The sequence below is a fragment of the Ceratotherium simum genome, chromosome 14 (genome assembly GCF_057802395.1).
Source record: "Ceratotherium simum simum isolate JZ-2026a chromosome 14, ASM5780239v1, whole genome shotgun sequence".
Classification (NCBI taxonomy): Eukaryota; Metazoa; Chordata; class Mammalia; order Perissodactyla; family Rhinocerotidae; genus Ceratotherium; species Ceratotherium simum.
The window spans coordinates 64,728,277-64,951,247 of record NC_141913.1 but is presented as its reverse complement, the minus strand read 5'-3'; the positions used below and the strand labels follow the sequence as shown (position 1 = coordinate 64,951,247).

General features: G+C 47.9%; 2 protein-coding genes, 1 long non-coding RNA gene and 1 pseudogene across 4 annotated transcripts; 2 read left to right on the top strand and 2 right to left on the bottom strand.

Annotated features, from left to right (window-relative positions):
* Positions 1–20,636: 20,636 nt before the first annotated feature.
* LOC147915340 (uncharacterized) lies at positions 20,637–28,087 on the bottom strand. Its single transcript, XR_015554237.1, has 3 exons — positions 27,945–28,087; positions 21,416–21,582; positions 20,637–21,003 (listed from the first exon to the last, which is right to left on the bottom strand). It is a non-coding gene; the product is annotated as an uncharacterized LOC147915340 (long non-coding RNA).
* A 493-nt stretch (positions 28,088–28,580) lies between these two features.
* PARD6G (par-6 family cell polarity regulator gamma) lies at positions 28,581–128,490 on the top strand. Its single transcript, XM_014781519.2, has 3 exons — positions 28,581–28,791; positions 69,992–70,214; positions 125,635–128,490. Exons 1-3 carry the CDS (start codon positions 28,720–28,722, stop codon positions 126,459–126,461), a joined length of 1,122 nt encoding a protein of 373 aa, XP_014637005.2. The 5' UTR covers positions 28,581–28,719; the 3' UTR covers positions 126,462–128,490.
* Positions 128,491–155,993: 27,503 nt separating this feature from the next.
* On the top strand, positions 155,994–156,794 carry LOC147915339 (phosphatidylinositol N-acetylglucosaminyltransferase subunit C-like; annotated as a pseudogene).
* Positions 156,795–158,322: 1,528 nt separating this feature from the next.
* On the bottom strand, positions 158,323–196,310 carry ADNP2 (ADNP homeobox 2). Of its 2 annotated transcripts, XM_087439394.1 has the most exons (4): positions 195,990–196,310; positions 189,845–189,965; positions 176,563–176,652; positions 158,323–163,084 (listed from the first exon to the last, which is right to left on the bottom strand). In XM_087439394.1, the coding sequence occupies exons 2-4, from the start codon at positions 189,950–189,952 to the stop codon at positions 159,818–159,820; spliced, it is 3,465 nt and encodes a 1,154-aa protein (XP_087295520.1). In that variant the 5' UTR covers positions 189,953–189,965; positions 195,990–196,310; the 3' UTR covers positions 158,323–159,817. The 2 variants fall into 2 exon arrangements, with proteins under 2 accessions (XP_087295520.1, XP_087295519.1); XM_087439393.1 differs by lacking the exons at positions 176,563–176,652; positions 189,845–189,965; positions 195,990–196,310 and adding an exon at positions 173,591–174,117.
* Positions 196,311–222,971: the final 26,661 nt, after the last annotated feature.

Here is a 222,971-nt window from a genome sequence, read left to right as displayed (position 1 = left end):
GCCTAGCCTAGCCTAGCCTAGCCCCTGGCCTAGCCTGGCCTAGCCTGGCCTGGCCTAGCCTGGCCTGGCCTGGCCTGGCCCTGGCCTGGCCTGGCCTGGCCTGCCTGCCTGGCCTGGCCTGGCCTGAGCTGCCTGGCCCTGGCCTGGCCCTGGCCTGGCCTGGCCTGGCCTGGCCTGGCCTGGCCCTGGCCCTGGCCCTGGCCTGGCCTGGCCTGGCCTGGCCTGGCCTGGCCTGGCCTGGCCTGGCCTAAGCTAGGCCTGGCCTGGCCTGGCCTGGCTGGCTGGCCTGGCCTGGCCTGGCCTGGCCTGGCCTGGCTGGCCTGGCCTGGCCTGGCCTGGCCTGGCCTGGCCTGGCCTGGCCTGGCCTGGCCTGGCCTGGCCTGGCCTGGCCTGGCCTGGCCTGGCCTGGCCTGGCCTGGCCTGGCCTGGCCTGAGCCTGGCCTGGCCTGGCCTGGCCCTGGCCTGGCCTGGCCTGGCCTGGCCTGGCCTGGCCTGGCCTGGCCTGGCCTGGCCTGGCCTGGCCTGGCCTGGGCCTGGCCCACAGCACAGTGGCCCTGGCACAGCCTGGCCTGGCCTGGCCTGGCCTGGCCTGGCCTGAGCCTGGCCCTGGCCTGTACAGCCTGGCCTGGCCACAGCTGGCCTGCCTGGCCCTGGCCCTGGCCTGGCCTGGCCTGAGCCTGGCCTGGCCTGGCCTGGCCTGGCCTGGCCTGGCCTGGCTGGCCTGGCCTGGCCTGGCACAGCCTGGCCCTGCCACAGCCTGGCCTGGCCTGGCTGCCTGGCCTGGCCTGGCCTGTGGTACAGCCTGGCCTGGCCTGGCCTAGGCCTGGCCTAGCACAGCCTGGCCTGGCCTGTAAGGCCTCAGCTGGCCTGGCCTGGCCTGGCCTGGCCTGGCCTGGCCTGGCCTGGCCTGGCCTGGCCTGGCCTGGCTGGCCTGGCCTGGCCTGGCCTGGCCTGGCCTGGCCTGGCCTGGCCTGGCCTGGCCTGGCCTGGCCTGGCTAGCTGGCCTGGCCTGGCCCTGGCCTGGCCTGGCCTGGCCTGGCCTGGCCTGGCACTGCAGCCACAGCCTGGCCTGAGCCTGGCCTGGCCTGGCCTGGCCTGGCCTGGCCTGGCCCTGGCCTGGCCTGGCCTGGCCTGGCCTGGCCTGGCCCTGGCCTGGCCTGGCCCCTGGCCTGAGCCTGGCCTGAGCCTGGCCTGGCCTGGCCTGGCCTGGCCTGGCCTGGCCTGGCCTGGCCTGTACAGCCTGGCCCTGGCCTGAGCCTGGCCTGGCCTGAGCCCTGGCCTGGCCTGGCCTGGCCCTGAGCCTGGCCTGGCCCTGGCCTGGCCTGGCCTGGCCACTGCCCCTGGCCTGGCCTGGCCTGGCCCTGGCCTGGCCTGGCCTGGCCTGGCCCTGGCCTGGCCTGGCCTGGCTGGCCTGGCCTGGCCTGGCCTGCTGGCTGGCCTGGCACTGGCCTGGCCTGGCCTGGCCTGGCCTGGCCCTGGCCTGGCCTGGCTGGCCTGGCCTGGCCTGGCCTGGCCTGGCCTGGCCTGGCCTGGCCCTGGCCTGGCCTGGCCTGGCCTGGCTGGCCTGGCCTGGCCTGGCCTGGCCTGGCCTGGCCTGGCCTGGCCTGGCCTGGCCTGTACAGCCTGGCCAGCCACTGGCCTGGCCTGGCCTGGCCTGGCCTGAGCCTGGCCTGTACAGCACAACTGGCACTGGCCTGTACAGCCTGGCCTATTACAGGCCTGGCCCTGAGCCTGGCCTGGCCTGGCCTGGCCTGGCCTGGCCTGGCCTGGCCTGGCCTGGCCTGGCCTGGCCTGGCTACTGAGCCACAGCTGACAGCCTGAGCCTGGCCTATGGCCTAGCCTGGCCTGGCCTGAGCCTGGCCTGGCCTGGCCTGGCCTGGCCTGGCCTGGCCTGGCCTGGCCTGCCTACAGCCTGGCCTGGCCTAGCCTGGCCTGGCCTGGCCTGGCCTGGCCTGGCCCTAGCCACAGCCTGTAGCCTGGCCTGGCCAGCCTGGCCTGGCCTGGCCTGGCCTGGCCTGAGCCTGGCCTGGCCTGGCCTGGCCCTGGCCTAGGCCTGGCCTGGCCTGGCCCCTGGCCTGGCCCTGGCCTGGCCTGGCCTGGCCCTGGCCTGGCCCTGGCCTGGCCTGGCCTGGCCTGGCCTGGCCTGGCCCTGGCCTGGCCTGGCCTGGCCTGGCCTGGCCTGGCCTGGCCTGGCCTGGCCTGGCCTGGCCTGGCCTGGCCTGGCCTGGCGCCTGGCCTGGCCTGGCCTGGCCTGGCCTGGCCTGGCCTGGCCTGGCCTGGCCCTGGCCTGGCCTGGCCTGAGCCTGGCCTGGCCTGGCCTGGCCTGGCCTGGCCTGGCCTGGCCTGGCCTGGCCTGGCCTGGCCTGGCCTGGCCTGGCCCTGGCCTGGCCTGGCCTGGCCTGGCCTGGCCTGGCCTGGCCTGGCCTGGCCTGGCCTGGCACTGGCCTGGCACTGGCCTGGCCAGCCTGGCCTGGCCTGGCCTGGCCTGGCCTGGCCTGAGCCTGGCCTGGCCTGTACTGAGCCTGGCCTGGCCCCTGGCCTGGCCTGGCCTGGCCTAGCCACAGCCTGGCCTGGCCTGGCCTGGCCTGGCCTGGCCTGTAGGCCTGGCCTGGCCTGAGCCTGAGCCTGGCCTGGCCTGGCCTGAGCCTGTACAGCCTGGCCCTGGCCTGGCCTGAGCCTGAGCCTGGCCTGGCCTGGCCTGAGCCTGGCCTGGCCTGGCCTGGCCTGGCCTGGCCTGGCCTGGCCTGAGCCTGGCCTGGCCTGGCCTGGCCTGGCCTGGCCTGGCCTGGCCTGGCCTGGCCTGGCCTGGCCTGGCCTGGCCTGGCCTGGCCTGGCCTGGCCTGGCCTGGCCTGGCCTGGCCTGGCCTGGCCTGGCCTGGCTGGCCTGGCCTGGCCTGGCCTGGCCTGGCCTGGCCTGGCCTGGCCTGGCCTGGCCTGGCCTGGCCTGGCCTGGCCTGGCCTGGCCTGGCCTGGCCTGGCCTGGCCTGGCCTGGCCTGGCCTGGCCTGGCCTGGCCTGGCCTGGCCTGGCCTGGCCTGGCCTGGCCTGGCCTGGCCTGGCCTGGCCTGGCCTGGCCTGGCCTGGCCTGGCCTGGCCTGGCCTGGCCTGGCCTGGCCTGGCCTGGCCTGGCCTGGCCTGGCCTGGCCTGGCCTGGCCTGGCCTGGCCTGGCCTGGCCTGGCCTGGCACAGCCTGGCCTGGCACTGGCCTGGCCTGGCCTGGCCTGGCCTGGCACAGCACAGCCTGGCCTGGCCTGGCACAGCACAGCCTGGCCTGGCCTGGCACAGCCTGGCCTGGCCCTGGCCTGGCCTGGCACAGCACAGCACTGGCCTGGCCTGGCCTGGCACAGCACAGCCTGGCCTGGCACAGCCTGAGCCTGGCCTGGCACAGCACAGCCTGGCCTGGCCTGGCCTGGCAGCACAACTGGCCTGGCCTGAGCCTGGCCTGGCCTGGCCTGGCCCTGGCCTTAGCCTATGGCCTGGCCTGAGCCTAGCCTGGCCTGGCCTGGCCTGGCCTGGCCTGGCCTGGCCTAGCCTGGCCTGGCCTGGCCTGGCCTGGGCCTGGCCTGGCCTGGCCTGGCCTGGCCTGAGCACAGCTGGCCTGGCCTGGCCTGGCTGGCCTGGCCTGGCCTGGCCTAGCCTGGCCTGGCCTGGCCTGGCCTGGCCTGGCCTGGCCTGGCCTGGCCTGGCCTGGCCTGGCCTGGCCTGGCCTGGCCTGGCCTGGCCTGGCCTGGCCTGGCCTGGCGCCTGGCCTGGCCTGGCCTGGCCTGGCCTGGCCTGGCCTGGCCTGGCACAGCCTGGCCTGGCCTGGCCTGGCCTGGCCTGGCCTGGCCTGAGCCTGGCCTGGCCTGGCCTGGCCTGGCCTGGCCTGGGCCTGGCCTGGCCTGGCCTGGCCTGGCCTGGCCTGGCCTGGCCTGGCCTGGCCTGGCCTGGCCTGGCCTGGCCTGGCCTGGCCTGGCCTGGCCTGGCCTGGCCTGGCCTGGCCTGGCCTGGCCTGGCCTGGCCTGGCCTGGCCTGGCCTGGCCTGGCCTGGCCTGGCCTGGCCTGGCCTGGCCTGGCCTGGCCTGGCCTGGCCTGGCCTGGCCTGGCCTGGCCTGGCCTGGCCTGGCCTGGCCTGGCCTGGCCTGGCCTGGCCTGGCCTGGCCTGGCCTGGCCTGGCCTGGCCTGGCCTGGCCTGGCCTGGCCTGGCCTGGCCTGGCCTGGCCTGGCCTGGCCTGGCCTGGCCTGGCCTGGCCTGGCCTGGCCTGGCCTGGCCTGGCCTGGCCTGGCCTGGCCTGGCCTGGCCTGAGCCTGGCCTGGCCTGGCCTGGCCTGGCCTGGCCTGGCCTGGCCTGGCCTGGCCTGGCCTGGCCTGGCCTGGCCTGGCCTGGCCTGGCCTGGCCTGGCCTGGCCTGGCCTGGCCTGGCCTGGCCTGGCCTGGCCTAGCCTGGCCTGGCCTGGCCTGGCCTGGCCTGGCCTGCCTGCCTGGCCTGGCCTGGCCTGGCCTGGCCTGGCCTGGCCTGGCCTGGCCTGGCCTGGCCTGGCCTGGCCTGGCCTGGCCCTGGCCTGGCCTGGCCTGGCCTGGCCTGGCCTGGCCTGGCCTGGCCTGGCCTGGCCTGGCCTGGCCTGGCCTGGCCTGGCCTGGCCTGGCCTGGCCTGGCCTGGCCTGGCCTGGCCTGGCCTGGCCTGGCCTGGCCTGGCCTGGCCTGGCCTGGCCTGGCCTGGCCTGGCCTGGCCTGGCCTGGCCTGGCCTGGCCTGGCCTGGCCTGGCCTGGCCTGGCCTGGCCTGGCCTGGCCTGGCCTGGCCTGGCCTGGCCTGGCCTGGCCTGGCCTGGCCTGGCCTGGCCTGGCCTGGCCTGGCCTGGCCTGGCCTGGCCTGGCCTGGCCTGGCCTGGCCTGGCCTGGCCTGGCCTGGCCTGGCCTGGCCTGGCCTGGCCTGGCCTGGCCTGGCCTGGCCTGGCCTGGCCTGGCCTGGCCTGGCACAGCCTGGCCTGGCCTGGCCTGGCCTGGCCTGGCCTGGCCTGGCCTGGCCTGGCCTGGCCTGGCCTGGCCTGGCCTGGCCTGGCCTGGCCTGGCCTGGCCTGGCCTGGCCTGGCCTGGCCTGGCCTGGCCTGGCCTGGCCTACTGGCCTGGCCTGGCCTGGCCTGGCCTGGCCTGGCCTGGCCTGGCCTGGCCTGGCCTGGCTGGCCTGGCCTGGCCTGGCCTGGCCTGGCCTGGCCTGGCCTGGCCTGGCCTGGCCTGGCCTGGCCTGGCCTGGCCTGGCCTGGCCTGGCCTGGCCTGGCCTGGCCTGGCCTGGCTGCTGGCCTGGCCTGGCCTGGCCTGGCCTGGCCTGGCCTGGCCTGGCCTGGCCTGGCCTGGCCTGGCCTGGCCTGGCCTGGCCTGGCCTGGCCTGGCCTGGCCTGGCCTGGCCTGGCCTGGCCTGGCCTGGCCTGGCCTGGCCTGGCCTGGCCTGGCCTGGCCTGGCCTGGCCTGGCCTGGCCTGGCCTGGCCTGGCCTGGCCTGGCCTGGCCTGGCCTGGCCTGGCCTGGCTGAGCCCTGGCCTGGCCTGGCCTGGCCTGGCCTGGCCTGGCCTGGCCTGGCCTGGCCTGGCCTGGCCTGGCCTGGCCTGGCCTGGCCTGGCCTGGCCTGGCCTGGCACAGCCTGGCCTGGCCTGGCCTGGCCTGGCCAGCACAGCCTGGCCTGGCCTGGCCTGGCCTGGCCTGGCACAGCACAGCACAGCACAGCCTGGCCTGGCCTGGCCTGGCCTGGCCTGGCACAGCCTGGCCTGGCCTGGCCTGGCACAGCCTGGCCTGGCCTGGCCTGGCCTGGCCTGGCCTGGCCTAGCCTGGCCTGGCCTGGCCTGGCTAGCCTGGCCTGGCCTGGCCTGGCCTGGCCTGGCCTGGCCTGGCCTGGCCTGGCCTGGCCTGGCCTGGCCTGGCCTGGCCTGGCCTGGCCTGGCCTGCTGGCCTGGCCTGGCCTGGCCTGGCCTGGCCTGGCCTGGCCTGGCCTGGCCTGGCCTGGCCTGGCCTGGCCTGGCCTGGCCTGGCCTGAGCCTGGCCTGGCCTGGCCTGGCCTGGCCTGGCCTGGCCTGGCCTGGCCTGGCCTGGCCTGGCCTGGCCTGGCCTGGCCTGGCCTGGCCTGGCCTGGCCTGGCCTGGCCTGGCCTGGCCTGGCCTGGCCTGGCCTGGCCTGGCCTGGCCTGGCCTGGCCTGGCCTGGCCTGGCCTGGCCTGGCCTGGCCTGGCCTGGCCTGGCCTGGCCTGGCCTGGCCTGGCCTGGCCTGGCCTGGCCTGGCCTGGCCTGGCCTGGCCTGCAGCTGGCCTGGCCTGGCCTGGCCTGGCCTGGCCTGGCCTGGCCTGGCCTGGCCTGGCCTGGCCTGGCCTGGCCTGGCCTGGCCTGGCCTGGCCTGGCCTGGCCTGGCCTGGCCTGGCCTGGCCTGGCCTGGCCTGGCCTGGCCTGGCCTGGCCTGGCCTGGCCTGGCCTGGCCTGGCCTGGCCTGGCCTGGCCTGGCCTGGCCTGGCCTGGCCTGGCCCTGGCCTGGCCTGAGCCTGGCCTGGCCTGGCCTGGCCTGGCCTGGCCTGGCCTGGCCTGGCCTGGCCTGGCCTGGCCTGGCCTGGCCTGGCCTGGCCTAGCCTGGCCTGGCCTGGCCTGGCCTGGCCTGGCCTGGCCTGGCCTGGCCTGCCGCCTGGCCTGGCCTGGCCTGGCCTGGCCTGGCCTGGCCTGGCCCTGGCCTGGCCTGGCCTGGCCTGGCTGGCCTGGCCTGGCCTGGCCTGGCCTGGCCTGGCCTGGCCTGGCCTGGCCTGGCCTGGCCTGGCCTGGCCTGGCCTGGCCTGGCCTGCCCTGGCCTGGCCTGGCCTGGCCTGGCCTGGCCTGGCCTGGCCTGGCCTGGCCTGGCCTGGCCTGGCCTGGCCTGGCCTGGCCTGGCCTGGCCTGGCCTGGCCTGGCCTGGCCTGGCCTGGCCTGGCCTGGCCTGGCCTGGCCTGGCCTGGCCTGGCCTGGCCTGAGCCTGGCCTGGCCTGGCCTGGCCTGGCCTGGCCTGGCCTGGCCTGGCCTGGCCTGGCCTGGCCTGGCCTGGCCTGGCCTGGCCTGGCCTGGCCTGGCCTGGCCTGGCCTGGCCTGGCCTGGCCTGGCCTGGCCTGGCCTGGCCTGGCCTGGCCTGGCCTGGCCTGGCCTGGCCTGGCCTGGCCTGGCCTGGCCTGGCCTGGCCTGGCCTGGCCTGGCCTGGCCTGGCCTGGCCTGGCCTGGCCTGGCCTGGCCTGGCCTGGCCTGGCCTGGCCTGGCCTGGCCTGGCCTGGCCTGGCCTGGCCTGGCCTGGCCTGGCCTGGCCTGGCCTGGCCTGGCCTGGCCTGGCCCTGGCCTGGCCTGGCCTGGCCTGGCCTGGCCTGGCCTGGCCTGGCCTGGCCTGGCCTGGCCTGGCCTGGCCTGGCCTGGCCTGGCCTGGCCTGGCCTGGCCTGGCCTGGCCTGGCCTGGCCTGGCCTGGCCTGGCCTGGCCTGGCCTGGCCTGGCCTGGCCTGGCCTGGCCTGGCCTGGCCTGGCCTGGCCTGGCCTGGCCTGGCCTGGCCTGGCCTGGCCTGGCCTGGCCTGGCCTGGCCTGGCCTGGCCTGGCCTGGCCTGGCCTGGCCTGGCCTGGCCTGGCCTGGCCTGGCCTGGCCTGGCCTGGCCTGGCCTGGCCTGGCCTGGCCTGGCCTGGCCTGGCCTGGCCTGGCCTGGCCTGGCCTGGCCTGGCCTGGCCTGGCCTGGCCTGGCCTGGCCTGGCCTGGCCTGGCCTGGCCTGGCCTGGCCTGGCACTGGCCTGGCCTGGCACAGCCTGGCCTGGCCTGGCCTGGCCTGGCCTGGCCTGGCCTGGCCTGGCCTGGCCTGGCCTGGCCTGGCCTGGCCTGGCCTGGCCTGGCCTGGCCTGGCCTGGCCTGGCCTGGCCTGGCCTGGCCTGGCCTGGCCTGGCCTGGCCTGGCCTGGCCTGGCCTGGCCTGGCCTGGCCTGGCCTGGCCTGGCCTGGCCTCTGGCCTGGCCTGGCCTGGCCTGGCCTGGCCTGGCCTGGCCTGGCCTGGCCTGGCCTGGCCTGGCCTGGCCTGGCCTGGCCCTGGCCTGGCCTGGCCTGGCCTGGCCTGGCCTGGCCTGCCTGGCCTGGCCTGGCCTGGCCTGGCCCTGGCCTGGCCTGGCCTGGCCTGGCCTGGCCTGGCCTGGCCTGGCCGCCTGGCCTGGCCTGGCCTGGCCTGGCCTGGCCTGGCCTGGCCTGGCCTGGCCTGGCCTGGCCTGGCCTGGCCTGGCCTGGCCTGGCCTGGCCTGGCCTGGCCTGGCCTGGCCTGGCCTGGCCTGGCCTGGCCTGGCCTGGCCTGGCCTGGCCTGGCCTGGCCTGGCCTGGCCTGGCCTGGCCTGGCCTGGCCTGGCCTGGCCTGGCCTGGCCTGGCCTGGCCTGGCCTGGCCTGGCCTGGCCTGGCCTGGCCTGGCCTGGCCTGGCCTGGCCTGGCCTGGCCTGGCCTGGCCTGGCCTGGCCTGGCCTGGCCTGGCCTGGCCTGGCCTGGCCTGGCCTGGCCTGGCCTGGCCTGGCCTGGCCTGGCCTGGCCTGGCCTGGCCTGGCCTGGCCTGGCCTGGCCTGGCCTGGCCTGGCCTGGCCCTGGCCTGGCCTGGCCTGCCGGGCCTGGCCTGGCCCTGGCCTGGCCTGGCCTGGCCTGGCCTGGCCTGGCCCTGGCCTGGCCTGGCCTGGCCTGGCCTGGCCTGGCCTGGCCTGGCCTGGCCGGCCTGGCCTGGCCTGGCCTGGCCTGGCCTGGCCTGGCCTGGCCTGGCCTGGCCTGGCCTGGCCTGGCCTGGCCTGGCCTGGCCTGGCCTGGCCTGGCCTGGCCTGGCCTGGCCTGGCCTGGCCTGGCCTGGCCTGGCCTGGCCTGGCCTGGCCTGGCCTGGCCTGGCCTGGCCTGGCCTGGCCTGGCCTGGCCTGGCCTGGCCTGGCCTGGCCTGGCCTGGCCTGGCCTGGCCTGGCCTGGCCTGGCCTGGCCTGGCCTGGCCTGGCCTGGCCTGGCCTGGCCTGGCCTGGCCTGGCCTGGCCTGGCCTGGCCTGGCCTGGCCTGGCCTGGCCTGGCCTGGCCTGGCCTGGCCTGGCCTGGCCTGGCCTGGCCTGGCCTGGCCTGGCACAGGCCTGGCCTGGCCTGGCCTGGCCTGGCCTGGCCTGGCCTGGCCTGGCCTGGCCTGGCCTGGCCTGGCCTGGCCTGGCCTGGCCTGGCCTGGCCTGGCCTGGCCTGGCCTGGCCTGGCCTGGCCTGGCCTGGCCTGGCCTGGCCTGGCCTGGCCTGGCCTGGCCTGGCCTGGCCTGGCCTGGCCTGGCCTGGCCTGGCCTGGCCTGGCCTGGCCTGGCCTGGCCTGGCCTGGCCTGGCCGCCTGGCCTGGCCTGGCCTGGCCTGGCCTGGCCTGGCCTGGCTGGCCTGGCCTGGCCTGGCACAGGCCTGGCCTGGCCTGGCCTGGCCTGGCCTGGCCTGGCCTGGCCTGGCCTGGCACAGCCTGGCCTGGCCTGGCCTGGCCTGGCCTGGCCTGGCCTGGCCTGGCCTGGCCTGGCCTGGCCTGGCCTGGCCTGGCCTGGCCTGGCCTGGCCTGGCCTGGCCTGGCCTGGCCTGGCCTGGCCTGGCCTGGCCTGGCCTGGCCTGGCCTGGCCTGGCCTGGCCTGGCCTGGCCTGGCCTGGCCTGGCCTGGCCTGGCCTGGCCTGGCCTGGCCTGGCCTGGCCTGGCCTGGCCTGGCCTGGCCTGGCCTGGCCTGGCCTGGCCTGGCCTGGCCTGGCCTGGCCTGGCCTGGCCTGGCCTGGCCTGGCCTGGCCTGGCCTGGCCTGGCCTGGCCTGGCCTGGCCTGGCCTGGCCTGGCCTGGCCTGGCCTGGCCTGGCCTGGCCTGGCCTGGCCTGGCCTGGCCTGGCCTGGCCTGGCCTGGCCTGGCCTGGCCTGGCCTGGCCTGGCCTGGCCTGGCCTGGCCTGGCCTGGCCTGGCCTGGCCTGGCCTGGCCTGGCCTGGCCTGGCCTGGCCTGGCCTGGCCTGGCCTGGCCTGGCCTGGCCTGGCCTGGCCTGGCCTGGCCTGGCCTGGCCTGGCCTGGCCTGGCCTGGCCTGGCCTGGCCCTGGCCTGGCCTGGCCTGGCCTGGCCTGGCCTGGCCTGGCCTGGCCTGGCCTGGCCTGGCCTGGCCTGGCCTGGCCTGGCCTGGCCTGGCCTGGCCTGGCCTGGCCAGCCTGGCCTGGCCTGGCCTGGCCTGGCCTGGCCTGGCCTGGCCTGGCCTGGCCTGGCCTGGCCTGGCCTGGCCTGGCCTGGCCTGGCCTGGCCTGGCCTGGCCTGGCCTGGCCTGGCCTGGCCTGGCCTGGCCTGGCCTGGCCTGGCCTGGCCTGGCCTGGCCTGGCCTGGCCTGGCCTGGCCTGGCCTGGCCTGGCCTGGCCTGGCCTGGCCTGGCCTGGCCTGGCCTGGCCTGGCCTGGCCTGGCCTGGCCTGGCCTGGCCTGGCCTGGCCTGGCCTGGCCTGGCCCTGGCCTGGCCTGGCCTGGCCTGGCCTGGCCTGGCCTGGCCTGGCCTGGCCTGGCCTGGCCTGGCCTGGCCTGGCCTGGCCTGGCCTGGCCTGGCCTGGCCTGGCCTGGCCTGGCCTGGCCTGGCCTGGCCTGGCCTGGCCTGGCCTGGCCTGCCTGGCCTGGCCTGGCCTGGCCTGGCCTGGCCTGAGCCTGGCCTGGCCTGGCCTGGCCTGGCCTGGCCTGGCCTGGCCTGGCCTGGCACAGCCCTGGCCTGGCCTGGCCTGGCCTGGCCTGGCCTGGCCTGGCCTGGCCTGGCTGGCCTGGCCTGAGCTGGCAGCCTGGCCCTGGCCTGGCCTGGCCTGGCCTGGCCTGGCCTGGCCTGGCCTGGCCTGGCCTGGCCGGGCCTGGCCTGGCCTGGCCTGGCCTGGCCTGGCCTGGCCCTGGCCTGGCCTGGCCTGCCTGGCCTGGCCTGGCCTGGCAGCCCTGGCCTGGCCTAGCCTGGCCTGGCCTGGCCTGGCCTGGCCTGGCCTGGCCTGGCCTGGCCTGGCCTGGCCTGGCCTGGCCTGGCCTGGCCTGAGCCTGGCCTGGCCTGGCCTGGCCTGGCCTGGCCTGGCCTGGCCTGGCCTGGCCTGGCCTGGCCTGGCCTGGCCTGGCCTGGCCTAGCCTGGCCTGGCCTGGCCTGGCCTAGCCTGGCCTGGCCTGGCCTGGCCTGGCCTGGCCTGGCCTGGCCTGGCCTGGCCTGGCCTGAGCCTGGCCTGGCCTGGCCTGGCCTGGCCTGGCCTGGCCTGGCCTGGCCTAGCCTGGCCTGGCCCAGCCTGGCCTGGCCTGGCCTGCCTGGCCTAGCCTGGCCTGGCCTGGCCTGGCCTGGCCTGGCCTGGCCTGGCCTGAGCCTGGCCTGGCCTGGCCTGGCCTGGCCTGGCCTGGCCTGGCCTGGCCTGGCCTGAGCCTGGCCTGGCTGGCCTGGCCTGGCCTGGCCTGGCCTGGCCTGGCCTGGCCTGGCCTGGCCTGGCCGGGCCTGGCCTGGCCTGGCCTAGCCTGGCCTGGCCTGGCCTGGCACAGCCTGGCCTGGCCTGGCCTGGCCGGGCCTGGCCCTGGCCTGGCCTGGCCTGGCTGGCCTGGCCTGGCCTGGCCGGGCCCTGGCCTGGCCTGGCCTGGCCTGGCCTGGCCTGGCCTGGCCTGGCCTGGCCTGGCCCTTAGCCTGAACCTGGCCTGGCCTGGCCTGGCCTGGCCGGGCCTACTGGCCTGGCCTGGCCTGGCCCTGGCCTGAGCCTGGCCTGGCCCCTGGCCTGGCCTGGCACACCTGGCCTGGCCTGGCCTGGCTAACCTGGCCCTGGCCTGGCCTGGCCTGGCCTGGCCTGGCCTGGCCTGGCCTGGCCCAACCTGGCCTGGCCCTGGCCGGGCCTGGCCTGGCCGAGCCTGGCCTGGCCTGGCCTGGCCTGGCCTGGCCTGGCCTGGCCAGCCTGGCCTGGCCTGGCCTGGCCTGGCCTGGCCTGGCCTGGCCTGAACCTGGCCTGGCCTGGCCAGGCTGGCCTGGCCCTGGCCTGGCCTGGCCCTGGCCTGGCCTGGCCTGGCCTGGCCTGGCCTGGCCTGGCCTGGCCTGGCCTGGCCTGGCCTGGCCTGGCCTGGCCTGGCCTGGCCTGGCCTGGCCTGGCCTGGCCTGGCCTGGCCAGGCTAGCCCTGGCCTGGCCTGCTTGCCCTGGCCCTGGCCAGGGCCTAGCCTGGCCTGGCCTAACCTGGCCCTGGCCTGGCCTGGCCTGGCCCTGGCCTGGCCTGGCCTGGCCTAACCTGGCCTGGCCTGGCCTGTACAGGCCTGGCCTGCCTGGCCTGGCCTAACCGCCTGGCCTGGCCTGGCCGGGCCTGGCCTGGCCTGGCAGGGCCTGGCCTGGCCTGGCCTAACCTGGCCTGGCCTGGCACAACCCTGGCCACTGGCCTGGCCTGGCCTGGCCTAGCCTGGCCTGGCCTAACCTGGCCTAGGCCTGGCCTGGCCTAACCTGGCCTGCCTGGCCTGGCCGGGCCCCTGGCCTGGCCCTGGCCTGGCCTGGCCTGGCCTGGCCGGGCCTGGCCTGGCCTGGCCTGGCAGCCTGGCCTGGCCTGGCCTGGCCTGGCCTGGCCTAGCCCTGGCCTGGCCTGGCCTGGCCTGGCCTAACCTGGCCTGGCCGAGGCCTAGGCCTGGCCTGGCCTGGCCTGGCCTGGCCTGGCCTGGCCTGGCCTGGCCGGGCCTGGCCTACCGGGCCTGGCCCTGGCCTGGCCTGGCCTGGCCTGGCCTAGCCTAGCCTAGCCTGGCCTAACCTGGCCTGGCCTAGCCTGGCCTGGCCTAGCCTGGCCTGGCCTGGCCTGGCCTGGCCTGGCCTGGCCTGGCCTGGCCTGGCCTGGCCTGGCCTAACCTGGCCTGGCCTGGCCTGGCCTGGCCTGGCCTGGCCTGGCCTGGCCTGGCCTGGCCTGGCCTGGCCTGGCCTGGCCTGGCCTGGCCTGGCCTGGCCTGGCCTGGCCTGGCCTGGCCTGGCCTGGCCTGGCCTGGCCTGGCCTGGCCTGGCCTGGCCTGGCCTGGCCTAGCCTGGCCTGGCCTGGCCTGGCCTGGCCTGGCCTGGCCTGGCCTGGCCTGGCCTGGCCTGGCCTGGCCTGGCCTGAGCCTGGCCTGGCCTGGCCTGGCCTGGCCTGGCCTGGCCTGGCCTGAGCCTGGCCTGGCCTGGCCTGGCCGGGCCTGGCCTGGCCTGGCCGGGCCTGGCCTGGCCTGGCCTGGCCTGGCCTGGCCTGGCCTGGCCTGGCCTGGCCTGGCCTGGCCTGGCCTGGCCTGGCCTGGCCTGGCCTGGCCTGGCCTGGCCTGGCCTGGCCTGGCCTGGCCTGGCCTGGCCTGGCCTGGCCTGGCCTGGCCTGGCCTGGCCTGAGCCTGCCTGGCCTGGCCTGGCCTGGCCTGGCCTGGCCTGGCCTGGCCTGGCCTGGCCTAGCCTGGCCTGGCCTGGCCTGGCCTGGCCTGGCCTGGCCTGGCCTGGCCTGAGCCTGGCCTGGCCTGGCCTGGCCTGGCCTGGCCTGGCCTGGCCTGGCCTGGCCTGGCCTGGCCTGGCCTGGCCTGGCCTGGCCTGGCCTGGCCTGGCCTGGCCTGGCCTGGCCTGGCCTGGCCTGGCCTGGCCTGGCCTGGCCTAGCCTGGCACAGCCTGGCCTGGCCTGGCCTGGCCTGGCCTGGCCTGGCCTGGCCTGGCCTGGCCTGGCCTGGCCTGGCCTGGCCTGGCCTGGCCTGGCCCTAGCCTGGCCGGGCCGGGCCTGGCCTGGCCTGGCCTGGCCTGGCCTGGCCTGGCCTGGCCTGGCCTGGCCTGGCCTGGCCTGGCCTGGCCTGGCCTGGCCTGGCCTGGCCTGGCTGGCCTGGCCTGGCCTGGCCTGGCCTGGCCTGGCCTGGCCTGAGCCTGGCCTGGCCTGGCCTGGCCTGGCCTGGCCTGGCCTGGCCTGGCCTGGCCTGGCCTGGCCTGGCCTGCCTGGCTGGCCTGGCCTGGCCTGGCCGGGCCTGAGCCTGGCCTGGCCTGGCCTGGCCTGGCCTGGCCTGGCCTGGCCTGGCCTGGCCTGGCCTGGCCTGGCCTGGCCTGGCCTGGCCTGGCCTGGCCTGGCCTGGCCTGGCCTGGCCTGGCCTGGCCTGGCCTGGCCTGGCCTGGCCTGGCCTGGCCTGGCCTGGCCTGGCCTGGCCTGGCCTGGCCCTGCCTGGCCGGGCCTAAGCCTGGCCTGGCCTGAGCCCCTGGCCTGGCCTGGCCTGGCCTGGCCTGGCCTGGCCAGGCCTGGCCTGGCCTAGCCTGGCCTAGCCTGGCCTGGCCTGGCCTGGCCTGGCCTAGCCTAGCCTGGCCTGGCACCTGGCCTGGCCCTGGCCTGGCCTAGCCTAGCCTGGCCCTGCCTGGCCTGGCCTGGCCTGGCCTGGCCTGGCCTGGCCTGGCCTGGCCTGGCCTGGCCTGGCCTGGCCTGGCCTGGCCTGGCCTGGCCTGGCCTGGCCTGGCCTGGCCTGGCCTGGCCTGGCCTGGCCTGGCCTGGCCTGGCCTGGCCTGGCCTGGCCTGGCCTGGCCTGGCCTGGCCTGGCCTGGCCTGGCCTGGCCTGGCCTGGCCTGGCCTGGCCTGGCCTGGCCTGGCCTGGCCTGGCCTGGCCTGGCCTGGCCTGGCCTGGCCTGGCCTGGCCTGGCCTGGCCTGGCCTGGCCTGGCCTGGCCTGGCCTGGCCTGGCCTGGCCTGGCCTGGCCTGGCCTGAGCCTGGCCTGGCCTGGCCTGGCCTGGCCCTGGCCTGGCCTGGCCTGGCCTGGCCTGGCCTGGCCTGAGCTGGCCTGGCCTGGCCTGGCCTGGCCTGGCCTGGCCTGGCCTGGCCTGGCCTGGCCTGGCCTGGCCTGGCCTGGCCTGGCCTGGCCTGGCCTGGCCTGGCCTGGCCTGGCCTGGCCTGGCCTGGCCTGGCCTGGCCTGGCCTGGCCTGGCCTGGCCTGGCCTGGCCTGGCCTGGCCTGGCCTGGCCTGGCCTGGCCTGGCCTGGCCTGGCCTGGCCTGGCCTGGCCTGGCCTGGCCTGGCCTGGCCTGGCCTGGCCTGGCCTGGCCTGGCCTGGCCTGGCCTGGCCTGGCCTGGCCTGGCCTGGCCTGGCCTGGCCTGGCCTGGCCTGGCCTGGCCTGGCCCTGGCCTGGCCCTGGCCTGGCCTGGCCTGGCCTGGCCTGGCCTGGCCTGGCCTGGCCTGGCTGGCCTGGCCTGGCCTGGCCTGGCCTGGCCTGGCCTGGCCTGGCCCTGGCCTGGCCTGGCCTGAGCCTGGCCCTGGCCCTGGCCTGGCCTGGCCTGGCCTGGCCTGGCCTGGCCTGGCCTGGCCTGGCCTGGCCTGGCCTGGCCTGGCCTGGCCTGGCCTGCGGGCCTGAGCCTGGCCTGGCCTGGCCTGGCCTGGCCTGGCCTGGCCTGGCCTGGCCTGGCCTGGCCTGGCCTGGCCTGGCCTGGCCTGGCCTGGCCTGGCCTGGCCTGGCCTGGCCTGGCCTGGCCTGGCCTGGCCTGGCCCTGGCCTGGCCTGGCCTGGCCTGGCCTGGCCTGGCCTGGCCTGGCCTGGCCTGGCCTGGCCTGGCCTGGCCCTGGCCTGGCCTGGCCTGGCCTGGCCTGGCCTGGCCTGGCCTGGCCTGGCCTGGCCTGGCCTGGCCTGGCCTGGCCTGGCCTGGCCTGGCCTGGCCTGGCCTGGCCCTGGCCTGGCCTGGCCTGGCCTGGCCTGGCCTGGCCTGGCCTGGCCTGGCCTGGCCTGGCCTGGCCTGGCCTGGCCTGGCCTGGCCTGGCCTGGCCTGGCCTGGCCTGGCCTGGCCTGGCCTGGCCCTGGCCTGGCCTGGCCTGGCCTGGCCTGGCCTGGCCTGGCCTGGCCTGGCCTGGCCTGGCCTGGCCTGGCCTGGCCTGGCCTGGCCTGGCCTGGCCTGGCCTGGCCTGGCCTGGCCGGGCGAGCCTGGCCTGGCCTGGCCTGGCCTGGCCTGGCCTGGCCTGGCCTGGCCTGGCCTGGCCCTGGCCTGGCCTGGCCTGGCCTGGCCTGGCCTGGCCTGGCCTGGCCTGGCCTGGCCTGGCCTGGCCTGGCCTGGCCTGGCCTGGCCTGGCCTGGCCTGGCCTGGCCTGGCCTGGCCTGGCCTGGCCTGGCCTGGCCTGGCCTGGCCTGGCCTGGCCTGGCCTGGCCTGGCCTGGCCTGGCCTGGCCTGGCCTGGCCTGGCCTGGCCTGGCCTGGCCTGGCCTGGCCTGGCCTGGCCTGGCCTGGCCTGGCCTGGCCTGGCCTGGCCTGCCTGGCCTGGCCTGGCCTGGCCCTGGCCGGGCCGCCTGGCCTGGCCTGGCCTGGCCTGGCCGGGCCTGGCCTGGCCTGGCCTGGCCTGGCCTGGCCTGGCCTGGCCTGGCCTGCCTGGCCTGGCCTGGCCTGGCCTGCCCTGGCCTGGCCTGGCCTGGCCTGGCCTGGCCTGCCTGAACCTGGCCTAGCCTGGCCTGGCCTGAGCCTGGCCTGGCCTAGCCTGGCCTGGCCTAGCCCTGGCCTGGCCTGGCCTAGCCTGGCCTAGCCTGGCCGGGCCTGGCCTGGCCTGGCCTAGCCTGGCCTGGCCTAGCCTGGCCTGGCCTGGCCTAGCCTGGCCTGGCCTAGCCTGGCCTGGCCTGGCCTGGCCTGGCCTGGCCTGGCCTGGCCTGGCCTGGCCCTGGCCTGGCCTGGCAGCCTGGCCTGGGCCTGGCCTGGCCTGGCCTGGCCTGGCCTGGCCTGGCCTGGCCTGGCCTGGCCTGGCCTGGCCTGGCCTGGCCTGGCCTGGCCTGGCCCTGGCCTGGCTGGCCTGGCCTGGCCTGGCTGGCCTGGCCTGGCCTGGCCTGGCCGGGCCTGGCCTGGCCTGGCCTGGCCTGGCCCTGGCTGGCCTGGCCTGGCCTGGCCTGGCCTGGCCCTGGCCTGGCCTGGCCTGGCCTGGCCTGGCCTGGCCTGGCCTGGCCTGGCCTGGCCTGGGCCTGGCCTGGCCTGGCCTGGCCTGGCCTGGCCTGGCCTGGCCTGGCCTGGCCTGGCCTGGCCTGGCCTGGCCTGGCCTGGCCTGGCCTGGCCTGGCCTGGCCTGGCCTGGCCTGGCCTGGCCTGGCCTGGCCTGGGCCTGGCCTGGCCTCAGGCCTGGCCTGGCCTGGCCTGGCCTGGCCTGGCCTGGCCCTGGCCTGGCCTGGCCTGGCTGCTTGCCTGGCCCTGGCCTGGCCTGGCCTGGCCTGGCCTGGCCTGGCCTGGCCTGGCCTAGGCCTGGCCTGGCCTGGCCTGGCCTGGCCCTGGCCTGGCCTGGCCTGGCCTGGCCTGGCCTGGCCTGGCCTAACTGGCCTGGCCTGGCCTCCTGGCCTCAGCCTGGCCTGGCCTAGCCTGGCCTGGCCTCTCACCCTCCCTAACCTGGCCTGGCTGGCTCACCTAGCCTAGCCTAACCTAGCCTAGACCCTAGCCTAGCCTAGCCCTGGCCTGGCCTGGCCTAAGCCTAACCTAACCTAGCCTAAGCCTAGCCTAGCCTAACCTAGCCTCACCCTGGCCTAACCTAACCCTAGCCTAGCCTAACCTAGCCTAACCCAGCTGCCTCCAGCTGGCCTGGCCTTCTTAACCCCAAGCCTGGCCCCAGCCCCAGCCCCAGCCTAGCCTAGCCTAACCTAACCTGTCCTAACCCTAACCATAACCAGACCTAACCTAATCCTAACCATAGCCTAACCCCTAACCTAACCTAACCTAACACTGGCTCCGAGCCTAACCTAACCTAAACCCTAGCCCTAACCTAGCCTGGCCTAACCTGGCCTTCTTCTAACCTAAGCCTAACCTAGCCCTAACCTAGCCCTAACCCCTAACTTGGGCCTAACCTAACCTAACCCCAACCCTAGCCTAACCTAAACCGTATCCCTATCCCTAACTCTAACCTAAACGTAACCTAGCCGAACCGAGCCTAGCCTAACCGAGCCTAGTCCTAACCCGAACCATAACCCCAACCCGAACCCGAACCCAACCCGAACCCTAACCCTAACCCTAACCCTCCGCCTCACCGTACCCTGAACCCTACCCCTACCCTGTCCCTGAACCATAACTCGAACCATAACTCTAACCGAACCCTAACCCTAACTCAAACCTAACCTTAAACCGAGCCTTAACCCTAACCTAACCTGAACCCACACCAGAACCAGAACCCACACCCACACCGAACCCGAACTTGGACCCAAATCGAATCCTAACCCTAACCTGAGATCACACCCTGACCCGAACCCTGATCCAAACCTGAACTCTGACCCAAACCCTGACCAGAACCCTAACCCTAACCCTAACCCAACTCTAACTCTATCTCTAACCCTAGCCCTAACCCAAACCTGAACCCTAACCGTAACTCTAATCATAGCCCTAACCCTAGCCCTATCCCTAGCCCTAGCCCTAGCCCTAGCTGTAACCCTAGCCCTAGCCCTGACCTTGACCCTGCCCCTGACCTGAATCCAAACTCAAGCCCCATCCCAACCCGAACTCCACTCAAACTCCAACCTTAATCCCAACCCTGAATCCTTTCAGTGCCCATAGTCCGTGAGGGAGGAAACTATTAGCTTAGCTGACACAGGCCGAGCCTCAGTAACGAGTGTCCAGGTGGACAGCCGGTGCATGACTTGCAATTTCTGAAATATGTGTGAGCAGAAAGGAGGAGGAGAGCACCCGCAGTTCTGCGACTCGCTTACCACTTTGAGGCACGAGGCACATGAGGACTCCACAGTGATTGAAAGTCGGGGCATTTATTCTCCCAGCAAAATTGGGGGATCCAGGAAAACAAGGAAAAGAAGATACCAGAAGGGGCTGCAGATGAGTGCAGATTGGAAAGTGAACCAGGACGCTTGGATCCCCAGAGACTGGATGGAGATAGTCCAGGGAAGCCTGGAGAGCCTCCCAGTTTGTCCTTGGCGTTTTCAGTCAGACACTCTAGAATGGCCAAATTAGGTGCATATTGAGGACAGAAGGGCCTCTGGTCAAAGGACTGGGTATCAAATTGGATATCGCCTGAATCCACCCTTGTCTTCCTTATACTGAGGATGGCCACAGAAAGCTGCTGGATCACTTCCTTCAGCTTCAGGGTGCTGCTGTGGATTTTATGATTGAACACTGTGATGGGGCAGCATCTTCCCCAGCTGCAGCAGTCCTAAGAGTAGGACCTGATGGCCCACCAAGAAAACATGGTGAAAGAGACACAAAGAAAAGCGTTCATAGCGTCTTCTCTTGGGAAATCCCAAGGGGCCTCAAGGTCCACAACTACTTCCAACCTCGGAAGCGCGTGGGAGAGGCGCCAGGAAGCTCAAACATGACAGCTCACGATGCTTTTCTGCCATGAAATCACATTCAGGTACGCTCACCAACATGTCAGTGGAAAGCTTTATGTTTGCAGAAAACAGGTCCTGAGACTTTAATCCATACTTAAAGTGATCCTTACAACAAGGATTGCACTTTATGTTCTAGGGGCTTTTGTTTGTATTTTGAATAAGCCCTTCAGGGTTTTCTGGTAAAACCAGACACCTGGGCAATGTTTGCCCATTTTTCGGCTTCCCACCTGGGGCACACGCACTCCTGGGGACCAGTAAGCTCCACACTGCAACCACTCACACTTTTAAGGGGCTTTCAAGCAGAGCCACATTGTAGGATGCAAACAGGGGCTTTCAAGCAGAGCCACATTGTAGGACGCAAACAGAGGCAAGAAACGATTCCCACATGGTTCTGGAATGCGGGGAATTTACTCAGTTCTGGTAACAGCGTGCTGCAGTTGCTGTCTGTTGACGGGGCTGCCGGTAAGTCAGTTTGGGCATGAGAGGGTTTCCACTCAAGTTCAAGACATCATTTCATTTAAAAGGCAAAAAGATCCTTTTTAAACAGGTTCAAGAGTAAAAGGTGGAAAGAACCTTTAGATGAGATCCTGTGATGACGAAGTGTAAACGCTTTACTATGCCATCTGCTTATTTCAACTGAAATAATTTCATTTCTTCTCTTGCCTCTTCCAGAAAATATACTGGAATGCATTACAAGTGCAACAGCACAATGATTCAAATACTACAGTGATGCTTTCCTATTATCCAAATAAAAACATATCTTAGAGAATGTTTCGTTAGGAAACATATATCAGTAAACAGATGTTCAATCATAAGAGTCCCCCCTTTTTTACTTAACTTCATTTCTACAGACTAAAGTCTTAGTGACCAATTAATGTATTTAATAAATATGTTTATTAGGTCGTTTGCAAAGCTGGTTCTCTTAAACAATTACTTATAGTGGTATCACTCAAAATGAAATAAACCTACAAAAAAAATCACTGTAAGTATTTGGGGAGCTCAAAGAGACTTTTGGGTATGTTCTCTATGTTTTCAACAGCAGCAGGAGAGGACTTTCATAAACGGAGCTCAGTCTCTCCTTGTCCATCCCCGGAGACACTCCCTCTGCCCATCCACACGGGGCTGGAGCTGGGATGGAGAATTCGGCTCCAGGTCTCTCACTGTCAACACTCCTCTGTGAAGAGAGGGTCTGAGCCCATAAAACGGGTAGCTAGTGGGTCTTGTCACAAACCCCAGGCAGCACGTGGTTACATGAGGTGCCACTGTGGAAGGCAGGTGGCTCAGATCTACATGCCACATCAACTCTGTGACTACCGTTTGGATCTGGAACCGCTTTTCTTGGGAGATCCCACTGTGTCTCTTATTTGCACTTTAATTTCACATCATCACCATTAGAACCAGTTTGTAGTTAAAGACAAAAGAATGATTCTTCACTGAGAATTAGCCATTTATTTTGGAAGTCCCTTGGGAATTTAAACATTTGTAGGTGTTCCTATTTGCAAGCAGTGACTATACAAGACTAAACCCTTCTGTCGCACAGTAATGACCACGTTATGTGGTTAGATAATGATATCAGACAGAATCCACTTTCATAGAACAGCCTTCTTCTGGAAGGAGTCCCAGATCCCAGACTCACTTTGTCCCAGGCCCCATACTCCACTGAGGCTGGAGGCACACGGAAGGAGAAAAGTTCTCCCCGCCCGTCAGGGTTTCTCAGGACACCCACTGTTCCAGGACAACAGGTCCAGAATCCATTCATCCACCCGTCAGTCAGCCAGGCAGCCCTGAAGGAAATCTACATCTGGTGGAAAGGACAGACACAGAAAATGACAGCATGGTGTGACAAGTGCTCCAACAGGGGACACTCAGGAGAACAGCTATGCCACCAGGAGGACTAGGGGGTGTGCAGGGTCAGCCAGACCAGGGGTGGGGGCTGGGAATGCTCCAGGAGGATGGATACAGTTGTTTCCTCCAGCGGCTACAGGTGTCGGTGCAGCCAGGTATTCACCAGACAAGATGACCGGAGGGATGCTGAGGGGATGACCAGGCACCAGGAAAAGGCAACTGCTGCCCCAGCTCAAGACATTCAGCCAGCACCTCGGTCTCATCAAGGCCTGCTCCGGACTTCTGTTCCCCCCGTACCATCAGTTGCAATGATAGCTCAGGGCAAAACTGTGTCCTTGCCCACCTCCCCACCCCCCGTCCTTACCCACCTCAGGCCTTGATGGCCCCAGAGCACCAGGGATGCTGGTCCACAATCGGGGCCCCAGGCTGTAAGCTCCTGCCAGCTGGCCAGCCCTCTGGGGTCCTCTCAACACACCCCTGATGGCAGTGATGGAGATGCAGTTGGAATCTGAGTTGTGCAGTCTGCTCATTTTGCCTTGAACAGTAGAAAATAGACTCCAACTGTAAGCATACTTTGCATTTACACTCTCATCCCATTTTTGTTACTTAAAAAACACATTTTCTTAGGAACTTTTACACCAAAGTGTCTTCTGCAAAGCAAAAGTTCAGTAATGAGATTTTTTTCAGTACAATTTCATTTTATGCACATAGATGTGTCACTAAAGAGGGTTGTGTATAAAATGAGGTGCAGAGCACGCCTGATATTTATTATTGCTGTTTTCACACCATGCTCAGTTTTCCCATCTTATCTCCAGATTCAAGGACAGGGAACAAAGGAAACACAGATATGCACACTTCAAAATGTCCACAGAATTCTACAAACTCGGGTTCTTGCAGGAGGTGAATTGTCCACAGAAAACCCAGGTTCTTGCAGAGCTAAAGATTAAAGACCTGGGCAACAGAAAGGCGGGGCGTGGATAGCACATAACCAAGAGAAAGTGTCGTGTGTCTGGGAGCAGCCCACCTTCTCTGTCAGGATTGAGCACCGCCGGGAGCTGGTCTCTCTGTTGAGCTGGCCCTCGGGCCTGGCAGAAGCAGTGCTGAGCCAGGGGTAGGAGCAGCTGGCCACGGACACCACGGACCAAGTATCCGTGGGACCAGCTCCTAGTCCTGAGCTAAGGTTAAACTACAGTTCCATTTATTTGCATATTTCCTGTGATAGGCAATGTGCTCAATGTTTTGGAGGACTATATTCTCTCCTATTTTATTTCATTTTTTTGAACCACCTTATGAAGGTATGACTGACATACAAAAAGCTGTGCATAATTAATGTATGCAACTTGATGAGTTTGGAGATAGGTTTATACCCATGAAACCATCACCACAATCTGTGTCATAAACATATCCATCCAAAAGTTTTCTCCTACCCTATTTATTTATTATTGTTATCATCATCATTGTTTGTGTGTGTGGTAAGAACACAACATAAGAACAACCCTCTTAGCAAATTTTAAGTATACAATACAGTATTGTTAACTCCAGGCACCATGTTGTGCAGTAGATCTCCAGAATTTATTCATCTTGCATAACTGAATCTTTGCACCCTTTCACAGGCACTTCCCCATTTCCTTGGCACTCAGAGGGGGTAAAATGTTGCCTTGGGTCTTCACAGCTGGATGCAGCACAGCCTTGGTGTCTTTCTGCTCTGTCCAGTCCTACATGCTGGTCAGTACCTGCTCCGCCCCTGGCATAGCCCCTTGCTCATGCACCCCCATGTAGACCCCACATCTTGGCCTCTCCATCAGGTCCACCTGTGGGTTACAGAAACCCCTGCCCCGTGGATCTGCCTCTGCCTCCTTCTTCCTAGTCTTCTCTTGTCCCTTCCTCGAACGTCCCTCCTTGCCTTCCCACCGAAGAAGGGGCCAGTGGAGAAGAGGTGAAGCCGGGCTAACATAATAACGGCACACACATAGGTGCTTTCTGGCATGAGAGGCTCTTCGGAGTGCTCACTGCATTCACACATTAAATCCTCATAACAGCCTTGTGAGGGGAAGTATCACGATTACCTCCATCTCACAGATGAGGAACTCGAGGCAGATAGGTGGAGTAACATATCCAACCTCACATGCAATGAGCAATCAGAGCCGGGATGCCACCCAGATGTTCTTCACCTGTGCCTCACCTAAGGTTCTGGGTCCAGCACCCATGAAACGCAGCCGCAGCCTGCCTCAGGTTCTAGGAGAAATTGCTGTATCCTTATCATAAATCCCCTCACAACAAATAAGCTCTTAACTAAGCTATGTGGGCACGTTACTTCAACTTCACCTGAAAAACAGTCCTTGGCAGGTTTCTAACCGCCTACGAGTCCATGAAAAACTGAAGACAGATGGGGGAGCCCAGGTACCAGAAGAGGAGGAGGCAGCTGCCTATTTGGAAACGTGGGAGCGGGCAGAGCTTGGAAAGGAAGGGAGAGTATGTGGACCCTCTCAAAGCCCCTTCCTCCAACTCAAGCACAGACTTTGACCAAGTACAAAGTGACATCAGGACTCTACAGTCAGCAAATGACGAAGGCATGCACTTTGGACCAAGGCCAAGGGCCAACCCAACGTCTACAGAAGGGAAGACGAGGATAAAATAGACAGCTCTGCTTTGAGTCATTGAGATCGAGCTGTGAGGGGCAGAAAACAGCATCTCCTCCGTCCAGAACATGTCCACGCTCAGAAGTAGACTCTCCAAGGGTCATTTGGGTCGTTGGGGTCATTTTGGTCACACACAGAAGGTATCTGCCCTTTTTCTCCACAGATGAGGAACCTGAGAAAAACAGAACTCAAGTCTCCGGACCAGGAGCACGTGTGGTCTACAGGCTGGAATTTGGGAAACATTGGTGTTCCAGGAGGTCACTGCTGCGGACAGAGCCCTCAACTTCATGTGCACTTAGGGACACAGGTTGGTCAACAGCCAGACATGATCCTTTTGCAAAGCTGTGCGCCTCCACTGAACTTCCACTTTCATAGGGTTCTGATTACAGGAATACATACTCACGGCAGACACTTTTAAAATGCAGAAGACAATGGAGAGAATTCCATCCCAAGAGATACCCATCACTAACCTACTAATGGATCTCCTTTCAGCCTCAGGCAGAGCTGCACTGACTTGGAGTTTGCTCTGGAGTGGACCCACACCCCACACAGCTCCTGGGTCCCCGGGTGCACGGCTAGGCAGCATGCTGAGGGTCTAAAGGGGGTGCCTGTGGCAGGGAGAGCCTTCTGAGGAGGCAAACTCTGAAAGCCACGGGCTTGGAGTCGGGGTGTGAAGGCGTGTCCTCATCAGACCTCTGTTACTTATCAGCATACCCTGGAGGCTTGCCATCAAGGGTGGTCCACAGAGCAGCCACCACCTCACTGCTAACCAGTGAGACCAAGACCAAACCTGCTAGCAACAAAGCCAGCAGCCACTCGCCCCGGCTTTTCAGACCCTGCTCTACAACGATGGGAGGGGGAGGGGGTGCTGTGGGGCCACTCTGAGCCCACGGAAGTTAGGGAGCTAACAAGCCCTCCATTTCTGACTTCTGAGGCCAGAGCACCAGGTCACCCACCAATAGTGGACACCAAAAGGTCCTTGAACTTGACCAAGCTAGAGGAGAGGACCACCCTCCTTGGGGCCAGACATGGGCTGGGATCCTGAGCTTCTCCTGGAGGCCAGCGTTACCACATGCCCAGGTTTCTCACCTTCAGCACTGCTGACATTCTGGGCCAAGTATTTTTGTGTTGTGAGCTGCCCTATGCATTGTAGGGTGTTTTACAGCATCCCTGGCCTCTACCTGCCACTAGCACACCCTCCAGACATCACCAAGTGCCCCTGGGGAGGGAGGGTAAGACTGTTCTGTTTAGGAACACCTGCACTTATCCCACTGCACAGACTCGGGCTCTGGTCAGCCCCGGGGCCACCCATGTGTGCAGGACTCACCTCCTATCCAGGAATGGGGGTGGGGGTGGGGCGGGAGGGATTGGCTGGAGTCGCTTCCCCATCACAGACTCTGCTCCATCACCATTGGCATCAACAAGATCTGTTGACTGCTGACTCACAACTCACAGGCTGATGTTTCTCCTCTCTATTATCAGGGTCTTAAAAACAATTTGTCTCTCTGTGGGTTTCATGACCAAACCCCTTTCTTCCCGATGAGAATGTCTTTAGTCCCTGTTCCTAGAAGTTCCAGACTGTGAGTCTACCACTGCTTCCACTTGACTACTGACGACTGTGACTGCAAACCGAGGGCTTTGGGGTCACCTTTTCCTGGGTCTATAACGTGTGTCCTTCCTGATCCTGGGGGGCTTGGGTACCAATTTTGGATGGACGATTTGAAGCCCAAGATTTGAGGAGGATTAGGCCCCATCCCTTCTATTTTCTTTCTCACCTTTCTTCTCAGTCTGAAGCCAGCCACTGGCCCTGCACAAACGGAATGTGTGTACCTCAGGGAAGGGCACCTCTGGCTGGGCATTCATCTCAAGGGCAGTACACCTGCCCCAGGCCGGAGGGGCACTGCGGGGAAGGTACAAGACCCCTCCAACCACGGATATTAGCAGAGCACTTTAAAGATCTCAAAGCGGGGCTGCAGCTGGTATGTCTTTGGTCTCCAGGATATCGCCAGGAAACGTTAAGGGAAGCAGTGCTGTGCCCACCTCACAAATAAAGAAACCTGAGGCTCGATTAAGTGCCTTGTCAAGTTCGCTAGATCCGGGTCCTTTGTGGGATGCCTGCAGAACGCACAACGGAAATACAAGGCCTCCACGGTTCCCAACACCTTCCTGAGAGTCTGCTTACTTGATTTGACCTAAACCTCTGCACACCTTCCTGAGGCAGCTAGCTCAGAGAAAACAGAAGAGCAGTCAGCACTGTGTGCCAGTTGTGACTGGGGCAAACGAGCACCGTTTGGAGCCCACCAGCCAGCCTCCCCAGGCTCCTGTGGCCCCACGGCTGTGCGTCAGGCCAGGACCCGTGCAGAGCTTTTCAATCGCGCTACTGGACTGTGGAGCAGCTTTTCCAGCTGAAGGCTCAGCTCGGCCAGTTGTTTTTGTCTACACCCAACCCACCTGCAGGCCTGAAGCCCTAAAGAAGGCCGTTCAAGTCTCGGCTGGAAGCTCAGGGTCCACATGCAGACAGCCAGTTTCCCAGCCCTTCCTCCTGCTGATCCTGCTGATCAAGAACTGACTGGGCGACAGATGAGTGAGAAAAGGGGGCAGCACGCACACGAGTCCCCAGGGACCTTGTTCCAGGGCAGACTCTGCCTCAGTGTGTCTGGGTGGGGTATCGCTAACAGGCCAGGGGGAGCACGTGTTGCTGGGCAACAGGCACGACAGCAATTATCTCACTTCCACCAGGCCTGGAATTCTGCAGCTTCCCGACTTCCTCCCACTCTGCAAGCCCTGGGTTTGCTGGTTGATGCCCCCACCTGCGTCACCTAGAATGCTGTTCATCCCCCTTCTTCAAACATCTGGGTTGGAGCTCGGCCCAAGCATGCCCTCGGCGCTCCCACCCACACCAGACAACAATGCCCACTGTCAGCAATCAGCAATAACCTGTGACTCTGCTCAGAGCCAAAGACTCCCATTCAGTCTCTTGAAGAGCAAGTCAGCACCTCTGCACAGTTTGCTCTCTCTCAGCTCGCTGAGTGTGTATCTCTTTGACATTTTTAAAAATTCCACCTGGAATTTATTAAATTTTGCATAGATAATAAACTAATACGCCAGGTCCTTTCTAGCTTTCAGACTGGTGGGCATCCTCCGCTTCCGTCTGGGACGGCTTTTTCCTGACTCTGTGGGCATCTCCTGGCATTTTTGTTTGCTGGCTTGCTTCACACGAGCCTTGTTTGGGAACTCTGTGGACATGTCCGGACACCTGACCAGCCTAGCATTTCTCTTAAGGGCAGGGACTGAAACGCCACACCTCTGTGGTCTTTGTCCCTGGCATGTAACAGGATATTTAGTGAAATGAAATAAAAATTAAATTTTGGGTAATGCAATTTGGCAATTTGTATTAAAGCGTTTAGAGATATATGTACTCAATGGCCTGATAATTCCATTTTTAGCAGTTGATTCTAAAGAAATAATCAGAAATAAGTGAATTCAAGAAACACAGTATTATATAAAAGCAAGACATTGGAAACATCTTAAAGATCCAATAATAGAATGATTAAAAATTATGCCTATATTCATATATGCAGCTCTGAAAAACTACATTTTCTAAGAATATTTAATGAAAATTTTCTTTATATAACATGAGGTGAAAAAAGCAGGTTGCAAAACTAGTTCAACAGCATGATCAAAATTTTGTAAAAGATATATACGTGCAGAAAAATAAACAGAGATAAAATATACCAAAAGATTAATAGTAATTGCTGAGTAGTATGATTATGGGTGATTTTAACTTTTTTCTTTCACTTCTTAGTATTCTCCAGATTTCTTTTACAATTAATTTTGAGTAAATTTATAATTATAGGACTTATAAAGTAAAATTATTTATAGTACACTTTATAATAGTTTTTAACACCTATTTGTCCTGTCTTCTTAGCTTCATCACAGATTCCTCAAGGGCAGGATTTTGGTGTGGGCAGCCCCTCCTCCGGAGCCCTCCAGGTAACAAGCACTCAGTGACGTTGCTGGCAACTCCCCCAGCCTTGCAGAAACCTTCCTGCTCACCAGACAGGCCTGGAGGTGCTGCTCACCCTCTCTTTACCCCTTTCTTTTGAGGCGCTAGACCCTATACCTTAGATGCCTCCCTGCAGAGCCTTGGCCCACACATCTGTCACCTGGCAGCTCGTACAGACAGGTGTGGCTAAAGGGTCAGGCCTCTGGTGGTTCCCACAGCATCCAACACAATGGCCCAAATCAGCCCCCTTACCGGGTGGCTCCATGGCGGGGGCGAGCTCGAGAGAGAAAGTGCGGGCGTTAGGTGGGGAAGAGGCGCCCTGGGCGGATGGGCGCTGCTTCTCTTCTGGGCTCGGATTGCGCGGACAAGAGCGTGCATCCATCCGGGAGCAGCGGCTGGCGGGGGCAGGGCGTGGGGGCGGGCCCTTAGGGACAAGAGCGGGTCCTCAGGGCCTGCGGCGGGGCTTCGGGGAAGGTGGGCGGGTCCTTAGGGGCAGGGGCGGGTGCTCGGAGGGCGGGTCCTCGGTTCTGGGGGGCGGGTCCTCGGGGCGCGGGGCGGGGATTGGCGGCGGGTCCTGGGGTGCGGGGCAGGTCCTCGGGCGGACGGGTCCCCGTGGAGCTGTGCGGCCGTGGGTCCCTGGGGCTCAGGGGGCGGGTCTTCGGGGAGCGGAGTGGGTCGTGGGTCCTTGGGGATCGGGGGGCGGGTTCTCGGGGCGGAGCGGGGCGGGACGTGGGTCCTCGGTTCTAGGGGGCGGGTCCTCGGGGCGCGGGGCGGGAACTAGGGCGGGTCCTCGGGGCGGCGCGCGCCGGCGTCCCCCTCTCCTCCCGCGCGCGGCCCCTGGAGTCCCCGAGGCGCGCGGCCAGCCCAGCTCCGGCCGCCGCACTCCGCGCCGCCCGATTGCCGAGCGGGCGCGGGCCGGGGCCGGGGCCGGGGCCGGGGCCGCGGCGGGGGTCGCGGCCCCATCGTCCTTCTGAAACTCCTGGAGCGAGGAGCGAGGACAAGGACGAGGCTGAGCGGGGCCGGAACCATGAACCGGAGTTTCCACAAGTCTCAGACCCTGCGCTTCTACGACTGCAGCGCGGTGGAAGTCAAGAGCAAGGTGAGCCCGGCCGGCGGTCTGCACCCCCCCGCCGCGAATGAATGGGCGCCCCGTGGGGCACTGGGCGGTGCGGGAGGGACCGGCGCCGGCGACAGCTTTGGAGCGCGGCGCCGACCGTGGGACGTGCAGGGGTCCGCCGTGCTTCCCGCCCCTGCGCGGACACAAAGCCCGGCAGCCTGGTGGCGTCCAGCTGGGGCCGCGGCGCTCAGAGGCTCCGGACCCTCCGCTGGGGCGGCTCTTTTGTTCCACGAGCGGGAGGCGACCCGGCGCGCCGCGCCGTGGAGGGGCGGCGTTTCCGGGGCGACCTGGGGGTTGCTCGGATTCGGGGCCGTGGAGGGGCCTCGGGGGCCCGGCCCGGGGGAGGGCCCTGACCGCGCCGCCTCTTGCTCTGCGGAGGAGCCTCGGAGCCAGTGAGGGGGAGACCGGCAGGCAGCCCCCGACCCCGGGCCCGGCCCCCGGTCCCGCGCACCAGCCCCCATGCCCTCAGCAACCCCGGCGCGCCCCAGGCCCAGACTCCCCGGGCGCGCCCGGCCGGCGGCCCCTCCCGCTGCCCGCGCCCGGGCCGGAGCGTGCCCGAACTTGCGGTGGCTGTGCGCGTTTGGATAATTGGCTGATAGAATCTGGCGCTGCTGCCCTTTGCGGAGGCGGCTTCTTCACGGCGGACGCTTTTGTTTGCGAGGGTCTCGGCGGTGGACCCCGCGGGCAGAGGAGGAGCCGCAGTTGTTCACGATCCTGGAGGAGGGGACCCCTCGGGCCTGTCGCTGACCGCTGCCAGGGAGCCGGCCCTCTTGCCCTCTCCCTCTGCGCGCCCCCCACTTTGTAAAGCAAGGCTGAGCGGGCTGAGTGGTGGGAGAGGGGCCGGAGGGTGGGCTCTGACCCCCAACTCGCGCACACTTCGGCCGCGGGGCGGGTGTGTCCTGGCCCGGTCTCTGGGGAGAGTCCAGTGGCCCGCCTGCCCGGGCTGCCCCTACCTGCCATGGGGGGTCCTTTGGTGTAGGATTTTCAGGGCATCCGCCGGGGATGCTGGGGGGGGTCTCCGCAACGAACCCGGCCGCAAGGAGTTGCAGGATTTTATTCTCAACTTGGAGGACAGTCTTTTTATGAACCCTTCATTTCTAAGAAGATCACACTTTCCCCCCGATGCTAATTCTGTGACCCTCGCCCCGCACTCATCCCCTCTTTAGCCCAGGAGTGCCCCCACCCCCCTAAATCCAACAACCTCTGTGAGTGGTGTGGGGAGCAGAACGACAGACGTGAATGGGAGCTCCACGTAAGTGTCGTTTCTGTAGCTCAGTGGGAATGTGGCTTTTTAGAGCTCATTGTCCACTATAAGAGCCACTGAGCACGTGTGGTTTCATTTTTTTAACTTTCTTTTGAGATCATCATAGATTCACAGGCAGTCGTGAGAATGGATACAGCGATTTTCCCAAAGGTAACATCGTCTGGCAGTGTCACATCCAGGACCTCATCAGACGTGCTCATGCCGGTTTAGGTCATGTACTTTTGTCCACCACCAGCACAGTCAAGATACAGAACACTTCCCATCACAAGGGTCCCTCCTGCTGCCCTTTCACAGCCGCTCTTTGATTTTAGGTTTAAATTGACTAGCGTTAACTTTAAACACTGTTCCTGAGTGGCACTAGCCACATTCCCTGTGCTCAGTAGCTACCTGTGGCTTGCGGCAGCCTGATCAGACGCACGGCTCAGAGGATCCATCCAGAGGGATAGATCTGGGGGAAATGCCGTCATCAGGCCTCATTACACAGTTCTGGACTGCTGGTTCGGTGCAGGCCGCTGGGGGCTCAGAAGTAAGAGCCAGCCGTTGCATCTTCTCTGGACGGGAACTGTGGCTGTTCTGGCGGCCCATGGGCTGCCTCAGGCTGCCCACCTCCTGCGGCTCCCCAGTGAAGAGGGTATCTGCCCCATGCCCTGAGCTTGGGTTCAAGTTCAGATGCAGTAAATGCTCCCCCAGAGGTGAGGGGCAGAGCTGGAGTTTTGGTTGAATTTGGGAGCACCCCTGCAAGGGGTAGCACCTGGGTTTGTATTTGGGGAAAATGGTGCCAGGGAGCTGAGTCCAGCCGGTTCTGCCACCTACTACCCTTGTGAGCTTTCAGGTGAGTCATTTGACTTTTCCGAGCCTTGGTGGTTTCATCTGTAAAATGAACATCATATCTGTTCTGCTCACCTCCCGGGACCAAAAGAGGGAATGGGTATGAAAGCACTTTGAAAGCTGCAGACCAGAATTCTGTGTCGTCTCAGGACATCACGTCTGAAAATCGCCTCTGATCCTCAGAACTTTTGACATTAGCCGTCTGCCACAGCTTGGCGCTTCCCAGAGCCTTGGGGACATTGTCTTGATCTGGTGGCTCTCCCCCATCCTATAGCCCCTTACACTTCCCCAGACATTTCTGTTTTAATACCTATGATTCATCTGTTCCTCCACAAACCAGCAGTTTGCATCTCTGAGTCTCCAGTTCTGGTAACAACCATTCTCCCACTTACTTTGACTTGTGCCTCTCCTCCTGTAAGACCTGCAGTGGGGAGCGAGGCCCCTCGTGGGGTCGCTACGGGCAGAGTAATTGGAGATGACTTGTCATCTGAGGAGAAGACAGTGACACAGTGCATTACGACTCTGCAAGTGCCTTGACCCGCATGCCTGTTTTGTCAGTCCTGCCAGCATATGCATAGGCCTGAAAAATCGAAAGGAACAGTTATCCCACCTCAGCTGTGTGCTCTGCCCTGAGCCCCTGCCCTCTGGTTGGAGGCCCTGCTTTAAACGAGGTCCATGTTGTCCGGTTTCCTTCCCACTCAGGTCTCATGCATGTTCTCTTCGGCCTGTGTGTCCCTGGTTCTGTGGCTTTCCCCAACCAGAAATGCTTTCTCTAAGAACTTGCCCTGTCCTGACGACCTTCTCCTACAAAGCCGTCCGATGCCTTCACTGGGCTGAGCTCCCTCCATCCTCTGACCTTTTGTGTTCCTCTCATCTCATGGGCCTTGTCACAGTGTTATTTCTCAGAGCGGGCACCCAGGACCGTGCTGACACTCACAGGGCTTGTCGTGTCCATCGTGTTTAGGGGAGACTGACACTTCTGAAAGTCTTAGTCCAATTTTTGCTACTTTGTTTAAATAATGCAGGAGGTCTTTTTGGGTTCTAAACAAATATGTTGTCGTTGTAGAAGATTTAGAAGTCATATCAGGCATGAAGGGGGTAGTTCTCCCATCTACAGCTGAGCCACTGCTCAGTGCTCACCTGTCCCCCGGCCCTTTCTGTGCACTGCGCACGCACATGTCTTTGCTTTACATAATCAGGGTCATGTTACCGGCATGTTATTCTGTAGCCTGCTTTCTCCTTTCAACTTAGCGATATGTTGCAAGTCTTTTCCCATGTCATTAATATTTTTGGAAAACATATTTTAAAATGACTACGTAGTATTCCATCTTATGTGTAAATCATTAATTTAATAATATCCTATTTGTTTTTTTTGCTTTTTGTTTTTTTTCCCCCCAAAGCCCCAGCAGATAGCTGCATGCCATAGTTGCACATCCTTCTAGTTGCTGCATGTGGGACGCGGCCTCAGCATGGCCGGAGAAGCGGTGTGTCAGTGCGCGCCCAGGATCCGAACCCGGGCCGCAAGCAGCGGAGCGCGCGCACTCAACCGCTAAGCCACAGGGCCAGCCCCTAACAATATCCTATTTGGGTTATTTCCATTTTTTTCCATAATAAACAATGCTGTGAATAACAGCTTCATATTTAAATCTTTATATAAACATTACATATAGAGTATATATGTATCGTGTAAAGTATGTAGAGAATACTGATACTGTTAAGTCAGTGCAGAGCTCATTATTTCTTTAGGACAAGTTCTCAGAAGTGAAATTACTGGGTGATAAGTATGCACATTTTTAAAGCTTTGAGTACATACTGCGACATTTCCTCCAGGAAAGTCTCCTCTCCCAGTGATATGCTCTGTGTCACGTCTTCCCCTCCCTTCTTGTTCTTTCCCAGTTAGATGAGTGAAACACCCTCTCGTTTTGACTTGTGTTCTTGGTTTATTAGTGAATTGCAAGTTTTTATGTTTATTGGCTTTTTGCATGTCTGTTTCTTCCCTGCACCTCTTCTGTTTGTGTTCTTGTTTTTATTGAGTTACGGAGCTGCTCGTCCACAGGAGGTTTTCCCGTCAGTGCAGATGGTGCTGGGGTGACAGTGCTTTAAGTCCACACGTTTCCTCTGGTCCCCAGATCTTATCTCTGGATGAGGTTGTTGGCCGCTGGCGCAGCAAGGACACGCCCATCCATCTGGTGGGCTGGGGCCGGGGCCAGGCCCTCCCTGTGGGGTGGTTGGGCACTTGCCTCCCGTGGGCCAGTTGAGAACTGCCTGACACGGTTTGACTCACCTGTGTGTGTTGGCTACGCCCCGTGAAGACTCCGGTTCTGTTGTACCTGTGCATGTCTGTGTTTAAACAAGTTCGGTGACTTGATTTGGGAAGTTGCACTGGAGGAGACTCTCATCGGGGACCCGGTGAGCAATGTCAGTCTGGCGGGCACACCTCTTGTGGTCTTGTGGCCTGTGAGCAGCAGAAAGCCCTGTGAACCTTCCGGGGGGCACTCCAGCAAGCCAGGCATTCAGGCCCTTTCCTAGAACACATGACACTTCAGATAGAGGGTTCTCCCAATTTAGGGAAGGGAAGGAGCAGCAGAGATTGGAAGATGCAGCCATTCAAGGAGTCATCCTGAGCCTTTCCCATACGGGGCCTCCTGGACTTTTAGAGGCAAGCAAGGAGGGTGCTTGGAATGATGACGGTGGTAGGTAAAGGAGCCTCGGGGTCTAGGTGTTAGATTTGTTCAGCTAGCTGTTTACACGTTTACTGGCTCCCCACATCCATGAATCTACTCTACCGTGAACCTGGGGAGCGACAGGGGTGCTGTGCTCTTTTTAGCCCCAACACACACCCTGCAGCCCTGCTCTGAGGCTGCCCTGGATGCACTGGGGTATAGAGATGGTCCAGGCTAGACACTGTCCTCTGTGTGTAGGTTGTGTTCAGAAGTATTTCTTAAAATTTACTTCACTGCCCGCCCCAATGTATATCTGTATATGTGCCAGACACTGTTCTAAATACTTTGCAAATAATAATTCATTAATCCCCATCACAACCTTGCAAGATGGGTTCTGTTATCACCCCCACCATACAGGACAGAAGACTGAGGTCCCGGGAGTTTCACTAAGTTGCTCAAGGTCAGAGAGCCTGGGCAGTCTGGCTCCAGAGTCCCTGCTCTTTACCACGAACTGTCTGTGGCCACTGGTGGAGGAGGGCTGCTGGCTCCTTTTCCTCAGACAAGCCCTGAAATCCAGGTCCAGATATTGATGCAGACATTCCTGGCTCGCCCTGTGTAGACTGAGACAGACCCCCTGGGGCTGCCTGGATTTAGAGCTTGTAAGTGGTAGGTCTTGTGCTTTGGGGGGAAGAAGTTCTATTTTTCTTCCATCACTGTAGCAGGTTCTTGCCGTGTGGCCTCGAGGGACGTGCTCTATTCAGTAGTTCTTAAAAGTCTGATCCCGCCATCCATTCCTCCATACCTTTGTTCATTTACTGAGCAGCTGCCATGTACCAGGCCTGAGGCTCCTGCTGGGGTACCAGGGTAACCAGGACAGACAGTCTCCCCTGCTTAGAAAGGTTTGGTCCAAGGAAGGTTCCTTCCAGCAAGTGGGCAGATTGGGGTGGGCTGGGTGCGGGGTCCTTCATTCTGATATCCAAAGTGTCACCAAATCCCCAACTTAACATCTCCTTGAGGCCAGAGGTTTCAGGTGCAGGCCTGCGTCCCACCTGTCTGGCAGGACCAGGCTCCGGGCACTGCTGCCTCTGTTCTCCGGCATCTGTCCTCCGACGCCAGCTCAGTTGCTTTCAGATGAGTCAGAGCATCTTCTCCCCTCATTGCTTCCAGAGCAGCTGGGCTCGGGTCTCCCCTTCTCCTCATCTGGGTGCTCTTTAGTCCTCTCTACTGTACTCTACTGGGAGGCCAGCTCAGAGAATTAGCTGCATTTCTCAGTAGTATGCTCCAAGGAAAAATTCAGCATCTAAAATGTGAAGAGCAGTGCTTTGCATACAGTAGGTACCTGATAAATGTTGTTGAGTTGAATTCAGATGAGGAACAACTGGATTTTATTGACAACTCATAGTTCAGAAGTGGTCTGTTAGGATACATTAGAAAAGAACTGTTTTTTGAGGAAGGTAGATTCACCAGTTGGCTTGATGGTGAAGCTTGATTCACCAATTGGCTCATTCCTGGGGCATCTCTGACAGAGGTCAGCGGCCTTGTCCCCTCCCTCCTAGCGCCGTGGGGGAGGGAGGGGAAAGAAGCGGGGAGAAGATGAGCTTAATGAAAAAGAGACTGAAAGTTAAAAGGAAATTGATTGAAAAGTCCATGTTGGGGGCCGGCCCCGTGGCTTAGGGGTTAAGTGCGCGCGCTCCACTACTGGCGGCCCAGGTTCGGATTCCGGGTGCGCACGGGCGCACTGCTTCTCTGGCCATGCTGAGGCCACATCCCACATACAGCAACTAGAAGGATGTGCAACTAGAACATACAACTATCTACTGGGGCTTTGGGGGGAAAAAAAGGAGGAGGATTGGCAATAGATGTTAGCTCTGAGCCAATCTTCCTCAGCAAAAAGAGGAGGATTAGCACTCATGTTAGCTCAGGGCTGATCTTCCTCACAAAAAAAAAAAAAAGTCCATGCTGATATTTCTGCTGTTGTCACTGTCTCCTGATCTCAGTGCTAAATTACAGGCTGAGAGCTTCAGGGGGCCTGGCCACAGCTCCTCATCAGAGCCAGCTCCTCTATGTCTCCAGGAGTGGTGCTTGTACCCCTTCCTGGTAACCCATCGGACGTACGAGCTCCCTCCTCCAGAGCCAGGTGGGCAGCCCTGTGCCACCACAGGATAGGGGAACAGCACCAGGGCACCGCTGAACAGCTGTGACATCAGTTACCTTCACACTCCTTTCTCTGTCCTCTAGATTCAGTCCCTCCCAGGTTCCTGGGGTCCAGGGATGTGTCTCCTGCATGTCCATCCTCGTCTCTCCCAGGGCCGTATTCCTCACTGGGACTCTGTGCAGACACTTGCTGGCAGAGGAGACCAAGAGGGTGGGCTCCACTCCCCATCCCCTACCAGAACGTCTGCTCTCTATTTTGGGGTATGTGTATAGCATTTTACTTGGGGAAAGAAAAAAAGCTTTTGCTGCTCAAAGAAATTGAAAACCACACAGGCCCTCCTATGGGGCCCAGCCCTATTAAATCCTTAGTTTGTCCTGTCCCCCCCGACTCCCCGCCCCCAGTGCACCAGCTGACCTTGGCACCACCCGATCCTTTCCTGCTCTCGCCCACAGAGCTCAGCCGTGCCTCAAGGCTGAAATAGCTGCCTTTTTAGGAAGCTCTTCCAGACCCCTTAACACGGCAGCTCTCTCCTGTGTGAAGGTCATTGTGTGTGACAGTAAAGTACAGTAATCTCAGGCCTCAGCTGGATGAAGTTTTGTGTTTGCACACCTGGGTGACCACTGTGCAGATCAAGGTATGGAACATTCCAGCATCCAGGAAGGTTCCTTCATGCCCTGTGTAGTCAGCACCCATTGCCAGTGTAGCCACCATCAGGGTCTCTGTTACCAGAGATGAGTATGCTGGTTCTGGGACGTGATGCAATGATGCACTCTTTGTCATCGAGTCCATCCACTCGATGTTGTGTCGTCGGCAGATCTTATCTTTCATGGAGGCAGAGTATTCTGTTGTGCATCCGTCCATGTTGATGGAGATCTGGTTGTTCCTGGCCTTTGGTGCTCGCAGCCGCATGCACATCCTCTTCAACGCACCAGCCATTCTCGCTGCTGCCGTGCTCTGGCCTCACGGCACAGAGCTGGCCAGGGGTGGTCCTGGTCAGCCTAACCCACAACTCAGGGTGGCTGTTCACAGCTCAGGGGTGCAGACTCCAGCCCTGGCCTTGACTGGATTTGGGTGCAGTGGCTGCCATAGGAGGTCTGAGCATTTGGGAGTTCCTGAAGGCCTTGAACCCCAGCCTATTAAGTATTTGTGGATTAGTAAATCAGGAGGAGATTCTTTGTCTTCCAGAATTTAAGGTTCCCACCGCTGATGTGTCAAGGGGCTTTCATAGCCCTTTGTTTATTCTGTGTTTGAATTGTTGCTTTTGTGCCTTTCTTGGCTTTTTTTTTTTTGTGAGGAGATCACCCCTGTGCTAACATCTGCCAATCCTCCTCTTTTTTTGCTGAGGAAGACTGGCCCTGGACTAACATCCATGCCCATCTTCTTCCACTTTACGTGGGACGCCGCCACAGCATGGCTTGCCAAGCAGTGCGTCGGGGCGCGCACGGGATCCGAACCGGTTGCGTCACCGGGCCGGCCCTCTTGGCTTTTCTTTAGTCCACACCAGCTTCTGTGGGCCCTTCAGATGGGCTGGGTGTCATGGGAGAAGCTGAGACAGATGAACAAGGACGGGCTGGGTGCTACTCAGCGGGTCACGGCACAGCTCCTGCCACAGGCTCTTCTATGCAGACGGAAAATCTTCCTCTTAGAAAGTGCCTGAGTTTCATGTGTGGAATGAAGACCCCACTGCAGCTGTGAGTGGGGTGGGCTCCCTCTCGCTGGAGGTTTGCCTGTGTGGCCCACAACTCACCGCTTGCACACACATGAGGATGTTGACAAATCTCTGTGCGACGGCCTTTATGAGTTTAGCTGCCCCTCCTATGAGTCCTGCCCCATGAGAGTGGTTGCTGAGTGGATTTATTTATGTTCCGTTTTATCACATCAGTATGCTTGTCGAAAGCTGGTTTATACGTTGGTCAGTCCGCACAGCAGATCTCTGTCTGTGCCGTTGCTTCTGGAACAAGACGTGGACTGCTGATGCGTGGTCCAGAAAGGTCCCCCTCAAGTGGCTGCTCTTGAGGGACGTGTGCTGTTGCCGAAGGACCTGAGGTGCCTGAGTAAGGGCCATGGAAGAGAGAATTGTGAGGGCGTTAAAGCTGTTATTTTTATGCGGTCAGCTGTGCTGGAGGAATTTGGAGACTAAAGTAATGTTAGTGTCCTGTTTTCTGTGATCTGGGGTCCTGAGCCACTGGCTCCCCACCCACAGTCCTGACCTCACTTCCCTTGCTGGTCTGGAATAATAACGGGGTGTTGCTATGGCACAAGACAAACTTCTCTGTCTGTAGGATGGTCCCTCACATAGAGGAGGAGGTGGCACTCGGCCCCTGGCCTGTGGTCAGCTCGAGCCATCAGCAGCTGTACAGGTGCAGGCATAAGAAGGGACACAGACCCAAACTTCACAAGGATGTGCTCCTTTTGCTTGCAAGGTGACGGGGAGGCTCTGTATGTCTGGGCAGACAGTGGCAGCAGGTGTCAAGGAGATGCTCTTGGGAGAAATGGTGTGTTGAGGAAGCCCCACTCTGCTCCTCCAGAGATGGGCTGCCCTGGGGTCCCTGCGCTGAAAGAGGTCCGACCCTCCTCGCCATGAGCTTGGAGTCACCTTCTCCCCGCCCCCCCCCCCCCCAGCTGGAAGCAGTTTCCCAGGGATGTGGCCCCGTTGCTTGTCAATGGTGCCTCTTCTCAGCCCAGGCAGTCATGGACTCTGGTCACAACCTGGCTGAGGATCAGCACCGGGCCCTTGAGAGTGGGTGAGCACGTGCCGTTGGGGTTGCCCTGCAGTTCTTCCTCGAGTGTGTTTCTCGGGGGCACACAGTCTCTGGGCTCCCTCTCTGCCATAGGAGCCCAGTCCAGCCTGGTCAGAGCAGCTGCCACCCGGGTCACATCACCCAGAGGAGAGTCCAGGCGGATGTGACCTTCTCTTGTCAGTTTCTGTGGCGTCTCATGGTTCCTTCCTTTCTTGGCGCGTCAGCTGTGTGCTGGGCTTTCTGCCAGCCCTCCTACAGGGTTCTTGGCATAGGTGTTTTCCTTGATGCTCGTGACACCTTATGCGTGTGCTGTAGAGAGGAGGACCCGGTGGCTTGACCAGGCTATTAACTCGCCCAACCCAGGTCCCAGCTGTCAGTGGACAAAACAGGTCTTAAACCCTCCATTGCTACACCATCCTGCTTCCCATCTAGTTCCCCTCATCTCCTGACTCCACATCTTGGAAAGTAGGCAACACCCACCTGCTCCAGATGTCCTCTGAAGTCACCCCTCCCCAACCTGTCCCAGACGCCGGCTCAGGGCTGGGCTGCTTCCTAGATATCCCTCGTGCATCCTGTGAAACCCCCGAGAGTTCTGGCTGGTGTACAGTCTGTTTGGTGGGAGATGGGGTGGTGTGGGGAGAACCTGGCTGCTCTCCCACTTCCTCCTGTAGTGTTGCATAGGCTCTCTGCAGCTGTGGTCAGAGTATCAGTGACCGCCCAGGTCCCTGGCACACCGGAGACGTCACTTAGCGGGGAGGCCCCTTGAATTGCACGGCTGCGGGTGGGTAGTGCCTGCTGGGCTGAGTCTCCACCCAGAGCTGCAGGGTTTGGGTCACACTCATGAGCACAGCTTTCCTCTCATGAAGTTATAAAAACGTTGTTTCATTTTGAAAAATGGCCTTGCGAAATAACTGCTTGCCAGTGATGGCAGGGACAGGGCCTAAGAAAACGATGACTCCTACTCAGAAATTAGGAAGGTGCCTCAATTGAAGAAGGGGATGCTGCTGTCAATGGCCCATGACATGCTTACTACTCTGCTCTATTATAAATCCACACGTGCAAAGATCTCTCTTTACTGTGTTTGCAAGTTCGGGTCTCTGAGAAGGGCTCAACAGGCAACACTGAATGCATGGGGCCGTCTGCTGTGCAGAACCACTCTGCGCCCCGTCCGGGCATGACCACTGTGCACCCCCTCCAGGCGTGCTTGGCCCAGAAGACAAGAGCTCGTGAACAAGCTGATGGAGGCAGCGGCTGGTGAACAGCTGCCGTCTGCTGGGATCTCAGCACAGCACGCATATTTGTATTTGATTCTCACAACAACCCTCTGAGGAATTTTTTTGTCCCTCTTTTATAAAGGAGGAAATACACTCAGAAGTTTAAATTATCCAGAGTCATGCAGCCAGCAAAGATGAGGAAGGAATGTGGACCTGGTGTATTCATTGGAGCCTTGCTCTCTTAAGGACTCTGCCCTAGAGTCTGTATTGATAAGACACCGCTGCCCTGGGTGTGAGGATGTGGCCTCGCTTGCCTCCGCAGGCCAAGGTTCCAGGCCTCCGCCTGAGTGGATGTCTGTTTCAGGAAAGCCCCAGGAGGCAGGGACCCGTGAACAGCCCAGCGTTCACGCCCTGCACACTCTGGCCCAGGGGGCCCTCCAGCCCGCCAGCTCCACCTCTCCCAGCACCAGGGCTTCCCGCACCTTTACCCCCAGCTCCTAGAGCAGCAGGCTCTGGTTCATGCTGCTTCCCTCACCCACGGCCTTCCTTGTCCATGCTGTCAGCTGAATCGGCCTCCCTTCCAACCTGAGGAGTCACTTCCCACGGAGGGCATCCCTGCCCTGACCTCCCACTTGGAATTCTCGCCCCCACCATTGCAGCTCTTCAGGTCTTGTCTAAAGACCTCCTGTATTAGCCTCAGTTCCTTTGTTTCCATCCTTGTGACTGTGGGCAGGCTATCGAATCCTTCTAGGTCTCAGCCTCCTAGTCTGTACAGTGGGAACAGCGACAGTCTGGGTTGCTGTTAGGATTAAGGAGCACATGCAGCCAGAGGTTGGCACTTGACCACACTTTCTCTGCCATCCTGGAAACCCGTGCCGGGCAGAGCCCACAGCCCATGTTCCTGAGTCTCTCTGCCCTCTACTCTCTGCCCTGCCCACGCCTGCATTTAGCGGTGCTGGGTCGCAGATGCAGATCACACATGTGAACTGGAGCACGCATGCGTGAGCAGAGGACCACACGTGCACACCCATCTGGAGTGCACATGCGTGCTTGATGGTGACCACAAGTGCAGTGAGTTCTTGGTCCCCAGCAGTCGCTGGGGCAGCCTCATGCAGGATGTGGTGCTTGTCTGGGCAGTTCTGCAGGTGCCGACGCTGAGCCATCATCACTCTGGATCGCGGTGGGTGGACGGGACACAGGAAGGGGCCAGGCTCTGCTGTCGGCTCCACCCTGTCTGAATCACAGGTCTGTGGCCCAATTTTAAACTGTCCCAACGTGTCAGCCCAGGAAGTCATCCCATGGCAGGTCCCATGTTCCAACAGATGCCTCGTTAGAATGACAGCCTGTGCTTCCTGATTGTTCCCATAATGGAGGTCTTTCCACAGTTCTCCATATGGCATGTGTGTGCACATGCTCCTTGGCCCTGTCCCGAGATGTCCCGAGTGCTTGTGTTTGCCCTACAAATGCACGCTCCTGAGAGCTTTTCCGATGGGATCCATCCCCCTTCCTGACAGAAGCCCTGACCCTGCTCTAGGTGGGGAGGGGCCCTGATGGTCTCTGGGGAGTAAATTCCTCTGCCAGCGATTGGTTCAGAGATGGGCATGTGACCCCACCCTGGACGATGAGATGTTAGGGTCTTCTTTCTCTGAATGTTGTGTTGATTGTGACCCCAGGACCCTCCTCAATGAACAGGAGGGCATCAGAGATAATCCCTGCAGCATCCTGGCTCCTGGGGCCATCTGGGCTCCTTCTGGCCATGCTGAGGGTGAAGTGCCCTGCCCTCTTTTCTTCTCATACACAGTTTAAATCAGGGCCTGTGTCATATAGTTTCTCCGTTTGCATTTCTGTTTGTAATTACACATTTACATGTGTGATTACCATTCAATATCGGGCTCTCAAGCCATCAGCCCCATGAAGACACTCAGCACTAGCGCAGGGCCCGGCCCATGTCTGGCATTCAGCAAAATTGTGTTGAATGAATGAATACTTACTAAAACACAGCCAATAGCGGGGAGTAGCAAGATGCTTACTGGGATGTTTACGACCCTGCTTTTCAGACTTTAATGTGCCCGTGGGTCACTGATTCCCTAGGCCTGGGGCCTGAGGTCATGCATCTCCAGCAGGCCCCAGGTGATGCTGGTGCTGCTGGCTCAAGGAACACACTTTTGGAGTAGGTGCTAGAATGTTGTAGAACTCCTGGTGCCTGGGCGCAGCCCCAGAGATCTGGCCTTGCTGGCCTGAGGTGGCCAGGTGTGCAGTTTCCCGGGCTTTTCGCTCAGCAGGACTTGCAGCCCCGCTGGGCCGTGCTGTTTTGTTCTGTCTTGCACCCAAGTAGCGTTTGACCTACTGGGGGTCGCACTGTGGATTCTGCTTTGTGTTGTTTTTTCCTTTGCTTTCTATATGATAAAGGCTGCCTTGAGTCTTGAAACTGTCAACCTTAAAAATAAAACAGCCAGTTATTTTTACCAGCAAGATGGGTTTAGCAGAGGAATTGCAATTCGGGACAAGCAATGTGTAGCAAAAGCCCTAGGCAAGTCCAACAAGCAAAGAAGAGGACATTACTTTACTGGGAAGAAGGGGGAAATCCGGAGGGCTTGTTTAAAGGAAAATGGGTTGGAGAAAATCGCGAGTTCGGGGTGGGGATGTTCTCAACTTGGTGTTGCTGGGGCAGTGGATTTCTGTTTGGGATGCAATATGCACTTTTTCCTTTGGGGTCTGTAATTGGTGATTCTTCCTGTTGACGACTCCTTTCTGTTGGGGTCCCGAATTGATGATCTTTCCTGTAATTGACCTCAGTGGTACTGCTGGGAGACCCCTCCTGGCCTCCTGACTCCATTTTAACCGAGGTTTCCCTTTATTAATTTTCACTAAACGCTTTCTAACAGGGCACTGCTGTTGGCGTCATCACATTTCATCCTGGGAACGTGCTTCCTGTTTGATGAGCTTTCACAGTTTCCATTTTTCACCACTGTAAATATTTTGAAGAACATTTTCCATGAGAATCTGTGCTTCTGATCACCTCCTGTGATTGACTGCGCTCACCTGAGAGGCCTGGGGAGGGGCGCAGCCTCAGTGTGGGAATGGGCCTCAGTGGGCAGGCCTCAGGGGGCACAGTTTCCGTGATGGGTTCGGTGGGAGCAGGGCTCACTGGGGCAGTGGGGGCGGGGCCTTGGGGGACGGGGCCTCGGGGCGGGGCGTGGGTCGCAGGGTCCAGAGTGTCGAGTCCTGCAGTGAGGGGCTCAGAAAGCTGAGGTGATACCCAGGGTAACGTGTGTGCATCGTTTTAAGTCTGTTCATAAGACAGACTTTAGTTCCAGTAAAAGGGGTGGTCCGTGTGTGAAAGGACATAGGAGCCTCCTGGATGCCCCTTGGGAATATGTTTTATGCTAGATAAAGAAAACATTTTATGATGGGAAAGTGACCCAGGAAACAGGGGTGCATCGGCCCCAGGACCTTCCCGAGGAGCAGTCAGTGGGTACTGGAGTGAGAAAATTTGGTGTTGAGGACCCTCCTTGGTCCCTCGAGGTTAGGGCAGTTTCAGGATAGCTGGGAGGAGTCTAGCCCGGAGGATTTTTAAGTAAAGTACTGCTCTGGTAGGAGCTGTGATATTATTACCGTGATGAGGAGTGGAAGCAGTTGCGGCGGCAGCTCACCTGCTCTGTGCGGGGTTCACAGGGTAGACCCTCACAGCAGCCCGTCCTACAGATGGGGTAACTGAGGTTCACAGAGGCTGAGGGGCTTGCCCAAGTCCCAGAGTAGGAGCAGTGGAGGCCGACGGATCCAGGACCTGTGGAAGGGACCTGGTTGGCCCTTGTACTGTGATGCTCTGTGCTTCCGCATAGTTCCCTGTGGGATATGAAGTCCACGTGGCCTCTCTCCCTTCCATCTCTTACTGTGCTCTCTTTTTCCCCATGGCATTATCACCTTCTAACATGCTCTGTGATTTAGGTATTTCTGCTGCTTACTGTCTGTCTTGCTCACTAGGATGTAAGTTTCCTGAGGGCAGGCCTTTCTTCTGATTTGTTCACTGACGTTCCCCAGAGTGGAGGCTGGTACCTGGCACTTAGAGCCCCTCCATGAGTGTTCTTGGCTGGGTGAAAGCAGGGCCATCCTGTACACTAGTTATTCAGTAAATGTGCTCTGAGTGCCGACTACCTGCCAAGGTCTGGCGGGGGATAAAATGGAGACCACGTTTTCTTTTACAGCTGTGAGGCCCAGCACAGGAAAATATTTGTTCAGCGAATAATTTCCTACTTGGTATTTTGGAGGAGTGACTTCAGATAAAGAGACACATCACTTAAATGACATTTTTCTCAAAGCGTCCTGGTGGTGTGGTGGTTCTTAGAGTCGCTCTCTTGTGAAAGGGAGCAGTGAAAGCAAATGACGCTTCTCAGACATTCTCTTTCTAGGGTCGTTTCTGCTGAAGGGAGGGGGTGGGTGGGGAGTGGGTGGGAAGTGGCCTCAGAGGCTCTCGGAGAGTCCACCTGCCTGCAGCAAACACATGGCGCCCGCCACACGGCCAGTAGTGGAGGGCACAGCCTGGAGCTGCTGATCCTCTAGCCTCCACCCGTTTATCCAGAGCAGAAGGTAAGTGGTCCGAGTGGCTGATTACACTTCCTTCTTGGAAAGTCGTTTGGAAACAAAGCCTTTTTTCAAGAAAACACCCAAGACCTTCAGGCAGCTGCTGGGTATAGTTGAGACCACATGGGCCTTTGTGTCTTTAAAACTGGCACTAATGTCAAGTGTGCCTTTTGAAATGAAGTGTCAGCCAGTGCCCCAGCTTACCACAGTGTGTTTTACATGCTTAGTGTTGTTTTACAGGTCACCAGTTTAGTCACCAGTTTGCAAATATTCACTGAAATGTTGCCTCCTTGGTTGTGCAGGTGAAAACATCTTCACCTTCATGCTGACACATGCGAGCGGGGACCGCGTTTGGTTTCTGCTTGATGCACTGTGGCAGTATAAGGGGTCAGGGCAAGGCTGGTGCAGGGCTGGGACCTGGGTCTTGACTTCAGGCTCACATCTCCTGTGATCCTGCGTTGTGACTGCCAGTCAGTGTCAACTTAATTAGAATTGTAGAGTTTTATTTTAAAACGCATTAAGGGAGATCTAACTCATTAGTTCAGTGAAGGTTTGAGTGCCTGCCGTATACCAGGGCCTGTGCGAGGCCAGAACAACCAGATCCTGCTCTCACAGGCTTGCAGTCCACGAGTGGGCTGTGACAGTCTCCTCCCATCGCTCATATGGTAACTAAAAATTTCTGGCTGCTTGGAGTTTGGGAGGTGTCTTAGTAGTGACCCAGCTACTAAGCAGATTTTAACTGGTAAAGACTCTTAATGCCTGGCTCCTGTGTCCTTGCCTGGTGAATCTGACGACACACTGTCATGTCCCTATGCATCTTACAAAACAAGAACCAGGTGACTTAACCTTTCTCAAGTTCAGGGTCATCTGTGAGTCTGAGATACCTCCCCCACGGGACCAGGAGCGTTCAGCAAGAGTATTTTCAAAATATAGCAGATGGGTGAAAACAGCACAGAGGAGACCAGTGTGGAAAGGGAATATAGATACAATTATACAAACATGGAATGTATTGCTTCACATGCCTGAGATACCTTTGGAGGAAGGGCACATACAGCTGAGATTGTTGGTTCCTCCCCTCCATTGGAGGGGCAGGGTGGCCGGGAGAATCTTCACTGAATACCTTTGGAATTTTGAGCTGTGTGGTTCTATCCCTATTCAAACCATAAAGAAAAACATACGAAACAGTGTGTGATCCCAATGTTTTAAAAAAGCATGCATATTAGAGAAGCCTGCAAGAACATCCTCTCATACCGCAGAGGTGTCTGTCAGAGGTCCCTGCGTGGGAGCCTCATGAGCCAGTCCAGGTGGGCCTGAGCAGCCCCAGAACAGGTGAGCTCTGGGCTCCAGGTGGCACCTCAAGTGTCATACCAGACACTAGACTGTGATTTTCTCTGTTTTTTTTCCATCTTGTCTAGTGTAAATCTTGCTGGTTCTCCAGAGCGGCACATGTGGTCACCTCTTCTGACTGCTTCAGAGGTGAGGACCACCTTGATTTATACGCGGAAGAGGAAAGAATGCTTTTTAGAAAAACAGCAGAGTATTTTAGAGAAATGATGAAGGAGGATAGAAACTCAGAGTTAGAGACCTTTGCCCTTTGAGTCTGATTCCCCTTTTTCATGAAAACTAACCTGAAAAGGGAGGGGAGCTGGGGGTGGGGGCAGTTGAGTCAGACACTGGCAAAGAGTGACCATGAGCAGGTTATTTCACCTCTCTAGGCTTCAGCTGCCGACCTCTACGAAGGGGATGATACATCTCTCCCAAGTGGCTTGAGATTAAAAACAATGTGTGCGCATCTCCTGCCCCCGAGCAGCTCTTGGAATACAGTCACGTGAGCCTTTAGTTCTGGCCACCTTTCCTCCAGTGGTGGAGACAGCGATGAGTTGGCCCTCCCCTGCCCACTTTGGGTCATCGAGGGACATCCCAGGGGTTCAGGCCCTAAGTGCTCTCCCTAGAGAGACAACAGTGCAAAAGGACCTGGGTGAGAAGGAAGTATTGTTTATAATTTTCCTCCTCTTTCCTGAGACCTGAGCCCAGCAGGGTGGCACTGCCTCACCCAGATTCAGAAATGGTGCTGCAGCTTTGGGGATGCTCTTGAGCCAGATCTGCATCAGAATCATCACAAACGTGCCATTTTAGAGTTTTTAAGTAAATAGTTGAGGGAGTTTAAGATGAAACCTAGGGACCATGTTTTCAGTTGTAAGAAGAATGAACTTTTCGGAGTGGCAGCAGCTTAGCACTGCAGATGGAGCACGGGACCAGAGTCAGGAAATGGGGTCTTATTTCCAGCCTGGAACCAAGTAGCTCTGCAGCCTTGGGCAAATCTCTCACCCTCTCTGAGCCCCTCAGTGTAGGGGCTTGGAAAGGCCCTTCCAGTTGGGAAGCTTACAGTTTAATTCTGGGCGTGAAAACACTAACCAGACTTGGGGTGCACACCAAACAAGGCTTTCATGCTCTGAGTGAAATGTTTCTACACAAATGGATTTGTTTAAACATATGGGTAAGTGTAGAGAGACCTCCTTAGCTATGAAGAAAAAGAAAATTTTACATTTTTAACCTGGAAAATAAGAAATAATCATTGTAATGGTAATTACATATGGTAATTACATACTTGGAGTCATATGACGTTGAAAGATGAAAATGTATGTATATTGCTAGAGCCTTATGCCTGCAGAAGTAAAATTCATATAAAGTGTTAGTTTCTGAATTGGAGAAGAGGGACTGAGGGCCTTTTGCAATTTGGGGTCAGGGTGGAGACGAGTGTGCGAGGGAAGGCAAGTTCTGCCCTGTTCGGAGTGCCTGCCCTCTGTCCTTACCAGTTCAGCACTGTTGGACCAATTCGAACTGGAAAAGCTCGCCCTAGCAGCTTGGATAGGTCTCACATCCTGTTTCTCCTCTGCAAGGCCCAGCAGTAATGGGGGGCCTTGCGCTAGTTCTTACTTTTTCATGGGTGCTCACAGTGGATGCTTGCACCCTTGGTCCCTTGGGGTTTCGTGTCTGCCTGGAGCAGAAGCAGAGCCTCCATTTGTACCTGTCCAGTGCCACCCTCTGGGGTTTCCACGTTTCTGAATATGGCTTTCAATCAACTTTCAATTGGCTGTTTAAAAAAATTATTCTTTGAGGTGAAATTAAAAAAAAAAATAACAGCTCTATAAGCTGTAATTCACATGAAATAAAATTCACACTTTTAAAGTGTAAATTTAGTAGTTTTTAGTATATCCACAGAGCTGTGCAGTTATTACTACTATGTAATTTTAGAACATTGTCTTCACCCCAAAAAGAAACCACATATCCCTTAGCAGCCATTCTCAATTCCTTCCTACCGCCAGTCCCTGGCAACCACTAGTCTACTTTCTCTATGAATTTGTCTATTCTGCACGTTTCACACAAATAGAATCATACAATATATGGTCTTTTGTGTCTGGGTCTTTCACTTAGCATAATGTTTTCAAGATTCATCTTTGTGGTAGCATATATCGGTACTTCATTCCTTTTTTATGGCTGAATAATATTCAGTTATAAGGATGTATGGTGCCACATTTTGTTTATCCATTCATCAGTTGGTGGACATTTGGGTTTTCACTTTTTGGCTATTGTGAATAATGCTGTTATGAAAATTCATAAGTTTTTGCGTGGACACGTGTTTATTTCTCTTGAGGATATACCTAGGAGTGAAATTTCTGGACCATATGGTAACTCTACGTTCAATATTTTTAGGAGTTGCCAAACTGATCACCAAAGTGGCTACACCATTTTACACTCCTGCCACAAATGCATGAGAGTTCAGATCCCTCCACCATTCTTACCAACACATTGTTGTCATCTCTTTGATTGTAGTCATCCTAGTGGGTGAAATGGTGACTCATTATGGTTTTAATTTGCACTTTCCTAATGACTAATGATGTTGAGCATCTTTTCATGTGTTTACTGGCCGTTTGTATTGTCTTTGGAGAAATGTCTATTCAAGTCCTTTGCTCATTTTTAATGGGGTTGTTTGTCCTTTTATTGTTGAGTTTTAAGGGTTCTTCAGAAATTTTTGGTACAAGTCCCTTATGGATATGATTTGCAATATTTTTTCCCATTCTGTAGATTATCTTTTCACTTTCTTTGTGATGTCGTTTGAAGCACAAGAGTTTTCAATTTTGATGAAGACCAGTTTATTTTTTTCTTTTGTTGCTTATGCTTTTAGTATCATATCAAAGAAATCATTGCCTAACCCAAGTAATGGAATTTTTTTTTAAATTTTTTGTTTATTGCAGTAACATTGGTCTATAACATTGTATAAATTTCAGGTGTACATCATTATACTTCTGTTTCTGCATAGATTACATCATGTTCACCACCCAAATACTAATTACAACCCATCACCACACACATGTGCCTAATTATCCCTTTTGCCCTCCTCCCTCCCCCCTTCCCCTCTGGTAACCACCAATCCAATCTCTGTCTCTATGTGTTTGTTGTTGTTGATATTATCTACTACTTAATGTATGAGATCATACTGTATTTGACCTTCTCCCTCTGACTTATTTCACTTTGCATAATACCCTCAATGTCCATCCATGTTGTCACAAATGGCTGGATTTCATTGTTTCTTATGGCTGAGTAGTATTCCATTGTGTATATATACCACATCTTCCTTATCCATTCGTCCCTTGATGGGCACATAGGTTGCTTCCAAGTCTTGGCTATTGTAAATAACGCTGCAGTGAGCACAGGGGTGCATGTATCTTTACACATTGGTGTTTTCAAGTTCTTTGGATAAATACCCAGCAGTGGAATAGCTGGATCATATGGTAGTTCTATCTTTAATTTTTTGAGGAATCTCCATACTGTTTTCCATAGTGGCTGCACCAGTTTGCACTCCCACCAGCAGTGTATGAGAGTTCCCTTCTCTCCACATCCTCTCCAACACTTGTTGTTTCCTGTCTTGTTAATTATAGCCATTCTGACGGGCGTGAGGTGATATCTCATTGTAGTTTTGATTTGCATTTCCCTGATAGTTAATGATGTTGAACTTCTTTTCATGTGCCTGTTGGCCATCTGTATATCTTCTTTGGAGAAATGTCTGTTCAGGTCTTCTGCCCATTTTCAAATTGGGTTGTTAGTTTTTTTGTTGTTGAGATGCATCAGTTCTTTATATATTTTTGAGATTAACTCCTTATCAGATGTATGGTTTGCAAATATCTTCTCCCAATTGTTAGGTTGTCTTTTCGTTTTGTTGATGGTTTCCTTTGCTGTGCAGAAGCTTTTTAGTTTGATGTAGTCCCATTTGTTTATTTTTTCTATTGTTTTTCTTGCCCGGTCAGACATGGTGCTTGAAAATATGTTACTAAGACCAATGTCGAAGAGCGTACTGCCTATGTTTTCTTCTAGAAGTTTCATAGTTTCAGGTCTTACATTCAAGTCTTTAATCCGTTTTGAGTTAATTTTTGTATATGGTGTAAGGTAAGGGTCTACTTGCATTTTTTTGCATGTGGCTGTGCAGTTTTCCGAACACCATTTGTTGAAGAGACTTTCTTTTCTCCATTGTATGTTCTTGGCTCTTTTATTGAAGATTAGCTGTCCATAGATGTGTGGGTTTATTTCTGGGCTTTCGATGTATTCCATTGATCTGTGTGTCTGTTTTTGTGCCAGTACCATGCTGTTTTGGTTACTATAGCTTTGTAGTATATTTTGAAATCAGGGAGTGTGATACCTCCAGCTTTGTTCTTTTTTCTCAGGATTCCTTTAGCTATTCAGGGTCTTTTGTTGTTCCATATAAATTTTAGGATTCTTTGTTCTATTTCTGTGAAAAATGTTGTTGGAACTTTGATAAGGATTGCGTTGAATCTATAGATTGCTTTAGGAAGCATGGACATCTGAACTATGTTAATTCTTCCAATCCAAGAGCACAGAATATCTTTCCATTTCTTTGTGTCTTCTTCAGTTTCTTGCAGCAATGTTTTATAGTTTTCGGTGTACAGATCTTTCACCTCTTTGGTTAAGTTTATTCCTAGGTATTTTATTCTTTTTGTTGCAGTTGTAAATGGGATTGTATCCTAATTTCTCTTTCTGCTACTTCATTGTTGTACAGAAATGAGACTGATTTTTGTATGCTGATTTTGTATCCTGCAACTTTACCGTATTCGTTTATTACTTCTAAAAGTTTTTTGGTGGATTCTTTAGGGTTTTCTATATATAAAATCATGTCATCTGCAAATAGTGAGAGTTTCACTTCTTCCTTTCCAGTTTGGATCCCTTTTGTTTCTTTTTCTTGCCTGATTGCTCTGGCTGGGACTTCCAGTACTATGTTAAACAAGAGTGGTGAGAGTGGGCATCCTTGTCTGGTTCCTGTTCTTAGAGGGATAGCTTTCAGTTTTTCACCATTGAAGATGATATTAGCTGTGTGTTTGTCATATATGGCCTTTATTATGTTGAGAGACTTTCCTTCTATACCCATTTTATTCAGAGTTTTTATCATAAATGGATGCTGTATCTTGTCAAATGCTTTCTCTGCATCTATTGAGATGATCATGTGACTTTTATTCTTCATTTTATTAATGTGGTGTATTACGTTGATTGATTTGTGAATGTTGAATCATCCCTGCATACCTGGAATAAATCCCACTTGATCATGGTGTATAATCTTTTTAATGTATTGTTGTATGCGATTTGCTAGTATTTTGTTGAGGATTTTTGCATCGATTTTCTTCAGTGATATTGGCCTATAATTTTCTTTTTTTGTGTTGTCCTTGTCTAGTTTTGGTATCAGGGTAATGTCAGCTTTGTAGAATGAGTTAGGGAGCTTCCCCCACTCCTCAATTTTTGGAAGAGTTTGAGAAGGATAGGTATTAAGTATTTTTTGAATGTTTGGTAGAATTCACCAGGGAAGCCGTCTGGTCCTGGACTTTTATTTTTGGGGAGGTTTTTGATTACTGTTTCAATCTCCTTACTGGTGATTGGTCTATTCAAATTCTCTATTTCTTCATGATCCAGTTTTGGAAGGTTGTATGATTCTAAGAATTTATCCATTTCTTCCAGATTGTCAAATTTGTTGGCATATAGCTTTTCATAGTATTCTCTTATAATCTTTTGTATTTCTGAGGTGTCTGTTGTAATTTCTCCTCTTTCATTTTTGATTTTACTTATTTGAGCCTTCTCTCTTTTTTTGTTGGTGAGTCTAGCTAAAGGTTTGTCAATTTTGTTTATCTTTTCAAAGAACCAGCTCTTGGTTTTATTAATTTTTTCTATTATTATTTTTCTATATTTTCCAATATTATTCTATTATTTTCTATTATCTCTATTTCATTTATTTCTGCTCTGATTTTTATTATTTCCCTTCTCCTACTGATTTTGGGCTTTGTTTGTTCTTATTTTTCCAGTTCCTGTAGGTGCATTGTTAGATTGTTTGAGATTTTTCTTGTGTGTTGAGATATGCCTCTATTGCTATAAACTTCTGTCTTGGAAGCGCTTTTGCTGTATCCCATAAATTCTGGCATGTGGTATTTTCATTTTCATTTGTCTCCAGGTATTTTTTGATTTCTCCTTTGATTTCTTCATTGACCCAATCGTTGTTCAGTAGCATTTTGTTTAATCTCCACATATTTGGGGCTTTTCTGATTTTCTTCCTATAGTTGATTTCTACTTTCATACCATTGTGGTCAGAAAAGATGCTTGGTATTATTTCAGTCTTCTTAAATTTATGTAGACTTGTTTTGTGGCCTAATATGTGATCAATCCTGGAGAATGTTCCATGTGCATTTGAAAAGAACGTGTATTCTTTGGTTTTTGGATGGAATGCTCTGTATATATTTACTAGGTCCATCTGTTCTAGTGTGTCATTTAAGGCCAATGTTTCCTTATTGATCTTCTGTTTGGATGATCTATCCGCTGATGTAAGTGGAGTGTTAAAGTCCCCTACTATTATTGTGTTACTGTCTATTTCTCTTTTTATGTCTGTTAATAATGGCTTTATATATTTAGGTGCTCCTACGTTGGGTGCATAGATATTTACAAGTGTTATATCCTCTTGTTGGATTGTTCCCTTGATCATTATGTAATGCCCTTCTTTGTCTCTTTTTACAGTTTTTGTTTTAAAGTCTATTTTGTCTGATATGAGTATTACTACCCTAGCTTTCTTTTCATTGCCATTTGCGTGGAGTATCTTTTTCCATCCCTTCACTTTCAGTTTGTGAGTGTCTTTAGGTCTGAAGTGTGTCTCTCGTATGCAGCACATATATGGGTCTTGTTTTTTTGTCCACTCAGCAACCCTGTGCCTCTTAATTGGAGCATTTAGTCCATTGACGTTTAAAGTAGCTATTGATAAGTATGTACTTACTGCCATTTTTTAACTTTCTTTTTTTTTCAGTGTTTTAGTAGTCCTCTATACAGAATTGATGGTCTCTTTAGTTTGACCTCTGTCTGAAAGCTCTACTCTTTAACTCCCTTCCTCCCTCATTTTATGTTTTTGGATATCATATCTAACCTCTTTTTTGTGCGTTTGTATCCATTACCTTCTTATCATGGAAATAGATAATTTTTCCTATTTGTGGTCTTCTCTTTTCCCCTTAAATAAGTCCCTTTAACATTTCTCATAGCACTGGTTTCTTGGTGGCAAAGTCCTTTAATTTTTGCTTGTCTGGGAAACTTTTTATCTCTCCTTCCATTTTGAATGATAACCTTGCCGGGTAGAGTATTCTTGGTTGTAAATTTTTTCCTTTTAGCACTTTAAATATATTGTGCCACTCTCTTCTAGCCTGTAAGGTTTCTGCTAAGAAGTCAGCTGATAGCCTTATGGGGTTTCCTTTGTATGTAACTTGTCTTTCTCTTGCGTCTTTTAGGATTCTCCCTTTATCTTTAATTCTGGACATTTTGATTATGATGTGTCTTAGTGTGGGCCTCTTTGGGTTTATCTTGTTTGGGGCTCTCTGTGCTTCCTGTACCTGGATGTCTGTTTCCTTCCTTAGGTTAAGGACGTTTTCATCTATTATTTCATCAAGTAGATTCTCTGCCCCTTTGTCTCACTCTTCTCCTTCTGGGACACCTATAGCACGGATGTTAGTGAGCTTAATGTTGTCCCAGAGGTCCCTTAGACTGTCCTCACTCTTTTTAATCCTTTTTTCTTTTACCTGTTCAGCTTGGGTAATTTCTTCTAGTCTTTTGTCCAGCTTGCAGATCCGTTCTTCTGTATCCTCTACCTGCTTTTGAGTCCCTCTAGTGAATTTTTCATTTCCAATATTGTATTCTTCATTTTTGATTGGTTCTTTTTTATATCTTCCATTTCTTTGTTGACATTCTCACTGAGTTCATATGTTCTTCTCCCCAGATCAGTGAGCATCCTTAACACTCTTTGTTTGAACTCTCTGTCAGGTAGGTTGCTCATTTCTGTTTCACTTAGTTCCTTTTCTGGAGTTTTGTCCTATTCCCTTACTTGGAATGTATTCTTTTGCCTTCTCATTTTGCTTCTTTCCCTGTGCTTGTGTCTGTGTATTAGGTAGGTCAGCTACGTCTCCTGCACTTGGATAGGTGACCTTATATAAGTGATGCCTTAGGAGGCCTGCAGTGTGCTTTCCTTAGTTCTCAATGTTCCAGGAGTGACCCCTATGTGGGCTACGTGTGTCCTTCTGTTGTGGCGTGTTTGCTCTCCCGGTAGGTGTCCAGGGAGGCTGAGTTACGCTCCTGGCCAGTGGTTGTAATGCTCAGCTGCTTGTAGTTGTTGTGGGCCCTTCAGTCTCTTTATCGGGTGTGGGAAGCCCCAGCACAGTTGGCTGCAAGTTCTAATACCACATTTGTGTTGCAGTATTTCTTTTAAGTGAGTAAGCCTCCAGTGTGACAGGTTGTTAGGCTCAGGGGCTTACAATTGCTATAAGCCTCCAGCCTTTAGGTCTCTTGTCAGCTCTCTGAGGATTGCAGCTGGGTGGGGCTGGTCTCAGGCACGGGAGCACCCAATTGTTTCAGGCTGTGGAAGGTGGGGCAAACACCCTATGTGGGTCTTTGAGAAGTACAAGTCTTCTGCAGCTGACAAGCCCTGCTGCCCACAGGTCCACACACACAGTCAACACAGTCCTGCCCTGTGTGTGCACCCCGACCTCCTGAAGTGGACCCAGTCTCTCCACTGCGGGAGCCCCACACACTCCACCACCGCCCCACGCTCTCCACCCGCTCCTTGTGCATGCCCTGCCCCACTGAAGTGGGCTCAGTACCCAGGCTGCAGAGAATCCAGTCACCAATCTATGCAGGCCCACCAGTTGCCTAAGGCTTGTTTTTGGGTGGGGCCAGTCCCTAGGGTGGGCTGCCTGCCCTGGCTGAGCTGGATTAAATCGGTGCTCTAGTGGGTGGGGCAGACCCTGGGCTAGCAGGCCCCAGGGAGAACTCCAATGGTGTCTGTGTCAGCACACCCACACCAGGCCACAACAGTGGCCGCTGCCAATGTCCCAGTCCCTGGAGAGGTCTCACCTCTCACTGCAATGCACTCAGAGCCTATGAGGTGAGTCTCTTTTCACCAAAGCACTGTGCACCTTTCTTTCTGGTGATTTTAGGTTGCTTTCTGAAACAGGTGAGTTTGCGCGTGGGCCCTTTAAGAGCCAGTTTTAATTTCTTTGTGAACCAGCTTTTCTGGGGGTACTCCCCAATGTTTTAGTAGCAAGCAAAGTCAGATATTATGCCACTCATCTTGATTGTGTTAGGTCCAAAAATGCCCTCAGCAGGGGCGGTCCCTGGCTCAGGGCCCCACTCCTCCAGTGAGGGCTGCGTACCTTTGGGCTGCTCCTGTGTGGACGTGAAGTGCTGCATCTTGTGAAGATAGAATTTTTCCTCTCCAGAAGGGAATGCCTGCATCTTCCACCTCAATTAGTATTGTGGGTTTTTGCAGGAGTTCCTCTTATCCAGTTTTCAGTTCTCTCTCAGGGGTAATTTTTCCACAAGTAGTTGTAAATTGGCTGTGTCAGCAGGAGGAGGTGAGTTCAGAGTCTGCTTATGTTGCCATCTTGACTTCTCTCCCCCCAAGTAATGGAAATTTAATCCTATGTATTCTTCTAAGAGTTTTATAATTTTAGCTCTCACATTTAGGTTTATCATCCAAACTGAGTTAATTTTTGTATATGATGTGAGGTGGGAGTCTAACCTTGCTGTTTTGCGTGTAGGTGTGAGGTTGCCCCAGCACTATTTGTTGAAAACGCTATTCTTTTCCACCGTTGAATTGTCTCGGCATACTTGTCAAAAATCAATTCATCACAAATGTAAGGGTTTTTTTTTTTTTTCCTGGACTCCCAATTCTACTCTATGGATTATATGTCTATTTTTATGCCAGTACTGCACTGTAAATTTTGAAATTGAGAAGTGTGAATCCTCCAACTCTATTCCTTTACCAGAATTTTGGATTTTCTGGGTCCCTTGCATTTCCATATAAATTTTAGGAACAGCTTGCCAATTACTGCAAAAAAGGCAGCAAAGATTTTGTTAGAGGTTGAATTGAATCTGTAATCAAGTTTTGAAGTATTGCCATCTTAACAATATTAAGTCTTCCAATCTGTGAACATTGAATGTGTTTTTTGTTTTTTCCTTTCTTCCTTTAATACTTTAAGTAACTCTGTCTGTTCCTTGAAGATATCTGCTGATAACTTTGAGGAAAATACTTGGCAAAATGGGAACTCATTGGATAACTGTAGTTCATGTATTAGAAATGAAGAGTAAGTCGACCAATCTTCCAAACAGTCTTACTTCATGAATGAAAGGCTGTTTTGTTTTGTTTTGTCCTGTTTAGATGTCCATACATGCACTCACACTATTTAGGTCTTTTAAAATTCTTCAATAATATTCTATATGCTGTATTTTTCAGTGTACAGGTCTTTCACTTCTTTTGTTTCATTTGTTCCTAAATATTTTTATCCTTTATGATGCTATTATAAATGGAATTTTTTAACTTTCATTTTCAGATTGTTCATTGCTAGTGTACAGAAATACAGTTTATTTTTGTGTATTGATACTGTTTCCTGAACCCACGCTAAACTCATCTATTAGTTCTAAGAATTATTTTTTGCAGATTTCTTAGGATTTTCTATATATAAGCACATATCATATGCAAATAGATGCATTTTAAATTCTTCCTTTCCAATCTCGATGCCTTTTATTTTCTTCCCTAACTGTCTTGGGTAGAACCTCTAATACAATGTTAAAAATGTTATATAGAAGATGTGAAAGTGGAAATTCTTGTCTTGTTCCTGATCTCAGGGTGCAATCATTCTGTCTTTAATCATTAAGTATGATGTTAGCTGTGAGTTTTTCATAGATGCCCTCTGTCAGGGTGAGGAAATTCCCTTCTATTCCTAGTTCGTTGAATGTTTTGGGTCAAGAAAAGATGTTGGATTTTGTCGGATGCTCTTTCTGCATCTATTGAGGTGATCATGTGGCTTTTGTCCTTTATTAATATTGTATATTACATTCATTGATTTTCAGATGTTAAACCAACCTTGCATTCCTGTGATAAATCTCACTGGTCATAGTGTATAGTCCTTTTTATATGTTGCTGGATATGGTTTGCTAGTATTTTCTTGAGGATTTTTATGTCTCTTTTCATAATGGTTATTGGTTTGTTGTTTTCTTTTCCTGGCTTTGGTATCAGGGTGATTCTCACTTCATAGGATTAGTTGGAAAATGTTCCTTCCTTTTTTACTTTTTAGAAGATTTGTGAAGGATTGGTATTACTTTTGTAAATGTTTACTAGAATTCACCAGTGAAACCATCTTGGCCAGGGCTTTTCTTTGTGGGAAATTTCAAAATTACTAACTCAATGTGTTTACTTGTTATAAGTTTATTCAGATTTTCTATTTCTTCTTGAGTCAGTTTTCATAGTCTATGTCTTTCTAGGAATTTCTCCATTTCACCTAGATTATCCAATTTGTTGACATACATTTATTAGTAATATTCTCTTATAATCCTTTTTTAAAATAAACTTTTTATTTTAGAACAGTTTTAGATTTACAGAAAAATTGCTAAGGTAGTATAGAGAGTTCCCATATATACCATATCCAGTTTCCTCTATTGTTAACATCTAATATTAATATGGTATATTTGTCATAATTAATCTGCAAATATTGATACATAATTATTAAATGAAGTCCATACTTTATTCAGATTTTCTTACTCTTTGCCTAATGTACTTTTTAACCTTATGTTCCAAAATCTTGTCCAGGATACCGCATTACATTTAGTTGTGATGTCTCCTTAGGCTCCTCTTGGCTGTGACAGTTTCTCAGACTGTATTTGTTTTTGATGACTGCTGTGAATTGAATGTTTGTGTCCCCTCCAAATTCATATGTTGACCCCCTAATCCCCAATGTGATAGTATTTGAAGGTGAGCTCTTTGGGAAGTAATTAGGGTTAGATTAGTTTTTGAGGGTAGAGTCCTCGTGATGGAATTAATGCCCTTATAAAAAGAGGAAGAGACACAAGAGCTCTTCACTGTTCACTGTTCACTGTTCACTGTTCACTGTAAGGATACAGCAAGAAGGTGGTCATCAGCAAACCAGAAGAGAGTTCTCACCAAACATCGAATATGCTGGCACCTTGATCTTGGATCCCAGCCTCCAGAACTGTGAGAAATAAATGGTTGTTGTTTAACCCACCCAGTCTATGGTATTTTGTTATACCAGCCCAAGCAGACTCAGATGATGACCTTAACAGTTTTGAGGAGTGCTGATCGAATATTTTGTAGAATGTCCTTCAACTGGGATTTGTCTGTTGTGTTTCTCATTACTAGCCTGGGATTATGGGTTTTGGGGAAGAAGACCACAGAGGTAAAGTGCCATTTTCATCACATCATGTCAAGAGTACATACTGTCAACATGGCTTATCAACTGTGGATGTTGATCTTGATCACCTGGTGGAGAATGTTTGCCAGATTTCTCCACTTACTCGTTCTGTCACTTTCCACACTGTACTCTCTGGAATGAACTCAGTGTGCGAGCTAACACTTAAGGGTTATGTTCTACCTCCTTGAATGTGGTGTATCTACATAAATTGTTTGGTGTTCTTCTGGATGGGAGATTTGTGTATTCTCCCCCATTTATTTCTTCAGCCATTTATTATATCATCGTGGACTCATGAACATTTATTTTGTATGTTGAGTTATAATCCAATACGTCTTTATTCTGTTGCTCATATTGTTCCAGCTTTGGCAGTTGGGAGCTTTTTCAATTGATTCCTGTTTCCCTTTGATGTACCCCCCTGATTAGGGGTTTTGTTTTTGTTTTGTAGTACTTCCTTACGTTCTGATATTATAAAATGCCCCAGGCTCATCTTGTGTATTTTGTGCACCAGTCCTAGAATCATTCATTTCTTCAAGGAGTTCCTTGGGTGCTAGGTGTGATTGTTACTACTGGGATGCTTATGAGTCTTCTTATTTCCTAAAGCTCAATAGTAATGTCCCCTCTTTCATTCCTGATTTTATTAGTTTGAATCTTCTTTTTTCCATGGGCAATCCACCAAAAGATTTGTCAGTTTTATTGATCTTTGATCTTTTCAAAGAACCATTTTTTTGTTTTGTTATTTGCTGTATTTTTTCTATTCTGTATTTCATTTATTCTGTGCTAATCTTTATAATTTCCTACTTCCTGCTTGTATTGGGTTAACTTTACTCTTCTTTTCTAGTTTCTAATGGTGGAAGTTTAGGTTTTTGTTTTGAGATCTTTCTTCTTTTTACATATAGGTGTTTGTAGCTATAAATTTCTTCTAAGCAGTGCTGTAGCTGAATCCTATAAACTTTGGTATGGTGTGTTTTCATTTCCATTAATCTTTCTGTGTTTTCTCATTTCTCTTCTGATTTCTTTAACCTATTGGTTATTTAGGAGTGTATTGTTTAATTTCCATGTATTTGTGAATTTCCCAAATTTCCTTCTGTTATTGGTTTCTAATTTAATTCCATTGTGGTTGAAAGACATATTTTGTATGAGTTCAGTCCTTTCAAATTTATTGAGACTTGTTTTGGGGCCTAAAATATGCTCTATCCTGGAGAATGTTCCATGTGTACTTGAGAAGAATGTGTATTCCACAGGTGGGTAACATGTATAGATGTCTATTAGGTCTAGTTGATTTATAGTGGTGTTCATCTTATATTTTCTTGTTGATCTTCTGCCTAGTTCTGTTCATTATTGAAAATGGGATACTGAAATTTCCAACATTTATTGTTGAATCGTCTTATTTCTTCTTTCAAGTTTGTCAGTTTTTGCTTCATCTCTTTGGGGGGTCTGTTGTTAGGTGCATATGTGTTTATAATTGTTATTTCTTCCTGATAGAATGACCCTCTTATCCTTGTAAAATATCTCTCTTTGTTTCTAGTAACAATTTTTGTCTTCAAGTCTGTTTCATCTGCTGTTAGTATAACCACTTACTCCTTTGGATCCTGTTTGATGGTATATTTTTTCCATCCTCTTTCTTTCAACATGTTTGTTTCCTTGAATTTAAGGCATGTTTCCTACCGGCACCATATGGTTGGATAATGGTTCTTTTTTTAAATCTATTTTGCCAATCTCTGTCTTTTGATTGGAGTGTTTAATCTATTTACATTTAATGTAATTACTGATAAGATAGGATTTATGCCTGTCATTTTGCTATATATTTTCTATATGTCTTAGATCTTTTTTCCTCCTTTTTTCTTCTATTACTGCTTTCTTTTGCGTTAACTAGATATTTTTTAGTGTACCATTTTAATTTTTTGTTGTTTCTGTTACTCTGTTTTTTCTGATTTCTTACTCTGTTTTAATTTTTTTGTTGTTTCTGTTACTCTCTTTTCTTAGTGATTGCTTGGGGGTTACAATGAATATCTTAATTTGAAACAACCTAGTTCAGATTAATACCAACCGAATTTCAATAATATACAAAAACTTTGCTCCAGTATATCTCTGTTCCCACCCCTCTCCTGTGGTATTATTTTCATACCAACTACATTTTTATATTACTTTATCAAACACTTTTATAATCATTGCTTTCTGCAGTTATCTTTTTTTTTTTTTTTAAAGATTTTATTTATTCATTTTTTTTCCCCCCAAAGCCCCAGCAGACAGCTGCATGTCATAGGTTCACATCCCTCCAGCTGCTGCACGTGGGACTCGGCCTCGCGTTGGACGGAGAAGCGGTGCCCTGGGGCGCGCCGGGGATCCGAACCCGGGCCGCCAGCATCAGAGCGCGCGCACTTAACCGCTAAGCCACGGAGCCGGCCCTCTGCAGTTATCTTTTAATCAAAGAGAGGAAGCAAGTTACAAGCAAACAAAAATATGCTTATACTGTCATTTATATGTATATCTCTATACAATCATCCCTCAGTGGAACCAATCCATGGGGGTTCCAGGACCCCTGGCAGATACCAAAATTCAAGGATGCTCAAGTCCCTTACCTAAAATGGTGTAGTATTTGCATATAACCTAGGCATATCCTCCTATATACTTTAAATCACCTCTAGATTACTTATAATACCTAATAGAATGTAAATGCTATGTAAGTAGTTATACTGTATTGTTTAGGGAATAATAATAAGAGAAAAGTCTCTGCATGTTCAGTACAGAAACAACCATCATAGGCCTTTTGATCCATGGTTGGTTGAATCCATGGATACAGAACCCGTGGCTGCAGAGGGCCAACTGGAGTTACTTTAAATAGTGCTCTTTGTTTCTTCCTGTGGATTCAAGTTAATGTGTAGTGTCCTTTCATTTCAGCCTGAAGGATGGCTTTAGTATTTCTTGTAAGGCAGGTCTGCTAGTGACAGATTCTCCCAGTTTTTTTTCCATTTGGGAATGTCTCATTTCTCCTTCATTTTTGTTAGATAATTTTGCTGGATATAGAATTCTTGGTTGATATTCTCCCCCCACCATGCCCCCCCGCCCCCCAGCTTGGAACACGTCATTCCGCAGCATTTCTTTTTTTCTCTATTTTTTTCTTGTAGTAAAATACACATAACATAAAATTTGCTATCTTAACTTTATTTTTAAGTGTACAGTTCAGTGGTATTAATTATATGTATATAATGTATATTAATTATACATTCACATTGTTGTGCAGCCATCACCACCATCCGTCTCCCCTGCTCTTTTCATCTTGTAAAACTGAAACTCTGTATCTATTAAACAAGAACTTCCTGTTTCCTGTTCCCTCTAGTCCCTGGCAACCACCATTCTACTTTCTGTCTCTGTGATTTTGACCACTCTAAGTACCTCATATAAGTGGAATCATACACTATTTGCCTTTTTGTGACCGGCTCATTTCATGTGGCATAATGTCCTCTAGATTCATCCATGTTGTAGCATATGCCAGAATTTCCTTCCTTTTTAACGTTAAATGACGTCGCATTGTACGGATGGACCACATTTGCTTATTCATTCTTGCATCAATGGACACTTGGATTTCTTCCACATTTTCGCTATTGTGAATAATGCTGCTATGAACATGAGTATACAAATATCTCTTTGAGACGCTGCTTTCAATTCTTTTGGGTAAGTACTCAGAAGTGCTGAGGAATTGCTGAGTCATATGGTAATTTTATGTTTAATTTTTTGAGGAACTTCCATACTATTTTCTGCAGTGGATGTACCATTTTACATTCCCATCAGGAGGGCACAAGGGTTTCAATTTCTTCGTATCCTCGCCAATGCTTATTTTCTGGTTTTTTGTTTGTTTTTTTTTTTTTTTGATAGTAGTCATCCTAACTACTGTGTGAATCCCCAGCATTTCTTTTTTTTTTTTTTTGAGGAAGATCAGCCCTGAGCTAACATCTGTGCTAATTCTCCTCGTTTATTTGTTTTTTTGTTTTTTTTGCCAAGGAAGACCGGCTCTGAGCTAACATCTATTGCCAACCCTCCTCCTTTTTTTTTTCCCCAAAGCACCAGTAGATAGTTGTATGTCATAGTTGCACATCCTTCTAGTTGCTGTATGTGGGACGCGGCCTCAGCATGGCCGTCTCGGAGAAGCGGTGCGTCGGTGCACATCTGGGATCCGAACCCGGGCCGCCAGCAGCGGAGCATGCGCACTCAACTGCTAAGCCATGGGGCCGGCCCCCCAGCATTTCTTTTTATTGTATTTGTCTAGTTCTCATTTGCCCAGCTGGCACCTTGCCTCAGGTACTTGCATAGCAGTTCCCATATCCTAATGCAGTAGTCTTCAAAGGTCACAAACCCCCTAAAAGAATTTTGAGAATTACCTCTCTACAGGGGATAATATATTTTGAAGTTGGCATCTAAGTTTTGTCATAATAAATATAGTTAGAAAGGATATAATTTCCAGAATGTAAAAATTTCATTTAAAAATAAAATTTTTATCATATGCTCTTTAATCATTAAACAATTGCTGCTGATTGTTCTTAACAAATCCTCTGAGGAAAGGGCTTTTCCCGGTGAATGAGCCCTGACTCACGTCAAATAAAGACAAACTCTGTAAATAGGGGTTTTCCAGGGAGCTGTGAGACAGGTTTAATAATGACAGTTCTGTGTGTATGGGGCTTTTGGGTGAGCACCAAACTGGTTCTACTCCCTGTAAGGCTATTAGGCTGCTGGTTTTCAAAGCTGAAAAGAGGGGCATAGGAAGTTAAAACACCGCAAAGCTTGCCATTCTGAGATTCAGCTGTTTTTCTGGAATAAACACTCCTTGGATTGTTGCAAGCCTTTGGTTAATTTCCAGAATTCTCAAAAAGTTGACTTTGACCGTTTTTGCCAATGTTCTTATTGCTTTTATGGAGGAGCGGATTTTTGCAGAGCATTACTCCACTGTTCCCAAAGTGCTTTGAGATTAACTCTTAAAATAGCAAATATGCTACGCTTCCCAAGTCCTTAGCTGTCTTGGGTTTCCACCACTCTTTTTGTCTCCTTGCTTCTTGACCAAGGAGAAGCTTCTTGCTCCTTGACACAGAACTTTATCAGTAACATAGTTTATTCAAGAGCACATTACCTTTGTAGCAACTGAGTTCTAGGTATTACTCATTCAACAAGCACTTGTCAGACCTATTCCTTTTTCCTGAAGGGAAAGAGAGTCAAAACCCTGGCAAAAAATTAGATAGATAGATAGATAGAGTTATATAGATAGATATAGATCTTTGTTTTCTAATTATAGTATAGTGACCATGTTATTATTGCTTGTTTAATATTTTTAAAGGGACTAAAAACAAATTTCGTTTAGAAGCTGAGTCACTTTTGCTCATTGGCCTCTTTATTTTGTATTTGAGATAATTTTTTAAAATTTTAAGAGGTGAACTCTCCCTCCACCCATTTTTACTATCCTGCTGTAGAAATAATAGTTGGGGTCAGTTATATTATCAGTAAATATTATCAATCTAATAATGGAATGACAGTTTATTTATCTGCAAGCTTTGAGAAATAAGGAGTTGTACATCTGTGAATTTCCCCATATCAATTTCCCCATGATCTTACTTTTGAAAAAAATACTTGATTCTTTCCCTTTGTTTACCAGTTTTCAGAATAATGGGTTGGTTCCCTAGCATCCTCCAAAAAGTGAAAAATAAATTTTGTTTATCATTATAAACAAATGTATTCATATATATTAGATGTTTTCCAATCCGTAACAGTTATTATTCTTATTGATGATCAAATGCACAAATGGTCCCGTCTTCAGCTGTTGGGAGATTATTCATTCTAGTTCCTCAGTCCTTTTGTTATGACCCTGGTAGTCATATAGACTACCCTGGTAGTCTATGATAACTCCTTGCTTCCAAGAAGGATGAGATTCATAGGCTCATGTTAATTTCTTGCCCCATATCTAGAATTAACCATTTCAACAAGGAGCCCTGGGTCGTTTTTTTTTTTCAGTTGTTAAAATACACATAACATAAGATTTACCATCTTAGACATTTTTAAGTGTACAGTTCAGTGGTATTAAATACACTCACATTGTTGTGCAGCCATCACCATCCATCCTCATAACTCTTTCTGCCTTGTAAAACTGAAGTTCTATCCCCATTAAACAATAATTACTCAATCTCCCCTCCTCCAGCCCCTGGCACCCACGCCCCTACTCTCTGTCTGTGTGATTTTGGCCACTCTAAGTACCTCATATAAATGGAATCATACACTATTTGTCTTTTTGTGACTGGCTTGTTTCACTCAGAACAATGTCCTCCAAGTTCATCCATGTTGTAGCTTGTGTCAGAATTTCCTTCCTTTTTAAGGCTGAATAACATTCCATTCAGGTATATATATTGTACATATGTGTGTGTGTGTGTGTGTGTATATATATATATATATATATATATACACCATTGCGTGTGTGTGTGTAAATATATATATGTATATAAAACATTCCGTTGAATATATATATATATATATATATATATATACACCTCATTTTGCTTAGAGTTCTCCATATATTCTGAATATTAATCCCTTTTTACAGCCTTTTTACTCTGTGGATAGTGTCTTTTGATGCACAAAATTTAATTTTCATGAAATTTAATGTCTATTTTTTCTTTTGTTACCTGTGTCTTTGGTATCATATCCAAGAAATCATTGCCAAACTCAGTGTCCTGAAGCTTTTCCCCTATTTTTTTGTCTAAGAATATTATAGTTTTAGGTCTTACATTTAAGTCATGGATCCATTTTGAGTTAATTTTTGTAGTGTGATGGCATTAGGTAAGGGTCCAACTTCATCATGATAAAAGCATTTTATTTAAAAAAACATATGGGCTTGAGGTACTAATTTTATATTTTTACTTCCCCATTATGTCAGATTAAGCAAGTTGCCTCTAAATAAATGAAGGCACAATTCATTGTCATATAATTCTTGATATACTTACCAGAAATTGAAAAAGTGAATGGCTCTAATGACTGGGCAAAAAGTCTTGCAAGTGGTTTCCAATTCTTTGCTTTCAACAAAATTGAAAGTTGTCTTCAAACAAAACTGAATTGTTAGCTAGTAGATTATTAACAATAATTTTGGGGGCAGGCCCGGTGGCATAGTGGTTAAGTTCGCACACTCTGCTTGCAGCAGCCCAGTGTTCATGGGTTAAGATCCCGGGCGTGGACCTACACAACGCTTATCAAGCTGTGCTGTGACAGCGTCCCATATAAAGTGGAGGAAGATGGACACAGATGTTAGCCCAAGGCTAATCTTCCTCAGCAAAAAGAGGAGGACTGGCAACAGATGTTAGCTCAGGCTAATCTTCCTCACCAGGAAAATAAATGAATAAATGATTTCGATGATAGACGACTCTGTGATTGTGTATCTTTGGCCTGTGACTTGGTGAGAGTTGTAGAACTGAGCATCCTCCGTCTGCTCCTTTGTGTCAAAGGTCTGTTCATCCACAACCATGAGAAATAGCAGAAGAATCGATGCTGCCCTTGCCTCATTTAGCAATAAACACTTTGCATTAAATGAAAGATTTTTTAAATGTTTACTTTGGATGGCTGATATTATTTATCAAATTTTATAACTATATTTGTCATGATTTAATAATTGTAATGACTTGGTCTAGAAACTTTTTTACATAAAAATCTTTTTATTTATTTCATATTACTTTATTTATAATTGTGGTAAAATACACATACATCAAATTTACTATCTTAGCCATTTTTTGTGTATGATTTCATAGTGTTAATTACATTCCCAGTGTTGTGCATCCACTCCAGAGTTCTTTCCATCTTGCAAAACTACAACTCTTGCCCATTAGACAACAACTTAGGAATATTTTTCACAAATAGAGCCTCATGGCCATGTGAGAAAAAATGTTTAACTTCAATGTATCTATCTATTTTTGATGCAGAGAAGAGTGGTAGGGTAATCTGGTATAAATTACAAGGATAAAATATTAGGATTAAATTCTCTTGGGTAGTATAATGGAAACAAGAGATCAAAGAGAAAAAGGAACCTTGTAGAGTTTCTGATGGTTAGAAAAGAGCTTGTTCACTCTATTTTAAAATGCACGATGGTAGTATGAAATCACTACAGCATTTAGATTTCATTGGCTATATTTAAAAGATCATATGATAAAATGTTTTTAAATGAAATATTTACAACATGCTGGAAATTGTATCCTTTGCAACTATTTTTATTATGAAAAATTCAGATACCAACTTAAAATATATTATCCTTTCCTTAGTGGTAGTTTTTCAAAATTCTTTAGGGGGTATGTGACGTTTGAAGACCACTGTTAGGGTATAGAGATCCCTCTGAAAATGCCTGAACCAGCACTAAAGATCACCTCCTACCAAATATGCTCAGTGACTCCATTGTGGGTGTTTGTTCCCATGGCAGGGCTGACAACAAGGGGCTATGGAGCTTCACTCAGTCACCTACTGTCCCACACTCAGACCAGCTGAATACCTCAAAGGGAGCTGTCCTGTTCTGGGAGGTCATCTCACTCCAAACCAGTTGCCAACTTCAAACGAAACGCAGTACTTACTAAGGAAAGTCAAGAAGAACTTGCATTGCTGTGCCTGGCTTAGGTTAGCAGGCAAGCTGGACAACTGCATCAGAAGTCCCCCTTTCCCTCCCAGCACCCTGATGACAGCTGTAACATTTCCCTTGAAAAGGACCAGATCCACAGAGTAAAAGGCAACTCACATAATGGGAAAAAATGTTTGCAAATCATGTATCTGGTAAGGGATTATATATGTCAGATAAGGGTAATAAGCCCGTCACAAAAAAACAAAACTGTATGATTCCACTTATATGATGTACTTAGAGTCATCAAAATCATAGAGACAGAAAGTGGCTGCTAGGGACTAGGGGAGTGGGATGGGAGTTATTGTTTAATGGGGATAGAGTTTAGGTTTTACAAGATGAAAAAGAGTTACGGCAGATAAGTGATGGTGATGGCTGCACAACAATGTGAATGTACTTAATGCCACTAAACTGTACACTTGAGAATGGTTAAGATGGTAAATTTTATGTTATGTGTATTTTGCCACAATAAAAAATAATTGGCAAAAATGCTTGTATCATATCACATTTCACACTTCTTTTTGCCAAACTTTGCGGTTCATTCAACATATGAAGCGTGTTCACCATGTAGCTGGATTGACAAAGCCAACCTCATTATCAAACACGAATCAGGAAATTTCCTGCTTTCTGTCAGGAAAATGTCTGAATTCATTTTCATTTCAAATTAACGTTAAGACGTATTTTGAGGAAAATCATTAAAAGATCTGAGAAACAAATTGAAATGCATCTTAGATTAATTACCAAATGCAAGTATGAGTAAAACATTGCAGAACTTACTTAATGCATGCTGTTTCTCGTTATTTAAATTGTAGAATGTGGTGTAAGTCTGGTAGGAGTGAGAGGAATGAGAGATGGCTGGTGTCCCTTAGATGACAGTGAGTGTGTTGTGTCCAGTTTGGGGGGATATTCAGCTAGGAATTATATATAAAAGTCAGAAATACTCTTATTAGTTTCATTAGACATGATTAAACTCTTTATATATTTAGTGAAAAGAAGGCATATACAGTCGTCTCCCCTTATCCGCAGTTTTACTTTCCAAGGTTTCAGTTACCTACGGTCGGTCAACCACGGTCCAAAAACATTAAATAGAAAGTTCCAGAAATAAACAATTCATAAGTTTTAAATTGCACACTGTTCTGAGTAGTGTGATGAAATCTTGAGCTGTCCTGCTCCGTCCTGTCTGGGGCGTGAATCATCCCAGGAGATCCACACTCACTACCGCCTGTTAGTCACTTAGTAGCCGCCTGGGTTATCAGATCGACTGTCTGGTATTGCAGTGCTTGTGTACAAGTCACCTTTATTTTACTTAATAATGGCCCCAAAGCACAAGAGTAGTGGTGCTGGCAATTTGGATACACCAGAGAGAAGTTGTTGTTTTTAATCTCTTACTGTGCCTAATCTATAAATTACGCCTTAGCATAGGTATGTGTGTATAGGAAAAAACACAATATGTATAGGGTTGGGTACTATCCTCGGTCTCGGGCATCCACTGAGGGTCTTGGAACATGTCCCCTGAGGATGAGGGTTAGGGTTAGGCTTGCTCTGGAAGTTAGCATGTACTAGGTATATGAGATGGGAAAGAGGATGGTTGCCTATCATTGAAATAAACACTTCAATATATGACTGGATAACCGAATCTGAAAAGAATCACATTAAACTTAGGTTGTAGGCTTGATCTTGTCTTGAAAAGTTTTGTAGCCCCAGGATGTAGCCCCTGTGTGTGAGAGAATCTGATGGTGCATGCTTGGAAGACATATTGAGAAGAGAAATAATGCTTGTCTTTAAATAATGGGGGAGGGATTTTTAGGTTTGCTCTGCTCTGCTTGCACAGGCCCCACCTCCTGGGGAGGCCCCTCTGACAGCAGCAGAGTTGAGAGCTGCTGAGTTCAGAGCCCCCCTTCCCTCCGCCTGTAGGAGTTCTGATTAGTCATCAAAGGTGGCTTTTCCCAAACCAGGGTTTTGGATTGTCCCACTGTTGTGCACCGTGAGGTTTTTTATTCCTGGAGTGATGCAGGATGGGTGAGGGGTTGGTTTTCCTTGTCTTTTTAAAAGGGAAATAGGACACGAGCTCGGTTCTGAGAGATCTGGAAGTTGAAGTCTGAAGACTGATTCCCTTAAAACCAGTGGTTTTATGTGTGCAGTCCCCAGACCAACAGCATCAGCTTCTTCTGGGAACTTGTTAAAAACGCAGATTCTTGGGCCACACTCCAGATCAGCCAATTCCAGAACTCTGGGGGCCCCCAGGTGATTCTGATACCTGCCCACATTTGAGAACCACGAAAACCCGTATAATTTGAGAAGATTTGTCCTTGACCAGTTGACACGATGTCTAGATGATGTAATGACTAGTTTTGTATAAACATTAGACGTTTCATTTTTGTGTGTGTTGGAACCACTGTCATTAGTTTTCAGTTATATTGAAGAGCACAGACTCTGTTGTGCCTGGTGGATGAAGGTCCCTGTTACCACGTGAGGAACAACAGAGTGTCCTAAGCCAGAACCCTCAGGCCAAACAAACAGGCGGTGTCTTTAGATTCATGGCCTGTTCAGCCTGTGGGAGGTGACCTCGGGTCCTCTCCTGGCAGGTGGCCTAGAGCTCTGCAGGCCACTCCGTGGGCATCTGAGCCAGGGCCGAGGCCTGCCGGGAAAGAGGTGGGCCCTGGGCGCTTCCCAAAGCAGGAAGAGTGAATACCGTCTTTTTTGAGGAGAGGCCTGCTTTGTCTTTTTGGCCGTAAGCAGAACCTGTGCTCCCATCTCCCTGAGATTTGCGAAGCATCCTTTTTACCAGGTTCCTTCCTTCGTTCAGTTTTGCTTCCAAGTCTGATCCTTTTGAAGTGCAGCCGTTTGGTCTTTTTAAAATGAAAATCATATCAAGTCACTTCCTTGCTTAAAATTAAAATTGTTACAGGACTTCCCGTTGCCATTAGGAAAAAGTCCAGAAGTTTCAGCTGACCCTTGCTTCCCTCCTGCCTCGGGATTGTGCGCACGCTGTTTCCCGGGCCTGGACAGCCACCCTAGGGCCCTCGAGAAGCGCTGACTTTGGTTTCATTCCGTCCAGCATGCTTATAATTGATTTTGACATTGCTTTTTCCCCTGCAGCCTGAGCTGGCACCTTCCTGTCCTCAGGATGCCAGTCAGTGCTGAGGGGGCTGTTCCCTCAGTGCTGTCTCCATTCCCTCGTACACTCCGTGAGGACAGGGAAGCTGTTCACCGCTGTGTCCCAGGCCTCGTGGAGGCTGAGTAAATGCTTGTTTAAGTGAACAAGCCACGTCTTACTTCTGGTGCCCTTTCCCTGCTGTTCATTTATCCCGTCTCTTGCGTTGTAGTTTGGGGCTGAGTTCCGAAGGTTCTCTTTGGACCGTCAAAAGCCTGGGAAGTTTGAAGACTTCTACAAGCTGGTCGTGCACACCCACCACATCTCCAACACCGAAGTGACCATCGGCTATGCAGATGTGCATGGCGACCTGCTGCCCATCAACAACGATGACAACTTCTGCAAGGCAGTCTCAAGTGCGAACCCTCTGCTCAGGGTCTTCATCCAGAAACGAGGTACCGAGGAGGCTGAGCTGCTGCTCTCACTTAGCACTCACTTCAAAAATAAATACCATTTTCAATTTTGTCTGTCATTACAGAACCATGTGATTCTGTGTTCTAGCCTGTGGTGGGAGATTATAGAAATTAACATTTGTTTGGTCAACGTTAATTTATTAGAAAGGCTGCGTTTTCCACCTTAAATAGGTTGACTTCCAATTTTTAAATACAGAGGAAAAAATAATATTGATACTTTCAGTATTTTAACTGGAAGCAAGTGAATTTAGTAATGAGAAGGCATTAGCCAGGAACCCAAGAATAAAACTTAAGGTTGCTAGTATGTTTCCACTGTCTTTTTAGGATTAGAAAAAGATATTAGCTTTAAATTTGGTTTACTTTTAGCTCTGAAGCCCTAGCTTTGCAGTGAGTAACAGCAATATCGTTTTATATGAAAACAACTTACTAACAACGTAGGTTGATGGTTGACTGGGAGGGCCCCTGTGTGGAGTCACAGTGGGGCCTCGTGCTGCTCACGTCTCAGAGCTGCAGTTCAGATTCGTTTCCTCATCGCTAGACTTGGGAGAACCTTAACACTTCAGAATAATAGACTGAAGGAAAGAAATACCTGCACATGAGGCTTGACATTCGGAAATTGGCATTTTATGATTGACTTGGTCATGACTGTCCCTCCCTCCCTGAGTGGACTTCTGTGCCATAGTGAGTGCTGCCCGCCCTGGAGAAGCAGAGTGGCCGTGGGGCCGCTTGCAAAGCAACAGTGTTTGCTCTTGTGGATCCTCCTCGTCGGAGGAGGGGGAGAGGGGTCTTAGTCTCCCTGGGGCAGGGCAGCTTCACCGAGGGGAGAGCCCGAGCAGAGACTAGAAGTAGCAGCAGCAGTGTGCTGGGCGGAAGGCCCTCTGGACAGGGGGCCTGTACGCCGGAGCCTGTGCAGAGCTCGGTAAGCGGGCGGGAGGCCGAGGCGTGGAGCCCGGCGCTGGGGTCTTCTCTCCTTCGCCTCGGCCCCTCCCTTGCGTGATGGCATTCTGATGGTACTTGCCCATCACGTTATCCTGAGCTACGTGGGTGACTCATGCGGAGTGCTCAGAGCGTGCTGGTGGCGGCCAGTGCTCCGTGAACATTGGCTGTTGCTGTCGTCTTGTTTGTGGTGATGGAACAAGAGAGGGGATGGCAGGGATTCGCTGACCTCACTCCAGATGGTTCTCTGGCGCAAGATCAGAAGCTTTGCATCTATAGTTCTTGCTGAGCCTGGTGTCCTGTTGATGGTACGGAGCAGTCAGCACGGCTGTCACTTCCTCACCGTGGCCGGGGGGAACTGGCTTTCTTCTTGTCACTGGTCCCCCGGAGTTGCTGGGGCACCAGGACACTCCACTGCCTCTGCATGGCCCCTGGCTCTTCCGGTGTCCTCCCTGTTCTTTTCCTCATTCCTTCTGCTGTGGCCATGTGTGCACCCTGCTACCCCCACCTGGGACTCTTTGCCCCTCACATCATTTGGGTATGTGTTCACACGCCCCTCTCAGAAAGGCCAGGTCTCAGACTGCTCCACCTAATTAGCTTGCATTCCCCTCTGCCCATCCTCTGTCCTCTTACTCTGCTTTCTCTGTGTTGTACTTACTCATTGCTCTCAGGGCTGGCTTGTCCGTCTGCACCAGCTGCCACATCCCCCAGCTCTGCCCTAGCCCTCCCAGGTCACGTCGTTTGCTCACAGGGTGCAGGAGGTTGAGCAGTGGTGTGAACTACAGATGTGCCCACGGCCTTCATCATCTGTCGTACAGGAAACAAGTCTGTACTCTGTGTGCGACGCTGGGGTTGGAGGCTCTGCAGAAGGGTCTCTTTGCCCTTTAAAAGGCCGGCCCTAGTGACACTTGGCACCTGCGCTGTTGATTCGATGAGGCTGAGGTGGGACAGGAAGCTCCAGGTTTTTCTGTTTGCAAATGGGAATGCACTCATGTCGCCCGCAGCCCCGATGGCTTTGCCTCTTCTCAGCCTGCTGGCCGAGGCCCTGCATCCTGACTTTATCATTTACTTTCCTCCTTCCTTTGCCCTCAGAGAAATAGCCCAAAGTTTAACTAGCTGGCTTAGGGGTTCTAACACTCTAGTGTTTTCATCATGAGTGTGTCGCCTACAGCCCTGCCTTGCTCTGTTATGTGACAGTAAGGAGCTTGGGGAAACTGAGTTCAGACGCTGCCTCCAGCACCTTCTCACTGGCTCTGTGGACAGCTGAGCCCCAATATTCTCATCCGTAGAAGAGGAGAGCAGCGTCTACCTCAGGCTGTTGTCAGGTTAGATAGGAAAACGTTCCCAGTGTCCATAAAGACCAGCCCCTCCATCCCGTCATTGGAGAAACTGGGGCTCTCTTCTCGCTGCCCTCAGTGGACTCTAAGTGTAAGGAGGACGTCCAAGTGGGAGAGGCGGGGGCAGTTGTGTCTGTGGACGGTAGGAAGCAGGACTCACTCGCTGACTGTGTGAAAGGTGGTGTCCATTCAGGGCGTGGCCGAGCCAAGGCTCCCTGGGGGCAACACTCAAGGCCCGCTTCCTTTTCCTACAGCAGGAGTACGAGATGTCGTTCACAGTAATGCCATCATGATGTTACTAGAACCACACCCACTCTGTCATTTACTTAATAACTTTCTGTACGTTGATGTATATTTTAAGAGGAAACTATATTACTACCACAAATGAAGTCAGCATTCTTCTAATAGATGTCGAAACAAACCCATGGCTTGTTATGTTATAACAAAAAATTAATTTGTTTGCGACTTATTAATCTCTTCCCCCAAAGCACACACAGACATCACAATAAAACTACAGCCCAAGATCTCTCATGAATATGAGAGATCATATTCAACAAAATACTCAACAAAATACTAGGATATGGAAAACAGGTTTCCACACAAAAACTTCTACATGAATGTTCATAACAGCATTATTCATAACAGCCCAAAGGTGGAAACACCCAAATGTCCATCGACAGATGATGGGTAACAAGATGCGGTGTATCCATACACTGGGATGTTATTCAGCCATAAAGGGAAGAAGCACTGCAGGAATGAGGCTGCTGTATGGAAGAACCTTGAACAGAATGTGCATTGAAGGAAGCAGGCACAAAAGGCCACGTACTGTAGCGTTCCTCTTATAGTTGTCCTCATTATGTGCCAATTCCACGTTTGTGCACTCGCTAAGCTGTATTTGTAACCCCAGATGATACTCGGGGCACCTGCACGGTCACTGCAGACATGCGCAATGGTGGCCAATCTGCGCTGCCGGTGCACACACCCAGCTGAGATCCAACAAGGCGCTGCTCTGCCTTCTTGGTTCATCTCACACTACAAACAAGCGTCCTTTTCACAGTCTATCTAGTGCCACGTTTTTCACATTTTTGTGCTTTTTCTTTTTTTTGTTGTTGTGGTAAAATACATATAACATAAAGTTATCAACTTGACCATTTTTAAGTATACAGTTCAGTGGCATCAAATACATTCATTCTTGTGCAACCGTCACCCCCATCCATCCCCAAAACCCTTTTCATCTTGTAAAACTGAATCACTCTAACTTTTAAGCAATAACTCCCCTTTCTCCCCTCCCCCCAGCCCTGACAACCACCATTCTTTCTGTCCCTATGATTTTTTCTTTTTTTTTTTCCTGAGGAAGATTAGCCCTGAGCTAACATCTGTGCCAGTCTTCCTCTATTTTGTATGTGGGTCGCTGCCACAGCACAGCCGCCAATGAGTAGTGTAGGTCCACACCTGGGAACTGAACCTGGGCCGCCAAAGCGCAGCATGCTGAACCCAACCATCAGGCCATGGGGCCGGCCCCTCTGTCCGTATGATTTTGATGACTTTAAGTGCGTCATATAAGTGGAACCATGCAATATTTGTCTTTTGTGACTGGCTCATTTCACTCAGTAATGTCCTCCAGGTTCATCCATGTTGTGCCAGAACTTACTTCCTTTTTAAGGCTGACTAATATTCCATTCTGTGGATAGACCACATTTTGCTTATCCATTCATCTGTCGATGGACACTTGGGTTTCTTCCACATTTTGGCTATTGTGAATAGTGCTGCTATGAACACAAGTGTACAAATATCTCTTTGAGTCTCTGCTCTCGATTCTTTTGGGTATGTACCCAGAAGTGGAATTGCTGGGCCATACAGTAATTTTATTTTTAATTTTTGGAGGAACCGCCATACTGTTTTCCACAGCGGCTATACCATTTTACATTTCTACCAACAGTGTATAAGGGGTCCAATTTCTCCACATCCACACCAGCACTTGTTGTTTTCTGGTTTTTGGATAATAGCAATCCTAATGGGTGTGAGGTGGTATCTCATTGTAGTTTGATTTGCCTTTCCCTAATTAGTGATGTTGAACATCTTTTTGTGTGTTTAATGGCCATTTGTATATCTTCTTTGGAGAAATGTCTATTCAAGTCTTTTGTCCATTTTTGCACCAGGTTGTTTGTTTTTGGTTGTTGAGTTTTAGGAGTTCTCTGTATATTCTGGATATTAATCTGTTATCAGATATATGATTTGCAAATATTTTCTCCCATTATGTGAGTTACCTTTTTACTCTGTGGATTGTGTCTTTTGATTTACAAAATTTTTAATTTTTCATGAAGTCCAATTTGTCTGTTTTTTCTTTTGCTACCTGTGTCTTTGGTGTCATATCCAAGAAATCACTGCCAACTCCACTGTCGTGAGGCATTTGTCCTATGTCTTCTTCCAGGAATTTTATAGTTTTAGGTCTTACATTTAGGTCCTTGATCCATCTTGAGGTAATTTTTGTGTATGATGTTAGATAAGCTTCATTCTTTTGCATGTGGATGTGCAGTTTTCCAGCACCATTTGTTGAAAATACTGTCCTTTCCCATTTAATGGTCTTGGCTTCCTTGTCAAAACTCACTTGACCGTATAGGGGTTTATTACCAGGCTCTCTATTCTATTCCATCGGTCTATATGTCTGTCTTTATGCCAGTGCCACGCTGTTTTGATTACTGTAGCTTTGTAGTTAAGTTTTGGAATCAGGCGGTCTGAATCCTCCAGTTTTTTTCTTCTTTCTCAAGATTGTTTTGACTATCACAGTCCTTTGAGATTCCATATGAATTTTAGGATGGGTTTTTCTATTTCTGCAAAAAACGTCATTGGGATTTTCATAGAGATTGCATTGAATTTGTAGATTGCTTTGGGTAATATCAGCATTTTAACAATATGAGGTGTTCTGGTCCATAAACATGGGATGTGTTTCCATTTATTTATGTCTTTATAATTTCTTTAGTGTTTTTTAATTTTCATTGTACAAGTCTTTCATCTCCTTGGTTAATTCCCAAATATTTTATTAATTTTGATGCTGTGTAACTGTTTTTGTAATGTCCTTTTCAGATCGTTCATTGCTTATGTATAGAAATACAACTGGTTTTTGTCTGTTGACTTTGTATCCTGCTACTTTGCTGAATTCATTTATTTGTCCTAAAGCTTTTTTGTGGAATCTTTAGGATTTTCTACATATAAGATCATATCATCTGCAAACAGAGAGATCATCTTCCTTTCCAAGTTGAATGCCTTTTATTTCTTTTTCTTGCCTAATTGCTGGGGCTAGAACTTCCAGTACTATGTTGAATAGAAGTGGTAAAAGTGGGCATCCTTGTCTTATTCCTGATCTTAGAGGAAAAGCTTTCAGTCTTTCACCATTGAGTATTCTGTTTTCTGGGAGTTTTTCATACGTGGCTTTGATTATGTGGAGGTAGTTTTCTTCTATTCCTATTTTGTTGAGTGTTTTTTCATGGAAGGGTGTTGAATTTTTTCAAATGCTTTTTCAGCATCAATTGAGATGATCATGTGTTTTTTTTCCCTTCCTTATGTTGCTGTGGCATATTACACTGATCAATTTTCATTGTTTAACCATCCTTGCATTCCAAGAAGAAACCCACTAGGTCATAGTGTATAATTCTTTTAATATGCTGCTGAATTCTGTTTGCTAGTATTTTGTTGAGTATGTTTGCATCAGTGTTCATAGGGGATGTCGGCCTGTGATTTTCTCTCTTGTGGTGTCTTTGTTGGGGTTTGGTGTCAGGATTACGCTGGCTTCACAGATTGAGTTAGGAGATGTTCCCTCCTCTTCCATTTTGGGAAAAGTTTGAGAAGGATTGGTATTAGTTCTTGATATGTTTGGTAGAATTCAACAGTGAAGCCATCATCAGATCCAGGGCTTTTCTTTTTGGGGATATTTTTGGTTACTTATTCAATCTCCAGACTAGTTATAGGTCTATTCAGATTGCCTATTTCTTTGTGATTTAGTCTTGGTAGGCTTTGTGTTTCTAGGAATTTGTCCATTTCATCAGGGTTACCCCATTTGTTGGTATACAGTTGTTCATAGTACTCTCTTATAATCCTTTTTATTTCTGTAGAATCAGTGGTAATATCCCCACTTTCATTTCTGATTTTAGTAATTTGAGTCTTCTCTCTTTTTTTCTTAGTCGATCTAGCTAAAGGTTTGTCAATTTTGTTGATCTTTTTGAAGAACCAACTTTTTGTTTAATTGATCTTCTCTACTGTTTTTCTGTTCTCTGTTTTATTTATCTCTGCTCTAGTCTTTATTATTTCCTTCCTTCTGCTAGCTTTGGGTTTAGTTTGATCTTATTTCTCTAGTTCCTTAGGTTAAGTTAGGTTATTGATTTGAGATCTTTCTTTTTTTTTAATGCAAGCACTTTATAGCTATAAATTTCCCCTTAGCACTGCTTTTGCTGCTTCCCATAAGTTTTGGTATGTTGTGTTTTCATTTTCATTTGTCTCTTAGTATTTTCTAATTTCCTTCTGTTTCCTTCTTTGATCCATTGGTTGTTTAAAAGTGTGTTTTTTCGTTTCCACATTTTTGTGAATTTTCCGGTTTTCTTTACGTTATTGATTTCTAACTTCATCCTGTTGTGGTCAGAGAAGATACTTTGCGTGATATCTATCTGTTTAAATCTATTGAGACTTAATTTCTGGCCTAACATGTGGTCTATCCTGGAAAATGTCCCACATGCACTTGAGAAGAATGTGTGTGCTGCTGTTGTTGGGTGGAGTGTTCTGTGTATGTCTGTTAGATCTCGTTGGTTTATTGTGTTAAGTTTTCTTACTTCTCTTCTGTCTGGTCATTATGTCCATTTTTGTGAGTTGAGTATTAACGTCCAAGTACCATTGTAGAACTGTCTCTTTCTCCCTTCAGTTCTGTCCGTTTTTTCTTCATATATTTTGATGGTCTGTCATTAGGTGCATAAATGTTTATCCCTGTTTTATCTTTTTGCTCTGTTGAACCTTTTATGACTATATAATGTCCTTCTTTGTCTTGTGTAACTTTTTTGATTTAAAGTATTTTGTCTGATATTAGTATAGCCACTCCTGTTTTCTTTTGATCACGGTTTGCATGGAATATCTTTTCTTATCCTTTCACTTTCAACTGTTTGTGTCTTTGGATCTCAAGTGAGTCTCTTGTAGACAGCATATAGTTGGATCCTGTGTTTTTATCCATTCTGCCAATCTCTGTTGATTGGAGAGTTTAATACATTCACATTTAAAGGAAGGACTTACTTCTTTCCTTGTGCTATTTGTTTTCCATATGCCTTATAGCTTTTTTTGTCCGTCATTTCTTGCATTACTATCTTTTGATTGATATTTGGTAGTGAAATGTTTAACTTCCTTTCTCATTTCCTTTTGTGTGTGTTCTATAGCTTTTTTCTTTGTGGTTACCTTGGAGATTACATTTAACATCCTAAAATTATAACACCGTAATTTGAATTTATACCAGCTTCACTTCAATGACGTATATAAAGCTCTACTCCTCCACAGCTCCATCCCCACTGCTTTCAGTTGTTGGTGTCACAGAATTACCTCTTTATACATTGTGTGTCCAAAACATAAACTAATAATTCTTTTAAATGTATTAGTTACCTAAATTATAGAAAACAAAATTTGGAATTACAGACCAAAGTTACAGTAATACTAGCTCTTACACTGTTTCCTTTTTCTTTAAATGTATTAGTCTTTTCAATCATGTAGAAAACAAAAAGTCCAGTTTCAAACTATGGTTACAATAATAATAGCTTTTATAATGGCCCACGTGTTTCCATTCATCGAGATCTTTGTTTCTCCAGTTGCTTTGAGTTACTGTCTGCTGTTCTTTCACTTCACCTGCAGGACTCCCTTGAGCCTTTTTTTTATAGGGCAAGTCTAGTGTCACCAACTCCCTCAGATTTTGTTTATCTGTGAATGTCTTGATTTCTTCCTCACTTTTGAAGGACAGTTTTGCTGGATATAGGATTACAGGCATACCTTATTCTATTGCACTTTGCTTTATTCACTTTGCAGATATTCCATTTTTTACAAGACTCTCCATCAGCAAAAAGATTATGACTTGCTGAGGGCTCTGATGATAGTGAGCATTTTTTAGCAATAAAGTATTTTTTAATTAATGTATGTACATTTTTTTAGACATAATGCTGTTGCACACTTAATAGACTATAGTGTAAATATAATTTTTACATGCACTGGGAAACCAGAAGATTCGTGTGACTCACTTTATTGCAGTATTCGCTTTATTGCAGTGGTCTGGAACCAAATCCACAGTATCTCCGAGGTGTGTCTGTATTCGTTGACAGTTTTTTTTCTTTTATCATTTTGAATATATTGGCCCACTGTTTACTGGCCTCCAAAGTTTCTGATGAGAAACCTGCAGATAATCTTGCTGAGGATCCCTGTTTCCCTCTTGCTGCTTTCAGTATTCTCTCTGTCTTTGAAAAGTCTGACTATAATGTATCTCTGTGTGGGTCTCTTTGCATTCATCTTGGAATTTGCTGACCTTCTTGGATTTTATATTCATGTCATTCTTCAAATTTGGAAAGTTTTCAGCCACTATTTCTTCAGATATTCTCTCTGCCCCCTCCTCTCTCTGTTCTCCTTCTGGGACTCCCATAAGAGGTATGTTGGTCCTTTTGATGGTGTCCCACACGTCCTTTAGGCTCTGTTTTTTGTGTTTCTTTAATCTTTTACTTTCTGTTCCTCAGCTTTGGTGATTTCCATTGTTCTATCTTCAAGTTCACTGATTTTTTTCTTCTACCTGCTCAAATCTGTTTTGAATCTTTCTAGTGAATTTTTCATTTCAGTTATTGTACTTTTCAGCTCCAAAATTTCTTTTTGGTTTCTTTTTAGGTTTTCTGTCTCTTTATTGATATTTCCATTTTGTTCATACTTTGTTTTCTTGACTTTCTCCACATTTTCTTTTAGGTTTTTGAGCATCTTTAAGATTGTGTTTTAAAGTCTTTGTCTAACATATCTGCCATTAGTCTTTTTCAGTGACAGATTCTGCTGAATTATTTTCTTCCTTTGAAGGGGCCATACTCTCCTGTTTCTTTGTGTGTTTTGTGAATTTTTTTTGTTGAAAACAGGACATTTGAATCTAGTAACATGGTGACTCTGGAAATCAGATTCTCCCCCTTCCCAAAGTTTGCTTTTATTGTTTTTTTTCCTCTTGTTGTAGGCTGTCTCTGTGCCAAGGCTCAGCCTGAGGTGCAAGCTTAATGTCTTCTTAGATTTTTTTCTGAGCCTTTTCTTGGGCATGCATAGTCACTTTCTGATTTTCTCCATGTATACAGTTGTTTTTGAATGTCTAGTCTTTAATGACTGGCTCCCAAAAGGGGAAAAGAGAAAAATTAAGAGGGGAAAGGACACTCACCATTTAACTCTGCTGGAAGTGACTTGAGCCTGAGGGGGAGGGGCTTGCTACAGTGGGAGAGGTGCAACAGCAGTGGCCACCCGCCTCTGTGTCTGCACCTCTGTGATCAGAAGCCGCAAGCAGCAGTCAGAGCACAGACTCTCAATATTTGGAGGACAGAATCCCTTTTGCCCACCCTGGCTCCCACATGCTGTGTGCAGGCTGCTCCAGGAACAGGTGCACAGCTGCCTGCCAGGGGGCTGGGGATGAGGACAGGTAGCTGTTACTGTGCTAAGAGCAGAAATTGGCCAAAGTTGACCAGAATTTACCATCCAAGTCTTCGCCTGGAAGTGACAAGCCTTCAGCAGGCCCCAGAGCTCCAGTAGTTCCATCAGACAGATTCTGCCCCTGCAGCTGTCGTCCAGGTGGGGAGATTCCTGGTGCTTCCTGCTCCTCTGTCTTCTCAGGATCCTCCTGTGCTTTTCTTTATGATTTCACTGTTAATTTAAAGTGACCCCCAAGCATAGTGCTGAGGACTGTCAAGTTTTCCTAAGCACAAGAGGGATGTGATGTGCTTTACGTAGAAAATGCTCTTGGCCATGAGTTCAACGTTAATGAATCAATGATATATACTAAATAAGGTGTCTAAACAGAAACACATATAACACAAGGTTATGTATTGATCGGTGGATTAAAACGTTGTGACCAGAGGCTCCCAGGAACCTAACGCTGTGTTTCCCCAGGAGCCATGGTTCAGGTTCAGTAATTCACTGTTCGTGGAGACTTTGTAGAACGTGACTACCGTGAATAACAAGAATCAACTGTATTCAGTCTAGAATGGCAAATCCAGAGAGACAGCACGTAGATTCATGGTTGCCAGGGAGAGGGGGAATTGGGAGGTATAGAGTTTCTTTACCAGGTGATGAAAATATTCTGGAACTCAATAGTGGTGCTGGTTGCTCAGCTCTGTAAATACACTAATAACCATTGAATTAGACTCTTTAAGTGGGTGAACTTGATGGTATGTAAATTATATCTCAATAAAGCTGTTAAACAATTAAAAGTACAAGATTCAAACCAGACTCTCCTGGTCTGAATCTTGGCCCTGGGTGAGGTCCTCCAGCTTGTCTCCAGCCTTTATTTCCAAAATTAAGCCATATTTATTATATGTGAATACTTTGACTAATTAATTTGTTCAAAATTTTAAAAAACCATCTCTTCCCCTGGTAATAGGAAACTTCCTGTGCTTCACTCAGTGGCCCCAGCTGTGAGCAGCACCTGTGTCCTGATACTTTGGCATCAAAACCCAAGTGTGTTCAGGACAGCCCAACTGGCTCCTGAGGGGCTTCTGGTATGGGAGGCAAACCTGACATCCATCGTGAGCTCATGAGGAATAGAAATAGCACGGCACTGTAGGATTAGCAGGACCTGTGACTGTGTTACCAATAGAAATCAGAGATATTTTCATTTCATTTGTTAGTTGTAGCCAGATATCTTGAATATCATTTACAGTAACAATTATTTTAAAACAATGGTACACACTGTTATTGAATGCATTAGTAAGAATGCACATACAGTATCATATCACACATTTGCTTTAGTATCTTGTTCATTGTCTTCAAAGTAATTTATTTCCTTTGTAATCCACGTGTTTTACTTTATGCCTTTAAGAACGTTTTTCGAGAAGGAGTTCCCAAGCATCTTCAGATGCTGAGGGCTCTTGGGGCACTCAGGGTTAAGACCGCGGTTGTAGATAGTCTGCATTTGGGAACTGAAACAACAGGCTGGGAATGACTTGGATTTCGTCCTCCTGGGACTCAGTCAGAGGACATTTTCCTTAGGAAGTTAGATGGCATTTCTGCCCGCAGAGGGCAGAGGACCACACCTTTGGCCTTCACATCTGTGGGCTTCTTTCCTTCTGCATTTACTAGACTTCTGCAGTCCTCTTTCCAGTCCTGGGCTACTGTTAAAAGCTGTGGGGTTTTTCCCTTGAGTAAATAACAGACATCGTTATGCCTTTCATTTAATGCTTTGCCCCTTTAAGTCAGAAGAGCAGCAGTTACAGAATGAATTAGTTGTAGTGGGAGAATATGGACTCACGTTTGCACGTGTGGATCGCAAACCCAGACGATGTTAAGGAACCGCTTCCCTCTGTCCTCTGCATATTCCTGTCCTCTCCAAGGATGCAGAAACATTTGGGGAAACTGGCCTAAGCCAGAGAGAAGGCAGGGCAAGACCAGTGAAGAGACTCGGAGTATCTCTTTCTATTTTTAGCAGAATAAACAGGAAGTACAAACACTAACTTTTCACCACTTACCCATCAAATAAATCCTTCAAATACTGGCATACCCTGTACTCCCGTGATGTGAGAGATCCGGGGCCCAGACTGGGACTGGCAGTGGAATCCTGATTGATTTCAGTTCTCTCCCTGGTGTAAGTGGCCTCCCAGGTTGTCAGAGGAGCCCTGACGAAGACTTGATTAAACCGGAAGGTTTCCAGCACAGTTAGAGTAGGCGGGACTGTTGCACGTTTGCACGTGTCTCTTAGCCGCTCTTGCCATTCGGCATTCTTCTGGGGTCGTAGAATGAGGAAGACACATTTGTAAACTTCTTGATTTATCAGAAGTTGTATGATTGGGGGTGGAGGGCATTAGCTTGTGATTTCACTTAAGTGAGTTGCCCCAAAAATGTAATTAAGGGATGTTTTTCAAAGTAAAATGTATGAAATCACTGAGAATTTGGTTATAGACACTGGCAGAATCTTAGAGTATCAGGCATATAAATCCTGCTTACACTTGGTTTTCTTGGATTCTTCATTAAGTAGCAGGAGGTGTGTTGGGTTTTGAAGTTGAGTTCACTGCTTAGTAGGAAGCACACGTGTCTAGCTTTTGAAGCTGCCACAACTGAGTTTCTGTATCCCCTCCTCCTCTCTCTCTTTCCTCAGACCTGCCCAGGGTTTTGAGGCTGTGTGTCCTGAGGGCAGAGGAAGGGATAGTTTTGCTGAATTAGCCTCATCTGTGTCCCCACACTTACAGGAACAGATGTAGAACCTGGCTTAACACTCCTCTGCTACGGGAGCTTTTTCGTGAGGCACATTTGCTTCTTTAATTGCTGCTGATTCCTGGAAGTTTGCGTGTTTGAAGAATTTCCTTTTTTTTTTTTTAATTGAAAAAAGGGCAAAAAGTCTCCCCTTGCTCCACCGTGGGAACATGCAGAAAACAAAATGCCTGAAGCCCTCATTCACCCCTGGAGTGGGAGTGGATGGGAGGAGAGAATGTGCTGATGTAGCTCATTAAAAAGAAAACAAAGCCAGAGCCACCCACCGTCCAGAAGAATCCCAGGGCTCATCCTGGAAAGGCTAGCGTTCTGTGCAGGCACTGTGGGAACAACAGGGCTGTGGGCCTGCTGGATGCAGCCGCTCCACCTGAGTCCCTGGTCGGCCCCTTCCCCTCCAGGGAGCCCGTGGGAAGGCTGGTTTAGTCTCTGAGGGTCCTGGCAGAGCACCTCGTGTACAGACAGTGAGAGCTGACGCTGATGGAGTTGGATTCTACTCTTTTCTTATTTGTTTTCTAGTCAGATATATTTTTACATATTCAAGCCCATAGTATATTGATAATTTGGATTCTTGCTTTTTAAAAACCTAACACATGATAAGCATACCTGTGTTATTAAACTCTGTAAAACTTTTTGTTTTTAAAAAGTCTTTTCTGTTTATAACATATTTGTAAAAGAAAATTCAAATAATGTGGAAATAACTCCACCGCCCGAGTGACCACTGTCAGCATTCAGTGACGCTCACACCCCTTGGTACAGATCCCATTCATTGGACATAGTTTTACATAAAGGGGGCCAAGATATGCATACTGTAGAGGTCATTTTAACCTGGCATTATATTTTTGACTTTCTGTAGGTGTATGGAGATGTACACCATCCTTTTAATGGATGTATCAGTTGTGTGAAAGTAACAAGATGTAACCAATCTCTTATTAATTTATATTTAAGCTGTTCCAGTTTGTTCCATTATTATAAACTGTGTTGTGTGTTTTTATGTATGTGTCAGGTTCTCTCTTTAGGGTAAATCAGTAGAAATGTTGTCGTTGGATTAAAAGGCATGCATAATTTGAACGAAGATATATATTGCCAGTGCAACTTTCTTTAGCAGGGCATTCAAATGACTTTTGAATTAGATCTCTTTAAAACACATCTTTGAAGACTGTCCTTGTGTGGTGTGGAAACTCGTAAGCTTTGAATTTACCTTCTTGAATGCTGCAGTGAAGGCCAGTGAGGGTCTGGCCCACAGTGTGGGGGGTGCTGTCCCCCTGCTAGGACAGCACCCAGCTCGGGCCAGTGTGGACCCCACGAGTCTGGGACCTCAGCTGGGACCTTGTGGGGTTCCAGCCTGCCCCCATGGCAGATTATCCTGCTCCAGACACCTGGTGCTTCACGTCCTGAGTTCAGGAGCCCCTCTCTCCTTTCCTCGTGGCTGGGAGCTGCGGGTCCTGTGGAGCTGTGGTCTCAGAGTGGAGACGCTGCACCTGGCCAGCTGGCACATGCTGACGCAGTTTGCTTCCACTCGGGCCAAAGTGTCGTGTGGCTGAACGTGGTCATCGTATTGTTTCTCTTCTGTCGTGTCAGAGTGGCGCGTTGTGTGATGATTAACACGTTTATTTAAGCCAGTTCTCAGTGGACCAGCTCGAGGGTTTCTAGTTTGATGGGAAATAAGGCCAAGCACAGAGCACAGTTTGGGGCTTTCTTTTCATGTGTAAGCCGATAATCCTGAGCCAAGCGACTGGCTGTCAGGCCGCCTGTGTCAGCAGGATTTCTCTTTGAAACAAATCTTTTTAAACAAAAAGCAGCAGACCCCTCAGATCGTGTGACAGGCTGTGTTTCTGCTTCCAGGGTGCGTTGGGGTCTGTGCCGTCGCCTGTTTTTAGAAGGGAGGGATTCTTTGGCCCTCTGGAATGGCCCTGCCTGGTAAACCCCACGCGCTGCACCCCGAGCCACCTGTGTGTGCCTGACAGCTTGGAGGCTGCTTAGAGCCGGACTCTCAGGCAATTCCCAAGGGTGGCGAAGCGCTGGTGCCCACCTGACCACACACGGGCTTGCGAACTGGTCTTTCCCTGGAAATCTCATGCCCTCCTCAGGTGCTGTGGCAAGCAAATTGGATACTGTTCCTGCTCTCTGAGCGCAGGTTTCTACTGGGGGGTGTGGGGTGTTCGGCGGTGCCCTGGAGATGCGCCCGGTCCCACAGGGGCGTGCCAGTTGTGCTGAGTCTCACAGAGAAGGATGGGAAGGTTTACGCAGTGGCTCCGTGTGACCTGGCAGAGGTGCCGCTGTCGGGTGGGGGCACTGGAATGCCTCTCGGAGAGCCTGCCAAGTCTGCCCTCTCTGACTCCTGCATGTCCTGGACCACGTGCTCCGTGAGGCAGGGCCCTGCCCACTCATCTCTGGAAAGCCAGCAGCCAGGCTGTTGAGTGTCCCCCACAGTAGGTGTGCGGTTTGGAGTTCAAGTCTGGTGTAATGTTGTATTAGATGTCGCTGGAGGCTGGCAGCACGAGAAGTGCCAGCCCCCGTGGCCTTTGGTCAGTGAGGGGTTAAGTCTGAGCTTTTCTGGCCCTTGTTGGAGATGGGCGGCCACAGGTGTCAGCACAGAGATCTTGGAGAGGTGACCTGGCTCTGGCACCTTCTGGAAGTCAGGTCCTTGCCTCATTCCCCTTTGACCTGGATGGTGGTACCCAGGTCAGCCAGCCCTAACTTTGCACCATAAAAGAGCCCTCCACCAAAGATGCAGCTTCTAGGCCATCTTTCGTAATCGTCACAGAATTACCAGCTCTGTGTTCACTTAGTCGTTCGGCTGACACGCTGTATTGACAGGCTCCCTTCAGTTTGTGCTGTTGTGCTTCTGCCCCTCTGGCTGGCTCCCCCGTCACTGAGCAGCCTCAGGTTGACAGTCAGTTACACACTCAGCTGGCTCACGGGCGCTGGCTGTGTGCCCACCACTGCCCAGTCCTGTGGACACAAGGCCAGGTCACGGCTCCTGCCCTCAGGGGACTGAAACCCCATATGCTGCCCAGGAAAACAGCCACCACCCAGGTGGTTGTGCTGTGGGGCCTGGGAGGACAATGTCGCCTTAGAGGGAGGGTCCAGGAGGGCTTCGTGAGGAGGTGGTGCCAGAGCTGAGCGTCGAAGGGCCTTTGGGGCAGACTGAGAAGCGTGTGTGAGGTTGTGGGAGAAGCAGAAGTTCGAGGGCTCTGTCTAGAGCGCCAGGTGAAGGGTGCACTGGGAAGAAGTGGTGGGAGCTGCCCAGGGAGCTGGTGAGCCCCGTGAGAGCCTGGTGATTGTGTTTCCTCACCTGCAAACAGTAGGTGCTCACTAATGAGCTGGTGACTACATTAGGAAGCCCCTTGCAGAGGATGCTGTCGGGTGACAGATCCTCCGCAGGACCTGCGGACGAGAGGGGAGGGCAAACAGGAGAAGCACCACAAAGCGGGTTGGTCAGCTCTGCTGACTAGGTGTGCATCTCAGGGGAAGTCTATATTCAGACCGCCTCCAGGTGAGACACGTCAGCATGTTCACAAAGTGGCTGGTTATAAAACATCCTTTGTGTAGGTGAGAAGTAGTTGATGGGTATTAATCTTAAATTGTGTTCTCTTAAGCATTTTGTATCTGAGGCATCTTTGCTAGAAAAAAGCACCAGGATACTCGCAACAATGAAGTCCTTCCTCATAGCCAAGGGCTAGCCCGTTATTAGCCAAAGGCTAGCCCGTTAATCTACACAATCTAAGTTGTGATTTTAGGGTTACCAAGCTGGGGAGGCTGTTTACATTCCTGTTACTAGTCATTTTGAACCCAACTAAATGCCATTCCATTTGGAGAAAGATCTTTTTAGGAGAGAATGAAGACTGCTGGAAGAGCCCACCAGGGAGGATCCTGGACCCCAGGAAAGCAGATGCGCAGAAACGCGCAGGCAGCCCCACGAGCTCTGGCTTCTCATGGAGACGGCTGGAGACCGCGTGGGCTCCAGGTGGCTCGTCTAAAGGCCCCTTTGGCTGTGCTCTGACCTCGCCTGGATTCACCAGTGAGGAGAGCGGAAGGGGACGGCTGTTTCTGAAACTCAGCCGAGCCCCTGTGATGACCCTGGGCTGGCCTGGGGAGCTTGCTGGCTACACCCGTCCTCTTCACGTTTCTCTCTCCTTTACTCCCCAGACTCTGGCCTGTCTCCACACTGTCGACTTCTCCGCGCTCTGCCTCCTGCCCCTCCTCTGTTTCTGTGGCTCCACTGGACGCCGGTGGGACCCTCGGCCAGGCTGAGCTGTGTCCTCCCCCTGACCCCCTTCCTCTGCCGGATGCCTTGTTCAGTGCAGCCTGGAGCCTGCACGGACCCTGCTGCACAGCTCAGGCCCCCCAGCGGTTTCAAGGACCAGTAATCCCATTTTTCTTTAAAGCCAGCATCTCGCATTTTGGCTTCTGTGTTCGTTGACATCAGTCCCCAGCTCGGTTACAGCCTCCTCATTTCCCTTTAACATCCATCACTTCCTAAAATTCACCACTGCTACCATCTTACTTTAGGAGCCCTTAGAAATAATTCCCATTTGGCCTGGGGGCCTCCTTCCTCAAGGGAGGGGGCTTGTGAGGTGCAGACCCTGGAGCCAGAACCCAGGCGAAGTCAGAGTTGTCCACGCACAGGAGTGTATGAAACGCTGCCTCAGAACACAGGTGCCTTCTCCTCTCCAAACAAGCACCCATTTCACATTTTACTGTTAACCAAGGACTTTCAGATTATCATGTGATTGTCACAACAGACCAAGTTGTGTAATGATTCTCATCTAATGCCTGATGAAACTGAAGCTTCCAGAGAGGCCAAACATTCCAAATACAGTCCTCAACTAAAATTGCTTGAATTGTTTAGAATATCCACTGGTGAGGGCTTACTTGGCACGTTTAGAGATGGGATGTCGCAGTCGTGACATCCAGGCCTTTCCCTGTCGTGAATGTGACGTGTGACTGACGGTGCTCAGAACCGAGTGATCAGCCTTGTGAACTGAATTGCTCAGGATCCCATTGAGACTGTGTTGTTTTCCGTAGCCAGGAGGATGGTAAACTTCAGAGGTGCGTGAGTGTAGAGTGGTTCCTCGTACAAATGGCTTACCTGCTCTCATCTGGAGTCGAGAGAGATAAAAATTTCCACCATGAACTTTTTTCTTTTCCAGAAATGTAAGCAGGATTTGGACTTCCTCTTGCACAGCGGTTGGTCTTCCTGTTTTTGCCCCGTATCTCTGTACTTTCCATCCTCTCCTGTGGGAAAATGATTCAGCACAGAGGCTGCCATCCAGCACATTCCACCTGCACCCCAGGTTCTCATAACCCCGAACCACCTTGTAGCATTTAGCAGATGCAGACAGAGTTAGGACGAGACTAACAGTTGAATCTGGAGCTCTTTACTCCTCAGTTGTTTTTTGTGGGGGCACAAATGCAGGACGTGCCCTTGGCCCTGCCCAGCCACACGCCGTCCCCCCACTGGAGCAGCAGAATGGCGGTGGGTGGGGTTGGGGGTGCTGTACTGTGTTAAACTCTACAATATACATTAACTAATAATAAAGGCTAATTTTTTATTGTGGTAAAACATGCGTAATATAAGATTTACCATTTTAACCATTTTTAAGTATATGGTTCAGTAATATTAAGTGCATTCACATTATTGTGCAACCACCATCCATCTACTGAACTTTTTCATCTTCCCAACGGAAGCTGTCCCCGTTAAAACATTATGTGTTTGGAAAGTTGAAGTCAAACTCCAAAAGGTGGCTCCATACCTGAGTATAAATTCCTGTAAGATCTGTGGGAACATTTATAACTGGTACAAGCCTGGGGTTAGAAATTTCAAATCAAAGGGCGAGGAATTGAACTTTTTCAAAAAGCAAATCACTTAGGAAATAATTGTCACTTGCTGTCAGGGAATCATCGTGTCCCTGCAGAGACCCAGGCCCTCCCTGGGGGCTGTGTCTGTGGCCAACCCTCACCCCTCTGGTTGCTCAGACCTAGTTCCATGCACTGATCACGCCTGGACCGGGGGCTGGCCATGACGGCCGTGCTCCTTGGACTGTGGATGGCAGGTGGTGAGTCTCAAGGTGCATCCCCCAGGAAGGAGCACCGCCCAGCTCCTCGGGACATGGCAGGGCATCAGCAGTGACTCAGAAAGACCAGTCACCCTAACCTGGTCTTCCACTGGCTCGGGACCTCTCTGAACTGCGAAGGTCCAGGTTGGGAAGCATGTTCTCTCTCATGGTGCCAGGCTTTGCTGTGTTTGTGTGTTGGGGGACACTGACCCCTCTGAGACATCCCTTGCCAGCACAGCAGCAAAAATGCTGCAAATCTGCTTCCCTCCAAATGTGTCTCCTTCTGCCTGCCAGACAGGTGAGGGAAATGTGGTGACAGCCCGGCTCCCATTGCTTCCTCCCTGCGGTAATACAGACCCCCTGGGGGGGTCCTCTCCTGACAGTGATAATGGCAGGAAAACAGGGAGATTTGGGGCTGTCGACCCCCCTCGCCCAGGCCGACGTGCTGGTGGCTTCTTCCTCGTCCGCCCTCCCACCTGGCTCATCTCGGGGTTGGTGGACCATGTGCAGAATACACAGCACGGAAACCCTTCGGAGGGGGTCCGACAACCAGCCGCACGGCCCTGAGAGCTGGCTCTCAGCTGCCTTGGATCTGCTCTCCCCCTCAGCCTTGGCTGCTCTGGGCAGCGGGCTTTAGTTGAGGTGGACGTTTGGTTGAGGCTTCTCCATGGGCTCCTACGCAGATCTGCCCCAGATAGCCCCTGCCCGTCCCTGTGCGACCTCAGTTGAGAGGTCAGCTTCAGAGACCACAAGAGGGTGTGTGGGTCAGTGCGGTCTGTGGGTCATTGTCTGCTGGAGTCTCTTTTCTGGACCCTGTAACCTTTGACCTCAGCGGCCCCCAGGACTTCAAAGCGTCCCTCAGTGAGTGGATGGGAGTTCTTTGCTCACGTGGTTAACACTGAAACAACGTGAAATGCACGTTTTCCACATTCAGGATCGCAGCAGGTGGGGTGGGAGGGTTTTGACAATGTTTAGATTCAGGGTTTGAGGGGTGGGTCTGTCGCATGAGGAAGTGAGCCGCTTCCCTGGAGCGAGTGTTCCGTAGCCTCAAGAAGTGGCTCTCCAGCCGCCCTGGCTGTCGGGCGCGGAGGCGCCTTTATTTAATGAACGTGATGGGGTCTCCTGCTGGTCCAATCACTGGAATTTGACATTTCCACAACTTCAGAGGTTGTCTAGTCTAGCCCCCTCACTCACAGGTGAGGAAGCAGACCCTGCGCTGTCTGAAGGCCTGGCCAGTTCCCATGAGGAGGTTTACAGGTTTGTTCAGGCCTGGGTCCTCCTGGAGTCCCTGGGGACTTCCCGCGATTGCCAGATGCTTCTGAAATCAGAGTGCATGCTCCACCTGTCACCTGAAGTCCTGACCGCCTGCTGCTGCATACCCCCAGTTCTGTGCCCGGTGCTGCCGGGTCTCTGCAGACGCTCTGCCAGGCCGCTCCCAGGACCGCGGGTGAGGCAGCTGCAGACATTGTGCATGCTTCACAGGGAGCCAGGCGTCCAGTTTTGAGTCTGTTCTCACCGGGAACTTAATGAGCCCGGCTTCCTGCATGAGGATGATGCTTTTGTTGTGTGGATTGCAGAGGGCTGTGGGCCTCACGCATGAATCAGGGCGCCCCTACCCGCAGACCTCGTGAGCACATCTTCCACCTGGCGCACGCCCTCCTGCCCGCGGCTCCTCAGTCTGTGGTCCTTTCAACCTTACCCCTGCTCTGAGGGGGCGGCCTGTCCCTTTTACAGAGGACGAGCCTGAGTCCCAGAGAGGCTGTGCGTCTTCTCAAAGCCACACAGCCATCCAGGTTGAGACCTGATCTGTGCCAGGTCTGCCTCCCAAGTCCTCGTCCCGTGTGTTTCTCCCACAGCTGGAGCTGGGGATGAAGAAGAAGATAGAGTTGCCGGGCACTTACGCGATCAGCACACAGGTTCGAGTTTCTGCCGGCCTAAGGGGGAAACATCGGGAAGTGTCCTTGGACCGGGAATTCCTTTGGGTGACGAAATCCAGACAGGAGACAGATGCGCACCGCAGTTCTCGGCCCTGCCGCGGTGTGCCCAGCATGGACGACCCGCCAGGCAGGACCCTTTGCTGGCCCAGATTGTTGATAGTGCACTGGACAGCTTCTTAGAAACGGCAGGAAGGTGACTTGTTCGGTTCTTCAACTCCAGGGTCTTCAGGATATGTGAAGTGGTGTGAGATGGGATCCCTCTGTAACCTGGAGGGCGTCTGTGTCCACACTTGCCTGTATTTGCGTAAATAGATCCTGGGATGATAAATAAACTAGCAAAAGTTACAACCTGGGTTGTGGGGTGGGGAGTGACTGTTAATGGGTTTGGGGTTTCTTTTTGGGGTGATGGAAGTGTTCTGGTATTAGGCAGTGGTGATGGTTGCACAACTGTGAATGCACCACAAACTGCTGAATCGTACGCATCAACAGGGGAAGTCTGTGGTGGCTAAATCACACCTGTGACATCTCAGTCCAGCTGCTGAAAACGGTTCCTGAAGCCATGTGTCGTTTGGCTTTGAGCCTCTGTCTGGCCACTTAACCCTGGTCGAGTTCCTCTTGGCACTTTGCTCCTTCTCTCTGGAAGGAGAGGTCCAGTCTAACGGAGGGGAGGGAAGAGCTGGTGACTGAGGGCTCCCTGGAAGCCGTGTCTCTCTCGGGGGCAGGGGGGGAACGGGAAGACAGGGCAGGGCTCTGCGCCCAGCTCTGCAGGGTGAGGGTGACCTGCTGGTCCCGTGTCCGTGCTCTGAGTGTTGGTGCGGGATGGAAGACACCTGGAGTGAGTGGTCTTCTTGGTAGGCTCAGAGAGGCAGAGATGTCTGCCCATGGGCGTGTCTGCCGCAGCCCTCTGCTTAGGCAGGGCCTGCCCCCATGTCTGTATTGGACTCAGTGAGGGGCCTCTCTGAGACCTGGGGGAGGTGCAGAGACCCACGCAGCCCAGCAGAGGGCCGGGCAGTGGCCCTTGGTTGAGTTGGGAGGGGGTGAAGACCTGGCTGACACTCCCCTGGGCTTCTTTGTGGGGCTTCTATGATCTCCTTTGAAAGGAAAGAGGATGTTGGTTTGCTGTGCTGGCCAGGCCTGGATTGCTGAACGCTGGCCATGAGAACTGCTGAAGGAGCTCGGCTCTAAGTATGGGGCTTTTCTGCCAGCAGTTATTTTCAGTTGTTTCGATTATAGTTGTCCTCTTTGGTAACCGCTGTTGTGTCCCGTAAATACAGGCTGAATCACAGCCCCGGGCTGAGAGGGTGGACACGTGGACAGCCACGCTCCTCCTCGAGGTGACAGTGACCCATGAGGCTGTAAGCAGCGTCCCAGAGGAGATAGAGCATGAATGCTGCCCATTTTCTCTGACTTGTGGGTGCTGTTCTTCCCACACCCTCTGGCTCTGTACTCAGGAGTCCCCGTGAGCTGGGGAGGCGTAGCTGCAGAGTTTGCACACGGTCCCGGCCCTCCACGGACCCGCCCCGTCTGACCCCGCACGGCCCCGGCCCTCTGCAGACCCCCAGGTCTGACGCCGCACGGCCCCGGCCCTCCGCGGACCCGCCGGCTCTGACCCCGCAAAGCCCCGGCCCTCCTCGGACCCACCCGGTCTGACCACATGTCAGCCGAGCTGGCTTTTCCGAAATGCCCCTCGCTCCTTCTGCTCCTGTGAGCCCAGGATGGAGCGACTGGTGCGAAGCAGTCGTCCTGCTGAGACAGGCTCCCAGGAGGCCTGCGTTTTCATTAGAAATTGGGGGCTCAAGTTTCCTTTCTTGTTCCCATCTCTTTCTCCTGCCTCATAAGAAAGATGTAAGTGTGAGAGGCTGGGCATGAAGAGAGCTCTTTGGAGGACTTCTGGGAAGCAGGGGCCTGGGAGGGACTGTCCAGTGTGGGGCCTGAGCTGGGTCTCATGGCCAGCGCGGTTGGGTGGGCCCGTGAGACGAGAACGTGGTCTTATCGACAGCTGTCGGGAATGCCCTGTCTGGACCACGGGCTGGCAGAGCAGAGCCCAGGCTGGAATCAAGGTTGAAGGTTGGTGGGAGGAGCCCCTCTGAGGGTCCTCTGCTCGGACCCTCAGAGCTGCCGATGCCTGGGGCCCCTCGGTTCTGGGTTTCGGAAAGTGCTCTTGTTGGGAGAGGCACTGGCTGTTCCCCGGATGCCCACCATGGTCCCCGGTGATGAGATGGCCCACAGGGGGCATGTGGGGCCCGGTCACACCCCGCTTCTCGATAGTTACCGACTCCGGATCGGTGACTTAAGAGAGAATCGTCTGATTACACTGTGGTGCAGACTCAGGACGGGTGGGAAGCCTGGAACACGAGAGGGATCGGCTGGGTCCAGGGCCTCACGCTGCTGGTACTGAGTGTTTTTAGTTAAGCTTATTGTCCCAGAACTTGAATTTTTTCAATCTAGCTCCCTTAGAACCACGAGCGTCCTCTATCACCTGGCTTAGCCGTGGTCCTGGACACAACAGTGGTTGAAGTGAGCCACGTTCCTCAGGCTCACCAGCTGCGTGGCAAGTGACTTCTTCGCTCTTGTGCCTCAGTTTCCTTGTGTGTCAAGCCTCAGTTTGGGGGAGTAAATATTTGTAAATCTCTCAGAAATCTCTCTCTGGCGCATTAGTGCATTGGATTAGTGCATTGGACGAGTGTGAGCCGTCCCCCCTCCTCACCCGTCTCCATGAGCCCTGGCTGTAGGTGTGATGGGGGCTGTGGCTGCAGGAGGGCAGTGGAGATGGTGGGTGTGGTCCCAGGAGTCCCTGTCCCTGAGCACCAAGAGGGAAGGGCTGGTCTGCCCTGTTCCATTCCACCCCACAGCACCCGACCAGCTGCTGCCCAGTGACCCCTGAGCACAGGGCTGCACCCAGCAGCTCTGAGGGCACTGACGTCACTGTCACAGTAGCTGGCCATCAGGCCACAGGTCACAGTTCTCACACCCCATCTCTTGTCTCCTGCGTGTGGGACAAGTTCCTTCCACTCTGGAGCAAAATTTAAGGACAGTTAAGCCCAACGTTCCACACTGAGTTCTCACCAGGAAGGAGCCCCTCCTTCCCAGCACAGAACCCATGCATTGCCGTCCCCTCCTCAGGAGCAGGGCCAGCCTGGAGGCCGGGGTAGGACTGCGTCCTGAGCTGGTCAGCCATGCCACCTGTCACAGGAAGAAGCCTAATTGGGCTTCAAGGCCATGGGAGCAACTCTTACTGGATTGCTCCTGGGTTGCTTAGGATGGCTCTGAAGACCAGAAGAGATGAAAAGACATTGGTCATGAAGCAGATTTTAGGAATTGGGGGTAAACTTTTGTGTGTTACTTTTAAAACAGTGGAAGGAGTGGCAGCTGCAGATGAAATGCTTATTAACGCTTGATGACAAGTGTGACTGAGAGCAGTGGCTGAGGGTTGGCAGGTGTGTGTGTACACGTGTGTGTGTGTGTGTGTGTGTGTGTCCCCTCGTGCCCCAGGGTCTTTGGATTTGTGCCTGCAATAATTTCACCTCAGGTGTGACATTCAGGTAACTTTGGCTCAAGTTCAGCAAGATAGGGAAGATAGTGAAAGTTAATTTACTTTCATTAAAATTAGTTTTAAAATTACTTCTTCCTAATGCATTAAAGGTTAAATCACCTTTTGAGGATAAATTGGCTGTTCAGAATTAATTTATGAGTAAAGACTCTGTGGCTTTGCCCCCGTGTGCTCGAGGGAGTTAGTGACACCTCTCAGCAAAGCGAGTCAGCACGTACTAGACTTGTATTAATCAAGGTGATTACTAGAAAATACCCAGGCCACAACTCAGAGAGTGCAGAACCTTCTAGTTCATCGTAGACTGTATGATTTTCTAATAATGTACCGGAAAGAATAGTTTCCTTGAATCCAGAGCAGAACCTGGAAGGGTAAAATGGTCTGATTTAGACACATGCACATCCTATGTGTGATTCTGGCTCGACCTGTATCCGCACGACTTTGAGTCCGCCGGAAGCCTCCACCCTCCAGCCTCCAGCCTCGGAACTTGAGCACAGATGTGAGAAGTGGCCCGAGAACAAGCCTGGCCACGTCCCTGGGCTTATCTGCTTGGCTGCAGCCTCTGTTTTCGCTGCCTCGCTGTCCAGTTAGGTCTTGGTTGTGCCTTTGTTCTCTGCGCTTGTTCTCACTCAGCTGTCTCCGAGGACTGTCGGCAGGGGCTGCTCGTCATATCTGCCCCATGGGCAGCGAGGCCTCGTGTCCACAGGCTGCAAGGAAGGAGAGTCTCGGCGGCAGCGAGGCTGAGTGGATACTGCTTTCCATGGGCATGAGGGGTGAGCACGGGCTCTTGGCTGCCTGAGGTGACAGAACTTCACTAAAATGGTGAATTCAGCATGGACAAGTGCTAATCTCTTGTTTTCTGATAATCCTTCGGGCTTGTGTCAACTCTTACTATGTCATCTTAATTTCTGCCTTCTACAAAATGATAATTTTACTTGCCAGTTGCTTATCTGATAAAGGTGCCATTAGAGTTAGTGAGATAATATTGGCAGATTACCAAGAGCTTCTGAGAAGCGAGGTCCGTGTTTGTGTGACACATCATTGAAGCCACGGTGATTAGCAGGTTCGCTTTGCCACTTGCTTCTCTTCCCATGAACTGAACATAAAGGCAGACATGCTCCTTCCTCCTGCAAAGCCTTTGGCCCTCACGGTTGTCACCTCAGAGACCTGCCCAGAAGCCAGGACGGAACAGTCTGGAATGACCAAAAGCTCCAAGTTTGTAACAAAAACGGAAGCAATCCAAAACAGGAGAAAAAAGAGCCCTCAACCAAAACGGATGGCCACTCTGTTCAGAAACGCATTACAAACCAGTTCACTGGTGATTTTCGGGCCCTCCCCAATGTCAGCGGTCAGCCAGGTCTCCCAGACAGTGGTCCCGGGGCCTCGGGGTGCCAGCTCCTGTCCCCCTGGTCCTGGGAACTGGTCCAGGTGAGCCTGTCTGGAAATGGAGAATGTGAACTTACCAGTATACAGCAAGGCGTGAACTAGGTGGTGTGGTGGAGGCGAGAACTTTCAGGCTTTAGTTCATTAATGCTGATTGTAGTCTAATTGGGGGCAAGAAAATAGATTAAAAGTAGAGAAAAAGCAAGAATCCCTCATAGATCTCTAGTTCTGAAATGACGTTCTGAGACTGCAGCACCTGCAGAAGCTCCGTGCCACTCAGTCTGGGGACCTGGTGTTTCTTTTTGTTCCCCCAAAGCTCGAAGGAACCATTTTATTTATTTTTTAATAAACTTTGTTGAGATATAATTCATAATCATATAATTCACCCATTGAAAGTGTGCAATTCAGTGGTTTGTAGGATGTTCACAGAATTGTGCAACCATTATCACAATCAACTAGAGAACATTTTCCTCACCCCAAAAAGAAGGCCTGAACCCATTACGTAGTCTCCCCTAGCCCCCAGCAGCCACTAATCTGCTTTCTGTCTCTCTGGATTTGCCTGTTCTGGATACTTCCTATGAATGGAGTCAGACAATGTGTGATCTTTTGTGACTGGCATCTTGCACTGTGCATCATGTTCTCAAGGGTCATCCATGTTGTAGCAGGTGTCAGTACTTCATTCCTTTTTTATGGCTGAATACTATTCCATTGTATGGATAGACCACATTTTGTTTATTCATTCCTCAGTTGATGGACACTTGGGTTGTTTCCACCTTTCGGCTGTTGTGAGTAATGCTCTGTGAACCTTCACCTACAAGTTTCTGTGTAGACATATGTGTTCAATTCAGTTTGGCAGTTCCTCAAAAGGTTAAACATAGAGTTACCATGTGACCCAGTAATTGTGCTCCTAGAGATAGTTTTACTCCTTCCTTTCCCACTTGGATGTGTTTCCTTTCTTTTTCTTGCCTGACTGCCCTGGCTAGAACCTCCAGTGCAATGTCGAGTAGCAGAGCAGACTCCTTGTCCTGTTCATGATCTTGGAGGGAGAGCATCCAGTCTTTCACCGTTGAGTGTGAGGTTTGCTGGGGGGTTTTCGTGAATGCCCTTTATCAGGCTGGAGACCTAGTGTTGCTTTTTTACATCAGGGGCAAATGCATCTGGGGGCGGGTTCTTCATTTCATCATGTTTGGGAAATAAAACGGATCAAAGAAAATAGAGCTGCTTGACCACTAACGTATTTATAAGAAGAAAGTCCATAAGAACGAGAGTTAAAGCAGTCCCGTCAGTGTCGGCATTGGGTGCACGCGTGTCGTTGGAATTAGTGTCGGTTTGTGTCTGTCCATTTGGTTTCATGTGTGCCACGTGCCCCCAGCTCAGAGTAGGGTGTCAGAGTTGATTTTCTGACTTGGGGAATTTAACTTCATACCACAGCTTTATGTAGAAGATTTATTTTCTTGTATTTTCTGTTCTTTTTTATCTAAAAGTTGTATAGAAAGTCGTTAATGCTGGTTTTGATATGGCAAGTTCATTCTGACTGGCTTTGCTGGATTCGTGTCTTCGCGGTCAGGGATGGGGGGAGCTAAAGCCAGAGGAATGTCTGCAGAAACAAATGATGGGTTTCTCCCAGCATGTTATTCATAGCACAGAGATGGAGACAAAAGATGAAACGGATTCCTGACCAGACGGCATGGCCCTGAGGCTCCAGGCTTGTGTGTGAGCTCGCTGGGTTCTCAGTGGGGTCAGCTGCGTTCCTGCTCAGCTCCGGCCTGCGTCCTGACCACGTGGGCCCTCAGGGCCAGTGAGAGTTGCTGACTGTAAGGGAAGAATGGTGCTGGCAGTTTTTGTCTTTTGGTTGTTTTAGTTTTAGTTTTTAGGAGAACCATTGGAGGACTCTGCATGTGGCTTTTCCCCGTGCCCCTTCGTGGCTTGTTCCACGAAATCGCCTCCTCAGCTGTGTCTCGCTGCCTTGCCCACGGCCAGCGCTCATTTCTTCCTCAGTTTCCCTGCAGATGCCTCCCTCAGATGGGGAGCTCGAGAGGGTAGGCTAGGGTGCGCCCTCGAGCGCGCATCCTCCCATCTCCGAAGGCAGACTCCTGTGCATCCCGCCCTGGACCGCACAAACTGCCCACCCCTCGGGCCCCTGTGGGAGGCCCCGCCACTGCACTCCGGCCTGCGCACGAGGCCCGAGGAAGGCCGGCGGAGGCACTCGTGCTGGCTGGCCTGTTGCTTCAGCTTTTTGGCACATGTCATCTTTAGCCGAGCGCCCAACCCTGCACCCAGAATTAAAAAGTAAAACTGTGGCATTGGATTAAAAAGGTCTCCATGGACGTTTGTCATGTCCAAATAGTAGTTGTAATTTTTTAAAGAGTTAATCCAAGTTTTGGTAAACTCTGAATGTGCCTTGTTCAAGGAACTGCTAAGGCTGTTTATCGCTTCCCGGAGGATTTCTAGGTAATTGAACAGTGGTGGGTTAGCGCCTTTTTTCCTGTGAAAGCCGTCTTTATGCAGTGTGTGTTTGTTCTCAGAACACGTTGGCCAAAAATGTTACCTTAAAGTGTGAATTAATTTTTAGTGTGTATGTTTAGATATTGTTGGAAATAAATTCAGACTTGAGGTGTCAAAATATAGAAGATTGATTCCTCAGCAGTTTATTGTCAGTAGAAGCTAAGAGTTTTCTAAGTGCAGTCCTGAGTCCAGAGTCTGACGCAGAACCTCGTCTCCGCCCGTTACACCCTCCTGCCAGGCGTCTGCCTCTCAAAGACCTCGGAGGAGGGCACGGAAACCAGCTGGGAGGGCCCGTTTGTCCAAGGTGGCCCAGGTGTTTTGGGAGAGGGACACAGAAGTTCAAGGTCAAAGGCGGCATGGCGTTGTAGACGCAGGAGGACCCCCACTTCCAGCCTCAGTTTCCCTCCAGACAAAGTGGTGAGGAGGGTGGGGTCAGACACAGGTATGGGAGCGCTCCACATGGACTGCCTGCTGCTGTGTGGCCCCAGGTCTCGTGAATGCAGGTTCCGTCGTGCCGCGCTGGCTCTGCTTCCGTGCGTCCAGCTCACGGGGCAGCTCCCTGGACCAGCCTGCACAGCAGGAGCCGGAGGCGCCTCGCACAGCACCTGCTCCCGTGCTTGTTCTGCGCCGGGGGCGGCCAGGACCGGACCCCGTCAGGAAGGCCGGAGCCGAAGGCGGCTGCCAGCCGCCCGGACCCTGGAGGAGGAGAAAGGCCAGGCCCCAGGCCGTAGGGGGAGGCTCTGGGTGGGCGGGGTCTGGCGCCAGGCGCTGGGGTGAAAGAAGGGTCACTTCTCCAAAGGCTCAGTGGGAGCTCCACGTCCCCAGTCAGACGGCTGGGGGTGCGTCCTCAGGGGGTGGTCCAGGCTCAGAGGTGTTCTGAACGCTGCCCCCATGCCGTCCCATGTGTTCCGGTGGCTCCCCTGGGAGACAGGGGGCACGGGGGTGGGGTTCCCGGAGACCCAGCTGGGACAGAGGAGAGCCACATGCTGATCACCTGGTCACGTTGGCTCGTCACCTGCAGACAGTTTGCCTCCTCTCCCTGCTCTCAGGCCTGCCCCATGGCGGTGTCGCCTGCCGGCCCACATGTCCTTCTCCATCACATTGATATGGTGCCTGTGACGAGGATGAGTCCCACTCGCCAGGAGGAGAGGCGAGCACCGCACTTCAGCCCCACTGCTGGCCCCGGCAGGAGCCTTGGGTCAGCAGGGCTGCCAGGACCTTCCCACCCAGAGCAGAGCGAGCGCGAAGCCCTGACTCTGGCCAGGGCCAGCAGGCCAGGCCTTCATGTCACTTAAACACGGGGTACTTAGCTCTCCTTTCTGCCCTCTCTGTAGAGCACTGGACTTTCGTTCCTGCCGGAGGCACAGTGGACGCTCTGCTCAGGCCACTGCTCCCTCCACGGGGAGAGGACCGGCTGGGCGCTGCTCCACCAGCCAGGCACCCGCCTGTTGCGGTTGCCTTATAAAACCAAAGGCTCTGCAATGGGCCAGGCAACCTGCTGCCTCCACATCAGAGCCTTCGGTGCAGCTTCCTTAGTTCTCAGACCCCGGGAACATCTATGTTAGCGTTGCGTTCCCAACCAAAACATACACAACTATAGGATCATTGTGGAATTTGCATTACCCAAACCTTTGCTCTAACGGGTCAGTATCTGGGCTTGGCAGATTTCCTACTGCGTACCCCACGCGGTGAAGCGACCACCACGTGACCCACGGCGTTGGTGTTTGTCACCGTGCCCCCTTATCCAGAGAGCAAGCACGGCCTGGGGTGAGGCGCTGCCAGCGTGCACAGGCACCCCGTGGGGCTGGGTGGGCTGCTCTTGGCTGCTCGCTGACTCCTCCCCTCTGACCTAGTGTCTGCAGGAGCCGTGGTTGGTGCCGACCTGAGGCCGAGTTAGGGTCGGCGCAGAGGCAGGAGGGGCTCCAGAGCAGCTGGCTTGAGCGAGGCATGGGGGGGCGGGCATTCCTCGGAGACTCCTGCTCCCACCACCCTTTGCAGCGGCGCCAGCTGTGACCTGCTGACTCAGCCCTGCAAGGAGAGGAATGTGTTCCCTGCGACGGCCGTGGGCAGCAGGCATGTTGCTGCAGTTCGGGGCCTGCGAGCTGGCTGGAGAGGGGTGACTTCATCCTGCCCAGCCCAGCTGTGGGAGGCCGCCTCCTGAGACACACCTGAGCCGTCTCAGCTTCAGGATTACCGAGTCGAAACGGTTAAGGGAACGTGCCCGCAGTCATCCTTCAGGCCTCCCTGTCAGGGCACTGGCCACGCCTCGTGGGCCAGGCGTGGGCACGACGCCGGGAGGTTTGGCAAGCAGTCCTCCCACGTGGGCCTGAGGCAGGAAGGGCGAGTTCCCATTGGTACTTTGTAAGCAGCCCCCGTTCGTGGCTTCTGCAAAAATGTAGGAACGTGGTGGTTGGCTCTCTTTCTCTCGACTCGGCAAGTTCTTTATTAACTGTCTGCCCAGGTTGGGTTCTTCCTTCTCCTGTCTCTTCCCAGGAAGAGAAGCAAATGACATGAAACCCTAAGGCTCTTTTGGGGTTGACATGATCCTGCATGTGGGAGGACGGGGTTGGGGCCAAGGAAAGGGAGAAGGGATGTTGCCTTATTGTCAGCGTTTACAGGCTCAGCTCAGGGAAAGGCACGCAGGGAACTCAGGTGGGAGGCAAGATGCCCCCGCAACAGTGGGACGCCTTCCCCTTTGGTCTGAGATCTATGTCCCTGTTGAGCAGCGTAGAACAGCCAGTCCCGCCCCTCCCCCACGCCCCGGCATCGTTCCCCCCTCCAAGGCTTGGTCTCCATCCGCCCCCGTTTGTTGCGTTTTGTTTTCTGTCATGTGTTACGTAGATAGAGGGCTGTGGTGAAGATGGTGCTCCCTCGGACTGTGACCCTCCCGGCCCCCTGGAGAATCCCTGCCCAGGGTAGGGCGGCCCCAAGGAGAGATGACCAAAGAGTCCAGCAGGAGCCGTGTGTGCGTGTCGGTGCGCAGGGGCCGGGCTGACAGCTGGCCGGGGGGGACACGGCAGCAATCCTCCAGGAAGCTCCCTGTGGGCTCTCGGCCTCTGTGCTCCTCTGCACCCCAGAGAACAGGGGGCCCTGGAGAAGTCTTCTTGCTGTGAGCGCAGCCGGCAGGAGGGAGCGGCCACCAGAGGCCCTGATTCTCCTTGGCAGCAGCGGCCACAGCTCAGGGAGGAGTATCTGGCCCAAAGGCACCATTTGCGAAGCCTCAACCAGAGGCGACAGTGTCTGTCCTTGTCTCTGCAGGGGGCGCTTGGGCCCCAGCCTCTGCCGTGGGAGGTTTTGTTGAGCTTTTACTGAGATGATTGCAGCTGTCGGAAATAATGCAGCAATCCCTGTGTGCTTAGCCCATTCCCCCGATGGTGACATTTTACAAAACCGTCGCCCGATGTCGCGCGTTGAGACAGTTGCCCGTCTTGTTGATCCCCTCAGCCACACTCAGCTGTGTGTGCTGGTGTGGTTTTTAAGCACAAATCACAGCGATGTCTGGTAGAAGAACAGGCAAAGAAAAGGCACTGTTTCCGGTCTGTGGCACGATGTGCTGTTTCCTGGCTCTGCGATCCACCCCAGGTGTGTCTCCTGTGGGGCTCGGTGAGGGCTGCTCGCGTGGGGGAAGCTGGCCTGCGCCTGTGTCTGACGCCTTGGGTCCCGGCCTCAGGTCGCTGTCGGCCGGCTCCCTCACAGCCTGCGGGGTCTGCTTCCGAAGGATGTGGGCAGGGGACGGGCTTGTGCTTCCATTCCTCCCAACCCCGCCCTCTCTGGGCCTTGTCAACTTCGGTGCCCCAGGCCAGGCCAGGCCCACAGGAGAGCGGCTGATTTGCTGTCTGGGGCTTTGGGATATTTTTGTTTTCATTTTTGAAGAGAGTAGGAAATACACATTATAAGTACGACAACGGGTTCTCAAAAATACTTTCATATTCTCAATTAAACTTAACATGTGGAGTATATCCATCCATTTTTTTCTTGGTGTATTGCACTTTCCAGGTAAAATGTGAATGCCATCAGTTTTGAGAAGTGTCCCTTAGCCGCTCCTCCCCTTTGACCTCCCCTGACTTTCTCTCTTCGTTATGACTTGTAGCTCTTCTCTCCTCCTCCACCTTCCAGGCTGTTCCTCACCACAGACCCTTGGTGTAAACCAACAGACCTCTTCTCTCCTCTCAAAGCACCTCCTCCAGGAAGCCTCCCGGGATTTACTGTCCTCTGACCAGAATGACATCACAGCAGGTTGCTGGGGCTGGTGGGCAGTGGGATCGTTGGTCGTTGCCTGCAGAGCCTTCACAGAAACAGCCTGAGAGTGTCCCATCACGTGTGTTGACTCAAAGCTCAGCAGCCCCACTTCCAGGAAGAGCTGGAAGCACAATGATGGTCTCCATGGGTGTTCATTGTGGAATGGTTTAGGGGGATCAAATGGGTAAATGGAGGCACATCCCTGCAGTGTGCACTCGACAGCTGTCACAGAGGGAGAGAGCTCCATCCTGACACGGAAAGTGCTCAAGACACAGCATGTGTGAGCAGTGTGCACGTGCTGTGGACTGAATTGTGTCCCAGTCACACGCTGAAGCCCTAGCCCCCCTGTGAGGGTCTTTAGGAAGCAACCAAGGTTAAATGAGGCCAGGGGAGGGGCCTGATTGGATCAAGCTGTGTCCTTATCAGAGAGGAAGAGCGCCGTCTCGCTGTCCTGCAGTTTGAGGACACAGCAGGCAGGGCATCTGCAGACTGGGAGGAGGCCTCACCAGAACCCACCGTGCGGCACCCGACACAGCCTCCAGCCTCCAGAACTGTGAGAAGCAAATGTCTGTGGTGTTTTGTTACAGCAGCTCAAGCTTACTAACCTAGTATGATCCCAATTCTGCAACAAAACGATTATTGAAGTGTCATTTTATGTATTATCTGTATATGATATTGTGATGGTTAATCTTATGTCAACTTGACTGGCGTAGGGAGGCCCAGATAGCTGGTAAAACATAATTTCTGGCTGTGTCTGTGAGGGTGTTTCCAGAAGAGATTAGCATTCGAATCAGTGGACAGTGGACGGAGTGAACATCTGCCCCTCTCCTATGTGGATGGGCGTCATCCGATCTCTGGTGGCATGAATGGAACAAAAGGGGAAGGAAGGGAGAATTCTGTCCTCTTGAGCTCGGACGTCCGTCTTCTCCTGCCCTCAGACATCGGAGCTCCTGGTTCTCGGGCCTTCAGACTTCGACTGAATTTCTCCTGGGTCTCCAGGTTGCAGATGGCAGATGGTGGGGCTTCTCACCTCCATAACCGCCTGAGCCAGTTCCCATAATAAGTCTCCTCTTATGCGTGTGTCTTTGTACATCCGACGGGTTCCGTTTCTCTGCAGCACCCTGACTGATACAGACGTGTTTTAGTTGCACTAAACAGTCTGGGAAATGTGCACTAGACTATTATTAGGAAGGGGCAGGATTATTGAGGCATTTTCTTTCTCTTTGTTTATTTAATCCATGTGATCCAATCTGTTTACTGTTCTGCTCCCAACACGTGGAGTTGAGCACTTTCTCTGCATGTGGTTGAGATGAATGGATGAGGAGCACATGAGCAAGAGATGGTGAGTTTTGACGATGACATCTTTGCTTTAGCGGAGCAGCATACGCCCTCAGCGTTTCCTCCTGTGCTCAGCCCAGGGCAGCAGTCGGAGCACCAGGTCATCCTGCCACCTAGTGCTCACGGCCTCGGGCCTCAGTTTCCCCATCTGTCAAAGGACGGTGTCCTGGGCCTCGAGGGCCAAGAGGACTGAGGAGGAAAGGGCCGGGAAGCTCTTCCCTGGGCCCAGCTTCCAGGGAGGAGTGTTCTCAGCCAACTTGGCCTCTCAGGCCTAGAAAGCCCTCCAGGAGTGGCTGCCCAGCCCACAGCATCTGCCCCTTGTCTATGGACCTGGGGGGATGCCAGGCTTGAAGGGTGGGCACCCGGGGGCTGGAGAGGGTGGTGCAGGCAGTGAACTTGGGGCAGGCGTGGTGTTTGCAGGGGTCTTTGGGTTTCAGGCTCAGGAGCCCTGGGAGATGTCAGGACTGGCTCAGAAACGCGCAGCTCCTCACCCTCTGCCAACAGAGCTGGACCGTGAGCCAGGCTTCTCCCCATGTCTTGAAGCCATAAAGCCGAGAAAAGCAGGCTCGGTCCCCCACACACCACTGAGCTCGGTGGTCTCATCAGCGACCTGGGCCCTGAACCTCAGGAGGGTCTCAGGCGCTGCCCAGGACTGACGACGCAGGAGCCCCAGCGTCCTTCACCGTGGGGTTTGAAAGCAGACCCTGCAGGGAGCAGTGCAAAGCCCCCAAAACTTAGGCTTCCTTTTAGCAGAAAAAGGTAGTTCAGAGTTGACTTTATTTTTACTCTGAGGTGCTTTCAGGAAAGATTTGTTGTTTGAGGAAACTTTCAACAGAAAAAACACTGGCTTGTGTTTCCTCCCTTTCCCAGGGGGTGTCTCCCAGGTTAGGCAGCAGCCTTTCCAGGCGGGTGTGGTTCTCATGGATCTGGTCTGAGTCTTGTCTTCTCCCCACAACTTCTTTAGCCCAAAGCAGCGTTTCCTGGGTGCGTCTCGTGCACAGAAGTCGGGGAAACCAGTAGCTGAGCTCGATGGCGCTTAATTTCTAGATTGAGACTTTCTACATCGCGTCCTCGGTTTGTTCATTTTTACAACACGCTGGTTCCAGTCACTTCTCTTAGCACCTGGTGTTTGGGGCAGACCTCTTCTCCAGGAAAAGCCTCCTGAGACCAGAGCCAGCCCAGGGACCACCGATGCTTCTGTTTTTAAAACCAGGGCCACAACAACTTTACTTAGAAACATACAGGGACATGATCTGGGATTAGGCGATGGTTTCCTAAATATAATAACAAAAGCACCAGCAACAGAAGAAAAAATAGATAAATTGGACTTCATCAAAATTTAAAACTTTTGTATGTCAAAGGACACTATTAAGAAAATGAACAGACAACCCACAGAATAGAATATTTTCAAGTCATAGATTTTATGAGACATATCTAGAATATATAAAGGATACTCACATCAGTAGTAAAAAGACAGCGCAACTGACAATGGCAAAGGATCTGAATAGACGTTTCTCCAATGATTTGTAAATGGCCTGTAAGCACAGGAGAAGATGGAAGATGGATAAGAACAAACACTGAGGGCCGGCCTGATGGCTTAGCGGTTAAGTGCGCGTGCTCCGCTACTGGCGGCCCAGGTTCGGATCCCGGGCACACCCACGCACTGCTTCTCCGGCCATGCTGAGGCCGCGTCCCACATATAGCAACTAGAAGGATGTGCAACTATGACATACAACTATCTACTGGGGCTTTGGGGGCGGGGAAAGGAGGAGGATTGGCAATAGATGTTAGCTTAGAGCCGGTCTTCCTCAGCAAAAAGAGGAGGATTAGCACAGATGTTAGCTCAGGGTTGATATCCCTCACAAAAAAAAAAAAAAAAAAAACGCTGAGGATGTAGAGATCTGGAGCCTCACGTGCTATTGGTGGGGATGTGAGATGGTGCGTCTGCCGTGGAAACAGTCTGGCAGTTCCTCAAGAAGTTAAACATAGAGTTACCACGTGACCCAGCAATTCCATTCCTCAGTATATGCCCAAGACAGTTGAGCACATAGGTCCACACAGAAACTTGTAGAGGAATGTTCACAGCAGCATTTTTCATAATCGCTGAAAAGTAGAAACAACCCAAGTGTCCATCAAGAGTGATAGAAAAACAAAATATGGTCCTTCCACACAATGGAATATTACTCAGCCATAAAAAGAAATGAAGCAGAGATAAATACTACAATGTAGATGAACCTTGAAAATATGCTGAGTGAAAGAAGTCAGACACAAAAGGCCACATATTATATGATTCTGCTTATATAAAATATCCAGAATTGGCAAATCTATAGAAAAAGAAAGTAGATTAGTGTTTGCTCGGGGCTAGAGGGAGGAGGGCGTTGTGAAATACAGGTTTCTTTCTGAGTTGTTGGAAATGTTCTGGAATTAGTGGTGATAGCCCGCCCCACTGTGAATATACTAAAAACCACTAGATTGTACACTTTAAAATGGTTAAAAGAGTGAATTTTATGTTGCATTAATTTTATCTCAGTAATAAAAAACTTTTTGAAGCCAATTGCACAGGGCACAGACGTGGGCTAGTGATGTGGCAGCTGGGCAGCTGCCTGTCTCCCGGACCACTTGGTGGCCCTGCTGGACCCCCAGGCTTGGGGCAGGGATGGGGTCTTAGAGATTTTCTTGGGGAGGGTGGAAATGCCCACCTGGAGTGAGGATGCTCTCTAGCTGTGTCCACACTGGCCTCTCTGGAGGGAGGGGCATGGCCTGGTGTGCTGACCAGCTGGGGGACACACGGCGGGAGGGTGCGGGGGAGTGGCTGGGGTGGTGGCACTGCCTGAGTCCTCTTTCCTGAGAGGATCCTAGGGTGCTGGCAATAGAAACTGGGAGTGCGGTTATAGCTTTTTGGGTTTTCTTAATTATTTTTGCTTCCATTTTTCCTATAGTGAATATGGATGATCTGGGTTAATTTTCTTAATAGAGGGAAACAACAGAGAACCAAAACAGGATGTTTCTGAAATGCTTCCCGTGAAAATGTAAACTCTCTTCTGCTGCTTTCTCCCTGCGTCAGGACCAGGGCTGGGGGGCTCTCCAGAGACAGGACCCTAAAGGGAGTGAAAGATTCCAGGCCCAGGCTTCCTTTCTTTCTGTAGTAGTGGAAATAAAATGTTTAAAAGTTTCGGAAAACACCGCCTGGGTGAACACTAGCACTTCGTGTGTTTTGTGTTTTGTTTTTTGTTAAAAGAAAGCTTGTTGTGAAGTCCTCGCAGCTCCCGGCCTCTCTGAAATCTCACATGAGGAGGGTTTATTGTGAAAGAATGTGTGAAGTTAGAGGGACGGAGGGCTCGAGGACCGGGGTCTTATTAGTGAGTTTCTTCCCGAATGGCTCCTTGACTGCGTGCTCTGGCCTCTTCCTGGTTCCTGCCTCTGAAGCTGTCAGACCTGTGTGCCCTTCCCTCTCCCCTGCGTCCCTGCCTGTCCTCAGGTTCATTGGGCTCAGTGCACCCATCTGGCCCACGGGGGGCCGATTCTCATCTGAGTGCGTCCTTCTAGACCAGTCACCTGCTTGGCAGATGGACAGAGATGGGTTACAGGTTAGTCCCACTAATAATCAAGAACTAACGGTTTGTGACGATACAGTTTACAAAAACGGTGGGCCCACAGTGGCAACTGCCACTCACTTGCTCTCAGCCGCCTTTTCGGGGAGGGGGTGATAGCTGCCCTGAGGCTGCTGGCCTTCCCATGACCCGGGTGGGGGGCACAGGTATTGGGGAGCTGGTCAGAGGTCACTGGCTCTGCCTACCCAGTGCCACCCCGTCTCAGGCTGAGGAGTGGGTTCTGCCACTGGGGAGGCGATTGCCCAGCACCAAGCCCTGCTGACCAGCCTCTGCACTTCTGTCAACCCAGAACCAGTGCCCGGGTGAGATGTGCCAACAGGACCGCCCAAGAGCCTGTCCAGAATGAGCAGCGGGGAGGTGGGTGGGCGACAGGCAGGTCCGAGGGGCCTGGGGAAGGAGCTGGAGAAACAAGAAGAAGTGGCTGTAAACAGAACAGTATGGACAGCCTCTGTGCTGGTGACAGACACATCTCGTGACCAGGAAGCACGAGCCCAGAAGCCGACTCCACTTCCCGGACCACCGTCCAGGGACCCTCCCTGCTCTGGACGTCACAGCCTGCAGCCACCAAGAAGTCCCCCCACTGGGGTCTGCAGGGGCGCGGGGGTAGGGGATCTGCGGGGCCGGCGCTGTTTGTACTGTCCTCAGCGTGGGCCCACCTCCCCTTGTCCCCCAGACGGGCCTTGGTAACCCAGCACTGCCAGGTCTTTCCCTGCTGGATAATGAGCAGAGGATTGGTCTCATGCTGCGTGTCCGTGCGGAACCTCACAGACGCTGCCTGAGGACCTGCAGCCAAGAGTGGCGGGTGCTGCTGGAGAGGCAGCTCGTGTCTGTCCCGTGACGTCTGGCCCTTCCCAGACGGGTTGAGACGCCTCTTCCCTTGGGGAACAACCTTAGTTGCTCTAGAGGGGGTCCTGATTGGCCTTTTTGAGCCACATGACCCCAGCCCCCTCAAGTCCTCGATGCAGGAGCAGGATGACCACAGTAGACGACTGCTGGGAGCCCCCAGGACGGAGGAGGCGGGGGCTGGGGATGGAGCAGCCTCCCGAAGGCAGGAGGAGACAGACTGACCCTGGCGTTTCCAGCTCCCCGAGCCTCTTCCACCGCAGGCCTTCGCGGACTCGCGGCCCTCCCGCTTGTTCTGCACTCACTTTGAGTCATTTCGAAAAAATGCTCATTAAACCTCCTTTGACTCGGGAACCAGCCCTGATGAAAGCAGCCACGAAGGCAGGACAGACGTTGAGCCACTGCTTGAGATGCACAGCCCTGTGCCCTGGCCGCCCCATCCAGATCCCAGCACAAACCTGAGGGCTGTCCTCCTGGGAAGAAACCCTAACCCCGACGGCTTCCTTGGAGGAAAACTGGGCCGGACAGGGCATCTGGAGACAGACCTAAGGCTGGGACCTCAATCACAGGCACGCAGCCGAAGCCAGCACGTCGGACGAGCCGGGACGGAGAGTTCCGGGCTTTCTACACGTGAGTTCATTCTGGGAACCGCATGGGTGGGACTGGGGGGAGATGGAGTCAGCAGACAGGTCTACGGCTTCAAGACAAAGTCTGGGGGAGAAAACGGCCTAGGTTTGGATTCCTGTGTGATATGTGACACCTTCTGTTTTCCAACTTATGTGGCAGACTTTAAAAATGATGACATCTCTGGTGTCTTCAAGAATAAAATCTTGTCCTGACTTGTTTTTGATCCAGTGGTGCAGTTCTTCCGGAATGTTTTCCGTGTGTCTGCACGTTTGTTTAATGATGGGACAGGGAGCTGTTTGGTCTTAACTGCTCTCAGACAAGCTGGGACTGGAAGAGGCATTTCCACAGCTGCACTGCTGCTGGTCACAGTCACCCTGTGTGAGCCTCTGTCTGTGTGGCACGTCCCCCGAGTCACTGAGGGAGGGAAAAAGAAGTTCTCCTGTCCCCTCCCCTCCCCTCCCCTCTCCCTCCCCTCCCCTCCCCTCCCCTCTCATCCTCCCTCCCCTCCCCTCCCCTCCCCTCTCATCCTCCCTCCCTCCCCTCCCATCCCCTCCCCCTCCCCTCCCCCTGCCTCCTTGTCCTCCCCACCCACCCCATGTCTGACCTCTGCTGGCCTGCTCAGACCCAGGTTTCCATCCACACAAGGAGAGGAAGCTCTGGCATTTCACACACCATTGGCTTTGGGGTGGGGGGAGGGGGGGCCGGGGTGCCCAGAGCATGGACGACATGAGTGGAGGCCCATTAGCCTGCTGCTCCCAGGCCATCAGAGCCACGCTCTTGGGGCGGGGGACATGGCTATGTGAACGTCATTCTGGTGCCCAGGAAGAGGCCGTACCTCCTCATGGCCCTGGCCCTGCCTTCGGCCACTGTGTCATCCTGACAGGCCATCGTCCCTCTGGCCTCCCACCTCCACCTTCAGTGGGCAGGAAGCTCCCCTAGGTGCAGGGGAGCCTAGCTGAGGCCCCCAACCAAAATCTCTTCTCTCTGTTCTTCCTTGGCAGAGGTTGTTGATGGGTGGTTGATAAGTTGTTGTTGACAGAGCTTGTTCCTAGAGACCTACAGGATCAGCGAGGCTGGGCAGGACACACCGCTGGGTCGGGTGCAGCAGAAGCGCGAGGCCGGTACCTTCCCTGTTGTCTGGGCAGCTTTCTCCCCCCGCTGCCTGGTCCTGGCGCAGATGAGAGGCCTGATCCGATCTCCACGTGTCCAGTCCTGTGTCTGGCTGGGGACGGGCACAGGGGTCGGGACGGCGAGCAGGGCCAGGGGCCACATCGCCCAGAGCTGGTGGTGAGTTAGAGAGACCCGAAGTCACTGACATGAGAAGAGGCAGGAGGAAGCTCCGCGTTCCCGGAGGGGAACTCAAGTTAGGCTCGGCTGGGCCTCAGGCTTCCCTGAAAATAGCGCCTGCTGTGCTGGGCGCCTCCCCCAGAGGCCCTCCCTGTGCGCAGGATCTGGAGCCCTGGTCACTCTGTCCTGTCCATTCCTTCAGGCACCACCTCATCCTGGGGCCGCGTGTTTGCTTCTTCTTTGTCCTGTCAGCCCCACAGGACCACCAGCGCCTGGGAGCAGGTGCCCCTTACCCACCGGGCCTCATGCAGACCCCAGATAGCTGAGCTGAGGGAGTGGGTGGCCAGGAGTCGAATGGAAATATTTTACAGTTAGAAGCTCTCAACTCTAAATTCCCTTGTTTATGTTAATTCGGCAAGCAGTTACCCTGGTAAAGTTCAAACTTTCTTTGACTTCCTGGTCAGCTCCTGTCTTTGCAAATTGTGAAGTAAATGTTTAAGCGTGCTCAGAGGTTCTTAATGCCGCTGCTGGTGGAGGAGGGTCTGCGGGTTCTGTGGCTGAAGGAGCGTTTATCAAGGGCCGTGTGCGGGTGTGGGAGCGCGGTGGCAGACACAACTGTCCCTGCACCGATGCCCCATCTGGGGGCTCAGGGCCGTGCCTTCCTCAGGCCCTTCCTGTGCGGGTGGGGACCCCACGTGCAGTGGGAGGGACGTGTCACCTGTGAGATGACATGGGACGACGGAGGCAGGGCTGAGGCAGGACCCACGGTGCTGGGCAGTATGAAGTACGAGAGCAGCTGGGAACTTCTCAGGGGCACCATGCACTGACCTCGAGGGCACGGCCAGGGTTGGCAGAGAAGAGAGGCCGCACAGAGAGACCACGTGCACCCAGCACCCGTCAGACAGAGGGAAGGGCAGCGTCTGTGTGCCTTGGGGTTTTGGGGTCGGGCTGTGTTTTAGGGCTTCCTCTGTATTATCACCTCCCTCTTACAGGGGAGAGGTTCAGGGTGCTGAGTGCCCACCCCACACCCGGTAGCAATTGGCTTATCAGAGTCTTCACACTAGGGGTCCTTCCCACTCGTCCAGGAGAACTGTGGACACTTGGCATGGGAAGAGCGTCTCATCTCTTCCTCCAGCCGACGCGCGGTGTCACGTGCTTCCTGCCCCGGTGCCTTCTCCAGGTGGCATGTCGGCTCGCCTCAGAGCTGTAGACAGGCAGGTGGTCCAGATTGGCTCGGAAGGGAGAAGGTTAGGTGGTTAGTTCACTGTGGGATGGGAGCGAAGGAGAACGTGTAGGCGAACTTCTGGATTCCCACAGTTTTTGTCTGCCCCTCGGTGTACGCCCCCAGTCTTGGAGGACTGCCCTGCGTTATTTAAAAGGAAAACAAGCTTTGACTTTGTGCCGGCTTCCTGAAGCACTGCAGTGGTCCTCAGCTTCTTGGCACTGCCCAGGCTGCCAAACTGTTCTGCCCACCTCGCCTCCCACGTGACGTGTGGCCCCTCTGCCTGGAATGCACCCCCATCACACATCACACTGCTCCTGACGTGTGAAAACTCTGCACCCTCTCCCGTTCCTGTTTTCTTCTAGCACGTTCGTTGGAAATTGCTGTTGACTACTTGTTTTTCTGACTCCGACGCTGGACTGTGGGCTCCATGAAGTAGAGGTTTTGTCTGTCCTGGTTGCAGTTGTGGCCGAGAAGCTGTGGGCACAGAGCAGGCAGGTGGTAGTGAGTGAGTGACCGCCCCTTGGCCGCCAGGGCAAACCCAGGTCTCCTCAGCCTGGGGTCCACACAGGCCCTCCAGGCCCTGGCAAGGCTGACAGCCCGACACACCCCGTGCGTCGTCTTGGTCTTGTGTCTGGGGTGCTCGCCAGGCCCGCCGACCAGGGCTGACCCTCCAGATGGGGCTTTGAGAGCAACAGGCAGAAGGTTCAAAGCCACACATTGTGGAAACCTCCAAGCAGTTCTTCTAGCTGGTTTTACAGCTTTTAACCATTAATACCTAGTTTTCTTTTAAAGAAAATGGTTAGTCATACTAAGGGAATAGTTTGTTTTGTGTATGAACCGTATAATGATTTTTAGCCTTTTATCCTTTAAGGTATTTTTTAAAAATTAATAGACTATTTTTTTACAGCGGTTTTAGGTTTACAGAAAAACTGAGCAGAAGGTACAGAGAATTCCCATATATCCCCACACACACACCATTTCTCCTACTAATAATATATTAATGTGGTACATTTGTTACAATTGATGAGCCAATGTTGATACATTATAATTAACTAAAGTCCATAGTTTACATTAGAATTCACTGTTGGTGTTATACTGTTCAGTGGGTTTTGTAATGACATGTATCCCCCATAACAATATCATACAGAGTAGTTTCACTGCCCTAAAATTCCTCTGTGCTCCTCCTATTCATCCTTCCCCACCCCAAACCCCTGGCAACCACTGGTATTTTTATTGTCTCCACAGTTTTGTCTTTTCCATAGTTGGAATCATATAGTATGTTGCCTTTCAGATTGGCTTCTTAGTCATATGCATTTAAGGTTCTTCTATGTCTTTTCATAGCTTGATAGCTTATTTCTTTTTATTGCTGAATAGTACTCCATTGTCTGGATGTACCACAATTTGTTTATTCATTCCTATTGAAGGACATCTTGGTTGCTTCCAAGTTTTGGCAATTATGAATAAAGCTTTCCTAAATACTCATGTGCAGGTTTTTGTGTGGGCATAAGTTTTCAGCTGCTTTGGGTACATGCCAAAGAGTGCAATTGCTGGATCATATGATAAGAGTCTGTTTAGTTTTGTAAGAAACCATCAAACTGTCTTCCAAAGTGGCGGTACCATTTTGCATTCCCACCAGCAATGAATGAGAGTTCCCATTGCTCCACATCCTTGGCAGCATTTCGTGTTGTCAGTGTTCTGGATTTTGGCCATTCTAATAGGTGTAGTGGTATCTCATTATTGTTTTAATTTGCATTTCTCTGATAAAATATGATGTGGAGCATCTTTTCATGTGCTTATTTGCCATCTGTATATCTTCTTTGGTGAGGTATCTGTTAAGGTCTTTGGCCCATTTTTTAATCAGGTTGTTTGTTTTCTTAATGTTGAGTTTTAAGAGTTCTTTGTATATTTTGGATACCAGTGCTTTATCAGATATGTGTTTTGCAAGTATTTTCTCCCAGTCCATGGCTTGTCTTTTTTCCCTTTTTTTCCATTCTCTTAACTGGTCTCTCACAGAGCAGAAGTTTTTAATTTTAACAAAGTCTCACTTATCCATTTTTCCTTTCATGGATCATGCTTTTGGTATGGTATCTAAAAACTTGTCACCAGCCCAGGGTCATGTAGATTTTCTCCCGTGATCTTCTAGGAGTTTTATAGTTTTGTGTTTACATTTAGGTCTATGGCCCATTTTCAATTAATTTTTGTGAAGAAGATAATTTTTATGAACTCTGAGATTGTTTTTTTAAAGCATTTTTACTAGTTTTCTAGATTTTAAAAAAATATTTTAAATGAATTTTGAATGAAAATTAAAAGTTAATATCAAGCTTCTAGTGAATTGCCAAAAAGTAATTTGCTTGAAAGCGAATACTGTCCATCCACAAGTTAATGTATTTGTAACATGGGAAATCACCGTGGGTACCCTACATGATTCTACAGTTTCCAAACTTAAAAGTCTCAACTTTAAAAATTTTAAAGTTACTTCTGTGCAACTTCGTCTGTTTTCCAAGGTGGATTTCCAAGTGCCTGTCGCAAAAAGTGGCGTGAAATAAAATACCTACACAGGCCTGCAGCCTCTGGAACAGAGAGGTCCAGAGCCAGTGGATCAGTGGTGGGCTCAGGGTCCCTCGCAGACTGGCCTGCCCCCGGGCCCCGTACCTACTCCTGCCCCCGGCACCTTCTCCTGGTTCTAGTACCTTCTCTTGGCTCTAGTACCTCCTCCTGACCTCAGAACCTTCTCCTGGCTCCAGTACCTTCTGGCCATGTCAAGCTCTTGCTGTCCCCACTCCCTCTGCCCAGCGCCAGCCCCTTCCCCACCTTTTCCTCCTACTGAAGTCCTTTCTGTCCTCAGGCCCACACAGCCATCGTCTCTGGAGCCGTCCCCGTCCATCTGTCCTCAGTCTCCCTGCTGTAGGTGACTGGAGTCCCTCCGCCCACCCCTGCCCTGAAGTCGTAGTGCTCCCCCTGCAGGCCCCTCCCCCAGCTCCCCTGTGCGTTTCCTGGCATACATCTCCCTCCTCCCGTGAGGGTCGGTCCCTGACCCAGTGCCCAGAGGACTTCAGAACACGTTTTAGTTGAAGGAAAGGACCCCTTCTCTAACGTGCTGAGTTCCAACAGGCACTCCTGACAAGGCCTGACCCTAACCTGGCCCGTGCTCCGGCGGCAGCGAGGTGCTTGAGGGTCTGAGAGGGCAGATCTGCATGTGCCACAGTGAAGGCGCCTCTCCCGGTCAGCTGTGTTTTGTGACAGAATGGTGAGCACACTGCCTTAAACAGTGATTGTTTTTGTCATGATGTTCCTGTAACGGCAACTGCAAAGAGAGAAACAGTCTGCTTGTCTACCAGTTAAGACGAGATGTTTCTAACCTTTCCATCGGGAGTTCTTAGACAGCTCCGTAATTCCTCCCACCTTGATGAATACGTTCAGCTTCCTCGCAGAGGACAGCGTTAGCCAAACTGAACTTATTAAACTGCTGCAGCCTGTGTCCTCGGCGTGGCGTCAGCTCACAGGAAGCTGGATTAGCAGAGGCACCTCCTTCCCTCGCAGGGCCTCACCGGGCCTTGGTGTCTCTTCGGAGCTCCGTCCCTGGTGGAGAGCTCCCACTGTGAGAGGCACCTGTCATTGGCAGCCAGTCAGCTGGTCCTGTGAAGCTGCAGCGTAGGTTTCCAAACTAGAGATGATTCTAGGAAGGCTTTTCTTACAAAGGAGTCCCCATTGTGTCTGTGTGTGAGCGTGTGTGTGTTTGATGCGGGCTGATGCGGGTCTCGACTCTGAGCCGGCTGGGAAGCTGGTAAACCTGCCTCTTTCCAGGTTTTCAGTGCCATCCTCTTGGACAGAACCTGTCCACCTGGACCTCAGCAGAGGGAGACAGGCAGGAAGGAGCCCACCTGTGTGCTGGCTCATAGCTTCTGTTTCTCCTCCTGTTGAAGGTATCAGTAAATAGAAGTAGAGAAGAAAATATAATTTAATTTGAGTGAAAATGTGGAGCAGGATAGGGGAGAGGGTAGGTGGACATTTGCCTAAAACATATGGACCTCCCTTCATTGTTTACTTTGTGGAAAATAGAAGATTTCACCTATCACTTGATAAAGAAGCTGTGACAATTTTGTTCTTGTAAAAAGTCATTTTAGGAACTAAAGTTGAAATCTTAGGAATAGGACGTTCTTTAGAACAATTTTTGTTTCTAAGATAGTTGGGAATTTTTGACTAATGAAGTCCGTGTGCAGTGGTTTCTGTATAAAGGGCGATAGGGAAACAGGTGGTTGGCGTGGCAGACAGGAGGTGGCGGTGCCGGGACCTCCTGCCGGGACGAGGAGGGAGCTGTCGTCGAGACGCCCTGGCCTCGGTTCACCAGGAGTGGGAGAGTGTTTGACCCCATGTATGCTGGCCCTTGGCAGCCCCTCTCTTCACAAGGGCAGAAGGAACCAGAATCACACATTCACTGTCCCTCCTCGCGAGGGCGCCTGACATTCCCGCCTCTGTACCACCTACTCTGACCGATGCCCAGAGACGCGTTCATCTCTCAGCGGGAACAGCTGTTGCCAGTCGTGGAGGTTTGTGTTCCTTAGCCCACTGGCCCTCTTGTCATTCAGAAGCAGTCCGTGAACCAACAGCCTCAGCCGCCCCGAGGGCTCTCCGGCTGCACCCCAGATCTAGGGGCTCAGAACCTGTCATGCACCAGTCCCAGGGTCAGTCCACCTAAAAACCAGGTGCTCGAAAATCCCCTGCACATGTTCATTCTGGGCCATGCTCTCCTCAGCTCTCGCCATAGCCCCAGACCAGCCTCGCCTTAAGAAAGGAGGATGGGAGCCCCTGAGCCTGGTGGACACTTGCGGTGGCTAATTGCCGTCTCGACCGGGCCAGGGACGCCCAGAGAGCTGGCAGAACATCATTTCCAGGTGTGCCCGTGAGGGTGTTTCCCGAAGAGACCAGCGTTCAAATCAGGAGACCAGCGTGGGTGGGCCTCATCCAATACGTTGATGGCCTCATAGAACCAAAAGGCGGAGGAAGGGAGAATCCTCTCTGTGCGTGGGCTGGGACAGCCGTCTTCTGCCCTCGGGCCTCGGTGCTCCTGGTCCTCGGGCTTTTGGGCTCAGTTCACCACTGGCTCTCCTGGGTCTCCAGCGGGTGGCAGATCGTGGGACTTTTCAGCCTCCATAACTGCGTGAGCCAGTGTCTAATAAATGTCTCTGTATTTCTATCTATGAGACACACACACACACCTTGTTGATTCTGTGTCTCTGGGGGACCCTGACCAATGTAAACATGGTTTTGGGATCTAACACCTCTCTTCCAGAGAGGGGGCTTGCCCTGGACGAGGTGAGTGAGGACGGGGCACGCCTGCCCTGTCTCTCCAGCGCCCACCCGTCCTACCCTAAGTCTGTCCGGGAATGCGGCGAAGTCTCAGCTCACTGCCCAGCCAAGCCTTGCGCGTCGTGGAGGCTCCACTCAGGACCCCCGTCCCACCGCCCCCCACAGTGCACTTCTCAGGCCTCTGACTTGTGCTCACTGCCCTCTCCCGCCTCCCCACGTGTCATCCTGCTCACACATGTGTTCACACGTGCGTGCTTCCCAGTAGACGAGGCACTCCCGGGACAGGAACCACAGCAGAGAACACACGACAGGGGTGCCTTCTGCTCCTTGACAGCCCATAAGGTCCACGAGGTCCCAGCTGTAGCTGTTGACTTTCTTTGTTTTGACTGACCAGTGTCTTGTCCTGAAAAGTAATAAGCACCCAGGTGTTGACACCCTGAATCACCTTAGGTTTGCTGAAACTCCCTTGGAGGCACCATTAAATCAACCAGGGCAGCTGGACACGGGGTTGGGGTCAGGGTCAGCATTGGATGTTTGATTTTAGCCACATGATCAAGGTCAAATGTTAGGGCCTGGTGGGCTGGGCCTTCCAGGGTTTGCAATCGTCAGGTCCCTAAAGAAAGGAGGCCGCCTGGGGCAGAGAAGGGACCCCAGTGAGCCCCTCAGCACTCGGCAGTGACAGCACCCCCTCACAGGGAGGCGGAGTGGGTGAATGAGCTGCTGAAGGGAACAAACCCCAGGACCTGTCTGGCCACAGTGTGGTCCAGACCCGCCTGCTGCCGCCTCTGGCCCTGGGCTTTCAGCCCCAGCGCTCAGCTCCTGGTCTGCAGGTGTTCACAGCCCTGCTCCTCCACAGGAGGGTGGAAATGCCGAGTGCTCTGTCGCCATGAGAGGCAGGAATAGGTGAAATGCGCCAGCTCCCCCCTTGTCTGACAAGCTCTACTGAGGACATTGAGCAGAAAAGTGAAAATATTGTTTTATTTTTGAATAATAAGCTGCCACTGAACAGTTGTGTGTTTTCTTATCTGGCGACTAATTAAATCTCATGATGGGAGGGTGGTTCCAGGGTCACACCCTGAACGGGGAGGTTGTAATTAATTGCTTACAATGAATTTGTTAAAGTCTTTAGATTCTAATGGAGGGGAGAGTTATGTGTCGGTATGTGCATTTAGTTTGATAATTAATATCAACATTCAGTTTCAAATATTTATCTGGTACTGCTAGAATATTTTATTACCATTTAAAACATATTAACAATCTTAATGTTGAAAAACTACAGTGTATAATAATAATATGTTCAAGGAAAGTGTCAAAACCAAAATTGCATACAAAAAAGTCAGGATGGGGGCCAGCCCAGTGGTGTAACGGTTAAGTGCATGCGCTCCGCTTCACAGCTCGGGGTTTGCAGGTTCGGATCCCAGGCGAGCACCAACACACTGCTTGTCAAGCCATGCTGTGGCGGCGTCCCGTATAAAGTAGAGGAAGATGGGCACGGATGTTAGCGCAGAGCCAGTCTTCCTCAGCAAAAAGAGGAGGTTTGGCATCGGATGTTATGTCAGGGCTAATCTTCCTCACCAAAAAAAAAAAGAAGAAAAAAGGATGATTAAGGAGCTCAGAAACTGCCACCTCCGTCCTCATGTGCTTTCTGGATGGAATTAATAGTGTTTTGAACAAAAAAAACTGTAGTGTATTATTTGAAAGTCAAGACTGGTTTTTGTTATAGTAACTTTCTGACTTATAGTTAGGTACATATGAGAAATAGTTAGCGTTTCTGTATGTGAATTGCTAGACAGTAGGAATGATGCTGACGAACTGGAAAATCGCCCACTTCCCTGAACTGCTTTTCATCGTTGACTGGGAGCACCACCCACGGCTCCAAGTCCTACAGACACAAGTAATTCACCGTCCTGAGATGACAAAGCTCCCTGGCCTTCCTACTAGCTTTCCACCCTTCTCAAAAAATCTAATTCTAGAACTCTCTGCTACGACAAGGGGTCCTTCTGACGCCCCCCAGGCTGGGGATGCAGGTCAGGCCAGCAGCGGCTTCCACACTCAGATGAGTCCAGTCTGTGCTGCCTCCTGGGCAGGAGGAGGGGGGTTCCAGGACACGGGCTGCTGAAGGACGCCCACGGTCCTGCATCCCAGGACGTCAATGATCGGTGTGGCCTCAATCTCAGTGCCGACTCAACCGTGTGGCCTCAGGGAGCGGGGCCGTGCTGTGTGCGCTCTCTCATTTCAGAAGGGAAGTACAAGCGAAGAGTCACAGTATTTGCTTACAGGTCCAGACAGTGACAAAGTGGCAGCTCTGTCAATTGGGAAATAAGTGGAAATGATAAATGATCACGTTTTCTGGCAACTTCCTAGAGGTTAGCAATTCAACACCATTAAAGAAACATTTAAAATGTGAACTCGGCTGGGATTATATTTTACGTTGTTGTCAGGTGGGTAAAAAGGCTCCCTCAGCCCGTCCTCTCTGTTAGGGTCCGAGAAGGCCCAGGACCCACGGTTCTATGCTCTTAGTCTGCACACAACATTCAGACGTGACGTTAGTGAAGAACAATATGGACCCTACAAAAAACACTAAAATATGAAAAGTTGTAAGCCAAAGCCCCTTAACAAGAAGAAAGCACACCCTGGAGGGAGTGCCCCTTGGAGCTTCAAGGATGGTTCCTGGGAAGGGAGAAGACATGCTGGCAGCAGTGTGGACTTGTCGTGACGGGGTTTTTATGGCGTCATGAGCATGTGCAGTGGAGGCAAGCAGATTAGCAGGCTGGTGCTGGAGGGGCAGAGGTGATAAGTGAGCCCCACTGGGCCTGGGGATAGGGACACGGCCAAGCACCAAGGACCGAGGGCCACGGTCTATAGGGTGGGAGCGCCCCATGAGACTGCAGCAGGAAGACCCCCACTCGTAGTGTCATTGATTTTCTCTGTTGTTTCTATTTCCAGTTTCATTGAGTCACTTCTTTATTATTTCCTTCTTTCTGTCTCTCTTGGGCTTATCTTTCTCTTTTTCTAGGTTTTCGAGGTGTGGGGTCTAGACTGCTGACTTGAGACCTCCTCTTCCCTGATATGCATCTGCTGTGACACAGGACCCTCAGCGCTGTTTCAGCAATGTCCCTCCCACCTGGATGTGTTTTTTCTCCTTGGAGACTTCCTCTTTGACCCACAGATTATTTACAAGTGTGCTGATTATTTTCCAAGTGTTTGGAGATTTTCCTGTGGTCTCTCTGGTTTTGATTTCTAGCGTGATCTCATGAATCAGAAACATGCTGTAGGAGAACACACTCGGTATGATTTCAGTTTTTACGGATTTGTCGAGGTTTGTTGTATGGCCCAGGATGTGGTCTGTCTTGGCATCGTTTCATGGGCACTTGGAAAGAGTATGTGTTCCACTGTCGCTGGCTGTTCTGGAAACCTCCGTGAGGCCCCGTGGGTTGACTGTATCCTGAGTTCCTCTGTATTGCTGATTTTCTGTGAATTTGTTCTTCAGATGTGGAGAGGCGGGTTGAAGTCTCCAACTGTAATCGTGGATTTGTCTGTTCCCCCTTTCAGCTCCTTCAGGGTTTTTTAGTTCTGTTAGTTTTGTTCCACGTATTTTGCAGCTCTGCTGTGGCACACACGTATCAGGGCTGTCTTGTGGGTCAACTATTTTCTCACCGTGTGGTGTCCCTCTCTCTGTCCCTCTGCCTGAAGTCTACTTTATCTGGTGTCAGTATAGCTTCTCACGGTTCCTCTTGATTAATGTTCATGTGATCTATCTTTTTCTGTCCTTTTACTGTTAACCTACCTATATCATTACATTTGATACCCAGAGAGGGGCTCCTCATTACAACTGGTGGGGAGGGGAGTTCCAGCTGACCCTGGGCCTGGGAGATGGTGAACGCCTTGCCTCTGACACCTCCCAGCATGGAGTAGACATTCAGGCTCCCCTCATGGCCTCCACTGACCACATGGGGACTTCTCCAACACCACCTAGGGGCCCTTCCTTCTAGCCTCACAAGGGTAGAGTTCAGGCACCGCACTCAGCCTTTCCTGCATTTTTCTCTGTTGTGTTTGGATGGGGTAGAGCATTATTGTCTAATCACAGACATTATTGTCTAATCCACAAACCCGATGGTACAGCCTACTACACACTGAGGCTCCATGGCACTAACCTTATGGGACCATCATTGTGTATGCGGTCCGTTGTTGACCAAGACATCATGACGTGGCATGTACTCTGTGGAGTATCTTTGCATCAGTGTTCGTAGGGGATGTCGGCCTGTGATTTTCTCTCTTGTGGTGTCTCTGTCTGGCTTTGGTGTCAGGGTTACGCTGGCTTCACAGATTGAGTTGGGAGGTGTTCCCCCCTCTTCAGTTTTGGGAAGAATTTGAGAAGGATTGGTATTAGTTCTTCTTGATATGTTTGGTAGAATTCAACAGTGAAGCCATCATCAGATCCAGGGCTTTTCTTTTTGGGGATATTTTTGGTTACTTATTCAATCTCCCAACTAGTTATAGGCCTATTCAGATTGTCTATTTCTTTGTGATTTAGTCTTGGTAGGCTTTGTGTTTGTAGGAATTTGTCCATTTCATCAGGGTTATCCCATTTGTTGGTATACAGTTGTTCATAGTACTCTCTTATAATCCTTTTTATTTCTGTAGAATCAATAGTAATGTCCCCACTTTCGTTTCTGATTTTGGTAATTTGAGTCTTCTCTCTTTTTTTCTTAGTCGATCTAGCTAAAGGTTTGTCAATTTTGTTGATCTTTTTGAAGAACCAACTTTTTGTTTAATTGATCTTCTCTACTGTTTTTCTATTCTCTATTTATCTCTGTTCTAATCTTTATTATTTCCTTCTTTCTGCTAGCTTTGGGTTTAGTTTGATCTTATTTCTCTAAATCCTTAAGTTGAAGTTAGGTAGTTGATTTGAGATCTTTTTTTTTTTTTTTTTTTAAAGATTTTATTTATTTATTTATTTTTCCCCCAAAGCCTCAGTAGATTGTTGTATGTCACAGCTGCACATCCTTCTAGTTGCTGTATGTGGGACGCGGCCTCAGCATGGCCGGAGAAGCGGTGCATCGGTGCATGCCCGGGATCCGAACCCGGGCCGCCAGCAGCGGAGCACGCGCACTTAACCGCTAAGCCACGGGGCCGGCCCCCTTTCTTGGTTTTTTAATGCAAGCATTTATAGCTATAAATTTCCCCTTAGCACTGCTTTTGCTGCTTCCCATAAGTTTTGGTATGTTGTGTTTTCATTTTCATTTGTCTCTTAGTATTTTCTAATTTCCTTCTGTTTCCTTCTTTGATCCATTGGTTGTTTAAAAGTGTGTTTTTTCGTTTCCACATTTTTGTGAATTTTCTGGTTTTCTCTACGTTATTGATTTCTAACTTCATCCTGTTGTGGTCAGAGAAGATACTTTGCATGATATCTATCTGTTTAAATCTATTGAGACTTAATTTCTGGCCTAACATGTGGTCTATCCTGGAAAATGTCCCACATGCACTTGAGAAGAATGTGTGTGCTGCTGTTGTTGGGTGGAGTGTTCTGTGTATGTCTGTTAGATCTCGTTGGTTTATTGTGTTAAGTTTTCTTACTTCTCTTCTGTCTGGTCATTATGTCCATTTTTGTGAGTTGAGTATTAACGTCCAAGTACCATTGTAGAACTGTCTCTTTCTCCCTTCAGTTCTGTCCGTTTTTTCTTCATATATTTTGATGGTCTGTCATTAGGTGCATAAATGTTTATCCCTGTTTTATCTTTTTGCTCTGTTGAACCTTTTATGACTATATAATGTCCTTCTTTGTCTTGTGTAACTTTTTTGATTTAAAGTATTTTGTCTGATATTAGTATAGCCACTCCTGCTTTCTTTTGGTCACCGTTTGCATGGAATATCTTTTCTTATCCTTTCAACTTTCACTTTCAACTGTTTGTGTCTGGATCTCAAGTGAGTCTCGTGTAGACAGCATATAGTTGGCTCCTGTTTTTTTGTGTGTGTGTGTGTGAGGAAGATCAGCCCTGAGCTAACATCTGCCAATCCTCCTCTTTTTGCTAAGGAAGATTGGCCCTGAGCTAACATCCGTGCCCCCATCTTCCTTCACTTTATATGGGAAGCTGCCATAGCATGGCTTGACAAGCGGTGCGTCGGTGCATGCCTGGGATCCGAACCGGCGAACCTCGGGCCGCCGCAGCAGAGCGCGCGCACTTAACCGCTTGGGCCACGGGGCTGGCCCCTTGGATCTTGTATTTTTATCCATTCTGCCCATCTCTGTTGATTGGAGAGTTTAATCCATTCACATTTAAAGTAATTACTGACACGAGGGACTTACTTTTGTCCTTGTGCTATGTGTTTTCCATATGTCATAAAGCTTTTTGTCCCTCATTTCTTGCATTCCTGTCTTCTTTTGTGTTTACTTGATTTTTTGTAGTGAAATGTTTAACTTCTTTTATCATTTCCTTTTGTGTATATGCTATAGTTGTTTTCTTTGTGGTTACCATGGGGATTACATTTAACATCCTAACATTATGACACTGTAATTTGAATTTCTATCAGCTTAACTTCAATGACGTACAGAAACTCTGCTCTTCTACAGCTCCTCCTACCCTTTTCAGTTGTTGGTGTCACAAAATTACATCTTTATACATTTTGTACCCAAAAACATAAACTAATAATTCTTGTAAGTGCGTTAGTCTTTTAAGTTATATAGAAAACAATATTTGAAGTTATAAACCAAAGTTACAATAATACTAGCTCTTAGACTAATAATTTATTCCTTTAAATTTTCCTTTAAACATAATATGTAGAAATAAAAATTATCTCAAGTTATGTAGAAATAAAAAGTGCAGTTACAAACCATTGTTACAATTATCCTAGCTTTTATAATCGCCCACGTATGTACCTCGATTCAGATCTCTATTTCTCCAGTCACTTCGAGTTACTGTCAAGTGTCTTTTCATTTCACCTGGAGGACGCTGTGGACCATTTCTTGCAGGGCAGGTCTAGGGATAACAAAGTCTCTCAGTTTTTTTTGTTTGTTTGTTTTTGCTGAGGAAGATTTTCCCTGAGCTAACATCTGGCCAATCTTCCTCTATTTTGTATGTGGATTGCCACCACAGCATAGCCGCCGATGAGTGGTAAAGGTCCACACTTGGGATCTGAACCCAGGCCACCGAAGCATAGCGCGCCAAAATTAACCACTAGGCCATGGGGCCGGCCCCTCTGAGCTTTTATTTATTTGGGAATGTCTTAATTTCTCCCTCATTTTTGAAACACAGTTTTGCCATTATAGGATTCTTGGTTGATAGTTTTTTCTTTTAGCACTTTGAATATATCAGCCCACTGCCTCCTGGCCTTCAGAGTTTCTGATGAGAAATGTGCTGACGATCTCATGGAGGGTCCCTCCTGTACAATAACTCACTTCTTTCTTGCTGCTTTCAAGATTGTCTGTCTTTGTATTTGAAAAGTTTGATTATAGTGTCTTGGTATGGGTCTCTTGAGTTCATCGTACTTAGAGTTTATTGAGCTTCTTGGATGTTTATATTCGTGCGTTTCATCAATTTGGGGGAGTTTTCGGGCATTATTTCTTCAAATAGTCCCTCCTCCCCTTTCTCTTCTCCTTCTAGGACTCTGACAATGCACAGTTGGTTTGCTTAATGGTGTCCCCAGGTCCCTTAGGCTCTGTTCATTTTTCTTCAGTCTTTTTTCTTCCTGTTCCTCAGACATGAGAATTTCCATTGTCCTGTCTTCAGGTTCACTGATTGCTTCTTCTGCTTAATCTCCCCCTAGGGAATTTTCCATTTCAGTTACTGTACTCCTCAGCTCCAGAATTCCTATTTGGTTTCCTTTTAGGTTTTTTTATCTCTTTATTGATATTTCCATTTTGTTCATACATCATTTTCTTGACTTTCGCCACATCTTCCTTTAGTTTTTTGAGCATTTTTAAGACAGATCCCTGATATTTGAGGACAGAGTCCTTGTTGCCCACCCTGGCTGCCACACGCTGTGTGCAGGCTGCCCCAGGAACACATGCACAGCTGCCTGCCAGGGGGCTGGGGCAGGGACGAGGAGCTGCTGCTGTGCTGAGAGCTGAAACTGACCACAGTTACTGTCCAGTTCTTCTCTGGAAGTTGCAGACCTTCAACAGGCCCCAGAGTTCCAGTAGTTCCATCAGACGGATTTCGCCCCTGCAGCTCTCGTCCAGGTGGGGAGGTTCCTGGTGCTTCCTGCTCTGCTGTCTTCCCAGAATCCAGTCACCACTGTTGAGCTGTCCAGCCTCTCATTCCTGCCTCTTCATCTGTCAGTCATTCTGGTGGTTGCCTGTGGGTCTGTTTGGAGGTTTCCAGACATAATTTTAGGGAGGTGATTGCGCCTGAACTTAGCCTCGAACATTTGCCTGGTGAATACTGTTGGGCCAGCTCAGCTGATGCCAGGATCGCTGTGGGCTCGGTGAAACAGCTCATAAAGTTACTCCAGTGTTTGCATATCATCCTGGAGACTATTTGAGACTCTCCAAAAAAGTGAACTGTGACAAAAGGAATTGGTAATGCAACTCCTAGGCATGGGTGTGAGACTTATAAGGAATTAATTGAAACACACGATTTGACTGTGGAGCTCGTTGCCTCAGGCTTATGCTGGGGTCATATTGCAAAGCAGAGAAGCAGTTGAGAAGTAAGCGGCAGAAAGCCAGAACTGGCCCAGATGGCCAGCCTCAGGGTCCAGGTTGCGATGATGTTTGCCTTGTGCTTGCCCGTTGCCTGGTGTGTCTGTGCTCTGACTGTCCCCTCTGGGCTGTTTCAGAAGAGGCCGAGCACTGCAGCTTCGGGGCGGGCTCGCTGTCCAGGAGGAGGAAGGCCCTGGCGCTCCGGGAGGATGGGCCGCGCCGGCGTGCGCACCTGCACATCGGCATGCCCCACGACTTCCGCCCCGTGTCCTCCATCATTGACGTGGACATCCTCCCTGAGACGCACCGCCGTGTGAGGCTGTATAGGCACGGCTGCCAGAAGCCACTGGGCTTCTACATCCGTGATGGCATGAGTGTGCGTGTGGCCCCCCAGGGGCTGGAGAAGGTGCCGGGCATCTTCATCTCTCGCATGGTGCCCGGCGGCCTCGCAGAGAGCACGGGGCTGCTGGCCGTGGACGACGAGGTCCTGGAGGTGAATGGGATCGAGGTGGCTGGGAAGACGCTGGACCAGGTCACGGACATGATGATCGCCAACAGCCACAACCTCATCGTGACAGTCAAGCCGGCCAACCAGAGGAACAACGTGGTCCGTGGCAGCCGTGCATCTGGCAGCTCCGGCCGGTCCTCGGACAGCGTGGCCAGTCGCCACAGCCTGCCGACAACCCACATCCTGCAGAACTTGCACCCTGACGAGATGGAGAGTGACGAGGAGGCCGACGTCGTCCTCGAGGGCGTCCTGGAGCCCCGGCTGGTCCCCAGGCCGCCCCCGGGAAGCCTTGCGCGGGTCAACGGTGCCGGCCTGGCACCCAGACTGCACAGCCCTGGGCGGGAAGGCGGCGGCAGTGTCCACAGGCTGCTCAGCTCTCTCAGGTCCGACCCCCGCCACAGCCTGGCCTTGCCCCCAGGAGGGGTGGAAGAGCACGGGCCGGCGGTCACCTTGTAGGGCCAGGCTGGTACTGGGCAGCCTTGTGGACTGGACACAGCTGCGGGAGTTGTGACCACAGCTAGGTGCGCAGGGATTAGACAGGTCAACTTCCTGAGGGGAAATACTTTTTAAAGTTTTATTCCAATTTTAAAATAAGAAAAATAATTGTGTACTTCACCCCTCCTTTTTTATTATTTTTATTTATCCCTCCCTTTTCTCCCACAACCCCACTCTTTATTTCACCTTACCGACAGCAACGAAAAATACTGTCTATTTTTGTAGAATTTCTCCACAGAATACATGTGCACACACACACACACGTGCACACAAACGTGCACAGCCACAGTCTGTCCTAGGCCGGTGGCAGGTCCCAGCACCATTGTAAAGTGGTAGAAAGGATCTGACCAAGTGCAGAAAATACTTCGTTTTTAAATTTTAAAAATACTTCATTTCTTAAATTGAGACTTTAAAATTACCTTATTAAAATAGTCAAATTCATGTTTTTAACCTAACCCACGCAGAAACGCCCTGTGGTGTCAGCACAACGTTTTCACTGTGCTTCCTGCCAACGGTGCTGATTCTACAAATGGGCTGGAATGCGGTGAGGAAGTAAGGTGGCAGGAAGGCAGAGGCCAGTTTTTAAGAACAAATGCACCCAAACCTGTAATAGGTATGACTAGAAGATGAATTTCACATTTTCACATTGTTCATAGTCATATTTCAAATAGCCAGATGGGTGCTGAGCCCCAGCGCTGGGAGGAGAGCACTCGCCTCCCATGGAATGGCCGTCAGGGGCAGAGGGCCTGTCTCCAGCCTCGGAGGGAGAGTGACGTGGGAAGCAGCCGGCCCTGCGGGATTGGCAGGGAACGCTCAGCACTGCTGTTTGTGATCAAAAGCCGGTGCCTCCTCTGAGACAGAGCGAGTCTTTTCCTGCGGACTGAGTGACTCTGAGGGCAGTTTTAGAAATGTTTCCAGCAGACTTGGTGGCTAAGCGTGCCACGTACCTCCAGACGGTCATCTGGATGTATAGGTTCTGTTCTCTTTGTTTTTAAAATAACAAGTCACATGGAACTTAATGATTTTCATCACAGATTAAATTCATTGTTGCTTCCTTTTGATCTTTTAGCAATATTGACATATTTAGTAATTTTAAAGGTTTATTCATGTTTTATCCAATTAAATTTTATATGAATTGTATTTTCTGTTTGAATCCAGTGTCGAGGAGAAAACGTGACACTTGTACTTTGAGAACTAAACTTTGACCCAGTAAAGCTTTCCTGAGAACATGGGCAAGTCTGCCTTCTGGGGGACCGTGAGCTGTGTCTCCTGTGCCCCAGCACCCCCTGCTGGTCTTGGCAGAACTGTCCGGACTTCATGGACGTCAGGCTGATAACATGGAAAACTGTATCTCAACTTATTTTTCCTAAATTCATTAAGTGAAAAGCAAATTATTTTTCTTACGGAAACTATTTATTGGGCAGAAATACCTTATTGCGTAGTTGTGGTTTCCTGCGCCTGTGTTCTCATTGTCTGTTTGTTCCCAAGCACAGGGAGACCAAAGATGCCCCCTGAGGTCTAGGGTGAGTCCAGACGCCCCCCGGTTCATGGGCTCCAGTGAACTGCACGAGCATCTTGCTTGGCGCCCCAGCAGCCAGACGTGCTTTTCACCACGACAAATGTCTGCTGCTTAGTGACCATCAGGAAGGAGCTGCTCTTTCACTGAGTTATTGCTGGGTCGTGAACATCTTGTTGAGAAACTGGGTCTGTTACCAAGAAGGAAAGCTCTGTTTGTTACGATGTTTTAAGTTGTTAAGCAAATGTGAATAATTTTTTTAAAGAAAAAGAGGGCTACCGAGATTTGTGTGCTGTTGTTCATAATTTGAGTTGCTGACCTGCTTAGAAGCTGCTTGAGAGCATTTTTCTACCCAGGTCCACACTTCTGCCATTGTCTTCTTTAAAAAAACAAACAAAAAAACTATATTGTATTACACATTAAAGTTTTCTTGGTTTTATATATCAAAGAATAAAATCTTTTTGTTTGCTTTTAGTGATATTTTTCAGTTGCGTTCCACATGACAGAGATGCTGATGTTGAGCAGAGGTCAGCCCCCTCGGATGGATGCCCCTACCTGGATCACGTGCCTGTCAGGTGCCACGTTTGTTCACTTAACCCTCACAAGTTCTCCATGAGGCAGTAGTATTACCCCCATTTTACAGATGAGAAAATGGGCCCAAACTCAAGCAAATAACCAAATGATAGTTGTATTTGATGAACGGTAGATGTGTCTCAGGTCCATGAATGCTGCTATACAGCTCTTCCTAAATATACCCTGGTTTGCAAAATTGCCATTAACACTTTATCATTCTGACATTACTAAATGTATAACGCATAGCATCGTGATCCACTCATTCAATAAATTACACATTACAGTGATTGCAGTGAGTGCCAGTAATTCCTGGAAGAAACAGGTGCATATAATAGGAGGTTTACCACCTTACTGAATCCTCTCAACAACCCTGAGCCACAGGCAACCCTTTTCCAGTTCAGAGTTGAGGAAGCTGTTCACCTCATCATCTGATGAGATGGCGCTGAGGCAGGTGGTTAGCTGCTGAAGCTGGATGCGTGCTCTCAATTAACTCACGTGATGGAGTCAGAGATGCAGGAACTTGGCTGTGTGCAAGGTAGACGCCCCTGGCTACCAGCAGGCTGGGGGACGCAGGTCTCCCTGACCTAGCAATCCATATGCCAACCCCCAAGCACGCAGTGCTGCTTAGAGGAGCCAGCTCCCTGGCTGATAAAGAGACTCTGTCTGTGAATCAGTGAGGTTATTTAGTATCTTACAGTTTTGCACAAAGTGATCACAGACAGGGAGTGGGGTCTTATGGCACGTTGCAAAGGTATCTGAAAAATGCTGATTGTTAAAAAATCCAATTTAGTGGATTAAAGACTTGAAGGTAAGACGTGAAACCATAAAACTCCTAGAAGAAAATATAGGCAGTACACTCTTTGACATTGGTCTGAGAAGGATTTTTTCAAATTCCATGTCTACTCAGGCAAGGAAAACAAAAAATAAACAAATGGGACTTCATCAGACTAAAGAGCTTCTGCAAGGCAAAGGAAATCATGAACAAAACGAAGAGACAGCCTACCAACTGGGAGAAAATATTTGCAAATCATATACCTGACAAGGGGTTAATCTCCAAAATATATAAAGAACTCAGAACAACTCAACAACAACAAAAAATAACCCAATCAAAAATTGGGGAGAGGATATGAACATTTTTCCAAGGAAGATATACAGGTGGCCAACAGGGACATGAAAAGATGTTCAACATCACTAATCATCAGGGAAACGCAAATCAAAACTACACTAAGATATCACCTTATACCTGTTAGAATGGCTATAATCACCAAGACAAAAACAATAAATGTTGCAGAGGATGTGGAGAAAAGGGAACCCTTATACACTGCTGGTGGGAATGCAAACTGGTGCAGCCTCTATGGAAAACAGTATGGAGATTTCTGAAAAAATTAAAAATTGAAATACCTTATGACCCAGCTATTCCACTACTGGGTATTTACCCAAAGAACATGAAATCAACAATCCAAAGAGACTTATGCACCCCTGTGTGCACTGCAGCATATTCACCATAGCCAAGATGTAGCAGCAACCCACGTGTCCCTGGACTGATGAATGGATAAAGAAGATGTGGTGTATACACACACCACACACACCACACACACACACACACACACACACACACAGTAGACTACTACGCAGCCATAAAAAAGACACAGTTGTCCCATTTGCAACAACATGGATGGAACTTGAGGGTATGATGTTAAGCAAAATAAGCCAGACAGAGGAAGACAAACACTGTATGATTTCACTCATATGTGGAAGATAAACAAACACATGGATAAAGAGAACAGATTAGCGGTTACCAGAGGGGAAGGGGATTGGGGGTGGGCATAAGGGGTAAAGGGGCACTTATATATGGTGACTGACAAATAATAATGTACAACTTAAATTTCACAATGGTATAAACTATTTTATGACCACAATTTAAAAAGTCCAATTTAGGTAAAATCTGAGATAAGTCTTCCAACAGAAGGCCATTAAGTTACTTTTCCTCTCCATCAGATGTTTTTTAAAAAGTCTGAGGGGCCAGCCCCGTGGCTTAGTGGTTAAGTGTGCACGGTCCACTACTGGCGGCCCGGCTTCGGATCCCGGGCACTCACCGACACACTGCTTGTTGGGCCATGCTAAGGTGGCGTCCCACATACAGCAACTAGCAGGATGTGCAACCATGACATACAACTATCTACTGGGGCTTTGGGGAGAAAAAAGGAAGAAAAAAAAGAGGAGGATTGGCAATAGATGTTAGCTCAGGGCCGGTCTTCCTCAGCAAAAAGAGGAGGATTGGCATGGATGTTAGCTCAGGGCTGATCTTCCTCACACACACACAAAAAAAAGGTCTGATGCCAGTATGAGCCAAATAAGGTAGAAGTGTCCCCTTTTAATCCTTACATGAAAAAAAAAATAGCCCCTAGAATGGGTGACAGGTGGTTCTGTGGAGAAAACGCCTCCAGAGCAAGAATTAGGACTCGGAAGTTCTTGTAGCAGCACTAAAATTCATCAGTCACAAGGGTCTGAATAGTTCAGCTTAAAATGACGTAATAAGGCTGAACTAGTAGCCAATTCCTAAATGCATAAAAATATTTAATATGTACTGTTTCTACAGAAAGACTGACCCTACTTAGCTGATTTCCAACTTACCTTATTTCCTGGGAAGATCAGTACTCAGCGTTTCACACAGGCTGGAGGGTGCTCTCTCATCTTGAGCCCAGATCCTCGGTTCTGGGGTCAGAATCAGCCGGAGTGCCTGGCCCACCCCCAGAGGCTGGGATTCAGGAGATCTGGGGGTGGGCTTGAGAATTTTCATTTCTAACAAGTTCGTAGGTGATGTGGAAGCTGCAGGGCCAAGAATCACACTTTGAGAACCTTTGACTAATCCCCCTAAAAACTGTTGCCAAGGAAGTGGGAATCGCCTCTGAGCTTGGACTTAATGACCAAGGGCCTGTCCAACAAGCATCTAGGGTTTTTCCTCTAGTCTGTTATGCACTGTTATTGAGATTGTAATTTAACATCAGGTAACCTGCAAAAGTATTTCCTGATGTGCAGAAATGCTGTTCTGTGAATTACTCCTATTCGCCACCACTCCTTTCTCCTCTCACATCCATTGCCTCAGTATTTCTTATCCCTGAAGACTTCCCAAGTCAGTACACAAATTCTTCTTCCCTTTTTTCTTCCCTCACTTATCTTGTTTTCTTCATCTTCATAAAAGGAGAACTTTGGGAGACTGAGAACTTTTCATTACTGAACCATGTTTCCAGGGAAAGGCAAAACTCTTATTATGTTAATAAAAAGCAAACAAAATGATTCAACACTGGTCTCAGCCCAGGAGACAAGTGCCCTTTTCCACATTCCCTTCCCAAGGAGCTTTGAGAGTAAACACGTTATTTCTTGACGAAGCTCGTGTGCCAGGGAAGAGCTGCTTTCACACGAGTCCTACTTCTGGTAGACCTTCAGATGATCTCTTAAACAAGACTGCAGTGCTTTGCTGATGGTGGCAGTCTGAAGGTCTGTCTTGCTGCTCCACTACAAGTTACATCCTCCCCGTGAAGCCCAGGCGAGAGGGGAGAGGATCAGAACCCACAGCCGCTTCACAGAACCAGCTGCAAGGCACTCCCGGGAAGCACGGCAAACCCTACTGTGTCATCAGATTGCCATTTTGGTTTTGTGTGTTTTGTCTCCTGTACCAGCGTAAGCTCTTTATTCAGAGGTGGTTTTATTCTCTTTATCTGATGTTCAGCTATTAATTATTTAGTGAGTATGAGCATACGAATGTTTCCACGGACCTTGTGCCTTAGAAACAGATAATAACAAATGAGTACAGTACGTAGTGGGGCATCTGCCAACAACTGCTATGAAGGAAACGAAGGCAGGAGGAGGACAGCGTACATGTTTACTGTTAGTCGTGCCCACATGACAACGTTTCGGTTGACGACGGACGCATGTCCCATGACACAGTGGTCCCGTAAGATCAGTACCTGTAGCCTAGGTGTGTCGTAGGCTGTACCGCAGGTTCGTGTGAGTGTACTCGGTGACAGTCACACAGCAACATCGCTTAATGACGCATTTCTCAGCACCTGTCCCTGTCGTTCAGCGACACACGACTGTGTACTTTTCAAACGAGCACGTCAAGGCAGACTGATGTCTCCAGGATCACGTGGCGATTTCAGAGCCATAATTCACACCGTACTTTCTGACACCCACTCCTCTTCCCATCCCATCCATCTGCTTCCAGAAATGCAACGTTCGTGCCACAATTCTGACTAAGGAAAAGCACCACCCTCCACCTGTGAACTGCTCTGGAATGAGCCCTCATCTTCCATTCTGTCTGGCAGTAATGGCACAGGATGTGTCATCCACCATAGGTGACCTCAAAAACATGAACTGAGTGGCTGCTTCTACGTAAAGGAGCCTCAGAAACTGAAAATACCGAAGGACACTTTCTCTGTTCGGGCCCACTGAGCCACAGAAAGAAAACCAGTGATTTCGCTAAGCCTCCTTTCCCTTCCCTTTCTTAGGATCCGGTTTTGTGTTTGCAAGTATCTTAGAGAGATGATGCTACAGTGGGAAGTCTAGGCGTCCTGACCAGTGAGCACCTCACCATCACCCCACCCGTGTCCCTCTTGCTCACATCCAGCCACCTCCTGCCCCACGGTCAGTGGTTTGGCCCCACGAGTGCCTCCCACACGCTCCCGCTGCCGCCTGACTCAGAGCAGTGAGAGTGACGGTCCCCACAGGGAACAGGTGTTGTAATCCGTGGCATCTCTCTGGGACAGAAACTTGTTGTAACTTCTCTACATCATTCCTAATTTGTCTCTTCAGTGGGGAAGACTGTTCTCCGGGTGCTCCTTCTCTTTGCTCCTTCAGGTACTGTGTGGTTTCAGCTCCATCATCTCACCCCTTGCCAATATCCCTCTTAAAATGCAGCGTCCTGGGTGGAACTTGGCTGGCACGTAGCACAGGAAAGGCTACAGTGAGGTCGGGGGGTCTGGTGCTGACGGAACATCGTACCACTTGGCCTGCAGCTCCGGGGCTGGAGCCAGTCGACCTCGCACAGGAACCATGCAAAGCCCAATTTCCCAGCCCTGCACTTGAATAACTTGAAAGATTTTAGCCTATAAATGTAGATTCAGGCACAAGTTAAGATCAAAGAACACAAATGCATAAATGAGAATGCATAGTTTGGGTCCACAGGAAGCTCACCAGCCAGAATTAGCCATGCCTTATTAGACATAAGACCAGCTTTGTCTACAGGTAGACAGTGGAGCCAGTCCCAGGTCACATGACACTCCACATCCAGCACTGGCCAGGGCAGCAGGACTGGACCCTGGACATGGAGTCCATTTTCCCTGTGATGGGAGGACTGGCCACCCAAACAAAATCAAGGCTTTGCCAGCAAAGGCCTGGATCATGCCTGCTGCCTGGCTGCAGGGCCACAGTCAGAGGTCAATTAGAACACTTTAAGTTACCAGTGGTTCACCTTCACTCCTCTGCCGCATGCCCACCTTCTGTGCTGTGCGATGCTGAGGTGGGAGCATGCCAACCTCAGTGCTCTAATCCCAGGATGCTGGCTTTCCTGTGGGTTCTCCACAGGCTGGAGAAAGGGGTCCAGCCTCTTCAGCATCCCCATCCTTGTCCCTGAACATCGGCCTCTACAGAAGGCTCTGGGCATCCTGTCGTGTTCCACCAGCCCTGGGGGGGGGGCATATGTCTCAGTCCCTTCCTTCTTTCAGGATCCCAAACCAGTGTCATTGCTTCCCCGAATTAAATCTCCTCTGTGTGAAACACCTGGCACCGTGCCGCTTTCCTAACTGGGCCCTGACTGGCACAGACGCACTTGGGCAGCCCCGGGGTGCAGGGGGCTGAGGGGAACCTGGAGACACGCACTTGGGCAGCCCCGGGGTGCGGGGTGGGGGGGAACCTGGAGGTGCGTGTCGACTGTCAGGCTGTGGGTGTGTTGGGGTGCATAGACAGAAACAGCACTGCCACAGGGGCTGGTAATCCCTGCATCCCCCAAGGGGTGGCATCCCTGCTTGGAGGGAGGAGGTGGTGCTGACGGCTGTGTGGCCAGGCTGCTGGAGGGAGAAAGTATCCCTGTCCCTGGATGGAGGCCTGTGCTTCAGATGGCAGCTGCATTTCCCTCTCTACAGATACTTCGTTTTTATTCATAATAATGACTCACACCTTCGAGAGCCCCCAGGTGACAACATGACCCCACGCTGACGTCACCACACCTCTGAGGAAGCGGGGAGACATGCCTTGCTGCCAGGCTGAGAAAGCCCAGTCACTCAGCTGCACGTGGCCAACTGACATAAACCAAGGTTTTCTGACTCCAAGTTCTCATTCCTGCCACCACACAGAACTGGCACAGACGTGGTGACGTTGAAAAAGCCTCCCTTGCACCGGATCTCCATGGAGCCTCTGTGGGTGTCCAGGCGGGACCCAGACACCATGCGAAGTCTGAGCCGCATATGCAGAATTTCACCTCGGGCATCTTCATGTGCTGCACCAGTATCTGCCCTCTTGTGTTCAAATGCATCAACCCAAACCACCCACCAAGTGCTCTGGAAAGTGAGTCAAAGAAATAGAGCCCTGAGGGAAGGCGGCCCCGTGGGCACCCAGACGGTGCAACCCTGACACAGAACGTCAAGTGTGGACACACAAGACGCAAAGGCCATGAGCCAAAACGGTGGTCATCTGGGGGATGGGGTGATGGACTTCTAGCTGACTCTTTGAGGCTTCCAGAAAAGTGCAAGCAATCAATTCTGTAATCAGAAAAAATATAGATTTTTCCATTTAAAAAAAAGTAGTAAATGGAGCAGATGAGAGTAACAGGTAAACCTTAGGCCTGCTGTGTGGTTACAGGACCAAGGAGAGTCATGACTCCTCAGGGATCTCTGAAAGGTTCCTGGGAGACAAGGCCGTGTGGTTTTTCTTCTGATTATAAAAGTTATATACACTCATTCTGGAAAATTTGAAAAATATCAAGTGTATAAAGAAGAAAACACCCAGCGTAATCCCAGCAGAGAATCACTGTTACTCTCTAGGTATTTCTTCAGAAGTCATCAGATAGGTAACTTGATAGATACTAGATAAATAATTGAGAAACTACACAGCGTTGTGCATCTTACTGTCTCGTGTAATATATCATAAGAATTTTCCCATGGCAATAAAAATTCTTTCAAAACAGTATTTTTAATAGCTGTAAAATATGGATATACCTAAATTAAGCTTGGTGTTTTCCTAATAGATACTGGGTTATTTACAGTTTTCATATTACAAAAAGTACAGAGGCTTTATACATAAATCTTGGTTTAGATTTCTGATTATTTCCTTAGGATAGATTCCTCGAAATGAAATCACTGAATCAAAGAGAATGAACATTTTGAAGTCCTTTTTTCTTTTGAAAGAACCTCATGGAAAAGTTGCAAGTACAGCAAAAAAGCTGAAGGGTAAGCTGCCAAACCAATGCCCTAGGACCCCCATTACAATATCCTACAAACAGGGACATTCTCTTACGGAGCCCAGCACAGCTGTCCAGATCTGGAAGTGGGAGGAGGCCATCCAAGGTGGCGATGTAGGAGGATCCTGAACTCATCTCCTCCCACGGACACACTGAATCTACAGCTGCATATGGAACAGTTTCCTCTAAGAAAGACCTGAAAACCAGCTGAGCAGCCACTTCACATCAGCAAACAAGAAAAGGGCCACATCATGGCAGGTAGGAGAGGCTGAGACACGGTCTCGCCAAACCCCACCCCAGCACGTGACCCACAGTCAGGAGGGAACTCATACACCTGGAGCTTCCCCCTGAGGAGCAAAGCGTTCATGACCCACATCAGACACCTCAACTTTTAAGACCTGCACCTGACAGAAAGCACCCAAAACATCTGGCTTTGCAAACCAACAGGGCTCACATCCACAGACCCAAAGAGCTGTAGTGAACTGAGAAATGCCTCTTAAAGGGCTTGCGTACAGACTCACCTGCCCTGGGGCCCAGTGCAGGAGCAGCCATTTGAAAAGTTCCCAGACTGTATTTGAAGGAGATTCATTTGCTAACCTTAAAGCATTGGCCTGAGGGGCGGGGCCCATTGGGATTCTCTGGGACAGAGGTGCTGGCGGGCACCACTTGCACACTCTCTCTCTGTCTCACTAAAGCTGGCAGGTGCCATTATTTTTGTTTTTCTCCTTCCTCAGAGGGTGAAGATGTGGATCTGCATGCGCTCCCTCTGCCATGCTCCACAGCACGAGCATGTCTCAGGAGCTTTTACACACATCCAGTGCCCTGGCTTTTAATTCTGGTGCCCTGGGTTTTGTGGCTGCTGCCCAGGGGACGTGCTTTGGCCGCCTGGCTCTTATGGCCAGGGGGCTTGTGTTCCTCGGTCCCATGAGACTTTAACAATCAGAGAGAGCGCTTGGCAAACTACGACCCCCAGGGCACTGCACAGACAGCAGACTGGAACACCCCCAGTCTTTCAGAGAAAGAGGCCCATGTGCTTGCCTAGGATCTTAGGCCTAAGGGGCAGGCTTCTGCTCTGGCACACATCCAGAGACCTACAGAGGGGCTCTAAGGATGTAGGCCAGGGGACGCCCTCTTGGTGCTCTCCCCTGGCCTCACTACAGCTCACCAGTATCTCCCGGGAAAGAGTTTGTACACTTGTCTGAGGCCCCAATTTTTACCTCTGTTGTCCGGGGAACACCTCCAGATTGCCTCGTCTGGAGTCCAGCAGGGCTTATGCTTGCAGTTCCACAGGACTGTATATATTTGCATACTTTAAAAGCTGCTGCCTGAGGGTCTGGCTTCGAATCAGCCTGAATCTAGGTGCTGACTCAGATCCTTCCTTTTGGAATACTGACAGGTCTTGGCAAACCCTCAACAACTGGAACTATTAAAATAGGCTGCCTGGACAATCACAAAGGTTTGAGAGACAACCAAGAGCTAGGGCAAGCTTGAATGTCAAGGTTCATCTCCTACACAAGACCACTCCTTCAAGAGTGGGAGAGGTGGCTGTTTCACCTAATACCTAGAAACAAACAAGAGAGTCAAGTAAAATGAGGAAACAAAGGAATATGTTCCAAACAAAAGAACAAGATAAAACCTCAGGAAAAACCTTAATGAAATGGAGATAAGAATTCAAAGTAATGGTCATAAAGATGTTCCCTGAACTCAGAAGACTGGATGACCATAGTGAGAACTTCAACAAAGAGATAAAACATTTAAGAAAATACCAAATGGAAGTCACAGAGCTGAGGAATACAATAACTGAACTGAAAAAGACAATAGATGGTTTCAACAGTAGACTAGATAAAGCAGAAGAAAGGATCAGTGAACTTGAAGACAGGGTAGTGGAACTCACCCAATCAGAGGAGCAAAAAGAAGAATGAAAAAAAGTGAAGATAGCTTAAGGGACTTATAGAACAACATCAAATGGCCTAACGTTCACATGATAGAGGTCCCAGAAGGAGAAAGGAGAGAAAGAGGCAGAAAACTTATTTGAAGAAATAATGGCTGAAAACTTCCCTAACCTGGGGGAGGAAACAGACATCCAGATCCAGGAATCCCAGAGAGTTCCAAATAAGATGAACCCAAAGAGACCCACACCAAGACGCATTATAATGAAAATGTCAAAAGTTCAAGACAGAGAATCTTAAAAGCAGCAAAAGAAAAACAACTTGTTATGTACAAGGGAACCCACATAAGACCAGCAGCAGATTTCTCAGCAGAAACTCTGCAGGCCAGAAGGAGTAGCACAATATATTCAAAGTGCTTGAAAGAAAAAACCTTCCAACCAAGAATAATCCACCCGGCAAGGTCATCATTCAGAACTGAAGGAGCAATAGAGTTTTCCAGATGAGGAAAATCTAGAGGAGTTCCTCACCACGAGACCAGCCTCACAAGAAGTGTTACAGGGACTTCTACAAGCTGAAAAGAAAAGGCACTAATTCGTAACAAGAAAACATATGGAAGTATAAATCTCACTGATAAAAGTAAATATGTAGTAAAGGTAGTGGATTAATCACTTATAAAGCTAGTATGAAGGTTAAAAGACAAAAGTAGTAAAACAACTATAACTACAATAATTGGTTAAGGAATACACAAGATAAAAAGATGCAAAAGGTCAAATCAAAAATATAAAATGTGGGGAAGAGAGTAAAAATGTAGAACTTTAGAATGCGATCAAACTTAAGTTGTTATCAACTTAAAATAGACTATTATAAATATAGGTTGTTATATGTTAGCCTCATGGTAACCATCAAGCAAAAACCTATAGAAGATACACAAAAGATAATGAGAAAGGAATCTAAGCATACCAGAAAAGAAAACCATCAAACCACAAAGGAAGAGAAGAAAGGAAATAGGGAAACTACAAAACAGCCGGAAAACAAATAACGAAGTGGCAATAAGTACATACCTATCAATAATTACTTTAATTGTAATGGACTAAATTCTTAAAAGACATAGAGTGGAAAATGGATAAAAAACAAGAGCCATCTATATGCTGCCTACAAGAGACTCACCTTCAGATGTAAGGACACATACAGACTGAAAGTGAAGAGATGGAAAAAGATGTTTCATGCAAACGGAAACCAAAAGAAAGCTGGGGTAGCTATACTTATATCACACAAAATAGACTTTAAAACAAAAATTGTAATAAGAGATAAAAAAGGGCTTTACATAATGAGAAAGAAGTCAATCTAGCAAGAAGATAGAAAATTTGTAAATATTTATGCACCCAACATAGGAGCTCCTAAATACATAAAGCAAATATTAACAGACCTAAAGGAGAAATAGTAATACAATAATAGTATGGGAATTTAACATCCCACTTGCATCAATGGATAGATCATCCAGACAGAAAATCAATAAGGAAACATCAGACTGAAATAACATATTAGACCAGGTGGACTTAATACATATATACAGAACATTGCATCTAAAAGCAGCACAAGACACATTCTTCTCAAGTGCACATGCAGCATTCTCCAGGATAGATCATATGGTTAGGCCACAAAACAAGTCTTAATAAATTTAGGAAGATTGAAATCATATCAAGCATTTTTCCAACCACAATGGTATGAAATTAGAAGTCAATTATAAAAAGAAAGCTGTAAAATTCACAAATATGTAGAGATTGAACAACATGCTACTGAACAACCAATGGGTCCATGAAGAAATCAAAGGAGAAATCAAAAAGTACCTTGAGACAAATGAAAATGGAAATACAACATACCAAACCTTATGGGATGCAGCAAAAGCAGTTCTAAGAGGGAAATTCATAGTGATAAATGCCTACTTCAGGAAACAAGAAAAATATCAAATAAACAACCTAACTTTACACCTAAAGGAGCCAGAAAAAGAAGAACAAACAAAGTTCAAAGTTAGTAGAAAGAAGGCAATAACAAAGATCAGAGCAGAAGTAAATGAAATAGGGACTTAAAAGACAATAGAACAGATCAATGAAACTAAGAGCTGGTTCTTTGAAAAGATAAACAAAATTGACAATCTAGACTCACCAAGAAAAAAGAGACAGGGCTCAAATAAAATCAGAAATGAAAGAGGAGACATTACAATTGATACTACAGAAATATAAAAGGTCAAAAGAGACCACTATGAACAATTATACTCCAACAAATTAGACAACCTAGAAGAAATGAATAAATTCCTAGAAACATACAATCTCCCAAGACTGAAACATGAAGAAATAGAAAATCTGAATAGAACAATTACTAGTAAGGAGATTGAATCAGTAGTCAAAAACCTTCCAACAAACAAAAGTCCAGGACCAGACAGATTCACTGGTGAATTCTACCAAAACATTTAAAGAAGAAGCTAATACCACTCCTTCTTAAAGTCTTCCAAAAAAAATAGAAGAGGAGGGAACACTTCCAAACTCATTTCACAAGCCAGCTTATTATCCCAATACCAAAACCAGACAAGGACACCACAGGAAAAGAAAATTATAGGCCAATATCCCTGATGAACATAGATGCAAAAATCCTCAACAAAATATTAACAAATCAAATCAACAACTGGATTATCAAATTCAACAATACATTAAAAGGATCGCCATGATCAAGTGGGATTTATTCCAGGGATGCAAGGATAGTTCAACATCTGCAAATCAAACAATGTTATATACCACATTAAGAAGATGAAGGATAAAAATCATGCCCTCATCTCAGTACATGCAGAAAAAGCATTTAATAAAATTCAACATCCATTTATGATAAAAACTCTCAATAAAGTGGGTATAGAGGGAACATACCTCAACATAATAAAGTCCATATATGACAAGTCCATAGCTAACATCATATTGAATAGTGAAAAGTTGAAAGCTTTTTATCTAAGATCAGGAACAAGACAAGGATGCCCACTCTTGCCACTTTTATTCAACATAGTATTGGAAGTCCTAGCCAGAGTAATTAGGCAAGAAAAAGAAATCAAAGGCATCCAAATTGGAATGAAATACATAGAACTGTCACTATTTGCAGATGATATAATATTATATATAGAAAACCCTAGAGACTTCACCAAAAAACTGATAGAACTAATAAATGATCAGTAAACTTGCAGGATGCAAAATCAATATACAAAAATCTGCTGCATTTCTGTACACAAATAACAACTATCAGAGAAATTAAGAAAACAATCCCATTTACAATTGCATCAAAAAGAATAAAATACCCAGGAATAAATTTAACCAAGGAGGTGAAAGACCTATACACTAAAAACTATAAGATATTGGTGAAAGAAATTGAAGAAGACACAAATGAATGGAAAGATATTCCATGCTAATGGATTGGAAGAATTAATATTGTTAAAATGTCCATACTACTCAAAGCAATCTACAGATTCAGTGCAATCCCTATCAAAATCCCCATGGCATTTTTCATAGAAATAGAACAAACAATCCTAAAATTTGTATGGAACTACAAAAGACACTGAATAGCCAAAGTAATCTTGAGAAGAACAAAGCTTGAGGCATCACACTACCTGGTTTCAAACTATATTACAAAGCTATAGTAATCAAAATAGTATGGCTTTGGCATAGAAATAGACACACAGACCAATGGAACAGAATAGAAAGCCCAGGGGCCAGCCCGGTGGAGTAGCAGTTAAGTTTGCGTGTTCCACTTTGGTGGCCCGGGGTTCACCGGTTCAGATCCTGGGCATAGACCTACTCATCACTCATCAAGCCATGCTGAGGTGGCATCCCACATAGAAGAGCTACAACTCTACAACTATGATATACAACTACATAGTGGGGCTTTGGGGAGGAAAAAGAAAAAAAAAAAGGAAGATTGGCAATAGATGTTAGTGCAGGACCAATCTTCCTCAAAAATAAAAAAATAGAAACCCCAGAAATAAACTCACACATATGTGGTCAATTAATTTATGACAAAGGAGCCAAGAATATACAATGGGGAAAGGTCAGTCTCTTCAATAAATGTTGGAAACACTGGACATGCAAAAGAATGAAACTAGACTACTATCTTACACCATACACAAAAATTAATGAAATAGATTAAAGAATGTAAGACCTGAAACCATAAAACTTCTAGAAGAAGACATAGGTAGTAAGCTCCTTGACATTGGTCTTGGCAATGAGTTTTGGGATCTCACTTCAAAAGCAAAGGCAACAGAAGCAAAAATAAACAAGTGGAACTACATCAAACTAAAAAGCTCCTGCACAGCTAAGGATATCATCAACAAAATGAAAAGGCAACCTACTGAATGGGAGAAAATATTTGCAAATCGTATATGTGATAAGGGGTTAATATCTAAAATATATAAAGAACTCATACAACTCAATTGCAAAAAAAAATCCAATTAAAAATTGGGCAGAGGATCTAAATAGACATTTTTCCAAAGAAGACATACAGACGGCCAACAGGTACATGAGAAGATGCTCACCATCACTAATCATCAGGGAAATGCAAATCAAAACCACAATGAGATATCACTTCACACCTTTTAGAATGTCTATTATCAAAAAGACAAGAGATGACAAATGAGGATGTGGAGAAAAGGGAAGGCTTGTGCACTGCTGGTGGGAATGCAGATTGGTGCAGTCACTATGGAAAACAGTATGGAGGTTCCTCAAAAAATTAAGACTAGAACTAGCATATGATCCACCAATTCTACTTATGAGTATTTATCTGAAGAAAACAAAAACACTAATTAAAAAGGATATATGCACCCCCATGTTGATTGCAGCATTATTTTCTTTTTTTTTAAATAATTTTATTTATTTATTTTTCCCCCAAAGCCCCAGTAGATAGTTGTATGTCATAGCTGCACATCCTTCTAGTGCAGCATAATTTTCAATAGCCAAGATATGGAAACAACCTAAGTATCCATCAGTGGATGAATGGATAAAGAAAATGTGGTGTAGAGATGTAATAGAATACTATTCAGCATAAAAAAGAATGAAATCTTGTCACTTGTGACAAGATGGATAGACCTTGAAGGCATTGTGTTAAGTGAAATAAGTCAAACAGAGAAAGTCAAATACCATATGATCTCAGTTATAAGTGGAATTGAAAACAACAACAAAAAAAACCACGTCTCTGTCGTAGATACAGAGAACAGATTGACAGTTGCCAGAGTGGGGGGTGGGGGTGGAGGAGATGGGTGGAGGTGGTCAAAGGCGCAGGCTTGCAGTTACGAAACAAGTCAGTCCTGGGGCTGTCCTGTGCAGCTGGTGACTACAGTTAATGATACCATGTTGCATATTTGAAGGTCGCTTAGAGAATAGATCTTAAAAGTTCTCGTCACAAGAAAAAAATCTTCTGTGCCTATGTGTGGTGACAGATGTTAACTAGACTTATTGTGGTGATCATTTCACAATATATACAAATATCGAATCATTATGTTGTACACGTGAAACTAATATAATGTTGTATGTCAATTATACCTCAATAAAATAAAATGAAAAATAAGTGAGAATCCAGATATCCTGGCTCCCAGCACTGGATTTTTTCTATTAAATAATAAAATCTCCTATGATGACAAAAACAAAAAAATCTGGAAGTTAAGGTTGGTGTGTACTACCGTCTAATCTTTGACCTCATTCCTGCTTTGCCAGTTGCCTCATTAATGTCCTTTACAATAAAAGGACCAGTTCAGAGTCACTCATCACAATTAGTTGTCTTCAGTCTCCTTCAGTCTGGAACGGTTCCCCAATCCTTCCTTGATCTTCACGTCCTTGACACTTCTGAAGGTTACAGCCCAGCTATTTTGTAATTTAGTTTTGCCTGAAAATACCTCAAGGTGAGTTTCAGGTAATGTCTCTTTGGCAGGAACAATCGCAGAAGCGATGCTGTGTTCTTCACACATTCTAGCAGGTGGCACACCATTTTGATTTGTCTCATTACTGATGATGTCCCTTCACTGAACGCTTCATCAAGGTCATATCTGCCAGGCTTCCCCACCGTAAAGCTGCTAGTCTCTCCTTTGTAATATCAAGCATTTTGTAGGGATATATTTTGAAACTATGGAAATATCACATTCCTTATCAAATTTTCAAGTTATTTATATCAGTATAAACCCATGGATTCCTATTTTATTCAATGAGTTATAATCCATTACCATCATTATTTATTTTGATGTCAGAATGTCCCAGATTGGCTAGTGGGAATCTCTTCAAGCTGGCTTGTCTATCTTTTTTACCTTCCCTCTCATTCCTGAAGCACATTCTTGCTTTCTGGTTCAACAAGATGTTTCATGTTTGTCTTATACTTTTCCTGCCTCAGACCTAAAATCAGCCTTTTCTTCAAGAAGCTCTGGTTCCCGTCTGTGGAGATTGGTATTTAGAAGCCAAGACCTGGGCCCTAGGTGTGCTTACTGCTCCTGGGGTGCCACTGCTCCCAGGCCTCCCAGAGACAGAACTGGGGGGGGGGGGTTACATGTGTGTGTGCAGTAGTAACACACATGTACACATACGTATGCAGGAAAGAGTCGGCTCCCAGGCCTCCCAGAGACAGAACCGGGAGGGTATTACATGCATGTGTGCAGTAATGACACACATGTACACATACATGCACAGGAAAGAGTCGGCTTCCAGGCCTCCCAGGGACAGAACTGGGGGTTACACCCATGTACACTATTAACACATGTGCAAACATACGTGTGCAGGAAAGAGTTGGCTCCCAGGCTTCCCAGGGACAGAACTGGGGGGTTACACCTGTGTGTAGAAATAACACATGTGCACACATACGTGTTCAGGAAAGAGTCGGCTCCCAGGCCTCTTCCCCATGCAGGTACCTTCCTCACCCATCTCCAGCTGCGACACTCCTTGCAAGCCACTGCCACCACCCCCAGAGCCACACATGGCCGCCCTGTGCACACTGAGGCTGCACCTCCCCAGGCCCCCTCTCCCCACGTGGGCTCCTCCATGTGCACACACGCTCGTCACTCCACTTGCTCTTCCTGCCTCCCCCACCGTGGACCCTTTCTCGTCCCATGCCAGGCAGTGCAGCTCACTCCTCCCCACTTGTGTGGAGCCCGGCCGCTCTCCGCCACGATATAGGACTAAGAGGAAGGACGGGTACAGAAAGGCTGTTTGAAGCTCTTGATATGCGCATACATACCTACGGCCATATTGGTGTTATCAGATTTATTTACTTACCAAAATCATAGTAGGAACCTTTCAGCTTATCAGACTCTCATCCACACCCTGAAGTCAAGTTCTTTGCCACTGAATTTTCCAGGGATCCTCAGACGGCTGGGCCTTTCACACAGCCATTCCTTAAAGCCACTGTGTGCTGTTACTCAGCCTGGAGCAGACCACTCTTCCGCTCCTCCACTCTCCCCTTCATACTTGAAGATCCGGTTTTACTGCCATCTCCTCTGTGAAGCCTTATCTACTGTTCCCAATTCAGTCTTCCTTCTTGCTCCTGCAATATAGATACAACAGGGTTATGGCTTCAGGGAGCTCTCGGAGGGCGTGAATTCCATTCCATTCACATTTCATCCCCAGCATTAGATGGGGACTTGCACATAATGGGACCCAGTGGATAAAAGATGGTAACACAATTTCAGGAAAGAGGCAGGAGAATTTATAGCTCGCCATCCCATCTCTGCAGGTAGCTCAGTGGGTATTTTTTTTGCTGTCTTCTGATCCCTTGCCTGTCCCAGTAGGAGTCTCCACTCGGGGTCGCTGGGGGCAGGGGCAGGGCCATGGGGAGCATCTCCACCTGCTGAATGACCTGGAGTTACTGTGTGGAGTCTACACCTGCAGCCTTTTTTGCTTAGTAAATGTGAGCAGTGAAGGAGAAAACTGAGTTTCAAGAACATTTTCATGAGGCTGGTGGGGCAGGAGGACCTGCTTGGGGATGGTACTACTCTTTGTGAGTTCCTTGCACTCAAGTTTCAAAGGTAATAAAGACAATTAATTGTTTACCCTAGAACTTTGCTGTTGGGGGCAATAACAGCCAAGCAGATGACCTGCTTTCTTTGCTTCTTGAACTTCAAGCTTTGAAACGTCTGCACGATCGGGCAGCACTTTATTTCAGCAGTGGCAGCAGCAACTCCATGTACAATGATCTAATGAGTCAACTGGATTTAATCACTTTTCCCAACTGGTAACACCATTAGATGACACACCGCTTATCTTTTCAGAGAACTAAGTAAGTACACATTATTTTAGGAAATTTGTAAAATACAGAAAAACACAAAGAAGAAAATCACTCCTAGTCTCCCCACCCATATGTGGCTAGGGCTTTATTGCACATCATTCATTTATGACACATTTACTTCATAGTTGAGCCATACTGGTACCTCACACATTCAGAGTATTAGTTAAAAGCAAATGAGTACAGGGCCGGCCCCATGGCTTAGCGGTTAAGTGCGTGCGCTCCGCTGCCGGCGGCCCGGGTTCGGATCCCGGGTGCGCACCGAGGCGCCGCTCCTCCGGCCATGCTGAGGCCGCGTCCCACGTGCAGCAACTGGAAGGATGTGCAGCTATGACAGACAACTATGTACTGGGGCTTTGGGGGAAAAATAAATAAATAAAATCTTTAAAAAAAAAAAAAAAGCAAATGAGTACAATATTTGCACACCCATCTTCATAGCAGCATTATTCAAAATAGCTAAAACATGGAAGCAACCCAAGTGTCCGCCGATGGATGAATGGATAAATAAAATATGGTAATATATACAATGGAATATTACTGAGCCTTAAAAAGTAAGGAAATTCTGGCACAACATGGATGAACCTGGAGGGCCTTATGCTGAGTGAAACGAGCCAGTCACAACAGGACAAATACTGTGTGATTCCACTTATATGAGGTACTTAGAGGAGTCAAATGCATCGATAGGAAGTAGATGGTGGGTGCCAGGGGCTGAGGAGTGAGGATGGAGAGTTAAGTGTTTAATGGGGACAGAGTTTCCGTTTGGGAAGGTGAGAAAGTTCTGGAGATGATGTGGTGATGGGCGCTCAACAATGTGAATGTACTTAATACCCTGAACTGTACACTTAATGGTTAAGATGGTGAATTTTGTGTTATGTAGATTCCACCACAATAAAAACCTTGGGTACAAGTGAAGACAAACCTCTGGTTGTGAGACGCGAGGGATGTATTTGGATTCTTTGCTGACTTGTCATTGAGGCCCCTTTCCTCTCTTTTTAGGCTGCCCATGTGCAGTCAGTCTTTTGTACACACCCTGCCCTGTTTGCCTGTGGTCTGATAAAACTTCAGAACCATGAGTATGTGGAGCAGTAAGTCATCTTGGGGTCCGTGTTTGCATGGACCTCAGAGGCCCTGGGACACAGCCTTGACCATACCCAGATTACATTAATTTCTTGGCAGTATAGCGGGCTGGTCTGTGGTTCCAAGGAACAACAATGACCAGCTGGTTTAAGCCTGGTTTGGAGTGTTCCAGTGGGAAAGGTGATGGCAGTGAAGTCTGGGGGATGAGCAATAACTTGAATGTGGTGTTTTCTGACTGAACACAAACTTCACTACTCAAAGGAAAAGCACAGAATGAACACCATCCCCTTTCAGCAAAGACAGGTCCGGTGCACCACTTACATTCTAAGGGTTTCGTTTGGTTTGTTTTTGTGTATGTGAGGAAGATCAGCCCTGAGCTAACATCCCATGCCAATCCTCCTCTTTTTGCTGAGGAAGATTGGCCCTGAGCTAACATCCGTGCCCATCTTCCTCCACTTTATATGGGATGCCGCAACAGCATGGCTTGATGAGCGGTGCGTCGGTGTGCGCCCAGGATCCGAACCTGCGGACCCCTGGCCACCGAAGCAGAGTGCGCGCACTTAACCGCTGCACCACCGGGCCGGCCCCCATGCTAAGGGTTTTAAAGAACAAAAGTTTTCACACTGCTCCTTGGCACAAGCCTGGCTGGCACAGCGATTACGGAAATATCCTCACCTACCTTGGAAGAACAGCCAGAGTCGCAGAAAAAATGCTCCAGCCACCCCGGAGGGTTTGCTCCTCACCACAGGACCCTGTGGGCACGGATGTTCCCTCCTACCCCCACCCTGGGGTTCCAGAGGCCTCTGCCGAAGGGGAAGAGCTAATGTGGTGAGGGGTCGGTGGACCTGGAGACTTGAGTTTCCTCTGAATCTGAAATGAGGGAAAGCCGCGATGTGCAGGTGGAAAGGCTCAAAGCCGTGGACCCTCTCACACATGACTCAGTGCCAACTTTGCAAACTTTTTTTTCTCTAAGCAGCAGAACCTTTCTTCACGTAAGTCTCAGGCTGTCCACAATGCAGAATCCGTACTTTTTGAACACGGGAACGTTTGCCGACGTCAGGATCACAAGCAGGGATTCTGCAGTCACAGCAGCATGCGATTCAGTCGGGCTTCAAGACTGGCTTTGAAAGTATCTCTTTCTCACTCTCTTTCTTTGACTTAAATTCTCTTCTGTGGGATTTTCTACCATTCCCAGGTCGAAAACATTGTTGGAGAATGTGAAAGCCAAACACAGGTTGAGTCACTGCCCAGTTTCCTTCACCTGTTGAAATCCTACCAATTTAAAGCCACAGGCACGTTTTACACCTGCTCCCAGAGAGGCCGTCAGGTGTGGTTTATCCCTTGTCTCGCTGCCCTCCCCTCGGGGAACCAGGAGTTCTCTGCTGTTTCCCCTTTCTCTCTCACAGAGGTCATCTGTTATCACACAGTGAAAACATTATTTTTTTAAAGACTTGCCTTCGTTATGAGGTCGCATATGTTAGAAAATAAGTCACTAACTCCAGTTTAGACCTGGGTCTCCCAACTACTGTACCACACGACCTGAGAAAAGTCATTTGACCTTCTGGGCCAGTTTGCTCATCAGTAAGAAGAGCCTACTCTGCCCCTTCCACAGGGCTGACAAGACTCAGGTGAGCACAGGCTGCAGGTACTAACCAATGTAAAATGTGCACGCTCAGGAAGCATATTCTATTGAAACATCAAAAAAAAAACACCTATTTCTCATTGGAATTCTCGAGACTTGCCTTTGAAGACAGCCTCACTTATCATCAAACAAGGTATGAGGTACGAGCAGTATGAATGCTCCCCCTCGCACCCCACCTCCGTGAAGGCAGCAGAAGGGTAAGCACAGGAAGGCACGTTTCTTACCCAGTCGACAGGGGACAGGTGGGGCCTCAAGCTCACTGTGCAATGAGTCTGACTGGATGCCCCTCTGGTTCCCTCTGCATCATTGCTTAGTTGTCAGGAATGATGAATGAATGACTACAGGGACAGGGATCTGGATGGCCCCACATGCCCGTCGACAACTGCACTAGTTACAGCATCGCGTACGTAGCACGGCGCCAATGCACATGATAAACATGTTTCGAATATGTATACTTTAAAATTAATACACCTCCGGAAGCACTCAGCCCTTGGTCCACTATTGCTGTCAAGTTTCACAAACGGCGTTAATGGAAACAAGAAAAAATAAGTTAATAGAATTGAATTAATGGTTACTTCTACTAAACAACTTCTATCAACTTCAAAACAAGCATTCCATGTCAAAATATTCTATTCATGTTCGCATATCCATGCGAAAATTTGCTGTTCAAATTATCAAGCTAATAACCAATACTATTCTTTAAAGTCATTGAAAACTTTTTTAAAAATTCTATTCATAAAATAAATGCACAAATTTAGTTAATCCTAATGTTTCTTTATTACAGACCAAAGCTTTAGATAGGAGTCTTAAAACCTTCTAACTAGAGTTGATGAGTGTGTGGGTATGTTAGATATGGTGTGTTTGGTTATTTCTCAAAGATTGCTGTGATTTAAACACTAAGATGTAGTCATATATTTAAATTGCCAAGATATTTGGATTTTTAACTGAGCTATCCGATATTCAGACACCACCTGAATTTGCAACAGAAAAAAAATTGATTTTATCTATTTACTGTCTTTTCATTTCAGCTTATTATTTTGTAATTAGCACCTGGCAAAGACTCAAATGTTGGAACTTAAATCTCTAGGGCAGTCCATGCTTTCAGCCTGTGATAGTGTGACACCAGTGCCCATGGGGATCTAGTGGAGATGTGAGAACAGGGCACCTCATGCGCTCAGTCTGTGGCCGTGTGACACCAGTGCACGTGGGGACCTAGTGGAGATGTGAGAACAGATAAGGGGCCTGAAGCAATGCAAGCACAGACCAATTCACACTCGCTGTGTCTAAACCACTGGCTCCTCCAGGGATGAGGGACTGATTCATTTGAGCTCTTTTGGTCCAATGTTAATGACTTTTTAAACAAATTTTAGAAACCTATAATATGTAATATAGGAATGAAGACCACAGTTATCCAGAATTTTGTAGTCAGAGTCACTTATTCTAGCTACCCTTTATATTTAGATTTTAGATTGGTGGGGACTCTGCACATCTGAAATGAAAGCGTACCTCACACTTACCCTAAAGCTATGGAAATGAGGCAAGCTTGAGGTAAGTAATACATTCTGAAAGATTCCAGTGAACTCAAGTTGATACAAATAAATTCACAAGGAACCGGTTCAACAACTGAAGCACTTCATCTTGTCTTATTGGGTCTCAAGCTGCCCTTTGTATTTTCATTAGCATCTTTCTACTACTGAACATGTCATCTCCATGGATATAAGCCTCCATAGGCAGACAAACGTATACAGCATATACCCAGGGAAATTTGGTCCAAAGATACTTTACTGCTTTGGGAAGAAGGTCTGGAGTATTATCCCTATAGTGAAATATTTATAAATTGTTGCTGATAATCTTAGAGTATGCACACAAATAGTGTTTTAATAGTGAAAAAACACTATTGGAAGAATATAACATTACCAAATGCAGGTAGCGGCTTAATTTTTTTAATAAATGAATACTCAATTTTAAATCAAAGAAACTTAATCATTCTGGACTGTCTTCCTGGTGGTCTCTCCTGCACATTGCTTATCCTCGTAGGCGGAGGGACCTGACTATTGAGGATGCATACAGAGGTGTAAGGAAAGAAAATCTCTCAAGACTTTTATGCTGATCTAAGTAGTCTGAGTTATACAACCAAATGGTCCGGATTGAGGTAGACTTCATGTTAGAAAGCAAAAAGACTGTTATGGTTACCCTCGAAAATATACTGTGTTCTAAACTCTTTGATTCTGCCTGTCTAGTCTTTTTTTGCAGCCACCTTGGCAACCCTGTGGGAGAGGAAGGTATAGATGCCAACTGCTCTATTCTTATATGGGTCACTGCAAGCAAGCAGCTTGCTGATCAGCTGTTCAGGAAGTGGCAAAGACCCATTTCTAGTGCATGGAAAATAAAACGTATGATGACATTGAGACCACTTCTTATGAAGCGAAGGAATCACCTCCCCTACCGTTTTGTAAATGGAAAAACAGGTGTAGTGGCAAGAGCTTGGTGTAGGTTCTCAGATGCTGTAGAACAGGTTCACCAGTTCATATTCAGAACTTCTTAAGCATTGAGAAATTAGACTGGGGATATTGTTTAAAATATACCAAGTCCCTCAGATATTATGGATAAATATTTTGATCCAGGAAACAAAATATGTCTCATTTGACGAACAGTGTGCAGTTCTAAACATATTTAAGGATTTATTGCTAAGCGGAACTCAGATAACAACTTATAGACATGGTAATGTCCCTAGACAATCTAAGTTCATTACTGAATAGATCTCATAGTGAACTTACCAAGGCCTTCATTTTAGTTTTTAAAATACTGAATTGATACCATGTTTAACATTTCAGTAGCAATACATCTATTTTTAGTATCTCAACTTTTACTTTTAGTCATCAAATCAATTAACACCGAATGTTATGTAGAAGCCAAAAATTTGACAAAGTCAATAGCTAGAATATGGCTAGAAGATTTTACAGTACTGGGTTGATATGTGTGCCCACATTACAGGAGTGCCCACGTTAGGACTGAACATAGTTAAGAGGCCTTGTTAACGTTCTTGGAGTCCTGTGACTAGAGTTGGGGACAAGTCAGGGCAGGGGCTGAACTTGGGGCTTCCCTAGTGCATTTCAAAAATTCCTGCATCAGTTACCATGCCTTCCTTCTTTTGTGTAAGTTGTCTTACTGATGTACATATTCACTCTATTTAGTTATTTGAAAGCACATATAAAATCTAGACAAAATTGGTTTTTAAAAATAATCAAAAATTACCTTCCCTGCAAAATGCATAATTTCTTTAAAATGATCTCTTAGGGGGACGGCCTGGTGGTGTACTGGTTAAGTTCACGTGCTCTGCTTCGGCAGCCCGGGTTCACAGATTCGGATCCCAGGCACGGATCTATGCGCTGCTTGTCAAGCCATGCTGTGGCAGGCGTCTCACATACAAAGTAGAAGAAGATGGGCATGGATGTTAGCCCAAGGCCAATCTTCCTCAGCAAAAAGAGGAGGATTGGCAGCGGATGTTAGCTCAAGGCTAATCTTCCTCACAAAAAAACAAAAAAAATAAAATGATCTCTTAGGAATTTCCCATTGTTTTCAGAAGCCATCTTCCACAAGACAATAGCAAACCATGGATGAATCTCCTGCCCTCTTTAGAACCAGACACTTTCCTTGTACAAGAAAACCTTAAGTCTAAACCTGCATGAACACTCTTCCCAGCATTCGTGGGATGTGGTCTAAGTTTGGTATCAGGTTAATATATATGTATTTGATGTTGGACTGTGGGCTTTTCAGTTCATTTTCAGCTGTGTTTCTCAGTAGCATTATTTCATAGACAATGTAGGATTTTCTATGTCTTCAGTCTTCCAATTCTGAAAGCTGCTTGATAGGGCGTTGGGGAAGCAAAATGAAACAACTTATCTGTAAACTTTGGCAAAACTGTTGCGTTTGTGGATTTTACAACTCAACTAACAGTATTATCTTTTCAAAATATATATCTAGATAGAAAAATTATCTTAAGAAAAACTACTGAACCATTAAAGCCTTATTATTATTCATTGTTATTATTCAATTTTCTCTAGCTTACTTTTAGGTAAATGGTAAATGTTTTAACATTATATTAAACTTTCCATATCATGAATTGTAAACTGTAAGAAACTAACCTCTATATTCATTCCTGACAACTAATTCTGAATTTGTATCTGAAAGTATGACCACAGTCTTTGTTCACAGTAAACATGTCTATATGGTTGCTGAAGTTTGGTTTATAATTTAAATATTAGTAAAATTTTAAATTTTTATTGGAAAAGCTTCCCTTCTGAAAAGGACTTTACATGTTTTTTTTTAAAAAAACATAAGCAATCATATTGCTCATGATTTTATGAGTGGAATAAAGAAAAGTGGTTTGGGGTTTTAAAGGTTTAAACCTTCTTTAAAAGGCTGTGGAGGGGCCAGGCCCGTGGCTTAGCGGTTGAGTGCACGCACTCTGCCACTGGCGGCCCGGGTTCGGATCCCGGGTGCACACCGACACACCGCTTCTCCGGCCATGCTGAGGCCGTGTCCCACATACAGCAACTAGCAGGATGTGCAACTATGACATACAACTATCTACTGGGGCTTTGAGGAAAAAAAAGGAGGAGGATTGGCAATAGATGTTAGCTCAGAGCTGGTCTTCCTCAGCAAAAAGAGGAGGATTAGCATGGATGTTAGCTCAGGGCTGATCTTCCTCACCAAAAAAAAAAAAAAGGCTGTGGAAAACTAAACTTGGCTACTATTTAGTAGCATTCTATGTATTTTTCCTCTCAAATTGTGTAGCTAGATCATTTGAGTGAACGACTAGTATTAGTATTTGTTTTCAACATGACAATATGGGGGATATAAAGATTCCTGTCAGATACAAGAGACTTTTTTTTAATGAGTTTCATATGAAAGTGAAACACTTTTTTTTTGGGGGAAGATTGGCCCTGAGCTAACATCTGTTGCCAATCTTCCTCCTTTTTTCCTTTTTTCTCCCCAAAGCCCCAGTAGTTGTATGTGATACTTGTACATCCTTCTAGCTGCTCTATGTGGGATGCCACCACAGCATGGCTTGATCAGCGGTACGTAGGTCTGCGCCTGGGATCCGAACCGGTGAACCCCAGACCACGGAAGTGGAGCTCATGAACTTAACCGCTACACCACCGGGCCAGCCCCCAACGGATTTTTATTTTTATTTTAATCTGTCTTATAAGGTGACCCTCCTAGACAGCAGACCCCAAATAAGCACACAGTTCAGGCTGTCTTCATGTGTCATTATCATAGGTCTTTGACGTTGATAGTGCAGGTGAATCTCACTTTGGCTGTATATTATGAAAAATCTGATAATGTAATCTAGACTTTAACTTTCGTGGACATTTACACTTTTTACTCAGATGGTTCATGAATCACAAATTAAGAAACTCCTGAGTGTAGAATCTGAAGGAAAGTAACTCCTGGGTCCTGCAGTAAGGAAGTAGTGTTCTATGGCTCCTTCACTGAATGTGAAGTCTCCCAATATAACATCTTTATTGCTAAAATGATTTTAAACTTATAGTTAATTTTAAAGACTAAGTAGTAATTAGGGCAAATTATCAAAAATGAGAAAAATTCTAAAGCTGAGACTTAATACCTGCATAACAGAAAAAGTAAATTCCAGACGCGTTAATTTAGCAGGTACAACAGAAAGCCCCAAGTACAGCTTTTTTCTAAGGAATGTGCCATGGTTAGACACTCACTCTCACCACCTACGAAAAGGGAATTGGTTTAAGAACAATAAAATTATAATAACCAAAAAGAGAATGAAATTCCCCTTCAGTTTTTAAAGCTAAAAAGTTTTCTGGCGGTATCTCATAGATGGAATTTTTATTCCTTAGTTGATGAAAGTTCAGCAGGGGCTCTAGTAACATGAGGAGACACCATAAAGTATCTAAATAGCAAAAGGGCGTGCATTTCCTTTATTTTTCTTTCAGCTCAACCAGGACTGCCCTCCTTCCACTCCTCGTTAATAACATATGGCATTGCGTTCACTACTCAAAGCGTTTAGAATAGTACCTGGCACATAGTAAGTACCGTTACTGTTGATGATGTAACCATCAGGAAAGGGCTGTCTAGGATCAGGATGCCCCATACATCTTGACACCTAAAGAGCTACGTACAAGTCTAGAGACAGCACACAGTATTAGAGATAGTATTCATCGTCATTAAGTGACATGTCACCTTGGGGAGTAAACTGACCTTTGAGTAGGGTGACCAACTTGCCCCTGCTTGCCTGGATGTTCCCAGTTATGGCACATGAAGTCCAGAGAAATCCCTCAAGTGCTGAGCAAACTGGGACAGCTGGTCACTCTCCCTCTGAACCTGCTTCTTCATCTGTAACATGCAGATAAAATAAGACTTACATCATAGGATTATTGTGGTCTAAGTGGGTATGACATGAACAGAGGCGACATATCAATCAAGAGCATGAAGCCAGGCCTCCCAGTTTCAACCCAGCTCTTTCCACCCTATAGCTCCCTACCTTGGGCAACTTATTTAACCTCTGCCTCAGTTTCCTTATATGTAAAACAGGATACTACCATTTACTTCGTAGGATTGTTGTGAATGTTAAAATGCTATCACCCTCATAACAGTACAGAGAGCACAGTGAGCACTACATATGGCATTATTATTATTATTCAGCCTATTTCCTAGCAACAGTAAACAGCTGATAAATGTTTATTACTTACTAGGAAGGCCCACTTAAAAGCTAATGTAAAAACTAGGTTAGAGTTTTGGGGCTGAGTGTTTTTTTCTTTTCTTTCCTTAATTTGTCAGGGTTATTTTGTTGCTTTGTTCAGTGAACTGTTAAGAAATACAGAACTGCGCAATAATCATCAGATTAAGAGTAACAGGAGGTGGACAGCCGCCCTCCCCGCTGCGCACCCCTGGGACTCATGGGCAGGAACGTGGCTGTGCTGCCTCAGAGAACACACGTCCACTGCAGGCCTAGCCTCGGTTGCTACCTCTGAAAGCAAGGGAAGGTCGGTGGAGAGGCAACCACAGCACAGCGTGGAATTTCCAGGTCTTATTGCAAAACTTTATAAAGAAGGAGAACCCCATGGACCTAATCAAGGGAGATGGAACAAAAGGATGTGTGCCCACACCAAGGAGGCTGGGTGGCAGAAGGCCTTGTAGGAGCAACAGCCCTTTCCTGCTGACTGCGGGCACCGCTGGTTCCTGGAAGAGCTCTGGGAAACTGCCCGCAAATATAGTCTGGTGTGGAGACAGCCGCTGTGCCAAGTCTGTGTTTTTGTGGTTATCGGGTGGTATGTGGGCCAGCGATCGGCTTTTTGGGTCCAATGTCTTCTTCACTGATTGGCTGTTTTGTTTGATCTGGTTGCCGGAGGTGAAGGGTGGAGGAGTGGGTGAACCAGGTGGGCCGACTTGAAGAGCGCCCGTCTCCCAGCACTGACACCACCCATGCATGCCAGCCTTCATGCTCCTGGGCCACCTCATCAACTGGTGCCAATGCTGCCACTGTATCCAGCACACGACTGTCTCTGCTTCTACCTGGCCTCACGCCTGCCTGGGTCTCTGCATGCCTTCATCACGGTCACATTTGCCATCCAGATCTTTGCCCTGTGGCCCATGTTAGGGAAGAAACTGAAGGCATGTCCCCCCGCAGCTATGTGGGAGTCACACTGGTCTGCACTTTCAGGAGCCTGCTGTCCATTAGTGCTGTGGGAGCCACACTTTGCTGGTTTCCATCTCAAGTCTCTGCCCTTTCTACCTCATTCGCCTGCAGCTTTTTAAAGAAAACATTCATGGGCCTTAGGATGAGGCTGAAATCAAAGATGATTTGTCCAGGGTCCTCAACTAAGTTAGAGGCCTCCACTCTGTTATTAAGGCAAGCTGACAGACTGGCTCCCAACTAGTGTAAAGATCTGAAAGCAGAGTTCCACTGTGGAAACAGCATGATGTGGGAGGGAGAAGGGCCATCAGAAGAAAAAGTTAACCAGGGCCGGCCCGGTGGCATAGTGGTTAACTTCGCGCGCTCAGCTTTGGCGGCCCAGGGTTCGCAGGTTCAGATCCTGGGCGCAGACCGACGCCACCACTTACCAAGCCATGCCGTAGCAGCGTCCCACATATAAAGTAGAGGAAGATGGGCATGCATGTTAGCCCAGGGCCAGTCTTCCTCAGCAAAAAGAGGAGGATTGGCAATGGATGTTAGCTCAGGGCTGATCTTCCTCACAAATACACAAAAAGTTAACCAAACTTGGGTATTGAAAGTACTTATCATTTCTGTTATTTTGTGGATGAAAAAGCTTTCTGGGGCCCTCTTGAATTATTGCCTCTCACTTATTATTCACTGCAACAAATGAAATGATGCAGTTTCTATTTACTAAAAAAATACATCCAAAAAAAAAAAAAGGTAACAGAATTCAGAGAAGCTAAAATAGTGTCCTACATTTTAACTGAGTAGACTTCAAATATGTAACATTTTTAAAGTTGATTCTACATTGGTAAAGAAATTTTAAGTATACAACTTTTTATAACCATCGTATAAAAACAGAACTGTCTCCATCCCTTCTCAATTTCTAATCACCTTTTAAATGACAGTTTAAAAAACCACCACTAAACTATTAATCTGGGGTTTAGTTTTTCATTTTCAAATAATAAATTCACTCATTTTTACATTTGCAAGAACTCCCACATGTGCTTTTGAAGCTCGGCTTATATCAAATTTTGATCTGTAAGCCTAAAAAATTGTTCAATAACCAGTAACTAGCATACCATACAAAGACTCAGCATCAAAAGCTGAAATACAGCTAAAATATAATTCAGAATCAGAATTCCTTTATCACAGTGGGTCTCATCGGGGCTGATTCCGCCCCAGGGAACACCCAGCAATGGCATTTCTGGTCGTCACAACTGGGGGAGTGGGGCCAGAGGTGCTACTGACTTGGAGTGGGCAGAGGGCAGGGATGCTGCTCCATTCCTGCAATGCACAGGACAATTACCCCGAACAGAGAATTATCAGGCCCAAAACGCCAACAGAAACCTAATTTATGTGAACTAAAGAAAGGCAGATTAGACCATGCAGACAGCAAACTGTCCCTGATGGCACCTCCAAAGCTGGCCTCCTCCACATCGGCACTAGCGAGTACAGCCTTGATAAAGGCAAATTCCAAGCTCCCCAACATCCTCTTCGGACACATCAAGAATCTCTAGCAACATCTATTTTGTGACCCTGGTAATTAATCAACCCTTTTGGGTTATGCTGACTTATTTTCACAATGACAAGTATGTTTTTTAGAAAATAAATGCAGTATCTACATCCTTGTTTAGATTATTCCTGAATCACAGAGACATTTTAACTGTTAAAAAAATTAAACAGTTCTATTTGCAGTGGTATAACAAATTTTAATTCAAAATAGACACTCTGAAAACAATAGGTAAAAAAAAAATAAACTTCAACAAGCTCTTTTTGAATTTACAAGAGTACACCAACAATCACAGACCAGTTTCACAATTGCCTCAAAAATGCACATTACAGCAATTACATGCGAGTATTATATTTTTTTAAATCCATATAGTAACATTATCCGTTTCCCAGAGACTGTCATATGTTCTGAACACGTTGGACAGGTGCCTCTGCTATGTATCACCAGCAGTATGACTCACGGTCTCAACTGGCTGGTCTCCATTCCTGGCTCTGGTGCTTTAAGTTATTTTATATTGTGTGGAAAAAAAACGAGGTTTAACTGTCCAAAAGAGAGTAATACAACAGTATTCTTTAGCAACACCCTGGCCCATAGCCTGGACAACTGGGCTATGGGAAAGCCCATTTCCCCAAAACAAATACGTTTCCTTCTAGGAAACCGTCAGAGATTTCATACGCCAACCATGGGGACTTAGCTCTGGTCTGTCACTCCACCTTGTCCCCTGAAAATCTAGCTTACATTTCAGTGAGTGTCCACACTCAGGGGTAAAAACTTTATTCCTGAGTAACACGGTCCTTCCCTTTCACTGGTTTATGAACAGTTACGTTAGAAGGAGAGTCTGTGTGTGTGTTTTCAGTGTTTATTCTAAAGGCACTAAGACTTATGGTTTTACCTTTGAATGGAGAAATGACTTATCACCATATCAAAGAGGGGGAAGTCTACACTGAAAAGTATTTCTGCACCTACAGAATTACTTTATTTGTAAAATAACTCTTTTGACTTACGAGCTAAATAGCAGACTTCAGGTTCAGTAATTTTTTAAAAATGAAAACATTTGGTTTTCTATGAGTTATAATCAAAAACAGCTGTTAGGATAAACCTAAAAAAATGTAAATCAAAATTATAATCTAATAAGCAAATATCTTACAAGGAAGAAATCAGCATAAGTTAATGCAGTGCATCCTTAAGGAACCATACACATCACGGGGGTTTGTACTCACTTCTCTACACATTTACTGTATCAATTGCTGCTACATGAGAAACTAACTGAGGGAGATCGATGCTTTAATTCGAAGTTAATCAGGTATTCTCAAACAAGCAGAAATTTCCTTAAATGAAAAAACAAAATGAGACTTCAGTTTTTATCATACGATACTGACACTACTGGGAAAACAAGGCGTGCATGAAATATCAAAAGATTTAATTTACATGACAGAGGAAAAAACTAAAAATAATTGTTACAAAATCAAACTTCAGGAAACGATAAATCCGACAGAACTATTCACTTCTTTATATAGAAGTCTTTCTGAGCACCTGAAATAAATCTAAAGAGCAGCATAAAGACCACTGAAATTGATTAGTCCAACATACAGTGAGAAAATGACGTTTTTTTAAATCTCAATTGAAAAAACTACTAATTATCTAGTACTTTAGATTTCCTAATTTTTTTTAACAAGTTTTATGGTTCATACTCAAAGTTCAACCTGTGTTTAACATTTTTCAGTTCAGACATATCAAAACCTAAAAGTACAGAAGGCTTGTGATTTTTTATTGCTTTCATGCAAATGTATCTTCTTTTTCCAAAAAATGAAGCCACATCAATTTTCCACACCCATAAGAGTGAGGATAACAGTTCTATTTCCTTTTTACTAGGATATGGTCTCTTGTGGAAATAATCTCTAAGAAACTGCTTTTTTTCTTCATAAGAACGGTCTTCATATTTTTTAGGATTTAATGCTAAAATGTGAAGAGCATCATCATTAACAAGTGGTCCCTCAGTCCTGCTTTCATTTCTTTGCCTTTTAAAGGGCACGATGCTCGTTACCTTTTCTGGAGCCGGGGCTGCCTCGGCGTTTATGACGAGAGGTCGCTCCTCCCCATCCCTCTGGTCTCCTGCCCCAAAGTGGCCATCGGGCAGCTTTCTCTTCACAGAGAAACCGGCATCGTGGGTCACCTCGCCGTTGACCAGCAGCAGTTCACTGTTCTCGATGAGGCCTGGCTGGACTTGCAAGTCTGAGCCGCTGTCCTTCGGGGCGCTTCTGCAGCGCAGCAGGTGTACGGCGATGGCTGCCAGGGTCATGTTGCCAGTGTAAACCCCACAGCAATGGATGCACTTGAAGGCTGGAGACTTCAGGATGGTGTGGACTGTGGGCATGATGTGGTGCCTCTCCTTCAAATGCAGCTCATACGTCTCAGTGGTCACAAAGGTGCCAAAGCAGAAGGGGCAGGTCAAGGCTTGTTTGCTGGGGCTTCCGGGCGCACCCTCCGTCTGGGGCCTCACTTTGATGTACACGGGCACGAGCGACTTGGAGTGTATCCCAGCCAGGATGGCCAGGTAGACCTCCCGCTCCCCGAGCTCCTCCTTTGGCAGTATGGTGATGAAGTCAAGATGGGGAAACAGCAGGTTGCCATTAGCATCGATATCCAATTGAAAACCTTTGTTGCTGTAATCCACAGGTAATTTCTTCTTCCCTAGGTGCATAGTCCTACTATGCTCAGAAAGACCTTTAATATCATGGAAAGTGCATGGACAAAACAAACACCCTAGGCCATGCATTAGTAAGTGATGGATAAGCTCTTCCTCCGATACTAAGCATTTACAAGAGAGACATCGAACTGTTTTCTCTCTCATCCACTTTAAAAACGGTGCACATGCTGCCAGTTTTTCAGGCTCCAGCTTTTCAGCAGATTTGGATTCACTGTGCTTGTGAGCCACCTCCATGTGGACCTGGTAGACGTTGGAAGGGAAGAGCTCATTGCAAACTGGGCAGGTTTTCCACTGCTTCGCCTGTCTGAGCGCCTGGCTCGCCTCTGCCCCAGACGAGGAGGCCTGAACGAACATGTTCTGAGTGGCATTTACCACCACTGGAGGGGAGGGCATGCTAGCCACGGGACTGGCCATCTGTGCAGCTGCGCCAGACTGCAGGAGCTGGATGGGCATCTGAGGTGGGGCGACGGTCCCAATGCCTCCAGGTGGCACGGGCAGAGTGACAGACACCGGGGCGAGGGTGTATGTGGGAATCCCATTCACTTGTTTCCCTGTGGGTATTAGCTGTCTGAGAATAGAGCCTGACGTGAGGAAAGTGGTGTTTTGCGAAGCCCCAGGTCTAACTGGCTGACTTGCAGGCAGAATTTTGGTATTCACAGACTGACTGAGTTGCAGGACCCCAGGCCTCACTGGCTGACCCACAGGAAGAACTCCTGACATGACAGGCTGACTGAGCTGAAGAACACCGGAGTTAATGCCCTGGTTCACAGGGAGAACACTTGAGGAGACTGGCTGGCTGGGAGAAAGGAGCCCAGGTGGGACCACCTGGCCTGCAGGGAGAACCCTTAGGGGAACCGTCTGGCCAGGAGGGAGAACCCGTGACGGGACCGTCAGCCCAGGGGGGAGAACCCCCGACGGGGCTGTCTGTCCAATGGGGAGAACCCCCGACTGGACCATCTGGCCAGCAGGGAGAACTCCTGAAGTCGCTGTCTGTGCTGAAGGGATGACCCCTGCAGGGGTCATCTGGCCCGCAGGAAGGACCCCTGAGGGGACTGTCCGGCTCACAGAGATCACTCCTGGCGAGACAGCCTGGAGAACCCCAGGGGTGACAGAGGGACTGACAGGAAGGACACCAGACCCAACAGGTCTGTTTACTGAAAGGACTCCAGGCCCAACTGGTCTGCTGATGGGCCCAACAGGCTGGCGGAGGGGAAAAACCCCTGGGCGGAGGGTCTGGTTTGTGGTGAGGATGCCAGTTCCAGCAGACTTATTTACAGGTCCAACTGGCTGACTCAACGGCAACACAGGAGGATTTGCTGACTGATTAAGTGGGACTCCGTGAGAAAGAAAGACAGGCTGAGGAGCTGAGGGTGGCAGAGCAAGGCTGCTCTGGGCCACTGGCAGGGGACTGGAGACTAGAGTCACATGGGACTGGGCAACAGCCGGCGGAGAATGAGTCAGGCTTCCAGAAGCACCCGAGGCCACAGTCACTGGCTGGACTGTGCCCTGAACTGGCTGGACCACGGTTTGGCTTTGACTGTTCTGCGGCAAGGCAAGATGAAAGCAAGGAGGTGTGGCTGGAACGGCCGGAGCACTGTTGCTTGGTGGTATCGCCAAATGTGCAGTTGGTTTTGGAGCAATATGCATTTGCTTCAAAAGTCCAGGCTTCTTAATATGTTCTGAAATCACGGATCTAAGCTTATTCTCCAAATCCCTGTGTATATCCGATGTCAAAATGTGATACATTAAAGCATCCTGGCTGCTGGCGTTGGCATTGCATTTTTTACAGTAATACTTGTCAGATGGTGGCATCTTCTCGGTGGAAAGGGTATCATCGTTCTTCGGTTGCTCGCCCATGTCCTCAGTTCTCAACCCAAAGTAGGAGTTAATCAAGTAGTGGAAATGGGCTACCAGCACATGCTTCTTCATGCTGTAGTACAGCGTGTTTGAAAAGTTACATTTTAAACACGTGAAACTTATCACATCATTCCTGGATGATTTCGTTTCACCTAAAATATTCACCGTGTAGTTCTGGACTTTCCGAACAGGTGCATGAAACATCCTGAAGTGCCTTCCCACAACTTTGGGTTGAGAGGAAAACACACAGTTTGGGCAAGGGATCACCAGCTCTTGGTCAATCTCATCTTCGTGGTAACGATGTAAATGATTTTTGAATGAAGTAAGCACTTTTGTAGAGTATTTACAGAGGCTACAACAGTATGGCTTTGTTCGATATCTCTGTTAAAAGAAAAGAAAGTCAAGCATAGTTTAATAAAACTATCAGATGCTACGCCTCCTATAGTTCACAAATAAATGACTCTTCCCTTCTCATGTACTGGATAAGTTACCACCATCACTCCTCAGGGAACAATGCTTTTTCTTAAAGGCCAGAGTAAACGTTCTAGGCTCTGAGGGCCCCCCAGTACAGCCTGTGGCAAGCACTCTGCTGCCGCTGGACAGAGAAGCACCCACAGAGGACGTGTACCTCTATGCGCATGGCTTTGTGCCAACAACACTACAGACATTGATTCAAACTTCATAAAATTTTCACATACCACACAACAGTATTCTTTTCACTTTTTTTCTTCTCAAACACTTAAAAATGTAACAACTATTCTTAGCTCATAGCTATACAAACACAGGATTTGGCCCACAACGCAGTTTGCTGACCCCTGTTCCAAGCCATCCACTAAAACCACAAATCTCATCACAGGCATACCTCATTTTATTGTGCTTCGCTTTGTTGTGCCTCAAAGATACTGCGGTTTTACAAACTGAAAGTCTGTGGCAACTCTGCAGCGACCAAGTCTATTGGTGCCATTTTTCCAAACAGCATTTGCTCACTTCGTGTCTGTGTCACACCTGGTGATTCTCACAATATTTCAAATGTTTTCATTACGACTCACTGAAGGCTCAGATGATGGTTAGACATTTTTTTAGACATAATGCTATTGCACACTTAATAGACTACAGTCTAATGTACACATAATTTTTCTATGCACTAGGAGACCAAAAAATTCATGTGACTCGCTTTATTGCAATTGCACTTCATTGCGGTGGTCTGGAACTGAACCCGCCATATCTCTGAGGTATGCCCATACTTAGTCCTATACTTTGAAGTAAAATAAACTCACTTAATTCTCTGCAAGAGAAAGTTATTTTCTCCCCTTCTCATCCTGTTTCTCTTAGATCCAATGTTGTTTTTAATCCAAATTCTAAAACCTCTGGACTTTAACTACAAATAACCTAACTTGCAAATTGTTAAACCCATCATTACTATCTTCTATTTCCTCGATCCCTAGAGAAGGTAAGAACCAAATGGACAGTGCCTGGCACATGCAAGTATCCAATAAACTATGTGACAGACGGTAAAGAAAGAGGGATTGTGCCTAAACTCACCATGAACAATCTTGAGGTAAGTTTCAGGCCACAGAATACTGCACTGACAATATGGAATTTCTCTTTAAGGCAAATACCGGGGAATTCAACAACCTTGGGCATAAGAACAGACATCTGTACAACACCAGCCAACTGGGGAGTGCAGTCTGTCCTGACATGCAGGAAAACACACTGGTTTGTGATAATTCGAGGAGGGAAGCCTTTGGTCTCAGGACAGTCTCCAGGTCCTAGAGCTGATGAGCCACACAACACCCGGCCCCAGTCTCACAAGGAGGAAGGGAAGACCTGGACAGAGGAGGCACTTCCTCCCAGGTCCCATGTCGGCGATGGCCGGGGTCTCCCCACTCTGCAACACTGCTTCTTGTATCACAGTGGCCACAGGTCAGCTCCCGTCCTTCCTAGATCTATGCTCCAGGATCACTCTCTCTCATACACACACACACACACACACACACACACACTCTCCCATTCTGATCACTCTCATAAACACACACACACACAAATGTTCCCATGATCACTCTCTCATACACACACACACACATATTCCCATTCTGATCACTCTCTCTCATACACACACACACACACACACACATATATAATCCCATTCTGTACATTTTGTCATCCTCTCTCTCTCCTATTCATGCAGTGTTCCTCATGGGTCACAAGTCAGAGAAATCACCCAAACATATTCAGCAACATGTTACTGCCTTCTCAGCAATTAACAAAATCCCAGGTTCTGGCATTTCTAGTAGGATCTATAATAAACTGAGGGTAGCAGCCAACCACAGACTTAAAAAAAAACATATTTCACTGATTCTAAGAGACACATTTTTTTTTCATATTTTAGTATCTCTAAAATCTGGGTACACCTTACAACTGATGGCTCAATAGTACAACACAGTTTAAGTGAAATATTCTTTTAGTTTTATTAATGGTTTATTAAAAAAATGGTGTATCTTATACTCAATAAAATATTGCATTGAAAAACCAGATACTCAATGAAAATTACGCTCAATGAAAGAGCCAACAGAATTTACTAACCATTGCATGTTACTATCTGCTACTGTTGAGTAGGTATTTGGATTAGGGAAAGATTTCTTAAATATGACACCATAAACATGATCCATAAAAGAAAAAAGAATGATAAACTGGACTTCATCAAAGTAAGAAAGCTTCTCTTTGAAAGACACTGTTTAAAAAATAAAAAGACAACCCACAGGCTAGGAAACAATATTTGCAAACCACATACCTAATAAAGGAGTTGTACCCAGAATACATGTTGTGAACATGTTCCAAGTGTCAGTGAGAAACCAGACAACCCAACTTTTAGAAAATAGGGAAAAGATTTGAACACTTTACCAAAGGTATCCAGATGCCAAATAAACACTTGAAAAGATGCTCAACATCATTAGTCACTAGGGAAATGCAAATTAAAACCAGAGAAGATACCACCACAAATCTATTAAAAGGGAAAATAAACAGGTAAGTCTGTCAGCACAATAACCCTGACACAACCAAGTCTGGCAAGGATGCAGAGCAACTAGAACTCTCACATGACTGGTGGGAAAGCAAAATGCTACAGCCACTTTGGAAAACAGTTTTGCAGTTTGTTATAAAGATAAATATATACTTATTTACCATATACAACCCAGCAACTTCACGCCTAGGCATTTACCCGAGAGAAATGAAAGCATATGTTCACACAAAAACCTGCATGTGAACGTTCCAGGACAGTGATCAGTCTGAGTGTGAGACCTTGGTTCCCTGGTAACAGAGGAAGAGAAAATAACCAAGGAGAGAGCAGGAAAGAAGCGGAGTCAGGAGTCCTGGGGGCTGGCAGAAACCCTGTCCCCAGGACAGTCCGTCATCTCCCGTCAGTCCATGCCTGCTTCCTCGGAGCCCACAGTAAGTGAGCTCCACCACCTGCTGTCACCTCAGCATGTTTCTGTCCCCCAGACCCCAAAGTCTAACACATCTTTCTTCTCTGAGCCCTCAAGGATCCCACTGTAGCATGAGCCCCACAGTCATCATGATTACACAATATTTCTGCTGTGTTGCCCGAAACTGTCTCTGTTCATAAATCCTATTTCCCCAGAGACAAATTCAAGCAGGAAGGCTACCTTAGGAATGAAGAGGAATAAGAACTAAAACCAGTAGACAACAGTCTCTCCCATGCCAGGCAACAATGATTTTTTTTCTGAATACAGTATTTATTTAACAAATTCAATCTCTACTATTTCATATTGTTATTTAACAATTTATGCCTAGGCCCTATGCACCCCAACAAAAACAAACTCCTTGAGGAAAAGAACCCTAACTTTTACCTCTTTGCATCAGGTACTCAAAAAGTTTTACCTGCTTTGTACCAGGAATTCAAAAAATGTTTCCCGATGAAAAGCACATAATTATATATTATACTGCATGTTACATTATAGGATCTTTTAAAGAATTCAGATGGGAAAAATCAGTGAGGCCTAAAAAAAGATTTATGAAGTCAAGGTCTTCAAAGCAAGGCCTATTTGAACAGCCATATGCTGTTCTGACCAGAAAAACCAACTGAAGTGGTTTCAAGGAATCTTGTGCCTAATGGTAGAGAGGGGAGTGCCAGGTCAAAAAGGTGAGAGACCAAAAGGTGGAACATGGAAAAGAGGCAGCCAAGTGGGCTCTGGAGGACAGGTGAACAACAGAAATGTCTTTAAAGAAAATTTTGACAGAACAATGACTAGTTACAGGAATTTTTTTTAAAGCCAAAATTCCCAAGGCCAGCATGACTTGGACAAACAGAAGGGAGGAAGGCAGTTAAGTCAAATCTGAGACATGCCGAGTTTGACACCAACAAGGGTGCTAATCTAATGGCTGAATGGTAGGAAAGGTTTTCCAGAAGACAACACTTCAATGAGAATTTAGCAGTATGCCACACATTTTAGCTTGAATCGGCTTAGGTCTGAGGTTTCAAATTATTACAAATTGCGTTCCTCGATCCAAAGATCCACATTTTTATTTTATTTTTATTTCTGAAAACAGGATGAACCTTCATTATATATGCAGTCACGCGTCACAACGACAGGGATACATTCTGAGAAATGCGTCATTAGGTGACCTCATTGCATGAACATCATAGACTGTACTTACACAAACCTAGATGGTGTAGCCTACTACATACCTAAGCTATATGGTATACCCTATTGCTCCTAGGCTACAAACCCGTACAGCATGTCGCTCTACTGAAATCTGTAGGCAATTGTAACACAATGGTATTTGTGTACCTAAACTTAGAAAAGGTAGTAAAAACACGGTATAAAAGATAAAAAATGGTACACCTATATAGGATACTGCGACATGGTGATTTAGAAGAAATATACATATTTGATCATTCAGATGACCAAAATATATTTCTCAGATATATCTGGTCTTCAACCACAGTTCCTGGCTCATAACTCAAAAAACCCTTAGAATTTCCTGAGCAATATGAGCTCTTGTCCTCAGTTCCTGAACCCACCCAAGAGTGGAGGCTGGCTGCCAGAACTGGCCATGTGATCAGAGGATTGGAACTTTCAGTCCCTCCCCCTGACCTCCAGGGAAAGGAGGAGGGCTTGAGGTTGAATCAAGGGCCAACAACTCAGTCAGTCCTGACTAGGTAATGAAGCCTCCATAAACACCCGAAAGGACTGCTCATCAGCCCTTTTCAGAGATCTTCCCTGTTGAGCAACCAGAACGCTTCCATGTGCTGCCGAGCTGGGCCCCAAGCTCCACGAGGACTGAAGCTCCTTTGTTCGGGACCTGGCCCTATATATCTCTTCATCTGGCTGTTGATTCATAACCTTTCATATCCTTTGTAATACATCAGTAATCTAGTGAATAAACAGGTTTTCTTGAGTTCTGTGAGCCGTTCTAGCAAACTAATTGAATCCAAGAAAGGATTCATGGCAATGTCTGGTTTATAGCCAGTTGGTCTGAAGTACAGGTAACAAGCTGGACTTGCGACTGGTATCCTGAGTTGGAAGGGGTTGTTGGAATCTCCAGTTTGTAGCCGGTCGGTCAGAAGCACACGCCACAACCTAGGCTTGCAACTGGCATCTTAAGTGGGGGACCGTCTTGTGGGACTGAGCCCTTTACCTGTAGAATCTGATTCTATATCCAGGTAGACAGCATCAGAATTAAGGTGAATTCTCAGACACCCAGCTGGTGTTCAAGAACTGCCCGTTGGTGTGGAGAAGCCTCCACACTCATGTTGGAATTGGATCCAGGAACGCTTTGCAGTGTGGTGTCAAAAGCGGGATTTGCTAGACTGGCTCTAGCTCCCAGAAACGTGGTTTTTGAAGAGAAAGGATAAAAGGGCGGGGAATGGGGAACCCTTGATGCCTGGATGGCTACCTAGTTACCCATGGTATGAAACTGCAGCTGCACTGTGATCAGTTACTAAAGGTAAAAGATATCAATGGAATTTAGAAATAGTAGTAGAGCTGACTCCCAAGGGGTTGGCTCATTGAAAATATAAGGAAATGCAAGATAAGGAGCATGTGAAACATACAATTCCCTGGTTATTGTTATCTGTAATAGCCAAACAAAGGTAAAAGAAAAGTGCTGGGTCAGCCTTGATGCTGAACCAAGCTCTCAGATCTGGGTGGATCTGAGTTTCAGCATTAGCCTCAACGCCACCTAGAAAGGGGAACATTATGCAGGGACAACAGAAAGCACCTCTAAGACCTCTGGTCACCAAGAAAATAGTTAACATAGGGGGAGAGCAAAACCACGAAATGACTGAAACCAGGGGATGTAACGGGAAGGAACTGCCTCATTTTGTGGATCAGTATCATCAGCTTCCTGAGGAACCTTTACTAAAATGGATGTGAGAGTAACCCATTTGGGGGCTCTTTGGTTTTGAAGCTGCCGAGCGGAAGAGCGTGTTTGGGTTGATGCAGGAGCTGCAGCTCACTACAGAACAATCAGATGGCTGTACGTGATCCAGACACACAGGAGGTTATTCCAGAGGGAACAGCCAGCCTGATGGACTGATAAAAGCCACTGTAAAGTATGTTTATCTTGAGAAGAGGTACTGTCCAACTCCCCCTATAAATGCCAAATAGAAAACCCCAGACAAACCAGCTATGCTTCATATACAAGCCATGTGGGACTGGCTTTATGATGACCAGGATATCTACCCACTGAATATGCCCATTACCCAGGTTACGGTAAATGCTGTGATTAAGGGGGCCCTGTTGCATGGGCACCCCATGTAACTTTACCACTACAAAATTGAACAACAGTTCAAGAAGCCTTATCAGATTTTCTATCTCAACTTCCCCATACGGGTCTTACTGATACTGAGAACATTAAACTAATTAAGAAAACAGGGAAAGACAAAGGGGAGAGTCAAAGGACTCGACCCAGCAGAGTGGAAGTCTTCAGATGGTTGTTGAGAAAAGGGATGAATAAAGTGAATATTGATGGAGTTGAAACAGAGGTGTTGATGCAGCACTACCAGAGACTGGGTGGACAAATGGGACCCCCTGTTGGTCCCCCAACATTAAAGGGCTCCAAAAAGTCCACTCTCTTTACTCCAGTTTGGAGGAATTTAAGCCAGAAGGCAAAGATTACAATGAGAAACCTGACTGGGAATCCCCTGAGGTGATGGTTAGGCCAGTCGATCAAGATAAAGACTAACCAAAGGGCCAGGATCCCTTGGCTCCACCCCTCACTGGGGACCCAAAGCCTTTTGCAGGAGAATGGGTAAAATGGTCAGGGGGTGGAAAACAGAAGTTTCCAGGACTCCTTGATACAGGAGCCCCACAAACTGGGGTATCCAAACCCATTGGTGAAGCCCTGACTCAGGCTACAACAGAATGAGAGAACATAAAAATGTAGTGGTTGATAGGATTATAAATGGAATGTCTAAGCAGGTATTACGTAAAGAAGTGCGTCTCCTTTACTTGACCGTTTTATGGGAAGTAGTAATATGTCTGGCCAGGGAACACTTTCCTTACCTAGTATTGTAACACCAAAACCTAGAGATGAAGTCCAAATAGAGGATACAGTTAGAAATCTAAGAGTTGATGGAATTTAGGTAAAAGTTGATAGAATTGGTATGTTTGAACAGGCTTTATGTGAAGGGGCTGCATCTCTTTTACCTGATTGTATTATGACATTGTATCTCACTGGGAACGTTTCCTCCACCTAGTATTGTAAAACAGAAGGTATGTAAGTCCACTCTTCAAGCCATATTAACTGGACATGCTCAATGGGATCCAGTAAGATTGCCTGAGCCACAGTGTGGAATAGAAGCTGGAGTGCTGGTAGGGACAAATTCTCGTGCGATGGCCCTATGTGGAGCACAGATTGGAGCTTACAAGAGCCTGTGAGCGCCGCCCAGCCACAACTAGTGGGACTTCAGATGAGAGAATTTCCACTTGAGGGGCATCTACTACCTTGCTACCTGACATTATTAATTGAAGTTACCTCTAAGACTGAAGACGCAAAATGACCTTAAAACCTGAAATACCCACAATGTCTTGGGTGATGTCAGAGAAACATATAAATATTGCCCAAAAGTATTTCATAAGATGGAAATGGTTTATACAGGATTATGCTGCCTGGGGAATGCAAGGAGGAGATACTCACAAGCAGGGAGCCTCTTTCCCTAGGACTGCCTTTGGAACTACATGAGGTGCTGCCTGATTCTGCTGTCACTTGGACAGTGCCCTATAAAGAACCCTCAACTGACCAACAAAGAGCTGCCTGGCTTGTGCACAAAAGTTCTAAGGTGAATGGACATCCTGTTTGGATGGTCACCACTCTGATCCAAGAAGATAAAACATATCAGCTCAGTCGGAATCGCTTACTATTTTCCTAGCAGTGATAGAAAAACTGAACAATGGTAAAAACCCATTTGCGTTTTTACTGACTCATGAGCAGCGGCCAATGGCCTGGCCATGAAGTCAGGCAGGAGGGCAATGGAAACCTGGGCTATTAAAGGGATGCCCATACGGGGCACAGCCCTGTGGAAATTTGAGAGGTGCACTGAACTAGGACATGTTGATGCCCATCAGAACACTTTTCCAGGTGTGGAAGGTCACTGGCATGAACAAGCAGACAGCCCCGAGTGCACCTGGGTCCATAAAACGAGTGGACATGGGGGCATTGCGGCAATGCAGAATCTAGTCCTCTTGCACCTTCTGACACACAAAATGCCAGTAAGAACCGTTCTGTCTGCCAACAACATAGATGGAGCCTGCAGATGGCTCTGTGGCAGATTCCCTGGTGGGAAGGCCCTGAACATAGCTGGCAAGTGAGACTGAGGCTGGTAGCCCTGGGGGGCATTAAACGGGTCCTGACAGGAACAGACACTGACTCTATACTAGGCTTTGCTTGCCTGGTGGTAGATGCACATGCTCAGAGTGACATAAAAGAACCAAAACAGAAGATACTGCACAGCCAACTGTCATTTCCTCAGACCAAAGAACTCACATTACAGCCCATAATGCCCAACAATGGGCAGAGAGATGTCCTCGTCAGACTAACAGTTTTATAAAGGATTGAAATGGGCGCAATTAAAACAGTTGCTATCTAAAATGGGGGATAAAGGCTGGCTTGCACACCTTCACGAAGGTGTGCTCACACTCAACATGAACATGAAGGGGGATAAGGGATGGTGCCCACTGGATAGATTCCTCCACTGTTCCGAGAGATCTGGGAAAGAGAGGTAGGGGTTAGGGTTAGGGTTGTGGTTATACAATTCTTCCCCACATCACCAAAACTTTCTCTTTTCCTACCTAATGCAGTGGTCCCAGGATTAGGAATGATTCCTAAGCCAGACACTGTAACTATACCTTTAAATCTTTATGTCAGAATTTCTAAGGGCTTGAGGGGGTAGACTGTGCCTTCACCTCATCTGGCAAAGGTGGGGCTGACAGTGAATGCTGCTGTGTGGCCTAGTGGTCAGGACAGCCCACTAGCTCTGTACCCGTGTAATCTTACCCTATGTGAATCAAAGTAGACTGAGAGGGAGGCACTTGCTGAATTGGTGCTGCTGCCAGCAATCTAGACCAGCACAGTGGCCGAACCTAATGGCCCTTCCAAGGGTGGAGAAATAACAGGTGAGGGTAAAGGGATGAATAAGTGGGTTATGCAATGAGGGAAATCCAACATTTCATTAATACCTCAAGAGAGGCTCTGAGCAAGGGAATAATACTGTCTCTCATGATAAGCATACCACATGCCCGGAAGGGTGAAGCTGTGTTTGCCTAGACCACTCCTGCTTTCGGAACCTGACAAGATCCAAGGAAGCCTGCAAACCTGAGAGTTCTCACCCTGGGAGACACTTGCATATGATATCATGATGGACAGAACAGTTATTAAGAATTCAGTGAGATTCTACTAATGTGCCAGGATCACTTGACTTTTATGATTGCCTTGCTGTAAGGGATTCGAAAACCAGGAGGTGGACTGTGTTATTGTGATTTATAAGAAATATATATTTTGCCTTCATCCCCAGTTCCCCTCTCACAACTCGCAACACCCTTAGAATTTCCTGAGCAGGAAGAGCAATATGAGCTCTTGTCCTCAGTTCCTGAACCCCCCAAGAGTGGAGGCTGGCTGCCAGCAGAACCAGCCCTGTGATCAGAGGGCTGGAACTTTCAGTCCCTCCCCCTGACCTCCAGGGAAAGGAAGGGGGCTTGAGGTTAAATCAAGGGCCAGTGACTCAGTCAATCCTGACTAGGTAATGAAGCCTCCATAAACACCTGAAAGGACAGCTCATCGGCCCCTTTCAGAGATCTTCCCTGTTGGGCAACCAGAACGCTTCCATGTGCTGCCAAGCTCGGCCCCAAGCTCCACGAGGACAGAAGCTCCTTTGTTTGGGATCTCGCCCTATATATCTCTTCATCTGGCTGTTGTTTAGTATCCTTTCATATCCTTTGTAATAAACTGGTAATCTAGTGAGTAAACGGGTTTTCTTGAGGTCTGTGAGCTGTTCTAGCAAATTAATCGAACCTGAGGAGGGGGTCGTGGGAACCTCTGATTTATAGCGAGTCGGTGAGAAGTACAGGTAACAACCTGTACTTGGGATTGGCATCCTGAGTTGGAGGGGGCTGTTGGAATCTCCGGTTTGTAACCGGTCGGTCAGACGCACAGACAACCTGAGCTTATGACTGGCGTCTGAAGTGGAGGGCAATCTTGGGGGAGCCCTTTACCTGAGGGATCTGACTCTATCAGAGATGGAGGGAGATAGCGTCAGAATCGAGCTGAATTCTCGGACACCCAGCTGGTGTTCGAGAACTGCTTGTTGGTGTGGGGAAGCCTCCACACACACGCCAGAATTGGGTCCAGGAAGCCTTTGCAGGCACTTACCATGAATGGAGCCTGCAGGACTAGAAGTTGCTCTGAGTGAGTTGAGTGGTGAGTGATGAGTGAGTGTGAAGGCCTAGGACACTACTGCACACTACTGTATAGACTTAGGCTACACTAAACTTATAAAAAATATTTTTTTAATAATAAATTGACCTTAGCTTAACTTTTTTACTTTATAAACTTTTTAATTTTTTTTAACTTTTGGGCTCTTTTGCAATAACACTTAGCTTAAAACACAAACACATTGTACAACTGTACAAAAATTTTTTTTCTTTATATCCTTATTCTATAAGCTTTTTTTCTATTTAAAAAATTTTTTTTTACTTTTTAAACTTTTTTGTTAAAAACTAACACACAAACACACACATCAGCCTAGGCCTACACAGGGTCAGGATCATCAATATCACCGTCTTCCACCTCCACATCTTGTCCCACTGAAGGTCTTCAGGGGCACTAACACGCATGGAGCCGTCATCTCCTATGATAACAACGCCTTCCTCTGGAACACCTCCTGAAGGACCTGCTTGATGCTCTTATTGAGGAGGTGTCACTCTTTTCAGAAAAATGTCCATGGTAGTTTGCTTGGTTTGTTTCTTTTTTTCATCATAGATTTGCTTGTAAGCAGATAATGCACCATGAACATTCCTCTCTATTAACGAAAATCTTTCGGGGTTGGGGTCCATGTTTTCAAATTTTTTAAGGAGCTTGTTGAGGTCTGCAAAAGCTTCTGCTAAACCCTTCACTGTGAATTTTCTTGGGGGTTCTTCTTTTTCTTCCCCTGCAGTTTCCTTTTCTCTTGCCTCTTCTTCAGCTATGCATTCCTGTTCCAGTTCCAACAATTCCTCATTAGTCAGTTCCTCAGGAACCACCTCTAGGAGTTCCTCAATGTCATGTTCATCCACACCCAGGTTAAAGTTGTTTGCCATCTTGACAACAGCCTTGTTGATTTTCGCAACTTCCTCGTCCTTGGCAAATCCTTTGAAGTTATTGACAAACCTCTTGAGTGTCTTATTCCAGATGGCATTCATACACTCCTTGGTGACATCACCCCAAGCCCAAGAAAGGTTCCTGATGCAGTCATAGATGTTGTAATCCTTCCAGAATTGCACCAGTGTCTTCTCAGTCTCTTCCTCAGTTGCAGCAATAGCCTGGGCAAAGGTCCTCCTCAGGTAGTAAGCCTTAAAAGCTGCTATAACTCCTTGATGCATGGGTTGGATCAAAGAGGTGGTGTTTGGAGGGAAAAAGACTGCTTTGATATTGGGATGAAGATCACCAACAAAAGGAGGATGTCTGGGAGCATTATCAACAATAAGCAAAATCTTGAAAGGTATGTTATTCTCCAAACAGTACTTCTCCATTTCGCTGGCATAGCAATTCAGGAGGGCATCTTGGAAGAGGAGCTGGGTCATCCATGAATTCTTACTGCTCCTGTAGTACACTGGCAGTGTGTCCTTATTAATATGCTTCAAGGCCCTGGGATTCTCACTGTGCCAGATCACAAACGGTTTCAATTTGTAGCCTGCAACATTGCCCCCAAGCAAGACTGTTATCCTGTCCTTAAAAGCCTTGAAACCTGGCACTGACTTGGCCTCCTTATAAATGAAAGTCCCTTCAGGCATCCATTTCCAGAATAGGGAGGTTTCACCCATATTGAATATTTGCTCTGGCAAGTAATTTTCCTCCACAATCAGCTTATCTAGAGTTTCTAAAAATTCTCCAGCTGCCATCACATCAGCATTTGCAGATTCACCATTCACTTTCACATTATGTAATGAATAACGATTCTTGAATCGTTTAAACCACCCAGAGCTAGCATTAAATTCAACATTGCAGTTGGGTCCAGCCTTTTCTTTCAACATTGCAAACAAACTTTTTGCTTTAGCTGTGATCATCATGGTGCTGAGAGGGATATGCTTCTGTGTCTGGTCTTCAATCCAGGTCATTAGAAGTTTCTCCATGTCTGATATAGGCCCTTCTCGAATTTTTGTTAGTTTCATTGCCTTCAATAAGGCAGATCTTTTAACAGCTTCCATCACTTTGTTCTTGTTCTTCAAGATTGTAGCTATGGTGGAATGGGACATGCCTGACTGGCGAGCAATACCCATCACTGATTTTCCACCTTTGTAGTCCTTAATCACTTTTAATTTTGTTTCCAGGTCAATCACTCGACGTGGCCTCTTACTGGCAACATTAGCAGTGGCTTTTGTACGCTTAGGGGCCATGATGAACAAAACAACATAAGATTAAATCAAGCACAAGAGAAATGATGCAATCAAGAGTCGAGGTAAACACGAGGTATACGAGGCTGCTGCTGTAACATGGCACACTGTTTTACAGTGAACTTTTTTGTAAGTAATAGTACATTCTAACATAATGTTAAAAGTACAGTACAGTAAATACATAAAGCAGTAACACAGTCGTTTATTACTATCAGTATTATGGTACTGTACATTAATTGTACGTGCCATACTTGTACACGATTGACAGTGCAGGTTTGTTTACTCCAGCATCACCACAAAAGTGAGTAATGCATTGCACTACAACGTTACAACATCACTAGGTGACAGGAATTCTTCAGTTCTATTATAATGTTACGGGACCACCATCGTATACGTGGTCTGTCAGTGAAAAAAACGTTATGCGGTGCGTGACTGTACTTAATGTCATGTCATTTCTTTTTACTCAGAATAGTTAAAACTCAAAGGCCCTTCTTACATCAGTGGGATCTTATAATCAAGGACAAATAATAGTTTCACTATATCACTTTATCAACTTTATATGCAGAAAACTCTCAAAGCTTCAATAATCCTATATTACAAAACATTTAACGTTTTCTACTCCCTTGAATGTTTACACTACACCTCCTCCCCACTCTTCATGAGCAACCCCAAAACATGTGATGTTCCTCAGAACTAAACTGACACTTAGCCCCAACTTTTGAGGAAACATGAAAATCAAAAACAAATACATACCACTTTCTTTCCAGAAGGTTCCCAGAGAGAAATATCTCCCCATGATGTGTTAAAAAAGTACTTCTCTCCTGGATCAAAGCCTTTAAGGTCCTTTTAAAAAGGGAGAAAAAAAAGAGAGATCATTATGCAATTTCAGAAGATAAATACTGAATTAGAACCTCATGGGGCACCTAAGAAATCTACATACATGGGAAATGGGAAATGAAATGCAGCCCATGAGCAAACTGTGACATAGTACCCATTAAGTATGAGGACTGAGGAAAAGGTTGAAGTGATCCCAGTTAAAATTATAGTTTTATAAGAAATAAATTGATGAGATTTCCCACAAATAATTTCTAAAAGAGACAATGCATGAGCAAACATGGTTTTCCCTCTGTGGTGAGCACTCTGGAGGATTTCAGGGTGGTGGGAGTATGAAGTGGGAGCTCCAAGTGTGTGCATAGCCAAGGACGCCAGAGTCAGCCACAGGGAGCACAATTTAGACACGAGTGTGACTAACACACAGGGAGGGATGAGAAGACACAGGATGGAGACACTGAGACCTAACTACCAGATGCAATGGGGTCCAGACTGAATCCTGGTCCAAACAAACCAAATACACAAAATACTTGGGGGAAAACGGGAGAAATCTGAATGTGGACTGGGTATTACTAGATAAGACAAGCATTTAATATCACAGAAAGAAGAAGGTAACTGAAAAAAGCAAGTAATAAAAAAGCATAATCAATATGAACTCACTGTGGTAAAGACTACACACAAATATTTGTATTTACACACACACAAAGTTAAACAATAAGATGTTAACCTCTGAACGCAGAAATGTGGCATTTTAAATTTTATTTTCTAAAGAAGTGATTACCTGTATTTTCTTTCACAGTTTATACTATTTTAACAATTAAAGGTTATTTTAATATAAAAAAATTAGTTAAGCCAGAGAATGATAGCTAATATAACAACTGCCTTCAAATATACCTGTGCTAATACACTACTTACCAAGTCAATTCAGAACTAGAGAAAAGTGCAAATTATTACAAGGATTTAAATTGGAAATAACAAAATATTGTGAGATTTATAACACATACAGAAGCAAATGTATGAGAACAACAGCACAAAGGCTGGAAAGGGAAATAAAAGCACACTGCTGTAAGGTTCTTATACTATATGTGAAGCAGTACTATATTAGAAAGGTAGACAAAAACATACAGCTAATAAGCCAATAATGGAGATAAAAGGGAATCAAAAATATTCAATCCAAAAGAAAGAAGAAAAAAACTAAAAAAGAAACCAAGAACAGATGAGACAAGTAAAAACAAACAGTGAGATGGGAGATTTAAACCCAACCATATCAATAATCACATTAAATAACAGAGGTTGGTAAACTTTTTCTGCCAAGGGCCAAATAATAAACATTTAGGCTTTGCCAGCTGTGCCGTCTCTAGCATAACTACTCAGTCCACCCTAGTGCCCAAAAGCAGCCACAGACAGTATGTAAGCACTGGCGAGCAGGGCAGGGTTTCAATAAAGTCTATTTACAAAACAGCCAGGCTTGGCCCATGAGCCATAGTTTGCCTGCCCCTGGTCTAAATACTCAAATTAAGAGGCACAGACTGTCAGATTGGGTAAAAAAACAAGATCCAGTTATATGGACTGAACACCTCAACCAACTTGACCTAACTGACATTTACAGAACTCTCCACCAACAGCAAAACACACATTCTTTTCAAATACACAAGAAACATTTACCAAAACAGATCTTAAGCTGAGCTGTAAAATAAGTCTCAATAAATTTAAAAGGACTAAAATAGCTATAAAGTAGTCTCCAACCAAAGCAAAATTAAAAAGATATCTAGAAAATCCCCAAATTTTTAAATATTAAACAACACACTTCTAAATACTACATAATTAAAGAAGAAATCACAAGGGAAATTAGAAAATATTTTAAACTGAATGAAATGGAATCACAATAAATCAAATTTATAGGATGCAGCTAGAGCAAAGCTTAAAGGGAAATTTATGGCATTAAATATTTAGAAAACAAAAAACTAAAAAATAATTTAAAAATCAATGATCTAAACCGCCACCTTAAGAAACCAAATACAAAAACTAAATAAATGAAGTCTAAACAGAAAAAAGGAAAACATAAAGAGCAAAAATAAAATAGAAAACAGACAACAGAGAAAAATCAATGCAACCAAAACCTGTTTCTTTGAAAAGTTCAATAAAATTGATAAACCTCCATTCAGACCGTACAGGAAAAAAAGAGAAGACACAAAATATCAATATCAAAATGAGAGACGGGGTATTACTACGGCTCCTGCAGATAAGGAAATAATACGAACAACTTTATGCCAATAAATTTGACAACTTAAGTTGAAATGGACAAATTCCTTATAAGAAGACAAACTACCAAAGCGCTCTCAAGAAAAATTAGATAACCTGATAGCCTGATATTTAGTAAATAAACTGAATTTATGGCTAAAAACTTTCCCACAAAAAAAACTCCCACTCTGGACGGCTTCATTGGGAAGTCTACTAAACATTTACGGAAGAAATATTATCAATTCTACACAAACTCTTCCAGAAAAAAAGGGGAAGAAACAATTCCCAATTCATCCCATGAGGCCTGCATGACCCTGACACTAAAACTAGACATAGTTCCCACAAAAAATGAAAACTACAGACCGTATCCCTCATGAAGACAGATGCAAAAATCCTTAACAAAAAGTTTGCAAATCGATCTGACATATAAAAAGGACCAAGGGATAGAGGCTGGTTTAAAAGTTTATTAAGGGGCCAGCCTGGTGGCACAGCGGTTAAGTGTGTGTGCTCTGCTCCAGCAGCCAGGGGTTCACCGGTTCGGTTCCCGGGCGCACATCGACGTTACCACTTGTCACGCCACGCTGTGGTGGTGTCCCATATAAAAAGGAGCAAAGATGGGCACAGATGTTAGCCCAGGGCCGATCTTCCTCAGCAAAAACAGGAGGATTGGCATCAGATGTTAGCTCAGGGCTGATCTTCCTCACCAAACAAAATAAAAATAAAAGTTTATTAAAAAAAAAAGAAAGAAAATCAAACAATTTTTTTTAGTCTAATATAGCTAAAAAAAGAAAGACAATTATCTTAATAGATGCAGAAAATCATTTGACAAAATTCAACATCCAGTCATAACTTCTGCTCTCAGCAAAGTAGAAATAAAGACCTTCCTCAACCTGAAAAAGGGGTCTACAAAACGCCGCAGCTCACCATCACACCATCTGGTCACATAAGGAACAACATTCTTACTGCTAGTCTAAGTTTTACTTCAAAATTTTTTAAAAAGCCACCACCACCAAGTGTTGGTAATGATGTGGAGCGACTGAAACCCTCACACTGCTGACAGGAGTGCAGAATCACATGGCTACTCTGGATAACGGTCGAGCCATTTTCCATAAAACTAAACAGACAACCTTATAATTCCACATCCAGGTATTTTTCCAAGAGAAATCAAAACAGATGTCCACAAAAATACTTTTCTAAGAATATTCATAAGAGCCTTATTCATAATAACCAAAAACTGAACGGCCCAGGTGTCCACCATCAGGAGAAGGCATCAACAAACTACTCTACTCATGTAATGGAGCCCTACTCACAACAAAAAGGACCAACCACACATGCGACAACATAGAAGAATCCTCCACAGGAGTGCACACTGTTTCACTTACACAAAGCTGGAGGACAGGCAAATCTAATTGAGAGTGGAAAATTCCACAATAGTGGTAGCCAGTGGTTGAGGGGTGGCCAGGATTGATGTAAAAGGGCTTGAGGAAACTTTCTGGAGTAATGGAACTGTTCTGTATCCTGATAGGGATTACATGAGCATATGCATGGCAAAAATCATCAGCTGAAGACACTTAAGGTGCTCCTCACAGCCCCTCCCCACAAAAAACTAAACAAATACTAAACTCTAGCTAATGACGTGTAAGTTGAAAGAGTTTAAGGGTAAAATGTACTGATGCCTGCAACTCTTTTTTTTTTTTCTGTGAGGAAGACTAACCCTGAGCTAACATCTGATGCCAATCCTCCTTTTTTTTTTTTTTTTTTTGCTGAGGAAGACTGGCCCTGGGCTAACATCCGTGCCCATCTTCCTCTACTTTATGTGGAACGCCACCACAGCATTGCTTGACAAGCGGTGTGTCAGCACGTGCCCGGAATCCAAACCTGCGAATCCCGGGCCACCGAAACAGAGCGCATGCACTTCACCGCTGCACCACCAGGCCAGCCCCAGCAACTTTCTTTGAAATGCATCAAAAAATAAGACAGAATGATAAGTGGAGATATGTATGTTAATTTGTAGAATTTAGGTGGTAGGTAGATGGGTTTTCACTGTACAATCCTGTCAACATTTCTGTAGGTTTAAATTTTTCATAAGAAAATACAGGAAAAGGAAGAAGGAAACAGTAATGTTGTATCACAGGAGACAGGAGAAGAGTTTAAAGGAAGGAGTGCTTTCTGTTGTCAGATGCAGCAAAAAAGAGCTAATAAGAAAAAAAATAAAAAACAATTATTAGGAAATAAATGGAAAGTATTAACAATATGTCAATATATTTTTGTAGATAAGATGTAGAAACATACGTTAATAAATTTTTAGAAATCTATTCATACATATATAGGTCCCTAAAGATTACTATAGGGGTGGGTTCAGGGCATCTGTTTTCTTTAAAGCTTTCCTGATTCAGCTGCTGCAACCTCAAATTTGTAAACATTGGTTTAGATGTCTCAATCTAATCTACGACGTGATGCACAGAAGTTAAGTGTAGGGGTACCTCGGAAATGGCAACTCTGAACAGGACAGCACAGAAAGGAACTAGATGCAGTGGAGCGAAGAACCACGAGTAAGAGTTGCCAAACTTCCTTGCCAAGGGCAGACTTTCCTGGGGGATTTTTTAAGGAGGCAGAAGAACAGTACCTCCAGGAAGAGCTTCAGAGTAGACAGAAGGCAAGAGGAGACTGATAAGAAAAAACATGTAACAAGGCAATTACCCTCAAGTTGATTAAAAAAGGCAAAAAAATGATCATGGATCCACATTTCTACTAGGCGGTCCACATTAATTCCCTTCTATCTCACCCTCCCTCAATAAATCTTATACTTATGAAACTCTAACCTAGGGACCTTCTTTTCTTAACCACCTTTTTTCCCCTACCACTTTAACATCAAAGATTTCTGGCCTCCATGTGATAGTATTTGTACCTCGAACAGCTATTAACTGAGAAAACACATAATGACAAAAGCTGCTAGGAACAGTAATACTTTTAAGTAAATTTGGATATTATTAATCACATTAGTATCTCTGAACATTTGAAATATAACAGTAATTTAACGGGAGAGATTACTTATTCAATTCTCATACAATGCTTCATTTACCTATGAATTTTCAGACCACCAGAGAAACTGTAATAATTCCCCAATAATATCATGATTCGTCAAGGGTCCACAGCATGTATCAGAAATCTCTACTCTAGGCAACACACACCATACACAGAAAGAACATCCAATGTCTCTCCCACTCTCCCATGACCACCGTTGTGTTCTTTTTAATCAAGCGGCCCAGTACAGCACTGGTTTCCTCTACATGTCAATGAGTGAAACTGAGCAATTATTCAAGGGATGGGCCCCCCTACCTGGGCTGACCGAGCACCAAAAAGGAGGGTCAGGACTGATCCAGGCTGTGGGTCCCGGACACTCAGATATGCCAAACACTCTGACACTAGTTCTGAAAAGAAACTTCCTGTCAGATTTTATATGGGGAAATCTGAGTAAAATAATGAATGTAATCGAAAACATACTAAAGGGAAATGCAGTAGAAAATTTCCCATGACCACTTTATTCCATTAAAATATAATTCAGTGGAAGCTCACGTGCTCTAATTCTCAGTTTCCTGGTGTTCAAAACTGATTCAACGGTAAGAATTTAGAGAAAGAGGTCTCAAACCCTTTTTGAAAATTAAAATTAAAATGACCTGGGAACTGAGCAAAGATCAATACAATAGAGAGAATCAAAGAAACCAAAAGTTGTTTCTCTGAAAAGATCAACAAAATTCACAAAGTTTAGCTAGACTGACAGAAAAAAGAGAGAAGATAAAAATAAAATCAGAAATGAAGGGACATTACAACTGACCTTACAGAAATAAAAAGATTAGAAGAGAATGCTATCAATAATTGTACACTAACAAAATAAACTAAATGAAATGGACAAATTCCTAGAAACAAATTACCTAAACTGATCCAAGAAGAAACAGAAAATTTCAACAGACCTATAATAAGTAGAGACTGAAATAGTAATCAAAAATTTCAAAACAAAAGAAAAGCCCAGGACCAGGGGGCTTCATTGGTGAATTCTACCAAACATTTAAAGCACAATTAACACCAATTCTTCCCAAACTCTTCCCCCAAAAACAGAAGAGGAGGGGCCAGCCCCATGGCATAGTGCTGAACTTGGGTGCATTGCACTCCAGCGGCCTGGGTTCACAGGTTTTGATCCTGGGCACAGACCTACACTGCTTGTCAGCCACGCTGTGGCGGCGACCCACATACAAAGTAGAGGAAGATCAGCACAGATGTCAGCTCAGGGCTAATCTCCCTCAGCAAAAAAAAAAAAAAAAAAAGAAGAGGAGGAGGTAACACTTCCTAACTCATTCTATGTGGCCAGCATTACCCTGATACTAAAGCCAAATAAAGACATCACAAGAAAATCACAGACAAATATTTCTTATGAATAAAGAAGAAAAAACTTCAACAAAATACTAGGAAAAAAACCCCTACAGCATATTAAAAAGATTATACACCATGACCAAGTGGGATTTATACCAGGAATGCAAGCAAAGTTCAGCATGAGAAAATATCTCAGTGTAATACTCACAGTAACAGAACAAAGGGAGAAACCACATGATCATTTCAATTGACAGAGAAGGCCTGTGACAAAATCCAACACTCTTTCATGAGTTATTTCTGGACTCTCAATTCTACTCCGTTGGTCTGTATGTCCATCTTTATGGTAGCACTACACTGTTTTGATTATTATGGTTTTGTAGTAAGTTTTGAAATCAGGAGGTGTGAGCCCTACAACTTTGTTCCTTATTTTTCCCCAATATCGTTTTGGCTATTTGGGGCCCCATACAACTCCATATGAATTTGAGGAAATAAACGCAAACATCTATAGCCAATTGATTTTTGACAAGGATGCGAAGTCCATTCAATGAAAAAAACAGTCTCTTCAACAAATGGTGCTGGGACAACTGAATTTCCACAGGGAAAAGAATGAAGTTGGACTCCTACCACACACCATATACAAAACTAATTCAAAATGGATCAACGATCTAAACAAAAAGAGCTACAACCATAAAACTCTCAGAAGAAAACATAGGAGAAAATCTTCATGACTTGGATTTGGCAATGGATTCTTAGATATGACATAAAAAGCACCAGCAACAACAACAAAAATAGATAAATTGGACTTCATCAAAATTTAAAACTTTTGCGCATTCAAAGATATTATCAAGAAAGTAAAAAGAAACCTACAGAATGGGAGAAAATGTCTGTAAATCATATCTAATAAGGGTTTAATATCCAGAATATACAAAGAACTCCAACTTAACAACAAAAAGACAAACAATCCAATTAAAAAATGGGCAAAGGATTTGAATAGAAATTTCCAAAGAAGATATACAATTGGCCAACAAGCACATGAAAAGATACTCAACATCATTAGCCACTAGGATGGAAAGGGAGGGAGGGAGAGAAGGAGGGAGAAGGAAAGAGACAGGGAGGGAAAGAGAGACAGAGAAGAAGGATAACAACAAGTGTTGGCAACGATGTGGATAAAGTGGAACTCTCATACATTGCCAGTAGGAATGTAAAAAGGTGCAGCCACTGTGGAAACAGTTTGGTGGTTCCCCAAAAGCTAAACATAATATTATCATGTGACCTAGCAATTCTACTCCTAGGTACCCCAAAAAATTGAAAACACAGACTCAAACAGATACTTGTAAGCCAACGTTCACTGCAGCATTATTCACAACAGCTGAAAGATGGAATCAACCCAAATGTCTAACAGAGGAACTGATAAATAAAATGTGGTATATTCAGACAATGGAATATTATTTAGCCATAAAAAGGAACATTTTGATACATGCTACAACAAAGATCAACCTTGAAAACATTAAGCTAAATGAAATAAGCCAGACACACAACGGACACAAAAGGCCCAATATTGTATGATTCCACTTGTATGAAATATCTATAATAGGCAAATCCATAGAGAGAGAAGTAAATTAGAGGTTACCAGGGACTGTGGTGAGGGGGATGGGGAGTTATTACTTAATGGCTACATAGTTTCTATTTGAGGTGATGAAAAATTTTGGAACCAGGACTGATAGTTGCAAACCAGTGTGAATGTAATTAATGCTACTGAATTGTACACTTAAAAATAGTTAAAATGGCAAATTTTATGTTATGTATATTTTACTCTAACAAAAAAATTTTAAATATACTTGGAAGATTTAAAAGAAAAAAAGAATGCAAAATACTTCATTACTTATTTTAAATTGATTACATACTGAAATAGTATTTTGAGTATATAAGGTTAAATAAACTAAATTATTAAATTTAAAAAAAAAAGACCTGGGAAGGTCTTAAAAAATACCAGTGAGAGCTGACTCCATGGTCATGGGACCAATGCAGTTGCACAGGTCCCTGTGCTGAGAAAGGCCAGTGCTGGGGCTTAATGCTCTGTTGTCACCAACTTGAAATTGTTAATAATGTCATCTCTGAATCTGTTTTATAAAAGTCAAGTCTGATAGGACAATGGCGCACGTATCAGGGGCTTGGAGCTTCAGCTCATGAGGGTCCTACCTCCAGTATTCCCTGGACAGATCCTGTCTCTGCTCTCCATCCCCGCCACCTCACCACCCCGACCTCCCCCTCTGAGCCCGCACCCTGAAACTACTCCCAGACTCACGTCCACAACCTAGGGCAGTAACCAAGCTGTCAAGAGCTCCACATTCCATCGTCCCCACCAGGGGAAGCCTGGCACAGACAAGGGGAGAGGAGGGGAGAGGAGGCAAGGTGGCAACCAATCCTGTCCTGGGCTGGCAGCACCAAGGTGTTTGGCAGGCAAACCCACCCTGGATCCAGGTACCATGAACATCCTGGCACAGAGGTTACAATCCCTTGGGAGTCACCCATCTGCTGGGGGTTGGGACAGGGTGTCTGTGGGGCCTGCCCAGGGCGACACGTTTTCATTCTGCACAGTACCCTGCAAATTATGTAGCAAGCCCTTAATTTAACCGATCAAATACTAAATTTTTAAAAAACTCCTCAAGAGACTCTAATGAGTAGCTAGGTTTAGACCTACTTTTAGAAAAGGAGATAAGGTTCTTGGAAGAGTCTATCTTCCCTAAGGTTCACTTTTCTCAGTCAGGCTTTTGACAAGAACTGTATAGCCTTCGATTTGAGGGCCTAACTCTTGGGAGGAGTAAAGCCATATATGCTTTGGAAATCAGAGAAGGCAGAGTGATATCTCATTGTGAAATCTGAAATGCTGGGAAGTGGAAAGGACCATGGACAGGTGTTCACTTGGCTCCTTTTATTTCCAGGGCTGCCCCTCTATAAGCCCCCAAGAGAATTCCAACAAATTCCCTTTTTAAGCTGGTCAGTGTTGGTTTCTGTTGCTTGAAACCAATAAACTCTAAACATTATCATGGATTAAGAATAAATGCATGTGACATGGAAAAAAGTTCTTTTTTTTTTTTTGGTGAGGAAGATCAGCCCTGAGCTAACATCTATTGCCAATCCTCCTCCTTGTTTCTCCCCAAAGCCCCAGTAGATAGCTGTATGTCATAGTTGCACATCCTTCTAGTTGCTGTATGTGGGACGCGGACTCAGCACAGCTGGAGAAGCGGTGCGTCGGTGCGCCCGGGATCCAAACCCGGGCCGCCAGTAGCGGAGCGTGCGCACTTAACCACTAAGCCACGGGGCCGGCCCATGGAAAAAAGTTCTTAATGTGAGATTCAGTGAAAACGCAAAACGAAGCTAGTACAGTATCATATATCTGGTCATGGCCCATTCAAAGAAAATCTAGAAAGATATATAACAATGTTAACAATGGATATTTTGGGGTAACAGTTTACAAGTGAGTCCTATTTTCTTCTCTACATTTCTGTGTATGCTTCTAATTTTTCTACAGTGAACTTTTACATTATTTGAATTTTTAAAAATTTCGTAAAATATAGGACCAACTACAAATTAATAAAAACAAAAATTCTCCCCCAGAAGAATTAGTTATATTTAACCCAATAGTCAATGTAACTACTTAACAGTTGTAAACCATTCAAATCTTTTAATTTTCCCTTGTGCAGTATGTATGTATCTGTGTCAGGATAGTATTAGGAAGAAAAAGTAAACAGAACAAATTCAGATGAGCAAACACATTCTTAGGCCGACTAAGGAAGCAAAAGTTAGTGAGGAACATTCAGTTCTACAGAATGTCAAAAACAAAGGACTCCAGGATGAAAATTTTTAGTCAATTTGTTACTGACATTTTATTACGTTTTATTTGCTTTGTTAAAACAAAGCCAATTTTCTAAGAGAATACCGTTTAAAAACTGAATTCAGATTAAAGGAGACTAAAGAGACGTGACAACCAAAGGCAATACCTGACCCTAGACCGGGTCCATTACCGATGGAGAAAAACGCTATAAATGATCAAACAAAAATATCCCATCAACATAAAATTTAAACTTGATAACCATCCTGTGACAATATAAGAAACTATCTTATTCTTTTTTTTTTTTGTGAGGAAGATCAGCTCTGAGCTAACATCCATGCCAATCCTCCTCTTTTTGCTGAGGAAGACTGGCCCTGGCCTAACATCTGTGCCCATCTTCCTCCTCTTTATATGGGATGCCGCCACAGCATGGCCTGACAACAGGTGGGTTGGTGTGTGCCCGGGGTTCCGAACTCAGGCCGCCAGCAGCAGAGCGCACGCACTTAACCGCTACACCACGGGGCCAGCCCCAGAAACTATCTTATTCTTAGGAAACACACACAACGTATTTAGGTACTAAAAGTCATGAGATATGCACCTTACTCTCAAGGGTTCAGGGAAAAACAACACACACAGCACAGGGAAGAATATGCAACTTTTAAAGCGAAGGGGATCCAGTGTTGATAACTGCTAAATCTGGATGAAGGGTAATGAGTCTTCCTTGTACTATTTTTATTCTGGTAACTCTTCTGTAAGTTTGAATTATTATTTCCAAATAGAACAATTTTTTTAAAAAACACCTAATTCACTCAGCCTGGTCTGAGGGGGTTATCAACTGGGTTGTGGTTCTAAATTCCATGTTCCTGGAATACCCTTTCTAATTCCTTCCACTTGGAAAATCCTACCCACTCTTTACAAACAAACAACAGTTCCAATCTCGTCTTCTCCATAAAGGCTACACTAGCTTCCAGCTGGAAAAGCTCTTCCTGCCTGTCTCTTCCTATCATTGTTTCAAGTCTGTCTCTCAACTCCAGCTAGACTGTTGTCTCGCAAATAGAGGTAAGCATCCTGACTAACTCTGCATTTCTTCACTGTAATGATAAGGACACTGAGGCCCAAAGATTAACTATCTGCCCAAAGTCACACCATTAGCTAATAGCCAGGATTAAAATAAAAGGATGATCCAAGAACATTCTCAGTCTGTTTACTGAAGGATACCACTCTACCTTCAGGGTTCATCTTTTGAGCCTTCCCCACGTGCCAGGCACCATTCTAGGAGCTTGCCATATATTATCATTTGAAATGCTGTCAGTCTATACACATACACTTGTTTTCTTAGCTAGTTATTTTTACATTCTCTGCAAATATTACTTATATACACATACTCATCTATTATTAATGGACTATGTGTCTACTATTTACCTTCTCAATCTTGTCTCCAAATAATTACCCTGCTTTCTCCCTCATGCATAAGATCATTTATAGACAGAGCTGCAAAGAACTCAGAGTTCTCTTATTTGAAGACTATTCCTCAGCAAGAGTGTCTACCTAACAGCTCCCACTTCAGCCTCTCCCCTGTCCTTTTACTTCCAAATGGACTTTCAGTCACAGTCAAAGTATTTCTCACTTGGGATTTGCTTTCATTCATTCATTTAAAAAATATTTCTTAAAAATATAGCTATATTTGTTAAGCATCTATCTACGACAATTCTGATCATAGGTAATAGACTGGATAACAAAACCATGAGGTCCTTGCCTTCTACATTCACCGGGGGGAGACAGACAAGCCAACAACGCCAGGCACGAGCAGCCAGAGAGCAGAGAACACAGCGGGAAAGGGCCGCATTTTAGAGGGAACATCTCTTTGGGGTGGTAATTTTAAGCAGAGAACTATCTGGGATCCTTCAGAATCCGATATTTGTCTACTAGAGCAAAAATCAATTCTGATCATTAATGAGAATCCTGGTAATTATTAGTCTTTCAGTATCAGACTGCCTTTTTATAAATAAAATCAATCAGATTGAAAGTCTGAGATCTGAAAATTAAGAATCTGAACTCTTCCCAGGCCAATAATACTTTGAATCAAATTCTTCACAAGTTTACAAAATTCAAAGCAGATACAGTCCCTATTTTGATAGTTCTGAATAAAACATACATAGCATTATCAATGGCTATAATGATACACAGCAAGCATTCTTTAACAATTTTTACTTCTTTCCTATATGTGCCAGTCATATATTCTCAAGTTATAAGACAGGATAAAATTATATGAGAACACAACTTATCAATAAATGTGACTGTGACCTTAATTTTTAAACTTTTGTAAGACTGTATGCATTAAATTCATAAATCAGAAAAGAAAATAAAACCCTATCATATCATGTATGCATCCTCATTTGCTGATTACTCTAACAATACTGGGAAATTAAGTTAGGGTTTTCTTTTGCTAAAATAATAAGTAATTCAACACATTCCCCCTCAAAGGTCAAAAATGAATGCATTTTATAACTAACGACTATAAAAAGCCCCTCCTAAAAGTAACTTTAAAAACTTGAACAGCTTAAAGTAGCCCATTTTCAGTCAGAAAGACATAAATAAGAACTAATGATGCTCTCATGCACTCATTGGAAGTATTAGCAATTTCCTTCTTGACGTATCTTACCCATTCTTCAAAAACTCCCAGTTCAGACCTCACCTCCATAAAGCCAACACTGCATCCCCACTCTTACTGCTTCTCCTAAAAGGTTACTCATGTCCTCTTACCTTCAGCAACTCCTTGCAGCTGTCAAGCCCAATATCCACAAGAATGCCTTTCACCTTTTTCCGTACCTTCCTGATGTTGTCAAGATTCTCCACAGGAATTTGAAACATTTTTGAAGTTTTCCTTAAAAGGGAAGAAAACAAAACTGTAATAAGTATGTATATAGATATACAGATATACATTTCGTTTTTAACAGGGTTGGTAAAACACTAAGAGTAAAGTAAACTTTCAACAAATTATGCTGGGACAACTAGACAGCCATATGCAAAAGAACAAACTTGGACTCCTTCCTTACATCACAGACAAAAATTAACTCAAAATGGATCATATACCTCTATGTAAGAGCTAAAACTTTAAAACTCTTAGAAGAAAACACAGGCATAGATCTTCATGACCTTGGATTTGGCAATAGATTCCTAGATATAACACCAAAAAGCACCAACCACAAAAGAAAAAATAGATAAGCTGGACTGCATCAAAATTAAAAATTTTTGTGCTTCAAAGGAAACTATCAAAAAAAAAAAAGAAAAGAGAATCCACAAAATGGGAGAAAATATTTGCAAATCATATTTCTGATAAGGAACTTATATCCAGAATATATTAAAAACTCTTATAACTCAATAATTAAAAGACATCCCAACTTAAAAACGGGCAAAGGAACTGACTAGACACTTCTCCAAAGACAAAAGACAAATGGCCATTAAGCACATGAAAAGATGCTAAACATCAGCTATGGGGAAATCCAAATCAAAACCACAATGAGACACTATTTTACATCTACTAGGATGGCTATAGTTTTTAAAAAAGAAAAGAACAAGTGTTAGCAAGGATGGGAAGAAATTACATCTCTCATACATTGCTAGTAGTAATGTAAAATGGTGCAGCCAGTTTGGAAAACACTCTGGCAGTTCCTCAAAAGACTAAATATATAGGTACATATAAATCAGCAATTCCACCCAAGAGAAGTCAAAAACATGCATTCAAACAAAAACTTGTACAAGAATGTTCATAGCAGCACTATTCTTAACAGCCAAAAGTGGAAACAACCCAAATGTCCATCAACTGATGAACGGATAAATAAAATGTGGTATATCCATACAATGGAATATTATTTGGCCATAAAAAGAAATGAAGTACTGTCACATGCTACAACATGGATGACCCCTGGGGAACGCTATGCTAAGTAAAAGAAGCCAGACACAAAACAGCACACACTGTCTGATTCCATTATATGAAGTGTCCAGAGCAGACAAATCTATAGAGACAGAAAGCAGAGCTGAGGTCTGGCTGCCTAGAGCTGAGGAGGATTGGAAGGAGATGGCAAGGGGGAACAGGGTTTGTTTTTTTTTTTTGGAATAATGACAATGTTCTAAAATCGACTGTGGTGATGTATGCACAACTCTGTGAATATACTAAAAGCCACTGAATTGTACACTTTGAATAGCTGAATTGTATGGTATATAAATTACATCTCAATAAAGCTGTTTTTAAAATATCTGAAAAGGCATAACATTAAAATAAAACCTGTGGTACTTGACCAAAATAGGAGGTACAGGTGTGACCTTATTGTTTTTAATATTCACATAGATAAAAAATAAACATAGTTGTAAAAGTGTGTGTGTATATTCCATAGCTCTGTCCACTGAAAGAGCCTGGAAGCAGTTGCACATCCCAGCAGCAATGTGCACTCCTAGGGCCCAAATCTCACTTTCCAAATACTACTTTCCATTAAAAGGAACCAGGGCTCCTTGAAAAAATGGCTGATTCTACAGCTGGAACATGGAAAAGACAAGATGAGCCTAGAACGTCTTGTGCCAGAAAATAAGGAAGTTGCTCAAAGAATGATAAGACATGTCAAAAGAACTCAAAAGAATCCAGCTTGAAGAAGTTCCCAAAAGCCAAATGTGGGATAATTTGGGCATCTAATAAACAATGATAGTAACAGATTATACCCTGTGGCATTGAATTTTCCAAAGATAATGTAACAGTATCTCCCATCCCACATGCTCTTCTTAAAATATGACCTTGACACTCCTCCCAAAAAGTGGGGGCATCTATGCCCCAACTCCTTGAAACTAGGCAGAACTTTGTGGCTGCTTCAACAAAGTATGGCAGAAGTAATGCCATGTGACTTCCAAGGCTAAACCACAAAAACGCCACACACTTCTGCTTGCTCTCTGGGAACCATCAGGCTTAGAATCCAGAAACCATGTTGTGAGGAAGCTCAACTAGCCCACATGGAGGTGTTTCACGTTAACCACCAGTGAGTGAAGATGCCTCTGGAGCCCCTAGCTGTCAAGTCACTCCCAGCCTTTGAGTCTTCCCAGATAGCATAAAACAGAAACAAGCCATCTCCCACGCTTCTGCTTGAACTCCTGACCCAAAGAATTATTGAGCTTTCTTAATAAAATGTTTTATTCCATGAAGTTCTGAGGTGGTTTGGTATACAGCAATAGTAACTAAAATATAACCCACTAGAATATACACAAGATCATGGTGATATAAATAATTAAATAAATTGAAAGTCTGATGAGGAATGGGATATTTACATGGTTTCCAAGCACCTCCCCACAAAATACTTATTATTAACCAAGGGAAAAAGAGTAATTCACAGAAGTCTGGCAGACAAGTCCAAATTAAGAGACACTGTACACAATAACTAGCCTATAATATTCAGAAGTGTCCAGATATACAAGGTAGCACTATTCATAATAGCCAAAATGTGGAAGCAATCCAAATGTCCATCAAACGGTAAATGGATAAACAAAATGTGGTATATCCATACTATAGAATACTATTTGGCAATAAAAAGTAGGTACTGCTGCAAGCTACAGCATGAATGAATCCCAAAAACACTACACTAAGTGAAGGAAGCCAGATGCAAAGTCCTCTTATGGTCTGACTCCATTTATATGAAATGCTCAAAAAAGACAAATCTAGAGAGATGGAAGGGAGATTAGAAGTTAGCTGGGGATGGGAACAGCTAGTAATTGCAGACGGACAGGTTTTCTGGGGAGTGCTAGAAATTCTAATATTAGATTGTGGTGAAGGTTGTACAACTCTTTAAGTTTACTAAAAATCAATGAATTACACACTTTTAAAAAAAGATCATGGAAGGAAATACTAAGGAACTGTTCCAGATTGAAAGAGACTAAAGATAAGTGAATACAACATGCAGTTCTAACTAGATTCTTTTACTCTAAATGATATTGGAACAACTGACAAAACTTCAATGGCATCTGAGGATTCTATGGTAATAATCTATTGATTTCCTGATTTTGATGGTTGTGTTCTGGGTATGTAGAAGAATGTTCTTATTTGTAGGAAATAGACAATATTTGGCATAATGTGGCATCCTATTTGGCAACTTTCAAATGATTCAGGGGAAAAAGTTCTTTGCACTTGCAACTTTCTATAAATCTGCAACTCTTTCAAAAAAAGGTTTTTAATGTGCAAGCTATAAAAGCTAAAAACAAAGTCAGTCAAATTCAAGTTAAAGAAACACCAGGCAAACCATCAAAAGAATAACTTTCAAAGATTGATATATCCACTGGTAGTGAGAGTAAGTAGAAAAACTGTGATTTCTACGTGTTTAGAGGGCAATTTGGCAGCATCTCCCAAGATTTTAAACGACAATTTCTGTGAGTTGGCAATTCCACTTCTATGCTCCTGTAACCCCTCCTCCCCCAAGGATAAGCTTGGTGCCCCTCCTCAGAATTCTCAGAGTAACCAATTTATACTTCTGTCATTGCACTCATCTCACTGTGCTGCAATTACCTATTTATATATCTATTCCCCCTACTGGACTGAACTTCTTCAGGGCAGGAATCATGTCGTCTTTCCATGTCTGCGGCCAATCAAGGAACATAATACATAGCAAATGTTCCGAACAAGTGAACAAAACATATAAAACAGGGTAAGAATCCTAAAACATGTAAAAAGTGATATGGAGGTTCAAAATGGCAAGGCTATGGAGGTCTGGAGAGCTGGAGGCCAAGACCTTCCAGGTGAATACATCAGCATCAAAAAAATGACTGAGGGGCTGGCCTGGTGGGGTAGTAGTTAAGTTTGCGCTCTCCACTTCGGCGGCCCGGAGGGTTCGCAGGTTCGGATCCTAGGCGCACACCGATGCACCGCTTGTGAAGCCCTCCTGTGGTGGCATCCCACATATAAAGTACAGGAAGACGGGCAGGGATGTTAGCCCAGGGCCAGTTTTCCTCAGCAAAAAGAGGAGGATTAGCAACCGACGTCAGCTCAGTGCTAACCTTCCTCACAAAAAAAAAAAAAAAAAAAACTGAGGTAAGGAGGAAAAGTCTAAAGATATTTGGCAAAAGGTAAGTAAAACCAAAAAGGTTTTCACTTGAGAGGCAACACAGCACAATGGTCTCACAAGCAAGGATTCTGGAGCTGCACTGCCTGAGTTCAAATCAGCTCCACAATTTATTAGCCGTGTAATCTTTGGCAAATTACGTCATCCCTGGGCCTCAGTTGCCTGCCTGCAAAACAGAGAGAGTACAACCTACTCCATGAAGTATTGTGAAGATGAATGAGTTAACACAAGAAAAGCACTTAGAACAGAAGCACTGTGACTTTGCTATTAGCTGACTCCAAAAATCTAAATGAAATGCCGTAAATACTGGAATACAGGGCTTTTATTTTTGTGCCATACATGAAAGCAAGATTCAGGTCTGGGTTCAAACACAGGCAGATCCCCCCCAGACACACCGTCTTCAGCAGGTCATCAGCCTTCCAGTTTCCTCACACGTTAACACACCGCCCTAATAAATGTGACAGCCAAAGTGGAGGGCACAGCAGAATGCTGGGGACTCATCCCCTTCAAATGACTACAACCATAAATTCACCAATAGCATACTGCAAACCTGGGTTCAAATTAAAAAGGCGCCCCACAATCTCTTCTAAAAATTTTGCCACAACTCTGCCTTCATCCCCCATAATCAATCATCAATTCCTAACCCTAAATACAGCCCTCCTATTCCTACCACCTCAATCAGACAGCAGAACTTCTCTTCTCCCTCCTCCTGGCCATCCTCTAACCAGCACAGTTTCCTGCTACATACAGATCTCTCACTTCCATGCTTAAAGACCACTGGCTAGACAAAGTCCCAACTGCAACCTAAATATCCAAGTTCCTTCATAATATGGTCAACTCCCCAGTAACAGCTCTAAAGAAGTCACACATAGGTTACTTGACCCCCAACCCAACAGGAACGTGCACTTTTCACAGCGCCTAGTCCTACATGCGGTCCTCTCTCTCCCACAAATGCTCCCCACAGCCCCGACTCCCACCCAGACTCCAAGCCCTACTACTTATTTGATGAAACCGGTGTGGACCCTCTAACGGTCTTCGTGGCACTTGGCAACCTGCATTGTAAGTCAGCTTCCCGCCCCCCAGGAGATCCCTCAAGGTCTCAAGTGGCTGTGATGACCCATTGTATTCAATTATACCGAGTTTTAACAGCATTCAGGCAAGGCTCCCATTCAAATTCAAAGAAAATACTTAAAATATTTACTTATCATTCTGCAACTGTGCACTATTTGAACTAGCAGTTATAACTTTTGACATTCCAAAGCCCAAAGTTAGTAGAAATTTTGCAAACAGGATCTATGTCAACAGTCAGCAACAGCATATGAAAATTTAAAATTTTTATGTCAACGTCTGCAAATCAATCATCAACATCCACATCAAAAGCTCAGGGTGAAGAAACAGGGATTTGCTCTCAGCTGTTGGGCTGCTCTTCCCACAGTGCTTCCCTTCGGGGGAACCACCGCAGGGCAGAGCGAGGTGTGCAGGCGGCTCCGCGGAGGCTCCGGGGGGCCGGTGCGCCCCAGGGGCCCGGCCGGCCCCCTTCCCCCCTCTCGGCCCCTCCCCCTCCCCCCGGCCCCGCCTCACCCCGTGCCGTCCCCCCGTCGTCCCCATCTCCCGCCCCTGCCCCCCGTCCCCCCGTCCCCCCCCCAGCACCGCGGCGACCACCCGGCCCCAGAGACGCGGAGGGCGCGGGCGCCGACGGGCCGCGAACCCCCGCCGGGGGGCGTTGCGGGGCGCGCGGCAGCCGCGGGTGGGGGCGGGGCGGGGCGGGCCCGCCGGGACTCCGCGGGCCGGGCCGGCCGGGCCCGGGTCGTACCTACCGCTGGGCGCCCGGGGCGCCGCCGCCTCCCCCGCCGCCTCTCGCCGCCCGCCGGGCCCCGCCTGCCTCCGCCCCGCGCGGCGGGACCCCCGCCTCGGCGCGCCCGCCCCGCGCGACCCTGTCCCCTCCTCCCGGCACCGCCAGAAAGAGAAAATGGCGCTCGATTGGCCGCCGGAAGTGACGCGCGCCCTCATTTGCATGCCGGTGCAGCCAGCCAATGGGGGGACAGTGTGCATGGGACCCCCTGGGCACTGCCCCACAGGCCCCTTGAGGCCCCTGCCCAAAGCTGGACTGGAGGCTCTGGATGACAGTGGGGGTCCCCTGCTGCAGCCCCCTCCCCTGACTCCTCTCCTGCCACAGTGGACTGGCCTGCCAGCCTCCCACCAGCATCTGTGCAAACTCTCGCGAGAGGTTGAGTGGGTGGTGACGTCATTAAAGGGGTGGGGCGCTGGTGTCATCCGCCACGTGACCAATCACGTGGGCTCACCAGAGCTTTGACTTCATTTGCATGGAATGGGGGTGGAGCTAGTAGCAGCAGCAGGAATGGGTGGCCCCGCCCACATCTCAGAGCCAATAGGAAACCAGCAGTGAGGAGAATCCTGCCCTGCCATTGGAGAACAGAACTTGGACTATCAGAACTTTGATAAGTGTGCTCTTGATTGACACATCTTGGTGAATTGACTGGATAGGGTCTCTTGACTTCATAATTCCTTTCTAAGAAAACTAATGTCACACCTTTTCTTGAGAATTCTGATTTTCAAGTTTGACCTACTATATGTTGTGTAGAGAAAAGGTTAATTGCATACATTTGTAAAAACTCTTAAATGGCCTAAAAGTTCACTTTTACCCAGATCTTTTAAAAATTGTGAAGCAACAATATTCTATTTCTCAAAATGAGTGAAAACATGGAGAGGAGCGTTCAAAATGACTTTGGGTCTTCATCCATTGAGTCGAGTGCGCCCCAGTGGAAGAGAAAGACCACACCGTCCGCAAGGAGCTTGCAGTTTCATGCGAGGCCAGGTGTGTTACGCAAACACCTACTTTTATTTATGGGTCCCTGTCCTATGCCCGTTCCTTAAGGACTATTCCAGACCTTTCCCACTTCGCTGAAGCTCTTTGGGCAACACCTTCCCCTCCTCAACTTCCTTTTCAGCAGAAGACCATGTCTCCTCCCTCTTCCAGAACACCACGACCTTCAGACTTGTTCTCCCTCAACCGCGCAGCCTGACCTATCTGCTCAACAACCGTCCTGACCTTAGAGCTAGTTTCAGAGGATGTGTCTGCCTGTGTTCACAGCCAGTCTTTGGACCTTGTTTGCCCTGCCGCGTCCTGCCTGGCACCTCAGTGTCCATTCATCCCCTCTCCCATAATTTCAGCTTCTCTCTCTTTACTGGTACCTTCCGCTCAGTTTAGCCCAGTGGCTAAAAACATAACAGGCACTAAATAAACGTCTGAATTAATTTAAAATTTGTGTTCAATACTGGGCTGATGTTACTTGGCCACAGTTTGCTCTTTTTTCCCTACAGGAATACAAGTCATAATTGAAGGAGAGTTTGCTCTTTATATTTATTTATGAATTATGATTTAATTTGATAATTAATTGCAGCAGTAAATGAGTATGATATCCTTATATAGCTTCCTTTGAGAAATTATGGGTGTGGTGAAAAGTAAAATTAAAGCCTTCCAGTCCCCTTTAATCCAGACCAAGGCACCCCAATGACAGCTTTTATCCCATTTCTCCAAACAACATCTAGGCGCCCTTGACTCCTCATCTTCATGCTCTCTTGCCTCCACCCTCACCACTCTGCAGAAACACCTTGGTCACCAGTGACCTCCTAATTGTTGAACTCAAGAACAGAGTGTAGCTCTCATCTTTCGTTTGTAATCCCTCTCCCTTTCCTGAAGCCTTTCCCTCCCTGACAACTCGCAAACACACCCTTAATCTTCTCCAACTGCTCTGATTGTTCCTTACACCTTCATCAGCTTCCTTTCCTCAATCTATCCTTGAATGTTGGTCTCAAGACTTCTGCCCACTTTCATTCATCTTCAACACATATTTATTACCCATGTCCTGTGTGCCAGACACTGTACTAGGTATTGGAAATCCAAGCCTTTCATTTTATTACTCTACATATTCTCCCCTGTTAATCTCAACCACAGTTTCAGACTTCATTATTTCAATTCCAAATCAACAGATGCACTTCTTTCCTAAGTTTCTGTTTTATTTTTCTGGCTTTCAATTGGGCAGCTCCACTTGGGTGTCCCACAGGCCCCTCAGATTCAAAATATTCACAACTTTTGAGGAGCCCATCATCCCTCCTCAGCAGCATCTCCTACAGGAAGTGGTGTGCTTACCTAGCCTTCATTTTTCCCATCTCCAATTTTACATCCTAAATATTCCTCAACTCTGTTCCCTCACCTGCAGCCCAACTACCACTTCTGCATTCAGGTCATCTCCTGACTGGAACACCAACACAGGTGCTTCCCTTACCTCCAGCTTTGGCCCCTCAGGTACTTCTCCAGTCGGCCATCTTAGTGATCCAGCTAAAAGCAAATCTGACCCTGTCGTCCCGTCTTTAGCCATTCCAAATCCCCCACAGGATCAAGCCCAGTTGGTCAGCATGGCACACAAGCTCTCCAAGGTTGACCAGTCCCAGCCCATCTCCTGCTCCCACAAACACCACCCAGTATTTGTTCATGGAATTCCTTCCCTCCCCACTACCTGCACTAATTTCTAGTCCATTGCCATTCAAGGCTGAGTTCTGCTGGCCTCGCTTCCAGGAAGATCTCCCTGACCACCACCACCACACACATGAACATGGCAAAATGTGGCAGGTCCTTCTCCTTGAGGCTCCCAGAACATTCTGTGTGTGTTATCAGGGCACTCACTGTATTGTTTTCTCATGATCTGCTAACATTTTCATCTCTCTCAGGGAGCGCTGTACCAACAGGGACTATGTCTGCTTATCCATCATTGTATCCCTGATGCCTACGTCACCTTAATAAATACAATATAAATAAATATAATAAAATGTTATATTTTATAATCTGAAACTAAATGAATTGTTTTCCCTTAACATCTTATTATGAAAAATTTTGAACATAACTGAGAAGTTGAAATAATTGTACAGTGAATACCATCACCTGATCTTATAATTAACCTTTGCTCTATTTGCTTTATCACCCAGGTATCCAACTATTCATCTCTAGATCCAACTATTCGTCTCTTTTTATTTTTTTGATGCATTCAAAGAAAATTGCAGACGCCAGTCCACTACATCCCTAAACACTTGAGCCTGGATATATAATGAAGGATATTTAAAACTACAATCAATAGCTTTGATGTTGAAAGGACTGTCCCTCCCCACCACAGAAGGAGTGAGCAATATGACCCAACGGGACTCGTCAAGATAATTTTCAAAGACTCAGGAAAGTGCATGACAGAGATGTCATCAAATCATTCAAAACCAGAAGTCAGAACTGAGGTCTTATCTTCCAGGCATGTCACAGCACACACAAGTTGGTTCTGCGTCTTCTCAACCTACTTGGTGACAGATGCTTTGATTTTTGTTGTTTAGTTGGATTTAAAAGTGAAGATGCTATGCTGAACCTTTCCTATTTTCTCATCTGGTTTCCCCTATAATCAGCATCAGCATTTGTAAGATAATTGTCCAGCATAAAGAGAGCAACCTTGGGGCCAGCCCGGTGGCGCAAGTGGTTAAGTGCGTGCACTCAGCTGTGGCGGCCCAGGGTTCGCCGGTTCCGATCCCGGGCACACACCGACACACTGCTTGGCAAGCCATGCTGTGGCAGCGTCCCATATAAAGTAGAGGAAGATGGGCACGAATGTTAGCCCAGGGCCAGTCTTCCTCAGCAAAAAAAAAAAAAAAAAAAAGAGGAGGATTGGCAGATGTTAGCACAGGGCTGATCTCCTCACCAAAAAAAAGGAGAGCAATCTGAATGACCACAGAACAGAGAAAAATCTTAAAATGGCCCCAGAAGCTGACATGTCAACCCACAGACACCTTTGTAAAGCACTTTGGGGGGGTGTGCTGTCCTGACGGCCTTAGCTTCTAGATAAAAGCGCCTTTGTGTGTTTAAAAAAAAAAAAAAAAAGTGTTCCTTCCTCCCAGAAAACCCAGCTCCACCCCTCACATCAGGGCACAGACCTGGGGGAGCAGAGTGGGCTGGATTTCAGCTGCCAGTTCCCCACCTCAGCTCGTCTCCACATAGAGTACACACGCTATACAACTATATTCGGCAGCCCTGGTTGGTCTGTGCACAAGGAAACAACTGTAGACATGCTCATCTACAATAAAATAAACCGCTTAGGTTAATTGAAAACTAATGAAATTTGTATAGCGAAGGGAGACGGTTATATCTTGTGAACAACTTACATGCAATCTTGCGTTTCTCGCCTTTCTTCTACATATACTTCGTCTGTGTCTCCCAGATGCCTAGGAGACAATGACGAGGAGAAAACAAAAACACACTCAGTCCTGCTCTCACAGAGCTTCGAGTCCAGTGGGGGAGAAGTCATTAGCGAAATAACCACACAGTGAAAGTGTAATTGTAAACCGAGGTAAACCTCCTGAAGAAGGTAGGCTCTCCAGGTGTCTGTGATCCAGAAACCTGGTCTAGACTAGCAGTGTTGAAGAAGCGAAAACCTGGGGTCAGAAGGACAAGTGGACACTACCAGATCAAAGCAGTGAGAGGTGGTACAGGAGGTGACACCAGGCAGCGGGAGGAGCCCTTGCAAAGGCCCTGCCTGGAGGGAGGATGGCATAGTCAGGTTGACCACAGAAACCAGGATGACTGAAGTGCCAATCACAGGAAGAAAAATATTATGGGGGGAGAGGGGGAGGCTAGGGACCAGATCATGAGACCATTTTGGTCTTTTTAAGACCAATGAGAAGCCAATGAAGTGTTTTCAGTGGGTGGGTTGGTAGAATCAGATTTGCATTTGAAAAGTACAGCTGGCTATGGTGTGGAGGAGGGAACAGTGATGGAGGAAGGGCAGATTTAGGAATAAGAGTTAGGAGATTGTTGGAGAGGTCCAGGTGGAAGAGGATGATAGTCTGGAACTGATACTAGGGTAGTAGCCGTGAAGACGAAGAGACACAGACAGCGTTGAGAGACATTCAGGAGGTGAAGTGAACAGGATTTGATAAAAGTTTGGACACGGCTGTGAGTGAGATGTCGAGAATGTTGGCCTTGAGGATGGGTAGTGGAGACACTGGAGAGAGGGTGAGGGGGTCACATGCTGAGTATGGCTGCTGAGACCTCTAGGTGTTGATATCAAATAGACAGTGGGACATACAGGTCTGCATTGAAGCAGAGAGCCTGGAGTAGAAATAGAAATGTAAAGTCACCATAATCTGGATGATAACTGAAGCCAGGAACAGGGATGAGGCAGAGCAGAGAGAGAACCAAATGCCAAGGAATGGACTAGATGGAGACTGCTCCTTGAAGTCCCTTCTACCCTGTGATTCTATGATTTTAATACAGTAATAAAGTTAAAATACAAATCACTTTGTAGACAACCGCCTTCCTAGGTTTATTATGACAAATAAGATCATGGAAACTCGTAAATTGTACAGTCAGTTGGTGTTGTTATGTAATTGGCAAAGCATTAGATCCCATACTGATAGAAAATAATACTAGAAATAGTTTCTTCAGAAGAAAATTTTCAGATATGTTAATGCAGATTATCTAGATTAAGTGTTGCAAAACTACTGGGAGGGTTGACAGGATTAGGCTTGCTGTGGTATAGGACCAGTATGATTTAGTTGACAGTTTAATGGTGAACACAACTGAATAATCAGTGGGACAATCATCCGTGGAATAACAGTGTACTGTGGTAACAGCAGGAGGAGCAGTTAACCCAGGCGGTGTTGGAGGAGAGCTGGCCAGGGGAAGGGATGTCCACGCTGAAACCTGAGGGATGGTGAGGATACATCCAGGTGATGAGAGAAATAGCATATTCCAGGCAGAAGAAATGGCCTGTCCCAAAGCCAGAAAGGAAAAGAGAGCAGACACATTGCAGAACATAAAAGAAGGCCAATCTGGTTACCAGTGCAAGGGAGAGAAGGCTGGAAAACCAATCAGGGACAGATTATGCCCAGTTACAGAGGGTGAAGTTATTCCAAGGGCAATGGGGAGCCACTGGAGGATTTAAAGCAAGGGGGTGATCTAGTAAGTGTATGCTTTGGAAAGGTCACTACAGTTCCAGTTTTTAGCACCTGTTTGTTTCAGACAATTTCACAGTCTACATAAATCCAGTCTGTCATGTGGAAATAAATGAAAATCATGCTCATGAGAACAAACAGAGGCTATTTATTCAGATCTTGCTGTAGCAAGGGAGTCAGCTACCACCACTTAGGTTTGGTGGAGACTCAGAGGTGGGCAGAAGAGTGAGAAACCTTTAGAGTGAAAAAGGGGAGGCTTCAGGTATGCTCTGATTGGAGGTTGTTGGCACGGGGAAGCTGGAGGCGGCTAACTAGAATCGAGACAGCTTATGTTTGGGGAGCATACTGGTTTAGGAAGCATATTTGGCTTTCTCTGGGTGTTCCTAAGTTAGAAGTGGTAACAAAAAAAAATTGAGAAGCTGGCAGTCATTGACCAAGTCCCGATCATTCTGGGCTGATTGCTGCAGAGATTGTGTGTCAGAGACTGTCGGAAATGGTCTGACCATTGTCCATTTGTATATTTAGTCTCTTGGTTCGCCCTCCCCTTTAGGTCATTCTCCAGGGATCCAGCTCTTCACATTTTGGAGATTGTCTGGTTGTCTCCAAAGTAAATCATATCACAAGATTTATTTTATCTTTTTGTTGTTGTATCATCACGGCAATCATCTGATCTGATGAGAGCAGCTGTACAGAAGCATGTAAGATTGGGTAGAATGCAACAGACCAGCATCATGACCACTACGACAAAGATGAGAACAATTAACAGTCCCTGCGGGGTGCTTCGGAACTAGGAACCCCATTTGCCCAACCCAGGCCAAGAGAAAAAAATCCCATAGGCCGTGAGGATTAACCTTAAAGAGACAAATAGCTTTTTCCTTAAGGCAACGTACAGTCTGTTCTGCTCTGCCTGTTTCATTTGTCCAAGAAGTATTAGCAATGGCACAGACGCTGCCACGACAAGCGAACAAGAAATCTAGAGCAACGCGACTGTCTGTCACTACTCATGCCAATCTGTAGTCCACCAGGTGGTGGTGCTCATAGCTTCTGCCAGAGTTCACCATAACTCAAATAAACCCCCCTTTTTGTAGGCTCCCACCTTTGGGAACACTGCCCCAGTTGCTGGCACTTCCTCCAGGGAAAGGGCCTGAATAATCAAGGTGGCCTCATTTTAGAGCTCATGTCTGAGTTAGAATGTCCAGCTGTGATGATTTCTAGAATCAGGGCCTCTGTGTATATAGACAAGTCTCAGAATACTCTTCCTACAGTGCATGAGGTGTGGTCTGAGGCGAGCAGCACCAGATGTCCTGCACCCAAAGAAAGTAGTGTCCAGTAGGGGCACACGGAGACCCAGGAAGAAAGGGTCTGCTTGTGACCTGAGGTAGGACCAAGTTCTCGCCTTAGCTGGTCACACACTTAACATCTCTATCTGTCTCTTTCAGGTGGCAAGTATTTGGCCCATTGTTCTATGAAGGTTGAATTCAAATTTAGAATTACCTAGAGTCTGACCAATAGATTGTAATCATTGGTTCCTTTTCTGGGAGACAGGGACATAAGCAAAGGCACAGGCTCAGAAGACTAATTATGGGAATTGGCTCACACAATATGGATGCTGAGAAGTCCCATGATCTGCCGTCTGCAAGCTGGAGACCAGGAGAGCCAGCGGTGTAAGTCCAGTCTGAGTCCTGTTGGTGTAAATCCCAGTCCAAGGGCAGGAGAAGACCAGTGTCCCAGCTCGAGCAGGCAGGCAGGAAGAAAAAGGGGCTAGTTCTTTTTTCTGTCTCCTTTTGTTCTATTCAGGCCCTCAACAGACTGGATGATGCCCACCTACACTGGGGAGGGCCATCTATTTTACTGAGTCCACGGATTCAAATGCTAACCTCACCTGGAAATACACTCACAAACACACCCAGAAATAACGTTAAATTTGGGCACCCTGTGGCCAGTCAGGTTCACACATAAAATTAACCATCACAATGGGACACAGCCAGGAACCAAAGCCTCAAGGACCCTTTGAAACCTTCGTGTGGATTTTACCAGGCTTCCACTCTCCATTGTATTTGAATATGTTTTAGTTATTGTATGCATATTTTCAGGATGGATTGAAGCATTTCCTTGTCAAAAAGCTGTATCCCCTACAGTTGCTGAAACGCTGTTTGATTTTCTGTTTCCAACTGGCAGCATCCCAACCGTTACATCAGGTGATCAAGGCACATACTTTATAGGAACCGTTATGAAAGAACTCTGTAAGGTGTTACTCCTTCCTCAAAAACTACACTACCTTTGCCACCCACAATATGCCAGGAAGGTTGGAAGAACTTACAGTATCCTTAAATTAAAATTAGCAAAATTTTCAGAAACGCTTGAGCTCCTTTGACCAAAAGTACCCCACTAGCCTTATGGCCACCTGGTTTACTCCCAACAGGACATATCAGTTGTCCTATGATCTGGTAACGGGGAAGGCCAATGCATTTAGGGATTTCACCTCTGGTGCTAGACTCTGCCCTGCTGCACACAGACCTGGAAAAATACTGCAAGGGACTCATGGACTATACCCAGTCCTCTCACCAGCAGTTAAGGCTGCCTTCTCACAACATGGTCCTAAACAGCCTCTGCATGATCTTCAGCCTGGAGATTTTGCCTGTTGGAGGAGACATCTGTGAAAACTGCTCTTAAACTTCATTGGAACGTGCCTTACCATGTACTGTTAACAACAAATAGAGCAGTAAAACTCCAGAGAGTCACATTTCACAACGTGGTTCATAATTCACAACTAAAGAAGCAATCCAGAATTCATACAGTTGGGAGACTGTTTCAATAAGGGACCTCAAATTCCAGGGATTCCCGGAAGCAGCCAATCTTCAGAAGCAGGTAGCCAACCCGAGACCTTCAGAGCAAGCCAATGACCTCATACAATGGAGCGCTTCCGCCCAAGGCTGTAGTAAGTCATGGGTTTTGCTGGTTCCAAGGAAACTGAGTTAAAACTCCAAGGGCCTGTCTAGATTGCTCCTCCGCAGATAGACACTAAGGGAGTTTTGTAGGTAGGGATGCCTAGGGGAGGAGGCTGGTGGAGAGCCCTCTTCAGGTTCCAGAATACCTGGTCATGTTTAGGCTCCAGGAAGAAAGGGTTCCTCACTGAGGATTTAGTCAATCATAAAAAGGTGTCGCAATCTCAGAAAAAATTGGCTCCCATTGCCTGCAATGTTTAATTAAATCTAGAAATCATCTCAAATTTCATTTTGTGTGGGGCCCGGGATAAGTTTGGCTATTCCTCAGTCTATCAGGAGAGAGTGTTCTTCCTCCTAAGATAGGTCATGCCCTAAATAATGGACTGTGTTTTGGCAAAATTGTAATTTATCTTTTGAAACTTTATGTCCCTTTTCTGCCACAGCCGAGAGAAAGTGAACGGAGTCCTTTTCACAGGCTTAGTTCTCTGAGCAAAGTAGGAGGTCATCTACATATTGTGTCAGAACTGAATTATGAGAGAAATTTAGATCCTTTAAGTCGTGATTGAGGATCTCGGAAAAATAGGAGGAAGCTTCAGTGAGCCCTGGGGCATAACTGTTGTGTCCCCGGGTAAGGGTGAAGGGCACTGTGTGCCTGCATCTCGGGGCACTCTGAGAGGGGCAGAGACGCACCCAATGACGCAGGTGGCTTCAGGAGGAACTGGCGGCAGGATGACATTTGGGTCAAGTACCGCGGGGAATCAAGAAAGAACAATTTTGTTGATGGCCCTGAGGCCTTGAACAAATTGATATCCTCACCCATTTGGTTCCTTTCTTGTCCTGGAAGGACAGGACGTAACAAGGGCTAGTGCCGGGTATGAGAAGCCTGTGGATGTAAGGCCTTCAACTAGATATTTGATCTCCTCCTTTGCTTCTAGCTTCAAGGAATATGGGGCAAGTTTAGGTAATGGTTTGATAGGATCTAGTTGAACTTTTATAGATTCTGATCCAGTTATTTTTCCTAGGTCAATGGAATTTTTACCCTTGTCAGGTGCAGTGTCAAGATCTTTATCTGGAGTCTGCATCAAATATCATGGAGGAGGCACAGGTACATCCAGGGCAGACACAACTTGATTATGAACAGAGGAATCCTCTAGGTCTCAAGAAATAGTCCCTGTGGTGTGCAATTCGTTTTACAATTCCATTAGCAGAGGGAGTCTCTTCCTGTTGCATTTGCTGAAGTGTTATCACAGAGCAAGATGGAACGTTGCTCAGTCAAGGGCTCAAATGTTACAATCAAGGGCTGAGAGATCAGGAAAATCTGGGGGTTACTTGAAATGCCTCCCACCTGTGTGGTGTGTTTACTACAAGATGGCAGGGTTTAAAGTAGGAAGAGTAGCGCCCGTGTGGACCAGGAATTAATGAGTTGACGATCACCCTGAGTGGTGTCAATTGAGTTAATTCACCTTGAGTGTCTACGGGCATAGTCGGACATGGAGCACTTTTTCCTTCCCTGGAGCGCCCTCATCAATCTGAATAGAGAGATTTTTCTTTGTCTTGGTTTTTCTTTTGTCAGACAGGACAGTCTTCTTCCAGTGCCCCTTCTGTGTGCAGCATCTACAAGTGTCCTCGTCAGCAGTGGTTGGTGGGGGAGTGAGCCACCTGGCTGTGTGACTGCAGGGCCACAAGTTTATTTTGGGTCCTGTCTCATTTTTGTTCTAAAGCCCTTTCAAAATGTCTGCCAGGCATTGTAGTTCAAGTAAAGGGCTATTTCTCATTCTAATTTATGTTTTTAAACTAGGCCTCCAATTTCAGGTTTAACTCCATTAACAGGATGAGATGAAAAGTTCTGCTGTTACACCAGCAACTTCTTTAACTCCCAAATGTCCTCAAAATCTCCTAGAACTTCATCTTTCTTTGTTTGAAAGATGAATTATGGTCTAGTCAATTTTTATAGGGAATGTTTCAGGTATGGCTTTTAGTAGACTGCGATCTACTTTTCTGGCCTTTTTTGGACCCTCAGGTTTATTGTGGAAAGAGGGATTTTGTAGGTCCCTTTCCAGGTCAGTCCAGTTGGCTCTTGCCATCCAGGATTTGGAGTCTGAGGTTCTGTTGACCTAGGTCAGGTAACTCTGGGTCATATGGATCCAGAAGAATTATAAATCCTATGAATAGTTGCTGGTCTTATCTGGCTTTAGGGAAATCCTTAATTATAGTTCTTAATTTGGCCTGGATCCAAGGTTTAAATTCTACAATTCCCTCTATATCTGGCTTATGGAAGGAAAAAATCTTTAGAGGTGATAAATAAATGAAAAGTAATAGGATATATTGGAGTATATGAGGAAGCCATTTGGTTCAAGACTAATTCAGCCTGACCTTGTTTTTCCAAAAGGGCCTGACGTAGCCTGCTGAGCATGCGTTGTCCATCTGCTTTAAACATTTACTATGTCCCAAAGACAAGAATGATGCCCTTAAAGACAGGGATGTAACTTCCCCCCATATCAGCATTTCTTTAAGGATAAGCATCTCTTCCTGGAAACTAAGGATTAATTGCTGACATGCTATGCTCACTTTGTGACCACTGACCTGCTGACCACCAACCACCTGCTGTGCCAGCCAAGCATTTTATGACTGTAGTAGAAGAGACATTCCTGTCATATGTGATGTATGCTCTTTGTTTCAAGGTGGTACATAACCACTTGGTACACCCCACTTCTTTGGTGCCCTTCCTTCCTTGGGGAAGGAAAGCCCCAGGCTATAGTCCTCAGACCTGGCTCATAATAAAGTCACCCCAATTTTGATTTATGGATTATTTACGTCGATAGAGGCAACTGGCAATTTTGGGTTTTAGGAGAGTTGCTAGGGAAGGGTAGGGTTCTGCACAGGGAAGAGGAGGGAGGAGTGAGTGGAGGTGTGGAGGAAGAGGTAGGAGGGAAGGGAAGAGGAGACCTGGGGTTAGGCAGCACCGCGGGACAAGGGGGTCCCTGGGAAATGAGTCTAGCTGGTTGTGGCTGAAATTTGTCAAGTTGTTCTTTAGCTTTGAGCAAATAATCTTTTAGTGAAATAACTTTTTATTCAGAATTTAATTTGGAGGGCTCTACATATTAATCAGACAATGCTGCCTGTTGAGACTGAGAAAACTTATTCCCTTTCTTTTCTAAATAGCTCTCAAATGAACAGTTTTTTTCAAGCCAGATGTTCCCCTGAGCGGCCACCAAAGGCCCAAATCATCTTTGGTGAAGTTATGCCACTGAGCAAGACAGGCACAAGAATTAGGGTTATAATGGGAGTACATTTAAGAAGCAGGAGTTTTCCTGGGAGGAGAGGCTTTAGACTCAGATGACCCATGAGAGCTGGCAACAGCTGGTGGGAATGTGATGTTCACACACCTTGTGTCTCGGGCCCCCACCTGACAGGTGGCCCAGGCAGGTAAAAGACCACTCTCTCTGGATCACAGCCAGGCTCTCAGATCAAAAAATCAAGACGAAAGGCCAACCTCATCTGGTTTCATTGGTGACCCACAGCAAAGTTAGTCCAAGAGGACGCCAGTCTGTGAGAACCGCAAACCCATGGTCTGTGAGGCCAGCTTGAACCACGGGCTCAGGGGCCTCCACCGGGTGCTACCCTGTGATTCTCATTATTATGACCACAGCACAACACCAAACAGGAATGCAAAGACAGCAAAAAGGGATGGGAAGGGATGGTCTGACTCCACCAGGATGAGGCACAAATGGGAACTGGTACAAAACCTGGGCACCGAACAGAATAAACAGTAAGGATCTCAAATCAAAAAGAGCAGAATTCGGACCCCATGCCAACTTACCACAAGGGCCTCTGTGGGGACCACACCTGTCAGAGGCTGGACCTGCAGCAATAGGCAGGACAGACCGGACCCTTCATGATAACTGTGGAAATCAACGAAGACAACCCAGATAAGAGCAAGCAGAGTCTATCTATTCAGAGCTTGCAATGGCCAGGGGGTCAGCCACCATCACCTGGTTTGTCAGACACTCAAAGGCACAGCTGGGGAGTGGGTGAGCCTCAGAGTGGAACCAAGGGACACTCAGGTGTGCCCTGATGGAGGCTGAGCCTTGGGGAGGCTGTAGGCAGCTCCTAGACGTGGGCATCGTATGTCGTGGGTTGGGGGAAGATATCTGGCTTTCTCTGAGCTGGAAGCAGAGGTGAAAGATGGGGCATCTGCAGTCCTGACTGCTCTGGGCCGATGCTGCAGCGTCCTGTTGTCATATATGCTCTGGCCATTGTCATTTGTAAGTACCTTCTCTCAGTCACGACCTACAGCCATCGTTAAAAGGACAAAGCGAGCGATTTCTCAGAACCACATAGGATCTCAAGTAACATGTGCAGGAAGGGTCTAGAATATGTGAAACAAATGAAGTTGTGGGGCACACGCCCACCCCGCCTCCTCCCAAAGGCCCTCAAGCCCAGGGGCTCCTTTTCAGCCACCAGGCATCCATCTCGCTCCTGGTCTTTGTTCTCACCTAATCTGTACTCAGGGAGAAACATGCAAGGGAGGGGTGAATTTGGCAATTCAGGTGCTAGCTGATCAGGGCCCCTCCTTGAGGTGTTTGTACTTGAACCCAAGAAAGTCTATAAGACACAAAAGCATGAAGTGACGACGGTGGGCTCACAGCTCAGGATCTGCTCATCTGAGATCAGAGGCCGTTTCTCCTGCCTCTAAACCTGTCCCAGCCCAGGCACCGGGCAGTACTGCGCTGTGCATCTTTCCGTCTTGGACACCTGCTGTGTAGCAACCGCTGGTAGGCTTGGCTGCCACATGAGGGCTCTGCTTGCTGGAGAGGGAGCAGGTGAAGGCTTGGCATAGCCCCTTGCCACAGAACCCAGGGAGGATCTCTTCTCAAAGTGATGGACCAACAGATTTAGAGTAAATTATTGATGCTGGTGCATTTCCCACAACCAAAGAGGATCTGGTTGTGAAACAAAAAATGCACTGATGTGTATTAACTTGACTACACTACTTTCAACTATAATCATTTGCCTTTTGGTCTAAAGTCTCTTAAATTTTTTATAATCGTAACTGTCAGTAAAGAGAAAATGCTTCAGTTTCATAAATATTTGTCTTAATACTGGAAAGCCCCAGCCTCACTCAGTATATTAAAATAATGACATTGAGCTCTACAGCCTTACTTAACAGAAGAATTGTCCTTGGGGATATGATGATAGGTAGGCTCTAACGTACTTGCCAGGAAAGCACAATTCACAGTGGGGGGAACACAGGCTTTGGGGTCATGTAAAGCCCAGTCTGAATATAGGTTCTTCCCACCGGCTGTGTGTCCTGAGGCCACTGTGGAACTCCACTTTGGATCACCATGTCTATGAACTGAGGATAATACTTATCTCAGGACTTGTATGAAAACGGGATGAGACATCATGTGTAAACAGCAGAGCATAGTGCCTGAAACCTGACCAGCCCTCGGATGATGTCACCTCTCCCTCTCCGCCTGCAGATATGTATCAGTGTCACTGAGTGCTGCTACGAGCCTTATCTCTAGAGAATGGTAACATCAAAGACAAGTTGTAATTGTCCATTATTGACTGGAAAATGGCAAAAGAGTCCCAATAATTTACGTTATTACCTGACTTTATAAGATTGATTATATAGGTGGAGAAGGGGAAGGGGAGGGACTTTAACACATAGCAATATATCATGGCAATGTTTAGTTACAGGTTAAAAATAGAAGATAAAAGAAATTATAATTTTTGAGTGAAAATGATTAGATGGAAACAGAGGCTGAGCTATGAATTACATCCCATTCCCATGAGGCACTCACTCCTCGTTCCTCCTCCCCTCAGCCCCTGACGACCACTAATGTCTCTATGGATTGCCTATTCTAGACACTTCATATAAAAGGAATCACACAATATGGGATCTTTTGTGTCTGGCTACTCACACTTAGCATAATGTTTTTGAGGTTCATTCAAATTATAGAATCTATCATAAGTCATTCCTTGTAATGGCTTAATAATATTCCATTGTATTGTGTAAATCACATTTTTTAATCCATTCATCCATTGATGGACATTTGTATTGTTTCCACATTTTGGCTATTTTGAATAATGTTGTTATAAACATTTGTGTGCAAATTTCTGTGAGGATATATGTTTTCATATTGTTTTGATATAGATGTATAAATGAAATTGCTGGATCATATGGAAATTCTGTGTTTAACTCTTTGAGGAATTGCCAATCTGTTTTCCACAGTGGCTGAATCATTTTATAGCAATATATGTGAGTTCCAGTTTATTCACATCCTGGACAATGCTTCCTACTTTTCATTGTTTTTATTATTATTATTATTATTACCATCCTAGTGGATGTGAAGTGGTATCTCATTTTGGTTTTGATTTGCATTTTATTAACGGCCAGTGACGTTGAGCATCTTTTCATATACTTGTTGGCCATTTATATACTTCTTTGGAGAAATGTGTGTTCAGATCCTTTGCCCATTTTTAAGTTGGGTTGTTTGTCTTTTTGTTGTTGAGTTATAAGAGTTCTTTATACATTATGAATACTAAACTCATAAACATATAATTTGCACATGTTCTCTCTAATTCTGCAGGTTGTCTTTTTTCTTGCTTAATAATGTCCTTCGATATACACAAGTTTTTAATTTTGATGAAACTCAATTATTTTTTCTTTTGTTGCTCATGTTTTGGTGTCAAATTTAAGAATCCCTTGCCAAATTCAAGGTCATGGAAATTTACCCCTATGTTTTCTTGTAAGAGTGTGTAGTTTTAACTTTCATATTTAGGTTGTTGATCCACTTTGAGTTAATTTCTGTGTCTGGAGGGAGGTAGGGGTCCAACTTTATTCTTTTCCATGTGGATATTCAGTTGTCCCAGCACCATTTGTTGAAGAGACTGTTATTTCTCACATTGAAGGGTCTTGGCACTCTTGTCAAAAATCAATTGGCCATAAATGTATGGGTTTATTCCTAGACTCTCAATTCTATTCTGGCAGGCCATATATCTGTCCTATGCCAGTGCCATATTGTTTCGATTAATGAAGCTTCATAGTAAGTTTTGAAACTAGTAGTGTGAGTCCTCCAATTTGTTTTTCTTTTTCTATATTGTTTCGGTGATTTGGGAACCCTTGCAATTCTATGTGAATTTGAGGATTGGCTTTTCAATTTCTGCAAAAACAGCCATTGGAATTTTTATAGATATCGCATTGAATATGTAGATTGCTTGGGGAATATTGCCACCTTAACAATTTCCAATCCATTAATTGTCTTCCAATCCATTAATATGGGATATCTTTCCATTTATTTAGTTCTTCTTTCATTTTTTTCAGCAATGTTCTATAGTTTTCAATGAACAAGTCTTTTACCTCCTTGGTTAAATTAGTTCCTAGGTATTTTGGGGAGGATGCTATCGTAAATAGAATTGTTTCTTAATTTTCTTCTTGGATTGTTCACTACTGATGTAGAGAAACACAACTGCTTTTTGTACATTTATCTTGCACCCTGAACCCTTGCTGAGTTTATTTATTAGCTCTATTAGTTTTCGTGGATTCTTTGGGATTTTCTATATGTGCAATCATCTACAAATAGAGATAGTTTTATTTCTTTCTTTCCAATTTGGATGCCTTTTATTTCTTTTTCTTGCCTCAATGCTCTGGCTAGGACGTCCAGAACAATGTTGAATAGTAGTAGTGAAAGGGAGTATCCTTGTCTTGTTTCTGATCCTCAGGGGAAAGCTTTCAGTCTTTCACCATTGAGTATGATGGTAGCTGTGGATTTTTCATAAATGTTCTCTGTCATGATTAGGAAGTTTACTTCTATTTCTAGTTTGCTGCGTGTTTTTATCATGAAAAGGTGTTGAATTTTGCCCAATGCTTTCTCTGCATCTATTGAGATGACCATATGGGTTTTTTTCCCCATCATTCTGTTAATATGGTAGATTACATTGATTGATTTTCTTATGTTGAATCTCCTTCACTTACCTGGGATAAATCGCACTTGGTCATGGAGTATGATCTTTTAACGTGCTTTTGGACTCAGTTTGCTTGTATTTTGTGTCTACATGTTATGGATTGAATTTTGTCCCCCCAGAAACAGTATGTTGAAGTCCTAATACCACGTACCTGTGAATGTGACCTTATTTGGAAATAAGGTCATTGCAGATGTAATTAGTTAAGATGAGGTCATACTGGAGTTAGATGAGCCCCTAATACAAAATTCCTGGTGTCCTTATAAGAAGACAGCCATGCGAAGACAGAGACACACAGGGAGATCAATTTGTGAAGATGAAGGCAGAGATGGGAGTTAGGCAGTGCAAACCAAAGAATACCAAAGATTTCTGACAAACCACAAGAAGCTAGGAAGAGGCAGGGAAGGATTCCCCTACAAGTCTCAGAAGGACCATGGCCCTGCTGACACCTTGACGTTGGACTTCTAGTCCCCCAAACTGTGAGACAATAAATTTCTGTTGTTTTAAGCTACCTAATTTGTGGTACCTTGTTATGGCAGCCCTAGGAAACGAACACACTGTATTCATAAGCGATATTGATCTGTAGTTTTTTTTTCTTGTGGTATCTTCATCTGGCTTTTGCATCAAAGTAATACTGGCCTCACAAAATGTGTTAGGAAGTTTTCCCTCTTCTTTTGTATTTTGGAAAAGTTTGAGTAGGGTTAGTGTTAAGTCTTATTTAACTGTTTGGTAGAATTCATCAGTGAAGCCATCTGGTTCTGGGCTTTTCTTTTTGGGGGAGATTTTTGATTATTGATTCAATCTCCACTTGGTGTAGGTCTGTTGAGATTTTCTATTTCTTCTTGAGTCAGTATTGGTAATTTGTCTGTTTCCAGGAATTTGTCAGTTTTATCTAGATTATCTAATGTGTTGGCATACACTTGCTCATAGCATTCTCTTATAACTCTTTTAATTTCTGTAAGATAAGTAATAATCTTTCATTTATAATTTAGTTATGTTTATCTTCTCTCTTTCTTTCTTTGTCAGTCTAGCAAAGGCTTGTCACTTTTTTTGATCTTCTCAAAGAACCAACTTTTGGTTTCATTGATTCTGTTGTTTTTCTATTCTCTATTTCATTTATTGCTTTTCTAATCTTTATTATTTATTCCTTCTGTTGGCTTTGGGTTTAGTTTGCTCTTCTTTTTCTAGTTCCAAAGGTGTAAAGTTAGGTTTTTGATATAAGATCTTTCTTCTTTTATAATGTAGGCATTGGGCCGGCCCCATGGCCTAGTGGTTAAGTTCGGTGTGCTCCATTTCTTCAGCCCGGGTTCAGTTCCCAGGCACAGACCTACACCATTTGTTGGCAGCCATGCTGTGGCCATGACCTACATAAAAAATAGAGGAAGAGGGGCACAGATGATAGCTCAGGGCAGATCTTCCTCAGGCTAAAAGACTAAGATTGGCAACGGATGTTAGCTCAGGGTGAATCTTTCTCAGCAAAAAATACAATAAAATAAAATAATAAATAAAATAAAATACAATGTAGGCATTTATAGCTATAAATTTCCCTGCAAATGCTATTTTCACAGCATCCCATAAGATTTGGTATGTTGTGGTTTTGTTTTCATTCATCTCAAAGTATTTTCTAATTTTCTTAGTAATAGCTTCTTTGGCCCATTGGTTGTTTAGAAGTATGTTGTTTAGAGGCCGGCCCCATGGTGTAGCAGTTAAGTGTGCACACTCCACTGCTGGCAACCCAGGTTCGCATCCCGAGTGCGCACCGATGGACCACTTGTCAGGCCATGCTGTGGCGGCGTCCCATATAAAGTGGAGGAAGATGGGCACAGATGTTAGCCCAGGGCCAGTCTTCCTCAGCAAAAGGAGGGGGATTGGCATGCATGTTAGCTCAGGGCTGATCTTCCTCACAAAAAAAAGTATGTTGTTTAATTTCCACATATTTGTGAATTTTTCAGTGTTCCTATGTAATTGATATCTAGTTTCATTCTATTGTAGTCAGAGAAGATACTTTGTATGATTTCAATCTTTTAACATTGATTGAGAATTGTTTTATGGCCTAACCTGTGATCTATCCTGGAAAAGTCACTACATAGATGACTGAACCCCTCAACAAGCAACATCACCAATCCCTGGGGAAGAGACAGAGTCTGATGTTCAGAGTTACCACATAGCAATATTTAAAATGTCCAGTTCTCAACAAAAATTTATGAAGCATACAAAGAAACAAGAAAGTATGGTGCATTCACAGCAGAAAGAGAGAAATTGGTGGTAAACATCCCTGAGGAAGCCAAAAAACTGGATTTACTAGGCAAAGACTTTAAATTAACTGTCTTAAATGTGCTCGGGGAGCTGAAGGAAGCCATGGACAAGGATCTAAAGGCAATCAGGAGAATGATGCATGAACAGTAAGGAATATCAATAAAGAGATAGACATTATAAAAAGGAACCAAATGGAAATTCTGGAGCTGAAGAGCACAATAGCTAAAACTAAAAATTTACTAGAAAGGTCCAGCAGCAGATTTGAGCAGGCAAAAGAAAGGATCAGCAAACTTGAATATAAGGCAAATGAAATTACCCACTCTAAGGAGCAGAAAGAAAAAGAATGAAGAAAAATGAACAGTGCCCTAAGGAACCTACAAGACATCATCAAATGTACCAATATATACATTATGGGGGTTACAGAAGAAGAAGAGAGAGAAATGAGTAGAAAATATTTGAGGAAATAAAGGCCCAAAACTTCCCAAATTTGTTTTTGTGTGTGTGTGTGTGAGGAGATCAGCCCTGTGCTAACATCTGCCAATCCTCCTCTTTTTTTGCTGAGGAAGACTGGCCCTGGGCTAACATCTATGCAGATCTTTCTCTACTTTATATGAGATGCTACCACAGTATGGCTTAACAAGCAGTGCATTGGTGCATGCCAGGGATCCGAACCGGCGAACCCCAGGCTGCCACAGCGGAGCATGCACACTTAACTGCTTGCGCCACCGGGCCAGCCCCCAAAACTTCCCAAATTTGATGAAAGACATGAATCTATACATCCAAGAAGTTCAATGAACTCCAAACAGGTTAAACTCAAAGAGATATACACTGAAGCATGTTAGAAACAAACTACCAAAAGCCAAAGACAAAAAGAAATTCTTTAGAGGCCAGTCCGGTGACATAGTGGTTAAGTTGGCATGCTCTGCTTCGGGAGCTTGGGGTTCACAGGTTTGGATCCCAGTTGCGAATCTACACACTGCTCACCAAGCCATGCTGTGACGGTGCCCCACATACAAAATAGAGGAAGACTGGCACAGATGTTAGCTCAGGACAATCTTCCTCAAGCAAAAAAATGGAGATTGGCAACAGATGTTAGCTCAGGGACAAGCTTCCTTACCAAAAAAAAATAAAAAGAAAGAAAGAAAATCTTTAAAGCAACAACAGAGAAGCAACTCATAATATACAAGGTATCTTTAATAAGACTAAAAATTTCTCGTCAGAAACTATGGAATCCAGGAGGCAGTGGGATGATATATTTAAATTACTGAAAGAGAAAAACTTGTCACTAAGATTTTTTTTTTTTTAATTTTTATTTATTTATTTTTTTCCCCCAAAGCCCCAGTAGATAGTTGTATGTCATAGTTGCACATCCTTCTAGTTGCTGTATGTGGGACTTGGCCTCAGCATGGCGGGAGAAGCGCTGGGTCTGTGCACACCCGGGATCCGAACCCGGGCCGCCAGCATCAGAGCGCATGCACTTAACCTCTAAGCCACGGGGCCGGCCCAATCACTAAGATTTTATATCCAGCAAAATTATCCTTCAAGAATGAAGGAGAAACTAAGACATTCTCAGATAAACAAAAGCTAAGAGAATTCATCACCAGTAGACCTGCCCTACAAAAAATGCTGAAGGGAATTCAGATGTAACAAAAGGAATCTAGACAGTAACACAAAGCCATACAAAGAAAAAGTTCTTTAGCAAAGGTAAATATATAAATAAATGTAAAAGCTAGGATTGTTGTATTGTTGGGCTAGAACTCCTCTTTTTTTTCCTGTGTGATTTAGAAGACACACACATAAAACAATAATTATAAATCTCTGTTAATGGCCACACAACATATAAAGATGTAATTAGTGACAACATAACACAGAGACAGAGCTGAATAGGAGCAGAATTAGTGTATGCCATTAACGCTAAGTTTGGTTCTTTTTAATCTAGGGTCATATAAATTTAGGATTTAACTCTAATCCCCATAGTAACCACTAATAAAATAACTAAAAATTATACAGAAAAGGAAATGAGGAAATCAAAATCAATCAAGCATGAAAGGAGGCAGTATTAGAGGAATTAAAGAACACAGAAATAATAAATATAGAAAACAAGTAGCAAGTTGGAAGAAGTCCTTTATTATCAGTAATCACTTTAAATGTAAATGGATTAAACTCAGCAATGAAAAGGCAGAGTTTGGCAGAATGAATTTAAAAACATGATTCAAATATATGCTGCTTACAAAAGACTCACTTTAGACCCAAAGACACAAGAAAGTTGAAAGCAAAATGAGGAGAAAATATATTCCATGCAAATATTTACTAAAAGAGCTGGTGTGGCTATGCTAATATCAGACAAAGTAGATTTAAATAAAAAATTGTTACAGGAGAGAAAAAGGGCATTAAATATTGATGAAAGGGTCACTTCATTGAGAGGACATGACAGTAATAAACACATATGCACTTAGAAGGGGGAGCCCGGAATGACGTGAAGCAAACGCTGACAGAACTGGGGAGAAAAACGGACGGCTCTACAGTAACAGCTGGAGACTCCAGTGCTCCACTTTCAACAGTGGATGGAGCATCTAGACAGAAGATCGATAAGGAAATAAAGGACTTGAACAACACCGCACACCAATTAAACCTAGCAGACATCTACAGAACACTCCACTCAACAACAGCAGAACACACATTTTGAAGTGCATATGGATCATTAAATTTTGAATCAACAGTGAACGTCTGTTCTTTAGATCAATTGGCTATCGGTAAGAAAGAGCAAAACTTCTCATTTGAGTCTTTGGAACTATGTGCTGTCCTTACTTCTAATCCTTCTAACATGCTCTGCACACTCAGCATTCAGCACAATGTCAAGAACAAACAAGCATTTCCTTGGGTCTACAGTTTCTTGATGTGCATGAAGCCCACGTAAAATGATTGCTGATAAGTTAAAAAAAAAAGTATTTGAACTAAAATTATGCTCTTGCTTCCCCATTTGCTAACTTTTCCTGGGGGAGGGGGACACTGCTCTCACGACGAATAGGGAAAGTCAGCCTTTGACAAGTCCACTGTCTCTGCTGATGCCAGCAAGTTTATTACAGAAATTAAATGTGATAATAGGAAGGAAGCTAAATTGCTTTTACATTGCTCATAAATGTTTTCTACTCTACAAGAGAAAATTCAGATTTTGATATGATTATCTTTATATGAAGTCTACATTACTAGAAAGTAGGTCACAGTAGGAAAGCAGATTAGAAGATTTAAAATGGAACAAAATAGAAGCTCTGTTATTCCTTTACTCTCTTTTTATGAAGAACAACAAAGCTGGAGGTATCATGCTCCCTGATTTCAAACTATACAACAAAGCTATAGTAATCAAAACTATGGTATTGGCACAAACACAGACACATAGATCAATGGAATAGAATTGAGAGCCCAGAAATAACCCCATGCTTATATGGTCAACTAATCTATGACAAAGTAGGAAAGAATATACTATGCAGAAAAGACAGTCTCTTCAATAAATAGTGTTGGTAAAACTGGACAGCCACATGCAAAAGAATGAAACTAGACCACTTTCTTATACCATACACAAAAATTAACTCGAAATGGATTAGAGACTTAAATGTAAGACCTGAAACCATAGAACTCCTAAAAGAAAACATAGGCAATCAGCTCTTTTGCATCAGTCTTAGCAATATTTTTATGAATCTGTCTCATCAGGAAAAGGCAATAAAAGCAAAAATAACAAATGGGACTACATCAAACTAAAAAGCTTTTGCACAGCAGAGAAAACCATCAACAAAATGAAAAGGCAACCTCCTGAATGGGAGAAGATATTTGCAAATGATGTATCTGATAAGGGGTTAATATATCCAAAATTCATAAAGAATTAATACAACTCAATACCAAAAAAACAAACAGTCCAATTAAAAAATGGGCAGAGGACCTGAATAGGCATTTTTCCAAAGATGTCTACTCAGATGGCCAACAGACACGTGAAAAGATGCTCAACATCACTAGTCATCAGGGAAATGCAAATCAAAACCACAATCACCTCACACCTGTCAGAATGGCTGTTATCAAAAAGACAACAAATAAGTGTTGATGAGGCTGTGAAGAAAAGGGAACTCTCATACACTGTTGGTGGGAGTGTAAACTGGTGCAGCAACTATGAAAAACAGTATGGAGTTTCCTCAAAAACTTAAGAATAGAACTACCATGTGAGCCAGCAATTCCACTGCTGGGTATTTATCCAAACAGCACAAAAACACTAATTTGAAAAGATATACGCATCCCTATGTTCATTGCAGCATTATTTACAATAGCCAAGACAATGGAAGCATCCTAAGTGTCCATCGATGGATGAATGGATAAAGAAAACGTGGTGTAGATACACAATGAACATTACTCAGCCATAAAAATGAATGAAATTTTACCATTTGAGACAACATATATGAACCTAGAGGGTATTATGCTAAGTGAAATAAGTCAGACAGAGAAAGACAAATACCATATTATTCACTTATATGTGGAATCTAAAAAAACAACCAAACAAACAAACAAAACAAAACAGAAACAGACTCATAGATACAAAGAACAAACTGGTGGTTACCACAGGGCAAGGGGTTGCGGGGGGCGGGAGAAATAAGTGAAGGGGATTAAGAGGTACAAACTTCCGGTTATAATATAAATAAATCACAAGGATGCAAGGTAGGAAATCTAGTCAATAATATTTTAATAACTTTCATGATGACAGATGGTAACTAGACTTATCATGGTGGTCATTTTGTCGTGTATATAAATGTCAAATCACTATGTTATACACCTGAAACTAATACAATATTATATTTCAACTATACTTCAATAAAAAAAAAGAAAGAAATTGAGATTTTAAAAAAAGAGTTGCAATATTAAATGTGGGTTTGATTGATTTTGTACATACCCAGAAGTGTTAAATACCATCCTACACTGCCTCTTATGATGTCATATTAGGTTATGGTCCATAAAGGAAGGCATAAGAGAAGAAAAATAAAATGGCAAAAAAGACTGCATGACTTACATGTGTGCTATATTTTATGCTATCAATTTAGCTAGGAGGCATGGTCCACTTCTAATCTCAGCACCAAAGAATTATTACTCACAGTAAAATTTTATAATCAAAGATCTGAGAAAGGAATAGGCATGTGTGTGTGTGTGTGTGTGTGTGTGTGTGTGTGGTTACCCATGCAGGCATATATGTGAGATTATAAGTGTGGCTGTGTAATTTATGAGAGACAGCCACACCATAGCTCATCAGCCCATCCACTAGAAAGCAGCCACCATGTGGGCAGATACTTCCATCCTTTACTCAACATGGTAGCTGCACTGCTCAGATAAGTGCTGGGCGCACAACAAATATTCAAGAAGTGTTCGTTGAGCAAATAGTCTGTAAGTGAGTTTACTCTGCATTTTTTTCCTACTACCTCACCTAGAGTTCCACATAATATGATTATTAAAAAAAAGGATTTAAAATTGAACAAAATAAAGCGATTAATCTCCATAATATATAAAGAACTCACACAACTGAACAACAAAATAGAAGCTCTGTGTTTCTCCACTTTCTTTTTATTACCTTTGCAGTCATCCTTGTTTATTAGATCCCGAAGAGCTGTGCAATCTCTCTCAGATACTTCATATCCGAACCTTTTACCCAAATGCTAAGGTAAAATAAATAAATTCACCTTTTTGCTGAATTATTTACCTTTTTGTAACGGAGATTTTGTTGCATCCTGTTAATCATTCAACCCACAACTGTTGAGCACCAACAGTCCTTGTCCTTGAGAAGGCAGTCAGTGGGAATGGTAGGCCAGAGAATCCTTGTTGACAACACACAATGACAACGTGCTGGTAGATGTTTATACTGCATCTCCTGGGAAAAGGGGGATGGAGAAGGGAAGTGTAGGAGAACTTTTCTTAGAGAAAATGACACCTGACTTGAAAAGGAAATGCAGTTTTAGACTATCAGACTAGGAGGGTAAAGGCCTTCTAGGTAGATGATTAGCCTGTGCAAAGATGGGGAGGCATGCTGCTTGTCCATGACACACACACACACGCACACATACACACGCCATCACCATGGTGTCAACTCCCTAGATTTGCAAGGAGTTCACCTGCATCTCAAAAAAACTTTTTCTCCTTTTCATGTGTGCAGAAAAGCTTTGCCACCTGTGGTCACACCTGAAATCAGCACCTTCTCCAGAGTTCCTGATACGCGAGGAGAAAGCACTGACTAGGCTTGGCTCTGGAATGCTGGCTCAGGGGTGCCCACTTCAGGACCACCCTCAGGCTGGGGCAAGGGAGGCAGAAATTGGGCATGCACGGCAGCACTCCATTATCAAGTAGAAGTGGTTTATATGAGTTCTTCAAGGACGCTAGTGTTCCTTTCATTAGTCTATTTCATTAATGTGTATAATATGCTTTGGTAAAAAGAGTGTCTCAGTGCCCTCTTAGCAGCGCCTAGTGAGAAGATGCATGAGTGGGTCTCCCTTGATAAATCCATTCCATCATTTCTAAATCCTTAAGCCTAGAGAATCCTCCTCCTCCTAGAGATTAAATCATGGAAGTTATGGATCCCAAATTCATTTAATGTGGCCACCAATTACTACAGCTATCAGTCAGCCAACTAGGAAACTTTGAGTCACTCCCAGCTGCTCACGCTCACACACTGAGTCCAGAATATCTGCTAAGTACACGCATATCCAGAAATTCAGCTCAATCCAACATTGTTTTGCTCCTTGTAAAATATCAGTGACATCCATTTTCAAACATTTTACTCAGGTTTCTGCTGATAACTAGGAAAATCTTTGTGTATGTCTCTCTCCTCAGGTCAGACTGTGTTTGTCCCCCATGATGTGCAGTGATCTGACTGTGGTAATACATATGGAGGCAGCAAGAGGTGGTGAGGTGGGTCTTGAGAATGGCATTCTCTTGGAAGTTAACTGCCCCAGGTGATATTGAACCTGAAGTGAGTTGGCTCACCCATCACACAGCAAACCGATCGCTGACACCGGATGTAGTGGAAGAAAGTAGGAATTTTTATTGCAAAGCGCAGAGCAAGGAGAACGGGCAGCTCATGCTGTAATCCTGGACTCCCTGAAAAGTCACAAGCAAAGGTTTTTAAAGGGGAGATCAAAAGAGGGAAGCCACGGTGGTCGTGACCACAGGCATCCAGGGGAGCGATTGTGCAAGGGTCCGAGCAGACGTTCTGGCCTCGAGTCCATTGTTGTCTTTATCTACAGCAGGAGGTTCAGGTCTCCATTGATCAATCTTCCTGTGCCACCTGAAACTGGGCCCTGAGGAGAGGAAGGAAACTGCCGCCAATTAACGATTACCAAGTTTACAAGGTTTTAGATAGGGGAGGGGGAGCTGTGGCCTTGCAGTTTGGCGGAGATAAGGGAATCTGCAGATGTCCTCGGTTGTCTGTCTCCGTGGTGAATAGTGGATTTCCGCGCCAGGAGGCCAAGGAGTTGGGGAAGCTTCAGCTTCCTAATAATCGCTGGGTATCAGTTTCCCTGTATCAAGACTTCAAAGGACCAAACTTCAGTGTGAGGCACAGCGCAAGGCCACCTGGGCTTTAACAATTTGTTACTTCCATTTACC

Bases quoted from the DNA above. Each gene is read 5' to 3' on its own strand.
- PARD6G (XM_014781519.2), top strand. From the start codon at position 28,720: ATGAACCGGAGTTTCCACAAGTCTCAGACCCTGCGCTTCTACGACTGC. The intron at 28,792-69,991 runs GTGAGCCCGGCC...CTTGCGTTGTAG, and splicing joins CGGTGGAAGTCAAGAGCAAG to TTTGGGGCTGAGTTCCGAAG. The intron at 70,215-125,634 runs GTACCGAGGAGG...GGGCTGTTTCAG, and splicing joins GGTCTTCATCCAGAAACGAG to AAGAGGCCGAGCACTGCAGC.
- ADNP2 (XM_087439394.1), bottom strand. From the start codon at position 189,952: ATGTTTCAAATTCCTGTGGAGAATCTTGACAACATCAGGAAGGTACGG. The intron at 176,653-189,844 runs GTAAGAGGACAT...CCTTTTTAAAAG, and splicing joins GCTGCAAGGAGTTGCTGAAG to GACCTTAAAGGCTTTGATCC. The intron at 163,085-176,562 runs GTATGTATTTGT...TTCTTTTAACAG, and splicing joins AACCTTCTGGAAAGAAAGTG to AGATATCGAACAAAGCCATA.